Here is a 250,573-nt window from a genome sequence, read left to right as displayed (position 1 = left end):
AATAACCATCTCAAGCACAATAATATATTTATTCAGAATCTGAAGGGAAGCTGTGACAGCAGGAAAACTCATCAATCTCTGCTATTATTACAATGGAGATGCCTAAATACAAGAATTAGTCAACCTGCCTGATTTGGCTACACAGCAGAAAATTCAAAGGGAAAGGCAGATCCTTAAGCAAGTCTTCAAGACCAAAATAAAAAAGAGGAATTGAATGAATTGCTGAATAATAAAATTCTATAGAAGCTTAATATACAGATAGTAGGAAATTAAGCACAAAGCCGGCAGAATTTTGCCTTTTGAAATTGTGACAAAAATAGCTAACAGCAACGAAAAGCAAAGCAAATATAATCCTTCCCCTCTACAATATCACCAGTATTCTCTAGAATATCTGTTTTGGCCAAGATTTTTCATTTTCTGTTGTTAATTTTGCCTGAAGAGAACAAATGCTTTTTTTTTCTTGGCTTCAATCAGTATCTTTGTATTTATTAAGATGGAGGCTCATGGAATTGCAGCATGACAGCATCCCCAAAACCACATGGTTGGTTTTTTTTAAATCATACATTGTCATTGGTATTAATTATTACTACTTAATATTTACATTGTGGCAACACCTACAGGCTTTAATCAGGTTGAGCCCCATTGTGCAAGGAACTTACACATACACAGAAGTGACAGTCCCTGCCCCCCAAAACTTCCAATCACAAAGATTTAGAATATCCTCCAGACATAGCTAATGGAAAGAGAACTTTTTCTCAACTACATAGGTGTACACATTGTCAGAATATAATTTTGGTATATTGTAGCATAGCAAATATTAAAATATGTTGTGATTCTAATTATATTACACCTGGGAATACTTTTAAAATATATATTCCAAGTGTGTACAAGGCATTTCTATTCTACTGAATGGCTATACCACTGAAAAGGAATATGCTTTGTAGGGTCTTATTGATGTTTCTATCTCTACTCATTGCTACACACCACAGACTCTTAGTAATATTCAGTGGTATAAATTAAAGTTTGTCTTCTAAAGAAAGGAACATAGACTACAAAGTCAATGTGTAATTTAAAGCAAAGACTAGTTTGGTTCATGGACACCCTGAAAATGTTCCTGCATGAAATACATATAATCCTGAATCTCACCATTTAAGACATTTTAAAACTGAAGAGGGAGTTGTAACGTTTTTTTTCATTTTTTAATGTCAATTAGTCCCATTTGAAACCATGTAAACCATTTAAACCATTAGTTCCCTAAAACTGCTTGTAAAGTACAATAATAACTCTTCCTATGTGAATAAATTGCTTTGTATCTGCTACCATCACAGCAGCATCCTGCAGTACCAGTCCCGACCACTCAGACATGCATTAGCCCCAGGACACACGTCATCAGCAAGATTATCCCATTTACTTCATTGGACTGATGCAAGTCCCACCAGATCATCTACCAGCTCAACAAGAATTTACTGGTTGCATATTTGTTGACTGTGTCACTTTTTAATGGCACCACAGTAACATTATGACAAAATTCTTGTATGACATAGGTAAGCTGGTAATCGTTGATTTTAATGTTAGGTGACTGATTGAAGGAAATAAATTACATTACTATTAAGAGTAGAATTATTAAAAATTTATATTGTGTAGCATCTAAATGCCACAACCAGGCTGGACTCCATTATGCTAGATAAGACATAGCAGGTAGATGAGACAGCCAGAGTGAGGTGAAAGAACAGGGTAAAAAAATAAATACAGTAATAGGATGTGCACAATTCCTTAGCTGGTCATGTCATGATCATAGCTCTCCACCTGCCTAGCCACATTTGGCTCCTGTGTACCAGGAAAGGGAATTGTTATGAGGGCAGGAGACTCCATGCCAAAATGCCAGTACCCTGCCCTAATTTTAAAGGATTTGCTAACCTTGCTTAACTGACAGTTTTGAATTAGCTCAAACATTAAACAAAGACCAGTCTATTCTATATGTGTTCTTATACTGCCCCCTTCGCTGTAGTATCCAAGCAGCTTCCAATAGCACATTCAACAACTGTCACGTGTAGTTCATTCCCTCTCATCCTCTCCCCAAGGGAAGAATTTTGTTTGTAGGGTTTTGTTTTGGTAGTGGGTTTATTGTTTTATATTAGAGAAGGTCAAAGAAGTGCACTCTGTACTTGGAGCAGAAGGTGGAGAGGTTTGTGATGGTCCTTAGTTCCTGGGGGGGGGGGGGGGGAAAGGGGAAGAGGGGAGAGTTCCTTCCATAGTCTTGGACTGGCTGACAAGAAAGTTCTGTCTCCTGCCCAGCTGAGCTTTAAACCCTTATTGTAGGAAGTTCCATTGTCTGAGGAGTGGAATTGTCCACTATGGTCTTTATCCTGGAGCTTTAGGTGATCTTCAAATATGCAGGGGCCCAGGCCACTGAGTACCTTGAAGATAAGGTAGTCTAAGGGAAGCCAGTGAAGAGAGTGGAGGGCAGGTTTGACGTGTTCTTGGTAGCACCCATTGCTGAGAAGACATGCTGCATAGCTCTGTATGGAGTTGAGTTTAAATTGGAATTTCCATCGAGAATAAAATTCCAATATTTCAACATCTTTATTTCTTAAAAGTTCTGAACTGAGATTTTTCAGAAATGGCAAAACATTTTCATTTTGGCATTTTTGATCGAAATGAAAACTTCTGGTGTTCCCAAATTAAATGTTTGATTTTGGATTGTTGAAATGACTCAAAACATTTTATTGAGAGGCATTTCAACATTTAACTGGATCTAGCTATGATAGCACATTGCCTCATGGGTGTTGTAGTTCAGTTGCCTGATGCCCTAATTCTCCTCTTTAGGCTAAGCTTCCTGACTGGACTACATCTCCCATGATGCACCTACTGTGACTCCCACAAAGAACCAGGCCATTCAATCAGGGGGGAAATTGCATCACATCATGGGAAATGTAGTCTGGCCAGGTAGCCCTGTCCATAGAAGAGAGTGGGAGCATCAGGAATCCAAACAAGTCCCATGAAGGAATGTGCCACCACACTGAGGGGGGGGGGGGGGGAGGGAAGGACGGTTGATGTTGAACTGACTTGGAAGAAAATATTTCAGGTCAGTTTAACAAACCAAATATTTCAATTCAGGTCAAACCAAGATGAAATTAAATATTGTTTTGTTTTTCCTGAACAAAAATAGAAAAATAACAAAATCAAAAATTAAAATTAAAATTTTGATTCTGTGGAAACTGCATTTTGTGTTGAAAATTAATTGAGATAGAAAATTCCCAACCAGGTCTAGTTCTGTACTAGTTGGAGTTTCTTAAAAGCTGATGGCTTCACATCCAGTTATATTACATTGCTGTAGTCCAAATGGGAGATGACAAAGATGTGTGTAACTAAGGGCAGGTCATCATCTGCCAAGATGGGTGGAACCTCCTAGCTAATTAGATATAGAAGAGTGTTAATAACACTGCTCTAAAGCCAAAATGCTTCTGAAATAAATGTAGTCAAACTTTACTAATTCTGGGTCACTGAGAACGAAAATGATGCTTAAAATTGTTGATTGGCTCTAGTTTTCAAGATATGCTATTGGGTCAGTATATACGACCCTTGACTTGGGAATGGCGGAGGATAAGTGAGTTATAAAGGGAAGGGATCTCAATTTAAACCAGAAATGACTAAAATACATCTTTGACTGGATCTATGAATAAATCTATGACTGGGTTTGGACAGTACTTGCTTTTTAGGCAAAACAATGAATGATGCAATCTGAAGCTGGTATTGCGTCATACATGACATGAATTGCATCATGTTATTCCTAGAAGTCATGGATGATGCAATCATAACGAAGCTTACATCACTCTGCTGAACAAATTGCCCTATATCAGCTCTAGAAATCATACAGTGTCGTGCTCTCTTATTTGTCAGTGTTTGATTTTGCAAAGGGACACATTTCTGTTTAGCCAAAGTGAGCAGAGATGCCTCGTACTTGTGTGAACAGTGCAGATAACTTCTGCTATGTTTGTGGTGAAGTGACTTTTGCATCACAAAAGTGCAGTATAACCACTATGGTTAAGAAAGCCTATCACCTTTATTTTGGCTGCAAAAATGGAGATCAGGACAAGAGGTGGGCCCCACACATATGCTGCAACACTTGTGCAACAAATCTTCACCAGTGGTTGAACAGGAAAAGGAAATCTATGCCTTTTGCAGTGCCAATGATTTGGAGAGAGCCAACAGATCATACCAGCAATTGTTACTTCTGCATGGTGCCTCCAGTTGGGAAAGGTGTGTCAAAGAAGAAAAAGTGGACTGTGCATTGTCCAAACATTCCATCAGCTATACGCCCAGTACACCACGGAGAAGGACTGCCGGTTCCTGATGCACCAGAATCATTCTCACTTGAGTCAGACGAGGAAGAGGAAGAGGATGAAACTTCTGGTCCTGAACCATCAATGTCACAGGACCCACATTTTCTCCCATCCTCCTCCTCTGAACCACACCTCATAACACAAGGTGAACTGAATGACCTTGTCAGGGATTTGGAACTACCCAAGAGTAAGGCAGAGCTGTTGGGCTCCAGACTACAGCAGTGGAATCTCCTGGCAGGTGATGTTAGGGTTTCCATGTTCCGTGACCGTCAAAAGGATCTTGTCCCATTCTTCTTCATGGAAGGTGATCTTGTAGCCTGCAACGACATCGATGGTGTGATGGCAGCCCTCAACATCGTTCACGATCCAGATGAGTGGAGACTGTTCATTGATTCATCGAAGACGAGTCTTAAAGCTGTTTTACTGCATAATGGCAATGTTTTGCCATCAATTCCAGTTGGTCATGCAGTCCATATGAAGGAAACCTATGACAACATGAAACAACTTTTGAGGTGCATAAACTATGACCAACATCAGTGGCAGCTTTGTGGCGATTTGAAGGTTGTTGCTCTCTTGCTTGGTCTGCAGACTGGATACACAAAGTCCTGCTGTTTTCTCTGCGAATGGGGTAGTCGTGCAAGAGATTCCCACTACATCAAGAAAGATTGGCCACTCCGACAGTCATTGGAGCCTGGGAGGAAAAGTGTTCAGCATCCACCACTTGTTGAATCAAGGAAGATTTTGTTACCACCCTTACACATCAAGCTGGGTCTAATGAAGAACTTTGTCAAGGCCATTGACAAAACACAAGCAGCTTTCAAATACCTCCGTGGAAAATTTCCAAGGTTAAGTGAAGCTAAGATAAAGGAAGGTGTCTTTGTTGGTCCTCAGATTCGTGAACTTCTTCGAGATGATGCATTTGACCATGCACTGCGTGGCAAGGAAAAGACGGCATGGAAAGGCTTCCAGTTAGTGGCAATAAATTTTCTCGGAAACAACAAGGCAGACAACGACAGGTTGTTGGTGGAAAATCTCCTCAAGGCATACAAAAGCCTTGGTTGCAACATGTCACTAAAGATACATTTTTTGCACTCTCATCTAGATTTTTTTCCACCGAACTGCGGAGCAGTGAGCGACGAGCACGGCGAGCGATTTCACCAGGACATTGCAACAATGGAGAAACGCTATCATGGCAAATGGAGCCCATCAATGCTTGCAGACTATTGCTGGACAGTGACAAGAGATGCTCCATTTAATGAATACAAGAGACAAGCCAAGAAGCGCCGAGTAGACACTGAATAGGACTAAACTATGTACATAATAGTTTTTTGCCTTTTGTTTCATAATAAATTTTATTGATATAACCCTTTTGCTGATTTTTAAAGTGTTACATAAACAGGACAGGTGAAATATTATCATGTAAAGCAACCATAAACACATGAAAAGACCTAGGTTTACAATTTATGATTAAAACTCTACTATCTACCCAATATACATAGACATAAAATGTAAAAACTTAAATATCTTAGAAACAGTAGCCAATCAGTTGTTTTAATGGTCATATTTGAATTCAGCACATCAAAATACATAATAAATAGTACATTTTATCTCTGAAGCAGACGACTTCTCAAAAATTGTAGACCGGTGTAACAGGCATTGTTATGAGAAAGCTTAGGGCAAATCTACAGTACAGTGCTACATTGGCACATCTGCAATGTGCATGTCTGGTGAAGATGCGCTATGATGATATGAGAGCACTCTCCCATCGGTATAATTACTTCACCCCAGCAAGAAGAGGAAGCTATTTTGTAGGAGAGCATCTCCCACTGACATAACACCAGTGTGGACAGCGTGAAACTTGCATCACTCCGGGGGATGGGGGGTGGGGATTTCTAAGACTGAAAACATATACATTTAGTTGATAGGAAAGAAACAACAGCTAAGGAAACAATTCTTCATCCTTTAAATAATTTTGTAAAAAAGCAGAACTCAACAAAAATAGTAAATGCTGGAACTAAAAAAAAAAACACGAACATGTTTCCTATAGAAACACACGCTGGCAAAACTGTTTCTAGAGAGCTAAGAAAAGCAAATACATTAAAGCTCAAATATTGAGGCTCAGCCATCAATCTAAGGCCTTGTCTACACAAACAGTTAATTGGTGGCAACTGGTTAGTAAATCTATCCTGCACCCAAAACAGAAGTAGATCAAAGCACACTAGGGAGCTTCTAATGCACGACAGCATGGTCAAAACGGACAGTTGGTGTGTGGCAGACTAGTGCGGGGTAGCTTTACATCCCAGCTTGCTACGCTGTTATCTTTCTGGAAGGGAGGACAAAGAGAGGTGAAACTTTTTTTTTTTTTTAATTTATGGTTGTCACAGATCCACAGGATTGGTGCTAAGCGCTCAGCTTTGAAAGTCTCTAGGAGAATCCCCTCCAGTGTGCCAGACCCAAAGGATCTCATTCTTCCTGCACAGGGTAGGCCACGTGATCACACCAGACAGCATCTGGGGTTTCAGCACTCCTGTCACACATTGTGAGCTCTGTTCAGTGAGTCCAACTGAGACAGACTTTGGGTAAAGATAGGGTGACCAGATGTCCCGATTTTATAGGGACAGTCCCGATTTTTGGGTCTTTTTCTTATATAGGCTCCTATTACCACCCAGCCCCTGTCCCGATTTTTCACATTTGCTGTCTGGTCACCCTAGGTAAAGATGCATACACTCTTCTGGAATTAACACACCTCACCAAGCGTTTGTAGTAACACTCAAACAGCATCGTCAAAACAGAGTTTATTAGTCCAGGGCAACACAGCATAGGAAGTCCTTAGGTTAGCACAGAGCAAAGAAGGATAAAGCATAGTCCATTGTGGTTAGCCAGAGCTCCAGCCAAGCTGTTGTGAACCCCATTGTTCAGGCTCATGTCTCTCTGAGGGCTGGTTTACACTGAAAACTTAGGGTCTGTCTACACCTAAAATGGTACAGCAGTGCTGCTGTAGTGTTTCAGTGTAGACACTACCTATGCCGATGAGAGGGGTTCTCCTGTTGTTAATCCACCTCCCTGACAGGCAGTAGCTAGGTCAACAGGGATTAGGTTGGATTAATCACACCACTTAGAGGTGTGGATTTTTCACTCTGATGAACAATATAGCTGGATCGACCTAACTTTTTAGTATAGGCCAGGCCTTAGCCTGCCCTGAGTGCAAACAGTGCTTTCCCCCCCATCCCCACTGAATAGCCATGTGAAATACAGGGGAAACTGAGACACATATAGGCTTCATAAAAATATTACAAAAAATTCCCATTTCGTCACAATGGTTTCCCCCCTCACCTCCCCACACACTTTCTCCTCCTCCCTTCCCCCACCATTTCAGCAACAAAATGGGAAAAGGGAAAATTGAGGGAGAGGAAAAAAAGGAGACAAAGGTGAAATAACTAAAAACTGAAAACAAAATTCATTTTGGATTTTGGGGATTTTTGAAAATATCAGAAAAAAATTCAAATATATTTTCCAACAACACTCTTAAAATAAAAGACCAAAAACAGTTTTAGTTTTGAATAAAAAATTTCAACAAGCTATTAACAGAATTTGTTCTCCCGGTCTTAAAATGAGCACAAAAGGAGCCATGCCAACTCAAGTTAGCTAACTTCTGACATCACTATGGAAGAGCTGCAGGTGGGTTCAGGGCTGTATTGTGTGTGGGATTGCCATGGTTAATTTCCTGGTGGACTCTGAGGATAGTTCCATCTAGGCAGGGTCTCTTCTAACTATAAAGACACAGCCTAGAGTCCCTCCCCATAGCTCTGCAGCTCTCCCGCTTAGGAGAATGACTCAGCTGCTCAGGGTCCCAGGCAGGGATCCACAAAACCGGAGATCTTCTGGCTAATCTGGGAACCTTAACAGATCTGTGTTGCACTGGATCCCATCTGTGGGCCAATGCAGAGGGAGGGGAGCAGGGCCTTGCTTCCTCTTTGACACCCCCTATGGGGCACTGTGCATTAAAAGGTTAGTGAAGAGGGAACCAGAAATTACACCCTCCTCTGTCCACACATCTGGGTAAGTGTCAGCCACAATTTGGCCCTAAATGAGTTTTTGTTCCCCCAGACAGAATAAATTTATACCCGCTAGGTCTTTCCCCATCCAGTTTTCAGAGCTATTAGAGAAGACTGGTTCAGACACTGACACACTAAAGTAGGGCTAAAAGGCTCAACAGTTTGTAGCGATATCTTTGGTACTTCAAGAGGAATTCTCTACTTATAAATTATTGCCGAAAAGTCTACTTACATGCTAGGAGGCTGAGCTAATTTGCTCTCATTAGTGACTGACAATATCTGTGAAGCGTGAAGGGCAGAGATTACCTGTTGCACAGAAAGTTCTAAAGATGAAAACTACGTCACGAAAAGACATTTTCTGTCTATTTCATAGAACTAAACTGAAGGAAGGAAAACACATTTTCATTCTGCTTCAGCCCATTCATAACTGGGTGAGAACATTTTAATTCATATCATTTAATATGCTACAAGACTTACAAGCACAGACTACAAAACCTTTTGAGAGATTTCTGACAGGTTTCACTGTTTATACATAACAGAAAGTGAAAACAGCAGACTACTTATGTCTTCAGAAGTTATCTAAAAAGTGATAATATACAACATTGTTTCTTTTTAAGACTTAAGCAAAGTACAGTCCCATCAATAAAAAAAGAGCTTGACTGCTGGAGTGAAGTTTTCGGGATTATTTTCAGGATTTCAACAGAATTAGACAAATGTTTTGTTGAGTTCTTTGCAGTTTCCACAAACACAATAGTTGCATAAACTGACCATTCATTATATCTCACGGCAATCCAGTTCTGACTAGAAACCATTGTTTCTTGAATATTTGTTCACACTGGTTTGCTCCATTGTAGTTGTTTTAAGTATATCCATTGTCCCATTTGAATAGCCCTTCCCATTCCTTTCACCAAAACCTACTTTTATATGAGAAGATCTTGAATGCTACAAGACTATAATAGGAGTAAATGCTTCTGCTAAGTACATCTATAAAAATACAGACCATGCTAAACAAACAGGCTACTATTTAAACAAGAGAAATAAGCTCTGATTTAAGATTTCTTGTATTCTAGTAGCCTAATTTTACCAAAATCAGGCACAAATTTTATTACACTACAGGATAACCTGTTCATTCTACTCAGCACTTGGCACAGAATGCTTTGTATCACTAGTTCTTGAAACAGCATCGCTGCATTTTAAAAGTGTCTCTGCGCCTTGATCATCTCCTTGTAGTTGGTTTTGTCTCTTTTTCTTGTAGAAGAAACAGCCTGCTAGGCCAGCTCCAATAAGAATAAGAGTAGCCAGAATAACTAGTATCCAAGCTGTGAGGTGAGCAGGTGCAATAGCCTCTTTGTCTTCTGTAAATGAACACAAAACAATTGCTAAGGATCTCAGTGATTATAACAGATGGAAGCCATTGGACTATGGACAATGGACCAGATTTGCTTGCTAGGTTCATCTGGGTCTCTCTCATTTAGTCAATTCCCTACCATTGCAGGGTCTCAGTCATTGGTGCACGTTGGTCCCTCCCACTCTCTGCTTCTCTCTCACAATAGTTCAGTCTTCTGAGGGCCATAATACTTAGTCTAATTCAGGTTATTGGTCTTAATGCAAAGGTAACTGGGTGGAGTTCTGTAGTGGCCTGTGATGTGCAGGAGGTCAGACTAGATGATCTGTTGGTCCCTTTTGGCCTTAAACTTTATGACTCTGTGATTCTCAGCTGTACCCAAGATGTACTGGGCTCATGTGATGATGGAGATGTTCTTCCCATCCTGAATCTGGAGCCAGTTCTGTGCCAATATGAGACCAGTTTAGTTTAGAGCAACCAAGGGATTGCTGGTGTGTAGCCAGGCCTTCTTTCCCACAGCTAAGTATTATGCAGTAGGCTGGAAATAAGGTGGTGTAGGAGCAAATTTGGAGATCTGGGAATCTATGTTTTTTTCCTAAAAATTATATGAATAGTTTGAATTAACAGATTGTAGCCTATGGGTTGTCTATGATGTGCTCACTGTAACTATTTGTTATTTATGCCCCATGACTGTTCACTTAGGTCATATGGTATTTGTTTCTGTTCCCAGTTGGGTGACAAACTTTTTGAACAGGTGAACATACGATAAACATTCACTAACCAATAACAAATATCAGAAAGCAAGTAATGAACAATATCTTTCCAGGACAAATTTTTCAACTAAGATTCTTTTGTCCAAAAATTCATGGAAATGTGGAGATTTCTGAATATTTTCATAAATGCCTGGTGGTTTTCTAAATGCATGTGACTCATGGACAACAGGACTCCATGAACAGCAAACAGAGAGAAATCTGGCCACATATCAAATTAATCACAAATATAATCCATTTTATTCATGATTTGAACAGCTCTATCCTGAATACATAGATCCAAATCCTGATGTCCATACTGTACTCAGTCCCTGTTTCAACTCAACTCCTGTTTAAGTCAGTGGGACTATGAGAATTGGACAGAACAGAGACTGAGTAAAAACTAAGGGCTACACTATGTCTGAGTAAAAGGCCATGTAGAGCCATCCTGTCCCTAGGGGAGCACTGTGTAAGGAGGACCTTTTGCTCCTCATTCTCTCTAGTGCACAATCCTTTCTGAGTGGGCCATTGGGATGAGGTTCGGTGCCACAGCCCTGCCTCATTGCAGCTGCCTTCAGGACAATCTGCATCCTGAGGATATAGGTGGAAACATTTCCCTGAGCTCTCCTACATGTAAAGACTGTGATTGTCCCTGGCCCTTGCATGAGGCATTCAAGACAGCGAAGATCCTTGACCCCTTCACTCAAGCACACCTATCCAAGAGCCAGATAAAATGTGACCCTGAATAAGGACCTCAGGATTTGGCCCACAGATTTGATGAATCAGAAGGTATTATTTTAACAAAGTCACACTTTTAATGAATGAGATATGAGCTGTTAATTATTTGGAAATGCATTTTACAGTAATTTTATGTCAGAACATTTACAACCACTACTACCTAGGGGTGGGATTTTCAGAAGCTCCTAAATTACTTAGGAGCACATGTCCTGCTGATTTTCAATATGACTTCTGCTCCAAAATCACTGAGGGGGAGAGATTTTCAAAATCACTTATGTCCGTGTGGTATTTTGGGTTTCTTGTTATTTTGCTTATAAATAGTCTTACCTTTCTTATCTGGAGGCTTCTCAGTTGGATGAACTTCAAGTACTTTCAAAGAGAAAAATAAAACACTTATTCAACATCTATAAAATCTATGCAGGGAAAAATATGAAGGACTACAATTAGCTTCGTATTCTACAATGCATTTGGTAAAGGAAATTAACAGAGATGCTAAATATGTGACAACAGCTTTACTTTTATATTTAATGTAACTGAACCACAACACTAGTTAAAAATTGTTCACTTTTATTTCTAATAATCAGCATGGACACATGTCCCCTGGAATAGTGGCTGAAGCATGAATGGACATATGAATCTTTAGTGCATCTGACACATAAATATCTGGTGATGCTGGCTACAACAGTGCCATGAGAACGCCTGTTCTCACTTTCAGGTGACATTGTAAACAAGAAGCGGGCAGTATTATCTCCTACAAATGTAAACAAACTTGTTTGTCTGAGCGACTGGCTGAACAAGAAGTAGGACTGAGTGGACTTATAGGCTCTAAAATTTTACATTGTTTTATATTTGAATGCAGTTTTTTTGATACATAATTCTACATTTGTAAGTTCAACTTTCATGATAAAGAGATTGCACTACAGTACTTGTATTAGATTAATTGAAAAATACTATTTCTTTTGTTTTTCACAGTGCAAATATTTATAGTCAAAGATAAATATAAAGTGAGCACTGGACACTTTGTATTCTGTGTTGTAATTGAAATCAATATATTTGAAAATGTAGAAAACATCCAAAAATATTTAAATAAATGGATTTCTAATATTGTTTATCTGTGCGATTAATTGCGATTAATTTTTTTAATCGCTTGATAGCCCTAGTAAATATAATATAAAGGGTTACACACAAACACGCATGTCATACCACACATACATATACCTCACAATACATAGCATATATCCACAGTATAAATATTATAATAATTACTAATAACAAATAATAAATCTAGTATATCATATTAATCATATCACTCACTCTTTGGTTTTTTACAAACAAATCCTTTTTCGGAAGAGCACAGAATATTATTCCAATACCCAGATGGTGCAGATATTTCAACACAGTGCTCTCTCTCAGTGGGCATTTTTACATTCCAGTTGACAAAATCCACTATGGTGTTGTCTAGCCACAACCATTGGTCTAAAGTCAAAAAGAATATATTAATTATAACAAATCAGAAGAAAATCAATGTGTCCATTGTAACTCCTTAGCTCACCAAGTGACTTAAAAAAAAATCAAGCAATTTACTAGTAACTAGCACCTGCTTTGTGTCATGAAGACATATCACATTGTCCTGGTATAAGTAGTTAAAACTGTCTGATAACCAACTGTCCTAGTGTTCAGGCGGTGGCGTTGTAGTCAGTCTCTGCCTGCCTTGTCATCCCAGAGGGGGCCCAAGCCATGCTGTACACAGTGGGCCTAAGTCCCTCCTGACTGCTCCTATTCCTCCTCTTGGGGTTCTGCCACTACAGAGGGGCAAGGTAGGGGGACCTGGGTCCATTAACTCCTCCTGGTCCCAACCCAGGCCCCTAGGGGGTTTGTCAAAGTGTCCGGACCAGTTATTGATCTGCCCCACATTACATTTTCCCTGAGTCATTTCCTACAGATTAGAGCACCTCTGTTTGGGGTGTGGTAGCTGATTTAGAAGACCCCACTTGGTCTGTTAATGTTCTAATCAAAGCAGTCCCATTTAGGGCTTTCAGCTCCCGAAGAGGGGGATAGGGTATCCAGATCCCCGCTGCTACAGCAGCCTTAACAAAGCTGTAGTTACTCCTGTCACAACTCTTGGCTTCAGCCTTCGTTCTTGGTACAACCTGAAGCTCCTTCCCCGCTTTTCCTGGGCTACAAGGGACCTTATAAATTATTCCTCCACCAAGAGTATGCCCTGTGCCTGTTGAGGGGTGGGACATCCCTAGCCCACCATTGCTCTATTCCTTAGCCTGGTTCAGTGTGGGATCTGTAAACCCCACCACATTACTACAATTTGATTTGGATGGACGGTGCTTCAGGAAAGATCAGACCATAATCCAGTGTTTTATGAGCTAATTACGTTTCTTTGACTACAAACTAACATCTATTAACAGAAGATGTAAGAATCCCAGAGACTGAAATACTTCAACATTTGAGATGGAAAAGAACTTTTATGCATTTTATTTCTATACAGTTGTTCAAATATACATAATGCAATAAGTAACATAAAAGAAACACTGTTTCTAACTATATATTGCTGTTAACACTGTGTCAAAATAGGATAAATGAAAGGGTGCGAGACAATGGCAGGAATTAAAACTAATGGTGATAAAATAAAAAGGAGCATCTGATACCGTATGTTCCCAGCTGGAGTTATTATATTAAGAAAACTATATAAGAGTAAAACAATTATACTTTTCTGTTTAAATGCATCCCTTGTAGAATCTCATTTTTCATTTGCTATGTAATTATAAATCAGATTATAGTGTATACACTGACTCATAGCTACTTCTTTACTATCAGTTTTTCAATGCTTATGGTGTCATTTACTTTCCTAACCATGTCCAGACGTCCATTCACAATATACATTAGTGTGCCATCAGACTACTAAAAACATTGCAAACCATGATTCCTCATTAACCTCCCTAAAGGCCCTATGTACACATTGAACAAGTATGGTGACAAAAATAAACCCTGTAGCACCCAACGTGAGAGCGGCTGTGACGTTGTGCAGTCTACATGGTTTTATAAAAACATAATAAGTGAATATAATGTAACTGGGATAGTTTTATAAAAAATTTGATAATAAGTGACTATAATGCAAATGGGATATGCTTTGTGCAAAAGGTCTCTTGTAAGGTATCATTACAAAGCTCATAAGCTACTGAGTGTGATCATCCTATTTGTAGAAATGTACCACTCTTGTATCTAAAACTAGAAATATAAAATGTAACTCTGAGGGCCTATTGTAATTATGTAAAGTGTGGGCCATTAATGATGGTTTGGAATCTTGATGACTCCCATTGTCTGCAGATGGCTGTTTACCTGTGAGTCTCCCTGTATATGTGTGTGCTGGCAAGTGAGTAATGAAGTCTTGCAGTGACATGTGATCATGTCACCTGAACTGGAATCCATCTTTAACCTGGTGCTTTTCCAGTGAGGGGAGGGGGTGGGAACCCAGAGGAACAAAGGGTTCCCGCCTTATGCAAAAGATATAAAGGGGTGGAAGAGAACTGAGAGGGAGAGAGGAGCCATCATGGAGAATCCCCTAGATAACACCTAAGCTGGAACAAAAGCTGTACCAGGGGAAAGAATTGTGCCCAGGCCTGGAAGGTGTCCAGTCTGAGAAAAACTTACTAAAGCATCTCTGAGGGTGAGATTATCTGTATTTAGTTTGATTAGGCATAGATTTGCGCATTTTATTTTATTTTGCTTGTGACTTACTTTGTTCTGTCTGTTACTACTTTGAACCACTTAAATCCTACTGTCTGTATTTAATAAAATCACTTTTTATTTAGTAATTTACTCAGAGTATGTATTAATACCTGGGGGAGCAAACAACTGTGCATATCTCTCTATCAGTGTTATAGAGGGCGAACAATTTATGAGTTTGCCCTGCATAAACTTTATGCAGGGTAAAACGGATTTATCTGGGTTTAGACCCCATTGGGAGTTGGGCATCTGAGTGCTAAAGACAAGCACACTCCTGTGAGCTGGTTTTCAGGTAAACTTGCAGCTTTGGGACTAGTAATTCAGACCCTGAGTCTTTGTTAGAGCAGACTGGAGTGTCTGGCTCAGCGAGACGGGGTGCTGGAGTCCTGAGCTGGCAGGGAAAACAGAAGCAGGGGTAGTCTTTGCACATTGGGTGGCAGCTCCCAAGGGGGTTTCTGTGATCCAACCCGTCACAGTGGCGTAGTCGAGCAGGATCTGTGCACAGCTGATTGCTTTGAGATACTGGTAGTGATTTTAAGTGAGTTTTAAGTGTGGTGGCTGGAGAACAGACAAAGTAGTTACTGATTTGTTATTTTCTGTTTGCTTATTTCGGGAAAGGGAAGTAGGGACAGAAAAGGAAGCAAAATAAGTAAGACGGAAGTTCAGAAGAAATTAAAACTGCACAGGGTACAAATTGCCCAGAAAAGCTGAACGCTGGGCACTGTGAAAGTCTTGGTTAACTAAGAATCCCCTGAGCTGAGTACATCTCAGTTTCAGTGAACTGCAGATGGGTGTGGCCCAACCTCTGTCTGTGCTAAAGCTGACTGGAGTGTCTAACCTAGCAAGACAGGAGGGGAGGGGTGCCTGTTCTGGCAGGAGGGTGTTCTCTGTGGTATCCCAGCTCATCAAGTGATGGTCTCAAGGGAAAACAAATGGAAATTGATGTACAATTTGCCTGGAAAAAGGCTGACCTGGAAAAAGAAAAGGCTGCCCACCAGCCTGGACTTAAGAGACAAAGCAAGTAAGACCCAGAAGCATGACCTGGCTGTAATGGAGTGGAAGAGGTGCACAGAGACATGTATCCTGGAGCTGGAAGTTGGGGTCCTGGTGACTGCTGCGGTGGGAACAAACCCCAAGGACTCTAGCTGGAAGCAAACCCAACCTGAGTGAAAGGGGGGGGATTTTGCTGGCCAGCGAAAGGTCCCTCATAGCTGGTAGCTGTGAGCCTACAGCTGGGTCAGGGTCTCTTTCCCTTTTGGGGGACACAGGAGTGTCTGCCCAGTAGGGGAGCCCAAAAACGAATTTTAGGTATACTGCCTCCGCCATGGTCAGTGTCCAAGTCTCTGGCAGTAAGTTCAGGAGGAGGGTGTGACGTTGTGCAGTCTACATGGTTTTATAAAAACATAATAAGTGAATATAATGTAACTGGGATAGTTTTATAAAAAATTTGATAATAAGTGACTATAATGCAAATGGGATATGCTTTGTGCAAAAGGTCTCTTGTAAGGTATCATTACAAAGCTCATAAGCTACTGAGTGTGATCATCCTATTTGTAGAAATGTACCACTCTTGTATCTAAAACTAGAAATATAAAATGTAACTCTGAGGGCCTATTGTAATTATGTAAAGTGTGGGCCATTAATGATGGTTTGGAATCTTGATGACTCCCATTGTCTGCAGATGGCTGTTTACCTGTGAGTCTCCCTGTATATGTGTGTGCTGGCAAGTGAGTAATGAAGTCTTGCAGTGACATGTGATCATGTCACCTGAACTGGAATCCATCTTTAACCTGGTGCTTTTCCAGTGAGGGGAGGGGGTGGGAACCCAGAGGAACAAAGGGTTCCCGCCTTATGCAAAAGATATAAAGGGGTGGAAGAGAACTGAGAGGGAGAGAGGAGCCATCATGGAGAATCCCCTAGATAACACCTAAGCTGGAACAAAAGCTGTACCAGGGGAAAGAATTGTGCCCAGGCCTGGAAGGTGTCCAGTCTGAGAAAAACTTACTAAAGCATCTCTGAGGGTGAGATTATCTGTATTTAGTTTGATTAGGCATAGATTTGCGCATTTTATTTTATTTTGCTTGTGACTTACTTTGTTCTGTCTGTTACTACTTTGAACCACTTAAATCCTACTGTCTGTATTTAATAAAATCACTTTTTATTTAGTAATTTACTCAGAGTATGTATTAATACCTGGGGGAGCAAACAACTGTGCATATCTCTCTATCAGTGTTATAGAGGGCGAACAATTTATGAGTTTGCCCTGCATAAACTTTATGCAGGGTAAAACGGATTTATCTGGGTTTAGACCCCATTGGGAGTTGGGCATCTGAGTGCTAAAGACAAGCACACTCCTGTGAGCTGGTTTTCAGGTAAACTTGCAGCTTTGGGACAAGTGATTCAGACCCTGAGTCTTTGTTAGAGCAGACTGGAGTGTCTGGCTCAGCGAGACGGGGTGCTGGAGTCCTGAGCTGGCAGGGAAAACAGAAGCAGGGGTAGTCTTTGCACATTGGGTGGCAGCTCCCAAGGGGGTTTCTGTGATCCAACCCGTCACAGCGGCATTGGGGCTGATGGGCAATTTTCAAGACAACCCTCTGACAAGAAGTAATGTAGCGACTCCAAGGGTAGCCCCATGAACCCCAGCATACAGCTGCAGAAGTGTCAACACCTTATGATCAATGGTATTGAAGGCAACTGACAGAACTAATAGCAGTGTAAGCACCTGATCACTGACCATCACTAGGCAGAGAACATTGATCACTGTAACAACTGTGGTTTTTGTTCAAATCCAGGACCATTACTAGATTTACAAGGATCAAGGAGATCTGAGGCATACAGACATTTTCTCAGTCACCTTACTCAAGCAGGGAAGGCTGGAAGCTGCTAAATGACTGGTAAAATTGCCAAAGTCAAGCAAGGATTTAATAACTGAAAAGTATATGTAGGCTTTCTTCAAATCTGTGGCATACTTTCCTTAACAGAAACACTCACAATCCCCATCAATATTGGATACAGTGCTTCCCTCCTGGCCTGCACTAGCCAGGAAGTCTAACACACACCTTGAAGTCTGAAGTTTTCCCAACACCTCCAGTATCCTGGTGAGCAACACTAATTGGAACTCAACCAGAGAAGGCCTTGCACTTGCACTCAAAATACAGCTCTACCAAAAAGGTGGATACATCAGCCCAATTATGAACAATTTCCTTTTCAGACTATCTAGAAATGTGTCTTAATGGGAGGGATTGGAACCAGCAACCAGACAGAGATCTCTTTGGTTAAACAGCCTATGCACAACTCAAAACAAAATTTGCTGACCAAGATTTTATGGAGTCTATATCAGAGACAAAAAAAATCTCTTCTTTTCCTCTTGTATAGCAATGATGTGTGATTTCAGAAAGATTTCACAATGCAATCAGATTCACCTGAAGACACCTGTGATCTAGTAGGTCTTCCCTCACACTTCATTTCTGGTGGGTTATCTGATACCTTTGGTGGCCTCTGAGAACAAGGTCACTGTAGAGAATGTCTAGGGTCAACCCACTGACATTAGAGACTAAAAGACATACAGTCCTACTTAAACCATCAGCAGAACCGTGCATCAAGGGATAAAATTATTCCTCAGATTTCATTTATTGACAAATATTTATTAATTTAAATATTGACAGTAAAATAAAATTACCATCCACATTTCTGTACATTCCTGTCCAAAAACCTTGTGTTTTGCTTTCAAGAGCCTGTATCCTGTGTGTCAGAAAGTTGGATTCAGCCAAATCTTCTACTGAAACCAAAGTAGCATCTGGAAAGCATTAACAAAACAAATAACCATAATCAAGGAGAGTAACTAATATAATGACCTGCCCCTTCACAACTATAATAGCAATTAATTTTATCTTTGAGACTTTTGCACAATGCCTTCTGATTGGCTGCCTCCTCCATTCCTTCCTCTGCCTCCTGGGGGAGAGGCAGCTAATCATGGCAGTTGAATGTGCTGAGTCACAACTAGGTTTCTCAACACAGCAACAGCTAATGCTCCTTCCTCCTGGAGCCCACAGCCTTGAGCGTCCGTGACCAAGTTGTGGGTGTCTGGCCTGATGGCTGAAACAACAGTCTGGCCTACAGGTAGAGCTGAATGCAGCTGGGGCACAGTCTTGGAGCAAAGCCACAGGTCAGAACTGGGAGTCAGAAGCCAAAGCCTGAGTCAAAGTTGTAGTTAGAAGGGGTAACCAAGAGTTGGACACAAGAGTCTGAAGCCAAAGTTGAAGCTAGAGAGTTAACTCGAGTCACTGTCAGAAGCCAAAGCCAAAGGGTTATCTAGAGTCACAGTCAGGGGGACAGAGTGGGATCCTGGGGCATGGGCAAGCATAGCTGCAGGTCAGGAGCACATTGAGCAGCCACTGGACTGCTGCTGAACTTAAGTATTAGCTAGCTGACTCCTGCAGCCAATCGGGTGGCTTAGTCAGACAGCTTCCTTCAGGGCCAGCTACGCTCACTAGGTTACTAGGATACTGGCTCCGCTACTGGCTGGCCCCTGACACTGAGAGCCAGCCAGGTGGGGAGCATATGCAGATGAAGGGGAAGACTCCTCAGCTGTGAGAGAAAGGCCAAAACTGAACCAACTGGGGGAGATATTGTTCCTAATTAAAGGGGAAAGGGGACTGTCCCCCTTGTGTAACTCTCTCTCCCTACTGTCCCTGCTTTGCTTTTGCATCTCAGCATGATCTTAAGAAATATTAAAATCTGAAGATCTGGATTTCATGTTGAGGATCAGTTTATGGAGGGGATGTTATGATGAGACTGCCTACAATGGCATGTAGCAGATCTGCAACTGCTAGCAGCAAATATCTCCAATGGCCGGTGATGGGACACTAGCTGGGGAGGGCTCTGAGTTACTACAGAGAATTCTTTCCCAGGTGTCTGGGTGCTGGGTCTTGCCCACATGCTCAGAGTCTAACTGATGGCTGTATTGGGGTTGGGAAAGAATTTTCCCCCAGGTCAGATTGGCAGAGACCCTGGGGGGGGGGTTTCACTTTCCTCTGCTGCACAGGTCAAGGGTCACTTGCAGGTTTAAACTAGTGTAAATGGTGGATTGTCTGTAACTTGAAGTCTTTAAAGCATGATTTGAGGACTTCAGTAACTCAACCAGAGGTTAGGGGTATTTTACAGGAGTCCGTGGGTGAGGTTCTGTGGCCTGCAATGTGCAGGAGATCAGACTAGCTGGTCCCTTCTGGCTTTAAAGTCTATGTTGGAAAGTATACTAATTCAACAGATGATTTGAATAATCTGGAGGGGAGACAGAGTGCACTGATGAATCTGGCCCCCTATGTTTAGAAGCTGTCAAAGATTCCTAAAGCATAGGATAAGTGTTTTCTTTATTCTGTAATTTTATTTTAAAAAATAAATATAAATATATGTTGGGATCACAAATATTATAGTATTTTGCACATGCGTGAAATCCAGACAATGAAAACGACTATAATGAGAAAGTCAAACATATCAGCCTAGTTTCATCTCCCCAGCTGAGTGAAGAGCAAAAACAAAACAAAAAGCATAAGTGGGGAGAAGTATGCTCTATTTTTAAAATAACTCATTTTAATAAATAGGTTTTTGGCAGTTAAGGAACTTTGTAAAATGAACACTGTGTCCTTAATTAAGTCTTTGCTCTCAAGAGAAGTCACTCACCTAATCGAATACATTCCAGGGAAGCTTGGGCCCAGCTTTTCATGGCTGATGATTCAATGTAGTAGCAGTGACCATGGAAAGGAATCCAAGATCTGAGTTCTTTTGATTCAGGGCAATTTCCAGGCAGCTGTGGAGGATCAGGAGGGGCCACGACTGTGAAGAAATCATGTGGTTTGAAATCAGTACTTTTTTATGAATAACCCAAAAATTAGTCTTTAAAATTACTCAGCACACATATACCATGCTACAAGTAGCTACTACTAACTTAGAATGATGCTAGGAAAATACTGCCTCCCCCCGTCACAGCTAAATATTGATATCCATCTAGAATTTCCATTATCACTTTATATGAGACTACCTTCAACTGGTGAAGTATTGGTGTTGCAACTGTATGCTGTATTGTCAGTTGCACTCTTTATTTAGTCACATTAAGTTTGGACACTTATATGGGGCCCACCACTGGTTATCAGAATGCCATATGCTAAATATAGCTCTTAATCATGTGTGCAACTCCTATTGACATCGCTGGGCTCACTACTGTGAGTTGCATATGCAGATTAAAGCAGGTTTATGGCCTGATGCATTAACTCAAAAGCTACTGTAAAGCAATGCCATTTATTCTGTAACCCACATCAGGAAGAGAATATATTGTGTAGCCCAAAGAGTGCTGTGAGGGAAAAGTACATGCCCTTAAAACTTCTTCTTAAAGGTGTCATCACACAGGATTCCCACGCCTGAGTCTTGTCTCCCTGCCGTGACGCTGGCCTGAAGCATACCAGCTCTTAGAATTATTACCCCTGACAGGTGGGCATGAATCTCTCCCAAGTGTTCCATTCCAACTGCTGCTGGGACACCTCCCCCTAGAGCTTTCATAATTAGTTACTGGATGGATAGTCATGATGAGTGCCCAGTGCCAATCTAACTTATGCACAACCACCAATGCAACCCATGAAAATTGCATACAACGAGGAAAATATCTCGAGGCTGGAAAGGAATGGAGGGCCAAATCTTCAGCTGGAGTAAATAAGAATAACACCTCTGAAGTCAATGGAGCTATTCCCATTTACACCAACTGAGGCTTTAAAGTGCCAAAGCCTTCAAAGTCAGGTACCACCTCATAAGTAGAATCCCAGACTCTGAAGGCAGGTAGGTGGAATTCTTGAAGCACCTTTCTCTCAGGTTGTTGGGGACAGTCACTGCTACAGATCGGATACTAAACTAGTTAAACCTCTGGCATGATCCAGTACAGTAAGTCTTGTGTTCTTTAAATTGTTACGTGCAATTGCTTACCATCTGACTGTTTACAGACGGAGAAGTAGCTTTCATTACAAGATGCTGTCTTCCAGGTTCCATCAAGGTCTAGATAGACACAGGCTATTTTCTCTTTTGGTTCTCTTGTTGCCCATTTAGTATATTGGATTATCCAGTTATCAACCCATTTATAATGGCCATCTGTCTAAAAACAGTATAAATTAAGATAATATAAATGGCAATACAAAGGTACCAATATGTAGTTTTAATTGCACTGGCATTAGTTATTTGAGCTTTTCATCAGAAACACTCTATTTATGTCATTTTCTAATACCTGATATATCAAAATAGTGAATAAATGCCTGACACATGAGTCATGAGGAGAGTAATACTTTTTTATTATTTTGTTTAAAGCCAACAGTATTTAATTAGCACTGTAAAATAGGCACTGCACAGTCCAACACATGAACTGAGTTGAACAAATAGCAGAATCTCTTCCTTGAGGAGTTTTCAATGTACAGGAACAAGCAGGCACAATGTAGGATGTGACAAAATAATATAATAGGCTGGAGCTGTGACTTTATAGATGGACATTTACATGGACAGATGATTTTTCTGGAGATTTATAAAGCTGGGGAGGGCAGCACAAACTAAAAATTAATTGGGCAGCTCTTCCAAGCCTAACTTATTCTAAGCATAGTTTATTTTATTGCCTATTTACATTCGGTGTTATCTTCTTAAATTATTCATTATTGTTTTGCTTGTTGAAGTAATGCTGTCCTCTAAAGCATGGTTAGAACTTTAGGTGAGTAAATGCGGGATCACTTACCAGATAGTTATCAAGAGAAGCAATTATGGACAATCCAGCCTGCCTAATCATCATTTCTTTAGATTACGATTTTAAGTAATTTTGAGGGTAAAAATTATTTGGCACTCAACACCCTGTCTCCATGGTTCCTGATTTTAACACCGAGTGCCACCACAGTTTTTATAGCTCTCCATCTACTATTTCCCATTAGGACTTTCTCTGTGGATCCTCCTATCCATCCCATGTGCTTTATCTGGTCTTTGAGGAACTCTAACAGGAGTGCTAGAAGTCCATGCATGCTTCTGGTGAATTGAGAATATAGCTCTTACAGCACCATTACAATGAAAGCAACCAATATTTATATATAAAACACGAGAGCTTATTTTTGTATGTAATAGTACAATAATATCCAACACTTACCACATTGCTGTTAAGACCAATCCATACACGCTCTCCATACTTTAACATCTGTAACCATAGGAATGAATGGCTGTGGATATCTAAAATACTAGCAAGTTCTGAAGATCTGTCCTTGCAATTTTTTCTTGCCTCTTCCCATTTCATTTTGGAATGGATGACTGCATAGCTACTGTCACCATAACGGATAAAGCCAGAGGCTGGAATTGTTGTTGGGGAATGAAGTAATTTAGGGTCTGTAATAATTTTAAATAAATAAATACATACATACATACATAACCAAAAATCAGGTGCATGGATTTACTTTGTACTACTAATGTTTAATATCTACATTGTTGCACAAATTAAGAGGTGTAGCACTAACAATAAGTGAAAATTCTTCAGTTAAAATTAATGAAAAATTATGAATAGTTTGTGAATACAGAAAAGATAGGCCTGGTCCACGCTAGAAAGTTAGATTGACCCAGCTGTGGAATCTGCTATGGAATCTTGACAAGAAGGAATTTTGGAGGCCTTAGAGGGTCAGAATGCCTTCCAATAGGTGATATGTTCTATGTGGAAACCCAGAATTTAATCCACAAGCAAAACTAAAAAGCCATAATGAGTTTTCAATGATTTTTTAAAATTTAGAAGGCTGGTGAAATAGAACTCACTTAAATTCATTTGGCATATATAGCTTTTGTCATTTTCACAGTCTTCATCTTTCCATTTCCCTTCTTCCTTTGTCATAATGACACAGTCTTTCTAAGGGGGAAAAAAGGAGAACATAAATTCAGAAGAAAAAGTAATCATCAGGAGACAAGTTCTCCTCCTTCTCCCACAGGTTCTGTAGACATGCATATTACAATTGTTTCAGTCCTCCAACATTTGAAGTCTCAGTACTGTAATGTCAGTATTAATATAGCTCCTAAAAATCAATTTTTGGTTGGAACTTTACCAAGCTTTTACAAACTCCTCCTGGGTGTTCATAATCCCAGACAATGTTCCCTGGAATATGGAAACTGCTGTTGCTCTGGATTATTTTAGAAGCAATGTTGGCTCCTCACCACTAGGTGACACTGTGATAAATGTTTGGGAGGACAGATGGTGACAGTTCATTTATCCTTGGTTACCTCAGCTGTTCTTCTCCACTCCTAATGGAAGGGTGTCAATGGGAGCTTGCTAGCATGGAGTCGGACTGAAGATACTACTAAATCTCATCAGAACGTTCAGCATTAATCAAATACCTTCCTTCTAAGACTGCCCCACCCCTTTCTTAGCTATTGTGAAGGAAAGAGAATGGCTATGGCCTCATTTCCTCTTCACAACTTCTGGGCTGTCTAGTGCCCGAAGTTGTAGACAGCGAGTACTTACAAATAAAAACATTAATATGAGGAGTTCACAGATGGTTTACTCACCTGAAAAGAGGCTAAATTTGTAACAAATGTTATTTGTAAAGCATAATTCTTATCGGCTGTAATAGGAAAGACTCCTGTAAGGATCAGGGTGATGGACTAGAATATCTACTGTATGTCTATCTAGGTCCAACTTTTGATTGTATAGAAAAATCATTAAAATGGATTTTCAGGAAAGAGGAAGAGACTGAAACTTATTTTAGTAAAATTACATACTAAAAGCATTAGTCTGTACGTGTGTTAGATGGGTACAACTGCACTTGAAGTGTTAAAAAAAATCACTTATTGTGCACCCAGGCTGTGTAGCTATTATCATATTGCAGACATAGCATGCAGCCTTGCCAATAATTAAGTTTGATTGATGCTTCCTGTTACAAGACCCTATTTTCAGTTGCTTTATGCCTTTGCCAGAATTTAATCATTCAGGATGAAATTTTCCATATTGGTTGTCAGTTTCAGCCATGAACAGATTAGCTGTTTCTGAGACTGATGCTAGATGTTAAAATAAAATCTGGTGGCCTTTACTTTGAGGAGTTCTAATGCCTCAATGCTTTGGAGCAGGGATTTGAAATTTGGCTAGGGAAAAGCCTTTGTGCTAAGGATGTGCCTTTTGTCATCCTCTTCAAAAACTAGCCCTGTGGGGAAAATAGCACATAATGATGTAATTAAAAACTGCAGCATAATGCACATTCACAAGGTGGCTCAATTACGGTTGCACAGCCATTCATGGCTGTTTAATGATGATTGATTTACCTCCTCATCGTCATCACCACCACCACCATAATAAAAATAAGAGTATGTGCGTCTGTACGTAGGTGCACCATTGGCCCAGTTTATATAAGAGACACCACTTCCATCCGTCCAAAGAAATGATAGGTCACTATTTATATCATTCAATCCAATCCATGGATCACTCATGACTTCCCTTAAATGGTAGAAGAGGAAGGCTGAAAGGAAGAAAACATTTTAAATGAAGGGAACCTCAACATGATTTTCTCCAGACAGAAAAAAATGAACACATGTCCACAACTGAGGTCACGGTAAAAACATTTCTCTGCAAAATCCCACCTGCTTGAAAGTAAGGGCAGGTCTACACTATCACTTAAGTCAATCTAACTTGCATCACTCAGGGGTGTGAAAAAGACACCTCTCTGAGCGACGCAAGTTACAGCGACTGAAGCGCTGTCCATGCCTGTGTTATGTTGGCGGGAGACGCTCTCCCACTGACATAGCTTCCACCTCTCACGGACGGGGAGTAATTATGCTGGCTCGCCCATCAGCATAGAGCATCTTCACCAGACACTCTCCAGTGGCGCAGCTGCATCGGTGCAGCTATGCCAGTACAGCACTTCTAGTGTACACCTACCCTAAATGTCACATTTTATGGCTTACATATAGTGTTTGGTGGTGAAATCGTAAGGAATATAAGCTACTCAAACATTAACTTATAAGAAACAAGACATTTTAATTTTAAAAACCAATGCGAAAAGGCAGGTTTTGAGTATGCTGAAATATGCCTCCTCAAAATTTTCTCTCAGTTCATATTGCCAATGTAAAAGTGGAAGGAATAAGATGCACAATGCCTTTTTAGTTTTGTTTTGAGGTTGTTGTGCAACAGCACTGAAAATAGTCCTGATGACCTTTTATGAGTAATGCAGCATTATTAGAAGAGCTGGTCAAATAATTCAGTCTGAATAATTTTCATAATGAATGTAACCCCCCCCCCCCTTTTTTTTTTTTTTTTTTTTTTTTTTTTTTACAGTTAACAGAATCTTTCACAAACCTATCCCAATTTCTGCGTAATTTGTTACTATTCACCAAATGTTTTCAGACTGCTGCCCCTTTTTGACCTGAGCAGCTAGTCAAATTTTGGGAGGTTCCAGTTGGAAGTAGAAATTGATGGAGTCTAGTCTCTTTGATGCATTTTTTTAAAAACAAGGAATGTACAAAGTCCTGCTTCTCCAAACACAGGAGGAACCAGGAACAGTTTCTTAGTTTACGGGCCCAAGCCTCTTTTGCCAACAGATCCATACTCTCTCTCTCTCTCTCTCTAGCTTTTCCCAGGGTCACACTGTGCTCACAGCATAGGCGCCAACTTCTGCTGGCGCTGGTGGGTGCTCAACCCCCCCGCCCCTAGCCCTGCCCCAACTCCACCCCTTCCCTGCCCCTTCCCGCCCCTGCCCCACCCCCATTCCAACCCCTTCCCCAAAGTCCCCACCCCAACTCTGCCCCCTCCCTCCCCCAATTGGACTCCTTCCCCAAATCCCTGCCCAAGCCCCGCCTCTTCCCCGCCTCCTCCCCTGAGCACGCCATGTTCCCGCTCCTCCCCCTCCCTCTCGGAGCTTCTTACACCGTGAAACAGCTGTTTCGCAGCGGCAAGCGCTGGGAGGAGAAGTGGGGACGCAGCGTGCTCAGGGGAGGAGGTGAAGGCAGAGGCAAGGTGAGCTGGGGTGGGGAGCTTGGCTGCCGGTGGGTGCAGAGCACCCACCAATTTTTCAGTGCCTATGGCTCACAGGACACTGCTTGGCTTCCTTGCTTTTTGCCTCTGCCACTCTTTCTGTTCTTGTCTGTTTCAATTTGTGTATGTGTTCTCTCTCTGACACACACCCTCCCACCCTGGTCACAATACCCACTAGAACCCCCACCCTCATGGTACTCATTTCTGGGCAGACTATTATGCCTTGTTTTAGGTGTTCCCCCTTACCTGTCTCTTACAACTTTCTTAAATGATAGATTGTACGAGATTTTAACCCAACCCATAACAAGGTTTCACCCAGCTCACAACAATACTGTGGTCTGTTTATGAACTATTAACTTCTAGTGTTCATTACTCTTGGTGTGTGATTGGTCACTTTTATTCCCTGACTGAACAACATGAAACTTTTCAGGCAGCAGAATCGTGAACAATGAATAGTGACCCAAAAACTTTCTGGTGTGGATACTTGGAAGAATAATCTTTTGTTGTTAGTGAATATTTTCACACAACCTAGCAGCTATCTAAATATTCATGAATACCAGTGAATTGAACTTTGGGGAACAGATTTCAGGGGGTAAAAAACTGAGAATCAGCTTTTTCACTAACAGAATGCGGCAGAAGGCAGAGTAATGGAAATCAGGAGGACAATGGGGGAAGCTGACTCAGGCTGTGCACTGAAGGCAGGGATCATGTGGAAAAAACAGTATGTGTATGTAAAGCCGACAAGACCCTGGTCGTCGGCAGATGGGATCAAACCTGGGACCTCTGAAGCTTAGTCTATGAGGCTCTACTGCATGGGCTAAAAGCCAACTGGCTGTTAGCTAAAGGTTGTAGAGCAGACTCATTTTCTCTCCCTCTTTAAGTGGTCTTGGTGCCACTAGATGGGACAGAACACCCACCCAAAAGGTGTGTGGGTTACATGTATACATAATTAAAGGCTGTCTCATAATGCAGGCGCACAAGGAGGCCAAATTAAGATTGATAGATTCCAAGGTCAGAAGGAACCATTGTGATCATCTAGTCTGACTTCAGGCAACCTTAATTTTGACATTTCCTAATTTCTGAGCACCTAATGTAGTTTTTTGTATGTAATAATGAATATAAACTCTCATACTTCAGGGTAAAAACCAGCCAATAACTGATGGGATTAGGAAGTAATTTCCTGAGGGAGCGGATTATTCCATAACTGTACACTATGAGGTTTGTGGCACTTTCCTCTGAAGCTTCTATCACAGGGGCAGTCTCAGAAACAGGACACAGGATTAGATGGACTGCTGGTCTAATCTGGTATGGCAGTTTCTATGTTCCTATGATCCCAAGGCCCATTTCTTATCAATTTTTTGTTACATTTATACAACAGGCAAAAAGAGTAGAATGTATAACTTCAGTTTTATTTTTTGCCTTCATTTATAATTGTTTTATGGAAACTGGTTGATGTTTCATTTAGTACCAAAGGGTTCACACATTATACCTTGGACTTCTTTATTTGGTATGGAAGCCAGGTTTCCTCCTAAATTTATACAAGCCATTCGTGCCGCATGCCACGTCAATGTCTCGTTTTCACTTGAGCCAAATATTTTGAAACACTGAAAAAGAAAAAGAAAAATCAACTGGACATTTCATTCAATGTGCAAACCAAATGGAAGCTGTTATATGTGAATAATACTAATTACTCATGTGCTATTCATCTTCCCACAGAAAGGAAGCAAGGATGGGAAGGCTAGCAAAGCTTTAGGATCTGTAATTTAAATTTTGCTAAACCTGAGCTGAAACCCATCATCAATTCAAACAACTTAGAGGTTTATTGTTAAAGTTCATCTTATCCCTCAGTGACAGGGAGAACATGCAGATTTTTTTAAAGTGCTTCTCACAGGAAAACGATTGCTTTCCATCTACTATATAAAAACAATGCAATAAAATAAAACAGATATAATATTGATCATTTTTCCACATGCAAAGCCTAAATCTGGTGACTTCTAGTGTAACTGAAACCAACCCCAGTCAGTTTCTGCAGCTCTTAAGAGCCTTCTTCTGTTGCATCTTAGTTCTATTCTAGTATTTTATAAAATTTAAATTAAATTTCTTCTGAAGCTAAAACAGTATGAATACTAAATGCTAGAAGTTCCATTATCAATGTGCTTTTATTTTGGCAGTCATAAATTGAGTAAAAAGTACCAATGGAGGTTTTATTTTGTAGTCATAAATTGATATTTACTAGGCAAACTCAATTAACAGGAAAGTACTGGAGGCATTCCCTGACTGTACTAGATGGATAGTAATTTCCGATAGTCCTCTACAGAATGTACTTCTCCTGACATGACTAGACTTCCCATATTCGCCTTGTATGGCCGAGCAGCTTTTATGTGGGTTATGCAAGACATATACTTGTACATACTCCCGCTGCTCACACTGTACCATGCATAAGACAGGAACCCAATTTAGCCCAAAGCGATCATGATGATGATAGACATGTGCTGTATTGTTAGAGCTTGCTGTGTTTTTTAAGTTACAGAAATGTAGAGACTTTTTGTGAGAGGATACTCGGGGTTCAAATAGAGGATTGGAAGAGAGAGTGGATGTGAAATAGGGGAATGAGTAAAGAGAGAAGTAAACTGAAGGAGAGGAAAATAGAAAGGGAACAGGAATAAGGAGAATGGGGAGAGGAACAGGAGAAGCAAAATGGAAAACTGAAGGGTTACAGTGGTAGGAGATGGGTGAGATGAAGTGGGACCAACAACCACAATACTTAGATAACCATGTTTAAGTTCAGCACAACACATCCTAGTGGATACTTAACAGCAATCGCAGTTTAAAGGATGTTAGGCTGGTTGGTTTAGTCGCAGCCTTTAGTTCTAGGTAGCCTTTGATTCTAGCCAGAATCATTAGTCTGGGATTCAGATTATTGATTAGTAAATCTCTTATCATTTAGTGATGCTGGTTTGAACCAGGTTTTTTTACAGTGATGATAGGTGCATGGTTGGGTCACGTAATACAGATATATTGGTAGTTTTATTCATTGTCAGAGCTGTATTATTGATTTTGAGAAAAAAATTAGTTGTATAGCATTATCAGGATGAGACTAAATACTGTAGTCTTGTTACAAAGAATGTTGGTCTCCAAATGCATCAGTTACATAAAAATATTTAATAGCCCTCTTGAATAATTTGAAAGTGTATTTGTGGTTGGGGGTGTGTGTAGGGGGGAGAGAAGGATACCAAACTTGTATCTATCCTATTCTCTGTTTAGAATGCAGTCATATGCAATGTCCATATTACATTCTCTGGCACTGTGGTAGAAATGAAAGCTCATACTTTGGAGCAAGGGGTGAATTTCACAACAAATTCTGTGGCTGTGGAATACACATGACCCTAGCTTTATCTGCTCCCTACCTGTCAGGTAATAAGCTATCCAAAAACACCGAAAGATGAGACAGTTCCTACTGTTGCAACTGTAAGTAATTTAAAATCAAACACTTTGACCACAGCTTGATCTTTCTGCCCCTTTCACATTTCCTTCTCCTACCTCTACCACTGTCAGTGAAAGTGAAATTGGGGAAAAGGGAAAAATGGGTGGTAAATGTTCGGTATACATGATGCTCTACAATGACAAATTACAATGACATAATGCTCTTTTTCCTGTATGGTTTTTTTTTGGGGGGGGGCGGGGGGAGGGAGGGAGGCGGGCATGCATTTCTTGGTATACAGTATAGACAGACTTTCAATTTTATTATTTACTAATAAATTCTTCCCACAGTGCTAATGTGATATCCTTATTGTTAGAGAATTTACAGCTAGAGAAATATAACTTCTTATTGGTTATGGTCATACAGCTGCATACACTGATCTGAAATGTTTCTCATGCTGCCACTCGTGACTCTTTCTAGTGATCATTCATGCTCCTGAACTGTCTGAAATTTCAGAGTTAGATTTTGTCACCTAACACTTTCAGAATACAAGACTAATACAGGGTTTGTAAAGTAGCGATTGCATTTGAGTGGAAAGAAAACAGAACATAAGAACATTAGAACAGCTATACTGGGTCAGACCAAAGGTCCATCTAGCCCAGTATGCCCCAGAGGGAATGAACAAAACAGGTGATAATCAAGTGATCCATCCCCTGTCACCTATTCCCAGCTTCTGGCAAACAGAGGCTAAGGACACCATCCCAGGAATCTGTATAAATCATCTGGTGCATCAAAGATAAATTTCAAGCCAATGCTATACATAAACCTATGCTGAAACCCTAGCATTTTTACTCTTTCATTCTGAATCCAACCATTTGGGAAACTTTATGAAGATTAAATATTTATTGTTCAAAGTGTTCTTTCTAATTTATCCTGGCTGAGAGGACTGTTTTATATTATCTTTTCAGGTTGACCACTGATAACTTCAGTCCCTAAAATGGGACATAAATTACAGGGGGGGGGGGGAAGAAAGTGTAAGTTATATCAGCAAAGACTTGCAAAGCGTACTTCTGTCTTAAGTAATTCAACCTACAGACTCATTGCTTTGGAGGTTTAAAATGGTATAATATCTCCAAAATGGCCCAGCCTGCCAAACAGCATGCCGACTTGGATAATCACTGTCCAACGTAATATTCTAACCATAAAAACATGTCCTTTGTTCACCTACTCTGCCAAATAACAAATATATTTAGTAAATTGTAACGTACCTTATTGTTAAACAAAAGCCAAGTTTCTGGACAGCCTCCTAGAGGTGCAGGAGCAAATGTTGAGTTGATGGTACTGTTGTGCCTTTCACAGATAAAACCACTTGGATAGCCACAATTTACATCATTCCACAAACCTGAAAAAAAAATTAACTATAGTAAGTAAATGAATGTATAATATTGATAAATGGAATGATAATCTGACACTTCCTATTTTGTTTAAAAACAGCATTTATATTCTGTAAGAGTAGAATATACACATCTTAAAAACCATTTGTCAGCTAAGCTACTTGGAAAATGTACAAATCTATGTATTGTTCACAAAAAAAATAGGTATTTATTGACAGGAGCTGTTCCGTACAGTTAGTTACTCGGCCAGTACCCTGTGACAGGGCAATTAAAAATGAACAAGAAATGCAGGGGGGGGGGGAAGGAAGTGACTCAAAAGAACAAACTGTTTATATCAAATATTCTTAATTCTGCTTTCTTTCACATGGAGCCTGAATAGGAGAATTTCCAGGGATACAGGTTGAGAAGTAATAGCTTGATGTTTGACAGAAGAATTTTCTGTGGCACAAACAGATTTAAATAGATTTTTTTTAATAGAGAAAAATATACATTAGAGATGGAACTTTTAGCATCACCTTTAGGAAATGGTTTAGCATTTTAACCAACTGCTTTGAAATATTTAAGTCTCTCTGGAGCCAGAGGTTCAAGGCAAGTCAGGGTTTTCTAGTCTCTTCATTCTACATTGAGTGCTGTGGGATTTCAGACAGCATCTTAAAAACGGAGGGCCTGATTCTCATCTCACTTACACTGATGCAGCCCCTTCACTTCAGCTGGGTTACATTGATGTAACTGAGAGGAAAATTTAGGTCTGAAACTTTCTTTATTCTGTGTGAATGTTATAGAGCATTTTATAAGATAAGGGTTTTTCCCTTATTATGCAAACATATGCTCCTCCCTTCTGCACATACTGGATGGTTTTTACCTTCAGTCCTACAGACTTCTGCATTTAGTGGTGCTTTTTGTATATAAATTTGTAAAGTGCTTAGGAATGAAAGGTGCAGTATGGCAGCTTTTCAGTAGGCCCATCCCACTTATCCAGCACCAGCCTATCTCTGGAGAAGTGGTGACAAGCCCTTTAAAAGACTAGATCCAACAGACTACTTGATGTGGCGGCAAGCCAGAAACAAGCCAGAAAGAGATATCTTAGTTCTGTACACACAAAAAATAAAATCTAAAAACCTAGTCCTGTCACTTACCTACTGTTGATATCATGATCACACAATTTTCATCATTATTTGCAAAATTGGGTTCATTGGGAGCCCAGGCTACGTAATTCACTGGGGTTCCATCCAGCCAGCTAAAAGAAAGAATGTAACAGTAATCATTAATCAAATCACTTTTAGAAAGAGGCACCTCAATACATTACAAAAATCATTTGGCAAGAATCCAAAAAGGTATATTCATAATTTCTATGTACAGTTTTAGGTGCATGATGTCCATTAGCAATAATGGGAGTTACATGGCTAAAACCATGAGCATCAGGTCAGGAATTTTTATTTCTTTACTTTGATTATTCCTTTGTTGAAATAAATTATGTAAGACAAATATTACAGATTGGGAAATAATGTAAAAAAATCAAAAATAATTTTCCATCAATTGATAGAAATCATTAAATAAATTTGGAAACAGTGTTCAAGCAGTTCTAATACAAATAATGAATATCAAATATGGCAATTACTTAAACAGATATGATATATTTTTATAAATGTTTTCTGTTCTCCCAGCTGTGAATTGCTATTGATTTCACACAAGCAAAAAATGAGATGAGCTACTTATCTGTAATTGTTACTCTCTGAAGATAAATATCTCAATAGGTTACCACTCTTCAGTCTTTGTTCCTGCATAGAGACTTGTAGAAACTCTCTCAGCTTATACCCTTCTACTGCAGTCCCTAAGCTGCCCCAACCTAAGGTGCTCCAACACTCATTCTCTGTTTTAGTGGGAGGTGAACTACTCCCAAAATAAGTCAACTGAAATGAGAAAAACCAACATCTTATTTTGAATAATTTTCTAAGTGATAAATCAGTCATAAGCACCTGAAAATCATCCCTTCTATGTAAAATTGTGCCAAACAAAAGGATGGGCATGGGGAAAAGTCTCTCTCTATATATACAGCAGGAGAAAAGTACATGAAACCCTCAGGGCTTCAAAGATTCTGGTTGCACTGGATTCCAGAAAGACATGGAATGTCAGTTGAAGGGCAAATATAATGCCCATCTATAAAAAGGGAATTAAGGACAACCCGGGAAATTACAGACCAGTCAGCTTAACTTCTGTACCCGAAAAGATAATGGAGCAAATAATTAAGAAATTAATTTGCAAAAACCTAGAAGATGAGGTGATAAATAATAGTCAGCATGGATTTGTCAAGAACAAATTGTGTCAAACCAACCTGATAGCTTTCTTTGACGGGGTAACAAGCCTTGTGGATAGGAGGGAAGTGGTAGATGTGGTATATCTTGATTTTAGTAGGGCTTTTGATACTGTCTCACATGACTTTCTCAAACAAACTAGGGAAATACAACCTAGATGAAGCTACTATAAGGTGGGTGCATAACCGGTTGGAAAATTGTTCCCAGAGAGTAGTTATCAGTGGTTCACAGTCATGCTGGAAGGGCATAACGAGTGAGGTCCCACAGGTATCGGTTCTGGGTCTGGTTCTGTTCAATATCTTCATCAATGATTTAGATAATGGCAGAGAGAGTCAGGGCCGTAGCAACAAAGAACGTGGCCCCCTCCAAACGGTGGCCCCCTCTGAACATATGTCCGGGCGGGGCCCCTTACAATGCAGAAACTGGAATGCGGTGTTTATTTTGCCACTTTTAGGGGCCCCCTTCCTTGCGGGGCCCCCTCCGGTCGGAGGGCGCTCGCTACGCCTCTGGAGAGAGTACACTTATAAAGTTTGCAGATGATACCAAGCTGGGAGGGGTTGCGAATACTTTGGAGGATAGGATTAAAATTCAAAATGATCTGGTCAAACTGGAGAAATGGTCTGAAGTAAATAGGATGAAATTCAATAAGGACAAATGCAAAGTACTCCACTTAGGAAGGAACAATCAGTTGCACACATACAAAATGGGAAATGACTGCCTAGGAAGGAGTACTGCGGAAAGGGATTTGGGTGTCATAGTGGACCACAAGCTAAATATGAGTCAACAATGTAACACTTGCAAAACATCATTCTGGGATGTATTAGTAGGAGTATTGTAAGCAAGACATGAGAATTCATTCTTCCGTTCTACTCCGCGCTGATTAGGCCTCAATGGGAGTATTGTGTCCAGTTCTGGGTGCCACATTTCAGGAAAGATGTGGACAAATTGGAGAAAGTCCAGAGAAGAGCAACAAAAATTATTAAAGGTCTAGAAAACATGACCTATGAGGGAAGATTGAAAAATTGGATTTGTTTAGTCTGGAGAAGAGAAGACTGAGAGGGAACATGATAACAGTTTTCAAGTACATAAAAGGTTGTTACAAGGAGGAGGGAGAAAAACTGTTCTTCTTAACCTCTGAGGACAGGACAAGAAGCAACGGGTTTAAATTGCAGCAAGGGCAGTTTGGGTTGAACATTAGGAAAAACTTCCTAACTGTCAGAGTGGTTAAGCACAGGAATAAATTGCCTAGGGAGGTTGTGGAATCTCCATCATTGGGGATTTTTAAGAGCAGGTTGGACAAACACCTGTCAGGGATGGTCTAGATAATACTTAGTCCTGCCCTTGAATGCAGGGGACTGGACTAGATGACCTCTCGAGGTCCCTTCCAGTTCTATGATTCTAAGTCAGGAACTAGAAAAAAGCTTTGACAAAATAATGATGACATATGGCAGCTTTGATAGCACAGTGAGATGCAAAGAGGTGACATGAAGCATCATGGAGAGCAGATGCAACCCATGCCTGCTTGGTGTGGTGCTCTGTTCCACTATAGTAGCCCCTAGACCAGGGGTAGGGAACCTACAGCCTGCTGCTTAATTTAATCCAGCCTGCTGCCAGTCTCTGCACTGCGGGCTGGAAGCCCTGAGCCTCAGTGCCCCTCCTTCCCCGGTTAAAAGTCCGGTCGGCTCCACACAGCTCCTGAAAGCAACCAGCATGTCCCTGCAGCCCGTAGAAGCAGGGGCGATCAGGGAAGCTCCGCGTGCTGCCCCCGCCCCCAGCACCGGTTCCACAGCTCCCACTGGCCGGACACTTCTGGGAACAGCACAGAGCCAGGGCAGGCAGGAAGCTTGCCTTAGTCCTGCTCCCGCCTGGGAGCCACCTGAGGTAAGTACTGCCCGGCCAGAGCCCGCACCCTGAAACCCCTGCCCCAGGTCAGAACCCCCTCCCGCACCCTAACTCCCTCCCAGACCCTGTACCTCCCCCCCACCCCCTGCATCCCAATCCCCTCCCCTGAGCCCACTCCTGCACTCCAAACCTCTTGGCCCCAGCCTGGAGCCCCCTCCTGCACCTCAAATGCCTCATCCCCAGTCCCACCCTAGAGCCCGCACCCCCAGCCGGAGTCCTTACCCCCTCCTTCACCTCAGCCCCCTGCCCCAGCCCAAAGTCCCCTCCTGCACCCTGAACCCATTTATGGCCCCACCCCAGAGCCTAGGAGAAGCCCCTAGCCTCCGTGCCCCCCCACCCCGCTGGGCTGTGTGTGGCCCGTGACTGATTTTTTCTGTGGGTCATTGGCCCCTGATAGTAAAAAGGTTCCCTACCCCTTCCCTAGACCATCTAGAGATTGGTGAGTCTGCTACAGCCTTAGCTAAGAGATCTGTGGCTTTTAGCTCATGCAGTAGAGGCTCATACACTAAGGGCTGGTCTTCACTACCCGCCGGATTGGCGGGCAGCGATCTATCCAGCAGGGGACGATTTATCGCGTCTAGTATAGCTTCAGAGGTCCCAGGTTTGATCCTGCCTGCCAACAACCAGGGTCTATCGGTGTTAAACAGGATTCTGCACAGCTGGAGAGATGATAGCTATCCTAAGAGAGATATAGTCAGAAAGGAACTGATTACCATAGCACTTTCCACTTATTCAGCCACTTATGGTCACTCTTCTGCTAAGATTAGTCCACAACTAACTATAACTGAGTTATCATCAACTCTTGAAAATGGTAGCATTTATAGACCCTTCACTTTTGATGACCTAAATACAATTTTTTTTTGCTACATGTTAAAAGCCTAGATGTTCATATTTACTTACCTAAACCTTTTATCAAGACTCACTGTTAAACCAATGAAATATGATCTGGTCTTATGCGGAAAGATACCCTAAAATAAGAAGATGCAGTTTTAATTAAATAATTCCTTTATATGTCACAAAGAGGTCTTAGGCAAAACAAGCAGCCATTCTCTTTCAATTGATTAGGTGGGTACTGTACAGTCTGAAGAGAAGACAATAATTGAAATCGATGGGATTTAATCATGAACTTAAAGGTAAGCATGTACTTAAATGCTATTCTAAATAGAGGTGGATTTAATCACATGCTTAAATATTTTCCTGAATCAGAGCCTAAATCTATATTTAGGTATCTCAGTAAAAGTGGTCTGCTTTTCAGAGGTCTTGAGTACCCACAACTCACACAGAAGTCTGAAGTCATTAGGAACTGCAGACAGTCAGCACCACCTTTAATTAGGTCCCTAAATACTGCATAATTGTGTAACAACTTCCGATCCTCAATTTCCACATCTCTAAAACAGGGACAGTGATATTTATCCATGTACTCGGGGTGCTGTGAGACAGAAATTATGTTTGTCCAGTGTCATATTCGTGTAAATTACTACTAAGGCTAGTCACATACAGAGAACTCAGGAGCTCCAGGAATCCACAGCCTTATGCTTCTTCCACTAGGTGAGACTGGCTCAAGGGGCCCTTGATAGACAAGCAAACACACCTGGTTGACATTTTTCTCAAATGTGAACAATTTCACAAGTAACTAGGTATATTTTGGAGGAAGTTTCATAAATTCAACAGCAGGCAAATTTCATCATCATCATCAAAAAAAAATTCACGGCTCCACTCCCCTCAATACAACATGTCTCAATTTGTGTTTTCCAAAGGTTCAGAAACATAATATCAAAAGTATCTATTTCCCAGTATGCTAAATTATTTATTTCTGAAATAAATGTTTTTTCTTACAGTTTTCCATAGAAACTTTCTTTCACTTTCACTCTCAATTACAGCAAGATCTGCAAAATTCTTCTGGCAGAACTCTCGGGCTTTTTCCATAGGCACCTCATTTCTGCTGAAAAAAAACTGTTTGTCTTCATATATAATCCATCCATCTTTAGTGGTCTGATATTCTGGAAAGTAAATAATGTATCCATAAATTCTACATCTATAGCACAAAACATTTATTCTACAATAGCAGTTTTACTAAGAGTTAATATCCCCCCCCAAAAAAAATGAATTAAAAAAAAAAGCTTACCATACTTGCTAATTGGTTCTGATTTTAATGATACTCCTGCAGAACAAGAGAAAATCTGAATGTGTAAGGTATGTCATGCATATTCTTCAAGGAAAATTTATTTTATACAGTGATTTCATGCAAAGAAATGCAGTGTTAATTAAGATGTTTTAGACGCCGTCACAATGTTAATGCTTTTCAATCAGAAAAATATCATGGTAGGCACATTCAATGGTTATGTTTAAATTCTATCAACTGCAGCAGAAAATGGATCTAACATCCAGAGCGACCCATTCATCACAATCTAGATAAGTTTTCCATTAAATTTACTCCAGTGTCATAGTGCCTGAATGTTGTTAAGATGAGAGGAAGTGTGAATATATGGATCATCAGCCATTTATTTTGATTGATCAGTTCTCATGGAACAAGATACCCATGGCTTTTGGCCATTGCTTTTCTGAGAAGCACTTGATTTCTTACTCAAGGGAGCTTAGAGCATTTCTGTCATGTGCCCATCCAGCAATGATAGCAATAATGCTGATTCCAGTGGGAATGTGTCTGTTCCACCGACAGTTACTTTAGATGGAAACCAGGCAAAGCTACTGGATTTCCTGCCAACCCAGCTGGCTCCCAAAGCTCCCTGGCTTGCTGGGCTCCCTCTGCTAGCAGGCTACTGGGCTGTGTGGCTCCCAGGCTGCCTGCCCAGTAGGGAGGCAGCTTTCCTGGGTGGCTGGCTGCTTGGTTTGCTGGATCCTGGGCTGCTTGCTCGCTGGGCTCCCCAGTATGCCTGGAACCCCCAGCTAGCTGGTCCCTGGATGCCCTATTCCCCGCTGACTAGCTCCCAGGGCAGCTCACTTGGTGAACATGAGGGCTCCCTGATTCTCCTGGCCACCTGGCTCCTTGACCTCTGAGGCTTCCTTGTTTCCCAACTACCCAGCTCCTTGGGCTGCCTTACCTGTCTGCCAAACAGGTGGCTCTCTGGTTCCCTAAGCTGTCCAAGCATCCATCTGGCAGACTGCCCAGCTCCCTAGGCTCCTCAGCTAAACAGCTCTCTGGCCAGACTTGTCTAAAATGACCCAATGAGACAGCTTCTAAAGATTCAACATGTTGCAGATAGAGAAGAAATCTTCACATCAAACATTGGCAAAAAGATTACTAAGCCCGAAAAATCAAACACAAACCTGCTGCTCTGATCTGAGTGTGCACTGAAATCCGGCTAATTTTGAATGGCTTCAACTTTTGCATTAAAATTTTTGCAAAGTTCTAGTTTGATAACAATTTAACTATGTGAAGCTTAACTCCCCCCCCCCCAAACTTTCGTTACATTAGAGTAACACCCTTCAACCAAAAGGGGTTGTCCTTATACAACTGAAAGGAGAATTTGGCCTTCTACATTTAAATTAAGGAAGCCAATTTATTTTCCTCCCCTCATGCCCTTTTGTAAAACACTACTCAAATGTTACATTTCAAAAATGTATAAATGTGGATTTTTCAGGTAATTTCTATGAGTATACAAGTCATAATTATTTATATATTGTACCAGAAAAAATAATTAAAAATTAAAAACTACTACAAAGTATTTCCAGATATTTTCATCAATGTTACTAGACACAGTTGTGTTACCAAACACAAGAAAACAAGCTTGATTTCAATTAGAAAAGCACATCAGGTTCCAGAGATATTATCTCATCTAAACAGATTAGTCCGAACTCTCTGATCTAATCCACAATTGTTTTCAGTTGCTTCCAGTGCCACTCAATACAAATATTCACACACAGAGGTAAGAGGATACTCAATCTATGGTTATTTCTGAAATCCTTCCTTTGTTAGGGAGACTTATACAAGTATAAAAACAAATGTTTCACAGAACACACCATAATTATTAATAGTGTTAACTTTCACGGTATGAACCTATAAAGAACATTAACCAACCACATATTGAATTTGCTTTCTATAGGACATATACAAACTCACCAGTTATATATATGCCTTATTTAGGCATATGCATGTTCAACTGCATGTAACCTTAAGTAAAGTATAGTTTTCAAAATCTCACCTCTTTAATTTGTAATTAGCCCACCAAAGGGACTTTTTAGAAAAAAAAAAATCTGTTTAATTTTCTTATTTATAGGGGGAAGCAATCCTACCTTTTTTTATCTGACAAATCCAGTCATGCAGCATTTCGCAAGATGCATACTCCCAATATAAGGAAAAACTGTATCCTTGGACCACTCCACAATCTTTGTCTCCTTCCCGATTTCTTAATCTTTTTCTCCAGTCTGTGTACCTTACCTGTTGTAGAAAACAGCTTAGTTACTATTTTTGCCTTAAAGAGGGATGGTGTTTGTTTTCTGCATTGTCATGCCAGAGTGACCAGGGCTTGTTTTACAGATTTAGTCTCTTATTCAATGGGACTGGGAAAGCAGGAGTGTAGTGGAAACAACGTGCTCAACACTTGTGAGGATGAGCATAGTTTCAGGCATAGCATAGTGAGCCACTGGTGGATTGAGACTATCTTCAGTGGGAGTAAAATGAAGCATTTCTTGCTGTGACGAGCTTTCCATCCTGTCTGCAGTCTGAGAACACAATGTCAGGGTAGGAACAGACAAGTGCACATGCTTCTCTGGCTGCAAGTTTCAGCCAGCCTCACTGCTGGTGTTTCTGTATGTGCTGGATAAACTTCACTTGACCACCTGCATGATAGAGCTGTCTCATGGCTATTAAACAGACACTGGTAGAGAGTCTCCCCCTGCTTCTGCCCTTGTACATTGCTGTAATGGCAGCCTGATGCTGCCTCCCTTGCAAGCCCCAGCACAAGGAGCAATCTGGGGATGGGAGAGAACTCTTCACAGCACTGATTGATATACTGGGATTCTACAAGCTGCAGAACAGCCCGTCTGCAGCCAGGTAAAGCTGCTGTAAATTAGAGCACCCCACAGCTGGCATCTGGGGGCACAGAGATGGCTTAAAGCCATGTTTACCTCCCCTCCCCTTGATCTGCACTTTCTGTGTTTTGCCTCCAAGAGTAGCAGCAGAGTGTCTCCCTAGATCCATAAGTGATGGGAATTGTTAAAATCTCCCTTTGTGAGGACAAGTTACCTGCATCTCCAAAACAAGCAGGGACTAGGCCCCTGCTCAGGAAATTGTCACTTGAAGTTAACAATCTCACAAGCATTCACCCTGACTCACACCTTCCTTTGTTGGGAATGAGCATTGTGATACAATGCTGAAGGTTCAGGGTTCAATCCCTGCTGAAGGTGTATAATCAGCTGATGCATAATGGGGCAAGGTTGTTAGAGTTGCACATAATAGAATAGTTTTTTCCTTTGGAAATTAAACACACTCAAAGAATCTTAAAAGAAAGTTACAAGTATTTAAGTTAAAGTCAAACATTGGAAAATGAGGAATGACTAAATATTCATGTTTTCCACAGGAACCCTCCCATATTCAGGGGATAGGATGGAAAGAGGCACAAAGGGGAAGACTTACGGTTGTGTGGGCAACTGTGAATCTGGCGTTTCCTTACTTTCGAATGCTTGACCTTGCAACCTAAATCATTTTTATTTTAACATCTTTTCTTGTATGTAATTCTTTATAAAGCCCTGAATCCTTTTGGACATGGCTATCTCGGAGACCCCACTCCTCAGACTCCCAACTCCTCACCCCAAGGTAACACCTGCATTTCACTGCAATTCTCTTGCTGCCTTTCTCTATGGCTGACGTCCTGGGGGTTAGTAGAAGGGTGCTGTTAGTGAAGGGCTCACAGCTCTGGAATTTGAGCCCTTTTGCAGTCAAACCAAGCCTGTCTTTTAGGACATGGTCCACTTATTTTTTTCTTGGTTTGGGTCTGTAACCAGGAGTAATATCTGTAATATCCTGGGAAGGTAGTGGTGGGAGAGGGGGGATGACTGCAAATTTTGTAATAAATGTCAGATAACATGATGTTGGTCACAACAACAAGCAAGCATATAAGTATTAGACATCTACTGTTCCCAGGATTCAAGGCTAATGCTAGTGGTATTAGAAACCTCTTGTACATGCTTTGGCTTTCAAAAGCAATGACTGGAGATCTTTGGTTTCCCTTAGAAAGGATAGTATGCTCTATATGCTTTGACATGAACAAGGCAACTGACTCTAACTGAAGTCTGTAGTTGGAGTAGTGAATAGTAGCAGAAGCATTTCTTCAGGAAAGGCTGGGAGCTCAGTTGGGTGGCCCGGGGCCCCAATCCTGAAAACACACGCATGCTTAACTTTACTACCATGAGTATCCCATGGATTTCAAAGTGATCAATGTTCAAATGTGCCATTGGTTTCAATGGGATACTCAGAGTAGTAAAGTGAAGTGTTGGCAGGATTAGGGCCTATGAAAGAATGGAGAGGAGACAACAGGAATAGGCTGAGATAAGAATAGAGAAAAAAAAGACATCCTGAAGTCAGAAATGTGGTTAAAAATTAAATTACTCACCGGAGAGCCATCACTCCATGCAAATCCTTCGTCAGTATTCAAGGAAAATATACCAATCCAATAAGTACTAAATAAGGATCCACCTTTTCTAGTATATATTACAGGAAGAGAACAGTATATAAATAGGTATAAGTATAAAAACAACAAGGAGTCTGGTGGCACCTTAAAGACTAACAGATTTATTTGGGCATAAGCTTTCGTGGGTAAAAACCTCACTTCTTCAGATGCATAGAGTGAAAGTGACAGATGCAGGCATTATATACGGACACATGGAGAGCAGGGAAAAACCAGAGGTGAAAGCAAGAGCCAGCACGCCATGCCGGACCAGACCGGCTGGTGATTTAAAGGGCCCAGGGCTCCCCACAGCGGCCGGAGCCCCAGGCCCTTTAAACCACCACCGGAGCCCCGCTGCCAGAGCCCCAGGGCAGCGGCAGCAGGGCTCTGGTGGGGATTTAAAGGACCCGGGGCTCCCCGCAGCAGCAGAAGGAATCCCACTGACTTCAGTGAGCGTCGGATCAGGACCTTACAGTACTTCAACAAGTTCTCTATAGAAATACCTTATTATCCATCAGAGAGATCAATTGACATTTTGCAGTTTTCAATTGAAAATTCAAATTATTTACTGCTGCCAGTATCATCAGATCAAACTCATTGGTATATGATATGACCAATGCAATGCCCTGGAATCATGGAGTATTCAAAAACGATTGTATTAACTTCATAAATGTTATCAATATCTTTATGGGCAGACTAGTGACTTTTATCCTGGCTCAATGGGTAAGATTAAGGATGTTTATTGAAGGAATTTAAGACAATGGGGATAAAACACAGGTAACAAGTATTTGCTAGTCCCTCTGGGAATAGCATAAACTGGTTTGATCTGGTTCAAGAAGTGTAAGATAACAAAGGACTTGAAATCATGTAAAATATCAGCTTTGACCAGAGACAGAGACAGTGACTCACACTCTATCCAAGAATGGACAGACTGGAGATTATAACCAAGACAGACAGGCCGCACAGAAAAGACCTGAAGTAATTCAAACCTATCAGAGCCTCTATGTGATAAGTGAGGCATGTGTAGAAGCAGTTTATTATTTTTAAGATGTGTATTATCTGTAATACTTTTATCTGAAAAAATAATACTTTGCTTTATTGAAAGCTGGATGGTCACTAGATAACTCTGCCATTGCCCCTGAAAGAACAGAACTGCAGGTGCTGAACTAAACTCAGACCCGCTGAGTTGGTCACAGTTCATTACAGGAGACTGCAGCCTAAGGACCTGGTCTGGAGTGAGACGAGCATGAGATTCCACCCTGACAAAGGTGATGGCTAGAGGCCTGAGACCTAAATAGGAGTGCTCTCCAGGAGGCGACAAAGAGGTCAGAGATGTCGTTAACCAGGGAACAGTGATATATGTACAGGAGAGGCCCTAGAGGAGGAATTACCATATACTGATTCCATAGAAGAGGCTGATGAATTAAAACTAAAACTATTAATGTTGATCTTAACCTTTGTTTCTTCTGTATTGTGTCTTCTTTTAAGAAAGAAAAATGTCTGTCAATTCAGGGCTGCTTTTTTTTTTTTTGAAAATGGTTCAATCAGTGATTAGTTAAAGATGAGTCACAAAAGTTGGCCCCATTTTCTATTCCTATTTTTGTAAATATAGCTGTTTTTGCACAAATGAACTCTGGACCAATTTCTATTCTCCCAAACCATATTTCATATATCATGACACTGATGTATGAAGCTCCTGTATATACCCAAGCTATTGTTTTTAAATGTGACCACTAAGAAAAATTAATAATTTGAGTGTTGACTAACACAGAGGATTTTTCTGCTTTTACAGACTAACTATTTCACAAAGGATAAAAGAGCATTTCTAATTATTATTATTTGACATATCATTAATTATAATAAAATATAATAGATACATACTTTATTGCAGTTTTTATTATACGATTTTCCTCCTTACTCTGGATGGTAGCCAGATCTCCTCCTATTTCTCTGCAAAAATCTCGAGCTTCAAACCATGTTTTCTTTTGTTGTTCTGTATTCTTACAAAAACACTAAAGAGAATATAGTTTACAATACAATATTCTATACTACGTTATATTATAAAATCAAGAAACAGCTCTTTTCCTTAAAAATGGGATTTTGTACAGCTAGACAAGTCAAAGAGTATGTCATGTACAGGTAACAGGTTACAGAGTGCTCTATTTGTAAATTTAACTGTTTCACTTTGCATGAAGCTCTATCACTCACTCACAGAAGTGAGGAATATTGGGCAGGATTTGTAGCTGCTAGAATAGTAGAGAAGGAAAGAAGTCAGTTTACAACTCATAGGAGCTGTGAAAGTGCCAAGGATACCCTGTGACATGAGTGGGAGGGAGAATTGTCAGAGATGAGAAAAAGTGGAGTGAGGAGCATCTGGGTATGCTGACTAGGGTGGCTTACGCCTCACGAGAAGAGGTTTGGGCAGTGGGTGAGCACAGGACTGACCGGACCAATAAGGGGATAATGGAACCAGAATCAAAATTACCTTTGTTTGGGTTTGTTTAAAAAAAAAACAAAAAACAAAAAATTACAAAACTAAAACAAGACAGGACAGGGTCTCCTAAAAGAAAAACTATTAACATCTTACATTTATTTAGTACTCTTTGTTCTGTAGAATCCCAAAGCATGTTGGAAACACTTTGCACCCAGTCCTGCACTTCTTTCTTAGATCATTTCAAATGTCTTCTAAAAAAATACTTCTTTCTTATGTCTTTGGACATCTGCCATCTATCACTTTTCATTTGAGGCGCTCAAAGCTCCTCCCAAGCATTAATTTAAATTAACCCACCAGCATCCCTGATAGATGTTAGCCTAAAGAATATGGGCAACGTCCTGTTCTTATCATGGGCCAAGCCTGAGACTCTCTCTCCTGCCTTGGCATGACTCACGTAAATAATCCCACTGATGCTTTTCTTCTCTTGTTCTGGGTTGTGTTCTTTAACCACTTTCCTCCCCTTCAATCACCTTCCCTGTCAGTCTCTCCCTCCTTTCTTTTCCACTCTCCAATATCCACATTCACAGCAATATTCACTCACACTAGTACCAACACCTCACATAGAAGGACTGCCTTCCTTGGCCATCCCCAAGTCAGAGGATATTACTGGACAGCTGATCTTCTTCCATTCCTGGGTTGGTGTGGAATTGACCTGGATCTTTAGGACTGAGTTCAGTTATCTGAGGAGAGCTTGGTCTAGTCTCAGATAAGGCAGAGAGAACTGAGTCCCCTCCTTTCCTAAAAATCAAGAGTGAAGCCTCTCACCCTCCACTGACTAGTTTAGAACTTACTTTGAAGCATAAATTACTATAAGCGCTTGATTCCCAACCCTGGGGGCATGTGGGAGAAGGAGTTGTTGGAGAAACAGTAGGTGGTGTCGCTCCCTCAGCCCATTGTTTACAGAGAAATGTTTCCACCATCTCACAATTAAGAATGTCCCATAATCCAGCTGCAGTTCCGGTTCTCATAGCAACACAGCCTGGCTTTCTTCCTTAATGAGAAAAAGGTAGCACAAATTAGTTGACAATAATATAACATATTAATTGATTATTATTTATATATTTACAGCAGCACTTTTTAATAGCATTGTAATATTTAAATGGTAGACAATGGTCTGAAGACAGAGTCCCTGCCCTGAGTAGCTCAAAAAAAATGAAACTTCTAGTTAACTTAAGACATTTTATGAGGTAAAAGATGGAGATTTTACTGCAAAGGCATCCAGGACGTGATTTCCCATTTACACTTGGGCTCGTTTACTATTCTAGTCATGTAAAGGGCCTTAATGTGAGTGTAAATACAAGGGCTCTGCTCTGGCTATGTAAAGTGGCTTTAGTGTCACCAAAAATCAGGTCCTCAGTATATATATATATACACACGTACACCAGCAGCACACGTGATATGCTAAGTCCCATGAGCACTTTTAGCAAAAAGGAAACCCCTATAGAATTTAAACATGAACCTTCACCACTTTGACCATGAGAAGTCCTGAAAATGGTATGCAGAACGTTATTCCCATATAGAGGAGAGAGCATTAAATCACCTAAAAAAAATCCATCCGTATCAAAATGATTTAAAGAACTTGCTGATAAAAGGCTCAATCCACTACCCATTGAAGCTAATGTGAGTGTTTCCCTTTGGATCAGGTCCCAACAAACTATTCCAGACATCTGTTTGCAAGGAAGTTTCCATATATTCAGCTAGCAATACAAATGCAACAAGCAAAGTATGATAATCTCTAGTTATGCAATCGTTTAATTTCTAACATAGCACCACAGCTACTATTTCTCTATTTGGGCCACTTCTATCCAGTGCTAAGTATCACCCAAGTTAGGGGGATGAATGTGTAACCAACTCAAGACACAAGGCTCTAGGAAGTGGTCTGTGACCCTGGCCTATAACAACAACAACAACAAGGATTCTGATTGTCCGGCCATACGGGAAGAAGAACAGGAGACACTGGATATGGTTTAATTAGGCTGCAACTTTATTAATAACTGTCTAGGAGTACTCATTTAGTCTGGGTTTGAGAGGGCTGTTCCTGCCCATTTACCCTATATACTCTCCCCTCCCTTCCAGTCAGGTCACTTGGGGGGGCGGGGGGTGAGTCAGCACCCCCACACTGACCCGCTCTGTGGCTGCACTAGTATGTTTTTCTACCTCTTAAAGCGGTATACCTTTTTCCCCAGCAAACCAAACACTGCTGCCGTTCTGGCACTTCCCCCCTCCCACTTAAGGTTCTGTGAGGTCATCTAATTTTCCTGTGAAGACTAGCCAGCAGGTTATCCTTATGGAGATAGCACATCAGAAATCATAGCATTCCTCTGAGAATAGAAATACCAAATCTCCTGACAATGAAACCAATCAATAAAGATGTATTGAGAACTATCAACAACTGTAAAAATCTATTAAGGGATAGAGAATGAAATCTCATTGGAGATTCAACATTCAGTCTTTTAGACCAGTGGTTCTCAAACTAGGGCCGCCACTTGTTCAGGGAAAGGCCCTGGCGGGGCGGGCCGGTTTGTTTACCTGCTGCGTCCGCAGGTTCAGCCAATCGCAGCTCCCACTGGCTGTGGTTCACCGCTCCAGGCCAATGGGGCTGCAAGAAGGGCGGCCAGCATGTCCCTTGGCCCGTGCTGCTTCCTGCAGCCCCCATTGGCCTGGAGCAGCGAACCGCGGCCAGTGGGAGCCGCGATCGGCCGGACCTGTGGACGCGGCAGGTAAACAAACCAGCCCGGCCCGCCGGGGGCTTTCCCTGAACAAGCGGCGGCCCTAGTTTGAGAACCACTGTTTAAGACCATATTTAAAGTACAGACAATATACATCACACAGTACTGCAGTGCATACCAGGCATTGCTGAATTCCAGTGAGTAAACAGAACTGCTTCACCATTGGTCCACTTGAAAGTCCCTTGTTCCTCTACATCTGAAAGACCTATCCAGAAATATTGTTCGGGCCTCAGCCCAACCAAACTAATCAGGTAGGCTTGTTCATACCTATAAAAAGAAAAAGAAGTGTCAAACCAAAGAGAAATTGAGTTTTGTTTTCATGGTAGTATTTATTTTAAAACTAAACAAGATATAATTACTAACGTAATTCAGGCAGCACATTAACTTTGGAATGTTCATAATTTATAACAATTGAGTTCTTCTTTTCTGCTGTTCACTAAACCATGAAGGCCTGAGGGATAGGATGGGAAAGAGGAAGTCAGATTTTCGTTTGTTTGCTTTTGTCTCAGTTTTCGGGCATTCTACTGACCATTTGGTACTAAAATTAGGGATGCAGCTATGGCATGAGGTGGTGGTTTTATAATGTAGAAAAGCACTTTTCCAAAACAAAAATGACACATTCCCCTGGAAGGAAATTTTGTTTTAAAAAAAAAAAAAAAAAAAAAAAAAAATCACAGGAGCAGGTAACTTTAACATTCCACCTTGATTTTTTATTTGCAGATTAGACCATTTTTATTTGACACAACATTAGATTGATAAACAAGTTCTAGGCTGTTTTAGAACTTAGGGCTCTAAGTTATTTCCATCATTAGCACAAATGTAAAAGTAAAAGAAAAAGTCATTACCGTACCTATTTTCAATTGAAGCTAGGTAACTCTGATTCCTTTCACATATTTTATTTGCTTCTGAAAATGTTCCGGGTATTTGTCCAATAGAATAACAGTATGTGCCATATCTTTTCCAGCCCTGTAAAATGACCATCAGGCATCTGCATGAGTTCTTGACAAATTGTGATATACTACACATTGAATGAACTCTACCAATTTTGAAGTGTATTAATAACATATTAATTAAGAATTCATCATTAAAGCCAAATTAAGACATAATGAGGAAAAAAAGAAAAGAATGTCATCATCAGAGGCAGGAAATTCTTATTTAGCACTTACTCTCAGCATTTCCACTAGGGATCGTGGTTTTGTAAATTTAATTGAAGGAACACTATATGCAAACCTACAGTGATGTTTGACTAACTCTGTCTGCCTAACTATGAGTAAAATGACATCAGTACTATTTCCGTATTACAATGTGCTGAAAATGGAGTAGTCTCAATTTGTGCTTGGTCTACTGCAAAATTTTCACAGCCTCCAGAGTTGTGCCAGATCTGAAGGACATAGATGCCAGTCTGCTGTAGTTGACTTGTTTAGAAGAAAGTCATACCTGCACTAGAGCCCACCCCACCTTCCATCCATGTGGCTCTCCTTGCCCTCTATCCTGCTTCCCCCGCACTGCCTGCTTCATTAGCCATCTTTCTCTGCACCACAGGGTGTGCTACCTACTACAGAGCTGCAAGAAAGAACACATTTGGGTAAACACAAGCCCTGGCTAATGTGCTGCTCTCTCCAAAGTGTGCCGGCTCTAGCAAAGTATTTAATTAGTCTTTTAATTTAATTAGCCTCCACACACTTCTTTTCCTCGCCTGCTGATTATAGTGATCTCAGCCCAAGAAGCCTTAGAATGCGATTCCTTCTGAGGACATGCTCAACTGAGACCTAATGACACTGACTTGGTGTGCAAAAGAGTGTAGTAAGAAGAGCATGGAATGCATTTTAGTAACACTATTGAGCTGCTTGTGAATGATTTTGTGACTATATTCGCCTGGGCACATACATATTGTATACATATAAAAAATTCTCTGTGGAATTCTCTGGAAATTTTGTTTAGTGACATTTTTTACTCCTTTTGAGTGCTTAAATAGTGACATCTAGCAACTTTTCAGGGTTTGTCTGGCAACTTCCTGCTACGTGGAGTTGGCAATACTGTGGCTGTGTCCCCCCTTCCCATGGGCACTGGTGGTGGCTGCGCACCTGCTCTCCTCATGCTAGGTGGTCAGGGAGTGTACGGTTAGGGAAGGCCCCGGGATCAAAAAACTCCTCCCTGTATAGCTCAGCTGGGCCCTGGGGCCAGGAGCTGGTCCACATGCCCAGCACCCCATACTGCTGTTCTCAAACTCAAAGAAAAGGGCACCAAAATACAAGTTTGCCCAGGGCACTATTTTCCCTAAGGCCGGCCCCTGCTATCAGTCTGGGAGCATACATATAAATAAAAAATGAATTCAGACAAGATTTGTCTTAACTGAAGTAGTATTTTTTTTCAGATTAGAAATAATCAATATGCATAATTTACCAACTCTTTACAGCAAAAATACTAGTCTCCTTCAAAAGTGGTTATTGTAGATGGCATAATGAAGGACAGAGTAACTGAAAGAGAGTGAAACCTAGTAATACTATTTAACTTCCTGGATATCCATATAATTCATTTTGAGTTGTTTGCAAGCAAAGCTCCCATTGATTTTGAAAATTAATGGTACTCTCACTGCCTACTTACTTTCTGGCAGCCTGCATCTGTGCTTTCCATTTCCTGAGATACTTGTGATAACGGTTTCCTTTTACAGATGTAACCAACTTTCTTTTCACAAAGATGATCTGCCCAGTAGCCATCCTGAATATGGCATTAGGAAGAAAGGAATGTCAGTGAAAAAGAGATTCAGAGTCTTTAGAAAACTGCTCATTTCCTTTATCTGTCCTGTTCTTTAAAAGAGAAAATCCTGTTTATTTCTCTTTCTTAAGCTCTTCTATTAATTGATTTAGAAATATAAATTGCATTACTTTCACAGAGCATATAGTGGTGACAGTGTCATTGTGGGAGCAGGCAAAGGTACTATGAAGGTTGTGTCCAGACCACTTTTGTCAGCAAATCTACTCTACTGAAGTCTGCTACAGAGCAGACACAAGCATTGTGCGCACATGGTGGTTTTCTTTTTGGTCTTTCTTGTTCATCTACTTAATCTGAAATAAATGTCATTTTAAACTAAAAGTCAATGTTTAGCTCTTTCTGTACTGAAACAACAATTAGTCAGTTAGCTTTGGGTATGTGCTGAGACCACTTCCTATCATACTAGCTAATATTCTGCCATTCTTTCCTTCCTTATACACCCCCATTGGTCTATTTGTATCCTTCTGTTCTCGCTTATATTTAGCTTGTAAGTTCCTTGGGACAGGAACAGTCTTTGTTCTGTTTCTGTATCGCACCTAGCACAAGGAGGTCCTTGTCCACCACTATGCTTCTAGGCACTGTGCTAATAATAATCTAATTCAATATTTACACTAGTTTGAATCTAAGGATGTGTACAATTTTTAAATTACATCCATAATATAACTTGCACAGTAAATTGCCTTTGACAATGTTGCTACAAAATAGTAACAATATTTCAGCCACCAGCAAAGATGTTAAACTAATTCCATTTTAATTTCATACAAAATCAATTGACTTGTCTCTACCAAATGCCTGCCCCACTTCCCACCTACCCCCCAGTAAATAAGCAAGCCTTGGAGAGCACTTTGTAATACAACAAATCTGGTTTGTCAGTCCAAGGGGGCAGTGAAGGAAGTCAGTCAAGGACTCATCACAGACAATGTGTACTAGCTTGAATGTCTCCAAAAGTCACAAGCATCTCAGTTTAACATGAAAAGAGAATCTTTCAAGTGGGCAGGGCTCAAATCAAATAGGTCTTTATTGACCATACCAGCACCTTAAATTCCACCTATAGGCTCTCTGGCAACCACTGCAGATCTCAAAGCACTGGTGAAATGTGCTGTCTGCATGAAATACCACTTAACAAGTAGGCAGCCACTTCCTTCACCACTCTAAATAGTATATACTTATGAATGATAAATCACAGCTAATAATTACATAATTCACCACAAACTAATGAAAGGCACCACTCCTCACCAAAAATAAAGCAAACCTTAGTGTATTTAGTTTATCCAAGAAAAGGTTAAGAGGTAACAATCAATTTCTGGTAGCAGAGAGCTCTCTAATTTAGCAGGCAAAAGTATAACAATGGCTGAAGCTGACGCTAGAATATATTTTTACTAGAAATAAGATGCAAATTCTTAGCATCTTACTAACCATTGAATGGTTAGTTGTAACCAACCATTGAAACAACTTAGGTACTATGTGGTGGATTCTTCATCACTCTGATCTCATCCTGTGACTCTAGGCCTCAACATGGGCCTGTAGAACCTACTCTTTAGTCTGGCCCTGGCTAGGTGGTGAAATTGGGGGTCAAAACCAGATGTATATTGGGAAGCGACCTTCCATGTTAACTGTGTTAATATTGATCGGATTACGTTACCTGACCCTTCACAGCTACACAGTCTTCTTGCCTGTTTGTTCTGGTTGGTTCTCCACGTTGCCATTTGGTGTATGTCACAGGAGTCCCATCACTCCATTCAAAAAACAGTTGAACCTTAAAGTCATTCAGTCCAATCCACAGCTCATCTGTTGGCTCTAAAACATAAAAGCAGTTAGTGTGTTAACAATCCGTCTATAGGATAAAGTTTCATGTTGATTTTGGAATGAGGAAGTTGTGCTCAAGAATTTTAAGATGTAGCACAAAGAAGTGAATTCTTGCTGCTTTATCAAAAACCTTGGTTGCTCCTCTTAACAGCAACAGTTAGACAAATAACTGGGGGTCTTATTTGTTACAATAGCATGGTTCTAGACTTTGTCCAAAACACATTGCCAGTATATTTAGAATAAAATAATGCAAGCAAAACTTTACTTTAACTCTTCAAAAAGCATACTTCCTGTTCTCACACACTGTAGCCACCTACCAAGAAAAAAAAAAGTTACTCATACTTTTAACCAACACTTTAAGTAGGGCTGGGTGAAATTCTTTTGCCAATACTTTTTTTGGGTGGAAAAAAAAAATGGAGATTTAGTGACCAATGTTTTTGTGAATTTGTCAAATTTCACTGAATTGCTCATTTAAGGTAAAAAATAACTAAATAACCCCATTTATTTTTGACATTTTCAAAACAAAATGTTTTACTTTGATTTGAAAGACTTCATTAAAAAATTATCTTTAATTTTAGAAATTCAAAAATAGTTAAGTGATTAAAATTGAAATGAAACATTTTTCTGAAATGAAATGTTTCATTCAATCCAAAATAATTTTTCTTCAACTTTTTGATTCTCTGAAAATTAAAAAAAAATAAATTAAAAAAAATCAGTCCGATTCCAAACTAATTTTTTCCTTCCAAATTTTCAGAATTGCCAATGATCAAAAAAATCTGCTATTCACCCTACTCTACCTTTAAAACTTTTTAGCAAAATGTATGTACCCTACTCACCTTATGCCACATCTCTTCAAAGACAAATGGGTAAAAATAAGTACCTCACATTGCTATTCACAGTAGAATCCACACTTTCATAATAGGTAGGTAAATAATAGATTTTTCAGTTCACTGATAATTTTGAAAAATTGAGGAAAAAATCATTTCAGGTAAAAAAACATTTTAAATTTTCAGCAAATCAAAAAGTCAAAAGAATTTTGTTTCAGTTCAAATTGTATGTTTTGTTCACTTTGAAAGGAAGTTTCAATTACAATTTTGAGCTTTTAAAAATAAATATAGATAGATAGATAGATAGATAGTTCCATATTGTACAACTGTACTTTATTTTTCATCGTTTATCAAATAAAATCTATCCCCTCCATATGTCAAGTGAACTCTGATCTATGTTCTTTGGCTACAGACATTTTAGTTTAAACAATATAAACCAGCCAACTGGAAAATTATAAATATGAACACAGGCAAATTACTGCCCTGTGAAAATACTCACTGAACCCAAGCTGAGACACTATAAAGCTGTGCTCTTCAATGTTGTGGATACTGGCCAGATCACCATCCTCCTTTCTACAAGAAGTCAAGGCTTCTTTCCATATTTTGGGCTCCCTGTGAATCATGTAACAGTGACCTGCGTATGACATCCATCCATCTGGGCATTTAATAGGACCCAAATCATCTAAAATTAAACAATGTATCAGCATAATTTAAAAAAACAAAGTAAATGAAACTGACTGTATTTGCTTTCATTCTGTATAAAAGTTTGAAGGTCAGGTCTAATATTTCATGCAGAATCTGCTATAGAAAATATCAGTATAGTCAAATGAGATTAAAAATATGAACATTTTAAAACACTTGAAAAAGAGGACATTTTACAATTTGTAAGATGTACACATTTGAATATAGCTACTATTTTCAATGTCAGATATAAGCTTTTCATATATTACAGCTAAGTATTGTGTAGGTATTAACATCTTTTTCTATATTATTTCATAACTGATTCTCAGTTAACTGAACATCAGAAATTATTGTAATCTAACGCTGAATGCCTTTGGATTGAGTATTTTTTAAATAGATGCTTTCACTAAGAAACATCAGACCATATATGGAACTAGCTGAACTTCCCAGATATGGATATAGGGAAAAATTACAAGGAAAAACCCTGTTCCCTTAAAATAACTTGTGCACCACCTCTGTGATGTGTTACTGTTTTCTTCCTTTGCTTTTTCACTTCTTACTTTCTTCCCCTTTATGAAAAAACGATTCACTTTGTTTCAACTGTCTTCTCCCCTTCTTATGCTCACTATTGTGAATATTTCAGTGAAGCATTTGACTGGCAGAAATGCTGTGGAAAAGGTGGATTTTAAGTTCCTTTTCTCCTCCCCCATCTTTACTTACTACTGTGCCAGTGGGTTATAAGATCCAGCCCACAATGTTTAAACAGGGTAAAGGGCAGAGTGATTGCAAAATGAAAACCAACAAAACAGAAGAGTGTATGTGTACGTTAGGAAAAGAATTCCTGCCCTTTGAAAATAGTTCATAATTTCATACAAAGATAAAATGCATTTTATCTATATCTGCTCACCTTTGCAGCCTGGGATGCTACAGCACAGATCAACAAACTTTATTTTTATTGGCTGACTTACCCGAGGGGAGAGTGAAAGAATCTAAACTGGTGGTTCCCCTTTTACAAATGTAGCCAAGTTTCCGATCACATTCCCAGTTTTCCCATTTAGCATTTCTTCCAGGATTTAAAGCTGCACAGATTTTTCCAGACTCTGGAGAGGGACTTCCTTTGAAAAAAAAAGACACAAAAAGAGAGACTCTCTCTGTATGTCAAGTACGGTTCTGAGTTATAAATATGACTGGGGAGCTCATTCCTGGATGAATGTTAACCAGGAAATTCTCATTTTTTCCCCAGTTTCAATCCAAACTCAGATTTGCAGTCTTAGAAATATCTATATGTATTATTCATGTTTAAGGAACAGGAAAAGCATCTGAACTCAAGGTTCATTCAGTTCCATCATCCTTTTGAGCTTAAAAATCCCATCATAATACAAGACAGAAAAACAAGAAATACTGAATTTATAGGAAAGGCAAATATATTTTTATGATAAAAAATATGGTTGGCGCACACATACATTTCTGAATGTTTTATAACTGATATTTTACAAGAGAAGCTGAAATAGATGCTGATACAACTGCTTAGAAGTATAGTTAATGAGCCAGATCCTGCCCTTACTTATATCCACGTAATCTCAGGACAGAATTTAACTCAATATTTATAGTACTGGAATATTGTAGTCATCTATAGATTCTTGAACACGCTTTTGTTCACAGTAAAAATTATGCATGTGTAAACTGACCTCTCAGAGTAGAGTTATTGTGTTATAATTTGAAATACATACATGGATTACCCTGTCCCAAAACCACTGACCAAGATTTAGCAATTGTCTGTCACACTGGTGGTATAATGTATTCAGCAGGTGAGACCCGGGAAGCATGTGTGTGTGTGTGGGGGGGGGGTTATACTGTGATAAAAGGTTATTTAATAGTAGACAAAGTAATAGAACTGATTGTCAAAAAATACAAAAACAAAACATAACAGGGATTTTACTCAAACCAGAATGGAACTGGATTCCACCTATCTACAATAACATTAAATATATTAAGAGTATATATATTAAAAAATAATTATTTGGATACACATGCACACTATAACTTTCTACCAAGGGTATTTAACCACATGTAACCATCTAAATAAAAAGAAATATCTATATCTATATCTATCTCTGTATGCACAGGCTATTATCTTATAGGTTATTATTAATTATCATCATCAGTTCAAAGTTCCCCTTCCCCCCAGTCTCTCACTGGGGGCTGTCTAATGCCAAAGTTAGTCTTTGAGCATCATGTGCCTCTTGTGCCTTCCTGAAGAGATGGACTCCACTCCAGTGAATGGTGCTTTCTTGCGGAGAGAGAGGGGGTGCACATTAGACAAAACCCCCTAGATCTGAGGGCCTTTTGTATTTCTGTTCTGGTTCTCCAGGACAACGTGAATCACTTCAGATTTGACAAAATGCAAAAAAGATACCAATATGAAATTTCTAAAGATAGCTACAGCCACGGCTGGCTCCAGCTTTTTTGCCGCCCCAAGCGGCGAAGAAAAAATAAAGAAATAAAAGAAAAGCCCGATTGAGCGGAGCGATTGAGCTGCCGCCGAAGTGCTGCCGAAGAGGAAATGAGGCACTGAAAGACCCGCCACCGAATTGCTGCCGCAGACCCAGACGTACTGCCCCAACAACAGACCGAGTGCCGCCCCTTTCTATTGGCTGCCCCAGGCAAGCTGCTTCCTTCGCTGGTGCCTGGAGCCGGCCCTGGCAACAGCACATGACCCAAGGTTTATGAATCCGAAGTGCCTTCCAAAATCTGAGAGGGACGAGGTGTGGAGCATGCTTTCAGAAGTCTTGAAAGAGCAACACTCTGATGCAGAAACTACAGAACCCGAACCACCAAAAAAGAAAATCAACTTTCTGCTGGTGGCATCTGACTCAGATGATGAAAATGACCATGAGTCGCTCCACACTGCTTTGGATCATTATTGAGCAGAACCTGTCATCAGCATGGACACATGTCCTCTGGAACGGTTGTTGAAGCATCAAGGGACATGAATCTTTAGCACATCTGGCATGTAAATATCTTGTGACCCCGGCTAAAACAGTGCCATGCAAACGCCTGTTCTCACTTTGTGAGGTGACGTAAACAAGAAGCAGGCAGCATTATCATCTTCTGCAAATGTAAACAAACTTGTTTGTCTGAGCAATTGGCTGAACAAGAAGTAGGATTGAGTGGAGTTGTAAGCTCTAAAGTTTTACATTGTTTTGTTTTTGAAGGCAGGTTTTTTGTTTTTTACATAATTCTACATTTGTAAGTTCAACTTTCATGATAAAGAAATTGTACTACAGTACTTGTATTAGGTGAATTGAAAAATACTATTTCTTCTGTTTTTTACAGTGCAAATATTTGTAATAAAAATAAAGTGAGCACTGTACATTTTGTATTCTGTGTTGTAATTGAAATCAATATATTTGAAAATGCGGAAAACATCCAAAAATATTTAAATAAATGGTATTCTATTATTGTTTAATCATGCGATTAATCGTGAGTAATGTTTTTTAATTGCTTGGCAGCCCTAGCTGAGATCCACTGTGGTGATATGAAAACAGAATTCTGGTTTTAAATATTCAACAGATTTATACCTACCTGGCGCCCAGTTCAAATATCTGAAAGGACTGCCTCCAATCCATTGCCATCCACTCTTTAAATCCAGCCTGTTAAGCCCAGTCCAGAGAGCAGAACCCATACTTTCAGTTAACCCTAAACAAGAAATTACATGACATGCTGCACTATTACATTTTCGGACAGGACCAATCAGTAAAAATTATACTTTGTAGATTATTCATGTATATGCTGCAGAGATTTCAGACAGGCTAATAAGAAGTTAATTAACATTTCATGCTGAGATTTTGACAAGAAGTTGCATTTCTTAAGTCAGTATGAGAAATAAAGCCTTTATTTATGGCAGCAATTGCAAAGTGAACATGAGCAAAATTCTATAGAGTAAACTCAGCCTTGAAGCTATACATAAAACACATTAACGAATGGTCAATTTCATTATTATCCTGCTCCAAACTGGAGGTTAAAAACTGCTCTTCTGTTCACTGACAACGATTCCTAAAGTAGCCTAAAATACCAAATTTCTTGACATTATTGGAACCATCAGCACATACATCCATTCATACGAGGCTAACCACCTTTATATAAACTCTCGGAAGAAGCATTAAACACTAAAAATGAAACAAGTTCCCTCCATCCCACTGCTCCAAAAAGACTATCAGAGGAGGTAGCTATAATTCTATGCCTAGTATTCCCTGAATGCAAGCCAGGGCTTTCTAGTGGTTTGTTACTTTACCTCTTAGATACATTTGCTCATGCATCTGTGTGATACTTAATAATTCTGCATTCTGCTGCTGGCAGCTTTTCCTTGCTTGGTGCCATGTTAGAGCTGATTGGGAGTTTATCTGGTAGTGGAAACCTGTTGAAGGATCTGTCTTCCAAAATCTGATGGTGTCTTTACCTGCAGAGAAATGAAAGATACAGTCTGATTATTAGTAGTGATGACTAACCAGGTAAAATTAGTTATGGAGTCAAACGGAGTCTGATATTTTTATAAAACGTCCTTGTGCCAGTGCCACAGGAAATCCGGGAACATTTCAGGAAGGCCAAGGAGAAAAGATAATAATGCCAGCACACCAGCAATTATGTGAAACAGGCAATTATTGCCACCTGTGGAGTGGGAGGACACTTGGTTAGTAGGGTTTACTTCAGACTACGGACTGCAGCGTAACTAACTGGACAGAAAGTGCCATATTTGCACGGAATATTATCAACGGAATCTGCTGAGTACAAATCTATGCAAAGGTCTGTAGGACTCAATTCTTCTCTCGATGGAGTTATGCACACAGCCACCACAGAGAGCAATGGAAGCTGTGTGAGCAGCCCCAAGAACTGAACTGAGCCTTAAATAGTTTCTAGATTAATACACTTTATGGGGTTAAAGAACATCTGGTACGCTTCCTCCTGTAGTAGACTGACCATTATAATGTCACTGAGGCATAGACTTACTCCTCTTTTGGATTCTTTTGCTTTTTTGGGTTGTTGTAAATCTGAGTGTTCATAAAATACAAAAGAAGAAATAAGTCAGCTATTGAATGGTAAACAAAGCCAATCCAAAAAAAGAGTTGAAAGAAGGGCTTGATGATAGAGTTGGCTGTGGATCGCAAACTTTGGAAACAGTTTGCTCAAATGCAGATGGAGGGGATTCCTTTATGCTGGATGTTTGTAGCACCCTCTCTAGGGACTTGAAGAAGTGTGTCTTAATCAGGGATCCGAATCATGATAGAAAAGCATTTTGAATCCACAGGAGAGGGAGTGAGGTTTAAGGATGAGAGGCATCATGGAAGAAGGCACAACAATGGAAGAGAATCTAAGGAAGAACAGAGACAGTGAGAGCTGAGATGTAAGGTGGTGGATGAGAAAGTGAGGAGAAGAAACTTGTTGTTCATGTTAAAGTCAAGAGTAAGTCAGTGAAGGGATTTGGAGAAAGACTGATGTAGGCAGAGCCATAACAGAGGAAGAATTTTAGCAGCAGCAATTTTGAGTGACTGAATGTGGGGAAGACAGTAGAGGAAGGAGAATGTTGCAGTGGTTCAGACAAGTTGGGACTAAAGGGTTTTCATAGAGGGTTTTATTAAAAACAAAAACACGTTAGAAAGCATAAAACTAGATGATTGCAACATGAGATATTAACCTCTCTAGAGTAGGGCTACCATATGTCCGGATTTCCCCGGACATGTCCGGCTTTTCGGTCTATAAATAGCCGTCCGGGGGGGATTTTTAAAAATCTAAAAATGTCCGGGATTTCCCCCCGGTCGGCTATTTATAGACAGAAAAGCGGCGGCCAAGCGCCGCTGGGCACCCAAAGCCCCTTCCCGGCTCCCCCCATCCCCTGCAGCCTTACCACGCTGTCCGGCCCCGCAGCTGTCTTCCCCCTCCTCCACTCCCCTGAACGCTCCGCCCACCTGCTCCTCCCCCTCCCCTGCTTCCCGCGAATCAGATCTTCGCGGGAAGTCTGAAAAGAAGCAGGGGCAAGCAGGAGGCAGCAGCAGGTAAACTGGGGCGGGGGGGGCACGAGGAGGAGAGCTCTGGGGAGGCACGGCTCTGGCCGAGCGGCTCCCTCCGGCCCGGGCCAAGCAGCGCCTGGCGGCCCCAGCGGCTCCGGCCCAGCTCGGGCCCCAGCGGCTCCAGCCCCGGTTCCGGCCCCAGGGTGGCGACCCCGGTTCCGGCCAAGCACCCCCGGCCTGGCCCGGCTCGGGCCCCAGCAGCGCCGGCCCGGCCCGGCTCGGGCCCCAGCAGCGCCGGCCCGAGCTCCGGCAGCTCCGGCCCGGCTCGGGCCCCAGCAGCGCCGGCCCTGGTTCCGGCCGAGCGCGCTGGCCCAGCCCCGGCCGAGCACCTCCGGCCCAGCCCCAAGCCCCACAACCCCGGCCAGCGTGCAGCCCGATTCCTGGTCTCTTTAAAGCCGGCCCTGGTCAGGGGACAGGGAGAGGGGGTTGGATGGGTCGGGAGTTTGGGGGGGGGGGCTGTCAGGGGGGCAGGGGTGTGGAGAGGGGTTGGGACAGTCAGGGACAGGGAGCAGGGGGGGTTAGATGGGTCTGGGGTTCTGGGGGGGCTGTCAGGGGGCAGGGGTGTGGAGAGGGGTTGGGACAGTCAGGGACAGGGAGCGGGGGGGGTTAGATGGGTCTGGGGTTCTGGGGGGGGCTGTCAGGGGGCAGGGGTGTGGAGAGGGGTTGGGACAGTCAGGGACAGGGAAGCAGGGGGGGTTAGATGGGTCTGGGGGGGCTGTCGGGGGGGCAGGGGTGTGGAGAGGGGTCGAGGCAGGCAGGTAGCAGAGGGGGTTGGATGGGTCAGGAGTTCTGGGGGTCCTGTCAGGGGGCGTGGAGCAGTTGGATAGGGCATGGGTGTCCCCGGGGGTCTGTCTGGGGGCGGGGGTGTGAATATGGGGTGGGGGTGTGGATAAGGGTTGGGGCAGTCAGGGGACAGGTAGGGTCGTAGGGGGTTCTCAGGAGGGGGCAGTCAGGGGACAAGAAGCAGGGCGGCTTAGATAGGGGGTGAGGTCCTAGGGGGCAGTTAGTGGCAGGGGTCCCAGGAGGGGGCAGTCAGGGGACAAGAAGCGGGGGGGGTTGGGGGTTCTGAGGGGGGCAATCAGGGGGTGGGAAGTGGGAGGGAGTGGATGGGGGCGGGGCAGGGGTGGGGCTCCTCCCCCCCGTGTCCTCTTTTTTGCTTCTGGAAATATGGTAACCCTACTCTAGAGTCAGCAAATTCATAACTAAGCATCCTACATTAACTGTAACTCTGTTCTCATGTGCATATCCATTACAACAGGGTCTCATTGCAGGATTACACAATACTGGGCAATGCACATGCTATTAGTACAATATAGTAAGGTGTAAATGAGGTACATTCTATTATACTGCTTTTCAGCAAGACTTTAAGTGAGGGGAACTGCATGCTCTTTTATTTTTAAATTGCACCCTTTTCTATTCACATATGCAACATTTTGTATTACTGCCTTGCAAAGAAGAACAGGATGTGGGAATGAGTCATATGCTGAAGTTTTATCTGTTAGACTGTTCGACATTAGCAAGACAGTGACATTTTGCTAGCGTTGGTTTGTTAAATACTGTGCTGTAAGCAAACAATATATTAATGCAGAACTTACATTTTAATGGGCAAAATCCATATAATTGGTCTGCATCAAAGTCTGCGGTTGTACCACACCAGAGCCAGCCATCTGTCCGGCCAGCATCTGTACACTCACTGTACCATTTGCTATTAAACTTGAAAGGGAATACACAGGGTGCCCCATTTGCATTTCCTAGCAATGTAAAGATATCTAAGGAGACAAAATAATAAAGACACAGAAGTAATAATATATTAATGTAAGCAGGGTCTACTGTATATTGAATATGCTGGAAAATGCCTTCCAAACAGCATCACATTCCAGGTCCTCTTTCCCAAATTTTCTTTCTTCCTTCTATTGAAAAATTCAGTTCAGCAAGTTCTGAGACTCAATTAGCCTAATCATTTTATAAAACAGTATTAGCCTTGACATGAAAACTTTCCTAACTTAACATTTACAAATCACATTTCTATTACAAATTGTGTTTCTACAGAAAGTCAGTAAAACTCTAGAGTATGATGTACTACTCTCTTTTAAACAATATCAGTGTTTACATTTTTATGGGGTATACAAAGAAATTAGTTCTATCTTCATACAATTACTCTCTTTCTCTCATATATATATAGTGACAAAATAGCCGATGTTGGTATGGTGGGTCCCCCACTTTTCTTGGTGGGGGGCGGGGGAGCCTAGGACACCACCACTTGCCCCTTGTCTTGGGACACCAAGAGCCCCGCTCGTGGCACAGGAAGGTGGTAGAGGAGGGAAGCGGGGAAGGGGTCTGGGTTTGCTCCTCACTCTGAGCCCCAGCCCCTCTCAACCCCTATAGGTTTCTTCTCCTCTTCCCCCTGGGTCCTTGACACTGGGGGTGGGAGTCTCTCTGCTCTGCTGGGACAGGGTCTCCCTTCCTCCGGTTCTCTGGTCTTTCAATTCTCAGCAACACACCTCCAAACTGCAGTTCTCTCTCCTTCCTCGCTTAACCCTGTCTGCCTGAAGCAGGGTTTTTTTATTAGGTTCCTGAAAGGGCCTTAATTGGCTAGGGGTGCTCCAATTAACCTGTAGTGACCTTCCCTAATCTACAGGGAAGCATGCCTTAATTAGCCAAGGGCTTATATATTGCCCCTACCACTCTCCCACTGCTCCTTGGCCATGCTGTATCACTATATATATAATCTTAGGGCTGTCCATTAATTGCAGTTAGCTCACACGATTAACTCAAAAAGATTAATCACAGTTTTAATCACACTGTTAAACAATAGAATACCAATTGAAATTTATTAAATATTTTGATATTTTTCTACATTTTCAAATATATTGATTTCAATTACAACACAGAATACAAAGTGTACAGTGCTCACTTTATATTATTTTTATTACAAATAGTTGCACTGTAAAAATGATAAACAAAAGAATTAGTATTTTTCAATTCACCTCATACAAGTACCATAGTGCAATCTCTATCGTGAAAGCGCAATTTACAAATGTAGATTTTTTTTTGATACATAACTGCACTCAGAAAAACAAAACAATGTAAAACTTTAGATCCTACAAGTCCACTCAGTCCTACTTCTTGTTCAGCCAATCACTAAGAGAAACAAGTTTATTTACATTTACGGGAGATAATGCTGCCCGCTTCTTATTTACAACTGTGCAACTCATGGGAGGGACCCAGAGGGTGGCACCAGCTAAAGGGGAAGCGGGGGTACGTGACCTCCCCATGACCCCAACATGACTCCCCTCTGCCCCCAGCCCGGGGGCCCCATGCTCTCCCCGTCCCCTTCCCATCCCACATTACCTGGGGGCATGGCTGTGTCCTCCTGCTGCGCCAGGAACCGCAGCATCAAAAGAAACAGAACATGGTGCCACACGCTGGCAGCTCCTCCGGCATGGCTGTACCAGTACCACCCCCAGCCCCACCTCGAGCCCTGTCCTCTGGTGGGGCTGTACAGGCCACAGAAAGGAGACGCAGCTGCGTGGAAGGGCTGGCAGCAGTGCAGCCACACCAGAGGAACTGCCGGTGTGGGGCCGCCTGGCAACCCCACATTCTGCTCCTTTCACCACTGAATGTGCCCCCCAGCCCTCTAGGGGGCATGTGACCCTTCTTGCCCCTTCCAGGCCACCATTCCAGAGGACAGGCTTCCATGCTGATGATGCTCATTAAAAAAAACAATGCATTAATTAAATTTGTGACTCAGCTCCTTGAAGGAGAATTGTACCTCTCCTGCTCTGTGTTTTACCCACATTCTGCCATATATTTCATGTTATAGCAGTCTCAGATGATGACCCAGCATGTTGTTCGTTTTAAGAACCCTTTCACTGCAGATGTGACAAAATGCAAAGAAGGTACCAATGTGAGATTTCTAAAGATAGCTACAGCACTCAACCCAAGGTTTAAGAATCTGAAGTGCCTTCCAAAATCTGAGAGGGACGGGGTGTGGAGCATGCTTTCAAAAGTCTTAAAAGAGCAACACTCTGATGTGGAAACTACAGAACCCGAACCACTAAAAAAAAAAAAAAAAAAAATCAATCTTCTGCTGGTGGCGTCTGATTCAGATGATGAAAATGAATTTGTGTTGGTCTGCACTGCTTTGGACTGTTATCAAACAGAACCCATCATCAGAATGGATGCATGTCCTCTGGAATGGTGGTTGAAGCATGAATGGACATATGAATCTTTAGCACATCTGGCACATAAATATCTTGCTACACCAGCTACAACAGTGCCATGTGAATGCCTGTTCTCACTTTCAGGTGACACTGTTAATAAGAAGGCGGCAGCATTATCTCCTATAAATGTAAACAAACTTGTTTGTCTGAGCGATTGGCTGACCAAGAAGTAGGACTGAGTAAACTTGTAGGCTCTAAAGTTTTACATTGTTTTATTTTTGAATGCACTTATTTTTTGTACATAATTTTACCTTTGTAAGTTCAACTTTCATGATAAAGAGATTGCACTACAATACTTGTATTAAGTGAATTGAAAAATACTATTTCTTTTATTTTTACAGTGCAAATATTTATAATAAAAATAAATATAAAGTGAGCACTGCGTACTTTGTATTCTGTGTTGTAATTGAAATCAATATATTTGAAAATGTGGAAAACATACAAAAATATTTATATAAATAGTATTCTATTATTAACAGCACAATTAATCATAATTAAATTTTAATCGCTTGACAGCCTATATATCTATATATAAATCTGGAGAAATACATTTACATTTGAATGAAATATAAATAGTTAAAAATACTGACTTAAGGAAAAAAAGTGAAGTCTGTGAAAATGACTAGTTTCTTTACATACCCTCTAATCATCAGTTGTTGAGTAACCATGAACACTGAGCAAATACAGGGAAATGTATACAGCTCAATGGAAAAAGTAAAACTAAAATGAAAAATAACCTTCTACTGAGGTAGAAAAGATTGGTGTGTCCCAAACAAATATAATTAAAGCACTGAAAAGCATTTTTCCATAACAAAAAAGTTTATTATAAATGTTAAACTTTCTCAATTATAGACCAGTAAGTCTTACATGTGTACTTGGCCAATTGGTTGAAATTATAATTAAAAACAGAACAATGAAACACCTGGAAGATCATGATCTGATAATGTCTAACCAGCATGGTTTCTGCAAAGAAAAATCATGTTAATTAATCTCTTAGAATTCTTTGACCATGTCAATAAACTAGTGGATAAAAGAGAACTAGTTGACATACCTTATATAGATTTCCAAACCACCTTTGACAAGAGGCTACTACAGAAGCTAACTAATCCTCGGTTATTAGGCAAAATATAGTCATGGACCAAAAACTGGCTAGGAGGTAGAAAGCAAAAAGTAAGATTAAATAGACAATTTTTATCCTGGCAAAATGTTAACAGACCAGTGTCTCAAGGATGCATACTAGGTCCTGTACTGCCTACTATATTTGTTAATGATCTGTAAATGGTGTAGCAATGTAGCAAAATTTGCAGAGGGCACAAAGTTATTTAGGTTAGTCAGGACCAGAGAGGACTGAGAAACTTTAGAAACACCTAAGAAAGCTAGGTGACTGAGCAGCTGTTGTAGCATGCCCTCATCTCTGGAGCTAACTTGTGTCAAAACTGGCTGGCCAATGTGGAGCTGCGCGGGTGTGTGCCTGGCTCAGTTTCCTCTTATGGGCTATCAGTAAGTTCAATGAGGCTTTATGGAGTGAACAGTGTCCCTTCCGGGGCGGGGGGGTGTCTCATTTATTTAGTCAAAGGCCAAAAGGACATGCAGGGAAGTCTTCATCCCTAGAGTCCTAGCTGGGGAGTGAAAGTTAATCTTAGTCTGTCTGCATCATTCAAATCCATCCTTCTCCTCCATCCAAGATCTTGATTTGTGATCCTCTTCTGGAGTCAGGCCTCCTGACATCACCTGAGGAATAGTTCCTTCTCGGAACACAGGGCCTCTGCAGAGGTCAAACCACTGTAGCTCTCCTCTGGAGCGGCACATAGTTCCCCAGTGATCTGGATCTCCTGCCACTGTCTGGTAAGGTCCTTTTGCTGAAACTGGGCCTCCCTAGGCACTTGGCATTCACAGCTCTTCCCTCTCAGAACCTGCTCCCTACAGGAGCACATTTCCTAAGTCCATCTTTTCTGGAGGGCTCTCTAACCAGCTCCCCGAGAAGCTCCTTACCTCAGGAAAGCTTCTTCTGTTCTGCTGACCTTCCTGACTGGGCCCTCTTAACCCTTTATTAGGCCCAGGTATTCCTTAGCTATTTAACTGCAGCCCAGCCATCTAGGCAATTAACTACTTACAGGTAGATCTGGGTTGGTTCGTTCTCCTTAGTGCAGCTTGTCTTAGGTAGGCTAGGTGCCTGACCCTCTCGGAAAGTCAGTTACCCTGTGACAGCACCCTGAAGGCAAATGAAATTCAATGTACATAAATGCACAAAGTTATCCATATTGGAGGCAAAAATGTGACTTGTACACCTCACAGGATTCTAAATTAACTGTATCATCTCTGTAGACAGCTCAGTGACAACCTTGGCTCACTGTGCAGCTGCAATCAAAAAAGCAAACACGATGCTAGGCTGCATAGGGAATGGGATGGAGAATAATGTGAAGAATATAATAACTTTATATAAACCAATGGTGCAGCCTCATCTGGAATACTGTTTGCAGTATTGGTCATCCCCTCTCAAAAAGGATATTGCAAAATTAGAGTACAGAGAAGGGTAATAAGCATGATCAAACACCTGGAAACATTATTTTATGAAGAGAGATTGAAATGATTGGGATTGTTTACTATAGAAAGGAGATTAATAAGAAAAAGTACATAAAATAAAGACTGATATAAAGAAAGTAAATCAGGAACTTCTGTTCGCCCTGTCTCATACACGAGAACAAGGAGACATTCAATTAAATTAAAAGGTGGGAAATTCAACACTGATAAAAGGAAATACTTCTTTACATAATGGGTAGAAAAACTGTAGAACTTACTGCCACAGGAAGCCACTGAGACCAAGGACCTCACAAGATTCAAAAAGGAATTGGATGTTTACATAGGTAGCAAGAATATCCAGAAATTATAATTAAATACAAGCATTTTGGAAGAGATATTACACATCATGCATCATGGCTTTAGCCAGTCTCTAACTATTAGAGATCAGGATAAGACCTAGCGTATGGGGCAGATCACCTTGCATCTGCCTGCTACAGGGTTCTTATGCCTTCCTCTTAAGCATTTGTTGCTACTCACTGTCAGAGACACAGTACTGGACTAGATGGACTTTGGGTGTGATCCAGTGTGGTAATTTCTATGCTCCCAACTCTGTTCAGATACTGTGGCAAAGAGTGCAGTACTAAAACTAACAGACAGAAAGAAAATTCCCCCTTATAGCAAGTAGGTGTTGTGACTGAGAAGAGACTGCAAGATTGGACCCCAAATAAATAACTTTATAGCAACATGAGGCAATGTCTCTCAACACTTGCTGCCCATTGTTATCAAAAGAAAACTGGGAAGTGAGGGAGCTGTAGGGAGGCTGATTCACAAAAGCATCCCTAGCCAACAAAGCACTTAAGCACATAGGCACTTGCTTAAAAAGTCAGGTAAGTCCCACTGAATTAATGGGAGTTAAAGACCTGCTCAAGATCTTTCTGGAATAGGGGTGTATTTAAACATTTGCTCAAGTGCTTTTCTGAATCAGGACTTTAGAGAGGAAATCATCTGAATTATGCTCCTGGTCAATGTACACCTCTACCCCGATATAACGCGACCCGATATAACACAAATTCGGATATAACATGGTAAAGCAGTGCTCCGGGGGGGTGGGGAGGGGCTGCGCACTCCGGTGGATCAAAGCAAGTTCGCTATAACGTGGTTTCACCTATAACACGGTAAGATTTTTTGGCTCCCGAGGACAGCGTTATATCGAGGTAGAGGTGTAGTAACAACTATCACTAGCTACAGCAGTTGAAAACCAAACTCCCAGAAGCACTGACTTGTGAGGTAAATGAGGGAACTTGCTTTTTTCACTAATTTCATTTTTAAAAATATTTCTTTAAGATGGATTTCTGTTCCATATACGAACTGGTTTAAAATATAAATTAATCTTTCAGTGTATTCTCTCCATCCAGATTCATAATCAGTGAGAGAATGGGAGAAAAATTCCTTTGAGGCCACCAAACTTGATGGGAGCAGTGAACATAAGCCAGTGAGCAGAATGTAATTTTTTATGCAGAGTAGCTGAATAAACTAACAAGATGATGATGATATACACAATACTTACACACCGTGTAATTTCACATTTCTTTGTCAAAGAAGGCAGGTACAATCACTAAGACACCAATGCAGCAAATCACATGCTTAAATGTTTTGCTGGATCAAGGTCCAATTTCATCTACATGTTGTAGCAGTCATCATTCCCTACGTGTTGCATCTACAGTGTAATCACATAGTTGTCCTTGTGTCATTATTAACACTTAGCTAATAGAATTACCTTTCTCAAGTTAGCCACCCAACTTGGAAGGTCAGTTCACTCACGGCCCAGTTCTGCAATATATCCATATTCAAAACTGAGTCAAGGATTGTGGGGTCAAATGCATAAGAGTCCATGTGCTCTAATACACAAAGAAATTAGCAAAATAATAAAAGGATTAATTTTCAGATCTTTACCTTCATAGCCCCAGGAGCACAAATCATCTGTGGTTCCATAGATCTTCCATTTGCTCTTTACACTTGCTCCCTTGGATAGTATGATATTTTCTTCTTCTCGGTTGCCAGAATGAAAAAATAATTCTTCACCTTCAAGTGAAAACAGGGTTTCATTTCTGCATCCCCACTGTTGAAGTTCACTTGTCTTGTTGCAAGGATTCAGAGTGATTGCAACCTGGTCTTTCTTTGAAGGCACTCCCAAACATAGCTTCAATGCCACACTCAAAAGCTGGTGATCAGAGACCCACCTGAATTTTTGTGACTCATTGTCCTGGTTGCAAATGGCAGTTCTGACTGAGCTAGAACTGTGAGCTTGTACACAGCGCTTGTGGTCTTCATTATATATTAAAAATATTCCACTATCTGTAAAACAACATGAGAAAACACATTTTTTTGGCAAGAGTGGTTTGTAAGCAGAAGAGTAGATTTTTTCCTAGTGAAGGAAGCATGATTTTTACCACTTAACTACAGGTTCTGTTAAACCTAAGCAGAAAAAAGTAATTTCTTCTGAAGTACTGATAACTGAGGAGAAATCAGGTGTGACTCATGCATGCAGAGAGAAGTAATCATTCACATACACGCACAGATCAAATACATAAGACATTTTTCCAAGAAGCCTTTTAAAGATGAACTCTGTGAGAATTCAAAATAACTTCAAACAGATATCACTGGGTATAATGAGTTAAAATTGCTTTGTATGTTTATTAACTAGACCAGGGGTCGGCAACGTTTGGCACACAGCTCTCCAGGGTAAGCACCCTGGAGAGCCGGGCCAGTTTATTTACCTGCTGACGTGGCAGGTTCGGCCGATCGCGGCCCCCACTGGCCACGGTTCGCCGTCCTGGGCCAATGGGGGCGGCGGGAAGCCGCAGCCAGCACATCGCTCGCCCGCGCCGCTTCTCGCCGCCCCCATTGGCCCGGGACGGTGAACCGCGGCCAGTGGGGGCCGCGATCGGCCGAACCTGCCGCGTCAGCAGGTAAATAAACTGGCCCGGCCCGCCAGGGTGCTTACCCTGAAGAGCTGCGTGCCAAACGTTGCCGACCCCTGAACTAGACTAACGTCTGTGGTAATGTCTTATACATTTGTACAGCCTGAAACACACCATTGGTAATTTATATATTTTAAATATGATATATCATAAAAATCAACAACTCCATTTTAGAGACTCAGATTTTAAAGTTTGATAAAGCCTAAGACCAAATTTCATTGCACTGATTGTCCATTCACTGGTGTCATTATTGTAAAAAACAAAAAAATAATAATAATGCTATGCAATTTGTTGCATTACTGGCAATCATGTATTTATATAATATCTAACTTCCTCTCTGTCATTTACTGTGCTATCCTGGTCTGATTTTACTTTTTTAATAATCTGAAAATCAACAAATTGCCTATTTCAGTTATTTTTTTTGAAAGGTTCCTACAGAGTATTTCTAATTCTCCATACTGAACCTTTCCACTTTCATTTTTCAGAAATATCAATTTCTAGTCAAATCTTTCAGGCTGAACCCTACATTCCTTATACAGTCAAAACTCATTGTGTCAAATTCCGTCACTACCCTGCTCCACAGAGTAGAACCATTGGCATTGTGTGGACATAGAGCTCTGTTCATAACCTGAGGGGACAATGTCCTCTGCTCCAGGCATGGCAACACTGTATAATGTTCCAAACACATTTCCTTTATTGTAAATCCAATTTTGAGTCTTTGATTCTCCTCTTATGCATCCTAGTTCCAATCAGAAGTAACTCCACTGAAACTAAAGGAATTACACTTGTGTAAATGAGAGGTGACTTCAGTCAGAACTTGTCTCTCCCTAGGAAACATTTGTGAGCATTTAAGGTTAAGCAGACAAGATGTTGTTTTTCACATCTCAGCTACACAGAGCTGCATCCCTATTCCATTTCTATAAGCCATTCAAATTAATAATTTCAGAAATAAAATATAAAGAATAAGCACACTGCATCAAAGGGGGTTAAAGTGACCCAGGAAAAGCATGAGAAGAGAAGCACTTTCATAGCCTTATTTACAACAGACCTAGGACTTGGACTTACCCAGCTGCTGAATAGTTTCATGGATGAGAGAGAGAAAAAACAGGAGTAGTGAGAGAGTCATTGCACATATTTAATCACTTTCTTCTGATGTGTCAGTAGTTCCCATCACAAACTAAAAGATTCATATGAAATGAGCTGCATAGTAGGGCCTCCTTAGTTCTGAAGGCAGATGGATCAGGGGAAGTTTCTAAATAAGGAAATATCCTGTCACATGTGGCATTTTGAAACACCAGGAATTCACAGAGCAAACTTTGATTTTGTAAGTGAATCGCTTTCTACTGAGGCTAAAGTCTTCTTCCACAGAAATGCAAGCGATAAGCAAAGTGGTGTCAGTTCAGTGCAGATTTTCTGGGGACATGTTTGTGTGACAAATAGGTCAGGTGTTGGGTTGCCAAGTCTTCCGCTCTCTAGAGAGCAAAAGCTGCACCAGCAGTAAAAGCACAACTTGTCCCTTTCCTTCAATGATCAGCTTTAAAAGTCCTTCTAATATTGAGAATCATGATACCCCAGACACAGAAAACCTTCAAAATTCCTGTGATACATACATGTGGTGTTCCTTTTTCAAGAATTAGAAGTTAGGATATCTCTTCCCTCGTGCAATAGTTCATACCCATAAATACCTATTTAGAGCTACATGGTAAGGTTGGGATGTAGTCTGTATGTTCCCATGTTTCAGAGAAACTGTATTTGGGCTGTAAAGTTCAGCTCCAGAATCAGATCCAAATTCAAACTTTCCAAAGACTGAGAAAGTTCAAAACATTTTAAAAATGAGTACAGGGGTCTTTGAATAGGAGTGTGAATAAGATGAGACTGAAGCCATAGTAAGGCAGCAATACAGCTGATTGAAATGATTTTTGCAAACATTTATTAGATTGAGCCATTTTTTCCTAGTAATAAATTATGCACAAACAAATCACATTTTTTTTTTTACAATTTGTTCATCAGTCAAAATTGTTCCATGAATCCTTTTTCCAAACACACATGGGCACGAGATTGTTTGTGAATGGCTCATCACGAATATTGGGCCTAATTGGCAGTTACTTTGTTCTTTTGCATGAGGCAGCAGAGGAAGGGATGTAGCAAAGGTAACATTCCTTGGGTGAGATTGTGCATTGTGCCTCTAGGAGGCACAGCACAGAACACACAGTCCAGGGAGAGTGGGGCCCCTAAAGTGGCTTTAACCTTTTTTATAATCCCAGTCCTGGGCCTCTCCGGGGCTGCTGGTGTAACTTTAAAAGCTGTGAGGGGCACATCTAATTTATAGCAGAGTGGCAGGGCTGCACCATGAACCACAGCCCTGCCCAGAATCTCCATAGTGCTGCATGCTGTGGCCTCGCATCTCACACATAAATTGCGCCCCCAGGTAATCCCCTGACATGTCCCCTACACCAGAGCTTGCAGGGGAGGGGGTCCTCACAGGTCAGCTGTTTTCTGAAGTGTCTGCACCAGGTGACTCCTTCCCTTATAGAACCGGGACATTTGGGCCCCTTTACATCACGTCAGCCCTTTTACCTGGCATCCAAGGGCTGGAGCAGGAATAAGGACCTCACCCCCTCTATTCTAGGTGCAGAGCTCTGCAAGATCCTCAGTTAGAGCAGCCTCAGTCTACTTGTAGGCTCTGGGAAGAAGTGAGCTGCAGTAGTATAGGTACTCTTGCTACAATCAACATATTTACGATGCAGAGGCCTGGGAAAAGTGGTGGTGAAGAACTTTTACATCAGCCTGTAGTCTCAGGAGGCATTTTACAGCATCTATACTTTGCCACTCCACGTATTGTATGTTTATAGCATTTATGAGCCGCCTTAACTCCACATGCCAATGTTAATAAGCTGCTAAACCACCAGAAAACTTTTGTGAAAGAAAGTCATTTTGTGTTTAGGGTGAGAAATGCTGTAACACGAAATAAAGGTGTATGAGCTAAAACACCCATCACAAATAGCAGGCATTTGTTTGGAAAGTGCTCAGAGATTAGACTCTAAAGTGAACCTATGCCAGCAAAAAAACTCAGAAGTCTCTGCTTTAATTATGAAACAGAGAGACCTACATGCAAAAAGTAGACATAAGCGAACAGCTCAACTTAAATCTTAAAAGGAAGGAAAGATCCTTAAGAAGCTCCAGAACATTAAAAAGAGGAACTGGATAAATTGCTGAATAATATAACTCTATGGAAACTCAAAGATAGCAACAATAAACATTAGGCAAGGGAAAAGAATATAATTTGAACTTTTCAACTGAGGACCAAATATGTTGATAGAATAAGAACAAAAACAAAAAATAAGTAAGAATCAGAGCTGTGTGAATAACAGATTTTTTTTCTTTTTTTTTTTCTTTTTTGGCAATTCTGCAAAAATTGAAAGAAAAATTCATTTTGCACCAATGGAAAACAACATTTTTCAAAATTCTCAATCAAAATAATTTTAGATTGGAACAAAACTTTTTGTTTGAATGGAAATGAAATGTTTTGTTTTGTTTTTTAATAAAAATTAAAGGAAATTTCTAAATGAAAAGCCCTTTCGGCTCAAAAATTTAAACACGTTTGTTTTGGAAATGTTAAAGAAAATGTTTAATTTTTTCTGATTTTAAGGGTTTTTTGGCACAAACAATTAGTTGAAACCAACATGAATTTGCAAAGTATCTTGGTCACCGAATCTGCTTTTTTCTCCAAAAAAAAGTTTCAGCTGAAACATTTCACCCAGTCCTGGTAAGAAGCCTGATCAGTATCACCCAGATAACTCAAACCTTTGCTGAGTTTTACAGAACCCTCTGCAAGAAGCTCTCACATTTAAGGGTTTCCCTAGACCCAACAGTGCAAAGCTCATTATGCAAGAATTTATTGGACATTGTTAAAATTAACAAAACAACAACACCATAAGCCCCAACTGGAGTTCTGGCAGATATTTTTCTAGACAGTCTTGAAATTATTCTCCTCATCATTAACTGATGCTTACAGTTTTATTTTATATGAAGACTTCTTCCAAGAATCATAGGAGACAATAACGTATATCAATAATTCACAAAACAAGACAAAAATCTCATTTGATGAACCCCCGCATTAGTCACTCTCACTTAGACATAGGTTATAAGATTTTTTAAAAATGTGTTTTGAAGCCCAAATCTTGAGGTTATTGTGACGAAGTGGGAATGTTCTTGATGTGTTATTTGAATGCTGAGTGGGGAGTATTAACCTGGGAAGGTTGCAGGGGAGTTTTGCTGGGGCTGCCTGCATTGGGAAAGGGAGCATACCTGAGCATGTAACATGAGAACCCAGGAGGGGGGGGTTGGAGGCCAGGTGACACCTCTGCCCGGGAAACTGGACAAAGGACACAAAGGCTGGGGGAAGAGCCGGGAAAAGGCCAGAAAGGAGGGGGCTGAAGGGAGTGTTCAGGTTTGGAGCTGGCTGGAAGATGGAGAGTGGTGACCCGATGGGGCTTGGGCTTCCCGATGGGGCTGTGGCCTTCCTGGGGCCCCCAGATGGGCCTAACTAAAGGGGGAGGGGGCTGTTGTCGGTACCGGCAAGACCTGTTTTGGACTGTGTTCCTGTTGTCTAAATAAACCTTCTGTTCAACTGGCTGGCTGAGAGTCATGGTGAATCGCAGGAAGCCGGGGGTGCAGGGCCTGGTCTCCCCCCCACACCGTGACAGTTGTTACTAATTTTTAACATAAGTCCTTATTCAGGCAAAATGAGGGCTCGGCTACGTGGGGAGGCTGTGGGCAGCAAGCAGGGGTATAAATCTACAGCGCACTAGTATGCCGCTCACTAACTGCCCATGTGGATCCTGCTATCATGCATTAAAAGTAATATAGTGCGCTTTGATCTACTCTGGGAGTAGGTCAATGCGCATTGGGAAACTTTTAATGCATGCAGGATAGTAAGGTCCATATGGACAGTTAATGCATGACACACTAGTGCTTTGTAGATTTGCACCCCAGCTTGCTGTACACTAACTCACTGTTTAGACAAGTCCTCCCATTGACTTAGGGTATGTCTACACTACGAGAGTAGTTCGATTTTACTTAAATCGAATATGTGGAATCGATATTGCAAAGTCGAACGTGTGTGTCCACACTAAGGACAGTAATTCGACTTTGTGAGTCCACACTAACGGGGAAAGCGTCAACATTGGAAGCGGTGCACTGTGGGCAGCTATCCCACAGTTCCCGCAGTCCCCGCTGCCCATTGGAATTCTGGGTCGAGCCCCCAATGCCTTCTGGGGAAAAAAATGTGTCGAGGGTGGTTTTGGGTAACTGTCGTCATCCAACCGTCACTCCCGCCCTCCCTCCCTGAAAGCGCCGGCGGGAAATCAGTTCGCGCACTTTTCTGGTCAGTGACAGTGCGGACGCCACAGCACTGCGAGCATGGAGCCTGCTGCGACCATCGCTGCAGTTGTGGCCGTTGTCAACGCCTCGCAGCTTATCATCCACCTTTCCCAGAGGCAGATGCAGATAAATCAGGCGAGGAGGCTACGGCACCGCGGTGAGGGCCTGAAGTCTGAGAGTAGCACAGACCTGTCAGAAAGCACGGGACCCAGCGCCGAGGACATCACGGTGGCAATGGGTCATGTGGATGTTGTGGAACGGCGATTCTGGGCCCGTGAAACAAGCACGGACTGGTGGGACCGCATAGTGCTGCAGGTCTGGGATGAATCCCAGTGGCTGCGAAACTTTTGCATGCGGAAGGGGACTTTCATGGAACTTTGTGAGTTGCTGTCCCCTGCCCTGAAGCGCAATGACACCTGGATGCGAGCAGCCCTGACTGTCCAGAAGCGAGTGGCCATAGCCCTCTGGAAGCTTGCAACGCCAGACAGCTACCGGTCAGTCGCGAACCACTTTGGCGTGGGCAAATCTACCGTGGGGGTTGTTGTGATGCAAGTGGCCAACGCAATCGTTGAGGTACTGCTCTCAAAGGTAGTGACCCTGGGAAACGCGCAGGCCATCATAGATGGCTTCGCCGCGATGGGATTCCCAAACTGCGGTGGGGCTATAGATGGAACTCACATCCCTATCCTGGGACCGGACCACCAGGCCAGCCAGTACATCAACCAAAAGGGCTACTTTTCAATGGTGCTGCAAGCACTGGTGGACCATAGGGGACGTTTTACAAACATCAACGTCGGATGGCCGGGCAAGGTTCATGACGCTCGTGTTTTCAGGAACTCAGGTCTGTTTAGACGGCTGCAGGAAGGTATTTACTTCCCGGACCACAAAATAACTCTTGGGGATGTGGAGATGCCTACAGTCATCCTCGGGGACCCAGCCTACCCGCTAATGCCCTGGCTCATGAAGCCCTATACTGGCGCCCTGGACACTGAAAAAGAACTCTTCAACTACCGGCTGAGCAAGTGCAGAATGGTGGTGGAGTGTGCTTTTGGCCGTCTCAAGGGGAGATGGAGAAGCTTACTGACTCGCTGTGATCTCAGCGAAACCAATATCCCCATTGTTATTGCAGCTTGCTGTGTGCTCCACAATCTCTGTGAGAGCAAGGGGGAGACCTTTATGGCAGGGTGGGAGGTTGAGGCAAGTAGCCTGGCTTCTGATTACGCCCAGCCAGACAGCCGGGCGATTAGAAGAGCCCAGCAGGACGCGCTGTGCATCCGGGAGGCTTTGAAAGCTAGGTTCCTGAGTGAGCAGGGTAACCAGTGACTTTTCAGTTTGTGTACAGAGAAGCTGAACCTGCCCCCGTTTCTTTACCCACTAAATGTTCAGTATCCTCTCCAGTTACATACCCCGTTCCCCCCCTTCCAAGACACGTTTAAAAATAAAATCACTTGAATTTTGTTAATGAACACCGTTTTCTTTATTACTGTTTTCGTGGGAAAGTGTTGAACCTGGGACGCAGACTGTGGTGGGGAGCGGGTGTAGTGTAGTGATGCAAATGACGCTTCCAAACTCCAGGAATGACAGGCTCCGCGGTGGTGGACTGGTGGTTTCAACGGAGCCTGCCACCCCTCCTGTTCGGGACTCTGTGTGTGGGGGGGCTATGTGACTTTGTGGCAGGGGGAGGACGGTTACAGATCCCCTGCTGCGTGGCTCTGTGATCCAGGATAAGGACCGCTGCATAAGATCTGTAACTGCCCTCCCCCGCCACAAAGTCACAGAGCACCCCCCACCCCACACAGAACACTAAAACCACCTCCCAGACTGACCAGGGTAACTAGTGACTGCAATGTGTGTGTGCCCTGCTGCTGAACCTGCCCCCGCCTCTGTACCCTGCTAAAGGTGACTGTCCTGTCCAATTACCAACCCCCTTCCCCCCCTTGAGACAGACTCTCCTCTAAAGAACATGATGGAAACCGTAATTAACAGAAACGTATTTTTTATTATCAACTACACATGAAACTGGGGGGGTGAAACTGGGACGGGGGCTTGGGTGAGGCGGGAAGGAAAGGACTTGTCAAATTTTGGGGAATGAGAGCCTTCTAGTAGTAGAGCAGTCTGCAGGGGTGGAGTGAGAGTTTTCATGGACTCTGCCGCCCCTCCTTCTTTGGACTTTGGGTGAGGGGGGTATGGGACTTGGTGGCGGGGGAGGGCGGTTAGAGATAGACTGCAGCGGGGCTCTGTCCTCCTGCCTCCGGTCCTGCAGAACATCCACAAGGCTCCGGAGCGTGTCCGTTTGCTCCCTCATTAGTCCAAGCAGCGTTTGAGTCGCCTGCTGGTCTTCCTGCCGCCACCTCTCCTCCCGTTCCATGTGTGAACGGTGCATTTGGGACAAGTTCTCCCTCCACTGGGTCTGCTGTGCTGCCTGGGCTCGGGAGCAGCCCATAAGTTCCGAGAACATGTCCTCCCGTGTCCTCTTCTTCCTACGCCTAATCTGCGCTAGCCTCTGGGAGTGTGATGCCAGGCTGGGTTGGGAGACAGTCGCAGCTGTGGGAATGGGAAGAAGGGAGTGAATTCCTCAGAAAGATAAATTTAGTTGTGAACAAAGAACATAGTCTTTCTCTGTAAAGAAGACGACCATGCACAGCACCTATCAAATGCGCACTCAGGACAAGGTCGAATTTTCGGCCTTCGCATTCAGTGCCTGGGGTCTTGCAGTGCAGATCAGAGAAGCGGGGCAGGACACCGGAATTTGTGTAGCAGGCCGAAATGGTAAGCCGTAGACTTGTGGCTGCTTAAAACTTTAATAGTTGCACTGGCCTCCTTTCACATTGAAAGCAATGCCAGTCCCTGCTGCCAGCAATCCGGCAAGCATGAGCTCTGCCCCTGTCCCACCCCCTCGCGGCTGTCCCAGGGAAAGATCCCTGTATGCTGCCCCTCTCCCGCCTCCACCGCGTGGCTGTAAACCACCAGTTACAGTTCTGTAAAGGAACGGGCAAGCAGTCCCAATACTAACATTCCTCTACCTAATTCAAAGCAGGTCACCATGAGCGACATCACCCTGATGAGGATCTCAGACACGGAAAAACAAAGAATGCTTCGGGAAAGCATGCAAAGACCAGGGCCGTATGCCGCCATGCTCTGCAGGGCAATGATCCCGGAGTACTTGCTTGTCTCCTGGCGCGGAAATGTCTGCTATTACGGAGGACCCAATAAGGCCGCTCTCCCCAGGAACCTGATGCAAAGGCTTTCCAATTACCTCCAGGAGAGCTTCGTGGAGATGTCCATTGAGGATTTCAGCTCTATCCCCGGACATCTAGACCGCATTTTACTGTAGCTGCACTGGCAGGGACTAAACAGTAGAGCGGCTTGGGCAGAACAATCATGCAAAACCGGACATTGTTAGATTTTTTTTCAATAGTTGCACTGCCCAGGACTGAAACGTTAAGCGCCTAGGGCACACTAATCATGAGAAACCCATTTTTGTTATTGTTAATATTCCTGTTCTGTTAAAAATAAATGTTTAGATGTTTAAAACACTTACTGGATGATCCTTCCCCTGATTCTGTGTCCGGGTTAACGGCTGGGGACGGTTGGTAGGGGATCTCTGTAAGGGTAATGAAGAGATCCTGACTGTCGGGGAAATCAGCGTTGTAAGCGCGGTCGACTGCCTCATCCTCCTCATCTCCTTCCTCATCTTCCCCGTCCGCTAACATGTCCGAGGAACCGGCCGTGGACAATATCCCATCCTCAGAGTCCACGGTCAGTGGTGGGGTAGTGGTGGCGGCCGCACCTAGGATGGAATGCAGTGCCTCGTAGAAACGGGATGTCTGTGGCTGGGATCCGGAGCGTCCGTTTGCCACTTTGGTCTTCTGGTAGCCTTGTCTCAGCTCCTTGATTTTCACGCGGCACTGCGTTGCATCCCGGCTGTATCCTCTCTCTGCCATGGCTTTAGAGATCTTCTCGTAGATCTTTGCATTCCGTCTTTTGGAGCGCAGCTCAGAAAGCACAGACTCATCGCCCCACACAGCGATGAGATCCAAGACTTCCCGATCAGTCCATGCTGGGGCCCTCTTTCTATTCTGAGATTGCACGGCCATCTCTGCTGGAGAGCTCTGCATCGTTGCCAGTGCTGCTGAGCTCGCCACGATGTCCAAACAGGAAATGAGATTCAAACTGGCCAGACAGGAAAAGGAATTCAAATTTTCCCGGGGCTTTTCCTGTGTGGCTGGTCAGAGCATCCGAGCTCGGACTGCTGTCCAGAGCGGCAACAGAGTGGTGCACTGTGGGATAGCTCCCGGAGCTATTAGCGTCGATTTCCATCCACACCTAGCCTAATTCGACATGGCCATGTCGAATTTAGCGCTACTCCCCTCGTTCGGGAGGAGTACAGAAGTCGAATTTAAGAGACCTCTATGTCGAACTAAATAGCTTCGTGGTGTGGACGGGTGCAGGGTTAATTCGATGTAACGGCGCTAAATTCGACATAAACGCCTAGTGTAGACCAGGCCTTACATGACCTTATGATTAATCCCAATAAGAATAGATACCTACTATTAATAATACGTAGCTCTTTTATAACAATTTTCATAGGTGAATCTCTCAGCACTTTACATAAGAGGTCACTATCACTATTTTACAGATGAAGAAACTGAGGCATAGAGACTTGCTTAAGGTCACCTAAGAGGCCAACATCAGAGCCAGGAATAGAACCTTGGCCTTCTGAGTTCCAGTTTAGTGCACTATCCACTTGGCTACACTACTTCCCCTATTGTAGGTGGTATACTTCGACAAGACAGACTTTATTCCAGGGAGACATGCAGAGCTAATGGTGGGAGGGTTCTGAATGTAACATCTAACAGATTCACCCTGGAGCAGCAATGCTTTTAGGGACCAATCCAATATCTAATGAAGTCAGTGGGAGTATTTCCATTGATTTCAATGGGCGTTGGACTGCGGCCCTTAGCCCATGATGAGGAAAAAGCCTTTGGAAGTTGAGATGGCTGTACCTTTTTGAAATTGTGAAGATCATGGGTGTTTTGAATATGTTCAGACATCAGATTAAAATAATTTATGATCTGCTCAACTGATACCCCAGGGAATACTCCATCGCTACCCCAAATTCTAATGCCACATGTAGCTTCTGAAACAATAGCCACACACACACACACACACACACACACACACACAAAAAACCTCCTTCACTACAAGAGTTTTTCCATCAGATCTTTATTTTGAAGTGTGGGAATTCACGGGTTGTAATAAACACAACAAAAGGATTTTACATTTTCTAGAGAAAAGAGCCTGCTCAGGTTATACTACAGCCTTTAAGGACTAGGCGCTCCTTAAAGGCTGTAGTATAACCTTATATGTAGATAGATAGACAGGTAGAATGTGGAGCTTTGCTGTCCCACATGCTTGTACTCTCTCTCAAATTACCAGGGAGTTATTTTATTAGAGACTCTCCTGCCTTTCCTCTGTTTTTCACTGCTTCATACTCCCAGCCCATTGCTCCTGCAGTATTGCTAAGCTGGCAGTAAATTCTCAGTTTGCTGGCGCTCATGCCTCTGCAATCTATCACAGAATTAAAAATGGTAACCTGCCTTTAGGGAAAGAAAAGCTGTGGACTCGCTGTTCTGAGCAATTATTTGCAATGACAGAAGATAACTGGGGAGTGGCAGATAAAATTGTACAAAGGGCAATGGAAGACTAACTTGTTCAGAAAAGATTAGATACTTTTTTTTGTTGTTGAGAAAGTAGCTGGTAATATTAATTCTGATGATCTGGGGAGGTAGGATAACATGGATAAAAATTAGGGCTGTCGATTAATCGCAGTTAACTCACGCGATTAACTCAAAAAAATTAATCGTGATAAAAAAATTAATCGTGATAAAAAAATTAATCGTGATAAAAAAATTAATCGTGATTAATTGTGCTGTTAAACAATAGAATACCAATTGAAATTTATTAAATATTATTCTATGTTTTTCTACATTTTCAAATATATTGATTTCTATTACAACACAGAATACAAAGTGTACAGTGCTCACTTTATATTATTTTTATTACAAATATTTGCACTGTAAAAATGCTAAACAAAAGTAATAGTATTTTTCAATTCAGTGCACCTCATACAAGTACTGTAGTGCAATCCCTATCGTAAAAGCACAACTTACAAATGTAGATTTTTTGTTACATAACTGAACTCAAAAACAAAACAATGTAAAACTTTAGAGCCCACTCAGTCCTACTTCTTGTTCAGCCAATTGCTTAGACTAACAAGTTTGTTTACATTTACGGGAGATACTGCTGCCTGCTTCTTGTTTACAATGTCACCTGAAAGTGAGAACAGGCATTCGCATGACACTTTTGTAACCGGTGTTGCAAGGTATTTACGTGCCAGATATGCTAAACATTCATATGCCCCTTCATACTTCAGCCACCATTTTGGAGGACATGCTTCCATGCTGATGATGTTCATTAAAAAAATAGTGCTAATTAAATTTGTGAGTGAACTCCTTGGGGGAGAACTGTATGTCCCCTCCTCTGTTTTACCCACATTCTGCCATATATTTCATGTTATAACAGTTTCGGATGATGACCTAGCATGTTTGATTTACAAACACTGTCACTATAGATTTGACAAAATGCAAAGAAGGTACCAATGTGAGATTTCTAAAAATAGCTACAGCACTCGACCAAAGATTTAAGAATCAGAAGTGCCGTCCAAAATCTGAGAGGGACGAGGTGTGGAGTCATGCTTTCAGAAGTCTTAAAAGAGCAACACTCTGATGCAGAAACTACAGAACCCGAACCACCAAAAAAGAAAATCAACCTTCTGCTGGTGGCATCTGACTCAGATGATGAAAATGAACATGCATCGGTCCGCTCTGCTTTGGATTGTTATCAAGCAGAACCCATCATCAACACGGACGCATGTCCCTTGGAATGGTGATTGAAGCATGAAGGGACATATGAATCTTTAGCACATCTGGCACATAAATATGTTGCGATGCCAGTTCCAATAGTCCCATGCAAACGCCTGTTCTCACTTTCAGGTGACATAAACAAGAAGAGGGCAGCATTATTTCCTGCAAATGTAACCAAACTTGTTTGTCTGAGCGATTGGCTGAAGTAGGACTGAGTGGACTTGTAGGCGCTAAAGTTTTACATTGTTTTATTTTAGAATGCAATTTTTTTTGTACATAGTTCGACATTTGTAAGTTCAACTTTCATGATAAAGATATTGCACTACAGTACTTGTATTAGGTGAATTTAAATATACTATTTCTTTTGTTTTTTTACAGTGCAAATACTTGTATTCAAAAATAAATATAAAGTGAGCACTGTACACTGTATTCTATGTTGTAATTGAAATCAATATATTTGAAAATGTAGAAAACATCCAAAAGTATTTAAATAAACGGTATTCTATTATTGTTTAACAGTGCAATTAATCTCAATTATTTTTTTAATCGCTTTACAGCCCTAATAAAAATATTAGGTGGTTCTCTGTATGATTAATAGAAATAAGTGGCAGCTCCTGCAAAAGCTGAGACTTAAAAAGAGGAAGGCTATAAATTGACAGGATTTAAACTTCCCGTTCCTTTCTCTGGACTCTTAACATCTGGAGGATGAAAAACAGAAAATTGAAAGAAAATGTAAAAACAAACTGAATATAGAAAGATGTGTTTGACTGACAGTTGCAAAATGAATGTGTGGTCTCAGGCCAGATTCTATTGGAATCCCCAGCAAGTAGGAAAGCTTTGTATATCTCCACCAGCACAAAGCAGCATATTAGGACACAGCAAAGCTAGGGCTCATGTTATCAGTTCCCAGCTCTGTCCCTTATATGTGACATTCTGCAAGCGACAGGCTATATTTTAGCCACTTGTAATGATACTTGCTTCAAAGGGGTATTGGGAAGCCTAGTTAATGTCTGTAAAAATGCATTGATATCCACACATAGAAGGGGCTAATTCAGTGCAAATATTATTATGGACTTCTCAAGCAAGCCTAGAGTACCTGCAGCGAGCTGATGGGCCTCATCAAATCATAGACTCATAGACTTTAAGGTCAGAAGGGACCATTACGATCATCTAGTCTGACCTCCCGCATGATGCAGGCCACAAAAGCTGACCCACCCATTCCTGGAATAATTCTCTCCCTTGACTCAGCTGTTGAAGTCCCCAAATCATGATTTAAAGACTTCAAGTCGCAGAGAATCCTCCAGCAAGTGACCCCTCCTCCAGCAAGCGACCCCAGCATGGAATTCCAGGTGAGACACTGGAAAGGATGAGGAACATTTGATATTGCATTCTTTGCAGCCAACACATCACACTGCCCTCTAGTAATGGCCACCTTGGCATGTGGTCTATGCCAGTGTTTCTCAATGACCAGTCTGGGGACTGGCACCAGACCCTGAGATCTCCTTGACACAGTTTAGGAAGGCAGCAAGCCAATCCCCGGTATCAAAAAGATTGAGAAACACTGGTCTATGCCACCAGCATGTCTGAGGGTAGCCTCATTGTGTTTCCTTCTCTACCAAGGATAAAGACACAGTCCTGTGGATGCAGTTTATGCCACTTCATATATAGAATGTGGTTATCTCAGCTGAGGTTCCATATTTATGAAGTCAGTGAGTGTTTACAGTGGTTTCAGCTCAAGCCCACATTTACATAAATCATAGCCTTTTTTTCCTGGCTACACAACCTCTATCACGCAGCACCTACAGAAAGGGATTCCTGCACCTTTTCTACTGAGCCAGAATTTCACCACAGTGATTGCCCAGCATGGAACCATCCCATCTGCCCTTTCTACCCCTCAACTTATTCTGCTTTTCCCAATTACACATGTATATCTGATACCATAATATGAATCTTATTTTTTTCTGCCAGGCTTACCTTTATTTTGAAAATCTTCATCACAGAATACATATTCTTAGTAAGTGTTACTGCATTCATGAGACTTTAATTTTTCCCATTGACACTCACTGTTTAAAATATACACCTTACTTCCAGTTTGAATTTGTCTGGCTTCCAGTCAACAGCATCTTCAATATTGGGACATATGTAAAGTTAAGCAGGTGAGCAAGTGTTTGCATGATCAAGGCCTATACGCTGAACATGTCCACCTTATGTTCTCTACAGTGTTATGTAAACTTGCAGCACTAAACAAATGTTTAAAAAAAACACAACATAAGGTGCTACGTGGCTGCCAGCCAAACTGATAACTATCTATATTGTTTTTTAAAAATGTGAACTACATTAAAATGTTTCTATTTACAAGGCATAATAAAAATGCAAAATCTTTACAAACTATCTTTTAATGCTTATTTTACAAAAGTACAGCAAAAAGGAAAGCAATGTACACTTTGCTTTCAGCCATTCATCTCCAGAGGGATACATTTTAATTCAAACATGATTGAAATTTCACAAAAGGAATAAACATTAGATTATATGACATTTCTTGAAGCTAAGACCTATGAAGCATTTTATTCTTTACATATTACAAAAAATAAAATGCAGAACTAAAAGAACAGCAAGCATGGGCCTGATCCATAGGCGCCAACTTTTCCTGGCGCCGGTGGGTGCTTGAGCCCCCCCTCCCGCTCCCGGCCCTGCCCTGCCTCCTCCCGCCCCTGCCCCACCCCCATTCCAACCCCTTCCCCAAAGTCCCCGTCCCAACTCCACCCCCTCCTTGCCCCCATTGAACCCCTGCCCCAATTCCCCACCTTGGCCCCGCCTCTTCCCTGCCTCCTCCCCTGAGCGTGCCATGTTCCTGCTCCTCCCCCTCCCTCCCAGTGCTTCCCACGCAAAACAGCTGTTTCCCGGCGGCAAGCGCTGGGAGAGAGGAGAAGCGGGACGCAGCGTGCTCAGGGGCAGAGGCGGAGTGGAGGCAGAGGTGAGCTGGGGCGTGGGGGCATGGCGGGGAGCTGCCAGTGGGTGCAGAGCATCCACCAATTTTTCCCCGTGGGTGCTCCAGCCCTGGAGCACCCACGGAGTCGGCGCCTATGGCCTGATCTAGTGCTCTGGGAAGTCGGTCGAAAGAATCCCATTGACTTCAGTGGATCAAGCCCCATAAGAGAACATGTTGAGTAGGTGTTGTGAAGTCATCTGAACTGAAGTTATACAACAAAAAAAGTCTCTTTTTATATGCTGAAGTGAAATACAATGGCACCAGCATGGAGTGCTGCAACTCTGGAGTGAGATTTGCAGGATTCCAATAGAATTAGACAGTTGCTTTTCTGAGTGCTTTGAAGAGTCTGTAATGATTATTCTCGTAATCAGCATGATGAGCTTGGCTCTTTTTATGGTTGATAGGGATGCAGGTGCCATGTAGGGACAGTAGAATAGTTTTGAATGTTTTTCACATGGCTTGAGGTCATATTTGGTTCTTTTATTAAATAGCCTCCCACAGAACTATTCTTCTACAAGTAGATCCAGAACCTCGCAAGACTATGGAAGGAATGTACGTAACACACCAATGCAGTCTCTGCAAAATGCACTACAATTTTAACAGGATAAAACAGCTTTGTCTTAAGGGTTCATGTAGTCCAGATGAATTAATTTTTATCAAAATCATTTTTATTTTGTGAATTAAAGCATAGCTTGTTCATTCTGCTCAATGTTGGCCACAAGATACTTTGAGTCACTAGCTGCAGGAACAGCATCTCTATTGCAATACAGAGTGTTGTCAAAGCTGACATCTGTTGGTAGCTGGTTGTGTCTTTTTTTTTGGTAGAAAAAATAGGCTGCAAGGCCAGCTCCTACTAGAATGAGAAGGACCAGAATAATGGCCATCCCACTTAAGCGGTGTGCAGGAACAGCTTCATCTGTCTTCAATACTGTAAATGAATGTGAAGCAATTACTCAGGATCCTAAGGATTATGATGATATATATTAGGGTCTGACAATGGGTCAGATTTCCAATAGTTCTGAGCACCCATAACTCCAAGTCAATGTAAATTGTGGAGAATCAGCAGAAAATCAGGCCCAATGACCTTATTTTTGAAGGCAGAGTTTTATGGCTGTACATCATTACAGTTTACAGATAACTTCTATAGTGCTAGTCACAAAATATATCATACAGAGGTCCAGTCAAAACACAATTAAATACCTTAATTCAAAATGAAATTGAGTTTGAGGGGAGAGTTCTGCTTTTTAGTCAGGTTGGAGATATAATAATCACAATACATTTCAAATAAACATCCACAGAGCTGGGTATCAAACAGTAATTTTGTCAGAAAATAAAATAAATATTTGAAAAAGAACTAGATAAATTAATGGAGGATAGGTCCATCAATGGCTATTAGCCAAGATAGGCAGGGATGGTATCCTAGCCTCTGTTTGCCAGAAGCTGGGAATGAGTGACAGGGAATGGATTACCTGTTCTGTTCATTTCCTCTGGGGCACCTGGCAGTGGCCACTGTCAGAAGATGGGATATTGGGCTAGGATACTGGACCTGGCCTGACCCAGTATGACTGTTCTTATGTTCTTATATTTATAACCTGATTTGGGTCTCTCTTTAATTTGCTTATAAGAAAGCAGTCCTACCTTTATTGTTTGATGGCTTCTCAGATGGTTCAACTTCAGTAACTTTCAAATTAAAAAAAAAAAAAAAAAAAGATATTCATAGTCTAAGTCTCCATTTTACACCAAATTATACAGTCACACAGAGTAAATAAATCCTGTATGAAGAATTACTATGTTGGGCACGCTGCATTTTAAAATAAAGTAAAATAATGGAGATGCAAAATATATGATAACACCTTTAATTTAATCCAAATGAATCATCTACCCAAATCAAGCAAAACATTCCAGTTAAAAATTAGATCCAGGAAAAAAATATTATTTTTGTTTGTTTTGCATGAAAAAAATGTTACCAATTGATCTGGGATGATTTCACACCTTCAGAATGTCAAGCCTTCATGACATTTTGAGAAGCTAAAGGTTTTTCACACTGAAGTATGGGGAAAACTGAAAATCCATATTTGCATTTTTACGTCTAGGACACCAAGACCAAGGGGGCAACAGAGAAACAAACTAGGTCACAATTCCCCTCTTCCTTCCATTGGGTCCTAGGCACATCCACCCATCTACTTACCTCGCAGTTACATACATCTTAGTATCCTTCCACTGCTGCTTCTCAGCAGTATCTCCTTCCTCCCTCTCAGCAGTAGCTCTGTCATTCTGGGTCCTCTCACCCCCAGTTAACTTCTTCTCAAGTTCTTCCCCTCACATCCCATCTGCAACTCCTCCGTTTTGGCTCCTCCTCCTCCCTAAACCCTTCTGGTTATACCCTCTCCACCTCCCTCCCAACAGAGCCTGGTTTGGTTAGCGCCTGCTCTTCCAAGGCACTAAGGATAAGGGTGATTGGAGTGGAACTCAGGAGTCCCGGGCCCCTTCTCTATTAGCAATTGCCCTTAAATGGGAGTTTCACCCCTGATTTCGATGGGAGTAGGATCAGAATATCTACCACAAACATAGACCCATACAGAATATGCAATGCAAAGGATTTTGTAGCATAAATATTAGTCATTGTTAATAACCCACTGTAATGAACATATCACTTACTCTTTGGTATTTTACAAATAAATCTTTTGTCAGCAGAGCAGTAATAGCTTCTCCAGCCACCATCTGAGGCATCCATATCAACACAATGTTCATGATAACCATCCGTAGGCTCTCTTTTTTTCCAGTTTACAAACTCTACTGCACTGTTGTCTGCCCATGTCCATTCTCCTAAAGTTAAAATGAAAAATACAGACAGGTTAAGGACCACCCATTTCTAGAGATTAAAGCAATATCATATGATTTCTACGGCACCTGTCATTGTTGTAATCTGAGCACTGAATTCATTAATTTATTAAATCAATACATTAACGTTCTATAGGACTCAGTTTTCTCTCTCCTTCCAGGCAGACATAACTGAGAATGCCTTATGTCTGTAAGTTTTCACCTGGACATTGTTAGCTGCATTGTCCTAGAGCAGGGGTCGGCAACCTTTCAGAAGTGGTGTGCCGAGTCTTCATTTATTCTCTGTAATTTAAGGTTTCGCATGCCAGCAATACATTTTAACATTTTTAGAAGGTCTCTCTCTAAGTCTATGTTGTATAACTAAACTATTGTTGTATATAAAGTAAATAAGGTTTTTAAAATGTTTAAGAAGCTTCATTTAAAATTAAATTAAAATGCAGATCTTATCAGTTTAGTGTGATCTTTGTCCTTGCTTTTCCTTGATGAATTTTCCAATGTCTGGCACGTATTTGGCACTTTAAGCTGCACACAGGCTTCTGAGTGATCAGTTGTTAACCGGCTCCGAGAGGGACAGAGGACAGATTTCTTGTGTGAAAATACCTGTTCACACAGGTATGTGGATCCAAATGCTGAAAGCATTGCAAACGCAATTTGCTTCAAACAGTTAAATTTCACTGGCAGGGACGTCCAGCAGGTCAGAATAGAGGCCCCATGATCTCTCTCGGTAGCTTTAAATGCACTCCGCAGATCTCCAAACTTTGATGCCCACAATTCTGAGCTTCTTAACTGAATGAGCTGCATTTTGAAATCTTCAACATCCATCCACTGAAATACAGACAAATCCAAGTTGCTTTCATTGAACTTTTCAGGTTTAATTAGAAAAGAAAACATTGGGCCAGATTGCTGGAAAGCTTGAAATCTGTCAGAAAATTCTGATTCCAGTTCTTGCATGTACATTCCAATCTCATCGACACTAACAGTGCAACGTGTCGATAGCTCTTTTATGTGTTGGAAGTAGCGGAAAGTCGAAGTTTGAATATCCTGAGAAAAAACTGCTAGTTTTACAACAAATGCCTTCCAGGTTTCATAAAGATCCAGAACCATTTGCCCTGCACCCTGGAGAAAGAGGTTGAGTTCGTTTAGGTGAGCGGTGATGTCAGTTAGAAACATGAGCTTACACAGCTATTTGTCATCATCCAGTTTGGGGTAGCTTTGTCCTTTTTCCTACAAAAAGGCCTTGATTGCATCAAAACAGTTTACAAAGCACACCAAAACCTTGCCACGACTTAGCCACCGAATGTTGCTTTGAAGTGGAATGTCATTATAAGCACTATCCATCTCTTCTAGCAGTGCTTGAAACTGTCGGAGAGTCAAAGCAGATAGAGCAACAAGGACATTCACAATCTGCACCACTGAATTCATCACATTATTAAGCTCTGAATTAGAAATTTTAGCACACGGGTTTTCTTGATGGACGATACAGTGAAATTTGACTGTCGGGTGGCCAACTTGATCTTCAAGTAACTTTACAAATCCCTTCTATTTTCTGACCATGGCAGGCGCACCCTCTGTTGTCACACAAAATATTTTTCTGATGTCAACTCCTCGTTCTTCAAAATGGTTTACGAAAGTTTCCGCTATATCTTCCATCTTTGTTGTGCCATGCAGGGGTTTTAGGCAACAAAGTTCCTCTTGGATTTCATCAGAAGCACAATATCTTGCAACAACTGCCAAACATGGAACGTCGTTTATATCCACATTCTCATCAACTGCAACGCTAAACACTGCTGTGTCTTTTAATGCAGTCGTCTGCTTTTCGTTAATGTTTTCTGCCATTTCGCTGACGCGTCTCTCAACTGTTCTGGCAGAGACAGGCAGTTCTTTTATTCTAGATACGCATCTTTAGTTGGCAAATCATTGAACAAAACATCTGAACTGCTGAGAAAAACTTTTTATATATTCCCCATCTGTAAACGGCTTTCCGTTTTTTGCAATGAACTGTGCAATCTTGTAACTTCCTTCTGTGGCTTGATTTTTACTTACACTTAAGCATTTAAAAACACTGCTTTGCTTCTCATATCCTGCTACTGTCTTTTTGATCGATTCACTCTTGTCTGCTTCGTCAAGAAAAGTTTTCTTGTACTTCGTTTCAAAATGTCGTTGAACACTTGATGTGCGACAAACAACACTTTCACAACAGAAAGCACAAACAGCACGGTCCTTCTTTTGAATAAATCCAAATGTGTCTGTCCAAGAAGGCTGAAATGAATGGACATCTAACTTTGCTTTCTTAGGAGCTGACATTTTGTCAAATGTATCCCTCAACTTACAGTGGGAAAAAAATCGCAACAGATGGAATGCACAACGTCAAATGCAGTGCGCTGTTCCACGTGACGTGATAGTCATGTAAGCAGCAAATCAGGACTTAAAAATATCCCAGTACAGTGGTGCTGGAACAATTTTTAAGGTGGGGGTGCTGAGCTGTGCCCCCTCTTGCCCCTGTCTGCACCCCTCACTGCCCGAGGCTGGGGCCAGCGGGCCACTGCTGGGGGCAGCTGCAGAGCCCCATGCTGAGGCCAGGAGCAGAACCCTGGGCCGGCAGCCGGGACCCCAGGATAACAGCAGAGCCCACAGGACCAGTGGCCGGGAGCCAGGGCCGGCAGCGGGCTGAGTGGGGCCGGCAGACATGACCCTGGGTGGCAGGGGGCTGGCATCTGAGACCCCAGGATGGCAGCATAGCCCCGGGCATTGTGAGTGCCACTCAAAATCACCTCGCGTGCCATCTTTGGCACGAGTGCCATAGGTTGCTGACCCCTGTCCTAGAGGAGCACAGCTGCCTCAGTGAGCTGTGAATGGAATGGCCAGGCCCACTGAGCCTTGAAGACTAAGACCAGGACTTTGAACTTGCACCAGAATTTGCACCGGGAGCCCGCACCATGGGTGGAGCACCACAGTGTATTCTCTGTTGTCATTCAGATGCAGGGATCTGAGCAGCCCCTGTGGTTTTGGCTCTGCATCAGAGCCAAGACTAGAAATCAGCTCCCTTGCAAGGTCTGGCTCAGTTAATTAATTCTGCCTGATTGTATCAGGATGACTTAAAAAATACACCTATTGTTCTCTGCTCTTGCCTTACTCAGGCCCAGCTAGCAGGAATAGCTGCTACTTCCTGTGTCTCGAGGAAGAAGGGAAACCCAGTGCCTAGACTTGGAGCTAGATGGAAAATGAAAATCAAATTGTTTTCATTCATGGAAATTTTCAAGTTTTCAGCAAATTAAAAACCAAAATAATTTCACTGAAAACTAATCTTTTTGCCAAAACTTGTGACTGAAAACTGAACAGTTCGATTCAGAAATGCTGTTGCAGTGCCTCATAGGAGCTGTAGTTCCAGTGCCTAGGACTAGGAAAGTCTAGTACCAGCAACTGTGCTGAAAACATCCAGTGGGCCCAAAAGGCGTAAATCGGTAAGGTGGCATGTTCCTGACTATTTTCTGCACCATCTAGGATCAACCAGCCAGCAAGGAGCAGAATGCTCACCTCACACTGCAGTGGTATTAATAGTATACCAAAGGCTGCTGTTACATATGTTCTCCAAGGCTTCTGGAGGTATTGCATCTAGCTCAAACGAAATACCAGCAAGAATAGTTGCTGCTACGGAAACCCTTCTCATATCCCCTCCCCATGACAGGCTGTGGCTTCACAGGCGAAAAACAGCATTACAATCCTAACCAATAAATACAGAAATATATTTCTTTAAAAGATTTTAGCAGACTTTTCAGAACTTCCTCTTGCTGAATAAATACTTAACACTGAGGTTTCTTCAAAAACTGAGGTGCTGTTAAGTTTGGTTAAATGTCAAGGGAATGAAAGAAAAGTGTGAAATGAAATAAATTGGATGAAATACTGTAGGCGTGTAATTTTTTCTATTTACAAGAGAGAGAGAGAGGGATATAAAATGTGCAGTCACCTTTCTGAATAATTTCTCCTTTTTATGTACTATAATTGAAAAATATTAAGCATTTGACATCAGATTTCCATCTTCTGTTTGAGTACTTATTTGTAAATAACTATTGAAAGTTAAATAATTACCATCCACATTCTTGTACATTCCAATCCAAAACTGTCTTGAGTCACTTGCAAATGCATCCAAGTGGTGGAAGAGAAAATCCATTTCAGCCCTATTTTCTATGGAAACCAAAGAGGCTCCTGCAAAACATAAATTAATAAATAAGCATAATTTAAGCATGTTTCACCATAGAAAACGATCTGCCCCTTGAAACAATCATGACGACATTTACTTAACCCTCCTGATACATTTAAAATAGCCATAGACTGTAATTAATTTTTGCCACTGAAGTCAATCAGAGCTCCAGAAACAGATCAGTAACAGCCCTTGCATTTTGCTCTTTAGAGGAAAACATCCTGCTGCTATGCTGGTTATTTCTAGGCAATACATATCTTATATTAGTTTTGTATTTGCATGCTCCATTTTTTCAATCAACCCCCATCCTTCCCTGCTGTTTAACGTGCAAGAGACAATGCAATTAGAAAAATGCAGCTTTTTTTTTTTTTTTTTTAAATATATTCCCTCTTGCAACGGGGATTAAAAAAAAAAAAGAAAGAAAGAAGAGAGAAGCTGATTTGGGAAATAAGAAATATCATCATATCCCAGTTAAGGGGATGATCTTATTACCACCATAATCCCAGTTTCCTCAATACTGACATCCTGTTGTATTAATGTAGATGGAATAAGTGGGGCCTAAGAATCAAAGGTATTAACATGATCCGGTCACTGTCCAACATTAAACAGAGTTAAACAAAGTTTAGTATACAGAGTCCTCAGACACCTTAGTACCTTGGCAAACACATCATTAAAATATTTTTAACCTTTTATTAAAGATACAGAAAACAAGGAGGAGAAAGGTTAAAGCATGTGAAATGTAAAGTATTAAGTAAGTCTTCCATTTTAACAGTATCCCATGTTCCCCTTCCCTTTGGGTGGAGAGAGTTTTTAAAAAGAACTGCCCTGCCCCATCATCTGACGGTCTCTTAGATGGTATTAAAAATGGTAATAACTCCTTTTGGGGGGGAAAAAGAAAAAGTTAGTTGAAATGGACAGGGCTGTTGTAGCTGTTGTTAAAGTCTAATTCTGTTTCCTAGAAGACAAAACAAAACGGTGAAGAAAAGAACAGCTAAAACAGAAAATACTGTTTATGTATCTGTTGACTCTCACTCGCAACTTTACTTCTGGAAAAACACAGGCATAGCACATGGTCTTATCAGCTACTCTGAGACCTGGCAAACTTGTACCACTATTGGGCTGCCCAGAGCATTGCATTTAGCTGCCCTTATAGCAATGTTGCAAAATATGCAGTCTTTGCTGGCTAAGCCAGATCCTTATTAAGCAGAAGGAAAATGGAGAGAGATAGAAAAAGAAATAAGGTGGGGAAGGACAAGGACACATGGGGTGGAGAGACAGTCTCACATCCAGGGTCATGGCTGAGATTTCACTAAAGCTGGTAGCAGTGACCCAGTGTCATCTGGGTGTCTCTGTCTGATCTGGTCTGATGAAGGTCTCTCTCAGGATGTCAAAAGTACAATGGAGGCCCAATAGCTCCAAGGATCCCAGGATATGGTGGGGGTGGCAGTCATGATGGTAAAGTTTGCTCCTTCCCCTTCTCTCATCTTTCAGTCAGCCAGCATCTTGGTAGCCAGCTTTTCTTTTTGAGGACCACAAAAGGGAGCATTGGGTGGAATAGCCCATCCCCTTATTATTTTATCCACCAATTAGGTCTAATAACCAACATGCCAGTTTTGGTTAATTGATTTTCAGTCCCAAATGTCTCTTATTTACCAGGCACCATCTCAACACAGTCCTATAATTGTATCAGTAAGCCTTTTTGTTTGGACTAATTTAGTCCGTCTCCCTTTTGTACCTTTTCCTATTAGCATTTATTATCATAGGTTGTTGTGACATTTTATAAACTTTTACTCACTTCTTACAGTTGAGCTCACAATTAGGGTAAATTTGTAGGCCCAGTTATTACAAGAGACCAGCATTAGGTTCTTTTCCTTTTATGGTGGATTTGCCACACTAGGGTACCAACATCTAAGAAGTATTAAACTGAGACCACCAACTCATTTCACATAGGCCACATAAAATTCTGGATTGTGGCTAACAACCAAGTCTCCTCTTCTTGAAGTGCTCAGTTCATTAGGGCTTTAACAGAACAAAGTATCAAGAACCTCTCTCATTTTGGCACAGACTAGGAACTCCTTTTACAGTCATTAAATTGAAACAAGTAAAAGGAAACCAAGAGGGCCCAAATTACATCTGCTTTTTTCCAGGTACCTGGACAAGAGTCCTTGCAGACCTGCATCTTGAACTCCCAGCTTCCTTCCTTTAGAAAGTCAGCTGATTAAATTCCTATTGCTAGGTTAATTGGCAGGATACCAAATGCCACCTTACAAGTAAACAAAGCCTCTTAATCCTTGTTGATCCTGGTTCCTCCCTATATAGGTACAGGGTAGTGGGTTTTATTTCTAGGGACCAGGACACTGTCAGCCCAGATGTGTTCCCTCCTCAAACCCCGAATGGCCAGTGCACCATGTCTCACCACCAAACAGTAATCACATAGCAACTAATTTCATTCACTCTCAACCTATGCCAGGTTCAGACCAGTGGCCTGGTGATCAAGTGAGAGTAGCCTTAGGCTGACTCACCACTATGGGTATTTGGTAAGAATCCAAACATGGAGCAAATTAGGGAGGTAATTGGTTAAGGACTGAATGATTAACCAATTAACTAGGTGGCTCTGCTCATCAACTGAGGAAAGCTAAAAGGCAGACAGTAAGAGGATTAACGGGATGGGGGGGGGGGGCTTGAGAGATAAATATTGTTTTGTTTTACCCTCACCTTTACTGTAAAGTTTCCCAGTTTTTCATTCTGAAAGGGGAGAAAGGGCTTCCTTTAATTCCACTTTCCCCACCAACCTCTTTCCTACCCGCCCACTTCCCTACAGTGCCCCAGTTTTTCACTTTGAAGATAAGATCAAACTGCTGGGCGGCAGATAGTAGGGCTGGTGCCCAAAATAAGTGGTGAGCCTGCAGGAAACTGTTAGGTCCTAATTAAAGACGACACTCACCTAATCGAACACATTCCATGGAAGACTGGGGCCAGCTTTCCGTCTCTGAGGACTCAATGTAGTAACAGTGACCATGGAAGGGAATCCAAGATCTGCGTATGTCAGATGTAGGACATTTTCCAGGGAGTTGTGGAGGGTCAGTAGGGACTGCAACTGAGAAGAAACCATGCTGTATGAAATCAATAAGGGCTTCTCAGATATGTTACTGAAAACACATATATACTGTACCATAAGCAGCCACTACTAATTTGACCATGATACCATGAAAAAGAACCTCAGATATTCACGGTTCATGATCTGGGCCAGATTCTCTACTCTGCTGTGGAGGTTTTACATTGGGGTAACTGCACTGACTTCAGCTGAGGCCAGGTCTACACAACACAGTTAGGTCAACATAAGGCAGCTCATGTTGGTCTAACAATGTCTGTGTCTACACTACAGCCTTGTCCCGCTGATGTAAATGCCCTACTACACCAGCATAATAACTCCAACTCCACAAGAGGTGTAGGGCTTATGTCGGTGTAGTTAGGGTGACACAGCATCTGTGTAGACTCTGTGTCCCTTACATCGGCTGTTGGAGCCATGAAATTGACAAGAAAGCCAGGCAGCTAGAAACCAGCTGCCCCCCACTCCTCTGGAGAGCTGGGTGGCTGGACCCCGCTCCTGGCTGGGAGCCAGGATGAGAATGGAACCCTCTCCCAGCTGGGAGCTGCAGGCAGCTAGACCCTGCTTCCGGGGGGAACCGAGAAGCCAGGGCAGCTGATATTAGACTTTCCAATAAATCTCCATTGATACTTCCTGTTGGATTGACAGATTTGTAGCTGAGTAGAAAAGGCCTAATTCTGAAATTCTTGAGCATCCAAAACTCTCATTCAAGTCAGGGTATTTGGATATGCAAGGGATGCAACAGTGGGTCCATAGCTTACAGACTGAAAATAAAGTGGCATAATGCGCCAATTAGTTTGTGGAATAAACTTTGAAAAATCTTTAGAATTCACTAGTTAGCGTCTGTCAAGCACCAAGAAACTGTATCAATGACTATTTCCTTCAAAGAAACCAATATTAGAGCAGAGTACACGTCATTATTTATATATACAATAGAACCTCAGAGTTACGAATGCCTCAGGAATGGAGGATGTTCGTAACTCTGAAATGTTCGTAACTCTGAAAAAAACGTTATGGTTGTTCTTTCAAAAGTTTACAACTGAACTTAATACAGCTTTGAAACTTTACTACACAGAAGGAAAATGTTGCCTTTAACCATCTTAATTTAAATGAAACAAGCACAGAAACAGTTTCCTTAGCTTGTCAAATCTTTTTTTTAACTGTAATTTTTAAAACTAAAACTTTTTTTAGTAGTTTATATTTAACGCAGTACTGTGCTGTATTTGCTTTGTTGTTGTTGTTTGTTTGTTTTGGTCTCTGCTGCTACCTGATTGCATACTTCCAGTTCCAAGGTGTGTGGTTGACTGGTCAATTCATAACTCTGGTGTTCGTAACTCTGAGGTTCTACTGTAGTCACAATCAAGACTTGAATGCATTTAAACTTGAAGCTCACTAATTAAAATTGCTAAATTCAGTTGCTTACCATCAGACCTTTTACAGACAGAGAGGTAATTTTCGTCACAAGACCCTGTCTTCCAGGTCCCATCAACATCTAAATAAACACAGGCCAAGTTCTGTTTTGGCTCCTCACTGGCCCACTTAGAGTACTTGATTCTCCAGTTATCAGTCCACTTGTAAAAGCCACTAGTCTAAAAACAAAAGACAATTAAGATAATATTGCATCCAAAAACTGTCTTAAAAAAAAAAAAAAGAACATTACGGTCACAAACTCACGCACTCAAATGTCAGAAATAAGTTTGTCTATAAAACCTTAATTCAGCCTCCTTGTGTGTATGCATTATGATATCATCTTTAATTACATGATCACACACTATTTTTTTCCACAGGATGCCTGCTTCTTTCAGAGCACAGAATGGACAGTGCTCACTGAATGGGCAATTATTCAATTATCCTCATTGTTCAATATATGTCCCCAGGCCATATTTATGGCACACTACCTAAATCCTGCTTTGAAAACAGAATTATCCATTTCCTAATGGGCTTTTTTATGGTGCTCATTACTATAGTATCTGAGTGCTTCACAAACATTAATGAGGTGAAGTGATATTATTATTCCCATTTGACAGATCAGGAACTGGTGCACAGAGACATTAATGTCAAAAGTGTTCACTAATTTTGAGTGGCCCGTGACAAATGCATATGACCTGCTTTTTCAGGTAACTTAGCATTATAAAGCACTTTATATGTTCAGATCACAGATCTCATTTACTTCAGTTGCAGTTGTGAGTGGTCAGGACTTCTGCAAAATAGGCCCCAAATATCCCAAGTTGGGCATCCAGAAAACAGGCACACACAATAAGGCCATATCTACATTGGGATACTAAGGAAAGTTAAGGCAAATCAACCAAAGGTGTGATGTTAAAATGCATAAATTAAAGTATATTAATCTCCCACGTGGATGCTCAAAGAAGGATTAAGTTACAGCGAGCTAAGGTCACTTTACTCCTAAGTGAGTACACGGGGGTTTAATGCACTTTAACTTGTGCACATTGATTTCACACCTTTAGTTGATTTGCCTTAACTTCCAAGTATACCCGTATAGATATGGCCTTACTGACCACCTGTGAAAATGTTAATTTAGTGACTCACCCAGCATTACACAGGAACTCTGGAGCAGAGACAGAATCCATTTCTCCAAAGGAGTATTCTATTACCTAAACCATGAGACCATCCTTGCAACCATACACCTTCCAACGTGTGCAACATATGTCTCCGTGGTCCTACAGACAGCAGCCTCATTCAGTGCAAAGCCCCAAGTCATTCAATGAGCACTTTCCATGCTGTGCACTGAATGAAGCAGGGATACTATGGGAAAAAATAGTATGTGATCATATGATTAAAGACTATAGCATAACACAGGTGGAAGGAGTCCAAATTAAGGTTGCACAAGCAATATTCTTAACATTCATCGTTTTTTAAATGTATTTTCCTAGTTTTTTGTTTGTTTAAAGCAAACAAAAAACACAAATTCCACCATGTGGAACCATATTGATTCCAATTGGTCTTATAGGTAGGGCTAGAACTTTTGGCTCCACAGCACAGACCTCCGCTACTTGAGCTAACAGAGTAACTGACAGCAGTAGTAGATTGTTATCTTCTATGTAGGCCAGCCATTGCAGGGAGAAGAGGCACAAATGTGTCAACCAATTTTGCCACCATTTGCTGACAGGAGTGGAATGTTGAGGCTCAAGTTCCTTGGGTAGTGGTCATAGACTTTCTGCCTCTGACCTCCCCAAGCCTGACCCCTTCTGCCCTGGGCCTCCCCAGCCTGCCCTTGACTCAGCCCGTCGGCCCCCCTCCCCCGGCCTCTTGTTCCAGTTCTCCACCTTCCTGAACTCCTCATCCTAGTTTCTTCAACCCCAGCACCCTTATCTCAATCGCCCACCCCCCTCAGCCTCCCTTGGCTCCTTGTCCTATCCCCTGCCTTGCTACCCCTGCCACAGTTCCAGTCCCTCATGTTTCCCCAGCTCCATTGCCCACCCTTTCCAACTCTTTGTTGGAGTCTGACCCTCTCACCCCAGTATCTTCATCCCACTGTCCCCAGGCTCAGCTGCTCAGCCCTGTGCATTCCAGCCATGCTTCCTCCTACTCCTCCTGCTCACTGCCAAGCAAGGAGAGCACAAGAAAAGTCGACTCCCGGCTCATGGTTCCTGTGCCTGGGACCTCGGTGGCCCCTGACTGGCAGGCAGAGCATTGCAGGGAGAGTCTTTGCTCTGGCCCTGCAGCCTAGGGATGGAGCACACACAATTGCTCTGAGGAGAAGGAATGGTACAAGCTCAGTCTGGTCGCACACAGGCACAGTGAGGGAATGGAGCATGCCCATAGCAGATGGAATCTCTGAATAACTTAGCTGCCAAACTCTAACAAGTCCCTGCTGAGCATGGGTGAACTGAAATTTTCAGAGGCTAATAACTCAGCCAAATTTGGGCAGATTATCATGGGGAGGGCAAGTAGCAGATCCTTGACCCCCCTCCCCTGTCAGATTTAAACCCCTCCTTCAAAGTACGGAGGGACTAAAGATTCCCAACAAAATGGTTGTGAGAACTAATTAAGAATGTAAGTAAACAGATGTGGTAGCACTGCAGCCCTAGCCACTGGAACAAACAATGGCAGTGATGAGCCTCTGCAGTAAATTCAACCCAAAGTGTTCCCAAGCCCGAGTTCTATACGTCTGCAGGCATCTGGGGGAGAGAAGTCTGCCAAAAAGGCAGCCTGAAGTGGCCCACACCACTTGTAACCCACATTCTGCCAATAGTCTGGGGGTCCAGTGAAATGCAAAGAGGGTGGCATGGACTGGGAATGGTGTGATACCCGAGCAGCTAGGGTATAAGTTGATTTAATGCATCCCCTTGTGATTCTCCCTGGAGTTTAAAATTGCACCAATTCAATGGAAATTCCGAAGGAGGGCAAGCAACAGTAACACTGCCTGCCCTTCCTCAGTATCAATCAGGCACCAGCTTCAGTGAATCAGGCCTTGAGGCTTTTGGGATCTTCAACCATTTTGCTAAATCATTGTTTTCAAAAGGAATACACCCCCCTTTCACCTGCTGTTGGTTTGTCCCTTCTCCCATTCCCAGGATTCCCCATCTGCACCTCTCCCCATGTTCTTCCACGGCTTCTCTCCCTCCCCCACCATTTTGATGGCTTCCACTCTCCTATTGGTTTCCTCACATTACTGTGTATCCACAGGTATATAATTCCATCCACAGCTTGTCTCCTCTTCACATACCCTTTTCTGTGTCTCCCCCATGCCCATTTCCATGGTTCCCACCATTCCCTAGCTATAGCGTAAGCTGCTTTTGAAGCATGCTAACAGGAACAGTGGGAGTTCTTTCACAATCACTACTCAACTATGAGACAAAAGCAAGCACATCAAACAGAGCCCTTGGTAATAACTGCAGACAACACTTGAGTAAGGAATGTGGGAGGTCTGATTTGACATAGCTCAGCAGCATCATAGTCACACTTATTTGATGTTCTTACCACATTGCTGTTAAGACCTATCCATACAGGCTGCCCGACTTTTAACACTTGTAGCCACAGGAATGACTGGCTGTAGGGATCTAAAATACTGGCAAGTTCTGAGTATTCAGCCTTGCAGTTTTTTCGTGCTTCTTCCCAGTTCATTCTGGAACTGATGAGTGAATAGCTACTGTTACCATAAAGGGTAAAGCCAGAGACTGGAACTGTTGTTTGGAAATTATGTAATTTAGGATCTGTAGTAAAAAAACAAACACATGGAAAGGTAATTTTGCAGTACACGGACTTATTGTTCCACCGAACAACAAATGTCGGCAGTATTCAAACACTTAAGAGTGGTAGCACTAACAGAAATTAAGACTGGATGCACGTCCCAGCCAGGACTTCAGTGACAAAAAACATGACTCACAGTTCTTTTATAAAAAGCCATGGTCCTTGTTGCTCTGACTGGCCGTTACTGAGCCAGACTCTCCCATGGATTTATACTCATTTGGCTCCCTATGCACTGGATTGTGATTAGTTTTAATGCAGCTGTATGTACTAAGTGGAAGCACAATCTTCTCACCCACTAACCATCATGTCAGAGTTAGCTGGACTGTGGCCAGGGCATGGGAGGAGGAGCAGAGCCTGCAGAGCCAATACACCCCACCAACAGCAAATGGGCAGAGAGGGGATGGCGAGGGGGATATAATCCAGGCTAGGCTTCAAAATCTGGGGCCTGAACACTATCCCTCTGCCTCCCCCCCCCCCCCCCCGCCCACCTCCCTCACCCTGCCCTCCAAATTAAACCACAAACCACCCTTCTCTCTCACACAGAACATCAGTCAACAGACTCCAAGCATCCACCCCTACTGTTTCTGAGCAGGAAACACTTAAAAAAATTCTTCCTTCTCCTAATCCAACCCTTTCAAAACCACCTCGCTCCACATCACCCAATCTAATCATCCCATCCAAAGCAAGTCACGCTCTCCTCATGGTTCTGATGGGTTGTAGCAGGGGGACTCTTATAAAGCTTCCCTTTGGGCTGCTCGTCATTGTGAGGAGGGGTCCCAGGTCAGAACAGGCTGCAGGAGAAACAGCTCTGGCCCTTGGTGCTCTCCCATTCTTGTATCTAGGTAAGAGCAGGATGCTGCATGGCATATGCTGTCTTTTCTATAGGCCAGGCTGCTACATGTATTAGAGATCAGTGTACGTGTTTGTTTTGTTAAAATGTTAACACATAAGGCTGTGAAACTCATTTCATGTAGAGGCCAAAGATGATGTGCTGTATTTGGGAAGTCTGCATTTAAACCATAAAGACAATCTAAAAATCACAGTCAAGTTTTTAATGCAATTAACTTGGAAGCTTGCGGAGAAAGAACTCACCAGTGTTCCTCTGGCATATGTAGCTTTTGTTCATTTGGCAGTCTACATCTTTCCATTTCCCTGCTTCCTCAATGGGGTCCTTTATCATAACAACACAATCAGCCTGGCGGGAAATGATACATAAATGAGTAAAAATAAACAAACAGCAAGCAAGAAACAATCTTCTTCCTTCTGGATCTGCAGACCCAGATAGCTTGCATGGTTGAATCAGCTATGTATCTGTCTGTCACTATTTATATCCACTCTGATCCACATTATCTAATCATCTATTGAATTGCTTCATATTTCAACAGAACTGATAGTGTTGTTGTGATGGTATTTCCAAATCGCATCGTCTCCCATGGGGCAGCCCTTTAAAACCAACTTCTCTATTGTTCAGGGTGCTGTTGTGACCGCTCACCCCATTCACCTCAGATCACTTATCAGCTATATGTTTTTATTGTTAAAAGGAGACATACTTAGTCAAGACAATAAAGTAAGAGCACAACAAATGGAACTACAGCCATTATTCCACATTAGCCATTTCATTTATTGAACCACACACAATTATGTTTTGCTATTAAAATAAGTTGACATAATGCTGGGGAAAATTTCAAAGCCCACAGCAGAAGCTTATTCTGAAGGAATGTTTAGTGGTTAGTGCATGGGGGGGGGGGATGAAAACAAGAGGCACAGATTCCTCTTCGTTTGAGGATTTTATTCATACAATTGTATTTCATGATAACTTATGCACGAGTGCATATCTGCATCTGATATTTATAAACACACCATCCTCTTAATTTTATTATTCATTCTAATAATCCCTTACAAAGCTCCAAAGTTACAGAGTTATTGTCCGATCATCTTGTAACCTTTACCCATGTGAGTTTCCTGACTTGTCCCAGTGAAGTCAATGGGTCTATTCACTTGAGTAAGGTTTGCAGAATATGGACCTTATTCCATCCATTTGTTTGGATTCATATTGTATCATAGAGAAAAGTTAAAACAGAAATTTAAATAAACCCCCAGAGTGTCATTTACTATCTGCAAACACTTTATGTAAAGCACCAACCAAATATAGTTCTGGGCTTTTGCAAAGAAATATTTGAAAATGAAGCTCCAAACACATGGTTCTACTGTAAGCTGACGTAGCTATCCCTTTCTGCTAGTAAAAGAGCTGGAACTCTGCACCATGACATTGTACTCTCAACAGCAAGAAGTTAATGGAAATAAGCCTACATAAGAAATAAATTGTGCAAGTTATATATGGTTTGATTGACCTTATCAAATGTATGATGGTTTAATGATCATTTGCAATCCACATTTACCTGACTGCGATAATTTGGGAAACCGTTGGCCCAGTTTGTATAGTAGACACCACTTCCATCTGTCCATAGGAATGTGTACTCAGAATTTACATCATTCAGTCCAATCCAGGTATCAGTTGAGGCATCCTTGAAGTGGGTGATGAGGAAGGCTGAAGGAAAACAAACATTTTTACAAGTGAAGCATGAAGACAACAGAATATCCAGAGCTAGAATCATAGTTATAAAATATAAACAAGATTGTTTTAATGGATTTATCACTTTAGACCAGCAACTTCACAGTTGAGATGGTTTCCCTGGCAGTTAAATCAGAAGTTGGGTGTGTCTAGCTATCATTTTCCCTAAGTCTGATTCTGCAACATTTAATCAATTTGAATGGTACTTATGCATGTGCACAGTCTGATTTCATGTGGTTTTGGATTTTAAAAACACAATCTATCATAGGACAAGCTCCAAGTTTCAAATTTTAGCATTACAGCACTTGCAACACCAGTCTATCTGCTACTAATTCCTCCAAGGCTGGGACTTTAAAAAAGTTGACTTAGGAAAGCCACTAATACATGCACATAAATGTTATCAAAATTACATTTTTCTCAGCTAACTTAAGTGTCCATTAATTATTAGTTTTAAGCAAAAGTAGCAGGCTCTATTATAAAAACTGAAGCTTTAAATCTTTAATTTGTATGTTAGGGGGATTAGCTGATTTCTCATCTAATACCAAAATGCCTGTACCAGGGGTGGGCAAATTATGGCCCAAGGGCCGCATCCAGCCCACCAGATGTTTTAATCCAGCCCTTGAGCTCCCGCTGGGGAGCAGGGTTGGGGGCTTACCCCACTCCGCATGGCTCCTGGAAGCAGCAGCATGTCTCCCCTCCAGCTCCTACACGCAGGGGCAGCCAGGGGGCTCGGTACGCTGCCCCCACCCCAAGCGTGGCCCCCGCAGCTCCCATTGGCCGGGAACCATGGCCAATGGGAGCCACCTGGCCGTGCCTCCGCATAGGAGCTGGAGGGGGGACATGCCGCTGCTTCTGGGAACTGCTTGAGATAAGCGCCGCCTGGAGCCTGCACTCCTGACCCCCCTTCCCCATATCCCAACCCCCTGCCCCAGCCCTGATCCCCCTCCTGCCCTCGGAACACCTCGGTCCCAGCCTGGAGCACCCTCCTGCACCCCTAACCCCTCATCCCCAGACCCACCCCAGAGACCACACCCCCAGCTGGAGCCCTCATCCCCTCCCGCACCCCAACCCCCAATTTCATGAGTATTCATGGCCCGCCATACAATTTCCATACCCAGATGTGGCCCTTGGGCCAAAAGGTTTGCCCACCCCTGGCCTATACATTGCACCTTGCACTTCTTCACTTGGTATGGAAGCCAGGTTTCCTTCCAAATTTATACAAGCCGTTCGTGCAGCATGCCACGTCAATCTCTCATTTTCACTGGAGCCGAATATTTTGAAACACTGAAAAAGAAAAGTATGATGAAGGCTGTAATCTAATACCATTTCAGATCAAAAACATTTGAAATTAACAAGATCAATTTCTGGCGTTGTACAGGAGGTCAGAATAGATGATCTAATGGTCCCTTCTTGTCTTAAAAAAATCTATGGATCTACAAAAAGAAAATATGCACACTGGAGAACTAACATAAAAGCTCCTTTCCTTTAGCATCCAGTGAGAAACTTAACTGATTAGTGGTTAGGAGAACAGAATATGGCTGTAAGATAACAAAGTAAGCATATAATAAAAGAGGAGGAAAAGCTTTTATCTTATCAATTAAAGGACTAAAGATAAAGAAATACTCTCTGGCCTGTTAAAAATGGTGAGGGAAATATACATATTAGCAGTGAAATAACAAAATAATTTGGTCCTGGCTATAAATAACCCTCCTCATCCAACAGGAAGATTCCAGTGCAAAGTGGGAGAAGAGGAGAGGAAGGGGAGGAGAGGGGTAAAAGCACTATGAAAGAGAACAATTTCCCATTAGATAAAGTTAATTTTCCCCCCACTTTTTGTATTTCTTCCGTCAACCTTTTTCAACCAATGGTAAAAGTGTAATTATTTGTACCACTGGTGCATTTGTCTGACAGGGAATGTGGATGATACATTTTGAATGTCTCATTGAACAGTAACCTGTCAAATATCCTTCTGTGCAATCTCTGTTCATTTGAGCATTTCAGGCCATAACATACAGGGTAGTAACAGTCAGTTCTTCCTACAGTGCTGATACCTTTGTATTCAAAGAACTTTTAGTTGGTATAAATGTGACTTTGAGTTTGCTAGGATGATACAGCTGCAGCTCTACCACTAGAAGGCAATGTTTTCACATGCTGCTGCTGCTAACACCTTGTAGGTGATTGTTCACCACAGTGAACTCTGTACAGTTCCACTGTCTCCTGGATGATCTACTGGTACCAGCATCTTAGAGAACAAGACAAGGGGGAGTGAATATAAAGTTGCACTACATTTGTCTCACAGTGGAGAGACAAAAAGTACTTGCATAAATATCTACTTTTTGTGCATCAGTGGGCAATTCCAATCAATGTACACCCATTCCGGAGGGCATGCGTTTATATTCTGCAATTCTGAATACATCCTATTGGGAAAGAGGGAGCTTTGTACAGATTTATGGATTTTTTTTCTTCGAATTCACTCTAGCTGAGAAGCAGCTTTACATTCTCTGTTCATGCTGACAGCTGGCACTTTTGCTCACTGAACATGTATCAAAGTATACATCAAGTATAAATTACAGACAAAACAGCACACATTTGGTTAGCGATACAATCTTTTCAAAATTAAGCATTTGCAGGAATGGCGCCTAAGCCATTTAAAACCTATAGTAACTCACAAACTCATTTCTTAGATTATTTAAATATGGATATAATGTCACCAGAATGGCCTGATCAGCCAATCAGAACACAACTTCGGATAATCTAAACCCATACTACAATAATAAAAGACAAAAATATAATTTTTTGTTCAGTTTCTTTTGCAAATAAAATAAAATATATGGAAGATGTTTGCTACTATACCTTGTTATTAAACAAAAACCAATTTTGAGGGCATCCCCCTAGAGGTGCAAGTGATGTGGGAACAACTATTGAATGAGTAGTATTATTGAGCCTTTCACAGATGAAGCCGTTTGGAGCACCACAGTTCAGATCATTCCACATACCTGGAACATATTAAATATGGAAAGTAAATTACTGGACAAGATGAAGACTGGAATGAAAATCTACCCCTTCTTCTGGTGATTACAGTATAGAAAGTACAGTTAGTTGGGCTTTTCCCCCTGCAACATTTAGGGTTCCGACACCTTAGGGGGAGAACAGGGGATATGAATCCCAAAGAATAAACAGTTGAATCAGCTGGTTGTATACGATGTTATTGTGTTATAAAAATACATCAAGGAAGGTCTTTTATGAAAGCTTGTAATGTTCTGAACTTGATTGTCACTATGAGATATGTATACAAGTTATGGTTATGCATGTATGCATATGGGGTGGGGGAGAGAGAGAGAGAGAGAGAGAAAATTATAATTGTAACTTTGGTGCAACTTCACCTCCACCTCACCACAGGGCGGTGAAACAATCAGACAGGGAGGGCAGATGAGAATATTCCAAGTACCTAACATTGTACAACCCAGGAAAAGGCAAATGGTGGGCCATTAAAGTTAATGGGACAACACTGAAACAGCTTAAAACTGAAAAGAAAACACCAGTTTTGGAAAACTAAGAAAGAAGGGAATTTCCCCTGCTGTGAATCATCATAATTTGAGAGAAAATTAAACAAACAAACAAACAAACAAAACCCTGCTAACTCTATAAGAAGGGAAGGGATTTGAAGTGAAAGGTATCCAGAAACTGAGGAGCAGACCTTTAAGTGGCAAGCTGTATGTGAAATGCTGGATCCACTTTATGACAGGGGGCATCCTGGGACACTCTTCAAAGACAAAAGGTAACTTGTACTAGAAAAGGGAATTTATCTACTTAGAAAGAATAACACCTGTGGTTGCATCTTTATGTGTATTTTCTGTGTAACTTGTATGTGTTTGCTTCCCCTTAATCGTTCATCTTTGAATCTGCGATTTTTCTATTAAATACATTTTTGTTTATGTTTCTCCCAAGCAGGTCTCTGTTGTACAAAACGTCTGGCGTGTGTGTATGAAGGTGAACTGATAACGGGGAGAGGGCTGTTTTTCACACCTTCAGGGGTGACGAACCAAAAGGGAAAAGTCCGAGTGTCTGGTAGTTAGAACTCAGGAAGGACAGATTTGGGAAGACTCAGGACCAGTAGGGCTGTTGGTGACACCCTGCAAGGATTGACTAGGCTGGTGGAAGCCAGGGTGAGACCTTTATGCTTGAGAGCTGGCTACTGGTTTCAGGGCCCTGAGCCATAATAGCACAGTATTAAGGCCCCTAATTTACAAGGCAGGTGGTGACAGTGACAGAGCCACTTACTGATCTGGGTGGTCCCCAAAATGTCACAGATCCCAGGAAAATTTTGTTGAAAAAGAAAGATTGTTTTCATAATTTCCATGGAAAATTTCAAGTGTTTGTCAAAAAACACCTAAATGTGTAATATTTCATCTGAACACCTACCCATTCTCCTCTATAGGCAGGCTTCCTGGTCAGACTACATCTCTTGATGAGGGGGGAAAGTGCACCAGGCAGTTGCATGGCCCAAGTGGATCAGTAGAGATGAAGTCTGGCTGGGGGCACAGCCCATAGGGAAGAATAAGGACATGAAACTCCCAAACTACAAAGCTCAGGTGGCATCTCAGTGACATTCAGAATCAAAATAGGTTTGGTTTTCAGACAACCCCCCCCCCACCACCACCACCTTTTTTTTTTTTTTTTTTTAAAGTTTTTGAGTGTTCAGTTTTTGATGAAAAATCCAAATTTTCTATGAAAACAGACCCCTTTTTGCAAAAAAATGTTGTGTAATTGAAACCCCAATTTTCCACTGAAAAACAATTTTCAAGGAAAATTTTTTACTAGCCCGAACAGAAAGATGTTAAAGAGTCTCCATGTATGACATACAACTGGATTAAAGACAATCTTCATAAACAGGAGTTACTTCATACACAATCCTCCTGTTTCCCAGAATAAAAAGAAGTTACCTCTCGTAACTGTTTTTCTCCTAAAGTGTTTGCCTCCACAGAGCCACACCACTAATGTCCTATGCTTGGGATAGTGATCTTGGAACCTTTTTGAAGCAGTATCAGTTAGTGCTTACCCCACAAGCCTCTCTCTCATTCTATAGCCAAACATATGCAGTGGCTGTATGTAAACAAACTCCTGTAGGGCAACACCTGTTTATCAGGGAATTGCTTTGTACAGCTAGCCGGTACTCAAGAACAGTGCAGATCAAAAAGGAATGGAGAAAAGAAAAGGAGGGAAGTGGGTTAAGTGAGCAAACAATACTAATCTGTGACTGAAAAAATGTCAAAAAAGCTTATAAAGTTTGATATGTGAGTTAAAGATGCCTCTTGAGGTGATTTAATATATGAAACCATCACTAGCTGCATATAAAGAAGGAGCTGCAGTGGCACATAAATCATTTTCTACTATAGAACTACAGTAGGTTAACTACTCTTGCCATTTATTTTAGTATGTTATCTCTATCACTATCAATCTACGATTCTTATCTGATCCCCCTGCCATAATATCTGAGCACCTCACAACTTGTAATGTATTTATCCTCGCAAGACAGGGAAGTAGTAGTATTATTCTCATCTCTATTTTACACATTAGGGACTGAGGTGCAGAGAGACTAAGTGACTTGGATATATTAGATATCAATTCTCCTCCCCCATCTTTTGTATTATAAAATATTTATAAATTGTTATTAATTATTTATGTTATAGTAGTGTGTATGGGTCCCAACCAAGGTTGGGGCCCTATTTTGTTAGGGACTACACAAACACATGGTCAGAGACTGTTCCTGTCCTGAAAAGCTTATGCTCTAAATAGATAAGACAAAGTGTTGGAGAAATAAAATGTTTTTGTCTCTGTTTTCTGATAGAAACTGAGGCAGAGCGTTTAACTGATTTGCCCATGGTCACACAGAAAATTTCTGGTAAAGCCAGGAATTGAACCACGTTTCTTGAGTCCCAGTCCAGTGCCATGCCACAAAGGGTGACATTTTTTAAAAAGTGCCTGGACTGTCTTAGTGTGATTTGTGCTCCACAGTCATTTAGATACTGTTGAAAATCTCACTATCGACCCACTTAATATAATAAATGACTTTACATGAAACATGTGTATCACACACACTCCTATGTCACACAGTGCAGAGCTGTTACAACACTGAAATATTACTATACTCACCTGTACGGGTATACATGACCACACAGTTTTCTTCATTATTTGAAAAGTTAGGTTCATTTGGAGCCCAGGCTACATAGTTTATTGGGGTTCCATCGATCCAGCTAAAAGAAACAATGTAGCAGTAGTTACTGGATAGATCCATTTTTATTTTTTAAGGCCACATTAATCATTTGATTTTACGTTACAGAAATTCTAGCTAAACAACAAAAAGTCAGCTTGGTGAACATGCCTTTTGTAGTAGGAAGAGAGCCTGAGACGTAAGCCCTTGTATCAGGTGCCTGATAGGAAGCCAGAAGCCTGGGCTAAAGTAGTGGTCAAAGCTTTGCTGATATAAAGCAAAGCCAGGTTGTGAGCAAGAGACAGGTCTGCTCACAGAATCTAGCAAGAACAGGGCAGATATTGCAGAAACACACACATTCCTAAGAAGTGCTAGGCACAGAACACTCACACAAACACATTCCAGAAGGGTGGTACCAGAACACCCCATACCAAGTATGGTACAAACACTCCCCTCCAAAGATAATGAGAACATACTGACCCCTCCTAAAGATAAGGTCAGGATGACAGTGTGATGGATAGAGATATTTTGATTCAACCAACATGTACAAGGTAATGGGTGGTAACAACCCACGTCAGGGGGCAGTAACTAACTATGTCAGAGGGGCAATACATAACTTGTTTGTATTGGGGTATAAAATGAAGTCTCAGAGGGAGTGTCTTTGGCTGGCCTAGGGGATAATGGAAAGTCCCACCATTAACTGAGCTAGTCCATTGCAATGGGCACACATGTGTTAGTGTACCTGTAACCATTGAACAAGGGCATTAGGGCTGTGTTTCGTTGACAATAAACCTGACCAAGTGCCTTCACAACTCACTACAAACTGAGTCTGCGGTTATTGGGCAGTTCAATCGAGGTTTGCAGTGCCAAATATCTGCGCAGAGCTGGGACAGCACACAGAGAACATCTAACATCTAACAACAGCTTTATGTGTGACTTTCATTCATATTAATGGAAATCATATGGCCAAAGTCCTGGAGCTCAAGTAGAGAATATTCTCTTGTTTTTTTAACTTACATTAGCCCTGTGTTCACAATAACTACATTCATTTAAAGTATAGCAGCTCAGTGTTAAACAAATGTCATATGTACCTTATTTAGATAGATATACTAATACATTTCATATCAATACATTCTATTTCCCCACCTGCATATTTTCTCAGAGTTCATGGATCACAACACATCACTAAAACAGCTAGCTGAGATAATTACTTGCCTGTAATTGTTGTTCTCTGGACACATACATCTCTGTAGGTTGTTGGGTCAGGGCCCCTACATGTGGATCTAGTGGAAGTTTCCTCAACTCAAAGCCTAATCCATTGGCCCCAAGCAGGTCTAGAATGACAGTCTCCAGTAGGGGACATCTCAGATACCCTCACTGTATGCATGCTGCTCTCAGCAATGACATAATCACTTCTTATCTTAGGGTAAGTCTATACTTACCTCCGGGTTCGGCGGTAAGCAATCGATCTTCTGGGATCGATTTATTGCGTCTTGTCTAGACGCGATAAATCGATCCCGGAAGTGCTCGCCGTCGACGCTGGTACTCCTGCTCCGCGAGAGGAGCAGGCGGAGTCGACGGGAGAGCCTGCCTGCCGCGTGTGGACCTTTGGTAAGTACCTTTAAGTTCGAACTAAGGTACTTCGACTTCAGCTACGTTATTCACGTAGCTGAAGTTGCGGAGCTTAGTTCGAACTGGGGGGTTAGTGTGGACCAGCCCTTAGTGGTTGGTGAAATACTCCCAAAATAAAAGCTAATTAAAGATGAAAAAAGTCTCAGGTCTCTGGGGAGGAGATGGGCAAGTAATTTGCCAAGGCTGCCTATCAGCAGAGAGCATCAGCTACAGGTGAGCAATTTGTATCTTTTCTTCAAAGATACCCAGCTCAGAACATTCCCAGTTTTTGAGCCAACACAACTCGCTGGATGTCTCTACAAGTAAAATTCTAATAGGAAATGCAACACACAATGCATAACTGTAAACATACTGTTTCTTGTCAGCGACACTTCCAGAGCCATAGAGAAAGAAACAATATGAAAGAAACTGAGAGAACTATTATAACTGACAAGCAGCAGCACATCACCAGGCAAGGAGGAGAGTGAAACACAGAATGGGAGAAGAATAGACTGCGGCAAACAGAATTTCCAGGAAGTAATTTGCCCAGACAGTGGGTGTACGAAGCAGTAGATCCAGAAGGCAGGACTGCCCCTGGAACGACAGTCCATTAGATGGACTTCCATTAATGCTAATGAAAGTCAGACAAATAAAGTCATCTGCACAAATGAGGCACCCTGAGTAGTGGAGTGAGTGGCTGAAGATGAGGCTCAGAGTGACTGACTCATAACCAAATGTCCCAGTAGATGGCACCATAACACTTTGTCTCTCGGTCCATGGCCATAGATGGAAAAAGAAAGATGTTTGAAAAGACAGACCTTGGGAGTAGAGAAGGACCTCCTGGATCCCCATTGACATGGGAAAATATAATTCACCAACACTTTTGGGAGAAATTCAGGGGCTGTCCATACAATCACTGAAGAATTTTGTAAGAAAACAAATAAGTCATCAAAGCCTGTAGCTTATTCACTCTAAATGTTGAAATCGTTGCCACCAGAAAATAACCTTCTAGGTAAGGAATGTGAACTCACAGGTATTAAATTTTGTGGCTGATGGCTCACAGTGAACTCTGGAGCTGAAGCTGGCATGCTAATATATAGGGAAACAATGTCAACATGGGGAAAAGACATTCTGCACAGCATGGGCATCACATGGCTCTGGCATTTGGGGAGGCTGGCCCAGGTGCCGGAAGCTCCTCCGGTATCTGGACCATGGTCTCACCTCCTGCTCCACCCCAGCTTGACCTCCTCCCCCGAGGCCTCCCCCACACTCCACCCCTGGTTCCGCTCATACTCAGCCCCCTCACCTGCAGCTCGCTGAGTCATGCCACACGCCCAAGACCCACCCCGCATGCCGAGTCCCTCTCCTCCTCCATCTCCACTCCCACAAAGGCGCCCCCGCCTGCCACTCACTGAGTCCTTCCCCGCCTCCACCCCTTCCCACAAAGACCCCCTGCCCACTGCTCACTGAGTCGCTCTATCCCCCTCCCCCAAGACCTCCACTGCCCGCCACTCGCTTCATTGCTCCACTCTGTGGAGGAGGGGAGAGATTCAGTGAGCAGCTGGCACCTCAGGGTAGGGGGATGGAGGAGAGGAGGGACTCGGTGAGTGGCGGGTGCCTCAGGGAGAGGTGCAGCAGGGACAGGAAGAGGTGGAACACAGGCAGAGCCACAGTAGAAAAGTGGGAGGAGGACTTGGGGCAGAGTACAGGCGAGGCCACCACAGCCCAGGGGCATCCATGCTTTCAAAGATGGCAAGTTGACGGCTGCGCTGCAGGGGAGGCTTAGCCTCCCCTGGCCTATTGTACCTGCCATCTATGCTGCACAGGTTTTGAATAAAAGGAGATGAAGCCCCAGAGCTGTTGACTATGCCAGAAGCACAAGACCTGAGAATTAGTGTATAGGTGAAAATCTGAAACTAGAAAAAAGATTTTCAACAAAGTAAGGAGACAAACACCAAGCCTAAAGAACATGTAGGGTCAAAGAAACCACATGATGAAGCATTGTGGATGTGAGGTTAGGAATGCTAGTTGGGATCACAGAAGAGACCCATAATCAACCATGGCCAGAAAAAATCTGACCCTTTGAGAAGTAAGAAGGAGTGATGCAAAAGGCTCACTGCTGAGAATCAACTGATTAGAATTTGGAACTGAGTTCTGCACAGGGGTACAGATCCAAGAGTGGGGATTAGCTAAGATGGGTATCTTTGCAGAAACAATTTTGCAGATCAAACAAAATTGCTGAACTTTTAAATATTTTTGTCTATCCACTAACTTCTTCTCTCTAAAACTTCTATAAAATACATGTTTTTAATTATTTTCTAAATAAAAAAGTTATAGTCTGGAAATATTGTGTCAAGATTGAGCCCCAAACAAGTTCTACCCCCATCCCCCTTTGAAATTGAAACTGTAATAGCCCCTTTTAAGGACAGCTTTGCTAAATACAATACTTCTTGTACTATGTTCTACAAGCCTGATGTTCATTGTTTACTTACCTAAACTTTTTATCAAGGCTCACACTTAAACCAATATAAAGGGAATCCCCAAAGTCATAATAGAAGCTCTAAAACAAAAATAAAAATTTAATTAAATGTAACGAAATAGCTGTAATTCTGGTTTAGTGCCTATTGTACAGCATGCATTGTCAGCAATGATTTGTTAACTTGCTGATGGTGGAGGCACTTTGCCATATTATGGATTATATCTGAAGACTACAAGTCCTTCACCTGATTGCCAATATTAAAGTAAAAAAGAAAAGTAGAGCAGGATGAAAATGAAGCAGAGGAAAAGCTGTTAGGATATAGGAAAACCTGCCTGGCTGGCAAATTTTAAAATGAAGCAAAAGTACATTGAAGAGTTTAGGAGAGTTCTCTGAAGTGCTGGTTGAAAATTTTCCATCACAATATTTTTATTATTATTGTCATAGAATGTTTTTTTCTACAATATGGAAAGTTTTGCGGGGGGAAAAATCATCATCAAAAAATGTCCAGGTTTCAATTGAAATAACCCAACCCTTTTTAGCTTTTAGATTTTCAACAAAAATGTCAAAGAACATTGTTGACAAACAAAAAAAATACTTTGTTTTGCTGCAAAAACTAATTTCCCAGCCAACTCTAATTCTCAGTTGTCTCAGTTAAAATCCTTTAAAATGGTAAGTCCATGGCTCGCCACCTCCTCCTCCACCTCGCCACAATTTATGTTGCAAAATAGCAGAGACAAAACCTCTTTCAGAACAAGACCATGACTCCATGATTTTATATGAAATGAGGTTTCAGCAGCTCCCTTGCATCCCATGGTTGTACCACTTTGAAATTTTTACATGTGCTGACAGCTCAGTAACTCAATGTCAGATTTTTGCATGCCTGATTTAGTCAAAATTCTATTTAACAAAGGAACAGCTCTAGAAGCTAGCAACAGTTAGTTTGCATTGTATTTCACTTCTTGTAAAGTAGCTGAGGACTTATCCACACTTGGAAATATACCAAGATAAATGTTCCAGAGTACTTATTTCAGTACATTTCCAAGTGCAAACAAGCCCTGACCCTTGCTGGATGTTACCTTCAGGGCCTGACAAGGTGGTGCAGATATATGGCATGACAGTACACACTCTCCAGTGTTTCAGAAGCAGATTGTGACAAGTGTCTGGGTGTGCTGCACTGAATTACCCATTTCTGAAGTAGTAAATATGTTTCTTACATATCTCCACAGAAACTTTCTTTCACTTTCACCCTCAATGATAACAAGATCTCCAGAATTCTTCTTGCAATACTCTCGGGCTTTTTCCATAGGCAAAGTTTCATGGCTGAAATAGTACGCCTTGTCCTCATATATAACCCATCCATCTTCACTGACTTTATATGTATATTCTGCAAGATAAATAATGAAGGCACATATACAGTATCTCTACAACAGGTTAGAATCATTATATGGTAACATTTTTCTGGTAACAGGAAATACAAAACCTACCAAATGTGGTACTTGGTTCAGGTTTTAATGTTGCTCCTGTAAAATAAAATAAAATCTGAATGTGTTATCTACCTCATGCATGTTCTGTCAATGACATTTATTAATACTGTAATTATCATTTTAATGTGGAATAAGAAAATAAACCCCAGCATTATTTAATACATTTTCCATGTATTGACATATAATTAATAAGAATATATGACCATGCTTAACAGTCAGCAAAATATCATTTTAGGTCCAATCAATGATTAAGCTTAAAGAACATATTCTTGTCCTCCAAGTATTGGATTTCAGATATTGATAATACGGAGTATAGACCAGACCATAAGCTACTTTAAAATGTGTGTCTTAAAATATGTTTCAGGTGGTGAAATCCATTACTCCTGTTTAGAGTGAAACGATGTCTTCCATTTAGAGTGAAATGAATAGTATTTTGATGTCCTTAAGCACACACAAGGTTTCAATATCTTTTCACTGAAATACGTTCCATCAATCTGGAAGTTGCAACAGCTAATAGATGTTAGCATTCAGAATCCTCCCAGCCCCTTAACAGAGCCAAAAGTTTTTCATTAAATTGGCACTATCAGCTGGATGACCCTGCTATCTTGTGGTCTCTTCATCAGGCCAAGAAGAGTGAGTGAAGTAATGGTCAAAGTCATAATGGAAGGGAGCCTTTTGAGCATCTGTATGTCTAAATTTAATTCAGAGGTTTGAATTACCACCTTCCGCTTTGTACCCACTGTGTTACATTGCTCTGTTTGCATGTAGCCTTATGAACAGTCCATGAAACAGACTCGACTGTTTTTGTTTAATATTCTAATTTAAAGAAAGAAGACATCCTACCTTTTTTTATTTGACAAACCCAGTCACCCAAAGTTTCACAGAACATATCGTTCCACTGCATGTCAGTGTATCCATTGAACATTGCACATTTTTCATTTCCGTCATAATTATTGGGTTCTCCATCTGCCCAGTTTTCATAGTTTACCTTTTGGTAGAAACACAACTCTGTGACTATTTTCCTTTCAAAGAAGAACGATGGTTGTGCTCTGCAAGGGCAGAGAGACCCAGTTTGATTTCAGCTCTTAAATCTTGCACCCATTGGGACAGTAAAGGCTGGGACTATTAGGGAAACAGCATACTCTGCTCTTGCCAGGTGAAGGAGGAACACCGTGTGACTCTTCCACCTGATTTACAAGCCACATTAATGAACTGAAGAAGTTGTGCCTAGCCCCTGCCAACAAAGATACCAGTCATGACATGGGCTATAAAGATTGAGCAATGTGGGACAATGGCCTAGTTTTGCTACTATTGGGATGGGGGGAGGGAGAAGATTGTCTCTTTGGATGATTCAACCCAAGATTAACATTGGGCCGTATAGTTCCAGTTTAGGTTTTGCTGATTCCAGTCTATTAAATAGGTGAAAGGTAACAAAAGATTATTTTGACCTGTGATATAAAATGATTTATAACAATAAGTAAAAGATTAAGACAAAGAGACTTGTACAAACTGTTTTGTTTAAACAAACAGAACCAATTAGGGAGTCTCCAGTCTTTTGACAATGTTACAAACATTGTTTTAGTAACAAATTCAGATGTTGCTAGGATGAAATAAAGTATCCATGAGTGGAGCCAATGTGTTTTGATTGGTTCATTTTGATGGAATGTTATTGCCATGACTTTTGGGCATTCCTTTTTACCATTTTTGTTGGCACCTTTCCTCTTATATGCAGGGGTCACCATAGCTAGACAGTCATCTCCAGACTAGACTACTCAAATGTACTCTATTTAGGGCTACCATGAAAGGTACTCAGAACATAAGAATGGCCACACTGGGTCAGACCAATGGTCCATAGAGCCCAGTATCCTGTCTTCTGACAATGGTCCGTACCAGATGCTTCAGAGGGAATGAACAGAGCAAGGCAATTATTGAGTGATCCATCCCCTGTTGTTCAGTCCCAATTTCTAGCAGTTGGAGGAGGCTTAGGGATACCAGAGCATGGGTTTGTGTCCCCGACCATCTTGGCTAATAGCCATTAATGAACCTATCCTCCAAAGCACTTTGATCTCAGCATTCCCTTTCTGGGTTTGATACTACTCAATACATGGAAAACTAGGCTGTTCACAGCAGTCCTTCCAGGAGCCATCAGTAACCCAGACAAACTTAAACTTAAAAACAGAGGCAATCCTGGGATGTCTCAGAAAGTATCCAGCCAAGCCCAGCTCTCAAAACAGTTCAGCCACCGTCCCCAGCATGAACTGGGACTTTTCAGTGATTTTCGGCTTTTTGCCTGTAACAGTCTCTCTTTGCTGGAGCTTGGCCATTTCTGTTCCATTGTTCTGTTCCACAAGAGCCAGGGGGCAAACATCATCTGACCACATTCCATCTGTTTGTACAGCCTCTAGCACTACCTCAATATAAACATTCAACAACAACAATAATAATAGTAATAATAGTGAGAGTTGGAGGAATGACAGGAAACATAATGCATAGAATGGAGTGGGGAGGAGGCTGAGGCCTGCACCCTGGGGGAGCAGTGCCACACCCCAGGAGGACCTTTCCACAAAGCAGGGAAATGAAAGAAGCTAGAGGGTTATTCCGACATCCTATCCCATCTGCCCCTGGGGCTAGTGCAGGATTGTTCCCTATTGAGTATTTTCAAGTGCTTTGTCATCTGGCTGAAAGCATCCCAAGCAATAGGGCTCCTGCCCTTTCCCAAATGTGACCTCTTCAGTGGGGCAAAATCTTGTACTTTGTACTAGATCCCCCTCCCCCTCCATCTGCAAACTAAGACACTGAATATTCTCTATAAGGCCCTGAATATTAGACATCTACTATTGCAAAGAATCCAAGTTCTGCATCTGCTCCAGCTGGTAGGGTTGGAAATCTCTTCATGGCCCTGGCAAGCTTTTAGATTTTCCAAAGCAGTAAGAAATCTTTCAGTGCTTATGCAAAGAAAATAGTGCTTGAAGTGAGCTGTTTAAAGCTACTAAATTATGCAGCTACAATAGTGATGATCACTGATCAACTTCCACTGTAAAAAATCCTGCAATGGTGAGTAACCGATGTATTGCCCCATGTAAATGCTGTTGTGGGATCACACAGGGTAGCTTAAGATGGAAGGAGGGCAGAAGCAGAAATAGGTTGAGTAAAGACTGCATAAAAACAATAGGATAAATTCAGAAAGCCAACTCTGGTGAAAAACAATGAATTACTCACTGGAGAGCCATCACTCCAAGTAAACCCTCTGTCAGGATCAAAGGCACTCAGACCCATCCAGTATGATTGATAGTAATGAGCTCTATCCCTAAAATATTATATATAAATATATAGAGAGAGGACAGTATATAAATCAAAGCATGCATATCATTATACACAGAACATTTTAGGACTTGCAACATGTCTATAAATTTGAATGTTTCCTATTCAATATCTCTAATATGCACTAAAGACATAAGAAATATTTTGCTTCCCTAACACGATAATTTAAATTACTTACTTAATTTCCAGCATCCCCAGAAAAATATACTGGGACTGCACATGGCAGTAGGTCGAGTCCTACAATTCTTTGCAGAAAAGGCCCCAACTGCTGAGTTACCACCCACAGTGATGCAGTGGTAAATGCAAATTAATGCCATAGTCCTGCAAAGAACTTAAGCGTGTGAGTATGGGACTACTCACATTCACGTGCTTAAAGTTAAGCATGTGTGATAATGCTATGCCAGATCAGAGCCTTAAATGACATGCACACATACACTTCGAAGGCTTGGAACAGGCTATGCCTAAATATTTTTCTTAGTCTCTCTATTGTTTTTTTGCCTTTATTAAGTAAGAAAAGATCCTTGTGCAATATGAACTACTCTTTTATTTTAAAATGGTTCATTCATTTATTTATTTACAGACAGGTCCAAAATATAAACTAACTCATTGAACTAGATCTGATTGAAATTTTTCTAATGAAAAATATTTTGTGTGAATAAATGGCCTTGTTTCAAAATAAAAAATTGTGAAAAAAATTCATTTTTTTCAAAACTTTCCATTTAGTCAACAAAATCAGACAAAACAAACCAAGAAAAATGTCCCATTCATTCTACCTTCCTCCAGGTCTCTGTTTTTCCTTCCCTTTTTTCAGTGGCAAAAAAATTAAAAAGTTGGGAAGAGAAAAAAAGTAATGGAAAGAAACAAGAGAAGTGGGGAGGAGAGGGCAGGAAAACAAAAGCCAAAAAAAGTTGAGAAAATGAATTTTTTTCCCCAAAATGAACGTTTTGAAACCAATTTTTTTTATATAATTTTCATGAAAAAAATCAAAGAAATGAAATATTGTTCCAAACCCATAGAATGTAAAGGGATTTGAAATTTTTACTCTCATTCTTTTCGTTGTTGTTGTTCATTTTGGATCAGCTCTACACTGCATCTATTTCCTACAGATCGCTGTCACATTCCTCCATCTCTTTCAGACAGTTCATCCTGGATGACTCATCATCTGCATAAGCTCAACATGGGTAAAAATGCAGAGTTCCAAATTTTCAGCAGTACCCTAGAATGCCACTCTTGTTGATGACACCATCCTCCTCCCTGTAAACAGGGCCACAACCTGAACGTCATCTTCGAAACCTTCCTTTTTTCCTCTCTCAACATCCAAGCCACAACAAAGCCTACTGCTTACCACAGAACTTTATTTAAAAATCTATCATAATGGCAAAATCCAGGTCCAGGTCCTAATTACAGCTCACTATTGCAACCTTTTCCTCACCAGTTGTTTTGATACCCACCTTGTTCCTCTCCACTCGCAATGTTCTGCCAAAATCATCTCTTCCATTGTTCCCTCTTTGAATCCATCAACTCCTAGCACCCCATAGATCTGTATAGCAAATCTAACCAATTTTCCTCACTTTCAAGGGCCTACATCACTTAGCCCCAGAGTGCACATCTGAGTCTGCCTTTTTGGCACTCCCCTATCCCCTCTGTTCCACCAGACACACCAACTTTGATTCCCCCATCTTTTCCTTATCTCTCATTGTGTTTCCAGGCTGCCCTGACACATGGAAACACCTCTCAATGCCTATTTGCATAGCCACCCCCTCTCCTCATTCAAATCCCTTCTAAAACCTCATGTCTGCAATCTCACATACATAGAAAATTAGTATGCAAATCTGAGAATAAAAATCAGAAAAAAATCAGAACCACAAAGATGTACAGATGGTTAAACTGAGTAACTGCATGATCTTACTAAAACACTTTCATCCTTTATTTATCACCCTCACTCATTGTATCATATCTTAAAGTCTAGACTGTAAGATCTCCAAAGGCAGGGCCCTGTCTTTCACTAACACATCCCTACCATATTCTTGGGTATGGTCAATAAATAATAAACAATACTAATAAAAATATGTCTGCTGTTCGGATATATTGCTATACTATCTTCAGTTAACTCTGGACCAACTTTTAGAAACTCCCAAATGACACTCAGAAATCTGCACAGATCAGAAATCTGATGCCCAATTTTGTTTAATGTGAAGTTCAAATGATGCCGAATCCCATCCCCACTCTTTTTAATGCAACACAAATGTTTATATTTGAATAAGAACCATGATAGAGACATAGATTTTCAGCTGAAATGACCTCTTTCGGAAAGGATATTTTGTGTTATTTTCATGGAATACATTTCAAGTGAAGGAATAAGGGCAATGCAGATACTCACAAGCTATTTATTACATTTTGATCTTCTTCACTATGGATACTCGCCAGATCTCCTCCTATAGCTCTACAAAAATCTCGTGCATCAAACCATGTTTTCATATGTTTTCGTCCATTCTGAAAATGCTACAGAGAATTGTACAATTAAATTTCTGTGATGCCAGGCACAGTATTAAGAAAAAACATCTGTTGTGGTCCATCTTAGTCTGCCTGTCTAACACCGCCTACATTCATCCATTGCCTTGTGACTCTGCTGCCAAAGCATTGGTCCATGCCTGGTTATCTCTTGAAATTGGTTACTGCAAGCTCATCCAGTCTTCCTTCTCTGAGTCTCTAAGAATCCCTACTGTAGTTTCAATTGCCTATGGTGCTCTTCCTCACTTTCTGTCCTAAACCACTGGGAAATGCTTGGTAACCTTGAGGATAAAAGGAGCTATGCAAATGCAAGTTGCTATTGGGTCAGTTGTAGCCAAGTGTTTCTTCAAATTTATCTACTTTATGCAGTTATAAGAAAGCATGAGTACTTTGTGTTCAGGAGTTTAATACCTACTTTCAAGCATGAGCTACTGTGGGCACTTGAATGCCATCCATCTGGGCATGAGGGGGCAGGAGTTGTTGTTGGAACAGGAGGAGGGGTCACTCCCTCAACCAACTGTTTGCAGAGAAACATTGATTTCTCTTCACAGTTCACAACATCCCATAATCCAGCTGTAGTTCCAGTTCTCATGGCAACACAGCCTGGCTCCCTTCCTTCATGACACACAAAAGAAAAGAAAACTACCGGTAAGTTAATTCAAGTAAGAGTCTTTTAATTAATGATCTCTTCCCAAAGTATGTACTTATTATTCTGTTTAATTTTTTTTTTAATATATCAAGTGGAGATTATAAATTTTGCTGCAAAGTCAAAATCACTCAATGTTACATGTTCCATATGCATACACCCACCAGCAACTCAGGTGTGGTTTAAATAAATACCATAATCAATAAATAGTCATGACTTTGATCATGAGACCTCATGAAGAAGTTATACAGAATTCACTCACAAACATAGAAGCTGGATTGAGCCAACTAGCAAATCCCAAGTAACAAATGAGTTAAGGAAAATTAATGTCCATCAGAAGCAGCATTTCCCAATAGTCGATTAGGAAGGTATTTCCAGCATATCCAGTCTGATGCGTTCATTTTTTGTGCAAATGAAATCATTTCAATAATGTAGTCTGTACATTTTTTAGTTTTATGCTGGCAGACTTTCAGAAGTGTTCTCTAATTTTGAGATCCTCACTTTTTGGATGTCTAGAAAGACACCATGTGACACCTTGTGCCTGATTTCCAGAGGTGCTGTCCCCACAATGAAAGCTGGGCAAAGTTTTTCAGAAGAAATAGTTTATTTGCTGAAAAATGTAGTTTCAGTCGACCTGAAACAATTCACAAATTTAACATGAATTCACTGAATAGTTTTGGCCAAAACCTTTTTTTCAAGCTAAATTCACACAGAGATTTAGGCATATTCACAAAATAGCCAGTGGAGAAGGTGGTGGTGGTGCTCCACTTATAACTTTTAGCCCAGTGGTGAGTGCACTTATCTGGGATGTGGGAGCCCCAGATTCAAATCCCCTTTCTGGAGCAGGGATTTGCATCCCACTCTCCCCACTGAGTGCCCTAACCATCAGTTCATGCACTATTCTGGGATGGGTTTCTCTCTGTCTCTCCCATTGAAGTAGTTCTACTTTGTATAAATAATTAAATACTCACCTGAGTTGCTTGTTAGACCATCAATCAGTGTTCAGCTGCCATGTTGATGGCACTGGTCATGCCAAAGCACTTAGCAGGGAGGATATCCAAACCATGGAACATCTAATTAATTGCTTCTCTATGATCCTTCTATGGAGGGACAGCCTTGATTCATTCCATGGCACCGGAATGACGAACTTGGGTAACAAACTTGGACATTGACCTTTAATGTTACTTTTCAAGTTGCCATATGAAAGTAGAAGATTAAATAGTAATTGAAATAGGGACTTAAACTTGGGTCTCTCCCCTCCCAGGGGAGTGCTCTAACAACCAGGCTGTAAAGTCATTCTCACTCATTACCTCTGACCCAATGACTATTCAAGTATTTTATACAAAATGGAACAGATTCAACAGGAGAGACTGTGAAAGCCCCTTCCAAGAACAGCCTACAGCTTGGTGGTTAGAGCACTCCCCTAGAATGGAGGAGACCTGGATTTAAATCCCTGCTCCAGAGTGGGGATTTGAACCTGATTTCGCACATCCCAGGTGACTGCCCTAACCAGTGGCTTTTGGGTGGGGAGAGGTCGCACCAGCTCCTCCTCTAGCTCTTTTGTTAATCTAGCCCTTTAAAAATGCCCAGAAACTAAATGATTTGGGTTAAACGAAACATGTACTTTGTCAATTTTCCAAAAATTCAGATTCGGTTCTTCCCAAACTGATCTTTTTTTTTTTTTGAACTGCCAGAGAACCGACAAAACATTCACCCAGTGTTACCCACCACACAGCATGGCAGTGCGTACCAGGCATTCCTGAATTCCAGTGAGTAAACAGAACTGCTTCACCATCAGCCCACTTGAAAGTCCCTTGTTCCTCAACATCTGAAAGAGCGATCCAGAAATATTTCACAGGACTGAACCCAATCAGGACAGTCAGAAAGGCTTGTTCATATCTGGAAGGAGAATAATAAGTGTCAAATCAATTTTAAACCAAGATGTTATCATACTTTGTTCTTTTTATGAAATCATACATAATGCAAATGTTGGCAATATTATAATGGCATATTAATTTATATCATAAACAAATGCTGATGCTTTCACAATCTACAATGATTCCTTTCTTCTTTTGTACTGTACAATAAAGAGAAATAAGCTGCAATACTTGGGTTGATTTGCAGATTTTATTTATTCAGCATATAAATAAATAAACAACGCACAACAGGGTAGTTTTAACTGTAGTGTATTGTTGTTTGTCTTCGTTTCTTGCGTGTTATAAGCAGTTCCTCAGCTAAAGCCTAATACTTTTCAAAGGTAACATCTTATGTCATAAAATAGCTGCCCCAGGTAGAATTCAAGAACCATGGTCTCCATTTTATGTCACAGGACTGAGACTCTTTTCTTAGTTGATGTGGCATCAAGCATGTCACAGTACCACTCTAGCACATAAAATGCTGTGATACCAAGGTGATGGGTGTCATACGCATCCCTTATATGGACAAATACAGGGTCCCCAACTCCTGCAATTTTATCATGAGTCATGAGATAAGCCACAGCTTCTGGAGTCATTATGTTATGGGAGAATTTCAGCTTTTATTAAATACAATAATAAAAAAAGGGTTCTAACCCTCCGGGTTGCAGATAAAAGATTGAAAACGTAAGACTCAAAGACTCAAAAACTGTAAGAGAAATAAATAGTAACCAAAATGTATTATTTTTCAAATTATATTTTTTAAGTCAAACTTATGATTTTGGGGGGGCTGACTGCTGACTTTTTAATTTTGGTTGGCAGTACCTAGATAGGTAGTAACAGGAGCTTGTCCATCTTTTACGTTTTTGTTAAAACCAGGATTGATAGTATGATTGTCTTCTGATGTTCCTTGTGACACTGCTTTGTGTAATCTTGTTCAATTCCACAATGCAGTTGCCAGTCAATGAATCAAGCATCAGTCATTACCGACTACAAGTTTGGAACATAGAACCTCCTTTCTGTCTTCCATCCTGCTCACACATTTGAAAGCAAAGACAGTCTTTTTCATACCTGTCTTTCACGGTGACTAGGTAACCTTTGTTTCCTTCACAGATTTTTTTTGCTTCTGAAAATGTCACAGATGTCTGTCCGACTGAGTAACAGTAAAAACCATGTCTTATCCAGCCCTGTCAACATAAACATCAGACATGCACACGAGCTACTGTCAGATTGTGAAATTACATAGCACACAATAACTGTCCACTACACTTCTAAAAAATTATATTAATGTTGTACTCAACCGTGAAGTTAAACTAAGAAACAATGAGAGAAAAAATGATGTGATAATCAAACAGTGATAGGGACCACAAACGCCTCGATTGGGCATATTTAGGGACTGCAACTCCAGTGGCTGGAGTAGAATCCATAGGGGCGTTTGTGTGAGTGTCCCACATTTGAGTAGGGTTGGCGGGAATACATGCTCACAACCACTGCACAGTTCTCATACAAAGCCTGTTAAATATGACTTTTTGTTTGCCCTATGCTTAATTAAAGGCGAGTTGTACTATTGTTTTTCCTCCCTCGTTGCTGCCAATTATCAGCAATTTGAGCCTTGTCCAGTGCAAAATATTACATAAGAAGATAAGAATGGCCATACTGGGTCAGACCAAAGGTCCATCCAGCCCAGTATCCTGTCTTCCAACAGTGGCCAATGCCAGTGCTTCACAGGGAATGAACAGAACAGGTAATCATCAAGTGATCCATCCCGTCACCCATTCCCAACTTCTGGCAAACAGAGGGTAGGGACACTGTCCCTGCCCATTCTGGCTAATACCTATTGATGGACCTATCCTCATGAATTTAACAGGGTTAAAAAAAAAAACCCTAGATATAGTCTTGGCCTTCACAACATACTCCGACAAAGAGTTCCACAGGTCGATTGTGCATTGTCTGAAAAAATACTTCCTTTAGTTTGTTTTAAATCTGCTGCCTATTAATTTTATTTGGTGACCCCTCATTCTTGTGCTATGAGAAGGAGTAAATAACACTTCCTTATTTACTTTCTCCACACCAGTCATGATTTTATATCTTGATTGATAGAATCTACAAGATTTCTATCACATCCCCCCTTAGTCGTCTCTTTCCAAGCTGAAAAGTCCCAGTCTTATCAGTCTCTCCTCATATGGAAGCTGTTCCATACCCCTAATAATTGTTGTTGCCCTTTTCTGAACCTTTTCCAATTCCAATATATCTTTTTTGAGATGGGGCAACACATCTGCACGCAGTATTCAAGATGTGGGCATAGCATCGATTTATATAGAGTCAAATATTATATTTTCTGTCTTATTATCTATCCCTTTCTTAATGATTCCCAACATTCTGTTCACTTTTTTGACTGCCACTGCACACTGAGTGGATGTTTTCAGAGAACTATCCACAATGACTCCAAGATCTCTTTCTTGAGTGGTAACAGCTAATTTAGACCCCACCATTTTATATGTATAGTTGGGATTATGTTTTCCAATGTGCATTACTTTGCATTTAACAACACTGAATTTCATCTGTCATTTTGTTGCCCAGTCACCCAGTTTTGTGAGATCCCTTTGTAACTCTTTGCAGTCTGCTTTGGACTTAACTATCTGGAGTAGTTTTGTATCATTTGCAAATTTTGCCACCTCACTGTTTACTCCTTTTTCCAGATCATTTATGAATATGTTGAATAGGACTGGTCCCAGTACAGACCCCTAGGAGACACCACTATTTACCTCTTTCCATTCTGAAAAGTGACAATTTAGTCCTACGCTTTGTTTCACATCTTTTAACCAGTTACTGATCCGTGAGAGGACCTTCCCTTTTATCCCATGACAGCTTACTTTGCTTAAGAGCCTTTGGTAAGGGACCTTGTCAAAGGCTTTCTAAAAATATAAGTATACTATTTCCACTGTATCCCTCCTGTCCACGTCCTTGTTGACGCCCTCAAAGAATTCTAGTAGATTGGTGAGGCATGATTTCCCTTTACAAAGACCATGTTGACTCTTTCCCAACAAATCATGTTCCTCTATGTATCTGACAATTTTGTTCTTTAATATAATTTCAACCATTTTGCCTGGTATTGAAGTCAGGCTTACCGGCCTGTAATTACTGGGATCACCTTTGGAGCCCTTCTTAAAAATTGGTGTCACATTAACTTTCCTCCAGTTATCAGGTACATAAGCTGATTTAAATGATAGGTTACATACTACAGTAGTTCTGCAATTTCACATTTGAGTTCCCTCAGAACTCTTGGGTGAATACCATCTGGTCCTGGTCATTTATTACTGTTTAGTTTATCAATTTGTTTCAAAACATCTGTGACACCCTGGCACCCCAGCATTCACCACTGTCACGTAATTAGGATATGTTTTGTACAAAGTATGCCTTGTGAGGTGTCATTCTAAAAGTCTTGATCTGCTAGACATTAATATCTCATTGGATTGTATGTGCTATCATCGTATGTGAAATTATGAAGTGTGGCTATGTATCTGTTACTGAAACATGTTCTGAGGTTGAAAACACCCACAAGCAGCCTTTCAGGGACAACAGTAAAAAGGCCAAACAATGTTAATGGCTCATTGAGGAAATGCATACAAGCACAATGATTACCCTAGGAACTGTTTACAATAGAAACCTCTCAGAGATAGCACTACATAAACGGGAACTGTTTGACCCAGGTCACAGAAAAAAAGCTTTCCAGCAAGTGGGAAGAAGATCAAAAAAGAGGGTACCTCACTCTCCCTACAACAACACAGCTTGAAACACCGGAGGAAAAAAGACTGAACAGGGGGGAAGTGATGGTCTTTGGGGGGGAGGGATAACTCAGTGGTTTGAGCATTGGCCTGCTAAACCCAGGGTTGTGAGTTCAATCCTTGAGGGGGCCACTTAGGGATCTGGGGCAAAATCAGTACTTGGTCCTGCTAGTGAAGGTAGGGGGCTGGACTTGATGACCTTTCAAGGTCCCTTCCAGTTCTAGGAGATGGGATATCTCCATTAATTATTATTATATATTATTTATTATTATGGTCCCAGGCTAAGGGACTGCTAACCTGTGTATGAAAACCTGGGAAAGCCAAGCTGCAAAGCCAAGGCAGCTTGTGCCTTTGGAATCTGCCAGCCTGTTTATCACTCAGGGTGAGAATTTGCTAATTCATATTCTACCTATCTAGTGTGTTAAACTCAATTTGCGGTTTTGTTTATTTACTAGATAATCTGCTTTGATCTGTTTGCTTATAATCACTTAAAATCTATGTTTTGTAGTTAATAAACTTATTTTATGTTTTAATCCAAACCAGTGTGCATTTGACTAAGGTGTCTGGGGAAAATCTCTGCTTGGTTACCACAAGTGTGCATTGTTCTCTTCACATTGAGGGAGAGGCAGACCGGGTATTAAACCCAGATTTGACCAAGGCAGGATGGTTCTGCTCTGGGGTCCAAGGCTCGGAGGCTGGTGGTTAGAGAGTCTGTGTGTAACTGCAGCTGGGTGTATCCCTACCCGTATGAATGCTGGTGACAGTGCAAGCTGGGAGGGCTTTGCAACTTGTCACAGCAGTACAGTCTAGAGGGAGCCCAGGCTGGTGGGTCAGAGAGCTCAGTGGTACCCCAGTTCCAGGTGGCACCCCAGCAGGAGGAAACCATCACAACCTCATTTAATGACACCCCAGGGCCTTCAGAGCTGTGCAAGTCCCAGAAAGACATTGATGTTGGCTGCAGGCTGACTTCTAGGAAAATTATTATTGCTGTGCAGTTGGGCAATGCAAAATCTTTCAGTGGAACAATGATTAAGTGTACATCTGTACAGCAGATGACTCGTGAATAACCAAAACTGCATAGGTCTGCTCAATTCAGAGAAGAGAGAATAAAGACAAAAGGAGACACAAGTAACTGAAAAAGCTATTCAGGGCAGGTTTTGCTTAAATGAGGGAGCAATTTTTTCCCCAGTGGTCTGAAAATCATCAATGTGCAAAAATTAACAATTTGCTAGGGTAAGAACAAGTTTTGTCAAAAGCAGTTATCGTAGATTGCCTCCTAAAAGACAACATAATTTTAAAAGGAGTGAAACCAATAAGTCAAATGATCTTTTATATATATAGTACTTACTTTCTGGCAGCCTGGGACAATGACCTCAACTTCCTCAGATTCTTCTGCCAAAGGTTTCATTTTACAGATGTAACCAAGTTTCTTTTCACAAACATCATCTGCCCAATAGCCATCCTGAACATGGCAAAGAAAGGAAAGGAAAGTCAGTGACGAAGGATTAGGTCTTTAGAACATTCCTTATTCTTTTTTTCTAGGGTTTTCCGTAAAAAGGTTCAGAGGAAATAAGAGCCAGACTGAACATTCACCAGTCTCCAGGCAGCACCCAGACCACCTTTAAGCTTTGGTTTGGGTCATTTTAATTCCCTCCCCACATGACTACAGATCTCTTTTTCCTTACCATGGCCCATCAATAAAGGTCCTCTCTTTAACTTTGAAATTCCATTGGAGGCTCTGCTGCTCTGTCCAAAAGTTCATTAGCTTATTAGAGCTGGGTGCATATCCTCAGAGTGCACAGAGTTTAAATGGCATTTATGAAGGCTTCAGTGACTGCTGAACAAGTCAACGTTCTATTCTATTCTATTATCATAGTGCAGTATCTGAGCACGCTGCAGAAGTGCATTACATGACGTGACTAGTTTCAACCATGGCACGTATGATTCTCTTTCTCTCCTTTTATCTCCTTGAAGAAAAAATGTGAAATATTTTCAAAAAATATTTCTTTAATTTCTGCTCTGCATATTTATTACCAAAGATAAGTCAAAGAAGTGTGCCTTGCACGCAGAGCAGAATGTGGTAAGATCTGAAGCGGTTCTTAGTTCCTGAGGGAGTTTTTCCTGGGCTGGCCTATGACTGAAATACACCATGCTATTCTACAGCATGACATGTTCCTGACAATAAGAACACTCATCCGAGAGAGATATGGGAGCTTCTGCAAGGACAAATTAGGATCTAGTAGAACGTCCCCAATGTACACACACATTATGTTTTTCCGGATTTATGGGACCTTCTGGCCTGGGTCTTGTAGATATTTTTTTAGTGAATATAATAAAGGCAAACTAACCCTATGGGCTGCACCAGCCAAGAAAAGGGGTGTGTGGCACTTGCAAAACCTCACAATGGGTCAAACTGAGTTTTTGAGAAAATATCTTAGTTTTTTCTTTAAAAACTGCAAAGCAAAGATAGGGAAAACAAAGTAAAGTGAGAAAATAAGAGATTTAATAGGAATATAGTTGTCCTCGCTCCACTGTACCCATGATGAGGGGCTGTAAACTGAGCACAAACCATGTGGTGCCTTTCCTGATTAGGAGGCTCCAGCTACATGGGCTTCCAAAGTTGTAATTTATTTTTCAGAAAAGCACAATAGATGTGCAAGATATTTTACAGACAAGTAGAAAATCCCTGCACCAAGAGACTTACCACCAAGAAGATCCCACATTTTGTGAGTGGATGCTCAGTGCTCTTTAATCGACTTCCCTAGAGCAGACAAAGCCTTAGCCTAATGGATCACCCCTTATGTTAAACCTGACTTGTGCCTGTGCATAGCCTCCATGCTCACACTGCAGACTTTCAGGATCAGGGCCTGAGAGCTGTATTTTTACAAAACCTAAATCTCCAGACATGATTACTTCAGATGTCATTGGCTTCAGACTAGTACCCTTGCTCTTGGACAATGAATCAAACTACAATAGTTACTTAGGCTGGCTATATGTACACTGCAGCAGGCAGCGTGTTTCCCAGCTGGGGCAGACAGACACACAGTAGCTTACTAAAAATGGCAGTGTAGATGGGGGGTAGCATAGCAGCAGCTCAGGCTAGCTACACAAGCACGTACCCAGGGGATCCAGGCAGGTTTGTACTCAGGCAGCTAGCCTGAGCTGATGCCCAGGCTACCGCCAGCTACACTGCTATTTTTTAGTCCCTAGCTGGAGAAGAGCTTGCATGTGTCTATCTACCCAAGCTGGGAAGCACGATACCTGCTGCAGTGTAGATGTACCCTTTGAAAGAAAACAAGCTAGTAGTAAATATAATTGCATTATTTTACCTCTCCCTTCATACTGACACAATCTTCTTTCCTGTTGTTTGCATGGGATGGTTCTTCATGTAGCCACTTGGTGTAAGTCACAGGAGTCCCATCACTCCATTCAAAATACATCTGAATCTTGAGGTCATTCAAACCAATCCACAACTCATCCGTAGGCTCTAAAAACATAAGAAGCCGTTATAATAATAATAATTTATGGAGATATCCTATCTCCTAGAACTGGAAGGGACCTTGAAAGGTCATTGAGTCCAGCCCCCTGCCTTCACTAGCAGGACCAAGTACTGATTTTTGCCCCAGATCCCTAAGTGGTCCCCCTCAAGGACTAAACTCACAACCCTGGGTTTAGCAGGCCAATGCTCAAACCACTGAGCTATCCCTCCCCCCCATACTATTATATATTTTAATAGCATTATTAAATTTCATGTCCATCCCTGACTGAGTAGTGAAGGTGGATCTGCCTTCTTGGACTTTAAGACCTTACGTTAACATCATTGTCAGAACTGCAGAATTGATCATGGCTATGTTATAAATATGTATGCAGGTAAAATACTGCCCTGTAGCAATACTCACTGTACCCAAGCTGAGACACTGTAAAGCTGTATTCTTCAATATTGTGGATACTCGCCAGATCTCCACCCACTTTTCTACAGGAAGATAAAGCATCTTTCCATATTTTGGGTGCTCTGTAAATCATATAACAGTGGCCTGAATAGGGGATCCATCCACTGGGGCATTTAATAGGCCTAAAGTCACCTAAAGGAAAAAAAATGTTGAAAACAATTATTCAGAAGAGCAATCGAAAGAGGTGGGAATGAAGGGTTCCAGCTACATAGGCAGATCATGACCCATCCTGCCAGAGTAGGACAGAATACAGCCACACTGCAATAAAAAACCCACAGTACAGCCACGACAGGCCTGGGCCAGCTGACTCTGCCTCGCTGTGTTTGGGCTGCAGGGCTAAAAACTGCAGTGTAGAAGCTGTGTTTGGGCAGGAGCCCAGAATCTGAAACCCTGTGAGAGGGGTGGGGTGTCTCAGACCGTGGGCTCCAACCTGAGCCCAACCATCTACGCTATTTTTAGTCCCGCAGCGCAGGCCCCACAAGCCCAAGTCAATTGACCTGGGTTCGAAGACTTGGTGCAGCACTTTTTTTTATAGCTGTGTAGATGTATCCAATGGATCTCAGAGGCCAGGTGCAGGATGCACTCCGGATCACCCCTGATGCAGCGCATGGTCCCTCTAATACATTCTGCAGACTTCAGCATACATGCAAGGGACTCAGGTCCTGATTAGTTTCCCCCAGGGCAGGATCCTTTGCCCTCTGAGGGCCTTGTGTTCCTGGAACTTTTTCAAAGTGGCCTTAGTGAAGCAACATTTAGACACCTATAGAGAACTGACATCATGGAATTCTTCCACATGTGTTTACAACTGACCAACAGGCCTAACAATTTGGTTTTGACAATCGAGACAGAAGGTTATGTGCACTGTATAAAGATGCATTCCTTTTTATCTTTTGCTCATTGCAGGACATTCTATAGAGTTTGAATAAATAGCTTTTATTTGTATTGACCAGCCTACCTGAGGGAATAATAAAGGAATCCAAAGAGGAATTTCCTTTTTTACAGATGTATCCAAGTTTCTGATCACACTGCTGGTTTTCCCATTTACCATTCCCAGACTGTAGCAGTCCACAGATTTTTTCAGACTCAAGAGAGGGACTTCCTTTGAGAAACAAACACAAAAAGCAGAGAATCTCTATATTAACACTGTACATCTTCATCTCACCAACCAAAGGAACAATCTGTTGGGGGTCTTCTTGCACTTACAAATTCATTGACATATTATTTGCTAATAATCATCACTTTAAGGACAGAAGATTAGGAGACAATTACTTAGCTGACCAACAACACTGATGCTATAAAGTTATTGTCCATTAGTCCAAATAGTCTGGACTACAATTGGATATTCATATATAGTTCCACATTTAACCCACTGGCGAGTGTGTGTTACAGTCTCCCTTTGAGCCCCATCTCCATGGAATATGAGTCTGTTACAACCCTACCTAGCAAGCTTTAGCTCAAGCTGCAGCAACCCATGCTTTTAGCTCTGGAGGTCCCTGATTCAATTCCAATGTGTCAATCATGGTGTTCATCACACATGCTCTCTCTAACCTTTAGAATCCCAGGGAAACAGTGTTCAGGAGGAAACTCAGTAATATTGTATTTGTGAAGAAAGTTGGATTAATTTTGATAATATAAAAGATAAACCAAAATATATATTTCCACAAGTCAGAGGCAATACGTTGATTTGAAATTTTTCAACCTCAGTATTTACTGAGCATCTATAGTTTATGAACCTTATCCCACTTTGGCCATAAATGGGAGAAGACATTCTGAGGAAATATACTAGAGCCTAAGGCAAAAGATAAATATCTGAGAAATGGCAACCCTGATTTGGGGGATCTATTTATGTAGAACTTGTGAATTCTGATTGATTTTATGAGCCATATGTATAATGCTAACCTGCAATGTGTAGCAAACCAGCCAGGGGCTGGCAAGGACTGTGTCATTTATCACACACCCTGTCTGGAAGAAGCTACAGAATAAACAAAAGAAGACACTAACATTTTAGTGACTCTGTTCTGGCAGGCCAGTGGGTATGCTAACAGAGGTACCTGACCTGGCATAATCCAGTTATTCCAAGAGGTCTACAGGGAGAAGGGTTTGGAGCAGTGGGATTTCCCCAGAAGGGGAACAAAGACTGAAGTCTTGAGACAGCCCTTTAAAAACACTTAGGGACTCCTTAGAAAACAGTGACCCAAATCCCAAAGAACGCTCAAGAGTGGTGAGGAAACTGAGGGAGGAAATGGCATTTAAGTGCATCTTATTTTGCATGATTCTGTATTTCTTTTGAGTTGCCTAAAGTAACAGCTAATTGTTTTGGAAACCCTGGGTCAGTTTGCATCAAATATCATCCCTGAAGAGGTAAATGGTAAACCAGAGGGCCCACAAGGCTGGGGCTCTGGGAAGGGTGGGCTTACTGTCATACAGTATTCCTATCAGTTCTTATACATACTCCTAATCATACTATGAATTATACATTCATGTGTTGACAGATGAATGTATTTTAATATATGGACAATCACATAGTAAAAATAAAGGTGTTTTCAACCATTTCATACGTTATTTCCTATAACAACTAATTTTTGAGGTTGTTATTTTGGGGGGAAGATGAGTGAAAAAGATCAGTGATGTTTCAAAACAGATGTGGTAACAGCATTATGGTTATGATATTTGGTGGTGGTGTTTTACCTTGTTTGTCATTTACTTATGGACTTTACAATAAATGGATGTTTGATTCGTTAGTAGTTTACATGCTTTACGAAAATGATTATGATGTCACAGATACAGGATTATAAATCTAGCTGGGAAAAAATGTAGCAGGGGCCTATGAAGACCTTCGTGCAAATGTTATAATTTTTAAAAATGAGAAAAAATGAAAATCTACAATGCATGGTATGTAATCTTTCTAAACAGAAAGTATTTCAATGTTTTTAATGAGTTTTCCATCTGAATTGAATAGTATGTAAGAAAATCGCTACTGGAAAATCAGGTGTGTGAAGATGATGCAAATGTCTTTAGACTTTAAATGCTTTCCTGGTTTGGGAAACTTCTCTTTCATTTTGCACTACAAAGTAAGGACAAATTCCTCTCACAAGCACTCCAGTATTCTACTTTTTTTTAATAGTCCCATTGACATCAATGGGAATTCTGTGAATGTGGAGAGAGCAGAATATAGGAGCTTGTCCACTGAAAGCTGTCCACCATGCATATATAAGAGCAGAATTTTGCCCATAAACAGACCACCATTAAACAGATGTGCACCTACCTGGAGCCCAGTTTAAATATCTGAATGGACTGCCACCAATCCATTGCCATCCACCATTGGAATTCAACCTGTTAAGTCCAATCCAGAGTTCAGAATTCCCTCTGCCAGTTAGCGCTAAGTAACAAAAAGAAATAAAATGACAATTTATTAAACAGAATTGGTTTTGTAGTGACTGTACAAAGCTTTAATTAAAACTAATAGTTTGAAAACTACATGTCTTGGACAAAATCAGGTATGTAGAGTCATCCATCATGCAGAGATACTGCAACACCTTGTTATTGGTAAGGGGGAAATACATTTTTGGAGCATATTAATATACATTTTGTTGGAAAAATTACACTTTGTTCCCTCCCATCTTCCTAAAAATGGCCCTGAGTCAGGTGTATATATAATGTGTAAGCTCCAGAGATCGACTTGTTATTTAGCTTTACCTGTCAGATAAGTTTGCTCATGTAGCTCTGTAATACTTAATAATTCCGCATTCTGTTGCTGGCAGCTTTTTCTTGCTTGGTGCCACGTTAGGGCTGAGTTGGAGTTTATCTGGTAGTGGGTGCCTGTGAAAGGGTTTGTAATCCAAAAGTCTTTGTCAATGTTGTCTGTAAAGAGATGAATGGCACAGTATTTGTTAATTGAAAATATAATCAATCATACCTGCCAAGATTTGAAACCATGCCCCCAGTATATTCTAGTTAACATAAAGTAGCAATTTGCATATATTTAGATTGCTTTGCACACACTGATTGCACCACTTACACACCCTCCATTCATTCAGTACTTTCTTTTCAACACCTACCCAAATATATATATATATAACCTGTCATCCTGCACATCCATTCCCTCACTCCATGGAACCTCTCCTAAGACCTGCCAAGTTTCCAACATTATGGGATTTCCCTGTAGACTAGGTTTTCAGACCCCTTCTACTGGTCTGTGACGAAATCTCCATCTGATTGGTGGCTTTTCCTCTGCATACTGGGAAACGGAAGCTAATCCGAGATGTTACACACCCCGATGGAAAGTTTGATCTTTCAGCCTGTGCAGCAGGAAGAACTCCCACCCTTGCCTCACAGATGTGAATAGCTGCTCTCAACCAACTGAGAACCAGCTCCCCACCCCTTAGGCCAGCAAAGGGGATAAAGATGCTGATGCTGCCTCACATCCCACTAGAAAATTCTATGCCTGGCTAGAAACGTCCAAGTTGGGGGTAAGGCCCCTGGAATTACCAGCCTTCTGAGGTAGGCAGTTGCTGCCACTATGTGCCCTTGCTCCTACATTTGTTGCCCCACCCATTATCTCATTTATCCCTGACCCCGTTTGCTGCCCCATCCCCCAGTGTGCTATCCTGATTCCCCATGTTTCCCCCTTGCCTAGTGTGCTGATCTCCACCTCACCCCCACAGCTAACCCCAGGCCCTGGCTTCCCCCTTAACACGCGTGTCCTCTAGTTCCTCCCACTGGCTTCTGGGAATGCCTGGCTGCTCTCCCCTCCCACATCACCAGCCTTTGGAAGTCCAGCAAAAGGGGCCACTGCCTCCCCAAATACCACACAGAGAGTCTCTGAGCCTCCTGGGCAGGGACTGCAAGTGATAGGGGGTTAAGCATGTGCTTAAACTGCTTGCCTAAATCAGGGCCCTTGTTTTAAATGTGAAGAACTTACCTTTCAGTGGACAATATCCAAACAGAGAGTCTTCATCGAAGTCTGTAGATGTTGCACACCAGGGGAAGCCCTGTTCATTACCAGCCTTTCTATCCTTTGTACATTCAGCGTACCACGTACTATTGAACTTGAAAGGGAATACACAGGGTGCCCCAAAGGCATTTCCTAGCAGTGTAAACATATCTAAGGAGACAAATGGATAGAGATAGCAATAATTGGGTACCAGTGTCCACAAAAATGTTTGATCATAAACCACATGCCATGCAAATAACTTAGTTAAGCAGGAGTTGATGCTGACATTACATATAATTAATTTCATAGTAAAAATCCTTACATTAAGACCATTGTCATAATCAAAGCTGAGAGAGCCAGGAAATTCTGAGTGAAGGTTACATTTTAAAGAGTTATTTAGAAAGTAGAGATATGCAGAGTTAAGCTCATCCAAACAACCTTAGCCTGGCCTTCATAGTCATTTCAACCTACCATATTTCTTTGTAACTCTGTCTAGGCCAGATTTTCAAAAATGTTCAGACCTGTTATATATTTAATACCTGCTTTGAATTATGTGAGGATTTTTTTTCTTTTAGTCAAGGAATATTTGATAGAGCCCTAGAGATCTGTAGCTAAATCTTACATTTGGAATAGTTACTTCACTGACTGCTTCCCTTTTGCTCTAGGGGTACGTCTTCACTTACATCCGGGTCCGGATGTAAGCAATCGGCTTTCTGAGTTCGATTTATCGCGTCTGGTTAAGACGCGATAAATCGATCCCGGATCGATCCCGGAAGTGCCCCGGATCGATCCCGGAAGTGCTCGCCTTCAACGCTGGTACTCCAGCTCGGCGAGCGGAGTACGCAGCATCGACGGGGGAGCCTTCCTGCCGCGTCTGGACCGCGGTAACTTCGGACTAAGGTACTTCGAATTCAGCTACGTTATTAACGTAGCTGAATTTGCGTACCTTAGTCCGAAGTGGGGGGGTTAGTGTAGACCTGGCCTAGTTGTGTCTGGCTTCTACCAGCAGCAAATTATGACAACCCCTCTCTCAGCTCAGCAGCAATGGCTGTTGGTCAGTTGTGGGGAGGAGCCAAAGCTCTGTCAATTCCTGCTTACACACCCTTCCCCTTGCCCTCTTGCTGTGGGAGGGGAATAAACAGGCAGGCAGTCCCCTTTCATTCCATTGTGACTGGAGCCAAGACCTGGGTCGCCAAAGGAGGGACACGATAGGGGTGTTTTTTATTCCCCCTTACTCCTCTAGTTACAATCTAGCTGTTCAATACAGATAATTCTTGTCATTATTTCCACTTGTTCTCATGCGGTTGCTAAAGGGGAAGTGTTTCCAAAGTTTTGAGCTTAGTTTAGGTGCAACCTCATTCCGAATCACCTGACTTCTAATGTTTGCTCGTTGGTAATTACAACGTTAGTGAAATGATTTTTACTGTTAAATTAATAACATGAACTCTGAACTTTAACTCCCAGCCCATGAAAGCATGGGAGCAGAAGAAACAGCTGGAGCAGCCAAGAACATGCTCAGGCACTCTCTCGCTGTTTATAGCAGACTGTCACACCAACTGTAGTAGGTGAAAATTGCCTCTCCAAAGCTAAGACTTCTGGGATAAGCAGAAAAAAACACACTTATTTTTTACTGAATCCATTTCAAAATATGTTTCTTTGTACAGTAAACTTCAGGCCCTTAGGATTTAAGTGGTTTTCTTTTAATTATTTTGACAAACATTATTTCACTTCACCTTTAAATTTATTTCCCCCATATAAATGCATACATAGTGAGTGAATAGGGATCATAAACTGAAACACCTTTTCATATGCTGCTGGACCACCATGCCTAATGCATTCAATTGAACTGAGGAAGAGCTGGGTCTCACATCCAGTTACTAGAATGTAATATTCCATGAGCAACAGTTAAATCAACCCTAGGACATTAAATACAATGTAATTCCACATTTCTTCCACAAATGGCCAGATTGATACCAATATATACACAGATCTTTTGTTTTCATTGTTGTACTAGTAGAATCATCATTCCCGATATACTGATTGACACAATGTAGGGGTCTATCATTAATGTACTTCATTTGGCACTTGGAATTGCCTTTGCCAAGTGAACCACAAATTGCCAAGGTCAGTTCTTGAAAGGTCCAATTCTGCTCTCTACCTGTAGTCAGCTCTGCTATTGAGCCAACCGTAGTTCTGTGCATGGAATGATGGTAAGGTGAGGTGCATTGGAAACAAAATTCTCTAATAGCTACGCAAGTAAATTAGTTCAGAATAAAGAGATTAATTTTCAAAACTTTACCTTCATAGCCCTGAGAACACAAATTTTTTGTAGTTCCATAGATCTTCCACCTATTCCACGAGCCCGATCCTTTGGACAGCATGACTTCCCTTCCCTCTCCGTGGGCAGAGCTGAAAAATAAATCTTCCCCTTGGATTGCGAGAAGGGTCTCATTTCTGCATTCCCACTGCTGGAGTTTACTTGTCTTGTTACAAGGATACAGTGTGATCACAGCCTGGTCTTTCATTGAAGGCACTCCCAAGCATGACTTCAATGCCATACTCAGAATCTGGTGGTCAGAGACCCACCTGAATTTTTGTGACTCATCGTCCTGGTTGCAAGTGGCAATTCTGACTGAGTTCGATTTTTGAGCTTTTACACAGAGCTTATGGTCTTCATTGTGTATTAAAAATATTCTACTACCTGTAAAACAAAATGAGAAAAAAAATATATGGCGAAGGCTGTAATAGGAGGTAAGCTGGTCACTTATTGGACATTTGAGCCCCCTGCAGTGAAAGATGCTGTTGTGATGCTGGCAAAGCAGGTGCCAGGTTATGCCAAGGTCCCCAGGCCTCACTTTGATACTGACAAATACATAGCTGGAATTATGCTGCCTCCCTTGTGTGTATTATTAAAATAAATTTAGTATTAGAAAAATGTACTGTTTAGATTTTATTCAGTGCTTGTAAGATGCTGCATGCATTGATCTCACTTAGTATATCTGTATCCCATATTGTGAAGTCATATTTGTGCATTTGCATTGCAAGCCTTTATAGCTGTGTCAGTCACCAGACAGGAGAGAGAGACATTAATTAGTGTGAAATTAATGCTGGCCTACAACAAAAAAGGTGTTATGTCCTGCCTATCAGAGAACGCCCATCAAAACCAGACAAACTATTGTGGAATGTCAGAGAACAAAAGACTTTGTTGATTGCTCTCCTGTTGTCCCTCTCCCCCGCCCCAGCACCTCATGAAAAGGAAAAGTGATAGTGAATTCCTCCCATCAGCTGAATTGGCAGCTCAGAGAGGAACGAGAATAAAAATCCCTGATATGGAGAAATTGTGTCTCTATGCTGCATGGACTCTCAAGGGCAAGCAAGAGATCCCCAGTGTTTATCCTGGGTTAGCCCTATAGGACATATAGCGCTTGATTATTATAGAAGCTTCTATTACCTTTTGAAACTTAAGACCCTATCTCATTTGGGTATATGTTACTTGCTTTAACCTTGTAAATAACTCTCTTATTTCCTTCTCCTAGTTAATGATTCTTTAGTTAGGTTATTATAGGACTGGCTGCAAGTGTTGGCTTTGGTGTAAATCTAAGGAACAATTGACCTGGGGTAAGTGACTGGTCCTTTGGGACCGGCAGTAATCTGAATATTGTTTTGATTTTTGGTGTAAGGGACCATCTATCACAAAGCCAAGCTTCCCTGGGTGATACATTACCCTCCCCCCTGCCCCCCCAGCCTTTGACCAAATTCACCAGCACAGTTTCTGAGCCATATCTTGGTCTAAACCCTGATTATATGCCATGAAGGAAATCTGAGGACTCCAGATGCCACCAAAACTGATTGAAGCGGTTTTAAATTAGGGCTAATAATAGAGCATATATAAATAATCTCACTCTGCCCCAAAGAGAAAGTTAAAGTAACTAAGGAAAGGACGCAAAAAGAAGCACTTTTATATCCTCACTTCAAAAAAAGTCAGGACAGGAACTTACCTGGCAGTTGAATTGTTGTAGTGACGAGGGAAAGAAAAATCAGGAGCAGGTAGACAGCCATTGCAAATATGTCATTCCCTTCTTCCCTTCACCAAAAATAACAATGAGCTATAATCAGTGCCTCATAAGAAAATCCTTCTCTAATGAGCCAGATTAGCAGGTACTCCTTAGTTTTGAAGAGTTGGTGAATATAGGGAAGTTCTGGGCTCTAAATAAGGAACTATCCTGTCCCATGTGACATTTTGAAATAAATTTATTGTAAGAACATTGCGTACGTAAGCTAATTTCTCTAGGGTTGAAAGAGTGCGTTCTTCTACAGAAATGTCAATGACAAACTTAGTGTTTGCAGTTCATTGTGGATTTCTGGGAACATGGTTGTCACACAAGGGTAGTTTTCTGGGTTACTAAGCCAATCAGCATTCCAGTGAGAATACAGTAAAAAAAGACCAGGAGAGGGAGGAAGAGGAAGCAGAGATGAGTCTGTAAATGTGTGTCAGTAACTTAAGAGAAAAACCTTTAGTACTGCACTTTTTAGAGAATATGAAACTCAAAGTTGATATGACCTTGGAGTTAGTAGGGACTGAGGATTCCCAACCTTGCGGATCCATAGAAAAGAAGCAAGAGCTGTCTTAATTGACAACTGGCCCTTCCGTGGCTCCATTGCCCGTGCTCTCACAGGAGCCAGGAGGCTGATGACTACATTAGTAGCAGCCATGGAGGGAACCCGCAGGGACAAAATCAGATCTCCAGCTAGAAATTTGGTGGGGTTTCAAGGGATAGCTCTAATAGCCATCCTGGCTATTAGTCAGGATGGGCAGGGATGGTGTCCCTAGACTGTTTGCCAGAGCCTGGGAATGGGGAACAGAGGATGGATCACTTGATGATTACCAGATCTGTTCATTCCCTCTGGGGCACCTGGTATTGGCCACTGTTGGAAGACAGGATACTGGGCTAGATGGACCTTTGGTCTGACCCAGTATGGCCAACCTTATGTTCTAGAGGGCAGCTAGATCACTGCCCCACAGAAAAACCATAGAGCTCCAACAAAGTGGCATTTCCTGAGGAATCTTCAGGAGTTGGGGTGCTTTAATGTTATGAAAAGATGGTAGGCCCTATATAGGTCAGGCTAAAGGTAGTTTTACATTATTGGGATCTAGGAGCAGGTGCTTGCAATTCAAACTCTTTGGGTGAGAGGCTACAGAGTTCTAAAAGGTGTACATTCCCTTCCTTTGAGCTTTGTCTTTGAACAGTGACCAAGGGATATGACCTGTCCTTGGCTAGCTGAGTTTTTCAGCTAAATACATTTTGATTAAGAATTTTCACTCTAAGGTAAAGTTATGAAGAAAGAAAGAAAGTTTATTTTCCTATTTTTGAAAATTAGAGGCAATTCCCAAACAAAAAATTCCATTAGGAGAGTTAAAGCAATGCCATAGTCACCGACCTCACTTTTTAGAAGAGTGGCTCACTTTTCTAAACACTTGCTCCCTTTAAAAATATATATATAATAGGTACAGGTGGGGTTACAAGCTATTACTGAGGTTGCCTGACACTTTCCATTATAAGACCCTATTTTCACTTGCTTTTAATTTTGCCATACTTTAATCATTTGGTTTGAAAAGTTCTGTGCTGGGTGTCTGTTATTAGCTTGTTTGTTTGAAAGTTTCCATCAAAAGGGTTCAGCCATTTCTTAGAACAAGGTTAGGTAAATATATTGTTTAGTCATATTAAAAAAATTCCTGTGACCTACTCTTTGAAAAGCTCAAGTGCCTTCAGGCTTTGGAGAAGGGACTTGAAATGTGTCAGGGGGATGGCCTTTGGATCAGGGGTGTGCCTTTTTGTTGATCCCACATTTGACCAAATTCATCCAGATTTGACCAAATTATAAGTCTTTGAAAAATCTCAGTTCACACATGCTCAGTAGAGACTTGGAAGTATTTAACTGCAAAGCTTCAAGAAGATTCTGCCTACAGTAAGCATGCTCTATTCTGGGGCTACAGGCACCAAGCAGGCCTTTCCCTGAAATTGCTGTTCCTGGCTACTGCAGCCCGTGGTGGCACTGGGCACCAGAACTGAGAACAGGGAGCCTTTAAGTCCTGTGCTCTCAGTGTTCTCTCTCCTGTCCCAGGAAGCCAGGAGGAGCAAGCCACCTGACAAATGCAGAGGAGAGAAGAGCCAGATCATGGAGGGGCAGTGCATTTCTGGTACTTCAAGAACTCTCATTCATAAGCGATAGTGCCGGTCGTAAAGAAATGCTCCTTCTGGCAGTGCTGGAATGGTGTTCTGGAGCATTCCTGCATGACTCACGCCCTGGGGAGGGGCCAGGGAATAGAATGGGACAAGGAGCCAAGGCGGCGGGGGGAGTGGGGGAGTTGATAGACAGGGGCTGGAGGCTGACAGGAGTGGGGGAAGAGAAGCTTGGACTGGAAGCTGGGGGTGGATGGGAATCTGGGATGGGCTGGACAAGGTGACTGGGACTGAGAGGAGGGGAGCCTGGGACTGGCTGGGCAGGGAAATGGGGGTGGGCAGGGAACAGGGGACTGGGAGCCAGTGGATGGAAGAGACTATGAGTGGCTGGAAAAAATAGTATGTATACATGTAATTAAAGATTGTATCATAATGTATATGCCCAAGGCACCCAAAATAAGGACGGACAAGCAACCTTTATTCTGGCCTTGCATAACTTTGCAATGCTCAGCTTTGCAACTGTAATGTTCCTTTAGCATAACTTTTGTGTGTAATATATATGAAATTGTAATTTGGGTTATTTTGGAGGCCCCTGATTAAGGCCCTCTTTTTCTAGTATAATCGCTATCTCCCTGGTCAGGTGTTTTTCTGTTTCTTCTGCAAGGGGCAGAGACAGCAGAAGTTGCACCAGAGGCAGCTTGATGATGACAGTGGAAGGAAATTGGAGAGTTGTAGGAAAGTAGAACCTCTGCCATCACTCCCAATCTCATGCCTGGTGCACAGGATGTCAAGTGTCCCAAACAGCCCCAATAGAATAGAAGCCAAGGGAGGGGGCTTATAGTAACAGAATGCACATTAATACAGTGGGGGGATGAGAAACTGAACCTGTTCTGAAGATCGATTAGTTTTTGGAGAAGTAGTTGCTAAAATTAAAAGGCACTAATGACCTATAGAGAGATGCTAATAACAAATAAATGGAAATATTAGGGCTCTGATTCACCTCAGGGCCTATACTTGATTTCACCACCACAGGGTTGACAGGTGTCCAGTTTTCGACTGGAATGCCTGGTCGAAAAGGAACCCTGGTGGTTCCAGTCAGCGCTGCTGACTGGGTCATTAAAAGTCCAGTTGGCGGCACAGGCAGGCTCCCTACCCAGCTCCATGCAACTTCCGGGAAGCTGCCAGCATCTCCCTCTGGCTCCTAGGTGGAGGGACAGCCACAGGAGCTCTGTGCACTGCCCCCGCCCCCAGCGCCAGCTCAGCTGCTCCCATAAGCCAGGAACCGCAGCCAATGGGAGCTGAGGGGGCGGTGCCTGCAGGCACGGGCAGCGCGATAAGCCACGTGGTTATGCCTCTGCTTAGGAGCTAGAGGGAGATGCCGGCAGCTTCCTGGAAGCCACCTGAGGTAAGCACAGCCTGGAGCCCGCACCCCTCACCTCTCCCTGCACCTCAACTCTCTGCCCCAGCCCAGAGTCCCCTCCTGCACTCCAAACCCAAGCCCCACCCCAGAACCCGCACCCCCAGCTGGAGTCCTTCCCCCCCCCCCCCCCCGTGCATCCCAACCTCCTACTCCAGCTGGCTGAAAATGAGTGAGTTAGCAAGGGTGGGGGAGAGCGAGCGACAGAGGGAGGGGGATGGAGTGAGCAGGAGGTGTGGCCTTGGAAAAGGGGCAGGGTGGGGGGGGCAAGGGTGTTTGTTTTTCTGCAAATAGAAAGTTGGCAACCCTAAGCACAAACCCCAGCAGCACGAGTCTCCAGCAGCAGCAGTACTTCAGGGAGGTAGCAGTTGGCAGAGCCTAAATCTACCTTCCATTGGGTGAGGTGGGGCCTAAAAGCCTGGACCTGGGAAGAGGGTTACTGGGTGTAGTGATGATTCAGCATGTTCTTTCAGCAGCATCTGCCTAGGGGACAGGAAATCTTTACATTCACAGTACTCAGATGCACCACCTTGCCTGGAAATCTGGACACATTTGCAGAAAAAGAGGAAACGAAGATTAAGTACTGTGACGTTGTGCAGTCTATATGGTTTTATAAAAATATGATAATAAGTGAATATAATGTAACTGGGATAGTTTTAGAAAAATATGGTAATAAGTGAATATAACGTAACTGGGATATGCTTCATGCAAAAGGTCTCTTGTAAGGTATCATTACAAAGCTTATAATCTACTGAGTATGATCATCCGATTTGTATAAATGTACCACTCTTGTATCTAAAACTAGAAATATAAAATATAACGCTGAGGGCCTATTGTAATTATGTAAAGTGTGGGCCATTAAGGATGGTTTGGAATCTTGATGACTCCCATTAACAAGGACCATTATCCGCAGATGGCTGTGTTTACCTGTGAGTCTTCCTGTATATGTGTGTGCTGGCAAGTGGGCAATGAAGTCTTGCAGTGACATGTGATCATGTTACCTGAACTGGAATCCATCTTTAACCTGGTGCTTTTCCAGTGAGGGGGCAGGTGGAAACCCAGAGGGACAAAGGGTTCCCGCCTTATGCAAAAGATATATAAAGGGGTGGAACAGAACAAAGGGGAGAGAGAGGAGCCATCATGAAGAATCCCCTAGCTATACCCCTAGGGGGGAGGGATAGCTCAGTGGTTTGAGCATTGGCCCGCTAAACCCAGGGTTGTGAGTTCAATCCTTGCAGGGGCCACTTAGGGATCTGGGGCAAAATCAGTACTTTGGTCCTGCTAGTGAAGGCAGGGGGCTGGACTCGATGACCTTTCAAGGTCCCTTCCAGTTCTAGGAGATAGGATATCTCCATTAATTTATTTTTATTATTATTTAGCTACCACCTGAGCTGCAATAAGAGCTGTACCAGGGGAAAGAATTGTGCCCAGGCCTGGAAGGTGTCCAGTCTGAGAAAAAACTTACTGAAGCATCTCTGAGGGTGAGATTATCTGTATTTAGTTTGATTAGACATAGATTTGCGCATTTTATTTTATTTTGCTTGGTGACTTACTTTGTTCTGTCTGTTACTACTTGGAATCACTTAAATCCTACTGTCTGTATTTAATAAAATCACTTTTTATTTAGTAATTTACTCAGAGTATATATTAATACCTGGGAGAGCAAACAACTGTGCATATCTCTCTATCAGTGTTATAGAGGGCGAACAATTTATGAGTTTGCCCTGCATAAGCTTTATGCAGGGTAAAACGGATGTATTTGGGTTTAGACCCCATTGGGAGTTGGGCATCTGAGTGCTAAAGACAAGCACACTTCTGTGAGCTGTTTTCAGGTAAACTTGCAGCTTTGGGACAAGTGATTCAGACCCTGGGTCTGTGTTGGAGCAGACTGGAGTGTCTGGCTCAGCAAGACAGGGTGCTGGAGTCCTGAGCTGGCAGGGAAAACAGGAACAGGGGTAGTCTTGGCACATCGGGTGGCAGCTCCCAAGGAGGTTTCTGTGATCCAACCCGTCACAGTGGTACAAATTAGCAAGAAATGTGGCAACGCATTAAACATAGATACAGCTATGTATCATCACCTGACTGATGTTCTGTGGCCTAGAGGAAATGAATCCGTGATCTCAGACCAGGTTCTAGTGGACAGTTTTCCACATAAAGTGCTTGTGGCACAACTGCTCCTTGCCCTAGTTAAAAGGGGATTAAAGAACTCCTCTGGGCTCAAGCAACCCCAACCTGCCGCACCTGCGCCACTTCCCACAGCTCCCATTGGCCGGGAACAGTGAACCGCGGCCACTGGGAGGTGTGGGCAGCCATGCAAATGTAAACAAACTGTCTGGTGGTCCGCCAGCAGATTACCCTGATGGGCCACATGTGGCCCACGGGCTGCCCACCGCTGGCCTAGGCTATATTTCTCTAGTTTGTTTAAGAAGTGGTCATGTAAGACAGTATCAAAAGATTTAAAGTCGAGGTATACCACATCTACTGCTTCCCCCTAACTACAAGGCATGTTACCTTATCAAAGAAGATTAGGTTGGTTTGACATGATTTCTTTTTGACGAATCCATGTTGACTGTTACTTATCACCTTATTTTCTTCTAGGTGCTTACAAATTGATTGTTTAATTATTTGCTCCATTATCTTTCCAGGTACCAAAGTTAAGATGACTGGTCTATAATTCCCTGGGTTGTCTTTTCTCAATCTGAGACAGTTCCTCAGATTTGTCACCTAAAAAGAATGGCTCAAGTTGGGGAATCTCCCTCACATCTTCACCAGTGAAGACCGATGCAAAAAATTCATGTAGTTTCTCTTCAATGGCCTTATCGTCCAAATTTTTTTTTTTTTTTTTTTTTTTTGCTATTAGTTTTTGAGTCTTTGGCTAGCTGTTCTTCAAATTATTTTTTGGCCTTTCTAATTACATTTTTACACTTCACTTGCCAGAGTTTATGCTCCTGTCCATTTTCCTCAATAGGATTTAATTTCCACGTTTAAAAGAATGCCTTCTTGCCTCTCACTGCTTCTTTTACTTTGTGGTTTAGCCACGATGGCATTTTTTTTGTTCCTCTTACAATGTTTTTTTAATTTTGGGGTATACATTTAAGTTGAGCCTCTATTCTGTTAATCTTTAAAAAGCTTCCATGCAGCTTGCAGGGATTTCACTTTTCACACTGTATCTTAATTTCTGCTTAACTAAAGTCCTCATTTTTGTGTAGTTCCCCTTTCTGAAATTAAATGCTACCATAGTGGGCTGCTATGTTGTTTTCCCCCCTCCACAGGGATGTTAAATTTAATTATATTATGGTCATTATTACCAAGCAGTTCAGCTATATTCACCTCTTAGCTCAAACCCTGTGCTCCACTTAGGACTAAATCAAGAATTGCCTCTTCTCTTGTGGGTTCCAGGAAGCAGTCATTTAAGGTTTCAAGAAACTCTGCATCCCATCCTGAGGTGACATGTACCCAGTCACTATGGGGATAGTTGAAATCCCTCATTATTGTTTTATATTTATAGCGTCTCTAATCTCCCTGAGCATTTCACAGTCACTATCGCCATCCTGGTCAGGTACTTGGTAATATATCCCAACTGCTATATTCTTATTATTCAAGCATGGAATTACTATCCATAGAGATTCTATGGTACAGTTTGGTTCATTTAAGATTTTTACTTCATTTGACTCTATGATTTCTTTCACATATAGTGCCACTCCACCACCAGCACAACCCGTTCTGTCCTTCTGATATATTTTGTACCCCAGTATTACTGTGTCCCATTGATTATCCTCATTCCACCAAGGTTCTGTGATACCTTTTGTATCAATATCATCATTTAATATGAGGCACTGTAGTTCACCCATCTTATTATTTAGACTTCTAGCATTTGTATATAAACACTTAGCTAAAAAGTGACAATATTTTGTCTGCCATTACATGATGTAATTGAATGGGACTCTTTTTCATTTAACTGTTTCTCATCAGATCCTACACATATTTTATCATCTTCCATCCTCTCCTCCTTACTAGGACATAGAGAATCTCCATTAATAGATTTTCCCCTAAGGGAAACTATGTGCTCCTCTGCACCTGTTGGCTTTCCCCAGTCCCTAGTTTAAAAACTGCTCTACAACCTTCTAATTTTAAGTGCCAGAGATCCAGTTCCATTTTGGTTTAGGTGGAGCCCATCCTTCCTGTATAGGCTCCCCCTTTCCCAAAAGTTTCCCCAGTTCCTAATACAGTAAATCTAAACCCCTCTTCCATACACCATCATCTCATCCATGCATTGAGCACCTGCAGTTCTGCCTGTCGAACTGGCCCTGCGCATGGAACTGGAAGCATTTCAGAGAATGCTACCATGATGTCCTGGACTTCAATCTTTTACATAGCAGCCTAAATTTGGCCTCCAGGACCTCTCTCCTATCCTTCCCTATATCATCAATGGCTACATGTACCACGACCACTGGCTCCTCCCCAGGACTACACATAAGTCTGTCCAGATGTTTTGAGAGATCCGCAACCTTCGCACCAGGCAGACAAGTCACCAGGCGGTTCTCCCGGTCATCGCAAACCCAGCTACGTTTCTAATGATCAAATCCCCCATTACTATTACCTGTCTCTTCCTAATAACTGAAGTTCCCTCCCCCAGGAAGGTATAGTCTGGAAGGAGAGTCCCAACTATGTGATCATTTCCCTCTGCTCCAGTTTGATGCTCTCCTTTCCTGAGACTTTCATCCACCTCAACAGCACAGAGTCTGTCAGACCAGGGGTGGGACCATTCTACAGTGTTCCTGAACATCTCATCTAGGTACCTCTCTGTCTCCCTTAGCTCCTCCAGTTCAGCCACTCGTCTCCAAAGCCCATACACAGTCTCTGAGGGGCAGGAGCTCCTTGCACCGAATGCACACATACGCCACCTGCCCATAAGGCAGGTAATCATACATGCTGCATTCAGTGCAATAAGCTGGATAGCCCCCACTCTTTTGCTAGACTTCTGCCTGCATTCTCTTTTTACTCCTGCAGCTCTTTCTTTAATGTTGTTTGGTTTTATTAGGCAATTTATTATTGCCTTAAATTTAAAAAGAATATTAATGAAGTGTATCTAGCCTCTTCCCCTCGCTCACAAAACTCCCGTTAGCTGCTCCTGTTTGCTAGCTCCTCTGGTCGCTTAGGAGCGGGCTTTTTAAACTCCTATTCTCCCCGAGTAGCCCCACCCCTTGGTTAATGGTTGCTAAAGGATACTAGTGGATAGTAATGGTTGCTAAAGGGCTTGGGGATCAAAGCCTCATTAAGAAGCTCTTAGCCTTGCCTAGCAGGCCACATAGTCCTCCAAACAAACAGACCACAGTATGTACTTCAGTCAAGCAACAAACACACTACCAACACAAACATACACACTACAGACAACAAACTCACCCCAAGAGTCACGTAGTCGCTCCTCCTTCACCTGGAGAACTCCCTCGCAAAACTCCTGTTAGCTGTTCGCTAGCTCCTCTACTTGCTTAGAAGCAGGCTTTTTAAACCCCTGTTCTCCTTGAGTAGCCCCACTATCAGAGCCCTAACTAGGTATTTTTGCGCCGAGGCAAGAATATAAAATTGCACCCTCCCCCATGGCCGGCTCTTCGGCGGCAATTCAGCTGCGGGTCCCTCAGTCCCTCTCGGAGGGAAGGGCCTGCTGCCAAATTGCCGCTGAAGAATGAAATGGCGGCGGTAGAGCCTGTGATTTTGGGGGGTCAACTCATGATTTTTGACTGCTTGGGCTGGTAATGTTGCTTCCAAGATGGTCTTTGGTTCCAGTCCAGTTCCAATCCAGAGAGGGACTCACAGGTTAAGAGAGGAGGGAGGTGCTGGATATCAGCAGTGGCCACTAGGGATCAGCATGTGTCCCGAGAATGCTGGGAGTTCAGGTTTGCAGGGCAGGATCAGGGGTGGCAGGTTTGTAGAAATTTTGGTGGTGCCCAGAACCTGCCCCCACCAAACTCCACCCCCCCCCCGACTCGCCCAAGGCTCTGGGAGGGAGTTTGGGTGAGGGAGGAGGTCTGGGGTGCAGACCCTAGGCTAGGGCAGGGGATTGGGGTGCAGGCTCTGGGAGGGAGTTTGGGGATGGGAGGGGTGCAGGGGTGAGGGCTGTGGGTTGTGGCTGCAGATGAGGGGTTTGGAGTGTGGGAGGGGCTCAGGGTGAGAGTAGGAGTGAGGGCTCTGTCTGGGGCTGGGAATGGGAGGGGCTCAGGGCTGGGGCAGAGGGTTGGGGCGTGGGGGGTGAGGGCGCTGGCTGGGACTGGGGATGAGGTGTGTTGATTATGAGATACTTACGAGAGGCCAGATCAATCTTCATTTGTAGGTATGCACTGAGCACATCCAATTTATTGAAACACTATCTTCCACTAAGTTGTTCGTAGTGTTGTTGTAGTCATATTGGTTCCAGGATATTAAAGAGAAAAGGTGGATGAGGTAATATCTTTTATTGGACCATCTGTTGGTGAAAGAGAAAAGCTTTTGAGCTACACAGCTGACCTGAAGAACTCTATGTAGCTCAAAAGCCTCACCCACCTTGTCTCTCCATTAAGAATAACAAACAAATCTTCAATATGAGGTAGTGGATACTGGTCCGCACATAAAACCAGGTTCAGCATCACTTTGAAATCTCCACAAATTTGGACAGAGCCATCCTTCTTGATCACTGGTCTGATGGGTGTAGCCCATTCACTGTGTGAAATCAGTGACAAGACTCCAATTTTCACTAATTGTCCAAATCAGCTTCCACCTGAGGCTTCAGAGCATAAGGCACAACTTGCCTACTTTTGGCTGGCTGTCAGACTTAACAGTGATCTTCACTGACATTTTGCTCATCTGTCCAAGTTCTTTTTCAAAAACTTTGGAGTGTATGTCCAGTATTTCTTAAAGGTTTGAAGTATTTTTGTGATCACCTTAATCTCAGTCCAACTGCTTCTCAAGCTAAGTTCTGCCAAATAATGCTGGATACTTTCCTTCAATCACATGCAGGGGTAAAATGACTGATTGTCCATCAAGATGAACTTTCCTCCAGTATAAGGCTTCATAACTGGTGATAGGCAGATGCAGAAATCAGTGAGACACCTGCTCCAACATCAATCTCCATTCTTGTAGGAACTCCCTTGATCAAGGCTGTGAGCCAGATGCCATATATGACTTCAGCTTCTAACATATGCAGTTCTAGGTCTTGATCAGTGTCACTAGAACTCATCTCCCTCCGTATTATAGATTTCCAACTTCCATCCTTGATGATGCACTGGAGAGGTTTTAGTTGGGGGCTGTAGGTGATGGCTAGTGGCGTTCTGTTACTTTCTTTTTTGGGCTTGTCCTGTAGTAGGTGACTTCTGGGCTCTCTCAATCTGTTTCTTCACTCCACCAGGTGGGTATTGTAGTTTTAAGAATGCTTGAGAGAGATCCTGTAGGTCAGGGGTCCCCAACGCGGTGCCCACGGGCGCCATGGCGCCCGCGGGGGCATCTAATTGCGCCCGCGTACTGGCCGGCAGACAAGCATCCGCTGAAATGCTGCTGGCAAGCAGCAATGTCAGTAGGCGTCGCCACTTGTCGGCGACATTTTGACAGATGCTCGTCCGCTGCCACGGTCCTCCGTGGCTTGTCGTCTGGCGCCCGCCAGACGAAAAAGGTTGGGGACCACTGCTGTAGGTGTTTGTCTCTGTCTGAGGGATTGGAGCAAATGCGGTTGTATCTTAGAGCTTGGCTGTAGACAATGGATCGTGTGATGTGGTCTGGATGAAAGCTGGAGGCATGTAGGTAAGTATAGCGGTCAGTAGGTTTCCGGTATAAGGTGGTATTAATGTGACCATCATAGAATCATAGAATATCAGGGTTGGAAGGGACCTCAGGAGATCTTCTAGTCCAACCCCCTGCTCAAAGCAGGACCAATCCCCAGACAGATTTTTACCCCAGTTCCCTAAATGGCCCCCTCAAGGATTGAACTCACAATCCTGGGTTTAGCAGGCCAATGCTCAAACCACTGAGCTATCCCCCCATCCCCCATCACTTATTTGCACTTTAGTGTCTAGGAAGTGGATCTCTTGTGCGGACTGGTGGGGTGGAAATTGTTGAAATCCTGGTGGAATTCCTCAAGGTCCTCCTTTCCATGGGTCCAGATGATGAAAATGTCATCAATGTAACGCAAGTAGAGTAGAGGCGTTAGGGGACGAGAGCTGAGGAAGTGTTGTTCTAAGTCAGCCATAAAAATGTTGGCATACTGTGGGGCCATGCAGGTACTCATAGCAGTCCCGCTGACTTGAAGGAATAAATTGTCACCAAATCTGAAATAGTTGTGGGTGAGGAGAAAGTCAAAAAGTTCAGCCACCAGGTTTGCCATGACATTATCGGGGATACTATTCCTGACGGCTTGTAGTCCATCTTTGTGTGGAATGTTCGTGTAGACAGCTTCTACACCCATAGTGGCCAGAATGGTGTTTCCTGGAAGATCACCAAAGGATTGTAGTTTCCTCAGGAAGTCAGTGGTGTCTCAAAGATAGCTGGGAGTGCTGGTAGCATAGGGCCTGAGGAGAGAGTCTACATAGCCAGACAATCCTGCTGTCAGGGTGCCAATGCCTGAGATGATGGGGCGTCCAGGATTCCCAGGTTTATGGATCTTGGGTAGCAGATAGAATACCCCTGGTTGGGGCTCTAGGGATGTGTCTGTGTAGATTTGTTCATGTGCTTCTTCAGGGAGTTTCTTGAGCAGATGGTGTAGTTTCTTTTGGTAACCCTCAGTGGGATCAGAGGGTAATGGCCTGTAGAATGTGGTGTCAGAGTTGCCTAGCAGGCTCTCATTCATATTCCGACCCATTCATGATGACTACAGCACCTCCTTTGTCAGCCTTTTTTATTATGATTTCAGAGTTGTTTCTGAGGCTGTGGATGGCGTTGTGTTCTGCACGGCTGAGGTTATGGGGCAAGTGATGCTGCTTTTCCACAATTTCAGCCCGTGCACGTCGGTGGAAGCACTCTATGTAGAAGTCCAGTCTGTTGTTTCGACCTTCAGGAGGAGTCCACGCAGAATCCTTCTTTTTGTATCGTTGGTAGGAAGGTTTCTGTGGGTTAGTGTGCTGTTCAGTGGTATGTTGGAAATATTTCTTGAGTCGGAGATGTCGAAAGTAGGATTCTAGGTCACCACAGAACTGTATCATGTTTGTGGGAGTGGTGGGGCAGAAGGAGAGGCCCCGAGATAGCCTGGCAGAAGAGTCTGCCCTAAGAGTATAGCTGGATAGATTAACAATATTATTGGGTGAGTTAAGGGAACCACTGTGGGGCTCCTTGTGGCATGTAGGAGTTTAGATAGTTTAGTGTCCTTTTTCCTCTGTAGAGAAGCAAAGTATGTGCTGTAAATGGCTTGTCTAGTTTTTGTAAAGTCCAGACACGAGGAAGTGTGTGTAGAAGGTTGGTTTTTTTATGAGAGTTTCCAGTTTTGAGAGCTCATTCTTGATCTTCCCGTTTGCTGTATAGGATGTTGATCAGATGGTTCTGCAGTTTCTTTGAGAACGTGTGGCACAATCTCTCACCATAGTGTGTGTGGTATGTTGATTGTAATGGATTTTTTTACCTTCAGTCCTTTTGGTATGATATCCATCTGTTTGCATTTGGAAAGGAAGATGATGTCTGGCTGTATGTGCACGAGTTTTTTCATGAAGTTGATGGATTTCCACTTTATACGGCCAAATTCAGTGCCTTGCATGGTGACAGGTTTCAGAGTGGTAGCCGTGTTAGTCTGTATTAGCAAAAACAAGGAGGAGTTCTTGTGGTGCCTTAGAGACTAACAAATTTATTTGGGCATAAGCTTTCGTGGGCTAAAGCCCACTTCATCAGATGCATGGAGTGGAAAATACAGTAGAGAGGTATAAATACACAGCATATGAAAAGATGGGAGTTGCCTTACCAAGTGTGTGTGGGTGATCAGTGCTAACGAGCCAATTTAATTAAAGCAGAAGTGGGCTATACTCAACAGTTGACAAGAAGGGGTGGAAATCACTTTTGTAGTGCTAATGAGACCAATAATCAAGGTGGCCCATTTCAGTTAACAAGAAGGTATGAGTATCAGCAGGGGGGAATTAGTTTTTGTAGTGATCCATCCACTCCCAGTCTTTATTCAGGCCTAATTTGATAGTGTCCAGTTTGCAAATTAATTCCAGTTCTGCAGTTTCTCATTGAAGTCTCTTTTTGAAGATTTTTGTTGAAGAATTGCCACTTTTAAATCTGTTATTGAGTGTCCAGGGATATTGAAGTGTTCTCCTACTGGTTTTTGAATGTTATAATTCTTGATGTCAGATTTGTGTCCATTTATTCTCTGCAGTTTCCATGGCAATAGCTACCTCAACAGTCTTCTTGAAAGAAAGAGTTGATACAGCAGTAACTTTTTCCAGATCTGGTCATTGTGTAATTCAAATTAATTAGTCACACAGAATATTGCTTAATGTTGGTTTGAACTGACAATGTCCTTCCAACTTCCTTAGAGCAGCAATGAACTGTGCTACTGACTCTCCACTTCCTGATGTCTCTGAGGGCACTGATATTGTTCTGCTGTCATCAATGGGGTAGGAGAAAAATGTCCCTGCATTGCTGCAGTAACTGCTGCATATATGGGAGCTCCGGGCACAGTTGGAGTCCATACGTCATGGAGCAGTCCACGTGCCTTTGGACCCATCACTGTTAGCAAGGTAGAAACTCATCTGTCTAGAACAGAATTGCAAGCTACACATTGCTCAAAATATTTGCGGTATCACCCATGATTTTTGGTTTTCATCAAATTCACTAATATTGCCCACAAAAGTTGCCATTTCATTTCTCTCCTGTTGAACTGCACACCCTCCCTGCGGTCTTCTCTTCCATAGGGAAACTTTTTATTTTCTTCTTTACCGTGCACTGTCTGTGCTTGATCTCCCTTTGCTGGCTCTGTGCTTACATCCCAAATCAATCCTTTGGCTGTAGCCCTTCAGTGCAGCTAAAGGTTGTCTTTCTAGCTTGCCAAGCAAGCTGCTCTCCCCTCACTGCAGCAAGTCTTTGTTGTAGCCTTATTTGCCTACTCCCCCTTTCTTGCTGGCTGGCTCATACAATCCCTTGCAGCAAAAGCAGCAGTCAGCTATCTTGTGCCTCTAGGTGAGCTTCATTTGCATGGAGAAGTGATTAGTTGTTGCCTGGAATGTTTGTGGAAGTCTCGAACCACCATGTGAATATGTAGTCGCACAAAGAGTCATGAGAATGTTCAGGCTGCAATTTATATACATTTTAGTCATCCAATCAGGGAACAAAAAGTAACAACATTAATCTAAGGTGACCATTTAATAGCAAATGGTAACTTGTGAATATTGATTGAATAAACTCAATGAACAGTTCATGAGCAACCCTTGGCCAAAATGTGTTGTTAAATATTTAATTTTCAAAAAAATTTATAAAAAAAATTAGTGTTTGTGAACAATTCACAAATACAAAAGGGGGCTAACTTCAAATTAGTCATTATGAGTCGTTTCCGCCGTTCTAGATCGTAGAAACGTTTTATACAGTAATCATTTCCTGGGGAAAAGTGTAGCTTAGTGGTAACAGCACAGGACTGGGAGCCAAATCTACTGGGCGCTCTTTCCAGCTCTGCATTGATGTTGGACAAGACCAAGTCATTTAACAAGAAGTTCAGTCCAGGTAAAAGGGAAATAATATTTTTAGTTCAGGGGAAGAAATTGGAAGTGTTGATGAGTATTATATCAACATCCCCTGCTTGAGGAAGTGTAATCACCGCTTTATGACCAAGATGTGCCTCTTAGTGGTGGTGTATAGGAATTGCACTTCCAGATCAAGTCATTAGTTTATCTGCTCCATAGCCTGTCTCTGACAGTGGCCGGTACCAAATGATTTGGAAGATGATGAAAGAAATCCTGCAGTAGGCAATTATATAGTAATCTGCCCACAGATGAAGTTTCAACCTAACCCATTAGTTAGAGGTTGGTCTATGCACTGAAGCATGAATGTTTATAGCAGTGGTGGGCGCCCCATCAGGGTAATCCGCTGGCAGGCTGCCAGTTTGTTTACATTTGCACGGCCGCCCACAGCTCCCAGTGGCTGCGGTTCACCGTTCCCGGCCAATGGGAGCTGCGGGAAGCGGCGTGGGCTGCAGAGATATGCTGGCTGCCACTTCTCGCAGCTCCCAATGGCTGGGAACGGTGACCACTGGGAGCTGGGCGCGGCCATGCGAATGTAAACAAACTGTCTGGCAGCCCGCCAATGGATTACCCTGACGGCCGCAGGTTGGTTTATAGCCTTCCCAAAGCTCGTCTTTTTACATACTATTATAATGATGGAATATGGATATTCTTATCTTTATAAAAGTCCAATCTTTTTGGAATCCTGCTAATCTCAGCCTTGATCGTATCTTGTGACAATGATTTCCACTGGTGTTGTGTGAAAAAGTATTCTGTTTAAATTTGCTGTTTCATTGAATGCCCCCTTGTCCTGGTATTGTGGTAGTGCAAACAGAAGATCCTGATATACCTTCTATTCAAAGTTTGTTATCTTGTGCATCTTTACCATGACCTCTCTCATTCATCCTCTCTCTAAGGAGAACAATCCAGAGTTTTCAATCTGTCTTCAAATGGAGAGATTTACATTATTTTTCACTGAACCTCCTCTATTTTTGCTATGTCTTTTTAGTGATAAGGTGACCAGAACAGAATACAATATTCTAGATGAACATCATACCATTGATTTATATAGTGGCATGATACATTCAGTATTGTTAGACCCAAACCTGATACTGAATACACAGGTAGTAACTATAGCCAGACATGCCTTTTTCATCTGCACTTCAGATAAAAGCACTATCTTGAGGGCTCAGATGGGACACAAATGCTCATAGACCTTCTGCAGGCCCTCTGCATTGGGTGAATTTCACTGGTGGTTAGGAGAATGTAACCATTGCTTCTGGATACAAATCTCGCTAAACTTATCCCTCCTTTTGTCAGTTCCATGTCTATTCTAATTCACTCTATGTGGGGATGACGTTCAGAGCACTCAGAAGCTAGTTCCCTCCTTTTCTTCTCTCCTTCCTTCCCTCTTATTGTCACTTTCATTTTTGTGGCTTGGTTCAAATCAGACAGAGACCTTGTCTACCTTTGTCGTCGTACAGCAGCTAGCACAATGAGGCCCAGATTTTGACTGGGGCCTCTGGATGTTACTACAATAAAAATAAATATGGCCTTGTTTCTTTTCCTGCTCCAATTATCCCTTTCAAATCTCTTCTGGCTGGTGCCACCTTTTCCATGGTAGACTTGCTCTCCATGACTCTGATCCAAAGTTCATTGAAGTCAGTGAAAAAGACCCTCATTGACAGCAGGTGGCTTTGAATCAGGCTCTAGCAGGAGAGGCCTATGTTCCTCTAGTAAAACTCTCACTCCAAATTAACTTCTTAGCATGCAGGTTTCTCTCTTTAGGTCTCCTTCCCTGTAGTACTCCTGACACTGCTTGGAGAAGGGCCTTTCTGCAACTTCTAAAAGCTCTCTTGTTCTGAAAGAGAGAAGTACTATGGAAAGGGAAATAAGAAATAAGATTGATAGCAATATGATAATTTGAGGACTGGACACAACATCAAAGGTTTCAGGGAGCCATCCGGTAGGCCACAATGAAATATGCACGCAAGCTAAACAAAAATTGTTGGCATATTCATTTTCTTTTTCTGCTTTGGTGACTGGATGTTGCCTCTTATTTACTGTTGCCTTGCCCGCTAATATTACTTGATCACAACACAAGCTGGTATTGCTCCAGGTCAGTATTAGTTAATGAATAACTCTTTATTTTTCCTACTGGTTTCAATGTGAATAGTGAGTTATGTACTCTAAAAATGCAAAACTATTAAAAAGTCACAGTCTGTTACTGTTTATTTCACAGAACTAAAGTTGAATGCATAAACGAAGGAAACATTTAAATTTTCCTTTCACATATTCATATCTGTGTGAGGAAAACATTTACTGCATACATGATTTACAGTTTACAAGATATACAAAAATCAGATTATAAAATGATCATTTGGGAAGCTAAAGTTCCTGAAATATTTCACTCTTTAAACATTATAGAAAGATTTGCACAGGAGAAAATAGCTTTGTCTTAAACCTTCAGGTAACCCAGTTGCATAATTTTATTAATACAAGGCCCATCTTTAATTTATCACACTAGAGAATAGCATGTTCATTTTGCTCAATGTTGGCCACAAGATCCTTTGTGTCACTAGTTCCAGGAACTGCATCAGTATTAAAATACAGGTTGTTCTCAAAGCTGTCATTTGTTGCCATGTGATTCTTTCTTTTCCTGTAGAAGAAATAGCCTGCAAGGCCAACTCCTGCTAGGATAAGGATCACCACAATAATTACAATCCCAGTTTTGTTGTGACTAGGTTCAGGAATCTTCTCCTCCTTTTTCACTGCTGTAAATGAATGCAAAGCAAATTACTAGAAACCACGCACTTGACATCTGATTATAGAATGCAATCCTGTACTTAGAAATAGTACCATAGTTTATTTTTATGCATGAATGCTTTATCATCTCCAAATAATTAGTGACTGACAATGCAGAAGGCAAAATCAGAAAGCATATGAAACAGCACAATTTATAAAGCTTAACACAACATTTCAATCCAATTTTAGGGAAGAGTTCTGCATTTGGACATAAATGGGGTGTTATGGATGTTTTATTATCGAGGAAATGCATTTGATGGCCATTAAGCATCTAAAAATATATGATGTGATATTATAATATAAAATATGACAATCTGGTATAATATATACTAATGCTTTTATTTGGGCTTTTTCTTTATTTATTTGAAAGAAAGTAATCCTACCTTTCTTGTCTGGGGGCTTCTCAGTTGATTGCACTTCAACAGCTTTAAAACAGAAGAAAAACAGTTACTCAGCATCTTTAAAAGTCTTCATTTATACACTGAAAATTGTACATTAACACATACTAGTATATACTGTAAAAATGACTGAACAGGGCCATGGACTTTCTGGTATTGAATAAATACAATATTTTTACCAGTAGCGACATGTGATAAATGAATCTAATATAGTTACAAAATATTCAATCAACCTGAAATGATTCTGCTGTGAGCTCCATAGTGACAGACCCCTGCACCAGTGCAGAGCTACAGTGAAGTCCATGGAGCGCTGCATACGCAGCAGTTCACTTCACAGAGCAGCTTGTAGGAATGTGGCCTACGAGCCTAATCCTGCGTACGATTATAACCGGGCACAGCAATTACTATGCTAAAGAAGTCACAGTAAGGACTAGGCCTGGCAGCAAATGTTTGCAGGATTGGGTCCTATGTGACATCTTTGTATTAGTTGTAACACCCCAATTTTTTTTGCTTATTTATCAAATGAAGTTCAACTGCATACACAGAATGGAAACATTTCCAGAGTTCTCAGTAATTTGGGTAGAAATTATGTAAACATGGGCAATGGAAAATATTCAGTTAAAGGAAGACTGCAGTTATAGATCTATGTTTTACAGCCCCTTTAAGAAAAAGCAGGTTTAAATTTAACATGCTGACATTAATTCTCTGAACTGTAAAATGAGGAATTATCACAGCCTTGCAAAATTCCACTTATTCACTCACCTGGGGCTATTATTTATTTTTGATAGGTAAATAAAATCTCATTTGTTTTTCTATTGTTAATCATCACGTTGAAGTACAGGTGATTAGATTTTGTGGATGGTCTGTTACATTTTGTGACAATTTTGCAAGGCTGTTTATCTAATATAAAAGACATCTTTCATCAGCAGTCAGGAGAAAGTCAGATGATTGTGTACGCAGGAGCAGCTTTCTATAAAAGGGTAATGGGATTTCCCTCATTTCATATAGAGGAACTAGGCACATTTCAAATACTGAATGCATTTTGCAACAGTTAGAACAGAGCATGTTTACAAGAAACTTGCCATTACAATGCAGTGTGGGAGAAATGCTCCCTCCACATACTTGGCTCCTTTTGCACTTTTGGGAGGTAGGATTAGTCACAGCAAATCTCAAATGATTCAGTTTCTTAATGGAGATATCCTATCTCCTAGAACTGGAAGGGACCTTGAAAGGTCATTGAGTCCAGCCCCCTGCCTTCACTAGCAGGACCAAGTACTGATTTTTGCCCCAGATCCCTAAGTGGCCCCCTCAAGGATTGAACTCACAACCCTGGGTTTAGCAGGCCAATGCTCAAACCACTGAGCTATCCCTCCCCCCCACCCCCCCAAACTTGTCTGGTTGAAAAATTGAATTGAACCGGAAATGTTGCAAAAATAGGCACTCTTATGAAATGTCCATTGCTTCCTGGTTGGCCTGCATCAGAAGTACAGCAATTGTTCATGGTATTTCTGATTCATGACAAAACCAGGTGCTGTGGAGATGTACCGAAATGATACAAAATAAGTTAATTCAAGAGTCTGACTTTTCAAAAAAAGGTTCCGTTTAAATAATGGGCAAATTTTTCAGGTAATGCTCATGTTACTTTAATTTGTGCAGCCATCCTTAATTAGAGCAATGGGTACCATCTTCACAAAGTAGGATGAAGAAAATAAATATTGACACCCAAGAGGTGGAAATGGTAAAGCACAAATCTTTCTAAGCACTACCAGTGACACCGGGGTACTGGAGTATATGAACATGAGTCCACAGGACAGGCTTGCTTCTGATTTGTTCCTGAGTTTGCACATTCCATTATTTCAAGGATTTTCTAAATTTTGTACACTTAGACCAATGCTATTTGCTTTTCCCTGATCAATTTTTTCCTTTTCCGGTTTATTCATCTTCCCCTAACATGTTTCAGGAAAGAATATTCTTGCAATACAAAGAAGTGAAGTTAATGAATATTCATTTCATATAAGAAAGAGTGCCGAGTGCGTGCATGCGTGTGTGTATATGAGAGAGAGAAAAAAACACAAAAATTAGCTTTAGGTTAAGATATAAGTATTTTTTCTTGAGGACAAAATTTTCAGGAATGGATCAAATTCTGTGTGCAAAAAATGCAATCCTAATAGCACCCATGCAATTGCACACATAATTATTGTAACTATATGGGCAATTTTGCAAGTGTAAGTACAAATTTCCTTATTTGCATGCATGCATTTTTGGAAACAGAGGTTGGCCATCCATTTTTTGAATGCACCTACTTTTTGACAGCGTGACCCTTTCTTTCATACTATGTATGTTTGTATTCTGTATTGTGTATAAACACACAAAGGATATCTATCACAAATGTACTCTACGCAGCACATATCTATTAAGAGTATGCATACTATAAACATTACTAATGAAACAAATCCATAAACACAATACATTAAACTCATCACTTACTTTTTGGTTTTTTACAAACATATCCTTTGTAGGAAGAGCAATAAATATTATTCCAGTACCCAGAGTTTGCATACATTTCAACACAGTGCTCATTTTGTTGACTTGAGGGTTCTCCGACATTCCAATTGACAAAATCCACTGCAGTGCTGTCTAGCCACAACCACTGTCCTAGTGTTAATTAGAAATACACTGAATATTAAACAGCTTAATGGTCATTCACTTTTTGACAACAAGAATAAAAAATTCAAGGGCACTTCAGAGAATTTCACATTTCTATAGTTTTTGAAAAATGCCCCCCCCCCCAAAAGAGGTATTAGAGAGGTATTAGAGAGGTGTGAAGGTCTCAAAGCCTCAACCTGTCACGACTTTCATAGATTACCTGAGAAAAGCAGGCTCAGGGAAGGTATCCCTCACAACATCCTCTGTTTTATTATTTTGTTTGGTTATTCTTCCAGTGGTGATCACTGATGGAAATAAATCATTTAGCTTCTCTGAAATGTCCTTATCTTCTGTGATTTACAAGTTATTTATTTTTATGACTATTTACTCATCAAAATCCCACATAACCTTTCTAATTTCCATTTTTCATTTTACTTGCCATAGTTTATGTTTCCTCCTATTGGTTTCAGAAGGGCTGGATTTCCATTTTCTGACAGATTATCTGTTTACTTGAATAAACCTCTTAAACTTTGTTATTTAGCCATACTGGGACTTTTTGTTTGTTTGCCTTGCTGTTTCTTTTTTGTTACAGACATGCCTCTTTCATTGCCCTTAAATAATGTTTAAACAACTTCCATGCTGAGTCTACAGATTTCCTTACTGTTGAATTTAAGGTTTTATAACCAGCTTCCTCATTTCTTTGAAATCCCCCGCTTGGCGTCACTGTGCTAGATTTTGGTACATTTATTTCCCTGAATATGATAAATTTAATTATAGTCACTATTTAGTGGAACAACTATCGTTAGTTCTTGAATCAGCTCCTGTGTGTTTCTTAAGACTAAAGTAAGAATAGCCTTCTTTGTTCTCTAGAATGAAGTGTTTTAAGAAGCAATCAATCATTTAAGATGTCAGGCAATTACTTCTCTAAACCTTTTCTTTTCATGACTGACCAGTTTACAACCTATTATTCCTTTTTATTACACTCTGATCTCCCGCCTTATACTGGCTTTTCAAAATGAAATTAATGTTTATATATTAAAGTTAAGAAAGGTCAAAACCAGAACAAAATGTATTGATCAACCTCAAACACTGGAGGGGGGGGGGGATTTTGTTTTACAGGAAATTTCTACTTTTTTTGTTTTCATTCAGTTTAGGAAAAGGAAAAAAAAGAAAAAATTACCAAATTTCCCGCACAATGGAAAATCTGGCTCTTACCCAGGTCTAGTTATATGTCTTCCATTGCCAAGAACTCTATGTTGATCTTCTATTTTTGCATTTATACCTCTTACATTAGTATTTTTTATTTTTCTCGGGGTATCCGTTTTTTCCCTTAGCTCCTTAGTATGATGCCTGTTACTTTTCTGGAATTTATCTCTATGAGCTCATTCTTTCCCTCCACCAATTAGGCTGTATTTCTTGCCCTATCCTTTGCTGGATAAAGAAATGCTTTTCAGTTACAGACATCCCTAGAAAATATCTTTGTCTGAGTTGAGTGCTCTTCAGATTTCAGATGCCCCCTACTTCACTCTTAAAACAATCCCCACAAAAATTCATCAGTTTTCTGCACCAGCAGTCCAGTGCTCTCCTTTGTGTCAGGTGGAGCCGATCCATTCTATATAGGCTTTCCCTTCCTCAGAGTGTTCTCCAGTGTCTAATACATTTAAACATCTCCTGGTTACACCATCTTCTCACCTGCACAGTGAGACTCTGACATTTCTCCTATCCAGCTGGCCCTGCTCATGGAACTGCAAGTATTTCAGAGAAAGCCCCTCAAAGGTCCTCGACTTAGGCCTCTTTCCTAGTCATCTAAATTTAGCTTCCAGGATTTGTATTATCCACTGCTCATGATCACTGGTACCAACGTGTACCATGACTTTGGGGTCCCACGCAGCACTCAGAAGAGGGTCTGTCTAGATGCCTCATGAAATTCGCCAACTTTGAGTCTGTTAGGCAAATACCCAGACAATCCTCACACACTCAGCTAGAGTATCAATGCTTCTAATGAGAGAAGATTTAGTCACTGCAGCCATGTCTAACTATTGTAACCCCTTCTGCCTTCCAGGGGTAATCTCTTTAGCATCTAAGGAATGATAGGCCTCCTCTACCTTCTTTGGAAAATAGGTCACAAGCAAAAGAGTTTGTTGCTCCAGTGATGTTGGTTTCCTCCTATCATGAGACCGGCTCCATCAACTGGAAGATCAAGACAGCCAGTTGTAGGTAAGCCTGTTATCTCTATAAATAATTTAATCTCTTAATGCTCCTCCGATTCAGAAACTCTGGCCCCAAGATGCTGCATTTGAGCTCCGAGAGTCACGAGCTGCTTGAACCAGATGCATCCTCACCCCACTTGGCCACAAGAATCATGTTTTAGACCTTCTGAAGTAAAAAGGGTAGGAGCCGTCCTGATGGATCTGCTTCTGGTCTTCGACTGCCATAGTTAAACTGGAGTTTTGACTCTGGGCGGGTACTAGATTGAGCTACTTTTTAATTTAAAGATAAAGTTAGAGGCCAACGTTTAGCCATACATTCATTTAATGGATTCTTTTTATATTAGTTGATGAACAACTAAGGCAACCTACTTGCACCACTGCTTAACTCTCAGAGCCCAAAGAGCCTTATGTTCACTCTCTCAGTTCCTGGTTCTGTCCAGAGCCTCTCCACCTCACCCCACCCCACCCCTTGTTCGAGAAAGGACTCTTGCTACTTATTTCTTCATTTATATCTTACCAGTTACAGTGACTTTGCCCTCCAATCCACTTTATTACAATCAACTGACTGGTCATACCTATGACCTTCATTCCTACAACAGTAGGTAAAATATATAAAACGTCTCCTTTCCTGCTTTATCTCTTTATGTCTTACACCAATGTGCAATATGAAATATTTGACACTCAGTGTATCTTTATGACAAATATTCATCTGGGAATAAGTATTACAAGAAAAAATTTACCGTCCACATTTCTGTACATTCCCGTCCAAAAAGTCGATGATTTTTCTTCAAGTGGCTCTAGGTTGTGCGCCAGAAAGTTGGCTTCAGCCGAATCTTCTACTGAAACCAAAGAGGCACCTACAGAGCATCAGGAAACAATCATTTTGGAGATGAGTTTACAATGGAATATATTCCCCCCGTTGAGAGTGCCTTTTCTTGTCTTTTCAAGTGTTATGACAGTTTTAAATCAATTATCATGTGGGCCCATATTTTGCCATTGATTTTTGTGCCCAACTCCCAGTGAAAACAATGGGAATCATTGCAGGATATGGTCCTTTAATTTTTCTCTTCAGTGTAAATGTTCCCTTCCCACCCCAGCACCTACACTGGTTACTTTCATCATACTGGTATGTATGCACTGTTTTACTTTATAAGATATTTGCCAATTACATTTTTGATACTATAAATTTTGCTAATGATTCAGCTTAATTTCTTCACTGTTGCTCATTATCATCAGATACATCATGACTAGAAAGGTAATTTCACCTAAAATCTACAAATTTCTGAAAGCCCTGTATTGTTGTGGGGTAAATAGAAAAGGGGAGAGGAGCATCCATCACAAGAAACGTTACCACTGGGCCAGTCAGGGGCCTATCACTCTGCTGCCTGGTCCCCAGGCCTTCTTGTGGTCCAAAGTTGGGAAAGCTGTTCCTTTTTCCCCTCCCTCAAAGATACCCGGTGTTAGACGACTGCCAATTGCAAAAATCTCCAATGGCCTGGACACTAGATGGGGAGGGCTCTGAGTTACTATAAAGAATTATTTTGCAGGTATCTGCCTGGTGGGTCTTGCCCACATAAACAGGGTCTAACTGATCACCGTATTTGGGGTTGGGAAGGAATTTTCACCCGGGTCAGATTGGCAGACACCCTGAAGGATTTTCGCCTTCCTCTGCAGCATAGGGCAGGGGTCACGGGTCACTTACAGGTTTAAACTAGTGTAAATGGTGAATTCTCTGTAACTTGAAGTCTTTAAACCATGATTTGAGGACTTCAGTAACTCAGCCAGAGGTTAGGGGTCTATTACAGGAGGGAGTTGGTGAAGTTCTGTGGCCTACAATGTACAGGAGGTCAGACTAGATGATCATGATGGTCCCTTCTGACCTTAAAGTCTATGAGTCCAAGGGCTGGTCTACACTACGGGGCAGGGGGTGAGGGAGGGGAGATTGATCGTGTCTTCACTGCGGTGTGTCGAGGGGAGACACTCTCCCATCGATTGCCCTTGTGCTTCTCGTTGAGGTGGAGTACCGGAGTCGACGCTAGAGCGATCGGCAGTCGATTTATTGTATCTATACTAGACACCTACCCCTTGGTAGGTTGATGGGTGTGAGGGAGAGCTGAAGTGAAAGGTTTCCTGGAAGAATTTTTGTAAGATTTTGGCTGCTCAGCAAGAATTCTCACAAGGTTTTTTTCTGGTCTCACGAGGCATTTGCAAGAACTTGGCTGGTAGATACTACTTGTGCATATTATGGAGGTTGGTACATACAGATATTTTAGTGGTTTTGTGAACAAATCTTACTCCCACATCATTTCCTGTATAATTATGTGCAGTATTCCTCGCTCTCAATCTCATTATACCTGTGAAAGTATAAAATATTTATTTTTAAAAAGTTCCTGGTTGTTTCTACAGATTATGTGAAATTTGTAAGAGCACATGAATCAACTGTGGCGTGGATTTACAATGAATATTCCTTTGGCCTTGCACTGGAAATTAGGGACAGTAAAGGAAAAGCACTGCAGCACAGACACAAAAGTGTGGAAAGCCAATAATAGCAGGATTAAGATTGCCAAAATCTGAAGATTTTGGAATACATGCACTGCTACATACATATTTCTCAAACTCATAGCAGCTGGCAATAGAACAGCTGCTCAGGAATTCTTAGTGTTTCTTTTGTGGGATTCAGGTGCTTTCTGGTGTTAGATACATGGTTTTAAAATAGATTAAAAACCTGCACCATTTTCTAGTATCTGGAAAAACTTGTGCTGTAAATTCACAAAGATGATTTGACTAGAAATTCCCAGTAAAGTTTGCAGTAGGTTGTGAGACTGACATTGCTTGGATGAATTTTGTGACAGTGTTTGGATGAATTTTGCCCACAAGATTTACAAAGTTAATCTAATATTTGACTGCAAAACTGATAATGTATATCAATTCTGTAGCCTCAAAACAATATACACTTTATCCTGTATATGATACAACTAGCACGTTTATAATTTTATTAAGTTTTTTCTGAACTTCTATATAAAACTCATCTGAGTCACAGCCTTTGTTAAAAGAACGAGGAGTACTTGTGGCACCTTAGAGACTAACAAATTTATTTGGGCATAAGCTTTCATGGGCTAAAACCCACTTCATCGGATGCATGCAGTGGAAAATACAGTAGGAAGATATATATACACACACACACAGAACATGAAAAAATGGGTGTTGCCATATCAACTATAATGAGACTAATCAATTAAGGTGGGCTATTATCAGCAATTCATATATCTTTATATTTGGGGATACAGCATTTGCATTGTTCCTCCATACCCCCTCTGTGCTCCACATTCTTGGCCACTCACTAACCAATTAGTATCCTGCTAATTATCTACCTGTAACTCCAGACATTATACTACAGCTATTAACTCTCCATGTTGTACTGATAGAGCCAAGGAATTCCTACACTGTGTTCAATAGTAGTCCAGGAAAGATAATCAGCAGCATAATGATGTAAGGACTGGAATGTTTTAAATGTTGATAAAGTGCATTTTCCGTAGCCAATTCTCTTTTAGTTTGTGGCTGGGACCCAGAAATCAGCTGTGTAGCAATGGCTGTGGATAGTATGTGATATGATGTGATGGTGCCTCAATTAACTATTTTCGATTTTGCTGTCTTGGAGAGGTTTATCCAGGTAATATATAATTGTAGAAATAAGATGAACTAATATATAATCATAGAAAATAAAAGCACTTTGTACTACTATTGATTTAGGGCCCAATTCTGCCCTCACATAGGTGCAATTATAATTGAGGCCAAATCCCACTATTGGTGGGGAATTAACAGGATACCAATTGGGCGGTGAGTGATTATAAATATAGGAAGCCCAGAGGGTGAGGAGTGTGAATTTTGTATCCCAAATATAAAAATACATGAATCTTTAGTCTTCTATACTGCAGTCATTATTATAGGCAGACTCAGGAAACACTTTCACAAATGCAGAAGAGGAAACGGACTTTGAAAAGTTTAGGTATATCACACAAATGATTAAATCATATCATTTTGAGGCTAGACATTTTTGTACTTTTGACAGCCCTCTACCAATCAGCAGCAAGTGTCTGTAGCCTTTGCAGATTGGCTTCCCAGAAGAGGGGGGGGGAAATCAGTGATGTGGAGTCTGGGTATATTCTACTGTAATTGTTTAATTTATACATAGACCAGTCCTTGAACATAGGTGGACAAACAGCAGGCAGGAAATCCCTTTTTTCAGGAATCTCAGCCCAACACTAGTGCCTGGTTCCCAAGTAGCAACTCGCCTCAAGAACTGACTCCAGTCAGAGACCAAGGCAGAGAACAAATTCTCCTGCTGTCTGCACAGCTCCTTCTAGACAAAAACGTGCATAACCAAACTAACAACATATAGTATATTGTCCCAAGGTTTAACATTTGCTCTCATGTTAAGAAAAAGAACTTGGAAGACTGTGTGTATGTAGGCCACCTGGTGACACCTGTCGTAACCATAAAAATATGCTACAACCAGAGTTGTGCATTTGGGAGGTATTTCTGTTTTCGAAGGGACACTAGGAAGTAGTTTTTGGCAAAAACTTGTTTTAATAAAAAAATTGTACAAATCATGATATAAACAGGATGCTATGATTAAAAAAAACACAAAACAAAAACGAAGAATGAATGTAACCATTCCTTTGTAATTTTAGAAATTCAAATACAACAGCTGTTTTAACTAGTACATGAGAATCAGACACTGAAACTGACTGTACATAAAGATTCACTTCCCCAGACAAGTAAGCAATGGTCCCAATTTACCAGAGTATTATCCCAGACAGGCTTCTGTAATTCTATTCATTCAATGGCATATAAGTATTTTAGTGGCAAATCAGGCCCACAGTATAAATGATGTAAAAAAATGAGATTTGAAAAAAAACAGAGATTTTATTATTAATGCAGACAAGGAATTTGTCTTTAAATTATGCTAAAACGTAGCACTTTCATAGCCACTGATACATTCATAGTGATGTATTAAAAAAATTATAGATTTGTGTGCATCTTACCTCTAATTTGAAAGGACACTTACCTAATCGAAGACATTCTAAGGAGGCCTGGGCCCAGTTTCTCGTAGATGAAGACTCAATGAAGTAGCAGTGACCACGGAAAGGGATCCATGATCTATGTTCTGACTCAGGGCACTTTCCGGGGAGCTGGGGAGGATCCGTGGGGGCTTTAACTGTTTAAATTAATAAAACATAAACTGTAATTAATAAAACATTTTAATGAACAGGTTTCTCTCACACACTTTTACCATGACTAGCACATACTAATCTGACACCAGGAAACTCTCATAACAGCTGTTTAATCATAATATAATCTTTGAAAATCTGTATTCCTCGTTATTATATCATAGTGAGAAAAACTCAGACTGGTGAATGATTAGTGTTACAGCTGCATTTTATGCTCTAAGCACCTAATTCAGCAAAGCCCTTAAGCACATGCTTATCTTTAAGCACATTCATATGTCCATCCCTATTGAGCAAACACCTAAACTGCCTTAAGAAGATGCTTAAGTCCCATGTTAAGTGCTTTGCTGAATTAGGGCCTAAATTTGGTAAAATCAGGCCATAAACCAATACAACTCTTGAGACAAGAGAGCAGCTCAGTTGACATCAATGGCTGAGTTTAAGGTGCAGATGAAGACAGCACAGTATAGGGCCAAAATTATTAACTTAAAAACTGCAATAAATAGAAAATGTTTAAAATCTCACACAAGTAGGAGAATATATATTGTGTAGCCTAAATATCAGGAATGCATTTATGTTTTAAAACCCAGTATTCTGGGTCAAGAAAATCTGTTCTTATTTTACTTATCTACTAAGACCTGAATTCAGGATTTTCCTGCTTTCCCTGGCAATAGCTATTATCATTTCAATCATCATCGAGCCATGAGAGAAAATAATCTTTTTAGGCAGTTGCAATGCTAGTAATTTATGAAGATGAAAACACAAAATCCTTCAAGGTTTGGCAGGTAAGTAAAATGGAAATGGATTTTCAAATATTTTTTTTTAAAATATAATGATGTTGCACTGCGATGATAAACAGGATTGTGAATAGATTTTAACATCTTTTTAAATAAAATGTTTATGTTCACCTTTAATGGGGATTTATTGCAGATGGGTTTAGCCTGTCACTTCCATTAAAGACTAACTAACTAAAACATTGGAGAGACCAGGTGGGTGAGGTAAAAGCTTTTATTGGACCAACTTCTGTTGGTGAGAGAAACAAGCTTTTGAGACCAACAGAAGTTGTTGGTCCAATAAAATACTACCTCAGCCACCTTGTCTCTCTAATATCCTGGGACCGACATGGCTACAGCAACACTGCTCAATTAAAATGTAACTATTTAAAAATACACTGGTTGTTCTTCTTAATCTAGCCAAAGAAAGATGATCTTCAACATGTGGAAAGTGTGTTTAATTAGGTATCAATTATTCCATATTTAATATGCACTACTCTATAACACTGAAAATAAGTCAAATGGCTTCAATATTAAATGCCTACACTCTTTTGCCCACAAGATCTGAGGAAACAGAAGATTATTTTACAGGAAAAACCGTTTTTTTTCTTTGGATAACTCAAAAATTAATAAGTCCCAGACTCCAGCAGATGATTTTACTGTGTGTTTTATACTAAATAGACTTTCAGTAATGAACCAAAGCTCCTTCCCTCAAGTACACACTGGAAGAGACTTAACATTCAACTTTTGTGCCTTGCTTAACTATCAAACTCTTTTTTTCTTGCTTTTATCTAGTGTTCTGTACATCTTGTGAATAATTCTCTTAACTAGAGTTCTATTTTTACTAGGGCTGTCAAGCGCTTAAAAAAAATAATTGCTATTAATCACACTGTTAAACAATAATAGAATACCATTTATTTAAATATTTTTGGATGTTTTCTATATTTTCAAATAAATTGATTTCAATGAGAACACAGATTACAAAGTGTACAGTGCTCACTTTATATTTATTTTTGATTACAAGTATTTCCACTGTGAAAAACACAAAAGAAATAGTATTTTTCAATTCACCTCATACAAGTACTGTGGTGCAATCTCTTTATCATGAAAGTTGAACTTACAAATGTAGAATTATGGACAAAAAAACTGCATTCAAAAATAAAACAATGTAACATTTTAGACCTTGCAAGTCCACTCAGTCCTACTTCTTGTTCAGTCAATTACTCAAACAAACCAGTTTGTTTACATTTGCAGGAGATAATGCTGCCCGCTTCTTGTTTACAACGTCACCTGAAAGTGAGAACAGGCGTTCTCATGGCACTGTTGTAGCCAGCATCACCAGATATTTATGTGTCAGCTGCGCTAAAGATTAACATGTCCATTCATGCTTCAACCACTATTCCAGGGGACATGCATCCATGTTGATGACAGGTCTGCTTGATAACAATCCAAAGCAGGGTGGACCGATGCATGTTCATTTTCATTATATGAGTCAGATGCCACCGTCAGAAGGTTGATTTTCTTTTTTGGTGGTTCAGGTTCTGTAGTTTCCGCACCGGAATGTTGCTCTTTTAAGTCTTCTGAAAGCATGCTCCACACCCCGTTCCTCTCAGATTTTGGAAGGCATTTCAGATTCTTAAACCTTGGGTCGAGTGCTGTAGCTCAATGGTTCTCAACCAGGGGGTCCGGGGCCCACTATGGGGCCTCAAGCAGGTTTCAGGGGGGCCTCCAAGCAGGGCCAGCATTAGACTTGCTGGGTCCCAGGGCAGAAAGCCAAAGCCCCACGACATGGAGCTAAAGCCCAGGTTCCTGAGCCCTGCCACCTGGGGCTGAAGCTGAAGCCTGAGCCATGTAGCTTTGTGGGGGCCGCTGAGGCATGGGGCCCCAGGCAATTGCACTGCTTCCTACCCCCTAACGCCAGCCCTGGCTTTTATATGCAGAAAATCAGTTATTGTGGCACAGGTGGGCCGTGGAGTTTTTAGAACACGTTGGGGGGGCTTCAGAAAGAAAAAGGTTGAGAACCTCTGCTGTAGCTATCCTTAGAAATCTCACATTGGTACCTTCTTTGCGTTTTGTGAAATCTGCAGCGAAAGTGTTCTTAAAACGAACAACATGTGCTGGGTCATCATCCGAGACTGCTATAACATGGAATATATGCCAGTGTGAGTAAAACAGAGCAGGGGACATACAATTGGAAAAGATGGGGATCGATATGAAAATCCAGAGGTGGATAAAGAACTGGTTAAAGGGGAGACTGCAGCGGGTCGTACTGAAAGGTGAACTGTCAGGTTGGAGGGAGGTTACCAGTGGAGTTCCTCAAGGTTCGGTTTTGGGTCCGATTTTATTTAATCTATTTATTACTGACCTCGGAACCGAATGTAGGAGTGGGCTGATAAAGTTTGCGGATGACACAAAGTTGGGAGGTATTGCCAATTCGGAGAAGGATCGGGATATCCTGCAGGGAGATTTGGATGACCTTGTAAACTGGAGTAATAGTAATAGGATGAAATTTAATAGTGAGAAGTGTAAGGTGATGCATTTAGGGATGACTAACAAGAATTTTAGTTATAAGCTGGGGACGCATCAGTTGGAAGTAACGGAAGAGGAGAAGGACCTCGGAGTCCTGGTTGATCGCAGGATGACTATGAGTCGGCAATGTGACGTGGCCGTGAAAAAAGCTAATGCGGTCTTGGGATGCATTAGGCGAGGTATTTCTAGTAGGGATAAGGAGGTGCTGGTTCCGTTATACAAGGCACTGGTGAGACCTCATTTGGAGTACTGTGTGCAGTTCTGGTCTCCGATGTTTAAAAAGGATGAACTCAAACTGGAACGGGTACAGAGAAGGGCCACTAGGATGATCCGAGGAATGGAAAACCTGTCGTATGAAAGGAGACTCGAGGAGCTCGGTTTGTTTACCTTAACCAAAAGAAGGCTGAGGGGGGATATGATTGCTCTCTTTAAATATATCAGAGGGATAAATACCAGGGAGGGAGAGGAATTATTTCAGCTCAGTACTAATGTGGACACGAGAACAAATGGATATAAACTGGCCGTCGGGAAGTTCAGGCTTGAAATTAGACGAAGGTTTCTAACCATCAGAGGGGTGAAGTTCTGGAACAGCCTTCCGAGGAAAACAGTGAGGGCGAAAGAACTCTCTGGCTTTAAGATTAAGCTTGATAAGTTTATGGAGGGGATGGTTTGATGGGATAACGTGATTTTAGTCAATAGGTCAATAACGTGCCATCGCTGGTAATTAGTAACAATGGTCAATGATGGGATATTAAAAGTTACTACAGAGAACTTTTTCTGGAGGGTCTGGCTGGAGAATCTTGCCCGCATGCTCGGGGTTCAGCTGATCGCCATATTTGGGGTCAGGAAGGAATTTTCCTCCAGGGTAGATTGGCAGAGGCCCTGGAGGTTTTTCGCCTTCCTCCGCAGCATGGGGCAGGGGTCGCTTGCTGGAGGATTCTCTGCGACTTGAAGTCTTTAAATCACGATTTGGGGACTTCAACAGCTGAGTCAAGGGAGAGAATTATTCCAGGAGTGGGTGGGTCAGCTTTTGTGGCCTGCATCGTGCGGGAGGTCAGACTAGATGATCATAATGGTCCCTTCTGACCTTAAAGTCTATGAGTCTATAATTCCTCCCTCCCCCCCCCCCCAAGGAGTTCAGTCACAAATCTAATTAATGCATTACTTTTTTAATGAGCGTCATCAGCATGGAAGCATGTCGTCTGGAATGGTGGCCAAAGCATGAAGGGGCACCCGAATGTTTAGCGTATCTGGCACGTAAATACCTTGCAATGCCAGCTACAAAAGTGCCATACAAATGCCTGTTCTCACTTTCTGGTGACATTGTAAATAAGAAGAGGGCAGGATTATCTCCCGTAAATGTAAACAAACTTGTTTGTCTTTGCGATTGGCTGAACAAGAAGTAGGACTGAGTGGACTTGTAGGCTCTGAAGTTTTACATTGTTTTGTTTTTGAGTGCAGTTACGTACAAAAAAAAAATCTATATTTGTAAGTTGCACTTTCATGACAAAGAGATTGCACTACAGTACTTGTACGAGGTGAACTGAAAAATACTATTTCATTTGTTTATCATTTTTACAGTGCAAATATTTGTAATAAAAAATAAGTACACTTTGATTTCAATTACAACACAGAATATATATATGAAAAAGTAGAAAAATATCCAAAATATTTAATACATTTCAATTGGTATTCTATTGTTTAACAGTGTGATTAAATCTGCGATTAACCGCAATTAATTTTTTTAATCAATTAATTTTGAGGTAATTGCGTGAGTTAACTGTGATTAATCAACAGTCCTAATTTTTACACGTAGTTTGTGTACACCACTGCCCTCTGTTGGATATATCTGACATTCAAATGTTTGTCTCATTTTCTAGTCGGTGGCTAGTCTAACACATGCTAATACAGTTGACAGCTAATGAAGATACTTGTGTAACTCAAGAGGTAGAAAGTCCTGTGTTTTTGGAGCTGTGTTTTTGTGTTCAAACTTTTCAGTTTCTGTATTGCTTCTGCCACGACTAGTATTTCAAGCTGTCTCTGTGCTGCCTCTGCAATGCTTTCTTCTATCGTTCTATGCTACCATCTGTTAAACATTCAAAATACCCTCCGTGTGCTGTAAGACCAAGAAGACATGGTCTCTAACTCAAGCAGCATACAATTTACTGTGGTGGTCAGCACCTTGACATTCACTATTTGAAAGGAATTACTTACCAATAGTTTTCTCTGTTTTACAAGGCATTTCCTATGCACACAGCAGGACACAGAATAATGTACTGCTTTACTAACTATTTTGTTTTTACACTAATGAACTGGGTTGATGGGTTTGGATTTATGAGCTATGACTGTTCTCAGTGAGCTTTTTTTAGTAGCTAAGCAAATAGGAATAACCACTGGCTTCCATTCCCGCTGGCCTGGTGCCCACTCACCATCTTTCCCCTAACTCAGTTCCAAACTCAGTCCCTTCCACTCACTTGTCTTTCTCCAGTTATTTGTTAGTTACTGAATATCAAAGTGTACAGTCATTTACTATATATTTGTACAGTCCCTAGCACAATGCAATATAAATAAATAATCATTGTTATTACCATTGTTACATTCAATTGCTTACCATCTGACCATTTACAGATAGAGTAGTAGTTTTCATCACAGGATGCCGTCTTCCAAGATCCTTCAAGGTCCAGATAAACACAGCCTATTTTCTGTTTCGGCTCACCTTTGGCCCACTTAGTATACTTCACCTTCCAGTTATCAATCCATTGATAATGTCCATCAGTCTAAAAACAAAATAAATTAATAGAAACAATGAATCAGACATCAATAATTGCTTCACTGTCAGTTTTGTGAAAGGAATTCTTTCACTGTCCTAACCTCTGTCATCTCTGGCATGATATGAAACAGAAAAATACCAAGACTCAGTCCCTTGCCAGTAGATAGATATTTACAGTCTGTCCATCGTCCTTTGTCAGAGGTTGTCATTCAAAAGTATAGAACAAAAGTAGATGGCTCAAATTTTTGATTCATGCTGTGGCATATGAAGTTCGCAAATTAATCCACCATCACTCCATCCTCCAGTTAGCTCGAGCCCAAGTTTTGTTTTGAAGAAGTCGTACATGACATTGTTCACTCTGGTGTTTCCTTAATTTGTCTGATCAATGGGTGCAGAAAGCAGAAGTAGGGACTGTGCCAACTGTTTGCAATAGTTGTTCATTTTAATCTTTGTAAAGTGCCCAGATACCAGAATGAGGAACACAATATAAATAAATTAAATTGGATAGCCCACCAGCTATTCAGCTTCTCAGCAGCACAGATGTCCTGAGATTAATAATAACGTTAGTTTCAAATAAATTCAGGTGTTATTTAGAGAAATACTTTTGGATAAAAATAAACAATTTTCATCGCACACCTAAAGAAGTTAGGATATTTTCCCAAGGGGAATCATGACAGTATGTTCATATGAAGAAAGCCATAGTGAGATGACCTGAAGTAAAAACTTGCCTGGAAAAACATAGAGCATAATGCCAGAAAGAATAAGACCAGAGAATGTGTGATTTAATCTGATTAATACTGATTAATTATTAATGATTCAAAGCTTAAGCACATTCCCTGCCTTTAAACAATGACACTATATACAAGTAGTTAGGGCAGTATGTAATCTAAGGAGATCAAAAATGAATTAAGATAAGGACTGTGAGAGCTGTATTATCACAAAAAGTAGAAAGATGTTCTTACCAGATTGCTGTTCAGACCAATCCATACAGGCTCCCCATACTTTAACATTCGTAGCCACAGAAATGAGTGGCTGTAGGGATCGAAGATGCTGGCAAGGTCAGAGGACTCATGTATGCATTTTCGCCTTGCGTCTTCCCATTTCATTTTGGAATGAACGAACATGTAACTACTGTTACCATAACGGATAAAGTTGGCTGGGACTGCTGTTGATGAATGGGAGAACTTGGAGTCTATAGGAAGAAGAAAAAAAAGGAATGTAAAGTCGTTTCAGTTTTTAAAAAGTGGTTAGGGCCACATTGTGGCTGGCTCTGCATGTGATTGCAAGGCATGGATAAAAAGAGACCCCTCTATCTCCTGACTTCTGGTCTTGGTTAAAGCTCTGTAAACCCACTAAAGAAAGTGAGGATTCACAGGTGTCAAATGAGGGCAGAGTTTACATTGTCATTGACAGTATCTAACAGTGTTGATGATGGCACAATGGCTAGCATAGAATCCAAATTATGCTCTCTCAACTGTGCTAGTTCAGCAGAGCTAAAGTCAAGTAACAAAAGGCTAAGGAACTATGACCCTGAATACATCCAGGGATTAAGAGTTTGTCCACACAGAAGTTGCATCGGTTTGATTTACATTGGTCTAGGTTTGGTCTACATACAAAGTTCCGCAAGTTTTTGGTTTAATAAAAGATGTGATTTTAAACTGATTTAGCTAAACTGGTGCAACCTTGTATGTGAACACTTTTAAATCAATTTACATCTGGCTTATATTGGTTTATCTTGTGTTGGTAAATGTATGGGTGGATATAGGCAGTGATCATATACATGGGGTCTGCACTGGTTTAACTAAATTAGCTTTTTGAACAGCTCAGAGTTGAACTTCTCTATGTAGAAAAGCCTTTAAAAGCTGGGTTAGTTTGTAGACCAAGATTTTGATGGTCATATTTTTAAACAGTACTTTTTCTAACCATAGCCACTGAAGTGAAGGATAGTGGTGACATAATGCAAGTGGAAATCCAGCATTTAATCCTCAAGCAAATAAAAAAATCTTGCATGAGATTTCTGAAAAATGCACCTTTGTTAATTTGGCATACATAGCCTTTGTTGTTGCCACAGCTTTCATCAACCCATTTCCCTGCCTCCTTAACAGGACTATTTCTCATAAAGACGCAGTCAGCCTAGGGGAAAAAAGGATACACAAATCAGTTAATAAATAAATCAGAAGCAAGTGAGAAAACCTCCTCCCCCTTTTACATCTGTAGACATGAATATAATTAAATTTCATTCCTGCGTCATTTTAAGATTCAGTAACGCTGGCATTATGCTGGTGACTTCTATGTGCTTTTGTTCCCTGTGTACTGCCCTTATTTCTTAACTTGCCTGTGATTTTTCCCTAGTCAATCTTGTGAAACAATTGTGGGGGGCTGAGAGAAGGGGGAAGTGCAGAAATTCTATTCTCTTCCCATCCCCATGTTGTATAATATGGAGGGCATCCCACGGGAAAGTTCAGAGGGAGGTCTTGGGTCAAGTTGGTCATGGAAGGAAAACGTGGCTTGATCCCTCTACACGGATACTGCTGTCTGTTCCAAAGAAATCCTGGACAGGCAAGGAGCAATGCACTTCTCTGAATTTTTTTCTCCCTCTTTCAAATTCATAGTTGCAGCTGTGCATAATATTGACTGCAAAACTAGAAACACTTAGGTTAGGGTTGCCCGGCATCTGGTTTCCGACCAGAATGCCAGTTGAAAAGGGACCCTGGTGGCTCCGGTCAGCACTGCTGACCGGGCTGCTAAATGTCCAGTTGGCAGTGCAGCAGGGCTAAGGCAGGCTGCCTGTCTGCCCTGGCTCCGTGCAACTCCCAGAAGTGGCCGGCATGTCCGGTTCCTAGGCGCAGGGGCGGCCACAGGGGCTCCATGCACTGCCCCCACCCTGAGTGCCAGCTCCACAGCTCCCAATGGCCAGGAACCATGGCTTATGGGAGCTGCGGGGGCAGCGCCTGTGGGCATAGGCAGCATGCAGAGCCCCTTGGCCCCTCTGCCTAGGAGCCGGAAGGATATGCTGCTGCTTCCCAGGAGCCGCCTGAGGTAAGCACTGCCCGGAGCCCGCACCCTGAACTCCCTGCCTCAGCCCTGAGCCTCTCACCACACCCTAAGTCACTTCCAGACCCTGCATCCTGCACCTCCTCCCATCCCCAACCCCTTGCCCTAGCCCAGAGCCCTGTCCTGCACCCCTCATTTACTGGAGCCCACACCCCTAGTCGGAGCCCTCACCCCCTCCCGTACCCCAACCCCCTGCCCCAGCCTGGTGAAAGTGAGTGAAGGTGGGGGAGAGCGAGCGACAAGGGCGGGAATGGAGTGAGTGGGGGGCAGAGCCTTGGGGCGGGGCAGGGCAGGGGTGTTCAGTTTTGTGCAATTCGAAAGTTGGCAACCCTAACTTAGGCCCTAATTTTCAAGAATGTCCACTGATGAGAGTGAGATGTCTGACTTGAGATGGCATTTCCATTCCCCTGACTTCCAAATCCACAGAGCTTCTGTGAGCCTATGTTTTACATCTGCAAACATTTTTAAAAAGTTGAGCATGGCATTTTCTGCACTCTGTAGCTGTGTCAGAGAAATGTTCACATTCCGATGCTTTCCCCCGGCAAACGGAATCTTCTGAGACTCCCCCACCATGTGGTTTCGCATATGAACTTCTCAATTTCTCAATGAAACCTTACAGACCTTGCCACTCTTAAGACAGGACTTTATAAAAACACGACACTTTTCAGAAAAGAAAAAATATTTTTTCCTCCATAGTGACATATTTTAAAAATGCCTTGTCTGATAAACTTCAGAGTTTCTCCAACACTTCTCCATCTGTTCAGGATAACACATGAGAAATTTTTGATATCAAGGTCCTATTTTCAGGAAGTTGAAGAGGGGCATAGGGTATCAAAATCAAGGTTATATTGAAATTGCATTACAACTTCAAAGCCTGATCCTGCCCTTACTGCAGTCCGTGGCAGGATCAACTCCTTATCCAAGGAGTTACTTATTGTAACTCCACCACACAGTACAAAATAATCTTGCATTAGCAGAGAGATGAACTTGATGGATGGAATATGTCTTTTTTTAGAATGCTGAGAAAATATAGGAAGTGATTTTTTCTGAAAAGTCAAATGGTTATTTACAGAAGCTAGGGTAACACATGCCTCTCCCCCACAGCAGCAGCATCTCAACCCATCTGGAGGAGAGAGAGAAGATGTTGTTGTGTACGTGGCCCTGCAACCTGTACTCCAGTAGGAGCCCAAAGCCCCAAAAGGGAGAAGGCCAGCTAGGGAAGACCACTGTCAGAATGATAAAAGTGATGCACTAATTCAGTTTTTATCCTGACAGCAAACACCACAAGGCAGGGGTGCCATGGAGACGTGCACAAGTTAAAGCTGCTCTTTTTTCCTGAAACTTGGTTCAACCAGGGGTGACTCCTCCTTGCGACATAGCAGTCCAGGCCCTTTATTAAGATAGCTCAGCAGCTTAATCCTGCTGGAAATCCTTCACAACACACCCTATTTGTGCAGCTCTTACTGGGTGTCCTGTAATATATTGCTCATACTTCACTTGCTGCTCATTTATTTGGATTCCTACTGTACAGCTGTAATAATGGTTTTTTTAAGCTGAGCCAAATCAGTGTAAAAACTTATGACAAGCACCATAAACAATAGAGCAAGGCTTCTGCTAAATATAATTGATCAAAGATTTAAATGCATTTTGCACTTGTGAAAGCCCTGAATCCTGCAGTATCACAGCTCTAGCCTCAGCAAATGTCTTCACTAAGTCAGAAATAAACTGAGCAGTAACTATGGTACAGTTATTTAACAACAATTTGTAATTGATGTTCACCTGGCTATCATATGAATATAATGCCACTTGTCCAGATGGGAAACCTTTGCCCCAATTTGTAAAGTAGACTCCACTTCCATCTGTCCAAAGGTACTTGAGTTCATGGTTTATATCATTTAATCCAATCCAAGTATCAACCACAGAATCCTTTAAATGGAAGGTGAGAAAGGCTGAAAGAAAGAAGAAAAACATTTTACATGAAGAGTAGAACACAGCTTTTTCTCATCAGAGAAGTTGCTGATGTGGCCAGAACTGGGCCAGGCATGGTCCAAAAAATTCTTGTAGTATTGAATCTTATAAACCTTCTAATCGGATAGTTTGCAAACTTAGATGAATGTCTTGTGGAGAAAGTGAAAGAAATGGATATTATTTCAACATTAACTTAAAAGAAACAGAAAAACAACTAAAAAGAACAAGATGGGAAGATTTTTATTTTGGACAAAATTGGAAAGGCACTTTGGGGAGGGTAAGTTGTTAGTTTGGTGAGCAAGGAATCAGACATACAATTTTTGTATTTGTTCAAGATATCACAGATGTATGTCTGACTCTCCAAGTACAGTAATAGTCTCAACAGCAGATTAGTAAAGCTGCCCCTCTGAGGTTCCTAGGTCTTATTCCATCAAGTGCTCTATAGCCTATGACTAGGACTTTGAACTCTGCTTTGAGGCAAATGGGAAGCCAGCAGAGTTTATGAAGAACAGGTGTGATATATGTGCATCAAAGCTTTGTTCCTAAGGTTTATTTGGGGATGCTGGGGTTGGCATTGAAGCTGGAAATCACATCTCTGGAAATGATAAAAAAAAATGCTTTAGGGTCAACAAGAATCTTGTGTTTGAAACGTACACTGCCTGACTGCCCTCACTCCCCTGCCCCTTGTTTTCTTGGGGGACCACTGGGACCCACCCACATTACAAGTTCATTCATGTTTTTATACCAGTTCTTGATACTTCCACCTGAGCTGATTACAATATAGATGAGTTAAATGTAAATGCTCTTTTGTGGAAAACACAACTATGTGCCAACCATGCTCGTGCATCTGCACCTGCCACGTTGCCTACCCACATTTGTATTTCTGCGTTCTGGAAAAATCTAGGCAGGTATACCAAACTGCCTCAGCAAGTTGTAGAATGCAGAAGGGATATGCACAAACAGCATCATGAGCAGCAAGGAATTTTGGGTTGTGCTATTGCACAGAGAGCTGGAAAGGAAGAGGACCAACCAAACTGGTTACACAGATAAATGGCCTGTCATCCACTCAGCAAAGTAATAGTGTTCTGGTTACTGGAAGACACACATGGGCCAACATCCTCCCCTGGCAAGGCTGAAACATGGCTGGCTGCCAAAGTTACAAACACAGCATCAAACATATTTTGTGCAGACATAAACCAAATTTAGGGCCAACCATCTCACTAACTTGTCACAGACTTAAAGTTGTAGCGTACACAAGCCTCAGCTCTGTTCTTTTGTCTGGTCAGTAACAGGTGATTATCACAAAGCTAACCTTAACCAGCTTCTAGAGTTTCAGCCAGGAGCTTACTCTTCTCATTGAATTAATAGCCATTTTTGTTTCTCTGTTCTCCTAGCTGGTTATCCTCCAAAATGTTCTTAATACGAACGTCACCTGTGCCTTATCCTGCCAGGAATAAAACCTGTAGGTTTGTGTGACAAACATTAGTGCTGTTGTCCTGCTGGGAAGTGCAACGGGAAATCAACCCTTCCTTGCACGCTTCTGTTGCCAGTAATAATATTGGTTTGTCCCACCAGTTCTACTATTCGTATGTTTCTTACCTAGAATTCAACCCTTGTGCATAATCAACCTTTCAGGAATCCGTACAATGTGGTCACAATAGGAACATTTCCTTTGGAGGGAATTCAACCACATTTTGATCAAACAGTCATATTTGATCCCTAATTTTTTCTGCACTGGGAGTCTGATTTTCTCCATCATGGAAAATCATACATTAGCATGAAGGTAATGGAATTACTCTGATTTTACAGTAATGTAACTATGAATATGTCAGAATATAACCCCATTTACTTCTCTCACTATGGCTCTGTTTGTCTATTTGTGCTCTTTTAACTTCATATCTATTGCGTTGGTGCAGTAGCAGTTTTTCATAGTCATTTTTCCTATTTTTGTTGTTGTTATTATTTTTATTATTGTAGTGCTTCGGACCAGGGCCATCATGGACCAGGACCCTTCCGTGCTAGGCACCGTACAGACACAGAACAAAAAGACAATCCCTCTCCCAAAAAGTTTAAAAAATCTAAGTAGAAGACAAGAGGCAACCGATGGTACAGGAAGATGGGGGGAGTTGTTATTTGGGGGGGGCTACTTAGGAAGGGATCAGTTAAATAGAAAGGAAAGGGAAGGGAAGAGGGTGAGGGGGACAGGGCAAGTATGGAGTGAAGTGTGAGGAGGGAGAGAGATGATTGGAACAATTAGCCAATCAGCACAGGGCAGAGAAAGTCACAGAACATTCTGCAGTTTTGACTGGAATGTCCAGAGGTCCCTGCTTTAGCTGCTTCTGATCTCTGGCTGGCTGCTCTCTGCAATTTTGCCCCAGGGCCACATGGCAGGGGAGGGAGGGAGGGAGGCACCGCCTGAATTCTAGTGCCTCTGGCATGGGCATTTCTCACATTTTCATATGAGTTTTTAATCCATTTACAACTGTTTCCCTTTCTATGACTGTCACATTTTCCTGCTTCACTTTCTTTTTGTCTTCTGCATGTGCTGTCCCACCCTGTAGCTCCCCCAAAAGAAGTGCATAATAACTTATTTCCAGTGAGGCAACACTAGGAGTTGAAGCAGTTTGAAATGGACATGTCCACAAGCCCTGATCTCATCATCAGCAGGAGAGTTCATATCAGTTTTAGGTCACTTCAGCTGTAAAGATGCTTTGCTGTTAGAAGCTTCACATTGTCCCAATGTTACTTTTCTGGCACAATGGATTGGGAAGCTGGCAACAGTCATTATGAAGCAAAAGAGTTGGGGGGGGGGGTTGGAGGAAAATTCTCAACAGATTAAATTTACAGGTGACAATCTTTAAAAGTTGACAGATAAATAACAATAATTGAGTATAACAAATCTCAAACACAGTAATCAAATCAGTCTCCCAATCAGACAGACTGGTACCTTGGTCCTATCAGCTTCTTGTTACTACTAAAAAGTATATAGCGGCACTCATATCTACAGTATATGCTTTCAAATATACATTTGTCTCATGTAACTAAATTTTTTCTTAATTCTATATGTAATTGGTGACAGACAAAAAATAGTACAATATATTACTGCTGCTGAAGATTTACACTTTAAACTTGCATTTATAATTCTTTACATTAATTGAATGATATCTGGTACAGTACCTTGCACTTGTTCATTTGGGATGGTAACTAGATTTCCTTCTAAATTCATACAAGCTGTTCGTGCAGCATGCCACGACAGTCGCTCATCTTCATTTGAGCCAAACATTTTGTAACACTGAAATAAGAATAAATCATGTAAATATTTTACTTGCTGCAATACTCCCCGCAGATAGGAAACCATCTTTTTCGAATTAACATGACTGCCATGTTCAAGTAGGAAGATGGAATGTTAAACTGTGTTCTACAAAAAGTTTGTGAGAAAGCTCCATTTAGAATAAGCTTTTTGAGGTGATGCAGTTGATTATAAAGTGAAAAGTAAAACTATAGATGCCAAAAAAGTGTGTTCTTAAAGAAAATATGTTTACCAGATTTGATTTGAAATCAGCTTAAAACAACAAGCAGAAGCTGGCTGCTTTTATAGGCCAGCTGCCTATATTTGGTGAACTACAGAATGATTGAAACCAGCTTGTATGTGTCTTTAGCCCTACAAAGTATAGGTTGAATCAAAAAGCAAAGCAGTGATTTTTGTGATAAAATGCAAATAAATACATTTTTAAAGAAATGTCTGGTAGTCTATGAGGCTGAAATTTGCACAAAAAGTGCTGGTAGTACATTGTGGAACAGAAAAATGTATCTGTGTTGACCGGAAACATTCTTTTTTCAAGTAATAACGTCAACAGATCTGTTACAATGTGTACTTCAGCCTTCTTGGAACTTGGGTACAGAGCTAGACCTCTCAGTCATGGGCAGCAGAGGAATAGTCTGTTTCTTGAAGTTCCGTCCAACTGATACAACTTCCAGGGTCAGGATAATTCCATTTTGCGTTCATATGTTACTGATTGTGTTAATTATACTTGGAAGAAAAAGCACAGTTTCTCCTATTGTGGAACATGGAGGTAATTTTCCCTAAAGAAGCAAACCTGAACTTTGTTTGTGAGTTTCCAACTCTGTCTCCGGGGTGGACTGGATCTGTGAATCTTATTATTTGCAGGATGGACATTTTCAAGTAAACATACATAAGTTTTCCTATTCTTCATCATACTAAGTTCCACAGATCTGTTACAATGGGATTCTCACACCAGTATGCTTCCAGCATGGGAAGCAGGATCATCCTTGAAATATGAACATCCAAAATAAGGTAGTATATATATCCTCTATCTTCCCCTGGGCACTTAGATATGGAGACGATTTGTGCCAAAAAGTGGCACTGGCTAAAGATTAGATGACCAACATGTAGAATTTGGTGAATTTAGATACTGATGCCCGCAAGGCTGCCTAACAGATTTCAATACTGCACATGTGACTTCTCTGCTCTGCACTGTCAGTATTCCTACAGATTCAACTTTGATACTTGACAGAAGGAAGAAATCTGTCTTGAATTCACTTTGGAAATTAATGTTATGGAAGTTGTGAAGACTACTTGTGTGAATTAAAAGTATGATTCTGGGTCTCATCAGAGAAAGCTCCCAACTTCATATATTCATCTAATTAGAGATAGTAATTATCAGGTAGTTTACTTAATGGATAGGAAGTATATTGACACTTGCCACATGGGTTTGAATGCAGTAGTGCTTTTAGGACCAGAATAGGAAATTCTTCCTATCGGGCTTATGAAATCTTTATTAGAGAGATTTGACTTTGCAGTCGTTAGGCAGATACAGCTGTGGCAACACCACTAAAGACTTTGCTTTCACAAGTTCCTGATGCTGGTGGCATTCATTCACGATTCTGAACACTAAGGGCCAGATTCTGATTTCAGATACACCAGTGTAAATCCAAAGAAACACCACTGAGACTGGATTTACACCTCTGCGATTGAGATCAGAATCTGGTCCTGAAATTCCAGTTCTCTCTCTGCTGAATGTCCTAACATTGACACAGAAAACTGGGTTAGAATAACATGTGTAAAGCCGCTCTGGATCAGTGTGGAGAGGTAATATATTGCCACCTTAGCAAAAGAACAAACAAAAACAAACAAAAAATCCAGTGTATTAAAAGTCATACACAATATCTGCATTCATAGTCTCTTGCAGAATGAATTAAGCTCCTGGAGGAATGGGACAGGGATTCTGAAGAGAAGTTATTTGTTGAACAAAATGATCTACTGTTCAGAACAGTTTCTCTAATGCACTCTGAGAGGGCTTCTTCATATGGTCTGCTCAGGGCTGATGCTGCAACTCACTTTCAGTTATCTAATAAATCTCCAAAAAAGGCATCAATCAGAAAAAAGTAGAAATTCAATTAAATATACACATTAAGATCTACCAGGATCATTACTGTGTGAAATGTATGTAAGACTTAAGGCAATTTACACTGCTTATATCCCATGATTTATTTCCTAAAGGATTTAAATATAGTTTTATAAGTTACCAGAATAGCTCAACCAACCAATAACTGAAAAAAAATCAGACCCCGTTTTTCATGAAATGGTGCATATTTTGTAAAGAAAGTCGCTTGCATGCAATTTCATCACAAATGAACATGCCAAGCATGCCATAATCCCCTTTGCATGAAAAAATAATGCATGCAGACCTAAGTCCTCTCTTTGTGAAAATCTGGCCCTCTTCCTCCAATATTGTATCATAATAATAAATATAAAAATGCATAATTCCTCTGTCTAAAATACAACACATTGTGGATATGTTACTGTACCTTATTTTGAAACAAAAGCCAAGTTTCCGGACATCCTCCTGGGGGTGAAGGTGTTGTAGGAGAAAGTGTCGCATTAATGGAACTGTTGTGCCTTTCACATATAAAAGGATTTGGATAACCACAGTTTATATCATTCCATAATCCTGAATATGAGATAAATACATAACTGGGTGAGACTCACATTTGTCATGAATACCCATCCCATGAGATACAAGGTGGGTGGGGTAATATCTTTTATTGGACCAACTTCTGTGGGTGAGAGAGACAAGCTTTTGAGCCACACAGGGCTCTTCTTCAGGTCTGGAAAGGTACTCTCAGAGTTACAGCTAACTGCAAGATGGATCTTATTGTTTAACGTAAGTGGCTAGCACATATTCTAAGGGTCCATTCAAAGTATGGAAGTTGGTCTGATAAAAGATATTACCTCACCCACCTTGTCTCTCTAATATCCTGAGACCGAAATGGCTACAGCTACACTGCATATATCCCACCCCATGTCTGTTGCATGAAAAATAATTGCAATATAGTTACATTAATTACAGTGCTGTTATTTGAAGGACATTAACAGTAAGAGTCAGTGCCTCAAAATTTGTGTAGTATTTTACACCTGTGCCAAATTAGTGTACACTGCCACCATTGCGATCTGGTGGCATTTAACACCCATTTTGCCCATGTGTAAGTGATTATACAAGACTGAGGAAGCTTTTGGGAAAGGAGGAGCCTATGAAGGATGAGCTCCACCTAAGCCAAAACGGAACCAGATTGTTGGCATGCAAAATTAAAAAGTTTGTCTTTTTTTATAGTATGGGCTGGGGGAAAGCCAACAGGTGTCGAGGAGCACATAGTTTGGATAGACACAGACATTGGGAAGATTTATTAAAGGGAATACACTTTATCTCAATAAAGAGGCTAGGACAGAAGTTGATAAAATACTTAGGAACTGAAAAGAAACAGTGAGATGAAAAAGAGTCCCATTCAATTACATCATATGAAGTCAGACAACTAAATACTGACAAATATTATAAGTGCTTGTATACAAATGTTAGAAGTCTAAACAATAAGATGAGTGAACTTGAGTGCCTGATATTAAATGAGGACATTGATATAATATGCATTACAGAAACTTGGTGGAATGAGGATAATATAATAATAATAATAATTAATGGAGATATCCCATCTCCTAGAACTGGAAGGGACCTTGAAAGGTCATCGAGTCCAGCCCCCTGCCTTCACTAGCAGGACCAAGTACTGATTTTGCCCCAGATCCCCAAGTGGCCCCCTATAATTAAGAGGACATGGTAATAGCAGGGTACAAAATATATAGCAATGACGGAGAAAGTCACTGTGGGGACAGTGGCAGTATATGTGAAAGAAAGCATAAGGTCAAATATAGTGAAAATCTTAAATGAATCAAACTGTACTATAGAATCTCTATTGATAGAAATTCCATGCTTAAATGGTAACTGTATAGCAGTAGGAATATACTGCTGACCAATATGGTGATGGTGATTGTGAAATGCTCAGGAAGATTAAAGAGGCGATAAAAACCCAGAAAACCCAATAATAATGGGGGATTTCAACTATCCCCATACTGACTGGGTTTATGTCACCTCAGGAAGGGATGCAGAGGTAAAATTTCTACACACTTTTAATGATTGCTTCTTGGAGCAACTAATCCTGGAACCCACAAGAGAAAAGGCAATTCTTGATTTAGTCCTAAGTGGAGCACAGGGTCTTGTCTAAGAGGTGAATATAGCTGGACCACTTGGTAATAGCGACCATAATGTAATTAAATTTAACATCCTTGTAGGGGAGAAAATACCAAAGAAACCCACCATAGATGCATTTAACTTGAAAAAGGCAAACTATACAAAATGAGGACACTTGCTAAATAGAAATTAATAGAAACAGTCAAGGATGAAATGCCTGCAAGTTGCATGGAAACTATTTAAAAACACTATAATAGAGGGGCTAATTAAATGTACATCCCAAATAAAATAAAAAAATAAAACAGTAAGAGAACAACAACAAAAATCCCACCACAGCTAAACAGCAGAGTAAGAGAGGTAGTGAGAGGCAAAAAGGCTCCTTTAAAAATTTCCTACAAAGGAAAATAGAAAGGAGCATAAACTCTGTCAAGTCAACTGTAAATGTATAATTAGGCAGGTCAAAAAAAATCTGAAGAGCAACTAGCAAAAGACACAATAACTAACAGCAAAAAATTTTTAAGTTGATCAGAAGCAGGAAGCCTGCCAATAGTGGGAACAACAGATGATTGAGGCGCTAAAGGAGCACTTAAGTCAAGGCCATTACAGAGAATTCTTTACATTGGTCTTCAGGATGTGAGGCAGATTCCCAAACATTCTTTTTAGGTGGCAAATCAGAGGAACTGTCCCAGATTGAGGTGTCAATTGAGGAAATATTGGAACGCATTGATAAATAAGAAGTCACCAGGATCAGATGGTTATACTCTTGAATGAGTACCAGGCAAATTGGTTGAAATTGTAGTAAAGAACTATCAGACACACAGATGAACAAGATATGTTGGAAAAGAGTGAACATGGCTTTTGTAAAGGGAAATCATGCCTCACCAATATATTAGAATTCTCTTAAGGTGTCAGTAAGCATGTGGACCAGGGTGATCCACTTCATATAGCATAACTGGATTTTCAGAAAGCCTTTGACAAGTCCCACACCTAAGACTCCTAAGCAAAGTAAGTGGTCTTTTGATAAGAGGGAAGGTTCTCTATGGATCAATAACTGGTGAAAAGTTAGGAAACAAAAGGTAGGAATAAATGGTCAGTTTTCACAATGGGAACAGGTAAATAGTGGACTCCCCCAATGATCTGTACTGGGACTCGTGCTGTTCAATATATTCATAAATGATCTGGAAAAAGGGGTGAGCAGTGATCTAGCAAAGTCTGCAGGTAACACAAAATTACTCACGATAATTAAGTCCAAAGCAGACTGTGAAGAGTTACAAAGGAATCTCACAAAACTGGGTGAGTGGGTAATAAAATGGCAAATGAAATTCTATGTTGATAAGTGAAAAATAATGCACATTGGAAAAAATAATCCCAACTACACATACAAGATGGTGGGGTCTAAATTAGCTGTTACTACTCAAGAAAGAGATCTTGGAGTCATTGTGGATAGTTCTCTGAAAACATCCACTCAGTGTGCAGCGGCAGTCAAAAAAGTGAACAGAATGTTGGGAATCATTAAGAAAGGGATAGATAATAAGACAGAAAATATAATATTTGACTCTATATAAATCGATGCTATGCCCACATCTTGAATACTGCGTGCAGATGTGCTGCCCCATCTCAAAAAAGATATACTGGAATTGGAAAAGGTTCAGAAAAGGGCAACAACAATTATTAGGAAAACATCTACTCAATGTGCAGTGGCAGTCAAAAAAGCTAACAATGTTAGGAAGCATTAGGAAAGGGATGGATAGCTAGACAAACGATAAAACAGAAAATACCATAATGCCACCATATAAATCCAGGAATATGCCCATGTGTGCAATTCTGGTCACCCCATCTCAAAAAGATATATTAGGATTAGAAAAGGTACAGAGAAGAGCTACAAAAATGATTAGGGGTATGAAACAGTTTCTGCATGAGGAGAGATTAAAAAGACTGGGACTGTTCATTTTAGAAAAGGGATGATGAAGGAGGGATATGATAGAGGTCTATAAAATCATGAATGGTGTGGAGACAGTGAATATGGAAGCGTTATTTACCCCTTTACATAACACATGAACCTGGGGTCAACCACTGAACATAACAGGCAGCAGGTTTAAAAAAACACAATGCACAATCAGCCAAAGGATGTTATAAAAGCCAAAACTATATAACTGGGTTAAAAAAGAATTATGTAAGTTCATGGAGGATAGGTCCATCAATCGCTTTTAGCCAAGATGGTGAGAGATGCAGTCTCATGCTCCGGGTGTCCCTAAACCGCCGATTGCCAGAAGCTGGGACTGCATGACATGGGATGGATCATTTGATAATTGCTCTTTTCTGTTCATTCCTTCTGAAGCACCTGCACAGGTCACTATCAGAAGACAGACCACTGGTCTGACCCAGCATGGACATTCTTATGTTCCTGAGATGAAAGGCAATGGAAAGGTTTGAAGAATTTGTTATTTATGCCATCCACATTAATTTCTTAGTAGCACATTAGCTCAGTTAATAATAATATTATTTATAATAATACTTTTAATATTTATATTAATATTTATATAGCAACCATGCCCAGTGGCCGCTGTTAGGTCCCATTGTGCTGGATACAATAGAAACACATATGAAGAGAGTTAATTTTTTGTAATACCTCTAAAAAGAAAAAGAAATAAACCACAGAAGCAAAAATTAATGACCTACACAAAGAAAACAAAAATTAAATCCAGAAATGTCATATTACTCACCTAAGTTTTTATACATGACTACACAGTTTTCATCGTTGTTTGCAAAGTTGGGTTCATGTGCTGCCCATGCTAAGAAATTCACAGGGGTTCCATCTATCCAGCTTAAAAGTCAGACAAAACAGAACCTATTTATGCATAAATTTATTTGCTTCCATGTTACAAAAATCATTTTGCAAAATGTTGAAGAAGTCTATCAACCATTTAGTTTAGAGTGCTTTACTTGTCCAACTTCCATTAATATTAAAAGTTATGAGATTGCTAAAGACTTAACTGAGAAGAGAAAATATGTTTTATATATTTTTACTTTGATTATCCCTGTGTTTATTCTGTATCTATAGATATACTAACTTTCTTTTTAAATATCTGGCTATATTTACCAATACACTCCAGCTGCTTTGGCACAGGTCTGGTGATGCAAAGCAGCCATAAACATGGCTTAGCTGCATTGCTAGAGCAGCAAAAGACAGTCCAAGTGTGTTGGCGAATATGGTACATATTCTAGCTCCTTGTCTATTTTCTTTTGTTTTTTATTTTTCTGTAAACAATTGATTGATTTCAATTTATATAATGAATAATACAGAAAAAACAAGACTATGAAGATGTGATAAGGTGCATATAGTGATTTCTATGAAAAAGTCAACAGTTACTATCATATGAAACCTGAGATATGTTAATTATTTCCTATTTTAAATACAGGAAAAGCCTGCAATATTTCAGGCACCATGGTGTGGTAACTGCTGGCCAAAAAGGAATATTATACATGGTGACCCCTGCAAGGAAGGAAGATATGGTAGTAAGTACTTATATATAACTATGAACTTTGTTGAAAAGTAACGAGTGAGAAACAAACCTACTGTTTCTACAAAGGCACAGGCCTTGTGTTACAGCTGAGTTTGCCCCTGATTTGCGCAGTATTTTAATACCCCTTTGTACCTCCCAATCCTGGGACCCAAGACAATTCTGAATGTAGCCAAAGGGCCACTATGGAAGCTAGGGATCAGCATGGCACAGCAGAATCCAGACACTCCCATTTCCCCCAATCCAGGCTTTAACTCTAGCATCACTTTTTCTATTCCTTCTGAGTAAAAGCTATTTTTTTAAAAAAATCATTTTTTCTTTTGAGTTAACTGGAGATATGTCTAAACTGAAATTGGATTGATCCAGTTCTATTGGTAGTCAAATTAAAAAAAAAAAAGATTTATACCTGGTAGAACTTCAAAACTCAGGGCTGTCTCTCCAATTAAAATCTTTTGGGATGCACTACTAAACTTAAAACAAATGGCAAAGTACAACTTTTCAAAATCCATCAGAACTACTGAACTTTAAAAAAAAGGTTTCAAAGGGGTAGCCGTGTTAGTCTGTATCAGCAAAAACAACGAGGAGTCCTTGTGGCACCTAAGAGACTAACAAATTTATCACAAATAAATGTGTTAGTCTCTAAGGTGCCACAAGGACTCCTCGTTGTTGTTGTTGTTGTTTTTTTTTTTTAAATATTAATGTTCTAATATTCTTAAGGAATTAATGGATTTGTAAGGGTTTAAGAGCCTGAGCCAACTCCCTCTGGAGTCAATGAAAAAACACTATTGACTTCAATGGAAGTTGGTCTTCTATGAGGGCAGAATTTGGTCCTTTATCAATAGATAAACATTCTTTTAAATTCCTCAGTGGGGTTTTACTTTGTAAGATTCAGACCAATGGCGTAACCGAGTGCACGATTCAACTCAATTCCCCACCCCCACCCCACTATAGAAAATGTAAAGTAGCTATTATAGTGATCAATCGTATAGAAATGCTATAATAAATAACAAATGTGGGATTTTTCTAAAAATTTTGAATTAAATATGCTTGTGAACTGAGATCTTTATGCCAATATTTAGTCCAGAATAAATTTTTACAACCCTCAGTAATGGAAACACTAAGGGGGACATCGTGGTCTCACTGAAGTCAATGGCAAAACAGTCTCAGTGACTTTGACGGGGCCACAATTTCACCCTAAAGTTCTCTGTAATCACAGCTTTGTCCAACACAAGACCTGTTTCACTACAGTACATCTGACTAGCGTTGATGTTGCTTGTTTACTTACCTAACCTGTTTATCCAAACTCAGTTCTAAACCAATGAAATATGCATCTTCTTTGCCATTTTTCATGATCTAAAATAAAAAGATAAATCTTAAACACTTCCTCTTTATATATCAAAAATATTTTAGTGTAACTGCCTGGAGAGTGAGTTACAGGTCCCCCTCTGTGCTGATCCACAGAGGATATAAGTTGTTTCATCCCGCAGCAATAGAGTTTTGACTCTTTAGCTTAAGTCGTAGCAGCTCATGCTTTTAGCTCTGGAGGTACCCAGTTCAATCCCCAATATATTGGCCAAGAGGGTGGCCATCACATGAGTACTTATTTCAGTTTCTCTTCAAAGTTGTTGGATTTAATACCTAAAGAAATTTCTAGTGACGGACATTCTCTCTCCTATGATTTGGATTAAATCCTTCACCTCCTTTCACTATTGCTCTTTAGTCAGTTGAGCAAAATTGTTATTTAATGAAAGTCTGCCTTATAAGCACATGTCGGATTTTATAAAATGGAAATCAACTCATAGGCTACAGGAGAATTTACCCCAAATTTCCTAATCACTCAAGGTAAACAAGCTCTTCCCTGGGTCTCAATCTATGCCCCAAATTCTCACTTCCCTCTCAAGATTTTGCCAGTCATACAATGCTGAGAGATAGGAGACAAACCTGATGGTTGGCAATTCCACTTCTATTCTTCTCTCTCTCTCTCTCTCTCTCTCACACACACACACACACACACACACACAAGCTGAAATCAACAAGACCATGAGCCTTTGATTTTATCTGGAGTATTGCATTTAAGGTCTCCAGGTCTGCAGGGTATTTTGAAGTTGTCAAGCGACCTAGCAGCGCAGTAATTTCAGGCCAGATCCTGCCCATCTTATCGGTGAAAACTTCCACTTTATTCAGTTCTTTTGAGACTGACAAGTGAAGCAGTGGCTAACTCTGACAACTGTTACTTTGCAAAGCAATTTGGTTCTTGTTAAAAATCTGATTTATAGCCATAAATTGATTCAAATTAAAGTTTAAGATCAACCGGCAATTGCTAACTCAGTCCCTGTCTTGACTACTTTGCCAACTAAAGGCCTAATTCACCACTGCATTATTGCAGTTTTATGACAATGTAACTACATTGCTTTCACGGGCATAAAACTGGAACAACATAGTAGTGAATCAGGCTCTAAGGTGAAATATTCGGTGACCATGTTCACTGTACTAGATTACTAATTGCTGAAGCAAGACCTGGTTTGCTCACATATCTCCATAGCATCTTTCTTTCACTGTCACCCTCAATGACAACAAGATCTCCAAAATTCTTCTTGCAAAACTCCCGGCCTTTTTCCATGGGAACACTTTCTGTGCTGAAATAATACTGCTTGTCTTCTTGTATAATCCATCCATCATCTGTGATTTTATATTCTGTAAGGAAAATAATGAGGCTATATTTATTGCCCCTCTCATACATATTATTCTCATTATAATTATTAAAATACATTACTAAAAAAACTCACTGGGACTAGGAGGCTCTGTTGGTTCAGGATTTACTTTTGCTCCTGTAAAATAAAATAAAACCACATGTAATACACCTCATTGCCATGTAGCACAACCTCCCTCTCCCCCGCCCGTACTCAAGTTTATATGGTAAAGTTTAAAGAAAACATTTCTGCCCCAAAGCACTAGATTCCAGTCATTCTTTATATATACACAATACACTGTAAGTTACCTTTAAATGTGTGTCAGAATTGAATTAGAACTGTTTTGAGATGCATGGGGCACAGCAGATGCTTGTACTGCTCTGCGAAAGCTTCTATGCCTCCTTTTTGTATTGATTTTGTATACAAACTAGTATGTGCAGTGGAAGATAAGAGGCAGACTAGGAACAATCCATTAACAGGTGTTACTAGGTTTAATATTTTTCAGATAAATTTTTGTCATTGAAAAATGGCCTTTTCTCTCAAACAATTTTTGTTAAAAAAATTGATAACTTTTAAAACATTTTTCTTTTCAGAAAATGTTATAAAAAACCATGATGACATTTTTCATTTACTGAAACTGGATTTTCAGAAAATGAAAGTCAAGTATTAGGGGGTAGCCGAGTTAGTCTGTATCTACAAAAACAACAAGGAGTCTGGTGGCACCTTAAAGACTAACAGATTTATTTGGGCATAAGCTTTCGTGGGTAAAAACCTCACTTCTTCAGATGCATAGAGTGAAAGTTACAGACGCAGGCATTATATACTGACACATGGAGAGAAGGGAGTTACTTCGCAAGTGGAGAACCAGTGTTGACAGGGCCAATTCAATCAGGGTGGATGTAGTCCACTCCCAATAATAGATGAGGTGTCAATTCCAGGAGAGGAAAAGCTGCTTCTGTAATGAACCAGCCACTCCCAGTCCCTATTCAAGCCCAGATTAATGGTGTTAAATTTGCAAATTCTGAAACAGCAGAACTAAAATTCATTTGCAAATTTAACACCATTAATCTTGGCTTGAATAGGGACTGGGAGTGGCTGGCTCATTACAGAAGCAGCTTTTACTCTCCTGGAATTGACACTTCCTCATCTATTATTGGGAGTGGACTACATCCACCCTGATTGAATTGGCCCTGTCAACACTGGTTCTCCACTTGCGAAGTAACTCCCTTCTCTCCATGTGTCAGTATATAATGCCTGCGTCTGTAACTTTCACTCTATGCATCTGAAGAAGTGAGGTTTTTACCCACGAAAGCTTATGCCCAAATAAATCGGTTAGTCTTTAAGGTGCCACCAGACTCCTTGTTGTTTTTTTCAGAAAATGAAAGATGTTAACCGTTTAGATAAGGTTTTTGATAAAACTTTCATTTGAAAAATGTTGTGAAAATATGCTTTACAACAGGTCCATTTCAAATCCTGTAAAATGAAAACAATTTTGAATTTTTTTGTGAAATTTTTCAGTTCATGCATAGTACCAGCTGAAAAAAGAACTATCACAATATATTGGAGTGGAGTTTAACACTTTTCCTGATAATTTCTCAGTAGCATAAAAGGCAGGCCACAGGTACCCTCTGAGCTTTAAGTCAAGTCATATCATGGATTTTCCTGGTAGCTGGCACTACAGAAAATGACTTTCCACTACACTTGATGTCTTTCTGTCTATGTCATCTGTTTTCAGTCATTTTCCTTGCTGAGTAAATAGAATCTCAAAAGTGTTAACCTTTTAGTGAAATTTCCTATTGAATTTCCAGAAATTTCTTTACCCATCATAAGCGGATCTTTCTGCTCTAACTTTCTGCTCTCATTTATCTGAAATGTGACCTTCACTCTATGCTCTCCCTAAATAAAAGACTGTGATGAGGTAATTGCTGGAGCAGTCACTGAAATACTTAAAATTAGCTATTTATGCTGCTTCTAGAACTTGAAGTTTCCTTGATTTGGAGCTTTTGGGGCTTGATGCCACAAGAAAACAGAATTCCTTAATAAAGGTGTCCTCATGCCAGCCATCCAAACTTTGAGTTCAACACGTTCAGGACACATTTGTTAAGGTCATCCTAATTCTGGATATGTTTACCTGCTACCATAACTTTAAAGCTACTGACCTGGTTTTTTTCAAACTTCATTTGTTTTGAAGATTTCTGAGACCTAAAAATCAAACCATGTTTGAAGGAAATTGGTTCAGTAGCTGAAATAGAAAAATTCTACTGCATATGCACAGTGGCTTTAAAACTATGGAATTGATTTTCTTCAGTTTGGCTTGAAGAATCTCGGATCTCAAAATAGAGATGTGGAAAATAACCACAATTTACAATATCTAGCTTCAGTTATCTGGCCAAAAAAAGTCTAATTAGAACATGCAAAGGAGAACCAATTTTTCACATTTTAAAAACACACACAAAAAAAAAAAAAAAAAAAAAAAAAAGATTGAATTGATCTGAGAGAAAAAAAACTTTCCAATAAACTTAAATCAAACCTCAGAAAATATTAATCCAAAAGGAATTTGTTGGAGAAAAGCATGAACAAAAGAAAAGGGAAAATTTGAATTCAATTTGAAATTCAATTTTAAAGCTATCTGTGCCTGTTAGAATAAAATGAATGAAATTCAAGAATCACACTCCCTTCCTTAGGGCATGAAAAAGAGTAAGGCAGACTCATGGATATAATACCAGGACACCCCTTAGATATTCTATATCTCTAAATTTAATGAAGACAGATGAATTAATACTCTCACACTGTTCTTATTTCACTTCTTGTATGTGACATTCTGAAGTCAAAACTATTTTTTTAAATTAGACAAAAATATCATTTATGTTTTGTTTATTGTTCTTATTTAAAGGTGGAAGTAATTATACCTTTCTTTATTTCACAAATCCAGTCATATACATAGTCACAGTGCCTGTCATTCCATAACATGCTGGAATCTCCACTGAGTTCTACACAAAGTTCCATTCCTTGATAATTATTGGGTTCTCCATAGGCCCAGTTTGTATATATCATCTAAAGTGGAAATATAATTGTATTACTATTTTCTTCATAGAAAGAGATAGTAACTGCTCTGCAGCAGGAAAACCAGAAAGACCCAAGTTGGATTTCCAGTGTCAAGCTGGAAAATAAAGCTGGTCAGAAAAATGGAATTTCTATTCTGTGGAAAATTCTGAACATTTCAAAATGTGTTCACATTCTGAATTGGGATCAAAAGTTAAAATTTCTAAATTTCTTGCAGAATGGAAATTCAAAAAAAAGTATTCAGAAACATCAAAACATTTTGAGAACATCAAAATATTTTGTTTTGATAAGGTAAAATGTTTTGTTTTTATGATGTTGAAATATGATAATATATTAAATAAAATATAACAACATGAATATTTAATGCAGTATAAATCAAAACAAAATGAACTGAAACAAAATTGAAACAAAACATTTTACCTTATTGAAACAAAACAAAGAAGTCTAAATGATTCTTTTTAGAGAGACAAGGTGGGTGAGGTTATATCTTTTATTGACCCAACTTCTGTTGGTGAGAGAGAGAGAAGCTTTAGAGCTTACTCAGAGCTCTTCTTTAGATTCTTTTCAACATTTTTTCCAGCTAAAATTACATTGAAATCAAAATATAACCCACAAAATATTTAAATTTCAACAAAAATCACATTTTCAAAATGAAAAATGTTCTGTTGAACTTTTTTTTTTTTCTTTTTTTTCTTTTTAAACCAGTTCTACTGGAAAATACACACACAAAGCCAAATTCACTACAGTTGCTTCAGTTTTACACCTTGGCTTCAAGAGAGTTACACTGGCAAACAAGTAGTATGACCTATCGAGTGCTGAGCTCTGCAGGATCAGGTTCTAAATTAGCTCCGGAAAAGAGTAAATTTACAAGACCTAAGCTATTTCCTGTTACATTTTATTCATTTTAATTTTTACAAAACAGAAGGGTAAAGGGGCAGCAATCCATGGCTCTAGGTGTTACAGATAGTATTTTAAACTACCATTATTATATTTTACAACTACACCAATTTCACCAAGCCTTTATCACCAAAAATGGACAGGCAAAAAACAGACATTAAAAAAAATCTCCTTCCTGTAGGCAAGTCAGAGCAATTTCTCTTTTGTGACTATACCTCTGTGTACATATACTCCCTTATGATTATATTAGTCACTTTTAGTCTTCATTTTTTATTTTAAACATATTTTACAATACAAAAAATAGTGTGTTGTATACAAAATCTGGCTACAGGATAGCTATTCATCAGCCTTGCACATGGCAGCTTAACAGGGGTTCAGGAATAAAATTATTTAAAAAAAAAAAGCATGAGGATTACAGAGTCAGAAAGAAAAAAAAACAATTGTGAAAAAACTAAATCACTCACTGGAGACCCATCACTCCAAGCAAATCCATCATCAGGATTCAAATAATATAAACCTATCCAGAATTTCTGATGATAGTATCCATTTTTCCTAAAACACAAGATATACAGACAGATTAAAGAAAAACAAGAGAAACATTTTTATATGAAATAAGTTTCAAAAATCTAAATCACACCAAGAAGTTTCATAAACTTTCTGTGAAAATACTCCTAAAATCTGTTGGAAACATACCTGAATATTGAGAATCTGTCATCCGATAATTTAAAATTAACTATTTACAACTGCTAGGATCATCTGTGGACTCGTAGAAATATAGAAATGAAATACCGAGTCACATTTCTGTGTAGGAGAGGTCCCAAATGCTGAGTTACCATATACTGGCCCAGTGGAAAATTCTGATTGAAACAATGAGTGTGAGGACTTATCTAAATGATAAAGTCTCACTGGTTTAACTTCAGGTGTGATTTTACTGTGACTGCGCTGCAGCAAGAAATTGTACAAATGGTATAAAGAGGAGAATAAAGAGTCAAGAACAAAGGGGGGCGGGGCTGGCTAGTAGGTATTTGGGAAAATTAACAAAAGGTATTTAGGCATTTAATGATGCACACAGGTGCCTCGTGGGATTTTCAAAAGTGTCTAAATGAGTTAGACTTTCAATAAAAGTTAGGTATCTAACCTGCTTAGGTGCTGTTGAAAACCTTATTAGGTGCGTACCTGCATCTTTAGGCAGCTAAATACCTTTAAAAAATTGGCCTCATTGTCTGAGATTTATTAATAATAATAATAATATACGGAAATATACCTATCTCATAGAACTGGATGGGACCCCAAAAGGTCATCAAGTCGATGACCCTGCCTTCACTAGCAGTACCAAGTAATGATTTTGCCCCAGATCCCTAAGTGGCCCCCTCAAGGATTGAACTCACAACCCTGGGTTTAGCAGGCCAAACCACTGAGCTATCTAGTCAAACTGTTAATGTTGACAACTTCCCTGTTGGGGTGTTTTGACTGGTTGTTTTTTTGTTGCTCTGGCCTTCCCCCCAGTTGGAGATGGGCCGAATCAATGGAGTACTTTAACCTTATTGACCAACCCATCCATTCAGGACCTTTCACAGTCACATAATGAATCAGATCAAGACTACCATAAAATCCAGATATCCCAGTCTTGGACTCAGTCCACTAGCTCACAGCTGCCCACACTCTGTTGGTTTTAATTTTAATGAAGTTGGGGATGGGGTGAGGCATCCAAAACAACATCTCTCTCCTTAAGCACAGGAGTACACACATATAATATACTTGTATTCCCATATGCCAGAAGATATGCAGTTTGTATATCAGTATTTATAATGTAAATATATTGTTGGGGTTTTATTGCTATTTATTAATTTCAAAGGAATTAAATTGCATACAAACTGCCCTGCCCAAAAAGGACAACAACAGAACAGAAGCAGAAAAAGGGAACTTTTTATTTTAATCAGGTAAAAATGCAGGGTTTTTTGCATGTAAAATTATTGAAAACCTCCAAGTTGTTCATTGCAGGATATATTATGCATAATGATCATTAATGAAAGTAACGATGGTAAAACAGTGTCCTAATAATGGAAAGTTAAAATGGTCTCTAAAATTGCCTCTGGAAGGGGGGAGGGATAGCTCAGTGGTTTGAGCATTGGCCTACTAAACCCAGGGTTGTGAGTTCAGTCCTTAAGGGGGGCCACTTAGGGATCTGGGGCAAAATCAGTACTTGGTCCTGCTAGTGAAGGCACGGGGCTGGACTCAATGACCTTTCAAGGTCCCTTCCAGTTCTAGGAGATAAATAAATTAATGGAGATATCCTATTTTATTTTAAGTTGCACACACAGCTTGCATTTCCACATGCAGTAAAGTAGAAGACTGAGTAACTATCCTATCTGCATCCACTAAAGCCTGCTGACATCAATGATAAGGCTCTGACTTCAATGGCCTTTGAATCAGGTCCAGAGCTCTAACCTGCACATGCAAAATTTACAAGCATAATTTAAGGCCTCATTGAAACTTTGGCCAATAATATTTGATTTAGGTGTTTTGGAATACACGGGGATTGTTTTCAGAAGCTATTACTAGAAAAACCTGTTTTGTGATGTGCACGCTGCTTTTCTTAAAAAATACATTTGATCACATTGATAATGTATTACCCTATGTTATGAGTTCCTTTACTAGAGACCACGTAATTGCATTGACATTCCCTGCATAGGAGCAAAGCTATTTGAAATTGTTTCAACAACCTGGTTAGTTAGAGCTAGGGAACAATAAAAACCTTGACCAGTTTTATGTGAACATTTTCCTCCTTCATAAATTTTCCTATGTTGTACCAAATTACCTCTGTGGCAATTTTATAAATTCCCAAATAATATGCAGGCAAAAGTACACCAATTCATTAAACTTTTGGAATCCCTAACTGATTGTAAATATTACAATTCTAAAATATTTTAAATTGGATGACAAATATTGTACCAAAGTATAAATATTTAGCTGAAACCAACTATTGCAGGAAGGATCAAAAGGCATTTATTTTTCTCATTTAATGGATAAAGTGAAAAAATAACCATAATATAGATAGATACTCACGCTACGGAACGCCAAATAACATATTGTTCTTCTTTACCATTAATGGTGGCCAGATCTCCTCCTATAGCTCTACAATATTCTTGAGATTCCAACCATGATTTCTTTTGATCTCTTGAAAAAGGCTAATGAGAGTATATTTTACAATCAGAGATACACTATATGCATCATAGAATCAAAAAACATGAGCTATTTCCCCTATGGTATGATGTCATACAATCTAACAAATCAAAAAGCAGACAGTATAAAATTTAAAATGTGTTATACAGATTACAGAATGCCTTGTACACAGAATCTGTTTCACTTTACATGCAAACATTTGAGCCACAGCTAGCAGAGGGCACTGGTGAGACCAACCTCTACTACAATACAAACAATGAGGAAAAAACAGTTTAAAATTTAATAGGAGTTAGAGATGTGGGAGAAGAAAAGTCAGGTTTGAACACCAAAGGTGAGAAGCGAGGGGAGCAGTTGCAAGCCTCTCTCGCCTATTGTTGTGCATTATTAAATAGTTGCTGGTGTCTGCATTTCAGTGATGGGTGAGGTGACCCCTACCTATAGCTTGTAAATCCTATTTACAAAACACTCAGAGATCCTTTCAGGATGGAGAGAAAATGCAGACATGTCTAGTCTGCACGGAAGTCATTATTGTTTAAGTTCTTCTTTGCACTTCTGTGTTTCAAACATGTACAGAGTCTATATTAATTCAGAATTATTTGCTGTACTTACTTTGAAGCAGAAACTAATACGATTGTTTGAGTCCCAACCTTCTGGGCATGTGGGGGCAGGAGTTGTTGTTGGAATAGGCGGAGGTGTCACTCCCTCAGCCCACTGTTTACAGAGAAATTTTGCCTTTTCCTCACATTTCACAACATCCCATAATCCACCAGCAATTCCAGTCCTCATGGCAACACAGCCTGACTTTCTTCCTTTATACATATAAAAAGAAATGAAAACCAAACTGTGTATCATCTAGAACTTCATGAACTTTGAGTTCTGTCCTGATATAAACGAATTATATTTCTGCACACATTCAAATGGATAATTTTTTCAACTCACAAAGGTCATTCAGTGAATTTAAGGGACATATATGTCTAGTATACTTAGTCAGTACATATCATCCTGTTGCCTTTTAGTGGCTGGCCCTAGCAGCTTCACAACCTTCTAGTCTCTGACAACTACAGTTTTCCTCTGAACTCAAGCGGTAGAGGCTTGTGTTTTTGGTGCTATGTTCTCAGTTTTAACAGACCCCGGTTTTGGTCCCTTTTGATGACTGCAGTGTCTGTATCTATGTAGCCCACAGTTCTTTTACACATGCCTTGTATGATTTACCAAAGCCAGTGGGCATTTTTCAACATGCATCAAAAGCATTTGAACATAAAGGCTAACCACAGGATCTTATGAAAAGTAATGCAGAATTTTGTTCACTATTGGCATAGCGAATGGTCGGCATGGTGTCTAGCAGCACCTAAGTCCTACTTAAACCCTATTTTCAGAACTTAAGGGCTGCACAAGCCATTGGGCTGGCCTTCTGCAAAGGGGTGAATTACAACCACGCAGATGGAATCGAATCCATTGAAATATCCTCAGATAATTAAGTGATCTAAATAAATCTGGTGTTCAACAGAATAAGCTGTCCTAGGGACAGCCTGTTAGCAGGATGGCATGATATTTTCATATTAAAAAACAGGTTTTTAGGATGAACACTTAGGATGGCTTAGCTAATATTCACAAGGCTAATTTTCAATTCTATTTTTGGCCCCACTCATTCAATGCTAGGTTACCCCAAACTAACTATATAACTGTTTAGTGATATTCCCTCTGGTAACATACTGATTATGATGGGGTCAAGTACATCACAAGACACCTCACCCCCTATTTCCTATCTAGCATTCTCTCTAAGCCACCATACACTATGTACTCCATGTCAGCCCAGCCCTAACACTAACTCAGTCTTTCCCATTACAATGGCAAATCAGAACCGATTTCAATTTGAGCTTTTTCCAAGCTTGTATACAATCCCATTTCAACACTAACCAGCAGGCTAACATAATGCAGGCACGCAGATCACTTACACCATTCACACCAAAGTAGCAAACCAAAATTCCTGACAATGATACCCTTCACCAAAGAAGCATCTGCAAACTGCCAACTGCTGTACAATCCAGCAGAGAATATAGAATGAATTGCTAAGGGAATTACAATTTTTTTTTGTCTAAACATTGAGTATTGCAGTGTGGCCCCTGTACTCCCCAACCAATATTGTAGTGCTATATATACCTGGCATTTCTGAATTCCAGTGCGTGAATAAGACTGCTTCACCATTTGTCCACTTGAAAGTCCCCTTTTCTTGTATATTTGAAAGACCAATCCAAAAATATTTTTCAGGCCTCAGCCCAGTCAGACTAGTTAGAAAAGCTTGTTCGTATCTGCACAAAAAGAAGACAATAGTCAAATTGGTTTTAAATCAATATTTGTACATAGTATGTCATTATCATTTATATTACAAGAGTTATTAAATGAGTGGTTTAGGCATATTTATTTGTACAACACAACAGAATAAAGTGGAATCATTCACAGAGGACATATTTGGCATATTTTGAATTTGTAATTTCTCTCACCCCTTTCCTTCTGTAGAGTAAACAAAATTATATGCAGAAGGACTGAAGTAGTGTGAACAAGTGAAGGGAAAGAAAGGCACCTAGTGTTATCTTGGTGGAATATAATCTTAATTCTAGAGAATTTACAGTAGTTCTATATTTTAAATATTTGGTGCTATATGCAAGACAGCAGTTTGGTGTTAAAATAACCACAAGTATCTACTCCAGATTAAAGGCTCTGTCATACTAAAGAAGAAGTAAACAAAAGTATGCAGTCTAGGATGGTATTGACAGAAACTAAAATTCACTACTTCAACTAACAATCATGAAAATCAAATCTGTTAACTAAGAACATCATATAAATAATGTGTGCTTATGGGGCTGGGAAGATGTAGAAATAAAACTCAGCTATACTTAAAAGTCAGCAATACATAGAAGGCTCATTGGAAATACGATAGAGATGGGAGTCTTGCAAAATCAAAACATTTAAAAAACATTTGCATATTTGTTATTGTTATTAGTTCCAAGACCAGATGAATTTGCTGTTAATTATTTGTATTACAGTTGTACCAGAAATGTGCTATGCACTCATACACAAATATAGGAAAATACAATCTATGCCACGTAGAGTTTGCATACAGATCTACTAAGACACTACAGAAACAAATATGAGAAATTCTAAAGGGCCCGTCGACCAAATATGAGTAAGTTCTGACTCCCCATAACCTACCCCTTCTGCGTTCCTCCAACATGTAATATTAGATATTGTGCATCATCTCCTCATGTAAAATACACTGTATTTGGTTGAACTGTGAAGGACTTTCAGATAGAAATCAACTCTGTTTGGTTAGTTTGCTCATGTTTTAGGATCCTCTTTATGGGGACTAGGAGCAATTTGATATCAAACAAACAAAAAAATGTTTTTGATGTAATGGGCATGGATGGGCTACGTTGTAAAGAAAATGATTCCACAGGAACGAATTGAGGGCAGTGTGGCAGGACCATTCACACAAAGGCCTGTACAAACCTTGCAGGTTTTTCCCGCAGAGCGGGAATAGGTTGAATTGATGGTCCTTAAATATGCTCTAGGAGAATATTGATTACTTTATTACCATTTCTGGGGTTGATACTAGCATAGCAGACACCTTGCCTTATTTTCAGATGCTCCAGTTTCAGAAGCTGGCACCAGGAGCCAGCCAAGAAGCTGAGTGGATGCTGCTAGCGCTATGGAACCTTGGGGTAGGATGGTTATCAGAGTAGTGTGGAGATCAGCTGGCTACGCTCATATGGCAGAGCTATGAGATAAGTTTTAATGAATTCATTCAATTACAGGAGTGGGAAGGCCAGTCAACAAATGGCCCAGATGATACTAAACTGTTCAAGGTAGTTAAGACCAAAGCAGACTGTGAAGAACTTCAAAAAGATCTCACAAAACTAATTGATTGGGCAACAAAATGGCAAATGAAATTTAATGTGGATAAATGTAAAGTAATGCACATGGGAAAAAATAACCCCAACTATACATACAATATGATGGGGGCTAATTTAGCTACAATGAATCAGGAAAAAGATCTTGGAGTCATCGTGGATAGTTCTCTAAAGACGTCCACGCAGTGTGCAGAGGCGGTCAAAAAAGAAAACAGGATGTTAGGGATCATTAAAAAGGGGATAGAAAATATGATGGAGAATATATTATTGCCCATATATAAATCGATGGTACGTCCACATCTTGAATACTGCGTACAGATGTGGTCTCCTCATCTCAAAAAAGATATACTGGAACTAGAAAAGGTTCAGAGAAGGGCAATTAAAATGATTAGGGGTTTGGAACGGGTCCCATATGAGGAGAGATTAAAGAGGCTAGGACTTTTCAGTTTGGAAAAGAGGAGACTAAGGGGGGATATGATAGAGGTATATAAAATCATGAGTGATGTGGAGAAAGTAGATAAGGAAAAGTTATTTACTTATTCCCATAATACAAGAACTAGGGGTCACCAAATGAAATTAATAGGCAGCAGGTTTAAAACTAATAAAAGGAAGTTCTTCTTCACACAGCGCACAATCAACTTGTGGAACTCCTTACCTGAGGAAGTTGTGAAGGCTAGGACTATAACAGCGTTTAAAAGAGAACTGGATAAATTCATGGAGGTTAAGTCCATTAATGGCTATTAGCCAGGATGGGTAAGGAATGGTGTCTCTAGCCTCTGTTTGTCAGAGGGTGGAGACGGATGGCAGGAGAGAGATCACTTGATCATTACCTGTTAGGTTCACTCCCTCTGGGGCACCTGGCATTGGCCACTGTCGGTAGACAGGATACTGAGCTAGATGGACCTTTGGACTGACCCAGTAGGGCCGTTCTTATGTTCTTATGTTCCATTACAGAGGAGCAGGTGCTTTGGTACATGGTGTCACTGGCAACCCATCAACCGGTGTCCTCAACAATCTTGAATAGCCTCCCAGCTGTTACGTTTGTCAGTGAACTAAATAATTATCCATATCCACGCAGCGGTTTTAACTCAAAGGTTTCTGGTGGGGTGGTTGCATTCCAATGGCCCCAGGGAGGAGTCCCGTAGTCCTGCCACAGTTAACATTCTCAGGGATCTAGGCAGTCTTGTTCAGAGCAGCATTCTTGATAGCAATTTTTTGTGCTTTCAGGATCAGCGAGCTAGTTCCTGGGTTCTGTAGGGGCTCTGCGGAGGGAACTTGGAACTGTGTGACATACACTGGCAGGGACAAGCAGGGATATTAAACTTGCAACAGTCAATGACTGATCAAGGAGGCTGGGGAGAATCTGTTATTGTCTGGGAAGCCTGGTTCTGCTCCATGGAATTTGGTTCCCACTCATCCAGAACCAGGGCCACAACAGCAGCAGTTCAGCTGTGTATGGGGGAAGAGGCAATTCGGACAATTGAGCACGGGCATTAGGAAGCTGTAGCGGGGGGGGTCATCTGCTCCTGCCTTAAAAGGCTTAAAACAGCCCGGGGAGAGGGCTGTGGCAGGGAAGAAAAAGCGGGGCTGATTGGGGAAAGCAGCCTCAGCTGGGGGCCACGCCCCAATCAGGCCGAGGCTGGTTTAATGAGAGCCCAGCTGGCCCTTATAAGAGGGGTAGGGCCAGAAGCCAGAGACAGACTCTCTCTAGCTTTAAGAGGGAGGGACCTGGCTGCAGGGAGCTGAGAAAAGGTACTTGGAGTGGAGCAGGGCTGGGGGAAGGCCAAGGGAGCTGGGGAGCTCTGGCCTGGAAACCCCCCAGGCTGCGGCCTAGTGGAAGGCCAATTAGGTACTGGGTTGCAGAGGGGCAGCCCATGGGTAGGCAGAGGCAGCAGGTCCAAACCCCCCTTGCCTATGATGAGTGGCTTTTACACTGCAGTCTGCCCCAGTGAGCGGGGGCTAGATGGTAACTGGCAATAGCCCATGACTGAGGCAAGGTGGGGATAGAGGGTTGGGGGTTCCCCTGGCTGGGGAGACCCTGAGACTGCGGGGGTATTGCCAGGGGGCAGCACCCCAAAGACAAGGGTCACCAGGTCCTGGGAGGGACACGGGGGCCTGCGGCAGTGGGACACCGGACTGTAGAGAGCACTCCGGAGGCTGGAAACGCTAATTCTCTGAGACGACCAGCAGAAGGCGCCGCAGCAGTGAGTCGCGCACCGCGACAGAAGCATACAAAACATGTGTGTGACCTCAGGTGGTGAGTCAGTATTAATGTGTTGTGATTTCATTCCAGATGTTGGAATACCAGTCAAGCGGATGGTAGTGTGGATCTGTGGGCACAGGATTGTTTTCTATATGCATAGGCAAATGTCCTAGTAGCCTTGAGAGTTCGCAACTGGGTCCCAGTGACGGGGTGAGCCTGAGTTGGCATAGGAGGAGGAGCATGTTATTGGACCAGCTGATGCCACTGCTGAACGTTGTGGGGACCCATCAGCAGTCAGCGATATAACAGTGGCACACCTTGGAAAACACTTTTGGGGATGTGTAAATGGGCTGAATTGATGCCCAAAAAGGGATTTGAGGCTGATCCTTCAATTTCTCCAGGAGAAAATAAAAAAATGTATGGTTGGACATACATTAACACATGGCTGGCAGAGAGTTGTGGAACACCACCTGGGTGGACAAGGCAAGGAGGATGTGAACAGGTTGGTGGCCAAATTCCTTGGGGTCATAAGAAGCTTGGCAATTTCACAACCTGGGGCACCAGAATTATTCAGGGAAGGTGGGGTTCCCCTGCCAGGCTTTGCTGCAGATTTGTTCTGGCTGATATAAAAGGGAGCATTAGGAGATGTCTGAGAACCCTACTGGGTTTGGGGGGAAGGCAGCCAAGCTAATTGCTGGCACCTCCTTGTGGCAGAAAGTATACAGTGACCAGATAAATGGCTTGGAAAAGGGCTTAAATGAATGGAACGGGGGAGGGGAAGGGTGGCTGGGGCTCCTATGATTGGTATGGCAGGGAGCCAACCCCTGTTTCTTGTAGCCCACCTTAACCCTCCTACAAGGCAGGGGGTGGATGGTAAGGTCCTGGCAATGAATTGGCTGGGGGACCTAGATGGAAAAAGAAGGGGAGCCCCCTGGGTAATTCCTGAATGAACATGGGGTTACCTGCACTATACACTTATCTGCCAGGTAGCCCCAAACATCTAATAATAAAGTTGTGGCCTGATTAAAAGCATATCAGGTGTCTCCTGTCCCTTTGGCATAGCCGGAAAATGCTCAGATGCCTTTTTTTTTTTTTTTTTTTTAAAGTCCAGCTCTACTCCAGAAAAAGTAACTAGGTAAAAATAGCCCTCTCTCACTCAGATCTGCTTCCTGTGTGGGATTCGGAGCCCTAGCTATTTATTTGGCAACAAAAATAGGGTGGGTTTTTTTGTTTTGTTTTTTTGCTTTTTACTCTTGTAAGCTCTGCAGAGCCAACACGACTCAGACAGAGCAAATGTAATTCTCCCATTTGTGTGTGTGTGCATCAGCAACAGAATTGTTTACTAATTTCCAGTCACTCACACCTGTGCAACCTCACTGACAGGAATAGGTTTGCACAGATGTAAGTGAGGGACTAATTTGCTCTGCAGACCCTATATAATGGTGAATTCAAATTTCATGGCAGTCACCCATCTCTACAGTGGGCTGACCCACACCCTTGGATTTGGGCACCCACCCACCTACACACACGTTTTGAGAGGTTCGATATCCCATTCTAATTTTCTGCCTCAAGCCCGTCTCTGACTTTGCTCAACATTGGGTATTTTATTTTGATGATCTAGACTATAAGGATTTTGAGCCTTCTAAGGTCCTGTAAGCTGCCAGAACAGCAGCCTTTTCCATACCTGTTTTCAACAGTAGCTAGGGAAGCCTGGTTCCTTCCACACGTTTGATTGGCTTCATAAAATGATGCAAATGTACTTGCAATCATGTAACAATGAAAGCCATGTCTTTTCCATCCCTGTCAAAATAAATATTAGGCAATCACACAAACTTGTTGGCAAATTGTGATGTAATACTCATTTCTATTCTGTTTTTAAAAAATTATATAGAATACAATGGTTACTGCTAAACCATGGGGCAACTAACAAACAATAAGAATGAAGGGGTCACAATGTGAACAACAAGCAGAGATGGAAAATAAGTTAGCAAAATATTTCCTTGAAATAAGTAGAACATGGGAGTGTTTATTCAGCAACGAAGTGCTGACTCCATTTTTCCTGTAGGGATATCTTTCTCGTAAAGGACGTTAAAAAAAACAAAAAAATCAAAACTGAGCCAGTGCCGAGCTTCGGGTTATCTTTTTTTTGTCTGCTTATCCAACAGTAAAACTGCCTCAGTTATATGTACAGACTGGACAAGCAAAGTGGAATATTCTATCAGAAATTTGGATCTAGTTCAACACAAAAGCATTGTGGGTCTTCAGAAGCACACAAGACCCAGAAAGATTTGGATGTTAAATGTATAATACACATATATAAAAGTATCAACTATAAAACATACATTAATGAAAAACGGTAGACTCATAAAGCTACTTTGACTATAACAAAACCAGATACTTACATCTCTGAGTCACATGTAGGCTACACAAAATTGTTGATAAATCTTTTATATCTCTTTATAACATACTGTTTCATGAAACAAAATGTCACATAGAATGAGTTTTTAAAAATGCTTCTGATAAGTCTGTGCTCGCCCCTTCTCCCCGGCCTCAGGGTAGCATCACTTCACCTCAATAAACTTCAAGTTCAATCCTGCAAGGAGAACTTGATTCCAGGGCAGGAAAGTAATAATCTGTTACAGGAACTAGAGGTTTGGGGTACTTAAAACAGAATTGTGAAGCATGGGCCAGAGGGCAGCTGGAAGCTAGATCTATTTACTCTTCCAGGTATGCCATATGTCCTACACATTATGAAGACCGTGGAGGCCAGATGCTCCAGTGAGGCCAATACAGAGCAATTTTTGGCTGTCCACCCTTATCCTCACAGTAATCTGGTTTGTATTTAATGTCTCAATTGTTCCATGCTTATTCAACTCACATGACTTATTTTGCACTTACTCTTTGACAGCCTGGATCAATGATCTCCTCTTCTCCACTAGCTTCTGCCAAAGGTTTCCTTTTACAGATGTATGCAAGTTTCTTTTCACAAGCATGATCTGCCCAATATCCATCCTGAAAATCGCATAAGGAGAGAAATTTATCAATCAAGTGGGCCTTATAGTCTTTCAACAATTTTTCATTAGTTCTTTAATATTATTAATGTTCATGGATATTTATTTTTGTAGTGCTATGAAAGGGGAAAACGTAGATCTGTGATTTATTTTAACTTATTCCATCTACAGTATAAGTAAATGAATCTTGGGTAGCCAGTTTTGACCTACTGAATTTAATGTAGCAAGGAGTCCGATGGCACCTTAAAGACTAATAGATTAATTTGGACATAAGCTTGAAGAAGTGAGGTTTTTTACCCACGAAAGCTTATGCCCAAATTAATCTGTTCGTCTTTAAGGTGCCACCGGACTCCTTGCTGTTTTTGTGGCTATAGAGTAACACAGCTACCCCCTGATACTTGAATTTAATGTAGGTAATTACATGACCAACCCTTTTTAACATGGTCCTTTTGGGGGGGGGGGTGCGTGCGGAAAAATGTCAAGAAATAAAAGTATTCATTCCAATGCTATTTTATTTATATAAATATATATATATATTTATTTCATTCATGTTAAATACTTTGGATGAGATGTACCCATTGCATACATTATTTACACGCACACCCACTACACACCTCTGTCTCATTTAGAAACATCTGTCAGCGATAGTGTTGACCAAATATGAATTGTATAAACAAAATCCTTTTTGCTAATTTATGAACTTTAGAGTTGGGTTTTACCTTAACAGCCTTTTTTAAATATAGGAGATTCATAAGCAAACATTCAAATATTAATTCCCTAAGCAACAGAGGTGATCCTACAGCTGCCAGTATGACAGTGCTTAGGTATGTAGTGCAAATTGAAGGTGTCTTCCAAATGCATACAAGCTGGATATTTGAGTTACATCTCTCGCCCTCCAAACAGCAGCCTTTTTCTCCCATGTCTTTCACAGAAGCACCATTTTAACAAGTATTACTTCTGATAGTGAATTTCCTGCATAAGGCATGGTGATTGGCTGACACTAACAATGGGTGTCCTACCAGATTATACCAATTGCTAAATGCATGCTATATCTCATTAAATGTAGATGTACAGAAATCATAAGCCCCTGGAATAGATAACTTATCAAACAAGTGCTGACAAACTATGCTATAGTATTGTATATCCTATTGTTAGAATTAGTTTCCAACTTCCTCTTATCCATTATCCCCGAAGGTTACTAACTTTCTGCGAAGCTTATTGAGATCAGCCATATAAATATGAATGGATATGGGAAAATATTACAACAGACAACACTACGATGAAGATTAAAAAAAAGCTCCTATTGAAATGTTGGGGCTCTGCCATGAAATGTGTTTGTCTCATTAAACTACATCCATTTTCAGGATGTAGGCTGATGTGACAGGATAAAAAAAAAAGTACAGTATTCCTCTGCCAATGCTGTCAGTGGCAAATATGAAAATACATACATAATTTCATTTGTTTGTTTCCCCAGAGACAGACATAAAAACCCATAAAAAGTGACATAAGAGATTTTTAAGGTATAAATGTATTCCAATATTAAGATCCTCTAGCTCAAGACCTGCCAAGACTAGAAGCAAGTGCTGAGATTTTTTTCATATTTCTTTAGTCCTAGGCCTAAATGGTCTGCCATATATAAGCCTTGTGCGGCTTTCAGGACAGCTGGAAAGATTATTTGTATTGTATATTTATTCCTCCTCTTTCACCTTTGAGACATTTTGTAAAATGAAAAGGAGGTTTGCATAGACTCTGTTTGTCAGAGGGTGGAGACGGATGGTAGGAGAGAGATCACTTGATCATTAGATCACTAGATCACTGTTAGGTTCACTCCCTCTGGGACACCTGGCATTGGTCACTGTCGGTAGACAGGATACTGGGCTGGATGGACCTTTGGTCTGACCCAGTATGGCCATTCTTATGTAGGTTTTGCTATTGAAAACTATGTTTGCCTTGATAAATAGGTGAACCTGCAGTGGGTGGTAAGTACAAATCTTTCACACCATCACAGATCTGGCAAAAAAAAATTTTTGCTGGTGTCATATAGCTGTACCCTGCATGACTATCTCTTACCAGACTCTCTTATCTAAACTCTTTCTATTTGCTTATCATATTTGTCACTGCAGAAGCTGTACCTCATTTTTCTGGGAGTAGTGCTAACAGGTAGCCCTTATCAAAGCAGCCTGACAATAGTTCTCTGCAATGGTTTGTCTTAATGCACTGAATAATCCCTTTTCTTGCATATATAAATGAACAGGGCACACCCAACAAAGAATTTATAATACATTCATGCAATATATCTAGCCCACATAAGCCCAAGGTCTGGGATCCAAATGTTTTTCCAGAAAGTCAGGCTCTTTTATTAAAAGGATTTCTTCTTAATATATTTTCTTAGTGAAGTTTATAAATCTGTGCAATTTGTTAAGTTATACAGCCTCTGCCCAGCCAAAGCAGAAAAATTTCCAAGTCTTAAACAAATTTCTTTATTTTTTCCATTCTCCTGGAAGCCACAGTCACACATGTTCATGTGTCTCATGGAATAGGTAGGCGTATTCTTCTGAAACCCAAATTCATGGGAGACCTACAGAGTAGTAGACTCAGAGTGCTTCATAGCAACACAAGGAGTTAACCTTTGAGAAAAGTCATTGTATGGCCTCTCTTGCCCATTTATTATGAAACTAATGAAAACAACTTCATAGCACATGTAAACACTGACTAGATACCCACAAAAGTAACTCTAAAAACCTTTGGAGCAACAAAAGTTACTTCATATAATATTACCCCCAATTCCTACGCTCTTGGATAGAAAAATGGATAAAAAGAAAAACAGGCTCACATGAGACAGATAACTGGATTACTTTACCTGTCCTTTCATGACAACACAATCTTCTTGCCTGTTGTTCGCATGGGTTGGTTCGCCACGTAGCCACTTGGTGTATGTCACAGGAGTCCCATCACTCCATTCAAAATACATCTGAACCTTATTGTCATTCAGTCCAATCCACAGCTCATCTGTTGGCTCTAAAAATCAAATTAGGAGATTTGCTAATAATCATTTTACACAGTATGAACTTTCAGTTCCATTCTAGAGTGAAGAATTTATACTCAGGAAGTTTAAGAAACAGCTTATGGAAGTAAGTCTCTGCTTCATAAAACATGCTGACTGTTCTTCACACGTCTAATGTTATCAGGAAGGGTCATCCCCCAAACTGGGGAGATAACCTGACTACAATAGCTAGGTCTCAGATTTCCTCCAAAATGCTAATTTATCTAAACTGGATTATCATTAAAAACAGAATTATTTTTAGCTCCGCTTTCCAGGTTCAGATTTCTTGTAAATTGCTGCAACCTAAATAGCCTTTCATGAATTTCTAAAAATGGCCCTTTTTAAAAAAAAAAAGTATGTACTTTCCTTATGTTGCTACTCTTCAGTACAAACAATGAGCAAAGCAGAATTGTCCTCATTCTTATTGTTTAAAAAAATTATGCATTATCTTGTAGAGTTGACAATCAAAATACTTGTCACTTTTCCCAACATACTGCAGGTCATTCCTGTTCTTGAGAATACTTTATTCCTACCCCAACTAAAATGTGCAGTAGGAGCTGTTTGGATTTCCCCCTCTTCACATCCCTCCACACCAAGCAAAACTATTTGTCTTCATTTCTCAAGTCATTCACATCTTATCCAGACCCTATCCATCGTCTCTTGTGTAGTACAGATCCATTGACCCCCCCGTCTTCACTCCAACAATCATGCCAGTCTATCAGCTATCAGTCCATTTTCCCCACAAATACCTTAATACTTTCCCCCATGCTCCCCTTTGTGTGGGGAACAGCTGTAAAAATCCACAAAGCCACCATATTATTCTCCTCCAGATCTCTCCTATAACTCAACCATGATGCCTACAAAATACATGACAATGGCTCGACGTCTGATGTGCTGTGTGACCACTGCTTAGTACACTAATCATAAATTTCTCACTGTTATCTTGTGCTCCCCCTGTCTGTTGTATCCACTTGTTGTGACCTGTCATATACATAGACTGCGCTTTAAGGCTTATGACTCTCATGGAGACAAAAAAAACCCACTTCCACAAGAGTCGTAAGCCTTAAAAGCACAGAGGCTCCAGCACTGTATTGGCAGTATAAACACATTACAGTGCAGAAAGCAATCAATTGGTCTCCGGAAGTGTCTCATAATCCCTCAAGTGGCCTTTGCTCATTGTTTTGCACTCGGCTGCCCTGGAGACATGCGCCCCTCCCCTTTCAAAGCTGTTTCTGACAGCCCTTGCATGCTGTGCTGATCTGCTCTGGGACACAAAGCAAACCATTAATGTGGAATGCTCATGCTCGTGCTGATGAACACAGAGGCAGGCATACCATGTATGTATGTATGCGAGAGAGCGAGAGAGCGAGAGAGAGAGAGAGAGAGAGATTGCTGTGCAGAGAGCTCGGGATGGAGGCGGGGGGGCTGATGTCTGAGTTTCCCCCTTCCCCTGCCTCAGGACTGGTTGCTTCCTGCAGCTGTCTGAACTTACAAGACTGCATGCTGACACACTCTCTGTCCCACAAAACACACCGTCTCCTCCCCCACCCATACACTCCCTGTCACAGACTCTGCCCTCCTCCCCCCACTTTGCAGCTGGCAATGTAGTAGGATGCCCATGGAACAATGGGATTGGGAAATCTGCATCATGTGACGTTGTGCCTGCCCCATGAGGCATTGCAAACCCTTCCCAAAGCACCCTGCGGCCCATTGCACAGTGGGATAGCTACCACAATGCACTGCTCTCTTTGCCATTGCAAGAGCTGCTAAAGGTGGCAGGCCAGCTGTTTGGGGAGGCTTAGCCTCCCATGGCCTCTTATGACAATCACCCAACGGTCACTGTATCCCTTCCCTATGGATTACCTGCGCTGGACACCCGCCCCACACTTACATAATCAGTTGCAACTCTCGTCCCTGCTCACCATAACAAAGCCCTCCCTGAACCCGCTGTGGGGAAGGTGAACAAAACCTCACTCCACCTACACCAAATTGGAGGTGAGGGAAAAATTCCTTCCCAGCCCCCTTAGAAAGGATGTTGTGCATGGGCGCCCACAGCAGGTCCCGACCAAACCTGGTATTTTGCAACCTACAAGGGGAGTAATGGTGGGTGCTGCTCTGCTTTGTGCAAGGAAAAGGGGATTCTCCCATTGGGCTAGTCCCTTTTCAACTCCCCAGCCCTTTGGGCTGCTGGGGGATGAGTCAGCGTCGCCACCTCTTTTGCTGCAGCCTCTGAACCTCTTTCCCACCCCTGCCCATAAAGTGCTATTCCCTCTCCCCCAGCAAGCAGGACAATGTCCTCCCCACCCTGCATAAGGTGTGGTGCCATCATTCTTTGGCAACACGGCATCAGACACGTGGAAAGTTCCACCATTCTGAAAGATTCTACTGGTTTTGTTAGATTTCCCCCTTTTAAAGATAAGGAATCTCTCTGGTACAAGTTGATTCTTTCAAGCTTTTGGAACTTCTGAAGTGCACCCAGTGTACTTGGGTCATTACTAGAAGATTGTTCATTTTTCAATATACATATTGATAGGACCCTGTAGAAATACTCACTGTACCCAAGCTGCGAGACAATAAAGCTGTACTCTTCAACGTTGTGGATACTGGCCAGATCGCCATCCTCCTTTCTACATGAAGTTAAGGCATCTTTCCATATTTTGGTGTCTCTTTGCATTATGTAACAATGACCTGCATATGACATCCATTGAGCAGGGCATTTAATAGGCACATTAGTCTCTGAAGGAAAAATGACAATGAAAGATTTCAGACCAGTACAAAAAAAGGAAAAGAAAATTACATAAACAACCACCATCTTTCCTTTTGTCCTTTATGAAGAGTAGCAGGTCTGTCTGGTATTGCATGCTGAATTCACCATAGAAAAATAAAGCACATTCAAGTAAGACTAAAAGCATTTAGCATGTGAAGATAAATAAAAAATACATCAAAAAATGTTAAAAGATTGCTAAGGTAGCAAAGACAAACACTGAAAAGTTAGGCAATGACGGAATTAAGGTGTCTGTGCCACCTTAATTCAGCCCCCTTGTGCCTATGCATTATAATACAAACTTTAATAATCTGACTCCTCAGTCCTCTTCCTCTACCATTTCTCATCCCTCTGCATTCAGATCAGAATTCCTCCTTCAGCTCCATGTCTGGACACCAGCAGGGGCAGCACTGTCAGCACAGGGCAGACAGTCTCCCTTCCCTGAGCCTGTGCCCAGCGCCACAGCAGCCCCAGGTAGCCAGGAAGAGCAATAGTCATCAAAGTCCTGCTCAGTCCCTGCTACCTCAGGATGGAGCATGCTCAGTCACTTTGTGAGGACTGCTCATGCACAGTCCGGCAGCATACAGAAGCTGTGTCAGGAGGGATCAGGTGCAGTGCAGACGGAGAGGGTCTTCCAAGGGTTTAGCTGCTGAAGTCTCTACTAAGCATGTGTGAACTGAATTATTTTGGTGGCTTATAATTTGGCCAAATTTGGGTGAATTTTCACTGGAGTGGCAAAAGGTACATCTTGTGACATTGAGGTAAACAGCTTGCCAAATGTCAAGCCCTGGCTCCAAAGAATGAAGATGCTAGCACTTCTCAATTAAAGGGTTGGAAGAATATTATTAACGTGTTCAAACCACCACATTTCCTCCTAACCTCATTCTGAGAAGTGGCTGGACATTTTACCAGAACCTTCCCAAAAGAAGTCAGCCTGAGGCAGACACCTGGTATGGAAAATTTCCATACAAATGGTTAAAGTTTGACAAAGTATAAGCAACTGAAAACAGGGTATTATAATGGAAAGTGTTGGGCAACCATAACAGATGGGGAAAGGCCCCTTACAATTTAAACATATAGACATTGTAAAATTCCATACTTGGGCAGAGGTTTTTTTCAAATATTAAAAATAAAATGTTCATATTGTGAAGCTAGTGGATATCATAGAACAGAAATTCCTGAGAGAAGTAACATACAGAAGCACTACCTCACCTCTGAGAAGTACTTATATCACAAAGCCCTAATCCTGCAAAAATCCATGTATACAACTTCACTCCCACATATAAGCATTTAATGGACTAGCCCCATACGTCCGAGGAGAGGCAGGAGAGTTGGCTCTCTTGCATTAGGAAAGAAAACAATAACAACAACAATAGTTGTTTTAGGAGTATTTTCTAAAGAAGTCCTTCCTCCTTCTTTATTAAAGAAAATTAGACCTCCAAATGTTTCTGTTTCTAAGTTCATTACATGAGGCTGCACTAGGGTACTGCCAGCAATCACCTTGTTGTTTTATAAGCCCCATAATACAATTCAGCCTTAGCGGGCTACTCCATCAAAGGTTAGCATACATAGAATATAGCTGCACGGAAAGCCAGCTAGCATACTTGTTGCACAGAAATTATAAACTACATATGGGCTTAGTAAGCAGCATTACATGGACTAGAACAAGGGCAGAAGTCCTGTAGCACAAAATTCTGTGCACCAAAAATTTCAAGTGTTTGAAATTTCATAATTAAGATCATTGGGGGTAGAGAAGAGGATGCATTTGGGCAGATGGATTTAGTATATACCCTGAACATACCTAACCAGGCATCCAAAGCTGTGTCAGGTTGCAATTGCACATCCAATTTGAGATAGAGAATGATGCTAATTAGCGTGCAGTTGCTCGTGCAATACACACACATTTACAGCACAACTGCTCAATGTAGCATGCACCTTTGGCATATGCCGTTAAAAATTTGTCAGGACATGTCTGTAGGAGTAAGGGTCTGGCTTTGAAAAATCTAGCCCTGTATGCATGTCCAACACAATTTTTGCATTCTTCTGTGAACTGTTTGTGTGCTGATGCTAATGGCTGCCACCAGGTGAGTCTTGGAACTAAAGACAACCACAGACCTCATTGAAGCCAATGGGTGTGCCAAACAGTCTTTCAGGCTGTGTAGATGGTGCAATCAAGGCCCTTTATACAGTACAGCTGGGGGACATGAGGTCACCATTCAAGACACTAGACTGCAAGGCAGGCCACAGCTAAGCCATAAGGACTGAGAGGTTTCTTTGGCAGCAACGTAAGGGCTAGGATATTGGTTGCAGGTTGTGTGTTGGAGGCAGAAAGACAGAAGAAGCAGCTATGAGTGCAAACCTGAGAAGAAGTAGAAGAGCAGCTTCTTGGGCACAGAATTTGCTGCAGTAGCAGACTAGGGGATTTCTGAGCTAGGAAACTGCCTGCTGCTGTTTGTTTCTACTCTGTTCAGGGAAACAGAACTTTGTGTACATTCTTTGTAAATAAAGAAGATTATACCAAGAATGCACCTGAATCATATAATCTATTTCTCACCCTAACTGAAACAACTCTGTGAGTTCCTGAACTTCAGCTACCTGCTCACGCCAAAAGGGGCAACAATACCTAAGAATCAAATTTTGGACAAGCAAATCCAGGCACTATGTAGAAGTCCTCATCCCATATGACACACACTACATTTAGACTATGAGAGATGAAAAAGCAAGAGTAGAGAGAACAAAACATAACTGCTTAAGATCTTGTCATGCAGGTTAACACAGATGACAAATAATAAGACAGTTATGAAGATGGAATTAATAGTCTCCTGCTGAGCCACATATCAGTGTCAGGATGCAAACTCTTTCATCTCAAATGCTTTGAAGCCCTCAGACTTTGCCATGCCAATTTTTTTTTTAATTAGATTGCTGTGGTCCTCTAATGGAAAAATAGATTTTTGCAGCATTAGACCAGCATATTCCTTGAGTTCATGAAAATCCTCTTCCTTTACAAAAGTAAAGGGCTACACAGGTACTACAAATAGTTTGGGCATTTTGCAGTACCATCATTTGGATTGCATTTAGTTATAGACTGTCATGTAATGAACACTCTGCTCTCCCATAACTCATATACACAGCCTGGCTAGATGCAACCCATAATCTCTAGGGTTGACTTTAACCAACACACTTAATGTCAAACATGTGCTTAAGTGCACTGTTGTATTGGGACCTAGGCCACTTTTTTCCTTCCTTCTTGGGGACCAGGTCCTGGAAGGCACCAAGTGCCACCACCTACCCTTTACATCAAAGCGAGTTGAGGATACACAGCACTTTGCAAGATCACATCCTGCTTCCTTCCATGACTCTTACTCCCAATGGACATTTAGTAAATTGCTTTACTGTGTGCATCTCTGCCAACACCATATTGCTACTGTCATCGCATTTACTTACTCTCTCCCCCGGCCCCGCGTGTCACCCCTACGCACCTCCCCCGGCCCCACCTGCCGCCCCCACGCACCTCCCCTGAAGCGTCCCCCAGCCCTGCCTGCCACCCCCATGCGCCTGCGTCCAGTGTCCCTACCTACCCTGGGCAGCGGGCGGCTTCCCCCTGCAGCTCCGCACTGTGCTCCCTTGCCAGCTGCTACCGGCTACAAGGGAGCGGAGCCGGGGGCAGGCTGAGACGGCTGCTGCACCTGCAGAGGGGAGGAGGGCGCATGGCAGCCCCCCCACCCCCGCCCCGGCAGGTGACTCCAAGTCGACTCCGGGGGTGGGGGGGGGCTTATCCTGGCTGGACCTCCTGAGCAGCAGTCTGGGGGGGGGGGGGGCTTGGGTGAGTGTTGTGTGAGAGGGTCGTGAAGGGGTCCTCCCCTCCCCCAGAGCTCGCTGCTGCCAGCGGGGAGAGGGCTGGGGGGAGTCGTCCTCTCTGGCCCTCAGCCCCGGGGGTAGCCTGCTTGCTGCATCCCAAACTCCTCATCCCCAGCCCAGCCCCATGTCCCACAACCCCTCCTGCACCCCAACCCCCTGTCCCAGCCCAGAGCCCGCACCCAGCACCCAAATTCCCTCCCAGAGCCCACACCCCTCCTGCACCCAAACTCTCCCAGAGCCTGCACCCCAAGCCCCCTCCTGCACCCCAACTCCCTGCCCCAGCCCAGAGCCTGCACCCAGCACCCAAACTACATCCCAGAGCCCGCACCCCAACCCCCCTACCAGAGCCTGCACCCCAAACCCCCTCCCAAACCCAAACTCCCTCCCAGAGCCTTAGGCAGGTGTGGGGGGCGGGCGGGACCTGAACCCGTTCTGGGCACTACCAAAAATTCTACAAACCTACCACCCCGTGTATGCAGGCATATTGTTTTGTATATGTAGACTGCAGCACTGGAACCCATTAGAGGTTTGGAAATTCAGGCAGACTATTTTGGTCAAAGAGTAGTAAAGATATAGACTAGGTTACCAGTAAAGGTCACTGAAAACAAAACCATATGGATGTAAGGAGACATCTGGGCATTTTTCTGGAAAGAGAGGGGAATGCTGGGGGGGGACAGAAACAGTGACAAAGTATGGAGATGGCACAAAGAGAGATTTTAAGGGAATAGCTTTCAAGCTAAGTGGTATTTTCCTGCCCAGTACTACCTTGTGTTTTCACTACATACATTCAACTGGTCCTAGATCTATATGCATGTTTCTTCCTAAGAAACAAAATACTTCTTAAAATACTCTCTCTAAAAAATTCCATTGCCACCCGATACCAAAATGCCTTGGCAAGTTAGGCTGGTCTACACTGGGAACCTTCATAGACATAGCCACGTCTCAAAGGGGTTTGAAAAAATCCATACCCCTGAGAGACATAGCTAAGCTGACCTAAGCCCCCGTGTACAGCGTCAACCTAGCTACCGCCTCTTGGGGAGATGGATTAACTACAGTGATGGTAGAACCCCTCCCATTGGCATAGATAGGGTCTTTGCTGAAGCACTACAGAGGTGCAGCTGCAGCTGTGTTGCTGTAGTATTTTAAGTGTATTTAGTTTTATATTACAAAGTATCAAATGTGATAACAAATAGCAACAGATTCTCTTCAAAAAGCAACAGAGGGTCCTGTGGCACCTTTAAGACTAACAGAAGTATTGGGAGCATAAGCTTTCGTGGGTAAGCCTGCATCTGAAGAAGTGAGGTTCTTACCCACGAAAGCTTATGCTCCCAATACTTCTGTTAGTCTTAAAGGTGCCACCTCTGTTGCTTTTTACAGATTCAGACTAACACGGCTACCCCTCAAATTCTCTTCAGCAAATGAAAATTTGATGTTTTAGACGATTCCATTGTCCTTTTTCAAAAAGAAGACTTTAACCTGTTTCATGTACTGACAATGACATCTCTGGGGCACATTATTCCCCCAAGAACTGTGCACAGAGGGGCCCTTCTGTTTGCTCATGGAAAGGGGAACTCAGCCACTTTCTGCTAGTCCAGGGATTTAGGCCAAGGGAGAAGGCAGATTGTGTGGGGGGAGCAGTGGAATCCCACTCATTCTGAGGTGGGATCTTAGTTTACACCGTCAGCTGCAGAGTCCTGAGGCCACTCTTACTCTTTCCTCATCTTTTCAGACTCTAATTACACAGCATTTACAATAATTGCCATTATTGATTTATTGTATCAACCAACCTACCTGAAGGAATAATGAAAGACTCTAAAGTGGCATTTCCTCTTTTACAAATGTAGCCAAGTTTCTGATCACATTCCCGGTTTTCCCATTTAGCACCTTTTCCAGGATTCAAGGCTGCACAGATTTTCCCAGGCTCTGGGGAGGGACTTCCTTTGATGAGAAATAGATACAAAACCAGAGAACTTTCATATAAGCACATCACTATCTAAAGAAAACAGGTGTGTGGCCCTTACTCTGTAATTCTTTGTCATTTAATTCCAATACTGTTTTACCAATTTTAATCAGCAAGGGTCCGATTTAAAAAATGCAGCATCATTTCCCCATCATTCCAGCAACTTTTTCTCGTCTGCTTTGGTCAGCAATGAAATAATCAACAATGCAGACATTTAGATAATCAATAGAATTTAGAGTAAACAGTTGATTGAGATGAATGGGGCTGTTCACACTTCTCAGAGCTATTCTTTCAGGGTGTCTGCACACTCCAATTTTTAACCAGTTTAGATTTTGAAGATTTTCTTCACAACTGCAAGGGCTAGGCTCTTGATTTTTTTCCTTTTCAAAAGAAGAATGCACAGACTCTGGAGCACAAGAGGCAGTCTACCAGGCCCAGGAAAAGGACCACTTCAATGAGATGCAGTGGACTGGCCAAGTCCAGGGTTTGACTATCACTTTAAAGACTTGGTAGGTAATTAATTAGCTAACTGCAAAAACTGATGACAATGTGAAAAGTTGCTTGCCAACTTGTCCAAACAAATGACAATAACAGGATATTTGTGCTAGAAACTGACAAGGAACTTCCAGGAAGGAGGGTGGAGGAAAACCTATAGGAGAAAAGTAGTAAACTACTGTATAATGATTAAATCACTACAGTAAATTAGAAGAGTTTTCCTGAATCCGCTTTAATATTATTACACTAATCCTGTTTTTCTCTTCAGCATTTGAACACAAAAGGTATATGATCTATACAAGTATATATGAATATAGTTCACAATATCACAGCAAAGCAATACTTTTTAATGTGTAAGAATGCTCAACTGAAATTGTTTTATGTTATTGCTGCTATTTTATTATTACAATAATTACTTTATTAGTAATATTTTCATTTATATGATGCACATTCCTCTCGGATGTGGGTGTCATTATCAAAAATAAAAAGTAAAATAAAAATCAGCAAGTTGATTTAATAAATGAGAACGTTCAACTGAAACTGGTTCTTAGCCTGCACACTCCTGTGAATGGCACAGGCTAGCTCTATATGTTGGCATCTGACCACTTAAGTCTGAGTTTTTTTCATTATGTAATTTTATTTTATTTATTTATTTATTTTTGACCAGGCTGCTACTAATCCTACAAACACATATAGTGGATGTAAGTCTTACAACCATGAGCAGTCCCCTTCGTTGGTACAACTCCATCTCAAGCAATGAAAGCCTTCCACCAGCCTATGTGGGGCTGGTATGTAGAGTCTTTCTGTGGTGCACTCAGTATATTGCACCCTGTGTAGCCCCTGTACTGGCTCTTAACTAGCAGGGAGGTTCTTGCATTGGCTGTCTGTACGAAGGGTGATTTTCACTCTTTGGTAATATTTATTCCATTCTCCACTATTGTACATATCTGACCTCCTGCATAACAAATGCTATAGAATTTCACCCAGTGAACTTAATATTTTTATGCTGCTTAAAATAAAGTGCTTCATGTCCTATTGATTTTTGTATTTAACTGCCCTGGAACATATTAATGCTTAAAAAAGAAAGTCCTATTTTCATGCAAATGTCCCAAATATTTTAAAAAGGACAAATATACAAGTAACATCGTCTCTAACAAGAACACAGTTCAAAGTTTTCTATGAAGCACCAGCAGTTCGCTAATTATATCTAAGGTGAGAAATAGGATATGACATATGGGAAATTTAGATGTCATGTGAACAAAACGTAAATACCATGAAGCTTTCAAACATTTTTCTGGGTTTAGAAGCTATGATTTCTATTTTTTATTTTTGAATTAAGTGCAGTATTCTGTTCTTGATAAACACAAGATGAGTTCTGTTGTATGTCCACATTCAGCTCCTTTTAACACAAGTTAAACAAGTTCCATGCACATCGGAAGAGTAGAACACTGGAGCTGAAATCCATTACATTGAGCTAAGAGCAAAATTTTGCCTCTAAAATTGATTACCAAACCAATTTATACTTACCTGGAACCCAGTTTAAGTATCTGAAAGGGCTACCACCACTCCATTGCCATCCACTGTTGAAATTCAAACTGTTAAGACCAAACCAGAGTGAAGAACTCATAGTCCTAGTTAATCCTAGATAACCAAGAGAAAGACAGAAAAGGTCACCATTGGGGTGCAAAGCAACGGCAGATGTTATTCCAGTCTAAGGAGTAGTGGCTGCAGAAGGGTTCTGTTGCAGCTTCAAGCCAGCCTGTCACTTGAGGACTTGAATACCATCCACTCTCATTCATTGTTTAGCACCCTGCACAAAGCATGAGTACTCAATTTGATCAAGTGAGTCTGATTTCAAATTATTTGGCAATATGGGAAGTTTAAGCAGTGGAGGCACTTACAGTTCATTCTAGCATTAAAGGTATTACTGGTTCCAGTATTCCCAATTTTAAGTACAGAGAATTTTGCTACGATGAGTAATGCATCTAAAACTGAATGATCTTTTTAAGTGGGCCTACTATAAACACATGCACACAAAGATAAGACTAACCACTTTACTCTTGACACTATAAAATGCAAAATTTATGTTAATACTCCATTAGGGTTGCAAGGTTTAAATCACAATAGGTCAGAAATGCAAAAGTTAATATTCCGCCAGCAAATATTAACTCATCCACTTGCACAACCTGCATCATTTTTGGTATTTCATGGCAAACAGTAATAAATTACTGTACATATTTAAAGAGCTTAAAATGTACAAGATATTGTAACATGCAAAAATACAATTCGTATTTTATTGAGAGACATTAAAAATAATCCCTGTGTCTTTTTCTTCTAGTTAGACTTGCAACTTCTTCTGTTTCACCTGCTTTCAGGTCTGCAACCATTTTCCTGCTACTGATCAAGTCAATATCACCATAATCAATTTCCAGATTATGATCACAATCCTGGAAACAGTTATACACATAAGTAACTTCCTGTACGGGTCGTCCCATTGAAGTCAATAGGACTACTCACATATGTAAGCATTAGCAAGTTTAGAGCTTATTATTCTATAGTTTACCTCTTACTTCTCTTTAAGGCTTTGGAAGGTTACTTGACTGACTACTGAATGTCAAATTTTAACATAGGGCTTCGTTGATCTCAGAAAAAACATTGCACTGATATGGGTCACTTATTTCTGCTTTGCTAATAGTATAGGATCATGGTGATAGAATATCTAGAACAAAACGTTTGCGTGATAGAATATCTAGAACAAAATGCCTTTGATGCTGTCAATCATGCAATTTAAATATGTGCTAGATCAGCAGTTCTCAAACTGTGGGTCAGGACCCCAAAGCGGGTCGCGACCCTGTTCTAATGGGGTTGCCAGGGCTGGCGTTAGACTTGCTGAGGCCTGGGGTTGAAGCCAATGCCTGAGCCCCACAACCTTGGGCTTCGGCTTTGGCCCCCCGACCCAGGGCAGCAAGGCATGGGCGGGCTCAGCCTTTGTTCCCTCCTCCTGAGGTTGAGTAGTCATTTTTGTTGTCAGAAGAGGGTTGCAGAGCAATTAAGTTTGAGAACCCCTGTGCTAGATGATACGATGCAAGACTGTTCATATTCTGTAATCTAAAAGAAACAGTGCTTGAATGTACCAGTATGGTGCTGCAATCTGACGAGGTTCAACAAGTCAAGAACTTAATGTGTCAGGAAACCCTGGAGGTCCTACCTATGCCATGATTTCTGTGTTCGACAGGATTTTTAACTCGAAAATAAAAGTTTAAGGGAAAATATGCTATAAATATTATTAGATACAGTAATTAGAAAAAATAATCCTTTTCTAAGCTTAAAAAATGGAAGACACTTACAGCACAGGCAAGTTTGTCATCTGACTATTGTAACATGCTCAAAATATTTTCTTACTTACCTCACAGTATTATGAGGATGAATTAACATGCATAAAGTACTTTGAAGATATAAGGTGCTATACAAGTGTTATAGTTACAATGTACAGAATAAAAAAAAACTGCTGCATTTGCAGTAGCAATCATTTGATTACTCTACCTGCCAGGTACGTTTGCTCATGCAACTCTGTGATACTTAATAATTCCGCATTCTGTTGCTGACAGCTTTTCCTTGCCTGGTGCCACATTAGGGCTGATTGGGAGTTTATCTGGTAGTGGACTCCTGACAATGGATCTGTATACCACAGAGTGTCAATGCCTGTAACTGTAGGGATAAGTAAGGTATGTTATTGTTGGTTTCTATGAGTGACCCAAATGAAACACAGAATAAATTATGGAGACTAAGTGTACAAACACCACTGTTGTAGTACAGAGGCAGATCTAAAATGATCTGAGGATCACAGGTGTATTAATATATATACACCTCTACCCTGATATAACGCGACCCAATATAACACGAATTCGGATATATCGTGGTAAAGCAGTGCTCTGGGGGGGGGGGGGGGGCTGCGCACTCCGGCGGATCAAAGCAAGTTCGATATAATGCGGTTTCACCTATAATGCAGTAAGATTTTTTGGCTCCCAAGGACAGCGTTATAGCTATTCCATAGCTAAGCCAGGACAATAGAGTTGACTGAACTACTCATTACATATAATAGGCTAGACTCTCAGCCAATTACTCAGGCAGTGTAAAGCCCCTGCCTAGGCTTGAACATGACCAGCTAAAACCATGCTAAAGGAGTTAGCCTGCATCTACAGGAAGGAAAAGGTTGAGTTTAGGTTGGGCTTAACCAGCAGGGGTTAGCTAAGTGAGCGTCAACTCGACCACTTTCCAAGTCAAGACAAAGCCTCTGGATGACGGGACAGAGCAGAGCCTAATGGCCTACATCACCTAACTTCTTCTAATTTTCTCACACTGAATCTTCTTTTCAGTAATAAAATATGAGCCTTACTCTGTGCTAAAATTCTTGCCTCAAAGAGTTGAAACTTGTATATTTGCTGATCATGGGAAAAGAGAAAGTGTCCAAAGAGCTGAAATTCCTGCAGCATAAATCAGAGGCTCTCTGTTTGCAAGCTGTGAAACAGTTGAGAGAAAGGGTTCTTTTCCTTTTCCTATTCTCAGAAGAGCTCAGAAAACTTTAGTGTGTGAGTCAGAGAAAAGCATTACAATAAACAATACTTAAGACAAAGGAGATATATGTTAAGTGTCAGTAGGTCAGTAACCAGTTCCACGTTTTCCCTGTATTGGAGCTGATAGCCTACAGATAACATAAAATGCTTCATTTCAAATTAGCCTGACACACTAGAAACAAAAATATATGTTGCAATATACATTTTCCTGGAAAATGACAAATTTTAATATCAGTATCTAAAAACAAGACCATGTCCAAGATGTTTTATGAATACAGGAAGGAATAATCTCTTTGGTATAATCTGTTCTGTTTAAAAAAGCACCCTGAACTGGAGCACAGAGAATACTGACTTGAGGTAACATGGAGATAATTGATGTTACTATTTATTTTTTTCCAAAAAATATGTTTGACCCGATAAGAAGCGTTTAAAAATTTTTTTAGATGCATTAATATTCTCTGGCCTGTTGGCAGCTACTTTTCTACAAGACAATTACCACAGTGTCAAGATAAACCCTTTATTATGAACAGAAAACATGTACAGAAATCAGGTCACAAACTTTCTACTGCCCTGTGTAGCTACTTTCTTTGTTTCTGCTCCCAACAGGAACTGTGTCGTGGGAAACCAAAGACTGCATTTAGAGAGTACAGGAAGCGTGTCCTCTCTACTTTTCCTGGAGGACTTATCAATAGCACAAACTGTCACCACAAGATAGCAAGTTCAACTCCAGCCCGTAGCAGTAATAGTAGTAAAAATTTTACCATCTACCAGCTGCTCAGTGGTCTATAGAAAGGAAGCCGGTGGTCTCAGCCCACTTCCCAGTATACAGGTGCTACCACTCTCAAAACAACCACTAAAACTGACACTTTTGTTAGCATGCTTACTAGAGACACATCATGCTTACTAGAGACACACAGCATCATTACAAGAGGAAATTGAGAGACAATTCTGCTACATGGCCAATAAATTTGTCTTATATCTATATCTCTCCCATATTCAGGAAGGAACCCAGCTATTTTTATATATGGGATTCACATATGTGGCTAAACACAATGCTGTCTCAGGTAGAAAAGAAAACAAGAAAAGGTCTGAAGTGTCCTAAAATCTTCCTTCTGCTTATCTCCTAGCTCTCTTCCCTTGAAGTGCTCTTCCCTTTCCTCTCACAGAGAGGATACAAGACACAGATAAATTTATCAGATCCCTCTGACTGTTTATAAATGTTAGGTCATCCACATGAACGAAAAGAAACAATATCACATGACTTGAGTGACCAGTTATACAGCATGAGTTTCAAATCACAAATACACTTGCAATGAACTGTTCATGAGCAATCCATAGGCTAAACATTTGTTTGCAGTAAACAGCTGAACAATTGCCAACAGTGAAAAAATCTGTAATAGTGGTAGGTATTTCACCGACAAACAATTTGTGAGTGGATCCAGAGATATCTAAATTCACAAAATTAATTGCTTATTGTTAATTGTTCAGCCAGCTCCACTCATGACCTTACACCATATAACAAGACTCCTTCCCAAGCCCCATTGCATGAGGTGCTCTCTGGCTCTGCCACATAATGTCTTATCTAACCTCGATTTTATGTTCCTTGGGGCAGGGATTGTGTCTCATTTATCTGTAAAACGTCTCTCTCTCTCTCACACACACACACACACACACACACACACACAATGAAAGAACAGTCTGAAATAGCAACAAGCTTGCCCTGTTCCCGCCTGTTCTGTGAACAGAGTTGTTGTCTCCATTGCTGTCAAGCCAGCATCTTTTTTATGAGCACTAAATTTACATGAAAAAGTGTAATAGTTTAGTTGTTTGCACTGAATACATTCAATTTATACAGCTGCTCAGGGCAGTTTAATACAGAGTAATAGCCCTTTCTTATTTGAGTACATTGTCCCATAATTAAAAAGCTCTGTTGTGGTACTATTATTCTTTAGCTTTTAGATATAATTAAACCTGCCATGAACACCACCTTTTTTGATACCCAACATCATCAATTTACAGTCCACTATGGCTTTGGGGCATTTTAGAAAAAAATCTGTCAAGACTATTTTCTGCCAAAGCCTATTCTGGATGAAAAAAAAAATCAAATCAAATTGTTTTGTTACAAAGGAGTTAATACAGCTCAAAGAAATTGTTAGGCAAGAGCATCCCTACCCATAGGATTGAAATAGGCTCAAATATAAACCCTAGATCCAAACACTACGCAATAACATAGTGAGTTCAAAACTGGATCTGAATATGAATTCTGCAGCTCAGGCCTGTCTTTATTTAAAACATACCTCACAAATAAACATCATATTTAATTGCTAGTACTGAAGAACCAGGAAGGAAACATGAAGGCAATCAACATTTTGCAGTTCTTTGCAAAAACAATCATCTGAATGAATTTTCGTGAATTATGTCAAAGAACCAAATACAATTTTAACAATTTCAAGATGCTGCCTCGTCTGTTTTATTTAGAGCATGCTAGACAGTTAACACGTACTAAAGTGAGTCCTGCTCTGTGTGACATCTTTAGTGGGATTAAGGTTCGCAATGTTATTGGTACTGAATTTAAGAGAGCTGCTACTGACATGGAAGAAAAAATAATTTCAAATATTATTTCTTCTGAAAGGCAATGTGAGGAAATTATGCAAGGCAGACAAGAGGAGCAACAGTGTGCTTTAAAGAATGAAGGCACAGTTACCTATAACTGCTGTGGTTTTCTCAGAGTCTTAGCTTTATTATGGTAACACTGTCATGGTGCTACAAATGAGACTGAGATGAGGCTTTCATTCTAACCCCCTAATTCCTAACCTGTCTGAAATAATAATTCTAGTTGTATTCTGTCATCAAGGCAGAATAAACAGCCCACAGTTTTCCCAGCACCACAAGAGGTGTTTCTCTTGGCTCTGGCTACGGTCAGCTAGCGCTCTACTGATAGGACACAAAAAGGAAAAAGGGCCCTCAGCACTGGGCCAAAAGAAGGAAGAGCACCCTCACAGTGGAAAGAAGGCAGACCAGAGGAGCAAGAGCTCAGTAAATCTAGCTGATTTCATGAGTAGGAGTAGCTTGTACCCTAATGATCTTTCAGGGTCTCAAGTTTATAAAGGCCTTCTAAAGACTTTGGACCTTTTGGACAAGTCCTGTAGAAATTACCAAGTTTGAAATCAGTAGGGTTCGATAACAACTAAATAGGGATCTATGGAAATTCCTCCAGAATCCTAGAAAGCATGATATCCCTCTAACAGGTTTTTGAATCATCCTATAGAAATCTATAGAAGATGTAATGTTCCTCACTTGGTTATCTCTCCAAATGATCCACTTCTGAAATCCAGCGTGGCAATTTGGAATTATTTTTTTAAATCTACTTACTTATTTATTACCTGTTTTTATCATAATTAAAGATGAAAGGGCATTTTCTTTTAAACTCCTCTTTTCAGCGACTCTTGAAACAATTACCAATTAACATTTGAGATAATAAAAATGAGAAATTTTCTCAGCACAGAGATGATTTTTTTAAATGTTTGAAGAAACTTCATCCTTTTTAAAAAAAAAGTCAGTAATTCAATGTAAGTGTGTTGTTCTGTTTAAATAAATACGTTTTATCTTATGCTTTTTATTTTAAATAAAAAACTAAGGTTTTTACTTGCACGAAAGTCAGGAAATTTAGAGTGAAGCTTCCTTATTTTAACTGTGATTATGCATTGCAATAGGCTTTTTCCTTACAGGATCACAAAACACCGGGCAATCTGACATATTGTATTTGAGTAATAATACACTTCAGTATAATACACTGAATAGAAGTTTTCTGCAAAGCTCTGTGCACCATTTTAGGTTTAAATCGCATCTTTTTCTATAACAAGAGAACACCCTAGCTTCTAGTTCTGCTGCACAAAATTATGCAGATACTCTTTTGCATGCTTGAGTACAGGATCTGTGTTTAATTGCCCTATTATATGGGCAAATCTGATAACTACAGGCTCAAATACATGCTTTCATAATTTTGCATGGGTGTAGTTGGAGGCAGTACTGTTTACAACAGGGTCCTAGCTACATATATGTAGTATTTAATAAGCTTCCCTAGAAAGGACATCAAGGCTGTGGAAAATGTACAAGACTCAAATTTTGTATTGTACAGTAAAGATATTAAAATGAGTGACATCTGCACGATTAGTTTGCTAAATAATATGCAGTGTCAGAAAGTCTGAAAAAACATACAAAACTTACATTTCAGTGGACAAAATCCATATTTTTTGTCTGCATCGAAGTCTGCAGTTGTTCCACACCAGAGCCAGCCATCTGACCTACCATCATCTGTACACTCAGCATACCATTTTTTATTATACTTGAATGGGAATACGCAGGGTGCTCCATTGGCATTTCCTAGCAATGTAAACATAGCTAAGGAGATAGAATAATAAAAAAAATATGAAATATGGAATCCACGTCTGCCCAAGTTTGTGGTTATAATATGGTAGACAGAACATCGTGCCACAGGATGTAATCTGTGCAAGCAATGAGTTGCCAATAACACCACATTCTATTTCCTTATTCTCAAACTTCCTGTCCCCTTTTCTATGATGAAATTCAGTTCAACAAGTTCTCAGTGTCAATAAAAACTAAAAATGTTCATTGAACAGAATTAACCAAGCATTCCTATCTTAAAATTTCAGAGTACAGTATTAATAAGTATACAAAAAGTCAGTAGGGCTGAGGCATTACCACTAGTTAAGAATATCATTACTGTACTTCTGTAACACAAAATACATGTTCTATGAACCAATTCAGTTATTGACTATAGTAGTTGGGGAGAATACATGCATTGATGAACTGGAAGGGCCTATACATAACAATGGCCCAAATTCTGTTATCCTTATATAAAATTCCCATTCATTTCTGAAGGAGTTTTGCCTGGAAAGGACTGCAGGATTTGGCTTACTAAACTAAATGAATACTACAGGGCTGGTGGGTGTGTGATTTGCACACAGCCCTGTGTTGGGGGAGGTACAGAGAAACATTATCCATGGGGGAGTACTGGGAGAGACTGTTTCTCAGGAAGTATAATCTGTCCCAGAGCATCCTGGTGTACACTTGAGATACCAGTGGTCAAGTGCATAGGGATGATGAGGGCATAACCTCAGCTCCTTCCTGCCTGCTTTCGAGCAACGTGCTCCCTTGGGCCTTAATTCTGCCCCTGGCCTAGGGAATGCTACTGCAATCAGCCAGCGCTGGGGCAAACTGTGAAAGGGCAGCTTCTTACATGCCTCCTTCCTCTGATCAGAGTCTGACCCATAATAATTCACGTGTTAAAAAAAAATCCTAAAGAAGCAGCCACAATTATTTTATATATTTATATCAACAAAAACATTGTACAATTAAATTCATTAAAATATCCAGTTAATTTACATATTCCACAAACATCAGCTCTGGGAACTGCCTCAAGTAATGAGCCAGTAATTTTCAGTGTCCAGGAACTGAACAGATGAACAGTTACACAAACTCCAAGATAAACACAGCATATTTCTATATTTATTCCCAAAGAGGGAATGTCTACATAACAGTGATTGAGTTTGCATTCTCAGTGTTTCTGTACAGGGTCCTACACATGTACAAATAACAGGAGCATTATATACTGTATTTGTATAGTTATATTCTTATCTTGTGTAATTAGTGCTACTATTCGACAGAATTGCTTTTTTGGAAGGTCAGTTCACTAGTAGAGCCCAATTCTGTAATAAATGGACCCTTCTCAAAACTCCTGTTGATTTCATTGGGAGTTCTGCTCACTGAACAGTTACAAGACTACGAAAATTAATAGGCATCAAAATGTTCTAATAGTTACACTAAGAAATTAGTTCAGAATGAAGAGATTAATTTTCAGAGCATTACCTTCATAGAACCGGGAGCACAAATCATCTGTGGTTCCATAGATCTTCCACTTACTCCATACTCCTGATCCCTTGTAGAGCATAATATTCTTTTCCTGTTTGTTGCCATAGTTGAAAAATAAATCTTCGCCTTGGATTGCAAAAAGGGTCTCATTTCTGCATTCCCATTTTTGGAGTTCACTTGCCTTATCACATGGATACAAAGTGATCGGAACCCAGTCTTTCTTTGATGGTACTCCTAAGCATAACTTCAATGATACACTCATCAGCTGGTGATCAGAGACCCACCTGAATTTTTGAGACTCATTGTCCTGGTTGCAATTCGCAGTTGTAACTGAACTAGAACTCTGAACTGCTACACAGCGCTTGTGGTCTTCATTGTATATTAAAAATAGTTTGGTATCTATAAAACAAAAAAAAAGAACAATAATATTGCATGGGGATGATTTTAGGTAGACGTAAGGGTTTGTTGACTCAAGCAAGGGCCTTTTGATGCTTGACTGTGGGTTAAGTCCTACCTACTGTTCAGTTAAACTAGGAATGATTCTCTACTGCCCTGCACCTTAAGTAGTCATTTCCCCTATTCAACATGTGCGCAAAATGCTACTAATTCTGATTTTACACATTTTGCATATGTGTAAATGACAATACAAAATATGCAAGGCAATGGAGAATCAGACCCCCTGAGACCTAAATCAGCAGTCAAACTGGAAGAGGGAAAAAATAAAAAAAATCAAAAGCTGAGATCACAGGAGTCATTAAAAGCCATGCACCACGCACTATAGATTGCGCAGCTCTTCAAAATCTGATTGTGCACAATCTCTGGGCTCCCTGAGATTGCTCCCATTCAGTGGGGTTTGAAAGTACTCATGGACTCCATGGCCCTGGCTTCCCCTTGGGTGGGGGAGGTCTGATGCCCTGACAATCTACGCTAGAGTCCCTGGGCTTCCTTCTTTAATGGGCGTGGGAGGAGTGGTTGTACCTGCCAAATATCAGCCACTAATGGTGCCCAAATGATATATCACTCCAGTAAATTGTGCAGATCTGTGATTCCCCCCCCCCCCCCCGCGACACCCTCCTTTCCCACATGCTTTCACACAGAATGAAATAGCTAACAGTGTTGACGTTTTAACTATCACCACAGGGTACCGTCATTAACACCTCCCTGAGCTATTGTTCCAGAATTTTTTTTGGAAATTAGTGACAAAACATTAACTTCACAGTTTTCTGGGTAATATCATGCTCTTCTCCTGTTTTTTTTCCAACGTTCAAAGAAACCCCTTATGTTCTGAAACATAGTCAGATGCAGTTTTTCATTTCCAACCCATTTTAGCTCAAAAAGTAGTTAAAGGACTTTTATTTGCTTTGAATGCTCATAACTATCCAAGCTAGCTATAAAGCCAGTCAGGGCCGGCTTTAGGCCGATTCCCCCGAATCGGGCCCCATGCCTAAGAGGGCCCCGCACCTAGAAGAGCACTTAACTTAGGCACCTTTTTAATTTTTACTCACTCAGCGGCGGGTCCTTCACTCACTCCGGGTCTTTGGCAGCATTTCGGCAGCAAACCCCCCGGCCCCACTCCCCCAGCCAGAGCGCCAGGCCCCGCTCCCCCGGCCAGAGCGCCGGGAAGAGCGCGGAGAAACCCCCGGCCCCAATCCTGTGGCTGGAGTGCCGGGAGGAGCGCAGCGAAACCCCTGGCCCCGATTCCCCCGGGGGAATTCCCCCGTGCTCCTCCCGGCGCTCTGGCTGGGGGAGTGGGGCCGGGGGGTTCGCCGCACTCCGCCTGCCGCTCCGTTCCGTGGATCGGGGCCGGGGGTTTCTCCGCACTCCGCCCGCTGCTCCGGCCAGGGTATCGGGGCCATGTCCTTCAGTGCCACCAAAGACCCGGAGCAAGTGAAGGACCTGCCGCCGAAGTGCCGCCGAAGACCTGGAGCACCACCGGGTGAGTCATCCCTGTCAGGGCCCCATCAAAACTATTCGAATCGGGCCCTGCACTTCCTAAAGATGGCTCTGAAGCCAGTAATGTGTACGTGGTGGGCATGAGATTGACAGCAGCAGCACTCGACTTGTTCTGTACTTCTGACCTGCTCTGGAAGGAGAGATGGCAGCTTGGTAACCTGGGCCATTCAGGTTACTAAGCTGCTGCCACTCTTCCAGAGTGGGATTGGAGGTGGAAGAAGAGGAGGAAACAGCATGAGGGGATGGCACCCTTGCCTCCTGCACCTCTTCCACTTCTGGGCTGGCTCCCTGCTCCAGAAGGAGAGATGGCAGCTACCAGATAGGGAGCTGGGTCAGAACTTCCAAAATTCGGGTGAAGATTGTTTGGTTACTTTAACCAAAGAAACAAATAAAGGCTTTTGTAAAACCTGGGAAATTTTCAGTAGAAATCAGTAAAAATGGAAAACAAAGGGCCTTATGCATAGGTTCACACTCAGTTCGCATTTTCAAGGTTTCCTCCACAACAATAGCAGTTAAAGATCTCCTTCTCCTTCCCTCCCCCATTACATCTTTACATTACATCTAAATCTATCATGGAGACCCGTAGACTATATCCAGCTAGGCAGATCTGGCCCACAGCTCAAGAGTTTGTCACCCTTGATCCATTGAACATGAATTTTAAAATGGTATTGTCCTGTTTAACAGTTCAGTCTGATGGTTAGTGACATAACTCAAAGCTGGTACAGTACTTAAAATGCCCTTTCAGATATGCAGAAAGAAAGAGACATTAATTTTTATGACTTGAGGCATTCAGGGTAATTGGTAATTGTTGAATAAAATAATTATAAAGAAAATTAATTAGACAAGTTGCAAATACTTTGGGGGGTGCCAGGTTAGCTCCAAAATATATTGTATTATATTTTTTGTTGAGACTCCAAGGTGTAAGTGATTATACTCTTCTGAGGAAGGATAACCCGGAGATGAATAACCTGCTGTTTCAATGAAAAAGCTGACCTGGACTTATCTCATCCATTCTTTGGTTTCCTTCTCTTGTCCTCTGGCTTCCAACTCGTTAGGAAGCCGCATAAAACTGATGAGCACTGGAGACAAACTGCTGCCTTTTGCCAATTAGTTATACTTCCAGACAATACAAGGAAATGTATACGTATCATCACTAGTGATAAATTATTTTATTATGCTTTTGTATTAGCAGCTAACCCAGTGTTATTGTAAACTGGTGTATGCAATGTTTACAATTGAAACACCCCTCTTCTTTTCCTGAATCCTTATTTGAAATCAATAGTCATTCCTCTGGAATGGTGGCTGAAGCATGAAGGGACATATGAATCTTTAGTGCATCTGGCATGTAAATGTCTTGCGGCACCGGCTACAACAGTGCCATGTGAACGCCTGTTCTCACTTTCAGGTGACATTGTAAACAAGAAGCGGGCAGCATTATCTCCTGCAAATTGTAACCAAACTTGTTTGTCTGAGCGATTGGCTGAAGTAGAACTGAGTGGACATGCAGTCTCTAAAATTTTACATTGTTTATTTTTCAATGCAGTTTTTTTTTGTACATAATTCTACATTTGTAAGTTCAACTTTCATGATAAAGAGATTGCACTTTAGTACTTGCATTAGGGGAATTGAAAAATACGATTTCTTTTGTTTTTTTTACAGTGCAAATACTTGTAATAAAAATAAATATAAAATGAGCACTGTATAGTTTGTATTCTGTGTTGTAACTGAAATCAATATATTTGAAAATGTAGAAAACATACAAAATATTTAAATAAATGATATTCTATTATTGTTTAACTAATTAATTAATTTTTTTAATCGCTTGACAGCCCTACTATTTAAATAAGGCTGTACTATAGTAGTTCTCAAACTGGACAGGCCCAAGCAGCCAATGGGTCAGTGAAGACTTTGTAGGGGAGTTAAGGGAGTGGATGCAACCTGCCTAGATTTTCAGTGTTAAAGATTGTAGTAGGAAAAGAGCCTAAGACATAAGCCCTTGTATCAGAGGCCTGGTATAAGGCAGGACCTGCTCACAGAATCTGGCAAGAACAGGGCTGATATTGCAGAAATACACATTCCTAAGAAGTGCTAGTCACAGAGTACTCACGCAAACACATCCCGATATCAAGTGGTACCAGAACATCCCGATATCAAGGATGGTACAAAAACATTCACCAAGGATAACAGGAACACACTGACCCCTCCTAAAAGACAAGGTCAGAATGACAGTATGCAATAGAGATGTTTTGATTGAACCAACATGTACGAGGTGATGGGTGATAACTAGCCATGTCAGGGGGCAGTAACTAACTATGTCAGAGGGGCAGTACTACCTTGTTTGTATCGGGGTATAAAGATGTATCTCAGAGGGAGTATCTTTGTCTGGCCTAAAGAGGAATGGAAAGTCCTGCCATTCACTGAGCTGGTCCATTGTTACTGGCTTACATGTATTAGTGGTCAGGTAGAGTCTGCAGGATACTAGTACCATGTTTCATCGACAATAAACCTGGCTGGGTGCCTTCATCCCTTAACAGATCATGTGGTCATTGGGCAGTTCACTCAAGGTCTGCTGTGCCAGCTGTCCGCACAAGGCTGGGGTGGCACACAGAGGGAACACACATATGCAGCCAAACATATATCAACATCTAACCACAAATATATTAATTTACACAAAACTGTGATCATTCACAGAGTAGTGGGAGGCTTACACAAAATAGGGTTCCTCCACTTTTGAAAGTTGGAGGACCTCTGGTCCTCTGTTGTTACCTCTGAATCCCCTTTTTGTGTGTGTTTTGAGTTGTGCTGCTAATACACCTGGTAGATATAGCCAGGTTTTAAAAAACAAAAACAGCACCAAACTCCCCCACTCCACCCCAAATCCACCTGCTGAAAAATATCCAGCCAGCTAAGTCAGAGATCACCACATATCCCTACAGCACATTATTTAGGCACGAATCCCCTCTGTGGTGTGATTCAGGGGTAAGTCTGGATTCTACCACTGGACAAAGTCGGGTAAGCAACTGACCTTTCTGACCCAGTATAAATCAGCAGTAACGCCACTGACTTCTGTAAAGTTACACCAGTATAAAACCAGTGCAACTGATATGAGAATTAGGCCCACAGTATTTAGTGTCACATCCCACAGAGGTCACAGATCTAGTCAAAGAAGTGGCTTGCTAATGGAAATCAGAATTGTGCTTTGCTGGTGAGAGGCTCCGACAAGCACGTAGCTGCTTGATCTATCTGAAGCCATTTAAATTCTTAGCTTGGCACAGACTGGAAAAGAAGGGACTCTGCTTCTGTATCACTGAGAGACTGGGATAGAAAGAACAACTCTAGAGGTAGGAAAATAAAGGAAATATTTTAGCCAATGCATAGGGTGTGAGAGAGGAGCTTCTTCAGTGAAGAACAGGTCAGAGAGCAGAGGAAATAGGTGCCTTGAAGTTGTGACTCTCCCTGCTGGGCTAAAAGTTACAAGATGCTAGGCCCAAACCTCTCAGAAATCCAGAGGCATTTCCTCCTTGGTCCCTCAGTGCTGTGGAGACAAGAGTGCAGCTAGAGCACCAAGAGAGGAAAGAGAAGGGGGCAGACACTCAAGAGGGCAGAACACGAGAAGCAGCTGAGGGAGTAGCTTGTAGAGACAGCAGGACATTTTGGGGGGGGATAATGGAGGAGGGCATAGAAGAGGGGTCTCCAGAACTCCAAAATAAGCTATTGTTTTATTGCTTTAGAAGCTGTGGCAGCAGAGCTGTGTACATGACTTGCAACTAATGGCTCCTCTGACTAGGAAGGGGCATATTATACTGTCCACACTCCAACAGGGTCACAACTGCTTCTGTTTCCCCCATAAGGAGTCTTTTCAAGAGTCTCTGTCTCTGCCCCTCCACCCAGCTCTGCTCCTGCTCATCACTGCTGTGCATGTGAATCCTCTCCTTCACCTGACAGAGGATTCCACAGATCACAGCGAGAGGGGCAAACATTTCCACCACATGAGTTTAAAATGTGTACATCAAGGCTGATAAATAGAGAATGATCAGCCTCTGCAACACAAAGTGTGTCTTAAAGCATGAGAACAGATGCACTTTCACACCAACATCCACATTCACAGCACAGACAGAGCAGACACTTACCCAGCAGCTGAAAGGCACTCTGAATGAGAGAGAGAAAAACCAGGAGCAGGGAGAGAGTCATCACAAATGTTTGATTATTTTCTTCCCCGCCACCAAAATGAAAGATGAAGAACTGTGATTAGTTTCTATCATGAGGATATTTCTGAAGCGAGCCAGGTAGCAGGTCCTCAGCACTTGTGAAGGGCTGATGGATCAGGGGAAAGCTCTGTGCTCTAAATGATAAGGAAATATCCTGTCACATGGGGTGTTTTGAAATAACAGGAATTCACAGTTCAAACTTTGCTTTCCTAAGCTAATTTCTCTGCTGAGGGAAGAGTCTCCAACAGAAAAGCAGGTGATAAAGTGATGACAGATGAGGGCAGTTTTTCAGGGACTTTGTTAGTGATTTTCCAAGTAAATCAGCCCTCAAAAGAGGATACTGGTGAGCATGAAGTGTCCAACCAGCAGTGAAAGAGCAGATTTTTCCCCCTGCCTTCACAGCTAAACCTTAAACTTCAAATACATACTCACTATGCTGACTTGTAATCTCGTTACTCCTGAATATAGAAGTGGCTGTAATATAGGATTTTTAGACAGAGTATCAAATATCTCTTCCTCTCCTTTAATAGTATATAGATATACTTGGAGTGTGAAAAGATTTGCTTCTAAACTGCATGTTTCCTAGTAGCACAGGAACATTACAACACAGCTGAAAAGTGAAATGTTAAAAAAAATTAAAAATTGAGAGGTTCACTCAGCAAAAGTGAAGTGTGTGTACCACAGCATATATGGGGTGATACCGAAGCATAAACAGGCAGGACATCGGGAAGCAGTAGGGAGGAGAATGTAGAGATGGTACGAAAGGCTCTGGGGCGTCTACACTCCCCTTGACCCAGCAATTCTCTTAGCAACCCTGATAAAAGTTGACATTTCTTTGCTTTGTTGGGGGCAATAGCCAGTAGGATCTAGCTAATGAAGGAATTTAAGAGGGAAATGGGGGACAAAAGAAAAAAACCAAAATACATTTAGAAATTAAAAGAGGTAATTCAAAATGGAATGCCATTTTGGGAGAAAATAAATAGGCATTGGAGCAGGGGGACAGGATCCTGGGTTTCCTACAGGCTGGATGAGTGCTCTAACCACCAGACCACAGAGGCATTCTCCGCTTGTTCTCTCTCTCTGGCCCAGTGACTAATTATTTATCCAAAGTGGAACAACTTCAACAGGAGAGATTGGGGGTATCAGAATATCCCATAGCTCAGTGGCTGGAGCACTCATCTGAGACTTGGGAGATTCCTGTAATCAAATCCCTTCTTCCCGCTCAGGTGGAGGGGGGACTTGAATCAGTGAATACTCTAACCACTAGGCTGGAAGTTAAAAAGAAAGTCCTTTACTGCCTGCTTCTTGCAAGAAACACTTTAGGCGCCTGGCCCCAAGATAGGGTTCCCAGTTGAGAATCCCAAGTACAAATAGTTGCCTCCTCCAGACTGAATTTAGGCATCAAATTCCCTCAGAGGGCCAGGGCTTGGGACACATCTCTGTCCTCGGCATCTCCCATTGGCTGTCTTTGGCAGGAAGCTGCCTAACGAGCTGGCTTTTGAGTATCCCAATCTTAGGCACCTATCTCCCTTGAGTCATTGTATAAGAAACTGGAGCACCAAACTCAGGCTCTGTGAATTCCAGTGATTTCCTAGGCACCTAAAAGTTAGGTGTTGTGTGATGCTGAGTGTCACACCACCTAAGTCCCTTGATGAATCTAGCCCTAACAGTCTACAAGTCGGCAATATTAATTTGCAAGATACAATGTAGATTACATTGTGCTTCAATAATATGACATTCAGTATATGAATGTGCAGGCTTTTGGTATGTCAATTGACTGATATATGCAGTGGCATTACATGTTTAAATACTGGCCACCATAGCATGATCTTACAGACTGTTTTAAAATAGTTGCTGATTATTGTTGTTTTTGTACAATAAAGCACTTGTCAGAAATCTAACTACTTCGGGTCTGATCCTCTATTCCTTGTGTACCCTTATGAAGTTAACAGGAGTTTTCAGTGTTCAAGGAGTGCACCTATTCTTTTGAACATTTCGGCAAAGCCTCCTGACATTTCAGCAAAGCCTTTCCTTGATAAATCAAATGAAGACACATTTTCCTCTTTTTATATCTGTGACTATTTCTAGTGTTAACAGAAATTTTAATGACAGGTTTCAGAGTAGCAGCCGTGTTAGTCTGTATCCGCAAAAAGAACAGGAGTACTTGTGGCACCTTAGAGACTAACAAATTTATTAGATGCATATGCATCCGAAGAAGTGGGTTGTAGCCCATGAAAGCTTATGCTCTAATAAATTTGTTAGTCTCTAAGGTGCCACAAGTACTCCTGTTCTTTTTTTGAGAAATTTTAATCTGACTGATGCATCACAGTTTTAAAAAAAACCCACAAGCTTGCTTGCTTGCTGGGTGGGTGGGTTTTTGTAAGCTCAGCCAGGCCCAGTGATCTGCAAGGAATTCAGGCAACATTACTGGAAGAGAGCTCAGTTGTGCCTGTAGAACACAGCCTGCAATGGCGAAAGTGTGGAGCCCCAGCTCTGTGCAGGAGCACTGGGAAGCAGACTTCCCCAGCACACACAGGGTGAACATCCCTGCTGTACACTCGTGGAGAGCAGCATACTGCCCCCTACAAGCTGGTCTCACTGTACGGCTGGAATGGAGGAGGAAAGCAAGAAGATGGATCTCCTCCTTGTTCCCTTGAGGGCACTACAGGGGGACAATAGAGGGGCCACCCCTGTGCTTCCTAGAACACAGAGAATGAACTCCTGGCTCCATCAAAGTAAATGACAAAATTCTCAGGGTATTTCTACACAGCAAAGAAAAACCCAGGGCTTGCCCATGCCAGCTGACTCAGACTTGCAGGACTTGGCCTGCGGGGTTGTTTCATTGCAGCTGGATTTCTGGGCATGGGCTGCAGCCCAAGTTGGGGACCCTCCCACCTCGCAGGGTCCTAGAACCTGGCTCCATCCTGAGCCCAGACGTTTACACAGCAGTGAAGCCCCCCCGAAACCCCAGCCCCAGGACCCCAAGTCGGCTGGCATGGGGCAACCATGGGTTGCTGTGTAGACATAGACTCATTGACTTCAGTGGGGCCAGGATTTCACTCAGGGACTTTAATTATGCTTGGCCCTTATACAGGCCATGCAAGGTGGGTGAGGCAAGGTCTCCTTGTGATCTCACTCACATTTATGCACCCACAAAATGATCGGGCACACTCTGGCCCAGAGAGGAAGAGAAATAAGTGAGAGAGAGATAGGCAGGGGGTCATTCTAGGCATCTTCAGCAGGGATACTAACTCACACCATAAAGAAATCTGACAATACTCCCTTCCTGAATAGCGGGTATTTCTGGCCATCTGACAAGGCATATTTTTACTGACAATAGTCAAATACACACAGTTGAAAATCCAGATTACAGTGTATATTAATTGTCAGTTAGGAAACTGCATCTTGAAGCAATATTTGGATTTGTACAGTTTCCCTTTCTGGCTATGCACTAGGCATCAGTTATTTGTTGTGCATTGCATGCCCATCGTGGGCTCAACACTGTACAGAGATACAGGAAGATGCAGTACCTGCCCCTAAGAGTCTATCCTCTAACTGAAATACAGACAGGACAGTACAGACATGAGCATTTCCCACATAATCCACCACATTGGAAAAGCCTACGCATTCAGATTTCATATGAAAAGTATTCACCGAATCTTTGAAAGAAGGAGGAATTATTTTCCTAAACTATTTCCTAAACTATCCTGCCATTTTTTACCAACCGCTAGCAGGCCAAGAAAACTCAGCTTGAGCTAGAACGAGTTATTCTGAGCTTCCTAATGGGGAGGAGTGTCTAATGCAGCTGTCCTAGCTGTACACATTTGTGAGACCCGACCTCCAAGCCTGCGGACTCTTGCTGTTTGTTTGGCTATAGATCACTGGAGGGGTGGGCACTTTGTATTATATTCAACCTTGGTGTAAATATGTATAATTCCCATGAAAGTGTCTAGGTCAGATCTGGGTGATTTAATTAGTGAGGCTAGCTACACACGACTTACCCACATGTACGCAACACATACATGGGCAGGAAATGAAAGTAAGTGATGAAGTAACTTGCACCTATATGGCATTCAGTGGGTTTGTGGAGAAGAGTAACTAATACACTGAGGGGATACGAAGAAGCTGTAGTAGACTGGCATACATGTGAAGCCTACAGATGGACAATACAAGATAAAGAAAGAGCAACTTCTACTGCATGCTTGTTTATTCTGAACTAGTGTAGCTCAAAAGTGGCTACCTATGGACCACGGAGTCCAACTGAGTCTCAGGTTATAGTAAAATGGAGGCACCAACACACATCAAGTCTGGTATAACAAACAGCTAATGACAGGACAGCATTTGGCACATACTCTAGATAGATATAAACTTTTCAGCTCTCTCTGTGTGTAGGAAGTCACCTCTCCCAGATCATGTTTGGACTGGAAGGGCCAACGTTTTTCTGAAGCAGGTCATCCCATCTCTAATTCTGGAACAGCCTGTATTTACAATGAATGACAGTGTCCCTGGCAAAGTATGCTGAAAGGTGTTACTGAAGTCAAAGTGGCTCTTGACTTTTGACAGTCAACAGGAAAATGGAAAGATCTGTATAATTAAAATCATACCCAGACCTAAAGCCTAATGTCCATTCTGCTTCAGTGTGAACAGAATTATTTCCCAAGTCTCCCAGATGTATATCCAGAAACATTTTTTGATGCCATGCCTAAGCCTATACCTCTAAGAGGACATCTAGTGAGACTACATTGATGATTTGCTATTAATCACTTTCCTTTTACATTATAGTGGAACATACAGTCAACAGAAAAATGCATTAGTCAGGTCTGCATATTATATACATAATTCAAATAAAAAATAACCCTATGTTAGAAGTACATTAAAATTCAAAAGTCGTTAACTGTCCTGTACATGCCAGATAGGATTATTAGTTTCTCTGAATGTTATTTTTGGGCTTATTTTGGCACATAATTTTTTACTGAATGGGGACATCATACATTCTAAGAAGAATTTTGAGAGGAATATTTCTCTGAGTGAAAAGGAAAATCAAAGCACTGGTTTCCACTACCAGAAATATCTGAGCTATCATGAGTTCCATTAACATCCCATTGGGCAGAGCTAGCCATTCTGGACTGAACTAGTTCAACCCATTTTATCCACTATGCCTGATCTTTTTTGTTTGTTTGTTTTTTTCCAAAGTAGCTTCCAACATCATCCCCTTGCTGCAAAGAGGAGAGAGAGACTTTTTTAATTTTTTTTCCCTGAGATGATTTTTTGGAGAAAAACGCAGATTTGCAAACACCAGAACGTTTTGTGAATTCATGTAGATTTTTCTGAATTGTTTCAGTTGAAATAAAACCTAAACAAATTCTAAAACCCTCAAATCATTTCATTTTGACATTTTCAAAAGTAAACATTTCAATTCTTTTTATTCAAGATAATTTTTTGTTTGGAAATGTCCTTTTTTTATTTTAAAATGTTAAAAAGTCTCAAAATCAAAGCAGGACACTGTGTTTCAGGTTGAAAAGGATGTTTCATTTGACCTGAAATAAGTTTTTTTGTTTTGTTTTTTGTTTTTTTACTGTTTGAGTCTCCAAGAATTTTGAAACATTTAACTTTCTCTTCACCCCCAACATATTTTTTAATTTTTCAGAAGTGCCAGAAGAGCATTTGCACAGCACTAATAATTTTTTTTTTTTTTATGTTTTGCCTATTATACAAAGGCATTGGATTTGTCGCTCCTCCAGAGTCACTGGGAATTGAGGGTGACCAGAACTTCCCAGGAGACACTCAGTACCTCCAAGGGTCAGATTCACAATTTGTATGTGCATTGTTCCCAACTACTGGTTGAATGGTCCACCCATTTTAGGCCTCATCTACACTAGGAAATTAGGTCAGTATAACTACATTGCTCAGGTGTGTGAAAAATCCACACCCCTGAATGATGCAGTTAAACCAACCTAACCCCCAGGGTAGACAGTGCTACGTCAACAAGAGAATTCTCCCATTGACCTAGCTACCACCTCTCAGGGAGATGTATTACCTTTGCCAATGGGAGAAGCCCTCCTGTCGACGTAGGTAGCGTCTTCACTGAAGTGCTACAGCAGTGCAGCTATACCGCTGCAGCGTTTTAAGTGTAGACAAGCCCTTAGATCCATTATATGTTAGACTTCAGTATGTCTAATCACTCTTCTGTAGCTGCTGGATACAAAGAACATAAGACTTTATATCTACATAGACATGAATGTTTCACTGTGTAGAGCTAAAATTATAGGCAGTGCTCAGAGCACCACTTATTATTAAGGTTGCTCAATAGTTCCCATTATAAGACTCTGTTTTCAGTGGTTTATAACTTGGCCAAACTTTTAACCATTTGGACAAAAAATATTCTTGCCAGGTGTCTGCCTCGGGCTGAATATTTTTGGAAAATTTCAGCCAAATGGTTCAGCTGTTTCTGAGAACAAGGTGAAATATACATTGTTTTGCCCATGTTAGAAAAAAAATCAGGTAACCTTTTCTTTGAAATGCACTAGTACACCAATCCTTTGGAGAAGGGACTTTAAATTTGGTAAGAGAATGACCTTTGTGTCAAGGATGCGCCTTGCGCTGACCCTGTGAAAAATTCACCCAAATTTGGCCAAGTTGTAATATCTTGAAAACTTGCAGTTTGCACATGCTCAGTAGAGACTTGCTAGAGATTCGCAGCTAAATCCCCTAAAGAATTCTGCCCACACTGGGCATACTCCAGCCCAGGGCCAAGCAAGACTTTCCCTGCAATTGCAGTTCTGGGCTGATGCAGAATCAGACCAAGATGGGCACCAGAAATTAGAGCAGGGAGCCTGTCTCTCCTGTGCTCTCAAGGACTGACCCCTCTGGGCCCAGGCAGCATGGAGAAAGTTTCCTGATACAAATGCAGAGGGGACAAGAGCCTGACCTGGGGGTATGTGTGTGTAGAGCAGGAGAAGTAGATTGAGGGCTAGTCTACACTATCACGCTATATTGGCGCAGCTGCGCCACTATAGCATGTCTGGTGAAGACGCACTATACCAATGGGAGAGCACTCTCCTATCAGCCATATTACTCCATCTCGATGAGAGGCGGAAGCTATGTCAGCTGGAGAGCATCTCCCGCTGACATAGTGCAGGGTGTGGACAGCGCTCTAAGTTGATGTAACTTATGTCACTCAGGAGGGGGGCTTTTTCACACCCTTGAGCAACATAAGTCAATGTAAGTTAAGCCATAGTGTAGACAAGCCCTGAGACAAAGACTGCTGGTGGAGACTGGGAATAAAGACTGGCAGGGAGGAATGCAACCGGGAGATGAGGAGGTAAACAGGAAGGAGGGAGGGTGGCTAGGAGCCAGTGTGTCAGAGGGATATTGAGATCTGATGAGGAGCTGGGGGAAAACTGGGACTGACCAGAAGAAGAGATAGGGACAAGGTGCTTGGGTGCTGGTAGGGAACACAACATACTAAGATTGGATGAAGAGCCTGCGGAGGGGCACTGGGAGCCAGTGGGGACAGGTTCAAGTTGTCTGAAATTGGGTACCCAAAATTAGTGGATACTTTGGACCTTAATCTCTCTGTGCCTCAATTTCTCATCTGTAAAATAAGAACAACCACCCTCCATTATCTCATGGGGATGTTATGAAAATTATTTTATTAATGTTTGTGAAGCACTCAGATACTACAGCAATGGGCACCATAGAAAAGCCTATGAGGAAATTAATAATTCTATCTTCCGAGTAGTGTCTGAATAGCGTGCAGTAAATAAGGCCTGGAGCCACACATTGAACAATCAACAGAGGGGTAGCCGTGTTAGTCTGAATCTGTAAAAAACAACAGAGGGTCCTGTGGCACCTTTAAGACTAACAGAAGTATTGGAGCATACGCTTTCGTGGGTGAATGCCCACTTCATCAGACGCAAGTCTTGCGTCTGATGAAGTGGGCATTCACCCACGAAAGCTTATGCTCTAATACTTCTGTTAGTCTTAAAGGTGCCACAGGACCCTCTGTTGCTTTTCATAGATTCATAGATTCATAGATTCTAGGACTGGAAGGGACCTCATTGTTTCATAGATTCATAGATTCTAGGACTGGAAGGGACCCCATTGTTTTACATTGAACAATGAGGAGAATGCACAATATTGAATAGCTAATCATCAAATGAGCACTGTCCATATTTTGCACTGAATGAGGCAGGGGTCCTATGGTAAAAATAGTATGTGATCATGTAATTAAAAGACCATGTCCTAATGCATATGCACAATGGGGCCGAACTACGGTTGCATAGGCAATCTTAATTCTGGCACTTCCTAACTTTTGAGGGCTTGACTTTGAAACCTTAATAATGTTCTTCTAATATTTTTGTGTGTAATTATATATTAAAGCTATATATTACAGTTCATCATACTTATTAGTTTCTATGTATATATTACTTATCCTTGTAATTTCACTAGCATGTGTAAATATTTGGCAATAATATTTTACTGTATGTGTTTCTTTTTAAGACCAATAAAAAGTCTGAACACTTCATAATACGAATGATTTCTAATGTAAGTGTACATATGGGTTTACAGTTTTGTAGGAATTAGAATCTTACTCGAGTCTTGAGCCTTTCCTTCAGAGAAAATTTACCAAGTTTCTCAGTGATATCAACTATTAAATTAAAAAGCCTGAAAGATTAGTGAAGGTATTATTTAGCTACTAATCACTGGGGCCTGTTACATGAAAAAAATAGAAACATTGAAAAAATAATTTAAAAAACTTTAAGAATACATTATTTTATAGACTCAAAATTCTGTTTTCCCCACTTTCTTACTGTTTTCCAACTCTTTCCAGGTGAAAAACAGTAAATAAAGGTGAAAAGTATTTGCTCCCTTCCCTCCCCCAAACTTCACACTTTACCTCCCCCCTTCTCTTTTTCCAGAGGAAAAAAGGTGGCTGGGGGCAGAAAGTAAAAAGGGTGAGAGAAAGGGAAACCCCCAAACCCTAAAACAAAGTGATATTTTAAATTGAAATACAAATCAGTTTTCATTTTGAAATGTCAGCTCTAAACAAAATCTTTGTTTTGAATTTTCCAATCTGCAAACAAATATTTAAACAAACCAAAACCAAAAAAGTAAGTCAACAGTTTGCCCCAGAAAATGTCAGTTTGGACACACACACACAAAAAATCACATTTTCCTGCTGATAAAGTTTTTCTCAATCCTTTTAGGTCTGTGACCCACAAAATGGCGGAAAACCCATCATAACCAACACTCTTTAGCAAGTAAAGATAATTGTGGAATGAGGATCAGAAACCAATTTTATGGGTTATGGACTAAAAAAATGTGCATGAATGAGGGTGATTTGTGGGATGAGGGGTTGCTGCTCCTAGGGTTGGGGTAGAGCAAAGATTGGGGTGATGTTGGTTGCTGGTGTGAGAAAGGTGGTATTGGGGTGGGAGGCTGGGCCTGGTAGGATGAAGGAAGCTGCTGGAGTGAGGGGTGCTTTTGGGGGTGGCCTTGGGCTGGGATGAGGAGGTGGTGGACCTGGAGTGAGGGAGGCTGCTCGTAAGGTGAGGTAAGTGTGGTGGGCTTATTCTTTCCTCCTCCACCTGCCCACAACTCAGCTTCAGGACAGCACTGCTCCAAGAGGCTGCAAACCCATCTTCATAGTCCCTTGAACTTGCTCCCCTGCCCCTGCCCCTAAGACTCCGAGCTGGAGAGAAATGAGGATGAGGTGGTGGGCATGAGGAGTCATGGCAGTGAGCTGCTCCTTCACTCACCTGCCTTGGCTCCTGCACAGTCTTTTTGGATTGGGCCAGAATCCATTAAACAGCAGCTCTGGGGAATTCACCATCCTTTTCCAGAAATTTACAAAAATTGGCAGAAAAAGCAAAAATTAGTAAGAAAGGTGGGAACACATTAAATACAAAACCACCTCTATGTTGCCAAGGAACCTGCCATCTGACAGCTTGTCAGTGGCCTGCATGAAATGAATTGTGACCTCAGGCAACCAGATGCCCACCTCACAGAAGCCATCCCCACAACTGACTCTCTGGTTTCACAGTTGCCAACTTTCACGCGGTAAATAAGCACCCCGACTTTCACAATAAGCCAAAAATCAAGCTAATCCCATTTCAAAACAAGGCCAAAACAAGCCAATCCCTAAGAACCCCAACACTCTATGTGTCTAGATCCCCCGGGGTGCAGTCGGGGACTGTGGTGGGGCCCTTGCACCCCTGACTCTCTCTTCCTTGCCCCTGACTGCCCCCCCTTTGCCCCTGCTTGCCAGGAGCCAATCAAAAAAAAGAAGCAACAAGCTACAACAAGCAATAAGATACCAGGCAAAACTAGCCAACAAGCAACTCACAAGCCAATTAAGCCAAAGCAAGCCCAATTTCTGCATTTTTTTCCACGGGTTTGGCATGTCTGTCTGGTTTACAGTTTCAACTGAAATGCCATGGCTTGAATAAACAAAGACTGAACCACTTTAGGGTACTGGCACTTTCGTGGGGGTAGTGAAATGGATACAGTCCCAGTCCAGGCTGTACCTGATCTGCACATAAGGAGAACGTAGCCCTCACCATTGCTATTTGTTGAGCTATTTTTCCATCACTAGAACTAAACTGTAATACTTAAAACATTTTTTAAAAGCAAGATGTCAAAACAGAACTAGTACCACTATGTAACAGACACAAGAGGAATTTCCTTGGGAATAATTATAAAGGTAACATTCAGAACATGCATAAAATCTGAAAAGAAAATAGTTTAGATGCCTAGGATCTAAGCCAAGAGATTTTAAAAGCATTTATGCAACAATCACTTGCTGGGAAGAAGCGTGGTCCGATGTGTGCACATAGGGGTGGAATTCAGGACTCCTAGGATTTACTCTTGCCTCTGTCACTAATTTGTTGAATGTCCTTGGGCAAATCACAATCTCTTCGTGCCTCAGTTTACCACTATAACAAACACGCAGAAGGGTATTATTTGGGGTAATTGATATTTGTACGGACCATGGTGATTCATATATTTCACTTATGAAATGCTCCTAACTATAAAAACTCACATGCAAAGTACTGTGATGAGAGATTCAAGTGTAGTACTTGCAGAAAACCAGATCAAGACTTATCAAACCCTGAAGGGGGGAGAGGGGGTATATCCAAATTAGAAATGCTGGAAACCTCATGAAGGCCCAAATACTGGGCAGCAGAACACAACCTGAGCACTGTCCTGCTCCACAGCAGGAGAGGGAGGAGTTTTTCCTTCCAGAGCACAGAGTGCTGCAGTAGTATCCACATAGCAGTGTATCCTCTGGCACCACCTCCTGGGGCCAGCCCGCTGCAAGCCTGGACACAGACACATCCTGTGGAGGTGAGTAGCCTTGCATGCCCCCTAAGCTCTTCCCCACCCCACTGACTTGGCTCAGTAGCAATGGTTCCACTATGAAGGGAGCCTCCAGACCCTACGTAAGGATGCAGCTTTCTGGAATAACCCTGCATGTGGAATTTTGTAAGTATTTTTTCCACAGGCAGGAAAGCCATTTTTGTGTGCAAGCCAGCTATTAAAGAAGAAGATGTGACTATCCTTTTCTAAAAATATAATCAAAGTTTAACTTAGGTGAGAGTAACCAATGATGATTAAGGAGCAAATTCCACTCTAGGCTATAAACGAACAATTCCAACAGAAATTATAGTTTCCAATTTATAATATAGTCACATTAATATTTCCTGGGGCATCTCTCAGGACCTTTTTTACCTTGGCCTTTATCTCCCGCCTCCCTTTTGTAAATGACCCAAACACTGATTAATAAAAAACAACATGCATTTCCTACCTCAACTGCGGTTTTCAAAGTTCCAAAACTTGCAATGGTTTCAGTACTGTATCCATTGGCATGGTAAGGCTCCTAGAGAATAAAAATAAAATATTTCTGCTTTGCACTTATTTAGCTTGTCTTTCCTCAGAGGATAACAAAGAACTTAAACCACTCATGTCAGATATGTAAGCAAATATTATTTCCCCCCTTTATATATGACAAAAGGAGGTATATGACTTGCTTGACGGAAACGTATGGCAGAGCCTGAAACTGAGCCCAGACTGCCTGATTCCCAGACTGGTGCCTTAGCTATACCACCCTGCTTAAATTACTGTACAATCATTAATCTGTGCGACAAAAAACTGAATCATCACCCCCTTACAACCTTCCTCTTTACCGGATATGTTGAATAAACTACCATAATCCCAAGTAGTACATAATTACCACCAAAATACTACCCATAACACCAAGTAGTGCATTCCCCAAAATGCCAAGTTGTTTGAAACACAAAAGTGTGGACAGCAAGCAGAAGTGAGGAAGGGATCTGAATAACGCTGCGAAATGCAGAGATTAATGCAATCAGC

General features: G+C 41.2%; 3 protein-coding genes across 3 annotated transcripts; all 3 read right to left on the bottom strand.

Moving 5' to 3' along the window:
- Positions 1–9,529: 9,529 nt before the first annotated feature.
- On the bottom strand, positions 9,530–70,851 carry LOC135873634 (macrophage mannose receptor 1-like). Its single transcript, XM_065398276.1, has 30 exons — positions 70,791–70,851; positions 68,698–69,099; positions 61,597–61,770; positions 58,231–58,395; positions 57,522–57,635; positions 54,905–55,051; positions 53,755–53,937; positions 52,265–52,419; positions 50,455–50,568; positions 48,701–48,816; positions 47,969–48,117; positions 45,913–46,112; positions 44,509–44,639; positions 42,574–42,661; positions 40,256–40,400; positions 38,130–38,165; positions 37,841–38,004; positions 36,905–36,972; positions 32,927–33,027; positions 31,665–31,798; positions 28,465–28,579; positions 25,271–25,464; positions 23,777–23,867; positions 23,127–23,359; positions 21,938–22,103; positions 20,648–20,800; positions 18,648–18,764; positions 12,545–12,706; positions 11,558–11,599; positions 9,530–9,753 (listed from the first exon to the last, which is right to left on the bottom strand). Exons 1-30 carry the CDS (start codon positions 70,849–70,851, stop codon positions 9,530–9,532), a joined length of 4,344 nt encoding a protein of 1,447 aa, XP_065254348.1.
- Positions 70,852–85,702: 14,851 nt separating this feature from the next.
- Positions 85,703–139,859, bottom strand: LOC135873633 (macrophage mannose receptor 1-like). The gene is made up of 30 exons (XM_065398275.1): positions 139,799–139,859; positions 138,100–138,501; positions 135,789–135,971; positions 134,564–134,728; positions 134,133–134,246; positions 131,823–131,966; positions 130,817–130,999; positions 130,247–130,404; positions 128,266–128,379; positions 124,204–124,319; positions 122,970–123,118; positions 120,989–121,188; positions 120,443–120,564; positions 117,961–118,048; positions 115,585–115,729; positions 114,742–114,777; positions 114,472–114,641; positions 113,271–113,338; positions 109,110–109,210; positions 105,810–105,952; positions 104,126–104,240; positions 102,784–102,932; positions 101,477–101,579; positions 100,115–100,347; positions 96,594–96,759; positions 95,006–95,158; positions 91,950–92,066; positions 87,681–87,848; positions 86,661–86,702; positions 85,703–85,950 (listed from the first exon to the last, which is right to left on the bottom strand). The coding sequence occupies exons 1-30, from the start codon at positions 139,857–139,859 to the stop codon at positions 85,703–85,705; spliced, it is 4,356 nt and encodes a 1,451-aa protein (XP_065254347.1).
- Positions 139,860–157,579: 17,720 nt separating this feature from the next.
- Positions 157,580–238,181, bottom strand: LOC135873632 (macrophage mannose receptor 1-like). Its single transcript, XM_065398273.1, has 30 exons — positions 238,121–238,181; positions 232,035–232,436; positions 230,373–230,546; positions 225,115–225,279; positions 223,099–223,212; positions 220,908–221,054; positions 215,048–215,230; positions 212,312–212,469; positions 209,339–209,452; positions 208,125–208,240; positions 202,490–202,638; positions 200,939–201,138; positions 200,213–200,334; positions 197,611–197,698; positions 196,096–196,240; positions 193,283–193,324; positions 193,027–193,190; positions 191,782–191,849; positions 189,699–189,799; positions 185,267–185,409; positions 182,615–182,729; positions 179,249–179,418; positions 176,446–176,548; positions 175,378–175,607; positions 174,257–174,422; positions 168,184–168,333; positions 163,856–163,972; positions 160,747–160,914; positions 158,245–158,286; positions 157,580–157,830 (listed from the first exon to the last, which is right to left on the bottom strand). The coding sequence occupies exons 1-30, from the start codon at positions 238,179–238,181 to the stop codon at positions 157,580–157,582; spliced, it is 4,368 nt and encodes a 1,455-aa protein (XP_065254345.1).
- Between the last annotated feature and the right edge of the window lie 12,392 nt (positions 238,182–250,573).

Source organism: Emys orbicularis, chromosome 2 (genome assembly GCF_028017835.1).
Source record: "Emys orbicularis isolate rEmyOrb1 chromosome 2, rEmyOrb1.hap1, whole genome shotgun sequence".
Taxonomy (NCBI): Eukaryota; Metazoa; Chordata; order Testudines; family Emydidae; genus Emys; species Emys orbicularis.
The sequence above is the reverse complement of the archived record's forward strand: the minus strand, read 5'-3'. Positions and strand labels throughout refer to the sequence as shown.

Coding starts and splice junctions, on each gene's coding strand:
- LOC135873634 (XM_065398276.1), bottom strand. CDS start 70,851: ATGACTCTCTCACTACTCCTGTTTTTTCTCTCTCTCATCCATGAAACT. Junction 46,113..47,968: donor CTGGAATTCAGCAATGCCTG/GTATGCACTGCA, acceptor TTTCTCATTAAG/GAAGAAAGCCAGGCTGTGTT. Junction 40,401..42,573: donor CATGGAGTGATGGCTCTCCG/GTGAGTAATTTA, acceptor TTTCTACAACAG/GTAAGGTACACAGACTGGAG.
- LOC135873633 (XM_065398275.1), bottom strand. CDS start 139,859: ATGGCTGTCTACCTGCTCCTGATTTTTCTTTCCCTCGTCACTACAACA. Junction 124,320..128,265: donor TTGTCCCAGGCTGCCAGAAA/GTAAGTACTATA, acceptor TTATGTTGACAG/GGCTGGATAAGACATGGTTT. Junction 121,189..122,969: donor CTGGAATTCAGGAATGCCTG/GTACGCACTGCC, acceptor TGTGTCATGAAG/GAAGGGAGCCAGGCTGTGTT.
- LOC135873632 (XM_065398273.1), bottom strand. CDS start 238,181: ATGACTCTCTCCCTGCTCCTGGTTTTTCTCTCTCTCATTCAGAGTGCC. Junction 200,335..200,938: donor GTATTAGTTTCTGCTTCAAA/GTAAGTACAGCA, acceptor TACTCTCATTAG/CCTTTTTCAAGAGATCAAAA. Junction 193,325..196,095: donor GATTTGTGAAATAAAGAAAG/GTATAATTACTT, acceptor TTTATTTTACAG/GAGCAAAAGTAAATCCTGAA.